Source organism: Oryza sativa, chromosome 5, assembly GCF_034140825.1.
Source record: "Oryza sativa Japonica Group chromosome 5, ASM3414082v1".
Classification (NCBI taxonomy): domain Eukaryota; kingdom Viridiplantae; phylum Streptophyta; class Magnoliopsida; order Poales; family Poaceae; genus Oryza; species Oryza sativa.
In genome coordinates this window covers 1,387,172-1,668,323 of record NC_089039.1, presented here as the reverse complement: position 1 = coordinate 1,668,323, position 281,152 = coordinate 1,387,172, and the positions used below count along the sequence as shown (strand labels likewise).

The 281,152-nt window shown below is 45.6% G+C and overlaps 23 protein-coding genes, 6 long non-coding RNA genes and 1 pseudogene across 51 annotated transcripts; 13 read left to right on the top strand and 17 right to left on the bottom strand.

Moving 5' to 3' along the window:
• Positions 1-1,101: 1,101 nt before the first annotated feature.
• Positions 1,102-2,935, bottom strand: LOC4337691 (uncharacterized). The gene is made up of 2 exons (XM_015782203.3): positions 2,587-2,935; positions 1,102-1,537 (listed from the first exon to the last, which is right to left on the bottom strand). Exons 1-2 carry the CDS (start codon positions 2,826-2,828, stop codon positions 1,321-1,323), a joined length of 459 nt encoding a protein of 152 aa, XP_015637689.1. The 5' UTR covers positions 2,829-2,935; the 3' UTR covers positions 1,102-1,320.
• A 4,097-nt stretch (positions 2,936-7,032) lies between these two features.
• LOC4337690 (trihelix transcription factor GT-3b) lies at positions 7,033-11,628 on the bottom strand. Of its 2 annotated transcripts, none has more exons than XM_015782105.3 (2): positions 10,520-11,628; positions 7,033-7,330 (listed from the first exon to the last, which is right to left on the bottom strand). In XM_015782105.3, exon 1 carries the CDS (start codon positions 11,569-11,571, stop codon positions 10,570-10,572), a length of 1,002 nt encoding a protein of 333 aa, XP_015637591.1. In that variant the 5' UTR covers positions 11,572-11,628; the 3' UTR covers positions 7,033-7,330; positions 10,520-10,569. The 2 variants fall into 2 exon arrangements, with proteins under 2 accessions (XP_015637591.1, XP_015637590.1); XM_015782104.3 differs by lacking the exon at positions 7,033-7,330 and adding an exon at positions 9,948-10,377.
• Positions 11,629-18,230: 6,602 nt separating this feature from the next.
• LOC136356480 (uncharacterized) lies at positions 18,231-20,766 on the top strand. Its single transcript, XR_010741321.1, has 3 exons — positions 18,231-18,838; positions 19,312-19,392; positions 20,524-20,766. It is a non-coding gene; the product is annotated as an uncharacterized lncRNA (long non-coding RNA).
• A 1,567-nt stretch (positions 20,767-22,333) lies between these two features.
• Positions 22,334-24,868, top strand: LOC136356477 (uncharacterized). The gene is made up of 3 exons (XR_010741319.1): positions 22,334-22,941; positions 23,415-23,495; positions 24,627-24,868. It is a non-coding gene; the product is annotated as an uncharacterized lncRNA (long non-coding RNA).
• Positions 24,869-72,614: 47,746 nt separating this feature from the next.
• Positions 72,615-77,038, bottom strand: LOC136356521 (uncharacterized). The gene is made up of 2 exons (XM_066310534.1): positions 76,691-77,038; positions 72,615-73,808 (listed from the first exon to the last, which is right to left on the bottom strand). Exons 1-2 carry the CDS (start codon positions 77,036-77,038, stop codon positions 72,615-72,617), a joined length of 1,542 nt encoding a protein of 513 aa, XP_066166631.1.
• Positions 74,357-81,675, top strand: LOC136356431 (uncharacterized). 4 transcript variants are annotated; one of them, XM_066310318.1, is made up of 3 exons: positions 74,357-74,935; positions 75,254-75,334; positions 76,460-81,675. In XM_066310318.1, the coding sequence occupies exon 3, from the start codon at positions 77,348-77,350 to the stop codon at positions 78,401-78,403; it is 1,056 nt and encodes a 351-aa protein (XP_066166415.1). In that variant the 5' UTR covers positions 74,357-74,935; positions 75,254-75,334; positions 76,460-77,347; the 3' UTR covers positions 78,404-81,675. The 4 variants fall into 4 exon arrangements, with proteins under 4 accessions (XP_066166415.1, XP_066166418.1, XP_066166416.1 ...); XM_066310321.1 differs by having other exon boundaries at positions 74,357-75,047; XM_066310319.1 differs by having other exon boundaries at positions 75,254-81,675.
• A 5,107-nt stretch (positions 81,676-86,782) lies between these two features.
• On the top strand, positions 86,783-93,107 carry LOC4337689 (jasmonate-induced oxygenase 2). Its single transcript, XM_015785371.3, has 3 exons — positions 86,783-87,695; positions 88,366-88,699; positions 92,647-93,107. Exons 1-3 carry the CDS (start codon positions 87,205-87,207, stop codon positions 92,926-92,928), a joined length of 1,107 nt encoding a protein of 368 aa, XP_015640857.1. The 5' UTR covers positions 86,783-87,204; the 3' UTR covers positions 92,929-93,107.
• Positions 93,108-97,892: 4,785 nt separating this feature from the next.
• On the bottom strand, positions 97,893-101,649 carry LOC9268635 (uncharacterized). The gene is made up of 3 exons (XM_015782028.3): positions 101,362-101,649; positions 100,908-101,272; positions 97,893-98,534 (listed from the first exon to the last, which is right to left on the bottom strand). The coding sequence occupies exons 1-3, from the start codon at positions 101,521-101,523 to the stop codon at positions 98,093-98,095; spliced, it is 969 nt and encodes a 322-aa protein (XP_015637514.1). The 5' UTR covers positions 101,524-101,649; the 3' UTR covers positions 97,893-98,092.
• A 3,460-nt stretch (positions 101,650-105,109) lies between these two features.
• On the bottom strand, positions 105,110-107,800 carry LOC9266041 (putative serine/threonine-protein kinase-like protein CCR3). The gene has a single exon (XM_015781830.3). It carries the CDS (start codon positions 107,711-107,713, stop codon positions 105,317-105,319), a length of 2,397 nt encoding a protein of 798 aa, XP_015637316.1. The 5' UTR covers positions 107,714-107,800; the 3' UTR covers positions 105,110-105,316.
• Positions 107,801-113,580: 5,780 nt separating this feature from the next.
• Positions 113,581-119,470, bottom strand: LOC4337686 (phosphoinositide phospholipase C 2). Of its 2 annotated transcripts, XM_026025687.2 has the most exons (9): positions 119,360-119,470; positions 118,778-119,226; positions 117,105-117,301; positions 116,136-116,271; positions 115,569-116,041; positions 115,343-115,460; positions 114,836-114,985; positions 114,622-114,708; positions 113,581-114,211 (listed from the first exon to the last, which is right to left on the bottom strand). In XM_026025687.2, exons 2-9 carry the CDS (start codon positions 119,117-119,119, stop codon positions 113,918-113,920), a joined length of 1,797 nt encoding a protein of 598 aa, XP_025881472.1. In that variant the 5' UTR covers positions 119,120-119,226; positions 119,360-119,470; the 3' UTR covers positions 113,581-113,917. The 2 variants fall into 2 exon arrangements, with proteins under 2 accessions (XP_025881472.1, XP_015640813.1); XM_015785327.3 differs by having other exon boundaries at positions 118,778-119,432.
• Positions 119,471-131,811: 12,341 nt separating this feature from the next.
• On the bottom strand, positions 131,812-132,819 carry LOC107280860 (uncharacterized). Its single transcript, XR_001545795.3, has 3 exons — positions 132,685-132,819; positions 132,222-132,617; positions 131,812-132,131 (listed from the first exon to the last, which is right to left on the bottom strand). It is a non-coding gene; the product is annotated as an uncharacterized lncRNA (long non-coding RNA).
• On the top strand, positions 132,356-133,327 carry LOC4337685 (uncharacterized protein At4g08330, chloroplastic). The gene is made up of 2 exons (XM_015782473.3): positions 132,356-132,574; positions 132,714-133,327. The coding sequence occupies exons 1-2, from the start codon at positions 132,507-132,509 to the stop codon at positions 133,069-133,071; spliced, it is 426 nt and encodes a 141-aa protein (XP_015637959.1). The 5' UTR covers positions 132,356-132,506; the 3' UTR covers positions 133,072-133,327.
• A 1,092-nt stretch (positions 133,328-134,419) lies between these two features.
• On the bottom strand, positions 134,420-139,564 carry LOC4337684 (uncharacterized). 3 transcript variants are annotated; one of them, XR_010741522.1, is made up of 5 exons: positions 138,962-139,564; positions 138,655-138,755; positions 137,882-138,017; positions 135,493-135,594; positions 134,420-135,223 (listed from the first exon to the last, which is right to left on the bottom strand). It is a non-coding gene; the product is annotated as an uncharacterized lncRNA (long non-coding RNA). The 3 variants fall into 3 exon arrangements; XR_010741520.1 differs by having other exon boundaries at positions 135,493-136,261; positions 139,390-139,564; XR_010741521.1 differs by having other exon boundaries at positions 139,390-139,564.
• Positions 139,565-146,633: 7,069 nt separating this feature from the next.
• Positions 146,634-154,073, top strand: LOC9268524 (uncharacterized). 2 transcript variants are annotated; one of them, XM_015783642.3, is made up of 5 exons: positions 146,634-147,020; positions 147,122-147,451; positions 147,560-148,372; positions 148,981-150,081; positions 150,903-154,073. In XM_015783642.3, the coding sequence occupies exons 2-5, from the start codon at positions 147,256-147,258 to the stop codon at positions 153,674-153,676; spliced, it is 4,884 nt and encodes a 1,627-aa protein (XP_015639128.1). In that variant the 5' UTR covers positions 146,634-147,020; positions 147,122-147,255; the 3' UTR covers positions 153,677-154,073. The 2 variants fall into 2 exon arrangements, with proteins under 2 accessions (XP_015639128.1, XP_015639127.1); XM_015783641.3 differs by having other exon boundaries at positions 147,118-147,451.
• A 1,407-nt stretch (positions 154,074-155,480) lies between these two features.
• On the top strand, positions 155,481-157,198 carry LOC4337680 (uncharacterized). The gene is made up of 3 exons (XM_015783644.3): positions 155,481-155,806; positions 156,003-156,124; positions 156,768-157,198. The coding sequence occupies exons 1-3, from the start codon at positions 155,515-155,517 to the stop codon at positions 156,930-156,932; spliced, it is 579 nt and encodes a 192-aa protein (XP_015639130.1). The 5' UTR covers positions 155,481-155,514; the 3' UTR covers positions 156,933-157,198.
• A 1,427-nt stretch (positions 157,199-158,625) lies between these two features.
• Positions 158,626-161,347, bottom strand: LOC4337679 (tetraspanin-6). The gene is made up of 3 exons (XM_015782138.3): positions 160,325-161,347; positions 159,612-159,931; positions 158,626-158,850 (listed from the first exon to the last, which is right to left on the bottom strand). Exons 1-3 carry the CDS (start codon positions 160,823-160,825, stop codon positions 158,811-158,813), a joined length of 861 nt encoding a protein of 286 aa, XP_015637624.1. The 5' UTR covers positions 160,826-161,347; the 3' UTR covers positions 158,626-158,810.
• A 2,575-nt stretch (positions 161,348-163,922) lies between these two features.
• Positions 163,923-166,603, bottom strand: LOC107275537 (uncharacterized). Its single transcript, XM_015783012.2, has one exon. The coding sequence runs from the start codon at positions 165,482-165,484 to the stop codon at positions 164,099-164,101; it is 1,386 nt and encodes a 461-aa protein (XP_015638498.2). The 5' UTR covers positions 165,485-166,603; the 3' UTR covers positions 163,923-164,098.
• A 10,984-nt stretch (positions 166,604-177,587) lies between these two features.
• LOC4337677 (uncharacterized) lies at positions 177,588-179,852 on the bottom strand. The gene is made up of 2 exons (NM_001420081.1): positions 179,687-179,852; positions 177,588-179,131 (listed from the first exon to the last, which is right to left on the bottom strand). Exon 2 carries the CDS (start codon positions 179,103-179,105, stop codon positions 177,897-177,899), a length of 1,209 nt encoding a protein of 402 aa, NP_001407010.1. The 5' UTR covers positions 179,106-179,131; positions 179,687-179,852; the 3' UTR covers positions 177,588-177,896.
• A 1,203-nt stretch (positions 179,853-181,055) lies between these two features.
• Positions 181,056-185,104, top strand: LOC4337676 (isovaleryl-CoA dehydrogenase, mitochondrial-like). Of its 4 annotated transcripts, none has more exons than NR_185131.1 (14): positions 181,056-181,403; positions 181,511-181,652; positions 181,926-182,050; positions 182,167-182,211; positions 182,344-182,384; positions 182,477-182,586; positions 182,846-182,922; positions 183,144-183,194; positions 183,280-183,344; positions 183,534-183,688; positions 183,797-183,837; positions 183,911-183,965; positions 184,379-184,435; positions 184,773-185,104. NR_185131.1 is itself a non-coding variant. In NM_001420080.1 (14 exons), exons 1-14 carry the CDS (start codon positions 181,293-181,295, stop codon positions 184,917-184,919), a joined length of 1,230 nt encoding a protein of 409 aa, NP_001407009.1. In that variant the 5' UTR covers positions 181,056-181,292; the 3' UTR covers positions 184,920-185,104. The 4 variants fall into 4 exon arrangements, 2 of the variants coding, with proteins under 2 accessions (NP_001407009.1, XP_025881672.1); NR_185130.1 differs by having other exon boundaries at positions 182,167-182,234; positions 182,336-182,384; NM_001420080.1 differs by having other exon boundaries at positions 182,336-182,384.
• Positions 185,105-185,993: 889 nt separating this feature from the next.
• LOC4337675 (probable serine/threonine-protein kinase PBL26) lies at positions 185,994-188,554 on the bottom strand. Its single transcript, XM_015783859.2, has 5 exons — positions 188,226-188,554; positions 187,712-187,929; positions 187,422-187,611; positions 186,768-187,159; positions 185,994-186,583 (listed from the first exon to the last, which is right to left on the bottom strand). The coding sequence occupies exons 1-5, from the start codon at positions 188,332-188,334 to the stop codon at positions 186,170-186,172; spliced, it is 1,323 nt and encodes a 440-aa protein (XP_015639345.1). The 5' UTR covers positions 188,335-188,554; the 3' UTR covers positions 185,994-186,169.
• Positions 187,792-192,206, top strand: LOC112939100 (uncharacterized). The gene is made up of 3 exons (XR_003242623.2): positions 187,792-187,937; positions 188,310-188,344; positions 191,783-192,206. It is a non-coding gene; the product is annotated as an uncharacterized lncRNA (long non-coding RNA).
• LOC136356578 (probable serine/threonine-protein kinase PBL25) lies at positions 191,320-193,541 on the bottom strand. The gene is made up of 4 exons (XM_066310724.1): positions 193,190-193,541; positions 192,906-193,095; positions 192,296-192,687; positions 191,320-192,107 (listed from the first exon to the last, which is right to left on the bottom strand). The coding sequence occupies exons 1-4, from the start codon at positions 193,415-193,417 to the stop codon at positions 191,697-191,699; spliced, it is 1,221 nt and encodes a 406-aa protein (XP_066166821.1). The 5' UTR covers positions 193,418-193,541; the 3' UTR covers positions 191,320-191,696.
• Positions 193,542-198,231: 4,690 nt separating this feature from the next.
• Positions 198,232-202,357, bottom strand: LOC4337673 (L-type lectin-domain containing receptor kinase VIII.2). Its single transcript, XM_015782273.3, has one exon. The coding sequence runs from the start codon at positions 200,989-200,991 to the stop codon at positions 198,433-198,435; it is 2,559 nt and encodes an 852-aa protein (XP_015637759.3). The 5' UTR covers positions 200,992-202,357; the 3' UTR covers positions 198,232-198,432.
• Positions 202,358-213,007: 10,650 nt separating this feature from the next.
• On the top strand, positions 213,008-214,422 carry LOC9268754 (uncharacterized). Its single transcript, XM_026025277.2, has one exon. It carries the CDS (start codon positions 213,049-213,051, stop codon positions 214,204-214,206), a length of 1,158 nt encoding a protein of 385 aa, XP_025881062.1. The 5' UTR covers positions 213,008-213,048; the 3' UTR covers positions 214,207-214,422.
• A 2,529-nt stretch (positions 214,423-216,951) lies between these two features.
• Positions 216,952-228,546, bottom strand: LOC4337672 (E3 SUMO-protein ligase SIZ1-like). Of its 6 annotated transcripts, none has more exons than XR_010741203.1 (17): positions 228,259-228,505; positions 227,460-227,540; positions 227,176-227,218; positions 226,894-226,972; positions 226,626-226,788; positions 226,384-226,511; positions 225,874-225,942; positions 225,193-225,280; positions 224,485-224,560; positions 224,236-224,309; positions 222,336-222,443; positions 221,134-221,295; positions 220,795-220,899; positions 220,551-220,631; positions 219,256-220,475; positions 218,072-218,424; positions 216,952-217,298 (listed from the first exon to the last, which is right to left on the bottom strand). XR_010741203.1 is itself a non-coding variant. In NM_001420071.1 (16 exons), the coding sequence occupies exons 1-16, from the start codon at positions 228,283-228,285 to the stop codon at positions 218,279-218,281; spliced, it is 2,631 nt and encodes an 876-aa protein (NP_001407000.1). In that variant the 5' UTR covers positions 228,286-228,546; the 3' UTR covers positions 218,065-218,278. The 6 variants fall into 6 exon arrangements, 2 of the variants coding, with proteins under 2 accessions (NP_001407000.1, NP_001407001.1); XR_010741204.1 differs by having other exon boundaries at positions 226,626-226,785; XR_010741202.1 differs by having other exon boundaries at positions 219,275-220,475; positions 226,626-226,785.
• Positions 228,547-231,560: 3,014 nt separating this feature from the next.
• On the bottom strand, positions 231,561-231,968 carry LOC136356520 (uncharacterized; annotated as a pseudogene).
• A 1,100-nt stretch (positions 231,969-233,068) lies between these two features.
• Positions 233,069-238,334, top strand: LOC9271761 (uncharacterized). Its single transcript, XR_010741627.1, has 8 exons — positions 233,069-233,379; positions 234,357-235,060; positions 235,641-235,984; positions 236,118-236,209; positions 236,307-236,356; positions 236,443-236,504; positions 237,374-237,721; positions 237,978-238,334. It is a non-coding gene; the product is annotated as an uncharacterized lncRNA (long non-coding RNA).
• A 4,290-nt stretch (positions 238,335-242,624) lies between these two features.
• Positions 242,625-245,614, bottom strand: LOC4337671 (uncharacterized). The gene has a single exon (XM_015782852.3). The coding sequence runs from the start codon at positions 245,460-245,462 to the stop codon at positions 242,838-242,840; it is 2,625 nt and encodes an 874-aa protein (XP_015638338.1). The 5' UTR covers positions 245,463-245,614; the 3' UTR covers positions 242,625-242,837.
• Positions 245,615-250,938: 5,324 nt separating this feature from the next.
• Positions 250,939-258,172, top strand: LOC9266870 (uncharacterized). 7 transcript variants are annotated; one of them, XM_066311109.1, is made up of 10 exons: positions 250,939-251,029; positions 252,677-252,867; positions 252,963-253,037; positions 253,190-253,696; positions 254,074-254,454; positions 255,532-255,629; positions 255,730-255,779; positions 255,876-255,934; positions 257,099-257,427; positions 257,672-258,172. In XM_066311109.1, the coding sequence occupies exons 2-9, from the start codon at positions 252,679-252,681 to the stop codon at positions 257,417-257,419; spliced, it is 1,680 nt and encodes a 559-aa protein (XP_066167206.1). In that variant the 5' UTR covers positions 250,939-251,029; positions 252,677-252,678; the 3' UTR covers positions 257,420-257,427; positions 257,672-258,172. The 7 variants fall into 7 exon arrangements, with proteins under 7 accessions (XP_066167206.1, XP_066167205.1, XP_066167204.1 ...); XM_066311108.1 differs by having other exon boundaries at positions 257,528-258,172; XM_066311107.1 differs by having other exon boundaries at positions 255,873-255,934.
• A 6,706-nt stretch (positions 258,173-264,878) lies between these two features.
• On the top strand, positions 264,879-267,562 carry LOC136356518 (uncharacterized). The gene is made up of 3 exons (XM_066310531.1): positions 264,879-265,208; positions 265,296-265,579; positions 267,520-267,562. The coding sequence occupies exons 1-3, from the start codon at positions 264,879-264,881 to the stop codon at positions 267,560-267,562; spliced, it is 657 nt and encodes a 218-aa protein (XP_066166628.1).
• The last annotated feature ends 13,590 nt before the right edge of the window (positions 267,563-281,152 follow it).

Sequence of the window (281,152 nt, the reverse complement as noted above, 5' to 3'; positions counted from 1 at the left end):
TTGTTATGTTTTTCTATCACTGTACTGTACTAGAGGCAGTTGTTTCGAGAAATTAATGGAGAGTTCTGGATTCTGAAGCAAGCAGGAAGATTTTGCAGTACCTATTTCTGATCGAAATGGGAGGAGTGATGTGTGGGTGTGGGTTTTTTTGTTCTGTTGCTTCAAAGCAAGAAATGGAATATATCTATCTATCATCCTTCATCGATCTCTGCAGCATACTTTACATATGGTTTCAGTTCAGTTCATTGCAAGTGGTTATGCCTCCATATTTTGGTCTCGTCAGATATTCTAGAAGGGCATGGTACCGGACAAATTGCGAAATTCTGGAACAACAGATTTACACTCTGGTGGAATCTGCCATATAAAAAAAAATACAAAACAAAAGTGGCTCGCCAAGTTGAATCATAAGGAATTGCAGAATATGATTTGCTCAATTGAGCTATTGGATAAATTTCTATATGAATTTGGAGAGAGTATTAAAGAAAGTTTGACCTTCTGTTAGATTTCCTGTGTGGCTGCCTATTACATGTGAACACATGGCTATGCAGAAAAGTTCATTCTTTTGTTTGAGAGAGCCACATGGATAAAATTCTCCATAAGATTCTTAGAATTCCATACCCTGAAAAAAAATTCCTCAAATAATCCTATGTCATTCCTAATTTGTTCCTAAAAAGGCGCTAACGAACGATTTTCACGTATTAAAAAATCTCTCTGATCCATGAAGTGTTTTTGGTGTTGATTGTTGAATTGAACCATGAAACTGAAACCTACACATGCTTTGCAAGTTGATGATCCTGCCTGCCCTTGGTCCCTTCCTACTTTTGAGCTGAGCATGCCTAAGCTTTCCCATTGATGCTGTTGTGTGTGATGGCAACAACAACAACAACAACAACCAGTTGATGAGATGAGAGGATTTTGTGGAGTTCAGCCCACCACACTGATAACCGACTGATTTGCCCACTTTTGCCTGCTACCACAATACAAGCCCCACCTGTTTGTACCAATGCCCTCTCCACCTTTCATTCTTCTCCCAAAACTTTATTAGCTAGTGCTAGCTGTTGTTGATACTTAGTACTGGCTAGCTAAGCATAGATGCAAATATGCAATGGAATAATTATCTTTCAATTGAATGGCTCACAGATTCAGAACATGATGAGTACATACTATATGTAAGCCCCCCCCTTCTGATGGAGAATTAATCTTCTCTTTGATTATAATTAGCACTTTAGTGTGATCTTTGACTGATGATGCTATCTATTATCATCATGAGGGGGGCAATAACATACTAGCATGCATTATATTGATGCATGTTTGTGTGCACTACACCTTCATGGCAGCCTTCTTGTTCTTCTTTGTCTTCTTCACCTTGAGTCTGATTTTAGCTTCAGGTTGGCCGTCGCCGGCGACCGACATGGTTGCTGCCGGTGAAGAGGCAGCTTCTTCTGATTCTTCAGCCTTTTTGGGCTCCTGCAAATCCTTCATGATTAACTCAGGCACCACCCAGTTGGACACGAAGTAGAAGAACAGCATCAGAGCACTGCATTTTGCACACAGGCGCAAGAACATCCATCAACAAAAGTTAAAGAAAAAACAGAGAGGCAAAAATCAATGAGTCCTGAATTTTGTGGCATTTGTCAGATGTGAGGTTATGCTGTTAATTAGATGCGTATTGATCGCATGTTTTTGCAGCTGGTGTAAAATACAGTAACCATCTAGACTGTCATGTTTTGAGTCTGAGCTCACTGACCATACAGTGACTATCAAGTCCTGGTTTTTGTCAATTGTTGGAGATAAAAAATGCTAAGCACAAAAATAAAAAATCATGTGAAACTAAGGCACTTCCAACAATGACCTGGTTAGCCCAAGCCCAACCCAGGTTCTACCTAGCCCAAGACACAGCAAGGCCTAGTTTGGCCCAGTTAAAGATGAGAATTTGGATGTTTCATAGCCCATTGGAACACAATAAATTTACACCCACTTTCATATAAGATACAATCATACAGTTATATTTTGTTCATACAAAACATTGTCTTTCCTGACATTATCTTGCTGCTTCTTCGAAGGCCAAGGAATAATTTGTTATTTTCATTGGTAATATATATACATGTCTTGTAATATTATCTGATGCCATATAAGCTTAAAGTTAGTTAACACAATGTATTGATTAGCTCTGTAATCCTAAAATTAGAGTCTTAACCCTTAAGCATAAGTTAATCACGTATTTCATCCTGTACTTGCTTGATTTTGCTATCAAGTATTGCAGGTACCAGTATATACTTTACTTAGTACTCCCTCCGTTTCATATTATAAATCGTTCGAATTTTTATTTTATCAAACTTTTTTAAGTTTGACTAAGTTTAGAGAAAAATATAGTAACATTTTCAATACAAAACAAACATATTATCAAAATATATTCAATGCTAAATCTAATGAAACTAATTTGGTGTTATAAATGTTTGCTAATTTTTTCTGTAAATTTGATCAAACCTAAAAAAAATTGATAAAAAATAATTTAAACGATTTATAATATAGAACGGAGCGAGTAGGATAATGCTGGTGAAGTACAATATGTATAGAGTACTTTGCCTGATTGGGATGAGGGAGGAGACGTCGCCGGTGTCGGCCGGCGAGCCGGGGACCAGCTGCTCGGGGCTGAGGAACTCGCTCACCTGCGGCGGCAGCGCCCGCAGCCGCCGCCCCGACCACCTCGCCGCCCCGAAACCCGCCGCCGTCCTCCTCCTCCGTTGTGCGGCGCCGCCATGCGCGAGACCGAAGCAGCAGCTGTACTGGGCGCCGGTCGTCGTCGTCAGCGCAGCCGCCGCCTCCATGGATGAGACTTCGTCGTCGATGGCGCAGCTAGCTAGCTAGCTACCGCGCGCAACGACGGCGAGATATTTTCGGGAAGGGATTAGCTGACTGGAGTAGCTAGTGAAGTGGGGAGGTGGAGGTCACGTACCCTTGGTTTTGGATAACGAGTCGTGTCCCCGTCGAGCTCGACGGCGACGGGGGAGATGAGACGAGATGGGCCGGCGGCCCAAGCGCGCCACCGCTCAGGCCCAGGAAGAGGAAGCCCATTAACAAGCCCAATCATTTATTTATTAAGGTTTTATTATATTTTTCTCCTTTTTTTTTGTCGACGACATGGAATCCGTTAATTAATCAACAAACAAACGGATTAAATGGGCTGTCCATCTTCTCATATTGAATAGAAATGTCAGTTACTAGATCACTGATCAATGCAAATATATATTATATATACCTCCTCCGCTCAAAAATAAACCAATCGAGTTTGTGTAGTACTATTGATTTATTACTCCATATTGGTTTATTTTTACAATGGAATGACTACTCTATATATACTCCTATAGTCACAAGTCAGACATGAAGGACAAGACCAACTTTTGGAATTTTGACTGATTTTTTATTAAATAAGTTTATAGAATCTAATACTCCCTCCGTTTCACAATGTATATCTATCTAGATTCATGATATCAATATGAATGTGAAAAATGTTAGAATGACTTACATTGTGAAACGGAGGAAATAATTTATAATAATATTTTTTAAGATAAATCTACACGTGCCATTTACTTTCTTTTTAAACTAATCATTTGATAAACTATCGACAGTCACATCTTTAAAATTTTGACCAGATCTTTGTTAACAAACATTAAATAGCAGTTGCTATATATTAATATTACTTTCTCTATTTTAAATTATAAGTGTTTTGGTTAGGTTTTGAATAAATTTATATATGGGTCTATTTACAATATACCACGTGTCCAAATTCATACGGATGTAAATGGATTTTTATATTAAGAGATCAAAACGTGGAACGGAGGGAATATCATCCAGCATGAAATCGATGCATTGATGACGTGCACGCGCATGTACGTATGCATTATGCTTATGCATGTGTACATGCTAAACTATATATAGACGAACAGCCGTTGGATCGTGTGTACACAGGAAAAAGATTTCACACCTACCGCCATAAAAGGCTGAAACTGTCGTCGCCAGTTAAATTAATTCATTCACACTGTAATTAACTTGATCAAATTTAACTGATCCTTGTAACAATTCCACTTTTACGCTGAGTTTGTTACTTTTTTTCTAGCTTGTTGCTTGAACTGCTGTAGTATAATATTATTCCAGTATATAGGAATAGGAGTATAAAGAGATTTATGATGTTGCAGCTGATTGCCACCATACATATTAGGGCATACTTATTATAGTTGAGTGTCAAACTTCACCGCTCGTTGGTGTGTGTGTGTGTGTGTGTGTGTGTGTGTGTGTGTGTGTATATATATATATATATATATATATATATATATATATATATATATATATATATATATATATATATATATATATATATATATATATATATATATATATATATATGTATGTATATATATATGAGATTGGCTACACAATTTGTGAAAGAAAATCCACCTCCATGTCATATGAATTCTGAACCGTTGAATTTGATCTGACATTTGTGCAACCTCAATTCCTTTAACTTTTTCCTCACTCTCGTGCACAGGGGCGGTACCACCCATTAAGCGGGGTTGGGCGGCCGGCCCAGCTACGGCCCGCGCCGCCCCAACCCTTCATATCCTTCTTGGGCCGCCTACCACCACATCCAATTCACAAATTGGCCTATAAATAAGCAGCTCAAGTGTCCAATTTTAATCCTGTATATGTGATGCTTTCCTGAGTCAATTCCTTGACACTGCTCACACCCGTCCCCTACTATAGTTAGGTGCCTAATGTTTTTCTCTCTCTCTCCCTTCTAAACAAAATAATAATCATCTTATTTTAGGTATGCGATATCTTCTCATATAGTTATTTTTTAAAAGATATCTATCAACCATGTTTTATGAATTGACTCATATTTGCAAATTGATATGTTTACTAGTATCTTTTTATGTATGATGAATTATGTATGGTGCAAAATTATTACTTTATTTTAATATCATTTTTGTTTTTTGTTTGCCTTAATTTATTGATTATACTATATGTTTATATGATTACAACATAAATATGGTATTTTTTCCGTTTAGTTGTTCTTATTGAGACGAGCATCCTCACCCCATCTTTATTTTAATCCTGCGTCCGCCACTGCTCGTGCGTCGCCGATTCCCCTGTTGCCACCGTCGCACCACCAGGTCTGGTCGATGCCGGAAGGCGTCAACAATGGTAGCAGGCCCATCGGACCTCCTCCTTCCCCTTTCCCACCTTTCCTCTCCAAGGTGAGTTGGAGAGGTTCCCTTGCGCAGCCATATATATTACCCATCTTTGACGGTTTCTTGCCACCAGAAATTCCACCATCACCCCTAACGCTAACATCGGGCCACCACTGGCAGCTAACCCCGTATTTTTGGTATAACGCCTCTGTCTTGTCTCGCCGCTTCGCTGTTTACTTGCCCATTGCCATCCCTCTAAGCCGCCAGAGCCACCCCTCCCCTCCTATCCCTCCCTGTACTCTCTCAATCCCGATACTTAGCCGAAAGTCGCCGCCCACCGTTCCCGGAGACTAACGAGCTCGCCGAAAAAGGAGGTCATGGTATAGAAATTTCAAAGTTGGTCGGAAGGTCCAAAATTTGTAACATGGGAACTTTGATTTCCTATGGAATTAATGGAGATTAGCAATTAACGTAGCTGGCCAATATAGTTGCCACATATATACATATTTCAGTCACACTACCTGTTAGAATTGTGGTCAACACTTTATTACCAATAACGACACGATATACTTTATCAAAATATATTTTGCTGTGCCCATCCAAATAGCCCATCGAATTAAGTTTGTAGCGTCACGCATGCATGCTTGTTTAACCGAGTTGCCAGCTGCAACTTGGATCCAAATCATGAAAACGCGCGATTACAAAATAATGCAAACAACTTGGCAGCAAAGGCCATGCGATGCAGCGACAAAATTAGTTGGCAGTAACGTGTCAGCACGACAATTGTTCGCTTGTTGCGATCTTGAAGGACACACGCAAGACAATATATAACTATTCATGAAAAAGCTAGTACTAGCTAGCTATGGCATTGACAAACGAAGGAATATTGTTTAGATTTGGTTGTCACATTGGATATACGGACACACATTTGAAGTATTAAATGTAGTCTAATAAAAAAACAAATTACAGATTCCACCGAAAACTGCGAGACAAATTTATTAAGCCTAATTAATCTATTATTAGCAAATGTTTAGTGTAGCACTATATTGTTGACACAATTAGGCTTAAAAAATTCGTCTCGCAACACGCAATCTGTGTAATTGATTTTTTTTCTACATTTAATACTCCATATATGTGTCCAAATATTCGATATGACAGCGTAAAATAGAACTAAACAGGGCCTAACTTTTACATTGAATTACTGATGGTGGCTTATGGCATGCGTCTCTCTCTCTCTCTCTCTCTCTCTCTCTCTCTCTCTCTCTCTCTATATATATATATATATATATATATATATATATATATATATATATATATATATATATATATATATATATATATATATATATATATATATATATATATATATATATATATATATATATATATATATATATATATGGGGCTAGCTTATATTACTCCGACTATAATTTTTAATATATGATATTGTTAACTTTTAAAAATACAATCGATTTTTTAACCTTACTTATATAAAAAAATATGTAATTAATATTTATTTTGTTGTGATTTGATTTACAATTAAGGTTTCTTTAAATATGACTTATATTTTTTATGTTTGTGAATATTCATGATAAGAAAGATGAATGATCAAACGAACGCTAAAAGGTAAACGGTATTATATATTAGAAAAAGATGTAGTATATTACTAAGTAACAACATAAAAAAATCAAGCTAGTGAAGAATTATGTGATACACGTACTTGTCAGGATACGATATTGATGCATGGACGACCTTAATCAGAACATATCGCCAAAAGTCACCGTTGAATCAATCACCATCAGTCACTGCTGTATAATCCTTTGCTTCTTAAGGATGATTCAGGTATTGTAAAACCCACAATTTAATCTCGTTTGTCTATTTGTCAGTCACATCAGTATATATATTAACATATGTATCAAATAATATATATTGGTTCTTTAGACTGTACTGGGGAATATATTAATTGCGTGTGTCAAGTGGTCTCTCCAGATTTTGGCTAAACATGCGACTGATGACTTCACACCTGAAATTTGTGGGCCAGCCGAGATCGATTGTCCTTGTATCGATCATATAAATTCTTGTTAATTTTTGCTTACTCCATCATAGATTCGGCAGTCATTTTCTTCCCATCCAATGCAAACCTATATATTAGGGAGTTAAATTATTCTACGGATTATTGCAAATTGAATTACCCTAGTAGCAAGGTCAAGATAAATCTTTGACATGTATTGCCAACCAGTAATTTCTTAGTAAAAGATAACAAAGTGTGCATTTTCTACTTCCAGCTGGGAAGATCTAGTGAGAACCGAATGATATCAGATTGACGTGATGAAATCGTCATAATCTGTGAGCACTATAATAATAGAAAAATAATTGATGCCCAAGTATGAAAACAAACAAAAAAAGAAGTCATGCATATTTACAAGAAACAACAGAAGCAACAAGAAGAAGATCTTCTAATCAACATGCAAGTACTATATATTATATGAAATGAAATTGAATAATGAAGCAGTAGTCTATCACCAAAGAGCCAAAGATGAAAGATGCCTGGATGCTAAGCTGTTTATTTCAGTATTTATATATGTAATATATACTGGTGGCAACTGTGGGAAAATACATGCACCGTTTATTTCAACATTTCAATATTTTTCTACCCACATTAATAGGTGCATATATACCGAGTGGTACGATATTTTCAAATATTGTGTAGAGATAATAATAAAATTCATAAAATTTTGATAATCTCACAAAATTTTCATAAAATTCATGCATCTATAGCAGCATGGCGCAAAATTTCAAATCTTAAATAGCTTGCATAAAGTTTGACAACATTCACACGAAATATATTCGTATAGTAGTGCATATGCATGGGAGAGAGAGATATATATACGCACCGAAATAATGCCTCTAGTAGCTGAGTAATTAGTGACTATATATACATCAAATAGCTTCAAATTATTAACTATATATTAATAAAAAACCAAATATCGAATCATCACTTATTGACCATACATATTATTGAGGCTAGAGCCAAACAAACATTTGGAATCCATGAAAACATCTTGCTAGTCATCATCTCACTAGTCTGATTGCTTGTTGCCATTGTGAACACTCAAGGTCACACGCACCAAAAGTGAACAGTGAGCAGGACATGTCAAGAAAGCTGAAACGTACCAACTAGGCAATTTGTGCATATCTTAGATATAATGGCTAGACTGATGATACGCTGACGGAGCAAAATTCATAGGATTGAGTACTTAATTAATTAAATTGATGATGGCATGCATGACAAGATAGAGTTTAAAGGGACTAGAAAGCAAGTTTTTACCCTCGAGCACAATCAAGGAATCAAGTGCAGATGGACTAAGCATGCATGTTAGTTTTAAAATAAATACTAATTATTTGTTGTTGTCTATATATATATATATATATATATATATATATCTTACCAAATGTTAGTTACAGACCCTGCATGCATGATCACAAAACGACCGTCCTTCCCACAACAAAATGTTGTCGTTACTGACCACGCACGATTGAGTATGCTGGAAGCTACTATCACATGCACTAAAGTAATTAACAGCTAGGGGTGGCAGAGCAGTCTAACACGTAATTGATGTGGCTTTCACTTGAAGATTTCACATACATATATAGTAGCAGTATGAGCTTAACTACTGTGTATTTTTATGTATATATGATTTCTCTATCTTAGATAGTACTACTTTTTAGGCAAGAATATATATTAATTTTTGATAAATGATAATTACAGAATCTCATGCAAGCACTACAAATTAAGCGGTACAAATATATCCAAACAGATAGTTAGCTAATATATATGCTGACTAAAAAAACTTAAAACTACTTAATCAAGCGGCTAAACTGCACAAATAATATTGGCTTGCAATTTCTTGACAAAAAATGAATGTGTACATGTATAAACTTGCATTCATACTCTACTTTTCTACCCGTACACACTGTGCAGCAGCTGGTCCATGGTTTCATACCATGCATGACGCACCCTTTACTAGGGGCATGCCATGCATGACCATGATGCATACTATGACGCGCATTTGACATCATTAGCGAGCCTGTCTTAAACTAATCAGGCAGGCAATTAGCGTCACCAACATATGCATGGCGCATTACTCAGCATTATATTGTTGTTCTAGTGGCTGTTAATTATGGCTTCTACACCTCAATCTATCTCTCCTCTCACCACACACATGGAGGTCCTGCATACATAGGCATATTTTCATGCAGGGCATCAATTCCCTTCCTCCATGATAAGCAAAGCAAAGCAAACCCAACCCAACCCAACCCCAAAGACTGCACACTGCACCCCCATCATGCATGCATATATGCATTATATGTCTAGACATATATATCATATATATATATATATATATATATATATATATATATATATATATATATATATATATATATATCCTATGGCTAGCTTAGCTCCATCCACACATCTTTTTTCTTCTCTCACCAAGAGAGAAACTTTTCAGACGCAAATCTCTTTACCATGCAACTGAAAAGCAGGAAAGATCTAGCGAGACCATGTCGCCCAAAAGCTACACCTCTGCCTGCGCACAGAGAGAGATATCGATCTCCTCTGAAAAGCAGACATAATTAAGGGGAGCACGTACACACTACACACACCACCACCATTTTTTTCCCTGCAGAGATTCTACCGATCATCTTCAAAAGAAGAGCTAGTGGTGGTCATGGTGGACTCATGGTGAGAAGAGAGGAAAGAAAGATAGTTAGATAGATAGATAGATAGATAGATAGATAGATAGCACATCGATTGATCATGCAAAGGCATGCATAAATGCATCTCCATCCATGCGTTGGAAAAGCTAGCAGCTAGCTTCAGCTTCCTCCTGAAGCTTGATAAGACCAGAGCTTGCAGATGGCATGGGCTGGATAGATAGCTAGTAGAGAAACTAAAGAATTACTAGGAAGATGTTTGATGCATCTCAGTTGCAAAACCCTTATAATTTCTTGACCAACCTCTCATTGTCTTCTACAGAGAAAAGGGAAACCCTAACAAAAGATGAGATGAGAGAAAGACCATGGACTGATTGATCGATCACTAGAAACGAAACGACTGATCTAACATAAATAGCAAATGTATCGGGCCGGGCGTGGCGCGCGCGCTTCGCGGCAGTGCATCGTCCTGAGCAATGAAGAATAATCCAAGAATTATGATCGATTCGATCTCCATTTGGAAGAACACAACAAGATCATCATCAAGCAGTTGCAGTACATGATGCAGATGCTGTTGATGAGGAGGAGGTGGTAGGGGATTTGGTTCGTACCGGCGGCGGTGCGGTGCGGATGGAACAATGGGGGGAGGGATCGATCGATCTCAGGCGGACGCGTCGCCGGCGCCGAGCTTGGCGAGGAGTGCGGCGACGAGCTGGTGGCGGCGCTCCTCGCGCTCCTCGGCGCGCGCGCGCCACGCGTCCTCGCGCTCGCGCCAGCGTCGGACGAGCGCGAGGCGCTCCTCGCCGAGCGCGACCATGGCGGTCCGCCACTCCTCCTCGCGGGCGCGGCGCTCGGCCTCGCGCGCCTCCGCCGCCTCCATCCACCGCTCCTCCATCTCAATCTGCCGCCGCATGAACTCCCGCAGCATCGCCTCCACCTCGCCCTCCACCCCGCCCGTCGAACCCGTCCTCCTCGCCGCCGCCGCCGCCTTCCTCCTCCGCTTCTTCGACCCGGCCCTCGTCGTGTCCCCGGACGCCCCGTCGTCCTCCTCGTCGACCTGCTGATCCGCCTCCTCCTCATCATCCTCATCCCCATCACCACCACCGTCGTGGTCATCATCAGGATCCTTCCCCTTAACCTTCTTCCTCTCCAATGCGCGCGCCCTCTCAACCCTGGCGTCGAAAATCCTCCTCAACTCATCATGGAACGGGAACGACGACGACGACCCCCTCGCCGCCGCACCACCGCCCTGCCCCCCCTGCATCTGATCCGTCCCCGCGGCGGCGACGGCGGCGGCGCCCTCGGTGCCCTTGAACCGGGTGACGAGATTCTTCCACTTGGACTTGCACTGATCGGGGGTCCTGGCGAAGCCGAGGGCGTGGAGGCGCGCCGAGGCGGCCTCCCAGAGCGCCTTGTTGCGCTTGGTGGAGAGGAAGGAGTGGTCGAGGTCGGCGCGGATGGCGAGGAAGGCGGCGGTCTCGGCGTGGGACCACTGCGGGAGGCGCTCCCGCTCGAGCGACGGCGGGTCGGCGGGGAGCAGCGGCGGCGGCGGCGGAGGAGGAGGTGGGGGGAGTGGGTCGGGGGCGAAGTGGTGGGGCGGGGAGGCGAGGAGTGGGTGGTAGGGGTTGGAGAAGGAGGAGTTGAGGTGGTGGAAGGGATCCATGGCTATGGCCTCCGCCTCACTAGTGGGAAATGCGAGGAGGAAGTGGAGAAGACGATCGAGAGAGAGAGAGAGAGAGAGAGAGAGAGAGAGATGGAATAGAATGGGAAGTCAAGGGTTGGGCGGAGAGGAGAGAGAGGAAAGAGAAGAGGAGAGGAGGAAATCTGTTTCAACGCGGAAACGGCTTGCTTTCCCACTGCTTTTCTTCCCAGATCTGGATCTTCTGCGGTCTAGTACTACGGTCCTTGGATTCTGGGTATGACCTCATGCCCGTCTAGCCTCTAGAGATGGAATGCACACAACACAATAGTCAAACTTGTTTATTTGTAGATTTCGATACACGTAATAAGAAACTTGTTTACAAACATCTTTACAGTGAGTGATGTGGTAAACCCTTTCTATTTCTAATTGTTTTACTGTTTCTACTTAGGATCTCTTTTACGGTTAATCTGTTTAAGAGCTAACGGCTAACAAAATGGTTTCAACCTCACCTAAAAGGGTGATGATTAATTAAAGAGATGAAGCAGGATTCAAGTCACTCCACTTTAGAGTATGCTACTAGAAAGTTAAATTTAGCAATTTTGAGTCATGTTAAATAAGACCGTAAAATCTATCGGTTGAAATATTAGTTAGTAAATGTTTATTAAAGATTTTCTTTTAAGTACATACTAGCATTAGACATTAGAATTTTAGTTAGTAAATGCTTCTAAAAATATGGTTTGAGTGATTTCCATTTTGTTCTACCTTTTCTTACCTAGGTTTTATTTTGGACCATCCTTTATCTAATTTTTTTTACTTTGGGCTAGTTTTTTTTATCAATTTTACAAAGACCACACAATTATGCCAACTATCACCCCTATTTACAGGCAAAGCTCATATCTTCTCCGGGGAGAGATTGGATCTGGCTATACAAAACAAAAGCGTTAGTCAAAAGTACAACAAAAGATTAAAAAAACATAACACAAAGTGATATTAACTTTGGGTAATAAAAGTTGACCCAAAATAATTAAATCAAAAATGGTTTTGATAATGGGCATGTTCGGCAACCGTGGCTGCGTTGTAGCGTAGCCAACGGCAACAGTGCTGCAAGCATCAGACTAACATGTGGCTGCTGCTGCCACGATTGTGGCCTGGCCTTCCGAACACGCCTAATATATGTGGCTATGCTATGCGAGTAATGATTAAATATATTCATCGAAAGTTATATCGATATCCTAAGCGTTACTTTAAAGCATGTGACTAGCGATGGTGCACATTAATATTTTTATTTTAAAAATATAATATGTATTGTCTATTATATCGTCATTCATAAATATAGTAAAGAGGATCCAAGTTATGTAATTAGACAAATACACAGACTGGATCACCAAATATTGTTATGGCAAGATATTGTAGAGAGTTTATGATATGTTTGGATTGATAGCTTACTAAATTTTAAAAATACAAAAGAAAATATGTATAGTTAAAAATGGTAGGGAAGTGATGAACACATCCTAAGATGGCCACAGAGTTGATGGGTTCATAGGGGATGCGGTGGTGGGGTCCAAGGAAGGGTGGGGTGGGTGGGGCCGTGGGGGGCGGACGCCGTTTTGCGTGGAGGGTGTCGTCACGCGGACGACAGCGCGGCGTAACCAGCAAGGCCAAGGAGGAGGGGGACACGTCCGATCCGATCCGACGGCTGCGATGGATCGATCGATCCGGCGATCTAGAGGCTTCGTAGTTCTTGCTTTGCCGCGAAGGCTTCCGTTTACGCGTTCCATTTGGCGGCTGTGTTGTGTGCTGTGCTATGCAAGCCACAATACAAAACAAGCCCAGCAAACGTCCGTTGTCCATTTGGATTGAACACATACGTATACTACACACGTCCTACAAACGTACTCCTCTCGTTGTAAAATTAAGTTTATGTGTTAGATTTTTTTTTATTTTAAACAGAAGTAATACTCGGTACTCGCACTGGTTAATGCGTCTTGCTGTACGTGTAAGGGGTTGTTTAGATCAGGGGTGTAAAATTTTGACGTGTCATATCGGGTATTATATAGAGTGTTGTATGGGGTGTTTGGGCACTAATAAAAAAACTAATTACAGAATTCATCAAGTAAACCGCGAAACGAATTTATTAAACCTAATTAATCCGTTATTACCAAATATTTACTGTAGTACCACATTGTCAAATTATGCAGAAATTAAGCTTAAAAGATTCGTCTCGCAAATTAGTCGTAATCTGTGCAATTAGTTGTTTTTATCCTATATTTAATACTTCATGCAGGTGTTCAAACGTTCGATGTGACAGGGCGTAAAATTTTAGGGTGTAATCTAAATATGGCCTAAATGATTAACTTGTAAACTTATTTATAGATCAAAGTAGTGGGTTCGTGATTTATTTTAGTCTATATAAATAGATTTTGTGAGTTTGCCACTTACTCCCTCTGTTTAAAAAATAACTTAAATCCTATAGATAATTTTTAGATACACGTGTGTCTATGTGTGTATAGATTTGTCCCTAAGATTTTACTTTTACTTTTTCTTTTTAAGAAAAAAACATGAGGGAGTACACCGTTACCTGCCATGCTGCGATACCGTCGTTGCGATGCGATGGCCGGCCGTGTGCGTGTTCCAACGGCGATGGCGATACTTCTGTATAAACAGTTGATCTATCGTACTCCTAGAGGTTATTAAGGTTATTAAGATTGATGCCATTTTAAATCATATCTTTTTTTAAGCAAGGCTATTAAAGATATACATATATTTAGTATTTTTACTGAACTTTGATAAATCTCGTTAAAATTTGATAATATTATTAATTTATATTAAAATTTTGAAATCGCTAAAATTAGATAAGGCCCTTGTTTAGTTTCAAATTTTTTCTTCAAACTTCTAACTTTTTTATCACATCAAAACTTTTCTACACATAAACTTTCAACTTTTCTGTCACATCGTTTCAATTTCAAATAAATTTTTAATTTTAGCGTGAATTAAACACACCAAGGTTTATTTTTACTGCAATCGCTAAAATAGTCTCCTGGTAATTTGGTGGCGACAGACTGACATGCATGCGCGTGCATGTTGTACGTCAAGTCATGGATGATGAACTTGTCATGTTTGTAGCTGGAGTACTCCAGATTGGCAGCTGACAGCACACGCATGCGCATGCACACACGTAATCTCCGGCCGGATGTCCATTTCCCCTTTGTTCCTAGATCTCGGCAGTGGTTACTTCGTATGCCAAATTTTATTAGTATACGGGTATATATTTAAAATATTAAATATAGATAAATAATAAAATAAATTACAGATTCTGCCTGAAAACTGCGAGACGAATTTATTAAGCCTAATTAATTTATCATTAGCAAAGTAAATATTTACTGTAGCATCACATTGTCAAATCATGATGTAATTAGGCTCAAAAGATTCATCTCGCAATTTACATGTAAACTGTGTAATTTGTTTTTTTCGTCCATATTTAATGCTCTATACATATGTCCAAATATTTAATGTGACTGAATTTTTTGAAGTTTAAAGGGAACTAACACTGCCCTCATCACGTAGGAATACTCCTCTATAGGCTGTGATTAGTTCCTTGGCCAAAATCTTTTTAAGTACACGGAAAGTATTAAATATAGTCTAATAACAAAATAAATTATAGATTCCGCCTACAAACTGCAAGACGAATTTATTAAGCCTAATTACTCCGTCATTAGCAAATGTTTAATGTAGCATCACATTATCAAATCATAGCGTAATTAGGCTCAAAAGATTCGTCTCACAATTTACATGCATATTGTGTAATTGATTTTTTTTTCATCCATATTTAATACTTCGTACATGTCTCCAAACATTCGATGTGACGTTTTTAGAAAAAAAATAAATCTATACACGGCCATGATACTTCTATCCACATTTATAGTCAACTTTCTACAGTACGGTGTAGTTCTCTGGAAGGACAACATGTTGTGGAAATTCCGGCAGGTCGAGAGAGAAAGATCAGCATGGCCGTACCGTGGAGCGTGCATTGCAAGAATCAACAACATAACAGGATTACTATTGACCAACTAAGGGTAATCGTATCCCAGAAACCATCTACTCCTATTAATTTTCATACTTATCATGACATATATATACACTATGTATAGTAACTATTAATCTTATTAATCTTATTATAGGTGGTTTCTTCTAGCTGCAGAGCTTTTTATATAGAGACCAAAGTTGGTTTGGGTCCCCTAGCTTTTGAAAAAAAAATACATTGAGATCCATGGATCTTTGTACTATCATACAAAATAGCATAATTGTCATAGTTATAGATACCACATACCTAATAGTAGTTGACTAAATCTCATTAGGACCCACCACATACCATGTCTGTCGGTGACATGGGACCGGGGATATCTTGACTAGAGGTTTGGGGCAGCCGCGGTCACCCACGTGGCCTGACCCCCTCGGGGGGGTCGGGCCCAAGGGTGATGAGGCCGCCCCTCCCTCTATCTCCCCGAGGGGTCGGGCCGCTCCCGTTTTGTCCCCGAGGGCTGGGGCGCCCCGACCCCCTGAGGGTTTGGCGCCACGTGTGTGGGTTAGGTGAGCACAGCGGCGCTCACCTAACCGCGTTTATTGCGGGTTGGACGAGCGCCCCACGCCGCATTTAATGCAGCGCAGCACACTCGTTCGGTCCGTGACAGGTCACAGTGTGTGACCGGTCACAGACCGGTCAGATCGCGAGTTAGGTGGCAACAGGCGGCCTTTCGCACGCCTCGCCCCGTCCCGTCGGAATGATGAGAGCCTCTAGGCACTTGTCCCTAGACGGAGCCGGCGTGGGAACTCCTGGAGTTAGCACGTCGGTCCCGGCTAGATTCATACCAGGCTTCATCGCAACCATTATAAGGAAGTCATTTTATGAAGAAGGGCTGACGTGTGGCATGCTAAACTGACACGTGGTAGACAAGAATGACCGGTTTGTGACTGGTCTGATGCCGGTCACGTCATCAGCAAACAACCGTGCTTCCACGTTGCACTTGCTTCCGGCGGAGTGGAGGTTGGTATGACCCATCCCATCGGAGGGTCATTCGGACAGCAGCCATTGCAAATCTCCGCCCATTAATGAGGGAGGACAGGGTTATCCCGGTGTCAGGCGAAGGTACGAGCCAAGTTTTGGTCAAAGTAGGATGGGTCCCCACCCAAAAGAAGGGTAGGTAGAAATGGTGTATGTGGTATCCCCTTGAGATATAAAAGGAGGACCATGCCTACCAAGAGGGGGGACTGGAGAAAAGAGGAGTGAGAGGGTCTCTAGAGTTTGAACTCTCTTGCTCTCCAGCTCTTTGTAACTCCTTCATACACAGATCCACCAGAACACAGGAGTAGGGTACTACGCTTCTCAGCGGCCCGAACCTGTCTACATCGCCCGTGTCTTGCGCATTTGCTCTCTCGCGAACCATTCCACAGATCAAGGGCTTAGAACCTCACCCAGCGCCCCCGGCCGAACCGGCAAAGGGTGGCCCGCGCGGTCTCCCGGTGAGGAGCCCCACGCTCCGTCATCTGGCGCGCCAGGTAGGGGGCGCGTGTGTTTTTCTAAGCCCTCGTCCTCTTTCGTGTGCGCCAAGCTTCTCCCGCTCAGCCCAATGGCCGAACGGGCAGTGGCGCACAACCTCTCTCCGAGCGCTAGCGGTGACGACAGTGAGCAGAACCCGCGTCGTCGAGCTCGTACTCCACCGCCCCCCTCTCGCCGAAGTCTTAGGCGGGAGGAGGCGCTCGAGGGGGTCGAAAGATCCGCAACTTCGCCGCCCACGAGCGATGGAGAAGGACGGCGAGACGGGGAGCGTCGCCTCCTCGTCTACGGCGATGGCAGCACGCCCCAGGGCGCGCTCCAAGCTGCGGGCGCGCTCTTGCGTCACCCGCCCGTTGTCCCCGATCCAGAGACTCCAGCCCGATGTTGGCTGGATGACGTGGCCGACTTGGTCATGACGGCGCAGCAGCGCCTAGGCGCCGGTGGGCGGTCCTCCGCCACCAAGGCCTCTGGCGCTGCTACCGCCGGCTCCGTGTCGTCGAGGCGGAGGGCGCGGCGAGCGGCAGCCGTTACCCGCCGTTCGTCTGCCATTCCCTCGTCAACTGTCACACCCTGATTTTCGTGTTAGGATTTATAAATTATTTAATAAATTATTAATAGAATTTATATGAAATGTTCATTAATTTACAAGTGAAGTTAAATGTGGGAAATAAAATTTCCTAAATATAAAGCATGGGTGGATTTAATTTTTATTAAATTCTCCATGGTTAATTATACTCTCTGGAATTTTCTCGGATTTTTCGGAGCTCAATTCCTAAATGTAAATGATACAGAGAACAGTTCAGTAATTATTTGATCAATAATGATCTAATTATAATTGTTAAGTGCTTTTCTTGTTTAAAATCCTTAAATTATAAATTGTTGTTTAAAAGGAATTATTAGAAATGATTTTAAAAGCTTAAAAGAGAAGATCTAATTTTAATGTGCTAAATCTCAATATAAAATTGGGTTAGATAAAATTTTATTAAATACTTTGCTTGTTCCTCTATTTTCTAGAATTTTCTGGGAATTGTTTGAGCAAGGGAAGTATTTTTAATAAATGAAACATCATTTCACGAATTATTTTTTAATTGAAAAAGTTCAAAAACCCTTTCCCTCTAGGCACCGACATGTGGGGCCCACATGTCAGGCCCTTCTTCTTCCTCTAGCAGCCGGCCGGCCGAGCCCAAGCCGTCGCCCGAGCCGCCCCTTTTCTCCCTCAAATCCGCTCCAATCCGGCTCTTTTTCTTCCGGGTTTTTGAGGGGATTTTATCCTCTCGTCCTCCTCTATCTTTCCCCTCAATAATCGGAGCAAATGGTTGAGTATCTTGCCCGAATCAAACTCGTTTTCGAGTTTATCTCCAAAACCGAGTTTTGATTTTCTCGGATCGATTTCTTGCGGGAGGAGTCCGATCTCTTCAATCCAAGGCTATAAATAGGACCCCCTAGTTCCCCTCTTTCGTTTGCCCCATCTCCCGTGGTCTCCCGTGCTCCGTAGAGTCGCCGCCGCGCGCACTTAGTTCGCCGCCGCCGCCGGCCGTCTTCAGCCACGCCGCGCCGTCGCTTGCGTCGTCGCCGCCGCTTGCCGCCGCCGCCGTTAGGTGCGCCGTGGTGAGGAGAACCTCGGCCGCCCGTCCCCCTTCGCCGCCGACCACCGGAGCTCCGCCGTCGCCGTCAAGCCGAGCCGCCGCCGCCGTCCTCTTCGTCGCCGGCCATCATCGTTCGTCGTTTGTCGTTGTGGTGAGTACCGTTGGGTTCGCCTCGTCGTCCTCTACGCGTAGGTGTCCTCCAATCACCCGGCCAAGGTCCCTAGCTCCGGCGAGGTCGCCAACCCTAGCCGGCCTCCGTGGGTGATGTCATGCTGACATCATCATCCTTTCTTTTTTTTTCCTTTTTTCTAATAGATGAAATCTTCGGAAAATCATAACTAAATAACCATAGATCCGTTTCAGGTGGTTCAAGTTGCTAAATTTTTCTAAAATAAAGATCTACATATTAAAATTGTCCATAAATTGAATTAAATTTATTTAAGTCTTTTTAAATGGACTTTAATTAGATTTAATCTTGTAAAATTCATAATAAATTCATTTGAAGTCGGAATGAGGCCGTTCAAGTCTCATAATTCATCTAAAATTATGATCTACATGTTTTTTTACTTTTTATGTACTGTTTATTTGGTTTTTATTAGTCTTTTTCTTCGTTTTGCGTGTTAGCTTGTCGTTTCCGTCGTTGCGAAGGTTCGTGAGTGCGTCGGAAGTGATCAAGAAGGTTAATTGAAGATCGATTATTGCAAGGCAAGTCACACAGATCCTAAACACAATCCTTTGAGCATGTTGATCCTATATTTAAATTCTCTATTTATTTCAACTGTGCATTTATTTTCGAATGTCACCGGGTGGTGTGAACCTATTCCTTTGTTATGGCCAATTTGCATTGAATGCCCTATTCCTTGATACCTTGGGTAATAAATTGATTAGCTTGAACCTTATGTATTGGTTTGGTTCAGCTAAAAGTTATATATATAATTGCTTAGCAATGCTTAGAAACATTAGCTCACTAATGGGATGAATCATATATACTACATTATTATTTATGGTTATATTTAATGGTAGCTCACGATGGTTAATCGTGTGATGTTAATTAATTGATAATTAAAACCTGGTTAAGGTGGGTTGTGAGCATATGGTTTTGATGGTTGTGCTCATGACAATTAAGGACCGGTTCGCGAGCTACTGTTGTGAGACATTAACCGTACCAACCACAAGCCAGCGTGGGCAACGGCTTTATCCTTTGTATAGCATGGTTCATTATAGTGCGCCAGACTGAGAAGTGGCGAGAAGTCCACGGGGGTCGCTGGGGAGTCCATGCCTTGTTTATAAGGGGTTGATTATGATCCAGGAACGGTGCACTGTTTTGAGTTGTGTTGTGCAAAGGGTATTGTCACGATTTCCCCCTTTGCAATGCCGTGGTGGTATTTCGGGGCATGGCAACATGTGTGGAATCGTGTCTTGTGGGTACAGTGGTACACCTCTGGCCAGAGTAAAACTATTCGAATAGCCGTGCCCGCGGTTATGGGCGGGTTGAGCAATGTTTTTCGTGATTAGTCTCACACCTTTCACAATAATTATGGATGTAATAACTGGTAATAATTTGCTTAGCTCCTGGTTTGGAGTTAGATCTGTTCAGCCGGGTATGGTTGTTCAGGATGGTTGGGCCTGTACAGCATGGGTGTGCTGTTCAGTGTTGATTAAAACTTCTGATTAATTAATCTACTGTTTTACTACTCTTAACTCTTTGCTAAATGCTGCTTTCGCAAATGAGCCTATATTATGCCATCCTTTGGAATCCTTGTGCACTTGCATATTTGCTGTGTGGCTTGTTGAGTATGTCATATGCTCATTCTTGCAATAATCATCAAACCTCAGTTGAAGATAAAGGATCCAGAAGGAGAAGACGTTTGGCTTATACCCCAGTTGAGCTGCCTATGGGAGTGGAGCTGAAGCCATCGCTAGACCGTTAATTCCGCTGCTGTTTTTCTTTTCTTTTGTAAGTATGTAACGTTATTATTATGATGGATTTGTATATTAAATTGTCAGTTTGTGTACCTCGGCTGATTCCTGGACGAGGATTTCATGCACAAATTAGTTCGGAAATTATTAGTGAATTTCCGGGCGTGACAAGTTGGTATCAGAGCCATCTCGACTGTAGGATAAGCCAAATGGTCAAACCTTAAGGACTATTTTTCCGAAAACATAATTTGTGAAAATTTTCCTTTCTTCCTTATCTAGAACTCTTTGCAAATTGTTTCATTGTCTACTCTCTTCTCTCGTTCAACTTGAGTAGTTCTGAAACTAGTGGTTGAAACTTGAAGACACCAATGAGGTCTACTTAAGGAGGTTAAGTAAAGTGGATCGAGGAAGAACTGAAGTGCCAAGTGGTCAAGATGGAATGAAGTTTGGATCCTGTCTTAGCACCTATACCGCCAAAGTAATTTTGAAGAATAGTTAGTAGGGTAGAACGTTTGTTGTTTGCTTTGTGTGTAGGTATGGTTGCATTCCCATCATTGGAGAAGTTCATTGATGAGTGTGTGACTATACTAGGTTGCTTGCTTAATCAACTTGAACAATATAATGGTCTACACACATCAGATCAGTGTTAACCTGGTTAAGGTCTTATCTTTAGTGTAACCCCTCTCCTTCTATCCTTTCTAATCTGCAACAGATGGTGAACACTCACGCTAGTGGAAGTGGAAACAATAACAATGAAGAGAACCCAACCCTTGCTCAAGTGCTGGCTCAACAGACCCAATTGATCAACATGTTAGTGCAACAAATGCAGAACCAGCAAGGGAACAGCGGGTGTGTTTCAAATGTTACAAGCCAGGTCACTTTGCAAGAGAGTGTCCGAAGCCGAAGCGTCAGCAGCCGCAAGGTCAAGTCAACAACATTGTCGTCACAGGAGCCAATGCAGTGCCAGTTGCGTCTTCAAGAGTTGTGTCTTCAAGTGTTACAACTCAGCCACCAGTTTCAAAGCGGCAGTAGTTTTCTTTAAAGCCTCAGAATAATTATCGGAGTTATGGAATAAGATAGACTGCAGTTTACCTATTTCCTTTTTCTTTCTAGCCGTTCCGAATCTCGGGACGAGATTCTTTGTAAGGGGGGTAGATTTGTCACACCCTGATTTTCGTGTTAGGATTTATAAATTATTTAATAAATTATTAATAGAATTTATATGAAATGTTCATTAATTTACAAGTGAAGTTAAATGTGGGAAATAAAATTTCCTAAATATAAAGCATGGGTGGATTTAATTTTTATTAAATTCTCCATGGTTAATTATACTCTCTGGAATTTTCTCGGATTTTTCGGAGCTCAATTCCTAAATGTAAATGATACAGAGAACAGTTCAGTAATTATTTGATCAATAATGATCTAATTATAATTGTTAAGTGCTTTTCTTGTTTAAAATCCTTAAATTATAAATTGTTGTTTAAAAGGAATTATTAGAAATGATTTTAAAAGCTTAAAAGAGAAGATCTAATTTTAATGTGCTAAATCTCAATATAAAATTGGGTTAGATAAAATTTTATTAAATACTTTGCTTGTTCCTCTATTTTCTAGAATTTTCTGGGAATTGTTTGAGCAAGGGAAGTATTTTTAATAAATGAAACATCATTTCACGAATTATTTTTTAATTGAAAAAGTTCAAAAACCCTTTCCCTCTAGGCACCGACATGTGGGGCCCACATGTCAGGCCCTTCTTCTTCCTCTAGCAGCCGGCCGGCCGAGCCCAAGCCGTCGCCCGAGCCGCCCCTTTTCTCCCTCAAATCCGCTCCAATCCGGCTCTTTTTCTTCCGGGTTTTTGAGGGGATTTTATCCTCTCGTCCTCCTCTATCTTTCCCCTCAATAATCGGAGCAAATGGTTGAGTATCTTGCCCGAATCAAACTCGTTTTCGAGTTTATCTCCAAAACCGAGTTTTGATTTTCTCGGATCGATTTCTTGCGGGAGGAGTCCGATCTCTTCAATCCAAGGCTATAAATAGGACCCCCTAGTTCCCCTCTTTCGTTTGCCCCATCTCCCGTGGTCTCCCGTGCTCCGTAGAGTCGCCGCCGCGCGCACTTAGTTCGCCGCCGCCGCCGGCCGTCTTCAGCCACGCCGCGCCGTCGCTTGCGTCGTCGCCGCCGCTTGCCGCCGCCGCCGTTAGGTGCGCCGTGGTGAGGAGAACCTCGGCCGCCCGTCCCCCTTCGCCGCCGACCACCGGAGCTCCGCCGTCGCCGTCAAGCCGAGCCGCCGCCGCCGTCCTCTTCGTCGCCGGCCATCATCGTTCGTCGTTTGTCGTTGTGGTGAGTACCGTTGGGTTCGCCTCGTCGTCCTCTACGCGTAGGTGTCCTCCAATCACCCGGCCAAGGTCCCTAGCTCCGGCGAGGTCGCCAACCCTAGCCGGCCTCCGTGGGTGATGTCATGCTGACATCATCATCCTTTCTTTTTTTTTCCTTTTTTCTAATAGATGAAATCTTCGGAAAATCATAACTAAATAACCATAGATCCGTTTCAGGTGGTTCAAGTTGCTAAATTTTTCTAAAATAAAGATCTACATATTAAAATTGTCCATAAATTGAATTAAATTTATTTAAGTCTTTTTAAATGGACTTTAATTAGATTTAATCTTGTAAAATTCATAATAAATTCATTTGAAGTCGGAATGAGGCCGTTCAAGTCTCATAATTCATCTAAAATTATGATCTACATGTTTGTTTACTTTTTATGTACTGTTTATTTGGTTTTTATTAGTCTTTTTCTTCGTTTTGCGTGTTAGCTTGTCGTTTCCGTCGTTGCGAAGGTTCGTGAGTGCGTCGGAAGTGATCAAGAAGGTTAATTGAAGATCGATTATTGCAAGGCAAGTCACACAGATCCTAAACACAATCCTTTGAGCATGTTGATCCTATATTTAAATTCTCTATTTATTTCAACTGTGCATTTATTTTCGAATGTCACCGGGTGGTGTGAACCTATTCCTTTGTTATGGCCAATTTGCATTGAATGCCCTATTCCTTGATACCTTGGGTAATAAATTGATTAGCTTGAACCTTATGTATTGGTTTGGTTCAGCTAAAAGTTATATATATAATTGCTTAGCAATGCTTAGAAACATTAGCTCACTAATGGGATGAATCATATATACTACATTATTATTTATGGTTATATTTAATGGTAGCTCACGATGGTTAATCGTGTGATGTTAATTAATTGATAATTAAAACCTGGTTAAGGTGGGTTGTGAGCATATGGTTTTGATGGTTGTGCTCATGACAATTAAGGACCGGTTCGCGAGCTACTGTTGTGAGACATTAACCGTACCAACCACAAGCCAGCGTGGGCAACGGCTTTATCCTTTGTATAGCATGGTTCATTATAGTGCGCCAGACTGAGAAGTGGCGAGAAGTCCACGGGGGTCGCTGGGGAGTCCATGCCTTGTTTATAAGGGGTTGATTATGATCCAGGAACGGTGCACTGTTTTGAGTTGTGTTGTGCAAAGGGTATTGTCACGATTTCCCCCTTTGCAATGCCGTGGTGGTATTTCGGGGCATGGCAACATGTGTGGAATCGTGTCTTGTGGGTACAGTGGTACACCTCTGGCCAGAGTAAAACTATTCGAATAGCCGTGCCCGCGGTTATGGGCGGGTTGAGCAATGTTTTTCGTGATTAGTCTCACACCTTTCACAATAATTATGGATGTAATAACTGGTAATAATTTGCTTAGCTCCTGGTTTGGAGTTAGATCTGTTCAGCCGGGTATGGTTGTTCAGGATGGTTGGGCCTGTACAGCATGGGTGTGCTGTTCAGTGTTGATTAAAACTTCTGATTAATTAATCTACTGTTTTACTACTCTTAACTCTTTGCTAAATGCTGCTTTCGCAAATGAGCCTATATTATGCCATCCTTTGGAATCCTTGTGCACTTGCATATTTGCTGTGTGGCTTGTTGAGTATGTCATATGCTCATTCTTGCAATAATCATCAAACCTCAGTTGAAGATAAAGGATCCAGAAGGAGAAGACGTTTGGCTTATACCCCAGTTGAGCTGCCTATGGGAGTGGAGCTGAAGCCATCGCTAGACCGTTAATTCCGCTGCTGTTTTTCTTTTCTTTTGTAAGTATGTAACGTTATTATTATGATGGATTTGTATATTAAATTGTCAGTTTGTGTACCTCGGCTGATTCCTGGACGAGGATTTCATGCACAAATTAGTTCGGAAATTATTAGTGAATTTCCGGGCGTGACATCAACGCCTCCGACCCAAGAAGATGTGCGTAGGGGGCTGGATGCCCGCCTCAGTATCGAGCGCTGGCGCAATGGTCGTCACGCTTCCCACGCAACGGAAGGCGCTTCCTCGTCCGGAGCGCCACTTCGGTTCGGGCGCGGGGGCCAGCCCCCCGTGCCCCCGATTGGTGGTGTCGGCTGTCGAGCCTTTGTGGCGAGCCTTCGGAACGTCCGTTGGCCCCCAAGGTTCCGGCCCACCATCACCGAAAAATATGACGGAAGCGTCAACCCCGCCGAGTTTCTCCAGGTCTACATGACCGGGATCGAGGCCGCCGGGGGTGACGACAGGGTCATGGCGAATTTCTTCCCCATGGCCCTGAAAGGACAGGCGCGGGGTTGGCTAATGAACTTGCCGCCCGCGTCGGTCCACTCTTGGGAGGATTTGTGCTAGCAGTTCACCATGAACTTCCAAGGCACATATCCGCGCCCAGGTGAAGAAGCGGACTTGCATGCGGTACAGCGAAGGGACGATGAGTCTCTTCGCTCGTACATTCAGCGGTTCTGTCAAGTCCGCAACACCATACCATGCATCCCCGCACACGCGGTAATCTACGCGTTCAGGGGGGGCGTGCGGCACAACCGCATGCTCGAAAAGATCGCCTCCAAGGAGCCCCAGACCACCGCGGAGCTTTTTCAGCTCGCGGACCGTGTGGCTCGCAAGGAAGAGGCCTGGACCTGGAACTCCACCGGTTCCGGTGTGGCAGCTTCGGCCGCCCCCGGATCCGCCGCTCGGTCAGGGCGGCGGGACAGGAGGAGGAAGAAGAGGTCGGCCCATTCCGACGACGAGGGTCACGTCCTCGCCGTCGAGGGCGCTTCGCGGGCCACCTGAAAGGGGAGGCCTGCGAGCGACAAAAAGAAGGAGGCCGGCGCTCCCAGCAGGGAGCGCCCGACCGGCAAGTGGTGCACCGTGCACAACACCTCCCTCCACGACCTCGCGGACTGCCGCGCGGTCAAAAGTTTGGCTGAGTGGACGAGGAAGTGGGAGGAGGAGAGGAGGCAGGAGCGCCGTGAGGGCAAGGCCCCGGCGGCTCCCTCCGGCAACCGGCAAAGTGAGGCCAAGCAGAAGGCCCCCGCCGAGGACATCGACGATGGCGACGATGACCTAGGGTTCCAGGAGCCTGGGGCCACCATCGCCACCGTCGATGGGGGAGCATGCGCTCACGCTTCTCGTCGGAGCCTCAAGGCCATGAAGCGAGAGCTTCTGGCCGCGGCCCCTACCCATGAGGCGACGCGGCGGGCGCGGTGGTCGGAGGTTGCCCTCACCTTCGACCAGACCAACCACCCGCCGTGCGTTGCCCGGGGAGGACAGATCGCGATGGTGGTTTCCCCCACCGTTAGCAACGTGAAGTTGGGGCGTGTCCTCATAGATGGGGGTGCAGCCCTCAACATCCTTTCCCCCGCAGCCTTTGACGCCATCAAGGCCCCGGGGATGGTGCTTCGGCCGTCCCAGCCGATTGTAGGTGTGACGCAGGGGCACACTTGGCCGCTAGGTCATATCGACCTCCCGGTCACCTTCGGTGGATCCGCCAACTTCCGCACGGAGCGGGTGAACTTCGATGTGGCGGACCTCAGTCTGCCCTACAACGCGGTCCTAGGGAGGCCCGCGTTGGTGAAGTTCATGGTGGCGGTCCACTACGCCTACCTCCAGATGAAGATGCCGGGCCCCGGTGGCCCCATCTCTGTCCATGGCGACCTCAAAGTCACGCTTGCTTGTATGGAGCAGCGCGCGGACCACCTCGCCGCCGCGTCCAAGCCCGAGGGTGGCAACGAGAGGCTCAGCACCTCCGTCCCAGCCGCCCCGAGGCAGCGGATGATCACGTGCGACGAGGTCCCGGTCAAAGAGGTTGCCCTGGGCGACGGCCCGTCCAAGACCACATGAATCGGTGGTCTTCTGGACGGCAAATAGGAAGACGCGCTCGTCTCCTTCCTGCGGGCAAACGCCGACGTCTTCGCCTGGAGACCGGCGGACATGCCCGGGGTCCCCAGGGAGGTGATTGAGCACCGTCTTGCCGTGCGGCCGGGCGCAAGGCCGGTCCGGCAGAAAGTGCGGCGGCAGGCCCCGAAACGTCAAGCCTTCATCCGCGAGGAGGTGGCGCGACTTCTGGAGGCCGGATTCATCCGTGAGGTCATCCATCCGGAGTGGCTGGCGAACCCGGTCGTCGTTCCCAAGGCGAACGGCAAGCTTCGGATGTGCATCGACTACACCGACCTTAACAAGGCATGTCCTAAGGACCCTTACCCCCTGCCACGCATAGATCAGATTGTCGACTCCACCGCGGGGTGCGACCTTTTGTGTTTTCTAGATGCATACTCTGGTTATCATCAGATTCGCATGGCTAGGGAGGATGAGGAAAAAACTGCATTCATTACCCCCATTGGAACTTATTGTTATACGACAATGCCTTTCGGGTTAAAGAATACAGGTCCTACTTTTCAACGTACTACTCGAATTTCTTTGGGTAGCCAAATAGGACGTAATGTTGAGGCCTATGTTGATGACTTGGTTGTGAAGACGCGCAACCAAGAGACCTTACTCTCGGATCTAGCGGAAACTTTCGAAAGCCTCCGCTCCGCCCGCATAAAGCTGAACCCCGATAAGTGCGTGTTCGGCGTGCCTGCGGGCAAGCTTCTTGGGTTCTTGGTCTCTGCCCGAGGCATCGAAGCCAACCCCAAGAAGATACGAGCTATAGAGCGGATGCGCCCCCCCAGCAAGCTTAGGGATGTGCAGTGCTTCACCGGCTGCATGGCCGCCCTAAGTCGGTTCATATCGAGGCTGGGAGAGAAGGCACTACCCCTATTTAAGCTCCTCAAACACTCCGGGCCGTTTATCTGGACGGAGGAGGCTGAGCGGGCCTTCACTCAGTTGAAGGCGTACCTCAGTTCTCCCCCAGTCCTGGTCGCCCCGGAGCCAGATGAGCCGCTGCTACTTTACCTAGCAGCAACCCCGCAGGTGGTCAGCGCGGCGTTGGTTGTGGAGCGCGACGAGGACAACCCTCACCCCGCGCATCCCCACCCTGTGTCGACTCGACCCGGGAGAGAGCAGGGAGGAGAGGCCCCCGAGCCGAACGGCGGCCCGAGGCCCCCGACGGCCGGAGCTGGCCCTCCGCCTGCTTGTCCGACGGTGCCAGGCGCCCCCGACCCCCAGGATGGCCCCGGGGCCACTGCGGGAAGGCCGCGCCTGTCGCCCTCCGACCCCGAGGTCGTCGGCACAGAAGCCGAGTGCGCCCCGCGCGGCCTCTCGGACGAAGAGCGCCCTGGAGATGCGGCCCCTAGTGAAGAAGATCGGCCCCGCCGAAAGGTGCAGCGGCCTGTCTACTTCGTTAGCGAGGCCCTCCAGGACGCTAAGACCTGATACCCTCAGGCCCAGAAGATGCTTTACGCTATTCTGATGGCTTCGAGGAAGTTGCGCCATTATTTTCAGGCGCATCGGGTCACGGTGGTTACGTCTTACCCCCTCGGCCAAATCTTGCATAACCGAGAGGGTACTGGACGGGTGGTGAAATGGGCAATCGAACTCTCTGAGTTCGATTTGCACTTTGAACCACGCCACGCAATCAAGAGCCAGGCCCTCGCCGACTTTGTGGCAGAGTGGACCCCGGCCCCTGAGCCCATCTCCGTCCCCGAGGCCAGCTCGGGCCCCTCGCAGCTGCCTCACACCGCCTACTGGGTGATGCAGTTCGACGGCTCCCTATCTCTTCAGGGCGCCGGTGCGGGGGTCACGTTGACCTCGCCAAACGGAGACGTCCTCAGATACCTGGTTCGCCTCGACTTTCGGGCGACCAATAATATGGCGGAGTACGAGGGACTCCTTGCGGGACTCAGGGTGGCAGCTGGACTGGGGATCCGTCGCCTCCTGGTGTTAGGCGACTCCCAGCTGGTCGTTAACCAGGTCTGTAAGGAGTACCAGTGCTCTGACCCGCAGATGGACGCTTACGTGCGCCAAGTGCGGCGTATGGAGCGCCATTTTGACGGGATAGAGCTTCGGCACGTGCCCAGACGGGATAACGCGGTCGCCGACGAACTTTCAAGGCTCGCTTCCTCGCGAGCCCAGACCCCACCGGGCGCCTTTTAAGAAAGGCTTGCCCAGCTGTCGGCGCGGCCCGACCCCCTAGGGGAGACGGACGCGCCTGAACGGCCCCCGAGGCCTGTCGGAGTCCAGGCCTCGGGACCCGAGGGGAGTGCTCCCAGCTCCCTTAGATTGATTGCTTGGATCACTGAGATCCAGGCGTACCTCACAGATAAGACTCTACCCGAGGACTGCGAAGGGAGTGAACGCATCCAGCGCATCTCCAAGCGCTACGTGCTGGTGGAAGGGACCCTCTATCGGCGCGCGGCTAACGGAGTCCTCCTGAAGTGCATTCCTCGGGAACAAGGCGTCGAGCTTCTTGCCGATATCCATGAAGGCGAGTGCGGAGCCCACTCCGCCTCACGCACCTTGGTTGGCAAGGCCTTTCGCCAGGGTTTCTATTGGCCGACGGCTCTCAACGATGCGGTTGACCTGGTCCGGCGGTGCAGGGCGTGCCAGTTCCACGCCAAGCAAACCCATCAGCCGGCCCAGGCCCTGCAGACCATACCTCTTTCATGGCCGTTTGCTGTCTGGGGGCTCGATATCCTGGGTCCGTTTAGGCGGGCCCCGGGCGGGTTCGAGTATCTGTATGTCGCTGTCGACAAGTTCACTAAGTGGCCCGAGGCTTACCCGGTCATCAAGATCGATAAGCACTCCGCGCTTAAATTCATCAGGGGCATTACTGCTCGGTTTGGGATGCCTAATCGTATCATTACGGATAACGGCACCCAGTTCACTAGTGAACTCTTCGGTGACTACTGCGAAGATATGGGCATCAAGCTCTGCTTCGCCTCTCCCGCCCACCCCAGAAGCAATGGCCAAGTGGAGCGCGCCAACGCAGAAATCCTCAAGGGCCTCAAAACCAAAACCTTCAATATCCTCAAGAAGCACGGCGACTCGTGGATCGAGGAGTTGCCAGCGGTGCTCTGGGCGAACCGAACCACGCCAAGCCGAGCAACCGGGGAAACGCCTTTCTTCGTCGTCTACGGCGCGGAGGCGGTTCTCCCATCCGAGCTCACCCTGAGGTCCCCTCGGGCCACCACATGCATAAGCTTATATTTTTTCTCTTCCGTATTTCAATAAAAGCATTTTCGATTTCCTAAGGACTGTGTCTGTGCCATTGTTTCCTTTCGAAGAATCTTGGCTTGAATTAGCACGCTCGTGCTCGATCCTGCCCTCGGTGGCCCGGGCCGGCTAAAATCGCCAAACGGGGCCCAGAACCGAGCCGTGCCCCGGGGCGTGGTGAACTCCGGGGGGGAATCGGCAAAGGCCCACAATCGGGTCATCCATAACCCTCGGTCACCACGTTCCCGGCCTGGCCAGTCTCGACACGCGGATCTCCCCAGGCACTAGCCCCGACCCGCGCCATTTGAGGCTAGGACCTGGGCACGAGCCCTCGTTCAAGCCAAGACACAGAAGGACTGCGGCATAGACCATCCTCGTCTCATACACACAACAAACAGAGCTGACACAAAAATTTCCTCTTTATTTGATTGCAGATTGAATTAGTTTATACAAGAAGGGGGCCCGAAGGCCTCAGAAGAAGAAAGAAAAAGCTATTTAAGATTGGCGGGGGCCTGGGGGCTCACGCCGACGCGCCCGGGTCGCCGGCCTCGTCGTCGCTGTCGTCCGCACCACCGTCACCGCCCTCCTCGTCGGAGTCGAGGGCGAACGCGAGCCGAGGGGCCGTACCCTCGAAGCTGTGGACGATGTGGTCGGCGGCGTCCCGGACCTGTGCGCGCGCGCCATCCTCGGTTCCAGGAGGGAACTCGTCCAGCGTTGCCCACGGGGAGAAGTCAGGGTCCCTGGCCTAGTAGCTTGCCAGTACGAGCTCCACCGCCCCCCGGGCGAGGTCCCTCGAGGATGACTTGATCGTCTCCTCGAGCTCCTCGGGGAGCCGCTGGAGGGTCCCGGCCATCTCTGAGAGGCGCTGGGCGAGGCCCCCCTGGTTGGCGGCATATTTCGCGGTCCGCCCGCCCCAGAGGCTCGCCTGCCGCCCGGCGCGGTCTAGACGGGAGACGGCGTCCCGAAGCATGCCGGGCCCTACCTCACCTGCCAAGCGGAGGGCCTCGACCTCCCCGGCGGACGAGTCCAGCGCGCCCTGCAGCTCGGCGATGGTGTGTTCGGCGGCTGCGAGGCGGGCGGCTAGGTCGCCGTCACCCGCGGCCGCCCCGCCGCTGCGCGCTCTCGTGTCCAGCTCCTTCGCCCGCGCCTCGAATTCAGCGGCCCGCTGATCCAGTGCGGCCCTCTCGGCGCGGGCGCCTTCCAGATTGAGGCGCGCCTGCTCCTCCCGCAGCTGCGCCGCGGCCTCGGCCTCCTCGAGAGCTCGCTCCCGCTCAGTGAGCTCGTCCTCGTGGAGGCGGAGTGCGGACTCCTCTTCGGCGCAGGCGGCCTCGTGCGCCGCCAGCGTTGCCTCCCGGATGGCGACGGCGGCCTCGCGACCCGCCAGTTCCCTCTCCTTCGTGTCCAGGGCGCGGGCGCGCTCCTCCAGCACCGTGGCGCGAGCCTCAAGGGCCTCTTCGCGCTGCCGGGACGCGTCGAGCTTCTTCTCTAGCTCCGCCCCCCGGCTCCCGTATTGGAGGCAGAGGTCGTCCCGCGCCGCGTTAAACACGGCGGTGGCAATGAGGGCAGTCTCCCGCTCCTCCTCCACCTCCCTGGCGATCTCCGCCAGGTCCCTACGACGGGCCTCGAGCTCTGAGGCGTGCCGGCGGTGTGCCTTGCGGCCCGCCTCCACCATGGCCTCCACCGAGCGTCGCCCCTCTTCGACACGCGCCCACGCCGCGTCGAGCTCCGCCCGCTCTGCCTGCAGGACCTCCATCTGGGCACTTAACCCGTCCAACACCGTGGTGTTCGCGGTGGCCAAGGCCTGCAGAAGGGGCTCAGCGCTCAGTGGGGCAGCGGAAGGCATGGGGGAGAGCCGCCTCGGTAAGGATGCCGCACGGCTCGGCCCGCCGATCGACGTGCCGGACTCGGGGACGTCCCCCGAAGCTGGCTCGTCCTGAGCGTCGCCCGAGGGGTCGGGCCCGAGCGGTGCGCCCGCGACCTCGTCGTGGGTGGCCTCGGAAGTCGTCGTCGCCTCGGGCGGAGTCGGGTCGGGGGCTTGGCAGGCCGCCCGGCGTGCGCGCGCCGCCTCCGTCTCCCGGACGGACTCCTCGGCCCGGTGGAGTCTGGCCTCCTCCCAAGCGGCTTCCTCAGCCTGGCGAGCCCGGACAGCCTCCTGGGCAGCTTCCTCGGCTTCCCGGAGGCGGTTTGCGGCTTCTCGCCGGTCAGCTTCCCGCCTCCGGGCCTCCGCGGTCGCCGTCTCCTCGGCCTCAGACCGGCCGGACTTGGAATGGCGGGAAGGGCGCGACGGGATCTCGCTGAGGCAGAAGAAAAACCAGAAGACGAAAAACGGGTGAGTGAAAACTTGCCTTGGGAGATGTGAGAATGAATACGGCCGCAGTGGGCGCAGGGACGAACCTGCGAGGAGGTCGGCTAAACGACCACCTTGGGGGGGAGATGAGGTTTCCCCGGCATGGTTCGGTCCCCCCCATCTTGCGGAGCCGCTTCTTTTTTCGCTCCCCCTCGGGCTGCGACGTCGGCACAGCACCCTTCGGGCGCCTGCTGCTGGCACGCACCGCCCCGCCCCCTCGGGGAGGAGATGGGGAGGGGGTATCCTCCTGTTTCCTCTTCCCCCGGGCGTCGGTAGGGCGGCTGCCCCCCGGGCCCCCGTCACGGGGCCCAGAAGCACGACCCCCTCCCGGGGTAGATTGTTCCCCCCTGCGGCTCCCGCCCGCGCCATCGTGGCCTCGGGGGGCCCGCTCCCCCGACGCCCCGACCTCCTGCATGATGGTCAGGATGTTGGCGCGCTCTGGATCGCAGCAGAGGGGAAGGACCCCTTGAGGGATGAGGGATGCCTCCACGGAGCTGAGATTCAGCACCCGTTGGACCACTATCCTGAAGTCCTCAGGGTCCCAGTCCCATTTGCGCCCCTGGTGGGTCCTCATGATGTCCTCGGGCCCGGTGTACTCCCAGGCGCCCCGGGCGTGCCGCTGGAGCGGCGCGATCCGGCGACGAAGGTAGTCGCCGAACACCATGGCCCCCGTGAGCCCCTGGGATCGCAAACCAGCCAGGCGGTCAAGAACGGCGTCGTAGCCGTCTCCCAGATCTACCGGCGCCCGCCAGCTGGAGGCCTGCGCTGGGGGCTGGCTCGGAAGTCGGAGGCGCGCTTCGTCGGCGAGAGGGGTGTAGAACCAGTCGCTCTTCCAGTGATCCCACTTCTTGCGAAGGACGCAGGGAATATAGCGGTTCAGCACCGGCCCCCGCGGCTGGAAGTAGCAGCCACCGACTACCGACGGTGGCGACACCGGCTGTACGGTGAAGAACCACCGGAACAACCAGAGAGATGGGCGCACCCCGATGAACATCTCGCACAGGTGCGCGAAGATGGCCAACGTCATTACTGCATTGGGGGTGAGGTGCGCCATCTGGAGATCATAAAGCTCCAGAACATCCATGAAGAAAGAAGAGAATGGCGGGACCAGCCCTGCCATTGCGAAGGAAAGGAAGAATACGGACCGCCCCGGGTAGTGTGGCGCCGGGCGTCCCTCACCCAGCGCAACCACCTCCCGGCCGGTGGCAGATTCCGGCATGAATCGGCGCGGCAGCCCGGCCTGCCTCTCGCTCACGATGCGAGAAGGCAGCAGCACGCTACCGTCGAGCGGTGCGGAGCCCCGTGCCATAACGCCGGCGGAGGAGGGGTTTGAGAGCGAGTGAGTGCGGCGAGGGTAGGGCACAGGAAACGAGAAGTTAGAGCGCAAGCGGCGAAGGCAAGGGGAATAATGGCGAGAGGAAGGAAACGAATCTCTTCCTCGGCGTCTTTATACCCTTGCCAAACGCTATGCCCGGCTCCTCGCTTCCCGCGCCCACTATCTCGCCCCCTCGTTTCTCGCGCCAACTCCTCCACTAATCCCGCTCGCCCGTTTGCGGCGCACGAGGCGGATGTGCGGCCGTGGCAGTCGAGATGGGACATATCGTGCGCGCGTTAACTACGCTCGCCGACCGATGCACCATCATCACATCTCCAGGCGAAACGAACCGGCTCGTCCCAATTCGCGCGCTACTCGAGTAATGTAGCGGTCTTGAAGAAAGCCGCTCATTATTGTCGGTCGGTTTTTCCCTTGCCGATGCGCGCGATTTGCGACCACTGGATTCCTGTCCGCTTTTAGAGACCGGCCCCACCTGTCACCAGGCCTGAGGAGTGGCGTCACGCCCGAGCGTTTTCCTCGAGGAGGGTGATCGCCCTGGCATAACCCCGGGGGCTACTGTCGGTGACATGGGACCGGGGATATCTTGACTAGAGGTTTGGGGCAGCCGCGGTCACCCACGTGGCCTGACCCCCTCGGGGGGGTCGGGCCCGAGGGTGATGAGACCGCCCCTCCCTCTATCTCCCCGAGGGGTCGGGCCGCTCCCGTTTCGTCCCCGAGGGCTGGGGCGCCCCGACCCCCTGAGGGTTTGGCGCCACGTGTGTGGGTTAGATGAGCACAGCGGCGCTCACCTAACCGCGTTTATTGCGGGTTGGACGAGCGCCCCACGCCGCATTTAATGCAGCGCAGCACACTCGTTCGGTCCGTGACAGGTCACAGTGTGTGACTGGTCACAGACCGGTCAGATCGCGGGTTAGGTGGCAACAGGCGGCCTTTCGCACGCCTCGCCCCGTCCCGTCGGAATGATGAGAGCCTCTAGGCACTCGTCCCTAGATGGAGCCGGCGTGGGAACTCCTGGAGTTAGCACGTCGGTCCCGGCTAGATTCATACCAGGCTTCATCGCAACCATTACAAGGAAGTCATTTTATGAAGAAGGGCTGACGTGTGGCATGCTAAACTGACACGTGGTAGACAAGAATGACCGGTTTGTGACTGGTCTGACGCCGGTCACGTCATCAGCAAACAACCGTGCTTCCACGTTGCACCTGCTTCCGGCGGAGTGGAGGTTGGTATGACCCATCCCATCGGAGGCTCATTCGGACAGCAGCCATTGCAAATCTCCGCCCATTAATGAGGGAGGACAGGGTTATCCCGGTGTCAGGCGAAGGTACGAGCCAAGTTTTGGTCAAAGTAGGATGGGTCCCCACCCAAAAGAAGGGTAGGTAGAAATGGTGTATGTGGTATCCCCTTGAGATATAAAAGGAGGACCATGCCTACCAAGAGGGGGGACTGGAGAAAAGAGGAGTGAGAGGGTCTCTAGAGTTTGAACTCTCTTGCTCTCCAGCTCTTTGTAACTCCTTCATACACAGATCCACCAGAACACAGGAGTAGGGTATTACGCTTCTCAGCGGCCCGAACCTGTCTACATCGCCCGTGTCTTGCGCATTTGCTCTCTCGCGAACCATTCCACAGATCAAGGGCTTAGAACCTCACCCAGCGCCCCCGGCCGAACCGGCAAAGGGGGGCCCGCGCGGTCTCCCGGTGAGGAGCCCCACGCTCCGTCAATGTCCTATACGGAAACAACCTACGGATATAGGAGGGAGTTCCGGATAAGGAAAGACAACCAGAGTTCTACATGGAAACGACAAGGACTACTCGGATTGTATCCATATTGATTTCCCTAGTTCTACTTGGACAAGGGGACACCTATGGGTATAAATACAAGCCTCCCTAGGAGGACAGGGGGACACACACGCCCACCACGAGACAATCAACTCCCAACACAATCAACATAGAAGCCTACATACACCAAGACAAGCCGCCGGATATCGACATCAGAGATACGCCTGGATCGACCCTATCTGGTACCTTCAGAGGCCGGCCGTAGGGATCTAGCACTGTCTCTGATTCCGTCGGGTGCGAGCTCGAGGAGGAAGGCTACCCTGTTGTCGACTACGAGTCAGACCTTCAGACCGCCATGTCGACAACAGTTAGATAGGCTACCCTACATATTGTACTGGTGTGATTATGGTGAATAAAAAGCAACATCGGCTCCGGCCAACAAGATGTAGGGCTATTACCTGATAGCTCAGGGGCCCGAACCTGTATAAAAATCCATGTCTTCATCTCTTTTACCTCAGTCTCGCGTATATCCTAGCACCGATGATCCACATACTGTCCAAATACCGTAGTCGAGACATCAAACGTCGACAGTGGCGCGACAGGTAGGGGGATTTTGGTGCTTCAGGATTTCGACGAGATGCGTTTAAGATATGGACTCTCCGACAACAAGCTACTCGATGACTTCGGCTGTGAGGAGATCTAACCCAACTGAAGTACATCTTCCGACCAGATCGGAACCATCATCGTCATCGACAACTTGGTCTATCGAGATCATCCAAGCCTCAAGATACGCGGCGTACCAAAATATGTCAGATCATATTATGTCCAACGAGTACACAATAAGGTAATTGGTAGATTGGTTTTTCAAATTGATCTACTAATTTCGTAGATACAGCCGGCATGTATCTACAAAGGTACGCAATATTTTATATGCAATTTATCGTACCTATTCAGATCATACAATATTGTCAGATCTATAATTTATTATGTTTACCTAGAGCATGTTTTTTATACAATATCTATTGCGCGGATGTTTCCGACGTTAAACCAACTACGGTCTAACGCTGGGGGCTCGCTCTGTTCTCTTCTGTATAAATCATGCTTGTTTACGGTTTACATAATGCCTGATATTTAATCTGCTCGTTATATCCTGATAATACTAGAAGATCCACGCAGTTTTTGAGTACATACTCGATATCCCCTGCTATATATCTTGTCTTCTAGAAAATAATTTTCAGAAACAATTGAGCACTCGAGTAGGTTGTAGTCGAGTACACCGCATTATCGAGAACGATCTCGACAAATGCAGAGTCGTCGCGCCCAACCTACCAACGAAGACCGACGACCTATCTCATAGCTCCGGCCATCGCTGGACTACTCGAGAAAAGTTTGTTAACGGATAATTCCTCGCTAACGCCGTCGGCTTGATCACCCGACATGATTGCGAACGGACATCCGGATATGCTATAAGTTGGGTATGTGAGTCATGCTGGCCACATAATATGCACATATAATAAACCAACTTTAACGCCCCTATAGGTAATTAAGAGACTCCTACTCCTGGTTCTCGAACCAGTAAAATGTAATGATCTCTCTCGCCTCACTTTAAGTGGTCGAGTTACGACTACTGCCTGGTCCTCGACCAGCGGCGTAGCGTTTCTCCCACTACTTCTACTTTCAGTGGTCGAGTTACGACTACTGCCTGGTCCCCGACCAGCGATGTAGCGTTTCTCCGGCTACTTCCACTTTAAGTGGTCGAGTTATGACTACTGCCTGGTCCTCGACTAGCGATGTAGCGTTTCTCCCACTATTTCCACTTCAAGTGGTCGAGTTACGACTACTGCCTAGTCCTCGACCAGCGATGTAGCGATTCTCCCATTACCCCTACTTCAACAAAGTTGATGTCAGGTACACAAGATCGCCAAGGGTTTTACCCAGAGATCCCTTACCCAGATGACACCTAGCGCTGAAACCTATCCTACTGTCCCTTTACGCCGTCTTGACAAGGCCTCCGAGGAACCTAAGGGATCTTCGGCTGGGGACGCCTAGAGCCGATAAGGCCTTGTCGGATCCTGTAGAGACGAAAGACCATGTAAGATCTGGTCATGTAAGAGTTCTCGCCGTGCGTATTAACCAAGCCGTGTAATCGGAAATTAACTTTCCAACTTCACGGCTGGGGGCTAGGATCAGTGCTTATTCAACCAACGCAGGTCAAGGGTCCAAGAGCCTTATCCTTCGAGAACGATTCTCCGACGACAAGGCTGGGGGCTAGGGAGAGTGTATGACTCTACAAATTGACTGATCGAAGTCGGTAAGAGAGAAGACGCTCATACACAAAACATTGGTCTGTAAATTTATTTCATTTTTAGTTTCCATATATATTATAACATGTCACCCTTTGAGCGTTCGCTCGGGGGCTATTTCTATCTGATATTCTTTTTTGAGTGTTGATTTCAGGAAAATTCTATTCGACATTGACGAAGACTCCATGTCTCTATGGTTCTACACCAAGATCGACTAAGGCGAGTACGACAAATGTTGACAAGGCTCCGTCGTAGATTCTGCGCCTTCTCAATCACTCGAGAACGGTTGGTGAATCTCGATAAGGAATACGGAATGAAGAGATGGTGTACCCGCCGAGATAAAATTTCTTGACTTCAATCCAAATTTTCTATTACAGCAAGACAGGAGACTTAGTCGTACGCTCTATACTTTCTCGGTCGACATCAGAGATTGACTTAGACAAACCCTTTCGGTGCCCGCACGAGGCTGACAAAGGAAGTCTAACGTTATCTCTGAACTCACCGAAAACGTTCACATGAGCTCGATAATAGTTATTCCAAAGTCTGCGCGTGATTGAGAATATGAATTCGTTCATTTGCATTAAAGTCAGGGGCTACTGTCATGGTTATGGATACCACATACCTAATAGTAGTTGACTCAATCTCGGCAGGACCCACCACATACCATGTCCTATACGGAAACAACCTACGGATATAGGAGGGAGTTCCGGATAAGGAAAGACAACCAGAGTTCTACATGGAAACGACAAGGACTACTCGGATTGTATCCATATTAGTTTCCCTAGTTCTACTTAGACAAGGGGACACCTATGGGTATAAATACAAGCCTCCCTAGGAGGACAGGGGGACACACACGCCCACCACGAGACAATCAACTCCCAACACAATCAACATAGAAGCCTACATACGCCAAGACAAGCCGCCGGATATCGACATCAGAGATACGCCTGGATCGACCCTATCCGGGACCTTCAGAGGCCGGCCGTAGGGATCTAGCACTGTCTCTGATTCCGTCGGGCGCGAGCTCGAGGAGGAAGGCTACCCTGTTGTTGACTACGAGTCAGACCTTCAGACCGCCATGTCGACAACAGTTAGATAGGCTACCCCACATATTATACTGGTGTGATTATGGTGAATAAAAAGCAACATCGGCTCCGGCCAACAGGATGTAGGGGTATTACCTGATAGCTCAGGGGCCCGAACCTGTATAAAAATCCATGTCTTCATCTCTTTTACCTCAGTCTCGCGTATATCCTAGCACCGACGATCCCCATACTGTCCAAATACCGTAGTCGAGACATCAAACGTCGACAATAATAGCCCCAGCTTAAAATAAAAGTCCCCTCTTATTTTTCCTTCAAGCTCCGCCACTAGTTTCTTCAAAATAAATTCATCTAATCATCTGTGATCTCTCTCCCTTTAGGGCTTGTCAAATCAACCAAAATTTTATACACCGTCACATCGAATATTTGAACACCTGCATGAAGTATTAAATATAGGCAAAAAAAAAATAATTGCACATATTGCGACTAATTTGCGAGATGAATCTTTTAAGCCCAATTGCTCTATGATTCGACAATATGGTGCTACAGTAAACATTTGCTAATGACAGATTAATTAAGCTTAATAAATTTATCTCGCGGTTTATTGACGGATTCTGTAATTAGTTTTTTTATTAGTGCCTGAACACCCCATAAGACACCCTATATAATATTCGATGTGACACGCTAAAACTTTACACCCCTGAATCTAAACATCCCATTATCCACCTATTCCCTTTTTTCATTATTGGTTTATGTGTAAAACTAATCCTCCGGACTGATAATACCTGCCATTTTGGATAAGGGTGATGTCGAACTTTAAAATCTTTAACTATGAATAATTTTCAAAATATTTATCTTAGAAATATGGGTAACTGGATGTGTATATATAGATTAGTCTTAAAAACACTTCAATAAAATCATTTTTTATATTTTTATATATATTATAATATAAAATAATGGCTAAAGTTACTTTTTGAAGATTGTGTCCTTATCCAAAAGGATAAGTAACCAGAGGCAGTGGTCTTTTACATGCGAAATGGACTCTTCAATCATCTTTTTTCTCTCTCTTCTCATTAATTCTTTGTCACCTTAATTTTCTTTTTCTTGATAGTATATTTACTATTGAAACTAATTGAGGTGAAGAATTGGAGCTGTCGTAATTGTACTAGCTACCTAAGTTCTTCACTTTAATTTGTGCTGGCTACAGTTGTAATGCAACTACAACTATTCTCTCCGTTAAAAAAACACTTTTCCCGTTCGAATCTCCTGAAAGGAGAGGATGAGATTCAAATTATTGTGGCACGTTTTTCAAATTACTAAACGGTGTATTTCGTGTGAAAATTTTCTATACGGAAGTTGTTCTAAAATATCAGATTAATCTATTTTTTAATTTTATAATAATTAAAACTTAATTAATTATACGCTAATAGCTATCTCGTTTTACGTGCCCGCATTTAATCTGAATCTTCATCAGATTCAAACAGGTCTTTTAATAACTTAATCTTTTCAACAACTATTGTATTGAAGTTTGTAAAAATGTGAAATAGATGTATTGCAACTAGATAAAGTGGGGGTAATTATAATAGGATTTGATTAAGTGGAAGACATTTTAGTCTTTTTGATTTTAGTGTTGAGAAGGCATCCCAATTAATCGTCAATTGAATTCACTCCTATTTTATTATGTTCTTGATCATGCGAGAGACGACTGATAGTTGATTTCCTGGTACAACTAGATCGATCCATCGGCTGTGTTTCTTTTGTAATTAATTGCAGTTAGTGGAGATAACGCGAGATGATCGCGAGCACCAGTAGAGCAGGTACAGTGGCAGGCTATAAGCCAGCTATAAACATATTTTAAAAAGATAAAGGAAGAGAGAGATAAGCAGCGGGCTATCTGTAGCCAGCTGTAGCACAGACTTCAAGACGTAATGTGTGTATGACAGGTGGACCAGTTATTAATAATATAGTAAGCAACTATTGTAGTATGAATTAACTATTATATTGACTACAGATGATTTGGAGCTAGCAATGGACTATGCTATTAAACTTGCTCGTACAGTACACAAATGATGTCCTTGTCTGTCTCACAATGTCGTCACCTATCGAGATCAGAGACGACTCCTGATCGATCCCAAGGTTGACGAATGCTGCTAGCTACTCCAAGCTAGCCTGTGATGGCTAGCTACCTATCTTGACCTAGTAGCTAGCTAGTACCTACCTAGTACCTAGTTGTACGAGCAACGGACTATCCGGCCGGTCAGCCGGCCGCCCACTCAACGCCGCCTAGCTCACAGGAGCTGACAACGACGACACTGCTCAATTGTACTATCATCATCATCATCATCATCATCATCATCATCATCTTCTTCTTCTTCTTCTTCTTCTTCTTCTTCTTCTTCTTCTTCTTCTTCTTCTTTCTTTCTTTCTTTCTTTCTTTCTTTCTTTCTTTTTAATAATCCGATGATTTCAAATGTTCCGATATTTATATATAGGATAAATCGATTTTTATGAACAGGATGAAGCAAACATGAGGCAATAGCCAGCCACGCGAGCCAATGTCATAACCCGTTATGGACAAATTTTTCCATAGTGCAACGTACGAACAATTTTTTTTATCTCTACTATTATAATAATTGAAGATGTTTTTGCTAAATCTTTCGTACGTCATTAGTATCCAAGTCGTTGTCCGATACGCACGTAAGACGGTTTGTATACGAGTTAATCTCAACTCCATCCCACCCTCACGCTTGCAAGCCCCCATATATAACGCCAGATCGTTTGTTTCCGTTTTCGGCTATGTTTAGTTCCTAAAAAAAGTTGGAAGTTTTAAGTTGGAAGTTTGGAAAAAAAGTTGGAAGTTTATGGCTCTGTTTAGTTCCAAAGTTTTTTTTTTCCAAACTTCCAACTGTCCATCCCATCAAACCTTTCATACACACACAACTTTTTAGTCACATCGTTCCTGTCGGAGATATGGGCCTGGGGGTATGTAAAGTGAGGGGAATCTACCTTCCCATCATGCCACGTGCCCTACAGCCTGGTCCTATCCCCGTATTCCGCGAACCGCAGGAGCGGCCGGGGGGTCAGGGCCTCGGGGTGCCACGTCATGCCCCTCGGGCCCTTGCACTACTTTGCCCTGAGGCCCTCGCCCAGCCGCCGTTTGGCGGGGGGAGCAAGCGAGGAGGGGGGCCTAGGCTAAACTTCCTTTAATACGCGCAGCGCCCCAACTGCCCCCTGTCGCATTTAATGCAGTGGGGCAGATGTGCGGCGTGCTAAACTGACGCGCGATGGTCAAGAATGACCGGTCTATGACCGGCCTGACGCCGGTCACGTCTGACTGGACGGACAACCGTGCTCCCACGTCGCATCTGCTTCCGGCGGAGTGGAGGTAGGTATGACCCGTCCCATCGGGGGCTCATTCGGACGGCGGCCACCACAAGTCTTCACCTATTAATGAGGGAATGACAGGGCTGTCCCTCGTGTCAGGCGAGGGACGACACTGGGCCCCGCTTAAGGACAAGCTGTGGTTTTAGCTTCCAGGTGAAGGCACGGTCGAGTTCCAGTCAAGATAAGGTGGGTCCCCACCTTATAGAAGAGTAGGTAGAGGCGGTGCATGTGGTATCCCCTTGAGGTATAAAAGGAGGACCTTGCCCACCGAGAAAGAGGATGACTCTCAGAAAACCTGAGCTTGTGGAGGAGGGAAGTAAAAGTGTTCTCCCGAGTTCAAGAACCCTTGTAACTCTTAGTCTAAATCCCATACACAGGAGTAGGGTATTACGCTTGATAGCGCCCGAACCTGTATAATTTGGTTGTCTGCGAGCTAGCTAGGAGCCTTCGGGACGGATACGCGATTTCTAGAGGCGAGCTTCTTCCCCCGGCCGAACTCACGAAAGGGGGGGGTCACACGATCTCCCGCTAGAGAGGATCACCCCTCGACAGCTGGCGCGCCAGGTAGGGGGAAGTCGCGCGCTTTAAAGAGAAGTCGTCGCCTTCCGTCCCAAGTTTCCCATGACCCTCGACGATCATGGTCGAGGTCCTGGAGGAGGAGGTGGTGGTGTTCACCCCCACTCCGTCTGGGAGTGAGGATGCTAGCGAGAGCCACGACCCTCGTCACCGCCGCCGCAACTCTCCAACTCCTCCCCGCCGTGATCCCTCGCGGAGGGAGGACCCCACCCGTTCGGGTGGTTCGGCCCTCTCCCCGCTGTCACGCCTAAAAATTCCCGAGTAGAATTCCAAGCAGAATGTGCATTAAAATCCCCGTCCAGGACCGGCCGGGGTACACAAACGACAATGTTGACATTCAGATCCACGTCTTACAAACATCATAAAAGTCTTACACAAATGCAGCGGAAGAAAAGAAAGACAACAGGAGCTAAGCCTTGACTAGAACTGCAGCGGGAACACCACTCCACAGGCATCCTCGACGGCACGGACGAAGCCTACTCCTCGGAGAAACCTTCATCTGACACATACTTGAGCTCTGGGGTTGGGAAAAAATAGAGCAAGACTGAGTACTACCCACTGTACTCAGCAAGTCATACCGGAATAGGGGTATGATGCAGGGAATTATCAAAGAAGAGCTGGAGTGGTTCATTTGCATAAAGCGAGCATTTATAAACAGAAGTTGAAAGATTTAAACAGTTGTAATAATTAATTAATATTAACTATCCACTGTCCAACGCTATCCCACGTTGCAACAGGCCCAACCATCCACCTAAACTATCCAATTTCAAAAGATTACACTAGGGTAAGACTAATCACGGTGAATCTGGTTGACCGCCCATAACCGCGGGCACGGCTATTCGAATAGTTTTATTCTGATCAGAGGTGTACAACTGTACCCACAAGACACAGCCCCACGACACGTTTCCGTGCGCCGACATGCCACCACGACATACCGGAAAGAGGCCGTGACAGGACCCTTCGTATAACCCCCTCTAACCAAGCACACCACACCTCAGGTTTCACCCCCACTCCTCGCAAGGCAGCGGGCAGTCCCCTCTCGTGCCTAGGTGAATCCGGAAGCGACAGAGGCCGTCGCAGGGCCCGCCCCGCTCCATCACGCCCACCCTTGCCTGGATGCGTCGACTAGAGGAGAGCTACACTACAAGCCCAGCCGTTGCCCACGCTGGCTTGTGGTAAGTACGATAGGTTCTTCCAGGACATCCCGCGAACCGGTCCTTAACTGCGATGGGTGCGACCAGCAAAACCATGCACCCACAGCCCACCATGTGATTTATTTTAATTAACCAACACCAAAGCGGTGGCACTAATCCAACAAAACCATTAGAACCAACAGTCTAAACATTAATAGGATTTTCCCCATTGTGAACTAGTTGAACTAAGCATGGCTAAGCAATCCCTAGTCCAATCTCTAGTCATGTTATGACCCCAAGCTGACAAAGGGACATGGTACAACAATAGCATGGCTATGACAATAGGTAAACATCCCATAGTAACATTATAAAACGATGCAGTATTTGAAGGAAAACAATAGAGCATTTGCAATATAGGATCAACATGTTCAAGTGACAAGCATGACTTGCCTTGCTCTGCTGCTGGAGGAACCTCGGCGACTATTTCGAAGTACACCGGAGCGTCGGAGGAACCGGAATCTAGCGACATACAAGGCAAACAATGCAAACAGGCTAAAAGACTACTGAAACAGGGAACAAAACCATTTTTAATGGATTCTACACATTTTTCTTGATTTACTGAGACTTGAATGGGCTTAAACGGAGCTCGGATGAATTAGTTATGAATTTTAGAAGATTCACTGTGTTTATTACTATAACAAAAATCCTTAAATAATTTATTGCGCAATATTTTCCAGGGCTGACGTCAGCACGGAGGGGGTGCGGCGCCGGCAAGCGGGGCCCACTGGTCAGCGGCTCAGGGGAGAGCGGTTCAACGTGGACCGGGACCACGCGGGTGGTCCACCGCCGGTCCACGGAACCGACGGCCCAGATCGCCCTCGGGGCCGATCGGACGGGCGGCGATAGAGGCGGCCGCCGGGCTCGGCTCGGCATCAAAGCCGACCGGCCGGCCAGGGCTAGCGGCGGCGGCACGCGCGCGTCGCGTTGCCGGCGACGGCATCCGGCGGCGGAGGCGACGGCGCAAAAGCGACGCGAAAGCGGCGGCAGCGGACGGCGGCAACGACCGAAGGCGACGGCGAGCGCGAGCGGTGGCGACGCACGGGGAATTAGGGAAGAAAAGGAAAGGGGAGGGAGTCCTCACCGGAGGGGACGGCGGCGTCCGGCGACGAGGAGCGACGGAGGGAGGTCGACACGCGGCGGACGGCGACCGGGACGACCTAAAGAACGAAAAGAAAGAGGTTAAAGAGGAAGAGAGGGGCCATAGGAGACGGGAATGCCGGCCGAAAGCGGCGGACATGGCGACCCTCACCGTCGCACGATGGGAATGGCGCTCCGGCGACGAACCTCGACGAAGGAGGGGTGGACGGGGTGGATCTCGGCCACGCGAACCCGACGGCGGCGACGGCGCGGTGCGGCGGCGACCCCATCGGCGGCTAGCAGCGGCCGGAGTAGCGGAGACGGCGGCGGCAAGAATTTGCATGGTGCGGGAGCGATGGGAGGCTCGGGAGAGTTCGGCGAGATGGGGAAAAAGCGAGAGGGAGCGACGGAGAAGCTTAAATAGGGGAGGGAAGGGCCGGACGTGGCCGGGAGAGGCGGGACTTCGCCGGCCAACGTGGGAAGTGGGGGAGGAGAGAGAGGCGGGATTCGAAAATCGAATCCCGGCCATCTCGAGCGCGGGCGCGAGCGGGTGAGAGAGGGGAGTGGGCGCGGGGAACGCGGCGCACGCGCGGGCGTGGTCGACGTGGCCCGAAGGAGGCGGAGACGTGGGCGCGGCGGCGGTTGCGGGCGCGGCGGCGCGGCGGGAGGTTGGGGAAGGACCCGACAGGTGGGCCCCACCTGTCGGCGACCCCGGGAGAGGAGGGCGGCGGGGCGGCCTGGCTGGGCCTCGGCCTGCGGCCGGCCCAGCAGGGAGGAGGGGGAGGAAAGGAGAGAATGGGCCGGCGGCCCATTCGGAAAAGGAAGGGAAAAAGAAAAAGAAAAAAGGAGAAAAGAATTTTCCCTGGAATTAAAATATTGCTTGCTCAATTTTAATTGGTTAAAATTATTTTTAGGGCTCTGAAAATTCCACTAAAAATCCTGTTAGTGAATTTCGACCTGTAGAACTCAAGAAAAATTCCACATGCCAATTCCGATTATTATTTGCATTGATTTAAAAGGGGTTTACTCTTGCTTTGCACCGGTATTTTCTTAGGGTCATTTATAAATTAAATTTAGGCTTGGGAGGAGAACTTCAGGGTGTGACAAACCTACCCCCCTTAAACGGAATCTTGGCCCCGAGATTCGGAGGAGCTGGCGAAGAGGTGCGGATGGGCGGCTTTCAACTCATCCTCCCTTTCCCAGGTTGCTTCCTCTTCTGAATGATGACTCCACTGAACTCGGCAAAACCTGGTGACCTTGTTTCTGGTTCTTCTTTCGCTGGTATCAAGTATATGAACCGGCTTCTCCACGTATGTTAGGTCCTCCTGGAAATCAATGTGTTCCGAATCAGCCTGTTCTTCAGGTACCCTTAAGCACTTCTTTAATTGGGACACGTGGAACACGTCATGGATGCCGATCATATTGGATGGAAGTTCTAACTGATAAGCAACTTCCCCCCTTCGTTCCAGGATTTTGTATGGTCCCACGAAGCGTGGTACCAACTTGCCTTTCGTCTGAAAGCGGTGTACTCCCCGGAGCGGAGTGACACGAAGATACACGTAATCCCCTGCCTCAAAAGTGAGCTCCCTTCGACGGTTATCCGCGTAGCTCTTCTGTCGAGACTGGGCAATCCTCAACCTTTCCTTGATGATTCTGACTTTCTCTTCTGCTTCCGCTAATACCTCTGTCCCGAACAGTTGACGCTCGCCTGTCTGATCCCAGAAGAGGGGTGTGCGGCACTTCCGGCCGTATAAAGCTTCAAACGGTGCCATCTGTAGACTGGCCTGGTAGCTGTTGTTGTACGAGAATTCCGCATATGGCAAGCTTTTGTCCCAAGCTCCACCAAAATCAAGAGCGCAAGCTCTCAATATATCTTCCAAGATTTGATTGACTCGCTCGGTTTGACCATCAGTTTGCGGGTGATAGGCCGTGCTGAAATTTAAACGGGTCCCCAATTCTTCCTGCAGCTTCTGCCAGAATTTTGAGGTGAACTGACTCCCTCGGTTAGATACAATCTTTTTGGGTACTCTATGTAGACACATGATTCTCGAGAGGTAGAGCTCCGCCAACCTTTTGCCCGTATACGTGGTATGTACTGGTATGAAGTGAGCAACCTTAGTGAGTCGATCCATGACTATCCAGATTGAATCGTGACCCGATGATGTCCAGGGCAGTCCTATTATAAAGTCCATTCCAATCTCCTCCCATTTCCATTCCGGGATTTGAAGAGGTTGGAGTAAACCTGCTGGTCTTTGGTGCTCTGCCTTCACTCGTTGGCAAACATCGCAGAGTGCGACGAATTCAGCTATTTCTCTCCTCATGCTGACCCACCAAAACTTTTCTTTGAGGTCTTGATACATTTTGGTGCTGCCTGGATGGATGGAGTACTGGGTCTGATGAGCCTCGGTGAGTATCAGATCCTTCAGTTCCTTGTCGTCAGGTACACACAATCTTTCTCCCAACCAGATTGTGCCATGCTCATCTTCGTGGAAATCCCGGGCTTTTCCGACTCTCATGTTCTTTTTCAGCTCTGCTATTTCAGAATCATTTACTTGAGCTACTCTGACTTTATCCACGAGCGTAGGCCGTGCCTCCAGAGCGGCTACGAACCCGTATTCAACAATTCCCATGTTGAGATGCTCAAAGTCCTGCCGCAATTCCTCACACATGCCCTCGATGCACAGGGCAGTGCAGTGACTTTTCCTGCTTAATGCGTCTGCCACCACATTGGCTTTACCCGGGTGGTAGTGAATGCTCATGTTATAATCTTTGATTAGTTCCAACCATCTTCGTTGTCGGAGATTTAGGTCCGGTTGGGTGAAGATGTATTTCAGATTCTTATGGTCCGTATATACTTCGCAGCGGTTGCCAATCAGATAGTGCCTCCAGATCTTCAAAGCATGAACCACTGCTGCCAATTCCAGGTCATGAGTTGGATAATTCCCTTCGTGTGGACGCAACTGCCGCGAGGCATACGCAACCACCCTGCCCTCTTGCATTAGGACACATCCAAGTCCGTGGCGGGATGCATCGCAATAGACTTGGAAGTCTTTCATCTGATCGGGCAGAATCAAAACTGGTGCGGATACTAATTTCTTTTTGAGCTCCTCAAAACTCTTATCGCACTCAGCTGTCCATTTAAACTTCTCATCTTTCTTAAGCAACTGAGTCATGGGTCGGGCGATCCTGGAGAAGTTTTCGATGAATCGGCGGTAATATCCCGCAAGTCCAAGAAAACTTTGAATCTGCGACACGGTCTTCGGTGGGGTCCATTTGGTAACTGACTCCACGTTCGATGGATCAACTGCCACACCTTGAGCTGTAATGACATGGCCCAGAAATTTGACTTCCGTTAACCAGAAGTCACACTTGCTGAACTTGGCGTATAGCTAGTGCTCCTTCAACTTCTCGAGTACCAGACGGAGATGTTGCTCATGTTCTTCTTCGGACTTTGAATAGATAAGTATGTCGTCGATGAATACCACAACAAGCTTGTCCAGAAATTCCATGAACACTTTGTTCATCAGATTCATGAAGAATGCAGGTGCGTTAGTAAGTCCGAAAGACATAACCGTGCACTCATATAGCCCGTACCGAGTGGTGAAGGCCGTCTTTGGAATATCCTCTTCCCGGATTATCAACTGGTGGTAGGCTGATCGCAGGTCTATCTTAGAAAACACTTTAGCTCCTTTCAGTTGATCAAACAAATCATCGATTCGTGGCAAAGGATATTTGTTCTTGATTGTGACCTCGTTGAGTGCGCGATAATCAACGCACATCCTCTTCGTCTTATCCTTTTTCTCCACAAAAATGACTGGAGCACCCCAAGGTGAAGTACTTGGTCGAATGTACCCTTTCTGCAGCTGCTCATCAACCTGCTTCTTGACCTCTGCTAGTTCGTTGGCCGCCATTCTGTACGGTCTCTTGTAAATTGGAGCGGTTCCCGGTGCCAAGTTAATCCGGAATTCAATCTCTCTCTTGGGTGGCATGGTAGTGAGGTCTTCGGGGAACACTTCTGGATACTCGTAGACTATGGGGATATCTTCCAATTTCCTCAAATTCTTCTCCATGGTGACCACTGGGATTTCCGCTTCAATCTGATTCAAGGAGACCCCTTGCTTTGGTGAGTTTGGTGATTTGTACACTACCGTTTCTCCCTTCTCGTTGGTCAGGGTGACTGTGCGATTCACACAATCGATGACTCCCTTAAACTTGGTCAGCTAATCCATCCCAAGAATGACATCTAGGTTTTTGGATTCGAGAAGAATGAGGTTGGCTAGAAACGGTGATCTTTGAATTTCTATTGTTATAGAAGGGCTGAATTGAACCGAAGTGGAGCTATTCCCTGGGGTATGAACCCGCATTGGTGTGCTAAGTTCCTCTCTTATTAACCCATGCATCCCGACAAACTTCTTTGAAATGAACGAATGCGTTGCACCAGAATCAAAAAGTACTGTTGTAGGGATTGAGTTAACAGGAAACGTACCCAGTACAACCTCTGGTGCTGCTTGTGCCTCCTCCGCAGATGCGTGGTTGACACGAGCCTGGATAAACCTTGGCCCGGCACGCCTAGGCTTCGGGCATTTGTCGGCGAAGTGGCCAAGCTCGCCACAGTTGAAGCAAGACCCTGGTTTTGCTCCAGTCTCCTTCCTGGCTTGCGCGGACGGGCCGGACTGTGCCGGTGCCATTGGTGGGCGTGGAGCTGCACCGCGGTTGGGCTGACCTCCATGGTGGTTCTGACTGCCACTGGCGCCCTGGGGAAAGTTGCTAGGGTGGAACGGGCGGTACTGGCGAACGATCATGGTGGTAGGTCCACCCTGCTGCCCGGGAGCGAAGCGCGGCCTCTGGTGACTTCCCTGAGGTGCCCTGAACTGAGCGGCCTTCCTCTTCCTGTCCATCTTGTTGCGTTGATCCTCCTGACGGATTGCCTTGTCAACTAGCCTCTCAAAGTCGGCGTAGTCCCCAGATATCAGTTGGTTGGTCAGCTCATCATCCAGACCTGCCATGAACCTTTCCTGCTTCTCGGCGTCGGTACGGACATCCTCGGGTGCATATCGCGCGAGGCGATTGAACTCATGGAGATACTCCGTCACAGTCCTGTTGCCTTGATGGAGTGCCCGAAATTCCCTCTTCTTTTGTGCCACGACCCCGTCTGGCACCTGCGCCTTCCTGAAGCTACGGCAGAACTCTGCCCAAGTGACTTCAGTACCTGGTGGGCGGGTGGCCATGTGATTATCCCACCAAGCTGACGCAGGACCTTGAAGCTGGTGTGTGGTGAAAGCAACCTTCTCCTGATCATTGCACTGCAGGAGATTCAGCTTCTTCTCTATGGCATGGAGCCAGTCATTCGCCTCCATAGGGTTGGTGGTGCTGGAGAAGGTGGGTGGCCTGACACGTAGAAACTCTGGCAACTTGGACTGAGGGGGAGGGGGACCAAACTGCTGGTGCTGCTGTTCGGCGTGCTGCAACATCCTCTGGTACATCTGCTGGTGCTGCTGCTGCATCTGTTGCATCATGGCTGCCATCATCTGAGTCTGATGTGCCATCACTTGGGCTAGCGTCGGATTCTCGGGAAGTGGTGGCGGAACATTGCCGGAATTGCTGTTGGGATGCACACCCTCAGTGCGCTCTTCGCCGTTGCTGCCCTCGCCTGTTGCGCGGCTACCATTCCTGGTGTAGACCATCTGGAGGAAAAGCATACAGGGGAAAAGAAGGAAAACAGATGCTCAGGAACTAAGCTTTATTATATAGGAATTTAAACTGCAATTGTTCTGATCTGAATTAAAACACTTAAAAAGCAAGCAAAAAAAATACCTTATTAAGACAGCCATATCATAGGCACATGATATCGACCGTCGACTGACCCCAAACAAGCAACCTAAACACACAAACTAACAAGCAGAAGCTAGACAGTCGATAAACTAATGGAAAACGAGCCTAATGCTCCGAACGGCTCCTGCGGTCGGTGGAGTCGAAGGCGTCCTCCTGCTCGTCACCAGGTCCCTCTGAGCGACTCCCGGAGCCTGGCCGATAAGTCTCGCCGCTGCCCGACTCTGAGCCACTGGAGCTACTACTGCTGAGATCGCGGCTGCCACTGGGAGTAGCAGACAACCAACCTCCGTTGCCACTGGCTGGACCCCTGGCGGCTGATGCTGGAGCGAAGGAGAGAGCGGACGCGGGAGCGGACATGTGAACGGGAGCTGGAGCTGGTGCTGGAGCTGCAGGAACTGCGGGCGGAACTGGAGGTGCTGCGGGAGCTGCGGGCGGAGGTGGGTTCCTGGGCGCAAGTTGGATGCGCACGGGTGCAGTCGTCGTCTTGCGGGGTGTAGTGCGGATCCGGACTCCTCCTGGCGCGGGAAGTCCCTTTAACTGAGCATTCTCCCTCTTCAGGCGCGCTATCTCGTCCTTCAGAGCGACGATCCTCATGAGCTTCCCATCATTCAAGGCCTTGGACGCCTTGTGCAGGTCCGAGTGCATCCTATCCAATCCCCTCATCACAGTACACATGTGACCAAAGGTAGTGTAGTTCTCGTCAGCTGTCGGACGGAAAGTACTGACATCATCACCGCTGGCTCGACAAGGGTGAAATCGGTACGCCGTGTCGTGGAAGATGTAGTTGTGGCGCTCCCGTAGTCTGGCCATCATCAGGTATGCTGCCTCCTGACAGGCGTGATCTACTGTGCCTCCGGATGCCTCAACCACCATATTAGCTAGGCAGGTACCCACGTAGCCGTGGACCTCCAGGCGAACACGGTGAGGAAGCTCGCCACTGAGCGGTGGAACCGTCGTGTACTCTGGCGCGTTGGGGTAGCCCACCACCAGCGTCATACGTGCCAACTCTGCCACAAAGTCGATCATGCCTTCTCCTCGGTGGTTGGGGGGGTGGCCGGCCATCTAGAGAAGGCAAAGGACTAGGATCAATGCATGCTCAAATCCAAATTTAAATAAAGCAATAAAAGACTCAAATAAGAGAATCGAATAAGAGCGAAATTTTATGCATAGATCATTTTGCATGAGAGCGAATAAAGAAGACAGACCCACATAACGATAAAATAATGGGGAAATTAGATACATACTAATAATAACAATAAGAGCATAAATACCTTGCAACCCATGTTCCTGAGCTAGGACCCAAATCCCAAATGACTAACGAATAAATCTCAACAGTTTTACTAAAACCCTGGACTGACTTGTTTTGACAAATCTCACTTAAACGAGCGACCAAGATTTTTCCCTTGAACCACAAGACAGATCCCAATTTTTCCCGGAACAAATCCAATTGCAAAGAACATATGCAATGAAAGGGATTCAGAGAGCTCTTAGGTTTTTCCATTTGGCTTGTCCTACGGTCAAGGTTGGCTCTAATACTAACTTGTCACGCCCAGAAATTCCCGAGTAGAATTCCAAGCAGAATGTTCATTAAAATCCCCGTCCAGGACCGGCCGGGGTACACAAACGACAATGTTGACATTCAGATCCACGTCTTACAAACATCATAAAAGTCTTACACAAATGCAGCGGAAGAAAAGAAAGACAACAGGAGCTAAGCCTTGACTAGAACTGCAGCGGGAACACCACTCCACAGGCATCCTCGACGGCACGGACGAAGCCTACTCCTCGGAGAAACCTTCATCTGACACATACTCGAGCTCTGGGGATGGGAAAAAATAGAGCAAGACTGAGTACTACCCACTGTACTCAGCAAGTCATACCGGAATAGGGGTATGATGCAGGGAATTATCAAAGAAGAGCTGGAGTGGTTCATTTGCATAAAGCGAGCATTTATAAACAGAAGTTGAAAGATTTAAACAGTTGTAATAATTAATTAATATTAACTATCCACTGTCCAACGCTATCCCACGTTGCAACAGGCCTAACCATCCACCTAAACTATCCAATTTCAAAAGATTACACTAGGGTAAGACTAATCATGGTGAAACTGGTTTACCGCCCATAACCGCGGGCACGGCTATTCGAATAGTTTTACTCTGATCAGAGGTGTACAACTGTACCCACAAGACACAGCCCCACGACACGTTTCCGTGCGCCGACATGCCACCACGACATACCGGAAAGAGGCCGTGACAGGACCCTTCGTATAACCCCCTCTAACTAAGCACACCACACCTCAGGTTTCACCCCCACTCCTCGCAAGGCAGCGGGCAGTCCCCTCTCGTGCCTAGGTGAATCCGGAAGCGACAGAGGCCGTCGCAGGGCCCGCCCCGCTCCATCACGCCCATCCTTGCCTGGATGCGTCGACTAGAGGAGAGCTACACTACAAGCCTAGCCGTTGCCCACGCTGGCTTGTGGTAAGTACGATAGGTTCTTCCAGGGCATCCCGCGAACCGGTCCTTAACTGCCATGGGTGCGACCAGCAAAACCATGCACCCACAGCCCACCATGTGATTTATTTTAATTAACCAACACCAAAGCGGTGGCACTAATCCAACAAAACCATTAGAACCAACAGTCTAAACATTAATAGGATTTTCCCCATTGTGAACTAGTTGAACTAAGCATGGCTAAGCAATCCCTAGTCCAATCTCTAGTCATGTTATGACCCCAAGCTGACAAAGGGACATGGTACAACAATAGCATGGCTATGACAATAGGTAAACATCCCATAGTAACATTATAAAACGATGCAGTATTTGAAGGAAAACAATAGAGCATTTGCAATATAGGATCAACATGTTCAAGTGACAAGCATGACTTGCCTTGCTCTACTGCTGGAGGAACCTCGGCGACTATTTCAAAGTACACCGGAGCGTCGGAGGAACCGAAATCTAGCGACATACAAGGCAAACAATGCAAACAGGCTATAAGACTACTGAAACAGGGAACAAAACTATTTTTAATGGATTCTACACATTTTTCTTGATTTACTGAGACTTGAATGGGCTTAAACGGAGCTCGGATGAATTAATTATGAATTTTAGAAGATTCACTGTGTTTATTACTATAACAAAAATCCTTAAATAATTTATTGCGCAATATTTTCCAGGGCTGACGTCAGCACGGAGGGGGTGCGGCGCCGGCAAGCGGGGCCCACTGGTCAGCGGCTCAGGGGAGAGCGGTTCACCGTGGACCGGGACCACGCGGGTGGTCCACCGCCGTTCCACGGAACCAACGGCCCAGATCGCCCTCGGGGCCGATCGGACGGGCGGCGATAGAGGCGGAGATGTGGGCGCGGCGGCGGTTGCGGGCGCGGTGGCGCGGCGGGAGGTTGGGGAAGGGCCCGACAGGTGGGCCCCACCTGTCGGTGACCCCGGGAGAGGAGGGCAGCGGGGCGGCCTGGCTGGGCCTCGGCCTGCGGCCGGCCCAGCAGGGAGGAGGGGGAGGAAAGGAGAGAATGGGCCGGCGGCCCATTCGGAAAAGGAAGGGAAAAAGAAAAAGAAAAAAGGAGAAAAGAATTTTCCCTAGAATTAAAATATTGCTTGCTCAATTTTAATTGGTTAAAATTATTTTTAGGGCTCTGAAAATTCCACTTAAAATCCTGTTAGTGAATTTCGACCTGTAGAACTCAAGAAAAATTCCACATGCCAATTCCGATTATTATTTGCATTGATTTAAAAGGGGTTTACTCTTACTTTGCACCGGTATTTTCTTAGGATCATTTATAAATTAAATTTAGGCTTGGAAGGAGAACTTCAGGGTGTGACACCCGCCCCCGGGCGGAGGGAGGCCACGACGCGTCGGGGCACGACGCCGCCTCACTTACGGTGACGGCGGCTCGCCCCGAGGCGCGCTTCAGGCGGCGGGTGTCCTTCTGCGGCATCCCCCCGTGAACTCGGAGCCGGAGACCCCTGTCCAGCGCTGGTTGAACGACGTGGCCAACTTGGTCACCACTGCCCAGCGGCAGTTAGCCGCGGGCGGCCGAGCCGCCGTCACCGGTACGTCGCATACCCCCATTGCCCTCTCCTCGTCAGCGAGGAGGAGGGCCCATCGATCGGCCACGGCCTTGAGGCGGTCCACGGCTCCAACATCGTCGGGGGCCTCGGGAAGCCGGAGGCGTCCCGACGGTCTCTACGGGGAGCAGGACGCTCGAATCAATATCGAGCGACGCCGGGACGAGCGCCGAGCTGCCCGCATGGGGAAGGCGCCTCCTCATCTGGAGTGCCGCGTTCCTCCCCACGAGACGGCCCTCCCCCCACGCTCAGCCCTGGAGGGACTGGTTGTAGGGCATTCGTGGCGAGTCTTCGGAATGTCCGGTGGCCCCCGAAGTTTCGCCCCAACCTCACGGAGAAGTATGATGGCAGCATCAATCCCTCCGAGTTCCTCCAGATCTACACCACGATCATCGTGGCGGCAGGGGGCGACGACCGGGTCATGGCGAATTATTTCCAAATGGCCCTCAAGGGTCAGGCGCGCGGCTGGCTGATGACCCAGCCCCCCGACTTCATCCACTCCTGGGAGGACCTGTGCCAGCAGTTCGTCACGAACTTTCAGGGCACATATCCCCGCCCAGGAGAAGAGGCGGACCTACACGCTGTGCGGTGGAAGGACGACGAGTCCCTCCGCTCGTACATACAGCGCTTCTGCCAGGTCCGCAACACTATTCCATGCATTCCGGCCCACGCAGTCGTTTATGCGTTTTGGAATGGCATGCGGCATAACCGCATGCTGGAGAAGATCGCCTCCAAGGAGCCCAAGACCACCGCCGAGCTGTTCGAGCTGGCGGACAAGGTGGCTTGGAAGGAGGCGTGGGCCTGGAACTCCCCCGGCACCGGTGCGGCGGCTGCGGCTACCCCCCCAGTCTGTTCCCCGCTCTAAGCGGTGAGATAGGAGGGGCAAAAGGAAACCGGCCCGCTCCGATGATGAGGGCCATGTCCTTGCAGCTGATGGGCCCTCATGGGCCCCGTGCAAGGGAAAGGCCACCGGCGATAAGCCAAGCTCCACTGCTCCATCCGGTGAGGGCCGGTCGGCAGACAAGTGGTGCTTGGTGCACAACACTTATCAGCACAGTCTCGCCGACTGCCGCTCAGTCAAGAATTTTGGCCGAGCGGTTCCGGGAAGCCGATGAGGAGAAGCGGTAGGGTCGACGAGAGGGCAAAGCCCCCGCGACCCCAGCCGATGACCGACGAGGGGAAGCGAAGAAGAAGGCCCCCACCGATGATGGTGATAACAGCGAGGATCTGGAGTTCCAGATACCTCAGGGAACCGTCGCCACGCTCGACCTGGGGGGAGGGGGGGCTTGCGCTCACACCTCCCGCCGAGGCTTCAAGGCCATAAGGCGAGAGCTTCTAGCCACCGTCCCAACCCACGAAGCGGCTCGGAAGGCGCACTGGTCGGAGGTGAAGCTCACCTTTGACCAGAGCGACCATTTGACAGTGCTCGCTCGAGGTGGGAAGTTGGCCCTCGTGGTCTCCCCGACCATTCACAACGTTAGGATGAAGCGAGTCCTGGTTGACGGGGGGGCCAGCTTGAGCATCATCTCCCCAGCCGCCTTCAATGCGCTCAAGGCCCCGGGGATGAAGCTCCAGCCGTCGCTGCCGATCATCGGCGTGACTCCGGGACACACGTGGCCCCTCGGCCACGTCGAGCTCCCGATAACCTTCGGCGACTCCACCAACTTCCGTACCGAGCGGATCGACTTCGATGTGGCGGACCTCAATCTGCCCTACAACGCGGTCCTGGGCAGACCTGCGTTGGTGAAGTTCATGGCCGCCACCCACTACGCCTACCTCCAGATGAAGATACCGGGCCCTAGTGGTCCCATCACCGTCTTTGGCGATGTCAAAGTCACCCTCGCCTGCGCGGAGCAGCGCGCCGACAACCTGGCAGTGGCCACGGAGCCACAGGCCCCGGAGGCCTCCGCGTCCCACGCCTCCAAGAAGCGCCTCACCTCGGCTGACGAGGTGCCCGTCAAGGAGATCCCCCTTGGCGATGATCCGTCCAAGACCGCCAAAATTGGCGGGACCCTGCACGCCAAATAGGAAAGCGCGCTCGTCTCCTTCCTGCGGGCAAACTCCGACGTCTTCGAATGGAAGCCGTCGGACATGCCCGGGGTCCCTAGGGAGGTGATCGAGCACCGCCTCGCCATGCGGCTGGATGCGCGACCCGTCCGGCAAAAAGTGCGGTGTCAAGCCCCGGAGCGGCAGGCCTTCATCCGAGAGGAAGTGGCGCGGCTCCTGGAGGCTGACTTTATCCGCGAGGTTATCCATCCGGAGTGGTTGGCGAACCCGGTGGTCGTCCCGAAGGCCAACGGTAAGCTCCGGATGTGCATTGACTACACGGACCTCAACAAGGCATGCCCTAAAGATCCCTTCCCTTTACCACGCATAGATCAGATAGTCGACTCCACTGCGGGGTGCGACCTTTTGTGTTTTCTAGATGCCTACTCTGGTGTCGCGTCCCAAATCGACTCTAAAATACATCCTCGAAATTGTGCGAAGAATAAGTAAAATCCATGTGAAAGCCTCCAACAATTAAAATGTGCAAAGCTAAAAGTCAAATAAGGCTTGGAGGATTTTTGTATATTTCCTAAAAGCCTAAAATGCGTAAATAAATTTTAGTGGAATTTTCAGAGCACAAATAATAATTAAGAAGAAATAAACAAAGTTAAAAGGGTTTTATAAAAAGAAAAATCCCTAAAAGTCCTTTTCCCCCCCTTCCTCTCTTGGGCCGGCTCGGCCCAACTCCCTCCCTCTCTCTCCTCTCCCCCGCGGCCCATCAGCCTCCTCCCCGCGCGTGCCGCTGACGGGCGGGCCCGCCCGCCACCCTCGCTGACGGGTGGGGCCCACCCGTCATCCCCTACCTCGCGCCGCGCCCGCCGCCTCGCCCGTGCCCTAGCGCCGCCGCCGCCGCGGATTCCGCCGCATCCCGCCGTCCCCGCGCGCAATAAAGAGGGGGAAATCACTCCCCGTGATTCCCTCTCTCTTTCCCCCCTCTTTTCCCTCTCTCTCTCCCTCGGATTCGTTCAGATTTACTCTCCCGAAATCTTCGCCGGCGCATCAATGGAGCCCGAGATCGCCGCGCCGATTTCCTTCCCCTCCGGCCGCCCTCTCTCACTCCCAACCCTATTTAAACGCTCCCCGTGCCTCCCTCCTCCGTTTCCGCCGTCCGCCGCTCGCTCTCCCCGTCGGATTCGAGCTCGCGCCGTCGTCCTCTCTCTCCGCCGTCGCCGCCGAGCTCCGGTTCGCCGCCGTCGTCGCCCCGGACCTCCTCCCGCTTCGGCGTCGCCTCCTTCGGCTTCGCCGCGTTCTCGTCGACCTCGTCCACTCCTCCGTTTCGCCCGCCGACCGCCGGAGCACCATCGTCCTCGTCGACCCGAGCCGCGCCGCCGCCTCTCTCCGCTTCGGTCGCCGTTCCCGTCGTCGCCGTCAACCCGGGGTGAGCCGAGGACCGCCATTTCGTTTCCCCCTTCCCTCCCCTCTCTCGGCCGCCGCTCCGCCGTGCCTATGGCCGCCTATTTATTTAAATTCCCGCGTTATCACTGTTTTATTTAGCCATGCCTATTTACCTTTGTTACGACCTTATTATTGTTATTGTTATTATTACCTTGTTCACCCTAGAACCAACAAAACCCCAACTAGTGAACACTCTACTCATGGTACCACTAGTATGATTTTAGGTAGATGCTTCGCTATTTAATTAGGTAACATTAGGTGGTTTTACAACTCTAGACCTTGGGAATATTCATATCACCTGGACACTGTGGAATTGTTGGAGTATTGTGGAATTGGATTCACACCGCCCCCTCTATTCAAAATCCCCAAAAGTGGTTTTAGGCTGGGCTCGGGGTGCATGGTTTTGATAGTAGCACCTCGGCCATATAAGGACCGGTCTTCGGGCCTCTGTTGCAAAGCACTACCGTACTTCCACATGTCTAGTGGGTAAGGCTTAGTTTGTGGCTCAGTCTAGTCATAAACAAAAGTACACGGATTGGAGATGGATGAAGTCGGGGGTCGATGGACATTCTCCAGGGCAAATGAAGGCTACACGAGCTGCGGCCCGGTAGTCGAGATGTCATGGCACAGGGCCGGTGTCCTGCTGCTAGGGGCTCAGTCCTGCCTGCCTGTCCCGGGTGTTCCGGCCGTAGGTGGGATTGGGTCGGTACTCTTGTCTATGGCTAGGATGGGTTGGAAACTATGTCACGTCTTTCGTCTGTATACCGTGGTGGTATGTGGCACGTGGTTACACGTGAGGAAGATGTGTCTTGTGGGTAAAGATGTACATCTCTGATCAGAGTATAATCTATTCGAATAGCCGCGCCCTCGGTTATGGGCAAGCCGAGCAATGTACCCAAGTTAGTGTTTTAATTCTTAAAACTTGCTTAACAACTAAAATATGGAATGGTTGGCCTGGGTTGGCTTGGGACGAGCTGGGGCCCAGGGTCGGGTTGCCAGTTCGGTCTGAATCATCGTAGGCCTTGGGTTAAGGCAGGTTCGTGTGGGTTCACGGCCTTGATAAATAATATTGTTTAGTTCTAGAATCGTGTTTACAAAATAGCCCTGAGCAACTAAATATCTTTAAATGCTGTTTACTGCAACCCTAACCCCTTTATGGTATAACTCCTTTGTACTCCCTTGCATTTATTCTGCACTTGTGGGTGTGTCTTGTTGAGTACGGTGGTTGTACTCAGTCTTGCTCAATTTTTCCCAACCCCAGAAGAGGAGTTCCAGGAGGATGAAGGCTTCGGTGTCTAGCTCGTGCCTGCCGTCAAGTGCCTGTGGTCGTCGCCCTAGTCTTCCGCTGTTTCTCGTTTGTCTTTGTGTGTGCTGGGCCTTCGCTGCCCATGTAATAAGTTATCTAATTACGCTTCCGCTTGTTAAACTCTGAATTGTATCAACTTTTGGTGTACCTTGCCTCCTGGGACAAGGATTAATGCACGCACGTAAGGAATGCCCGTTGGGTTATTTCCGGTCGTGACAAGTTGGTATCAGAGCCCCCCTTGACCCTAGGACGAGCCGTAGATCCCAAGCCTTAGCAATATTTTCAAAAATAAAATCCCTTCTTATTTGTGAAAATCCTCTAGTCTCTCTCTGTCTTGCTGCTTCATTTATCGCCAAAAATCTAACCTTTAAAATGTTGCTTTTCTTTTTGTTTTTGTTTGTAGATGGCCGGCAGCGTCACCCGTCGTGGTTTGGACATGACTGGTTTCGTCTTGGAGCTGCGGGGCATGTGCGTGGTCCTGGGGTATCCACATGGAGTGGACTACCAGGCCAGGCCGCTTCCGGAGCAGGAGGGGGACGATGCAGAGCCCCACGCTGCTTGGGAGGTCACTGCAGTGATCCTCGCTGGCTCTCCCGAGCGGACTTCGCTGACAGTCACCGCGGGTGGAGACTCTTTCCCCGCCGCCTGCCAGAGCGCCGCTCTCCTCGCCATCGGCACTCTTCACCAGCGCTACCCGGACGAGTTGCAGCACTCGCCCTACCGCTACCACCCTCGTCGCGGAGGAGCCCGCGACCACGCCACCTTCCGGGATGCTAGCTCGGAGGATGACGCTACCATCGTGCACTTGGCGCGCATGGTGGAGGCGTACGACGCGGCTCGTATCGACTTCCATCAGATGGTGCGCCGTGGGATGGTCGAGAACAACTTGAAGATCCTGGAGCTGCGTCAGGAGAACCTGCAGCTCAAGAAGGACCTAGACGCGGTGGAGGCGCAGCTGCATCAGCTCAAGATCGCCCAGGGAGAGATCTGCCGCCCCAAGCGTCGCCGCGTCTGCCGCAGCCAGAAGATCACCGCCCGCAAGAGCACCTCCAGGCCTGAGCTTGTTCGTTAGTCCCTGGCGTGGACTTGCTTCGTCGAGACCCCTCGTGCCGAGCCCGCGCCCGTGGTTCCCCAGGAGGGGGAAGCCTCCGGCGTTGGTAGCACGGAGGATGCGCTGTTGCTCACCTTCCGTCCTGGCCCGTCGCAGCGGTAGACGAGCAGTTAGTAGGCTTGCGCGTGTGTTCTTTCTCGTTTGTCTTCTTGGGTTGTGTGGGGCACGGTTATGCCGGTGTGTGGTGTAACTGTGTCGGAGCCTGTCTTTATTTATTCGCCTAAGCAACTTGAACTTTAATGAACCCATTTAATAGCAGTAATAAATTTAAGAATTATGGTAGTCGTGGGTGGTTAGCTTTAATTGTCAGCTCTCTCTGTTTGCTGGTTCTGTGTGGGGTTTTCAGATGGTGATGACCAGGAGAAATGCTAACACCGGTGATGGCAACCAACCTGAAGGCAGCAACCACAACCATCAGGGCAACCCACCTCCACCTCCTCCCCCGCCTCCACCCCCACCACCAGATACCAACGCCATTCTCACCCAAATCCTCGCCCAGCAGGCCAACATGATGACTGCTTTCCTCCACCACCTCCAAAATCCGCCACAACTTAATCCTCCACCACCACCCCCACAACACTCTAAACTCGCCGAGTTTCTCCGTATCCGCCCACCTACCTTCTCTAGCTCCAACAACCCCGTGGATGCGTTGGATTGGTTGCATGCCGTGGGGAAAAAGCTAGACACTGTGCAGTGCAGCGATGAGGAGAAAGTCATCTTCGCCGCCCACCAGCTGCATGGACCCGCATCTCTATGGTGGGACCATTTCCAGGCTATGCAGCCGGAGGGACAGCCTGTTACTTGGGCCCGCTTCACCGCCGCTTTCCGGAGAACCCATGTGCCCGCCGGAGTCGTGGCCCTTAAGAAAAGAGAATTCCGAGAGTTGAAGCAAGGCAACCGCTCCGTGATGGAGTATTTGCACGAGTTCAACAACCTGGCCCGTTACACTCCGGAGGATGTGCGGAAAGATGAGGAGAAGCAAGAAAAGTTCCTGGCAGGAATGGACCCTGAGCTGTCCGTCCGTCTAGTCTCTGGGGACTATCCGGATTTCCAACGTCTGGTGGACAAGAGCATCCGCTTGGAAGCCAAGCACAAGGAACTGGAGTCGCACAAGCGCCGCTTGGCGAATTTCCGCAACCAACAGGGTGCTAACCAAAGGGTCCGCTACACCAATCCCTATCCAGGGGGATCCTCCTCGCAGCAGCAACAACAGCAGCAGCAACCTCGCTCCGCGCCTCGACCTCAATTCGTGGTGCGCGTCCCACAGCCGCAGCAGCAACAGAATCAACAAGGGACTCGAGCGCCCCGTCCTCCTACGCCAACTGTGCAGCCTGGTCAAGGCCGCAGGGACGCTTCAGGTCCGCAGCGTCTGTGCTTCAACTGCTTCGAGCCCGGGCACTTTGCGGATAAATGCCCGAAGCCAAGGCGTCAGCAAGGCCAAGCGCCTCCCCGCCCCAACAACGGTGGTAAGGACGTCAGTCGGGGTCGTGTGAACCATGTGACGGCCGAGGACGTGCTGACAACTCCAGACGTCATCGTTGGTACGTTCCTCATTCATTCCATCCCTGCTACCATTTTGTTCGACTCTGGAGCTTCCCACTCGTTTATATCTGTGCCATTCGTGGGGAGAAATCAGTTGGGGGTAGAAAGGCTTAGAAACCCTCTGCTCATCACCACCCCTGGAGGGGTTATGACAGCAAAGTATTATAGCCCTGCCGTCCCTATAGAAATTCAGGGGATTCCTTTTCCCTCGGATCTGATCCTGCTAGACACCAAGAACTTGGATGTGATCCTTGGGATGAATTGGTTGGCTCAATTCCAAGGAGTAGTGGATTGCGCGAGACGCACTGTCACTCTGTACCGAGGGCCGGAACAACCGGTTGTTTTCTTTGCACCCCCAACCTCAGTCAGAAGTTCAGAACTTCATCAGATAGGACTGTCAGAAATCCCCATCGTCAGAGAGTTCGGAGACGTGTTTCCGGAAGAACTACCTGGTATGCCGCCTAAACGAGAGATTGAGTTCCGGATAGATCTTGCTCCAGGAACCACTCCTCTGTACAAGCGACCCTACCGTATGGCAGCAAATGAACTGGCCGAAGTTAAGAAACAGTTGGAAGAGCTGAAAGAAAAGGGGTATATACGTCCGAGTACTTCCCCCTGGGGTGCTCCTGTGATTTTTGTGGAGAAGAAAGACAAGACGAAGAGGATGTGCGTTGACTACAGAGCTCTCAATGAAGTCACCATCAAAAACAAGTACCCTCTTCCCCGGATCGACGATCTGTTCGATCAGCTTAAAGGTGCCACTGTATTCTCCAAGATTGATCTTCGTTCCGGATATCACCAATTACGTATTCGCGAAGAAGATATTCCGAAGACCGCATTCACCACGCGATACGGACTGTTTGAATTCACGGTGATGTCGTTCGGTTTAACCAATGCCCCTGCCTTCTTCATGAACTTAATGAACAAAGTGTTCATGGAATACTTGGATAAGTTTGTGGTGGTTTTCATTGATGACATTCTGATATACTCACAATCAGAGGAAGACCATCAGCACCATCTCCGTCTGGTATTGGGAAAGTTGCGGGAACATCAATTATATGCCAAACTTAGCAAGTGTGAGTTCTGGTTGTCCGAAGTCAAATTCTTAGGGCACGTGATATCTGCTAAAGGAGTTGCTGTGGACCCCGAAACAGTGACCGCCGTCACCGATTGGAAGCAACCCAAGACAGTCACTCAAGTTCGCAGTTTCTTAGGTTTGGCAGGATACTACCGGAGGTTCATCGAGAACTTCTCCAAAATCGCTCGACCCATGACACAGTTGTTGAAGAAAGAAGAGAAATTTGTGTGGAGCCCGCAATGCGAGAAGGCGTTTCAAACTCTCAAAGAAAAGTTGGTTTCCTCGCCAGTGTTAATCTTGCCGGATACTCGCAAGGACTTCATGGTGTATTGTGACGCTTCGCGCCAAGGATTGGGGTGCGTACTCATGCAGGATGGTCATGTGGTGGCCTATGCCTCACGCCAGCTACGGCCTCATGAAGGCAACTACCCTACCCATGATTTGGAGTTAGCAGCGGTGGTTCATGCTCTAAAAATCTGGCGGCATTATCTCATTGGGAATCGCTGTGAAATATATACTGATCATAAGAGTTTGAAATACATCTTCACCCAGTCGGATCTGAATCTTCGGCAAAGGAGATGGTTAGAACTCATCAAAGATTATGATGTGGGAATTCACTATCATCCTGGTAAGGCCAACGTGGTTGCCGACGCTCTAAGTCGGAAAAGCCACTGCAACACTCTTAACGTCCGTGGCATTCCACTCGAACTTAATCAACAGATGGAAGCCCTGAACCTAAGCATAGTTGGTCGCGGATTCTTGACTACGTTGGAAGCCAAGCCCACCTTGCTCGATCAAATCCGCGAGGCTCAGAAGAATGATCCAGACATGCATGGACTCCTCAAGAATATGAAACAGGGTAAAGCCGCTGGTTTCACAGAGGATGAACACGGAACCCTATGGAACGGAAATCGAGTATGCGTTCCAGATAACAGAGAACTTAAACAGTTGATACTTCAGGAAGCTCACGAAAGTCCTTATTCCATCCACCCTGGCAGCACGAAGATGTACTTAGACTTGAAGGAGAAATACTGGTGGGTTAGTATGAAGCGGGAAATTGCAGAGTTCGTGGCCCTTTGTGATGTGTGCCAGCGTGTCAAGGCAGAGCACCAACGACCGGCCGGACTTCTCCAACCTCTCCAAGTACCTGAATGGAAATGGGATGAAATTGGGATGGATTTCATCACCGGACTTCCAAAAACCCAAGGTGGATATGATTCTATATGGGTAGTTGTGGATCGATTAACCAAGGTAGCTCGATTCATTCCTGTGAAGACCACCTATGGAGGGAACAAACTAGCCGAGCTCTACTTCGCTAGGATCGTAAGTCTCCATGGCGTTCCCAAGAAAATCGTATCTGATAGGGGAAGCCAATTCACCTCTCACTTTTGGAAGAAGCTCCAAGAAGAGCTGGGTACCCGATTAAACTTCAGCACCGCGTATCACCCGCAGACAGATGGGCAGACCGAGCGTCTAAATCAGATCCTAGAAGATATGCTTCGCGCATGTGTCCTAGATTTCGGGAAGACCTGGGATAAGAGTCTCCCCTATGCCGAGTTCTCCTACAATAACAGCTACCAAGCCAGCATACAAATGGCGCCTTATGAAGCGTTGTATGGGCGCAAATGCCGGACACCGCTCCTGTGGGACCAAGTTGGGGAAAGCCAAGTGTTCGGGACTGATATCCTGAGAGAAGCTGAAGCGAAAGTCAGAACCATTAGGGATAATCTAAAGGTGGCACAGTCCCAGCAGAAAAGTTATGCAGATAACCGTCGCCGTGACCTGGAATTCGCAGTGGATGATTTTGTGTACCTTCGGGTCACGCCATTGCGGGGTGTACACAGGTTTCAGACAAAGGGGAAGCTCGCACCTCGGTATGTGGGTCCTTTCCGTATCGTTGCTCGACGCGGAGAAGTCGCTTACCAGTTGGAGCTGCCCGCCTCCTTGGGCAACGTGCATGATGTGTTCCATGTGTCGCAACTCAAGAAATGCCTTCGAGTGCCATCCGAGCAGGCCGACTCAGAGCAAATTGAAGTTCGCGAAGACTTGACCTACGTGGAGAGGCCAGTGAAGATCCTGGACACCATGGAGCGCAGGACCAGGAACCGGGTAATCCGTTTTTGCAAGGTCCAGTGGAGCAACCACGCCGAAGAAGAAGCTACCTGGGAGCGCGAAGACGAGCTGAAGGCAGCCCATCCCGACCTCTTCGCCAGTTCTTCCGAATCTCGGGGTCGAGATTCCGTTTAAGGGGGATAGGTTTGTCGCGTCCCAAATCGACTCTAAAATACATCCTCGAAATTGTGCGAAGAATAAGTAAAATCCATGTGAAAGCCTCCAACAATTAAAATGTGCAAAGCTAAAAGTCAAATAAGGCTTGGAGGATTTTTGTATATTTCCTAAAAGCCTAAAATGCGTAAATAAATTTTAGTGGAATTTTCAGAGCACAAATAATAATTAAGAAGAAATAAACAAAGTTAAAAGGGTTTTATAAAAAGAAAAATCCCTAAAAGTCCATCCCCCCCCTTCCTCTCTTGGGCCGGCTCGGCCCAACTCCCTCCCTCTCTCTCCTCTCCCCCGCGGCCCATCGGCCTCCTCCCCGCGCGCGCGCCGCTGACGGGCGGGCCCGCCCGCCACCCTCGCTGACGGGTAGGGCCCACCCGTCATCCCCTACCTCGCGCCGCGCCCGCCGCCTCGCCCGTGCCCTAGCGCCGCCGCCGCCGCGGATTCCGCCGCATCCCGCCGTCCCCGCGCGCAATAAAGAGGGGGAAATCACTCCCCGTGATTCCCTCTCTCTTTCCCCCCTCTTTTCCCTCTCTCTCTCCCTCGGATTCGTTCGGATTTACTCTCCCGAAATCTTCGCCGGCGCATCAATGGAGCCCGAGATCGCCGCACCGATTTCCTTCCCCTCCGGCCGCCCTCTCTCACTCCCAACCCTATTTAAACGCTCCCCGTGCCTCCCTCCTCCGTTTCCGCCGTCCGCCGCTCGCTCTCCCCATCGGATTCGAGCTCGCGCCGTCGTCCTCTCTCTCCGCCGTCGCCGCCGAGCTCCGGTTCGCCGCCGTCGTCGCCCCGGACCTCCTCCCGCTTCGGCGTCGCCTCCTTCGGCTTCGCCGCGTTCTCGTCGACCTCGTCCACTCCTCCGTTTCGCCCGCCGACCGCCGGAGCACCATCGTCCTCGTCGACCCGAGCCGCGCCGCCGCCTCTCTCCGCTTCGGTCGCCGTTCCCGTCGTCGCCGTCGACCCGGGGTGAGCCGAGGACCGCCATTTCGTTTCCCCCTTCCCTCCCCTCTCTCGGCCGCCGCTCCGCCGTGCCTATGGCCGCCGCCGGCGACCATAGGGGCGCGGGCGCGCCGCCTCCCGTCGGCCGTGCCGGCGAGGCCGCCTTCGGGCGCGCCCCGCGGCTGCCAGGTGGGGCCCGGCCGTCAGCCGCCCGCGCCCTCGGTGCGGCTGACGCGTGGGACCCACGGCGCCGGCCAGCGCAAGCCGCGTGCGCCCGGTCCACCGTGGACCGTGAGGCTGCCGCGTGGGCCCCACTCCCGTGGACCCGGTCCGCGCGCCCCTCCCCTCGGCTGACGCAATAAATCCGATTTTAAATTAAAATTTAAATGAAGAAATTCGCAAATATCCATTTAAAGAGCATATAAACTTCAAATGGCCATAACTTGGCCATTTGAACTCGGAATTGGACCGTTCAAGTCTCTAATTTTTCCTTATGAAGTCAAGAACCCATTTTTGTGCTTTGTTTCTGCTTGTTATATGGAGTTTAGTAGAGTAAAAGCCTTTTCTTTTCCGTTGGTCGTGTAGACGCTGCAGCTTCGGAAGATCCGCTCTTCGTGGAAGTTGAAGCCGGTGTTTGGGAAAGCGAGCAAGGCAAGTCACATCATCTTTGAACATATTGAATCCCAGTTTGTAAAATTATGTTGATTTAACTTATTGCATTATCGCTTTATTTAAATTCCCGCGTTATCACTGTTTTATTTAGCCATGCCTATTTACCTTTGTTACGACCTTATTATTGTTATTGTTATTATTACCTTGTTCACCCTAGAACCAACAAAACCCCAACTAGTGGACACTCTACTCATGGTACCACTAGTATGATTTTAGGTAGATGCTTCGCTATTTAATTAGGTAACATTAGGTGGTTTTACAACTCTAGACCTTGGGAATATTCATATCACCTGGACACTGTGGAATTGTTGGAGTATTGTGGAATTGGATTCACACCGCCCCCTCTATTCAAAATCCCCAAAAGTGGTTTTAGGCTGGGCTCGGGGTGCATGGTTTTGATAGTAGCACCTCGGCCATATAAGGACCGGTCTTCGGGCCTCTGTTGCAAAGCACTACCGTACTTCCACATGTCTAGTGGGTAAGGCTTAGTTTGTGGCTCAGTCTAGTCATAAACAAAAGTACACGGATTGGAGATGGATGAAGTCGGGGGTCGATGGACATTCTCCAGGGCAAATGAAGGATACACGAGCTGCGGCCCGGTAGTCGAGATGTCATGGCACAGGGCCGGTGTCCTGCTGCTAGGGGCTCAGTCCTGCCTGCCTGTCCCGGGTGTTCCGGCCGTAGGTGGGATTGGGTCGGTACTCTTGTCTATGGCTAGGATGGGTTGGAAACTATGTCACGTCTTTCGTCTGTATACCGTGGTGGTATGTGGCACGTGGTTACACGTGAGGAAGATGTGTCTTGTGGGTAAAGATGTACACCTCTGATCAGAGTATAATCTATTCGAATAGCCGCGCCCTCGGTTATGGGCAAGCCGAGCAATGTACCCAAGTTAGTGTTTTAATTCTTAAAACTTGCTTAACAACTAAAATATGGAATGGTTGGCCTGGGTTGGCTTGGGACGAGCTGGGGCCCAGGGTCGGGTTGCCAGTTCGGTCTGAATCATCGTAGGCCTTGGGTTAAGGCAGGTTCGTGTGGGTTCACGGCCTTGATAAATAATATTGTTTAGTTCTAGAATCGTGTTTACAAAATAGCCCTGAGCAACTAAATATCTTTAAATGCTGTTTACTGCAACCCTAACCCCTTTATGGTATAACTCCTTTGTACTCCCTTGCATTTATTCTGCACTTGTGGGTGTGTCTTGTTGAGTACGGTGGTTGTACTCAGTCTTGCTCAATTTTTCCCAACCCCAGAAGAGGAGTTCCAGGAGGATGAAGGCTTCGGTGTCTAGCTCGTGCCTGCCGTCAAGTGCCTGTGGTCGTCGCCCTAGTCTTCCGCTGTTTCTCGTTTGTCTTTGTGTGTGCTGGGCCTTCGCTGCCCATGTAATAAGTTATCTAATTACGCTTCCGCTTGTTAAACTCTGAATTGTATCAACTTTTGGTGTACCTTGCCTCCTGGGACAAGGATTAATGCACGCACGTAAGGAATGCCCGTTGGGTTATTTCCGGTCGTGACATCTGGGTATCACCAGATCCGCCTGGCTAGGGAAGATGAGGAAAAAACTGCCGTCATTACTCCCGTGGGCAGCTTTTGTTATACAACTATGCCTTTTGGGTTAAAGAATGCAGGCCCTACTTTTCAGCGTATGACTCGTATTACTTTGAGTAATCAGATAAGGCGCAATATAGAGGAGTATGTCGATGACCTGGTGGTAAAGACGCGCCACCAGGACACGTTGTTGCAGGATTTGGCCGAGCTTTCGACAGTCTTAGGTCCACACGCGTGAAACTGAACCCCGACAAGTGTGTGTTTGGTGTGCCGGCGGGCAAACTCCTCGGTTTTCTAGTCTCCTCCCGAGGCATAGAAGCTAATCCCGAGAAAATACGTGCAATAGAGAGGATGTGCCCCCCCAGCAAGCTTAGGGATGTGCAGTACGTCACTGGATGTATGGCCGCCCTAAGTCGATTTATATCGAGGCTGGGAGAGAGGGTGCTGTCCCTATTCAAGCTCCTCAAGCACTCCAGACCATTTATGTGGACGAAGGAAGCTGAGCAAGCTCTCAATCAGCTAAAAGCTTACCTCACCTCCCCCCATCTTGGTAGCCCTGGGGCCAGAGGAACCGTTGCTGCTCTACTTGGCCGCGACCCCCCATGCGATGAGTGCCGCCCTAGTAGTCAAGCGCGAAGAGAGCGGACCGGAGGCCCCCTTGACTCGCGATGGCCCTTCGTCCCCTGAAGGCCTGGTGCCCGAAGCCCCCAACCCCCGGGAGGACCCCCGAGGACCCCGTGGGAGGAGGGGAGGCTTTGGCGAGTAATCCCAAGGCCTATGGTCCTGACATGACTCGAGACCCCCCAAGGGCCCTCGGGCAAGGGCGCCCCAGATCATCTGCCCCTGACAGCACGGACCGGCCCCACCAAAAGGTGCAGCGACCCGTCTACTTTGTCAGCGAGGCACTCCGAGACGCGAAGACCCGATACCCACAGGCCCAAAAGATGCTTTATGCAATCTTAATGGCCTCAAGAAAATTCCGCCACTACTTCCAAGCGCATCGGGTTTCCGTAGTGACATCCTACCCTCTCGGCCAAATCTTGCACAACCGAGAGGGCACCGGTCGGGTCGTAAAGTGGGCCCTCGAGCTTGCTGAGTTCGACCTGCACTTCGAACCACGGCACGCGATCAAAAGCCAGGTTCTGGCTGACTTCATCGTGGAGTGGACCCTAGTGGACGACCCTGTTCCGTCCAACGTTCCCTCCCTCCCCGGAGATGGAGAGGACCCGAACGCCGACATTCGTGGTGGGCACTAGGTTATGCATTTCGACGGCTCCCTCAACCTTCAAGGTGCAGGTGCCGGAGTCACGCTGACTTCGTCAAGAGGGGACGTCCTCAAATACGTCATTCGGCTCGACTTCCAAGCCACGAACAACATGGCGGAATACGAAGGACTCCTCGCGGGGTTGAGGGCGGCGGCCGGAATGGGCATCCGCCGTCTCCTGGTCCTAGGCGACTCCCAGCTGGTCGTGAATCAAGTATCCAAAGAGTACCAGTGCACCGACCCACAAATGGACGCATATGTCCGCGAAGTGCGGCGCATAGAACGCCACTTTGACGGACTCAAGCTCCGTCACGTGCCCCGACGCGACAACACAGTCGCTGATGAGTTGTCGCGTGTCGTGTCGGCACAAGCCCCACTCCCCCTGGGGACCTTCGAGGAAAAACTCGCGCAGCCGTCGGCGCGACCGAACCCCCCGAGGGACCCCGACACCACGCCCTCCACCCCGACCCTTGGCGACCTGCGGGCCTCGGGGCCCGAGAGGGTCGGCCCCGACCCCCCTCGTCAGGTCGTTTGGATGACTGACATCCGGGCGTATCTCGACAAAAATACTCTTCCTGAGGATCGCGCAGAAGCTGAGAAGCTCGCGCGCATCTCCAAGCGGTACGTGCTCGTAGAAGGGACCCTCTACCGGTGTGCCGCCAACGGGATACTCTTGAAGTGTGTTTCTCGGGAGCAAGGCATCAAGCTCATAGCCGACACCCATCAGGGTGAGTATGGGGCCCATTCGGCCTCACGCACTTTGGTCGGTAAAGCCTTCCGACAAGGTTTTTACTGGCCGACTGCGTTGCAAGATGCCCAAGAATGGGTCCGGCGGTGCAAGGCGTGCCAGTTCCACGCCAAGCAAGCCCACCAGCCAGCCCAAGCCTTGCAGGTCATCCCACTCTCTTGGCCTTTCGCGGTCTGGGGGCTAGACATCCTTGGACCATTCAAAGCGGCTCGAGGCGGGTATCAGCACCTGTACGTTGCCATCGACAAGTTCACCAAGTGGCCCGAAGCTTACCCGGTCGTCAAGATCGACAAGCATTCCGCCCTCAAGTTCATCAGGGGCATCACGTCTCGATTCAGAGTGCCCAACCGTATCATTACAGATAACGGCACCCAGTTCACTAGTGAGCTGTTCGGCGACTATTGCGACAACATGGGCATCAAATTGTGCTTTGCCTCGCCCGCCCACCCCAAGAGCAACGGCCAAGTCAAGCGAGCCAACGCCGAAATCCTCAAAGGCCTCAAGACTAAGACGTACAACGTCCTGAAGAAACACGGGGATTCGTGGCTCGAGGAGTTGCCCGCCGTGTTGTGGGCAAATCGGACCACTCCAAGTCGCGCCACGGGGGAAACGCCCTTTTTCCTAGTGTATGGCGCCGAGGCGGTCCTGCCTTCGGAGCTTTCCCTGGGATCACCTCGCGTTGCGCTGTACGATGAGGCCAACCAGGATGATCTTCGCCGCGACGACCTCGACTATCTTGAAGAGCGGAGAAGGCGCGCGGCCCTACGTGCGGCGCGCTACCAACAAAGCCTGCGGCGCTACCATCAGCGCCACGTCCGGGCCCGGTCACTGCAAGTTGGCGACCTCATCCTACACCACGTGTAGTCGCGTCTGGGGCTAAGCAAGCTCTCGCCAATGTAGGAAGGGCCATACAAAGTGATCGGTGTTCCCCGGCAAGGCTCTGTTTGACTAACCACGGAGGACGGCACGGAGTTGCCTAACCCCTGGAATATCGAACATCTCCGTCGCTTCTATCCATAGCGTCGCGATATTTTGCTTTCTAGGAGCTCGGGCCAACCCCCGCACAACCCCTCGGCTTGTGCGGGCTTGGCCGGGGGCTACTACTGTGAATTGCTTTGTATCTTTTTCCCTTTCCAAGCAATAAAGTGGAGGCCGTTACGCCCCCTTTTTCTCACTCTTTCCTCTGGCTTGTCCTGGTTCAAAGGACAATTCACACTCCGAACCCTAAGTGGCGTTGGGCGACCTAAAAACCGCCGAAAGGGAGCCTAAACGCGGGCCGCGCCCCGGGTTGCGCCGAACCCCGGGGGCTCGGAAGGGCCTACACACGGCCATCCCCGACCCTCGGTCGTCGTAGCCTCAGTCTGGCCAGTCCCGCTGGGCGGCTCCCTCGGATCGACGGTCTTGCTCCTCACCACTTAGGTACCACGGACTGAGCGCGGATTTACCTTTTCGCAAGAATGAGCCCGAGGGGGGGATGGGGTAAAAATGGCATTTCGATCACAGGGAGGTTAATTATATACTTTTGCTCTTGTTCTTTCTTCTTTCCGTGCCGCAGGCGTTCAAAGGAGAAAGCAAAGGGGTAGAAAGTGCGAAGGGGAAGCTTTATTTACAGACAAGACGGCACGATGGCCTAAAGACAAGAAGTGTCCGCTGCAGGCACACAACAAAAAGAAATTAAAAGTGGGGATAATCACGGAGTGCCCGGGCCCCCGAGGCCGGCGCCGCTAACGACGTCGTCCCAGTCCTTGCCGCCGACGTCGTCACCGTCGTCCCCGCTCCCGCTCTCCTCGTCCGAGGCAATCCCAAAGGTGAACCGAGGGGCCGACCCTTCGAAGTTAGAGACGATCGCGTCGGCCGCCTCCCGGACTTGCTCCCGAGCCTTTGCCTCGGTCCCCGGGGGGAAATCCTCGAGTGCGCGCCATGGGACGAAGTCGGGGTCGCGGGCTTGGTGGCTCGCGAGGACCAGTTCCACCGCGGCTCGCGCCAAGGAAGCCGATGACGATTTTACGGTCTCGCCGACCTCCTCCTCCAGCCTCTCCAGATCCGCCGGTTGTGTGGGCGGGAGCTTACTATCCCGGCGCACGGAGATGCCGACTGGGCGCCCCGCGCGCTCCAGCCGATCGACGGCATCGGAGAGCTGCCCGGGTCCGATCTCATTGGTAAGGCGGAGGGCCGCGATCTCCCCAGCCTGGTCTTGCACCAAGCGCTCTAGGTCGGCAAGAGTGCTCTGAGCCGTGGTAAGCTGGCTCACCAACTCCGCGCCGCCGGGCTGCCCGCCCGCCGCCAGGTCCTTCTCCCGGGCCTCCAGCTCAGAAGCCCTCGCCGCCATCACCGCACGCTCGGCGCGAGCACTCTCCAGATGCCAAGCCTCGCGCCCAGCGACGGCCTCCTCACGTTTCGCGAGCTGCTCGCCCAGCCGGCGCGAGGCCACCACACGGCGGTTCACCTCGGCTTCGCGCTTGGCGAGTGCGGCGTCCCGTTCCCGGCATGCCGCTTCCCGGAGCCGTAGCTCCTCCACGCGGCCGGCCAAGGTGAACTCCCGCTGGTCTAGCAGGCGCGCTCGCTCCTTCAACGCCTGAGCCCGCCACTCCAGCTCCTGGGCTCGCTGCGCTTGCTCCTGGCTGCGCGCGTCCTGCTCGCGCTGGTTCCGATCGAGGACCTCGATTCGCCGACGAATCGTGGCCTCAAACTCCTGCGCGGAGCGGGCACGCTTATCTAAGGCCTTGCGCTCAGACTCGAACGCCACCGTCCGAGCCTGCAGCGAGGTGTTGGCTTCCGATACCCGCCGCTCTTGGGCGGCAGCCGCATCGAGGACACCGCGGGCGTCCTTAACCCTCTTCGCCAGGTCCTCGGCATAGGCCTCGTACTGTAAGCGTGTCACACCCTGATTTTTGTTTCAGGATTTATAAATTATTTAATAAACTATTATTAGAATTTATATTAAATGTTCATTAATTTACAAGTGAAGTTAAATGTGGGAAATAAAATTTCCTAAATATAAAGCATGGATGGATTTAATTTTTATTAAATTCTTCATGGTTAATTATACTCTCTGGAATTTTCTCAGATTTTTCGGAGCTCAATTCCTAATTTTTAATTATACAAAGAGCATTTCAGTAATTACCCACATATTAAATTAATCATTAAATGGTCTAATTGTAATTTTTTTAAGTACTTTGAGTGTCCAAATATTTTCAGGATTTTTCTTGAAATTATTTGAGCATTGGAAGTATTTTTAATAATTCAAAGATCATTTAAGTGATTATTTTAATTGGGAAAGTAATAAAATCCTCCTCCTCAGCTTGGGCCATTTTCAGCCCATTCCTTCCTTTCCTTCCTCTCTCTTCTGCCGGCCCAACCTGAGCCGCCTCCTCTCCTCTCAGCCTAGCCGGAAAAGTCTATTTTCCCTCCCTGCGCTACTGTTCATCTTCCAGCTCAGGCAGAGCCCGAGCCGCCCGTGCTGTGCCCTGTGCAGCCGCCGCCTCCTCCTTCCAAATCTCGCCTCCCCGTTGCTCCTTTTTCCAATTTAGTTGAGGGGAAATATTCCTCTTATCCTCCTCTATCTTTACCCCCAAGAATCGGAGCAAACCGTTGAGTATTTTATCCGAATCAAACTCGTTTTTGAGTTTATCTCCAAAACCGAGTTTTTGATTTCCCGGATCGATTTCTTACGGGAGGAGTCCGATCTCTTCAATCCAAGGCTATAAATAGGACCCCCTAGTCCTCCTCTTTCGTTTGCCCCCTCTCCCGTCCTCTTCCGTGCTCCGTAGCTCCGTCGCCACCGCCGCCAAGCAAACCGCCGCCGCCGGCCATCTCCGGTGCCGCCGCGCCGCCGTCTCCATCGTCGTCGCCGGTCTCCGTCACCACCGTTGGGTGCGCCGTGGTGAGGGGAAGCTCGGCCACCCTTCCTTTTCCGTCGCCGGTCATCGGAGCTCCGCCGCCCCGTGCAACCCGAGCCGCCGCCGTCGCCTCCTCGTCGCCGGCCGTCGTCGGTCGTCGTTTGGCACGAGGGTGAGTACCGTTGGGTTCGTCTCGTCGTCCTCTACGTGTTCATGTCCTCCAAAGTCGCAGCCGACCATCCAATCTCCGGCGAGGTCGCCATCTTGGTCCGGCCATTGATGAGGTCATCATGACGTCATCATCGTTTTTCTTTTTCCTGTTTTTTCTAATAGATTAAATCTTCAGAAATTCATAACTAAATCATCGTAACTCGGTTTTGAGTGGTTCAAGTTGCTAAATTCATCTAAAATCATGATCTACATGTTTGTTTACTTTATATGTATTGTTTATTTGGTTTTTATTAGTCTTTTTCTTCGTTTTGCGTGTTAGCTTGTCGTTTCCGTCGTTGCGAAGGTTCGTGAGTGCGTCGGAAGTGATCAAGAAGATTAATTGAAGACCGATTATTGCAAGGCAAGTCACACAGATCCTAAACACAATCCTTTGAGCATGTTGATCCTATATTTAAATTCTCTATTTATTTCAACTGTGCATTTATTTTCGAATGTCACCGGGTGGTGTGAACTTATTCCTTTGTTATGGCCAATTTGCATTGATTACTTTATTCCTTGATACCTTGGGTTATTATAACTTGACTAGTTGGGCTTTATATATTGGTTCAGCTAGATATTAGTTATGATTGCTTAGCCATGCTTAGAAACATTAGCACACTATTGGGATAACTTATGACTCACTATTATTTAAGGATGGCTTAATGATAGTTCACGATGGTTAATCGTGATTGGTTAATTAATTACTTGCCAACTAAAACTTGATAATGGTGGGTTGTGAGCACATGGTTTTGAGAGTCGTGCTCATGGCAATTAAGGACCGGTTCGCGAGCTACTGTTGTGAGACATTTACCGTGCCAACCACAAGCCAGCGTGGGCAACGGCTTTATCGTTTGTATAGCATGATTCATTATAGTGCGCCAGACTGTGAAGTGGCGAGAAGTCCACGGGGGTCGCTGGGGAGTCCATGCCTTGTTTATAAGAGGGTGATTATGATCCAGGAACGATGCACTGTGGTGAGTTGTGTTATGCAAGGGGTATTGTCACAGCTCCTTTCCGAGGTACCGTGGTGGTACTGAGGCACATGGTGACATGATGTGGAGCTGTGTCTTGTGGGTACAGTGGTACACCTCTGGCCAGAGTAAAACTATTCGAATAGCCGTGCCCGCGGTTATGGGCGGGTTGAGCAATGTTTTTCGTGATTAGTCTCACACCTCTCACAATAATTATGGATGTTAATACCTGATAATAATTTGCTTAGCTCCTGGTTTGGAGTTAGATCTGTACAGCCGGGTATGGTTGTTCAGGATGGTTGGGCCTGTACAGCATGGGTGTGCTGTTCAGTGTTGATTAAAATTTTTAATTAATTACTCTACTGTTTTACTACTCTTAACTCTTTGCTAAATGCTGCTTTCGCAAATGAGCCTATATTATGCCATCCTTTGGTATCCTTGTGCACTTGCATATTTGCTGTGTGGCTTGTTGAGTATGTCATATGCTCATTCTTGCAATAATCATCAAACCTCAGTTGAAGATAAAGGATCCAGAAGGAGAAGACGTTTGGCTTATACCCCAGTTGAGCTGCCTGTGGGAGTGGAGCTGAAGCCATCGCTAGACCGTTAATTCCGCTGCTGTTTTCTTTTCTTTTGTAAGTATGTAACGTCATTATTAAGATGGATTTGTATATTAAATTGTCAGTTTGTGTACCTCGGCTGATTCCTGGACGAGGATTTTATGCACAAATTAGTTCGGAAATTACTAGTGAATTTCCGTGCGTGACAAAGCGGATGTCGCCCAGCGCTTCATCCAGGACACTTGAGGCAATCAGTGCCGCCTGCCGCTCTTCCTCCGTCTCCTGCATGACGGAGTCCCGCGTCTGCTCGCGCGCCTGGATTTCATCCAGTTGGGCTTGGCGCATTTTGCGTCCCACCTTTACCATGTCGTCCATGGCGCGGCGCCCCTCATCAACCCGCGCGCGGTCCGCAGCGAGCTGTGCCCACTCTGCCTCCAGGGCCGCTTGCTCTTCCGCCAGGGCTTGAACTTGGGAGTTGAGCCCCTCCCGGACGGTGGAATCGGCGGCGACGAGCACCTGCAGGAGCGGCTCCATACTGGCTAGAGTCGGAGAAGAAAAAGTTACGGTTCGCCCCCGGGACGACGGAGTGCTGCTGGATCCCCCGCCAGACTGGGGGCTGCTCTCAGCCCCCCTTCTGCGTGGCCAGCCCCGAGGGCGCCCCAAGTGCAAGGGGGAGCGGCTGTCCCTCTCACCCCCCGCTTCGGGCCCTCGGGTAGATTCGGCCTCGGGCTCGGGCTCGGGCCCGCCCCCAGTTTCGGCCTCGGCCTCGGGCTCAGGGCCGCCTCCAGCCTCGGCTTCCGGGCCGCGACCTCCCTCGGCCCCCGCTCCCGGGTGGCGCTCCGCATGGACCTGGGCCTCGGAGTCGCCCCCGGGAGAGACGTTGCCGCCGCTATCGCTCGCGGCGGGTCAAGTCCCGGCTGTGGTGAACCCAGGGCAGACCCGGTGTGCGGCCCGTGGGCCCCGCCGGGATGCTGTGAAGGTCCCGCGGCCCTGGATCGGCCGAGCCCAGGCCGCTCTGGTCGTTCGGACTTTGTCCCCTGCGAAGGGTCGGACCCCGAGATCCCCTGGGAAGGAATCATGCTACAGAATAACCCTGATCGCGTTAACAAAGAAAAAGAAGAGGAAGGAACAAGAGACCGAGATGAGCAAAAAGCATCGAAGCGGGTGCCAGCAGTCGTACCTGCGGGGAGGGCGGTTGAAAGTCCACTTCGGGGGCTCGATGAAGCTCCCCCGACACGGCTCCGTTTGACCTATCTTCCAGAGTCGCTTCTTCTTCCGTCCAGCCTCAGGCGCGGCGGGGCGCTTGTGGCCCGCCGGCGGTCGGTCCGCCACGCGCTCGGCGCCCCCTCCGCGCGGGGGAGGGGGCGGTCGCGATTCGGACATCTTCCGCTTCCCTTTCGGGTCGCTGGCCGAGTCGACCCCGGGTCCGCGGCTCGGGCCGGGAGCCCTGGAGCTGCCACCCCCGCCGGGGCCACTGGTCCGACTCCCGCCTGCGGCCGCGCCGCCGCTACCCACGCCGACAACGCCACCATCGGCGCCGCCCCGGCGGGACTGACCCCTGCTGGCGCCGACGGCCGACATCACAGCCAGAATACTCTCCCGGTCGCGATCGCTGCAGAGGGGAAGGATCCCGTCTGGAATCAGTGTTTGCTCGGCAGTGTCCAGACCCAGCACCCGACGAATCACCGTCTTCATGTCCTCCTCGCCCCAATCCCAGCGCTCGCCCACATGCGTGCGCATGGGGTCATTGGGTCCAGTGTACTCCCACGCGCCACGGGCTTGATCTTGGAGGGGCGCGATGCGGCGGCGGAAGTAGTCGCCAAAGACCATTGCCCCTGTGAGGCCCAGGCTTCGCAGGCCCCTGAGGCGATCCCGCACTGCGTCATACTCCTCGCCTAGCTCCGAAACCGCCAGCCATGCGGCGGATCGTTCGGGAGGGCCGGTAGGGAGCCGAAGTCACGGGTGGTCCGGCAGCGCGGTGTAGAACCAGTCCTTCTTCCAGTCCTCCCATTTCTTGCGGAGATAACTCTCGATGTATTGCCCCGCCGTGCCTGGCCGGGGCTGGAAGTAACATCCCCCCACCAACGCACCATGCAGCAGCTGTGGGACGAAGAAAGACTGGAATAGCCGCATCGTCGGCCGCACCCCGATGAACATCTCGCACAAATGCACGAAGATGGCTAGCGTCATCACGGCGTTGGGTGCGAGATGCAAGACATGGATTTCGTAGAAATCCAAAACCTCATGGAAGAATCCGGAGAATGGCGGGATCAACCCCGCCATAGCAAAGGACAGGAGGTGCATGGATCGCTCCGGGTACCGCGGCCGCGGCCGCGACTCCCCCGTTCTCACGGCGGCATCTTCCGGCTTGATCTTGTGGGGGAGACTAAGGTGCCTATCCGCCGTAATGCGCGATGCCGGAAGCACTGCGTCGCCGGCATCTTGAGCCATGATGACCAGCGGAGAAACGACGAGGGGCTTGGTGTGCGGAGTAGCGTGGAGAAACTTCCTTTAATGCGCGCAGCGCCCCAACTGCCCCCTGTTGCATTTAATGTAGTGGGGTAGACGTGCGGCGTGTTAAACTGACGCGCGATGGTCAAGAATGACCTGTCTATGACCGGCCTGACGCCGGTCACGTCTGACTGGACGGACAACCGTGCTCCCACGTCGCATCTGCTTCCGGCGGAGTGGAGGTAGGTATGACCCGTCCCATCGGGGGGTCATTCGGACGGCGGCCACCACAAGTCTTCACCTATTAATGAGGGAATGACAGGGCTGTCCCCCGTTTCAGGCGAGGGACGGCGCTGGGCCCCGCTCAAGGATAAGCTGTGGTTTAGCTTCCAGGCGAAGGCACGGGTCGAGTTCCAGTCCAGATAAGGTGGGTCCCCACCTTATAGAAGAGTAGGTAGAGGCGGTGCATGCGGTATCCCCTTGAGGTATAAAAGGAGGACCTTGCACACCGAGAAAGTGGACGACTCTCAGAAAACCTGAGCTTGTGGAGGAGGGAAGTAAAAGTGTTCTCCCGAGATCAGGAACCCTTGTAACTCTCAGTCTAAATCCCATACACAGGAGTAGGGTATTACGCTTGATAGCGGCCCAAACCTGTATAATTTGGTTGTGTACGAGCTAGCTAGGAGCCTTGGGGACGGATACGTGATTTCTATAGGCGAGCTTCTTCCCCCGGCCGAACTCACGAAAGGGGGGTCTCACGATCTCCCGCTAGAGTGGATCACCCCTCGACAGTTCCAATTTTAACCAAACTTCCAAACTTCATTGTGAACTAAACACAGCCTATGTGTGTAGGAAAGTTTTGGATGTGATGTGATGGAAAGTTGAAAATTTAGGGTAGTTGGAGGTGAACTAAACACACCCTTCCTTTTATCGTCAGAGATCACATCGGACACGGGATTGCAAGAACATGCCCATCCAGCTTTTAAGATTAAAGATCCCAGTCAAATTGGTCTTACAAGTTCGTTTTACAAGTTCGTTTTGCTTCTAGGTCAAGGAAACTGTCGTCAATCTTGTCAAAGATGAGTGGATGGAGAAAATTGACGAGGCAAAATTAAGAAGCTGTAGCCTGGCTATCATTAGAAAGCGTTTAGTGTCGAAGCCGCAACAACCTTGTTTGTTGTACAATTGTAATTTAGGCACCCTTTCTTCTTAATAAAAAATCGGACCTGGCAAAAAAATATCTTGTAAAATCTATATACCTACTTAAAAAAATACGTGCTTCGTCCGTCATTGTTGTTTGAGTCTGAGTCATCCGTCTTTAAAAAAAATCCCTGAGCAAATCGGTCGATTGCTCCCAACACCTTTGTCCCCAATTCCCAAAATACATGAATCACAAAATCACTCAATTGCAATCCCAAATCAAAATCAACAATCCCCACAAAATCAACATCCCAAATCAAAAATAAAATCCAAACCCTAACCCTAGCCGCCTCGTCGTCGCTGTTGTCATCGTCGTTGTCATTGTCGTCGTCGGCATCGCCGCTTTCCGCCACGACCGGCTCCCAAGCCCACCGCCGCTCCTGGTCGCGTCGCCACGCCGGGGATGGGGAGCAGCAGCCGCCGGATTTGCTGTTGCACCGGACCACTGTCAGATGCACATGCGGTCGCCGCCGATGCCGCCGCCGCCGTTAGATCCACCGCGGGAGGGAGCCGAGAGGGGTCGGCGGGAACCGCCGCCGCCGGATCCGTCCTCGACCGCCACCACCGCGGTCGGATCCATCCGCGGTCAACGTCGTCGGATCCGTCGTGCGATGGAGGTGAGAGAGGGGAGGAAGGGAAGGACGGTCGGGAGGAAGATGGGGAGATGGAGCGGCGCCGTCGGGAAGGGGGAGGAGTAGCGGCAGAGGGGGAACGTTAATGATTTTAGGGTTAGATTTTGGACGGTTGAACTTTTATATAGTTCTGGATAAATCAGGACCGTCCATCAAATCGGATGGCTCCAGCTTCTCTCGCGTCGGGCCGGGCGCCGTTCCCAGGCCGCCCACACTATTGGGCTGCGTGTAATCTCCTGACGGAATAAGTTCACTTTATGTCCCTAAAGTTCTCCGACTCTGTTTGTATACGTATGTATTATAAAAACCGAAAAAATGAAAAAGATACGAAAAGAAAAAAAAGGAAAATACGGAAGAAAACAGAAAAAAAGGAAAAAAAAAAAAGGAAACTGTACACGCGCGGTAGAAGAAAACAGGAAAAAAAAGGGAGGGGAAACCGTACGTACGCGCAGTCCGCCGCCCCTCTCCGCGCGCGACACGTGTCTCGTGTCGCCGGAGGGCGCTCGCGATTAATCGCTGATTAGGAATTTCGCGACATATGTGCACATACGTAGAAAATCCCTACGTATAATCCACTTATCCTAATAGGAGTTTTTGGGATGGGCTTAAGCAGAGAACTGAATCGGGCTTTTTTCCAAGACTGGGTTGAGATATTTATTGGGCTTTTTTGGGATGGGCCTTCCATTGAGAAAAGGAAGATATATGCTCAATTCTTTTCAGCTAATAATAGGCGATTTATGTAATCTGCTCGTCTCCATGGCTCCATATGCATATAAATGTACATCCAATTCTTTTAGGGAAACTACTGTAGGAGAGCATCCTACACATGCACATCCAATTAAGCTCTCTGATGCAAATATGTAGTAGTACATGTTTATGAGGACATGGCAGGATCGCTCCCTGCAATGAAGCAAACATGTCTAAATTAAATCCCAATGGTTTCATACATATTGAGAAAATTCTTATCAAAAAATACATACTGAGAAAATAAGTGAGTTATGAAATACTATTGTACATGAGAACGATCATGTGGGGTCTGGACCCTCGTATCAATGACATATATACGCTGATATTTTTCAACTTCATGATCTTCGCGGCAGTACCAAGCAAATTGGCCATTTAATTAACCATAAATATTAATTAGTTTTTCCCTGTTGCAACGTACGTGCACTTTTTTTAGTCTGAATATAAGTATTTCGTTCACTAGATGTAATTAAATCCGAAGCCTAATTTCTCAGGAAAATCCTCGGCCGATCGAATGGAAACAAAAGACAAAAACCTTCCCCAAGAAAAGAAAAACACAAGTTGCTTACAATATATGGGCTTCAGCCCAAATGCCAATTCACCGGCCCATTACAGACTAAGGCTGTGTTCTGTTCAGTGTTCCCAACCCCTCGTGTTCCGTGCGCACGCTTTTCAAACTACTAAAGGTTGCGTTTTTAAAAAAAAAAGTTTCTATACAAAAGTTGTTAAAAATCATATTGATCCTGAAAAAAAATAACTAATACTTAATTAATCATATGCTAATGAACTGCTCCGTTTTTCGTGCGGTAGATGGGTTCCCAACCCATAGAAAAGAACACAACCTAAGGCCTCACGCATGCATGAGTTTACAGGGCCCAGTCCATATATATGCTCCTGCAAAATGCCGGCCCACTGGATGAGTAGAAGAATTCAGTCCATGTTTATACTCCCCCTGTCTGAATTCTGAAATCTGAATAATTGGGAATAACCATCTCATGCCAACTCTGAAACTGCTTCAGCTAAAGTTCTATAAGTTCAATCTGATATACGAAACCAATGCAACAATAATTCTCTTGTGTCCCTTTCTTTTGAACGCCCAACTTGTTTTCTTCAGTACGAATTCACAGGGTTTCAAATGGTTTCATTTGAAATCCATTCATTCCAAACATTTTTGTATACATCTGTCAATCTTAGTGCATGGATAAAAAGCTCGATTGGTCTGGTTGTCGGTCGCTTGATCTTTCATGCACGTGGACAATACCATGAACACTAATCATGGCAAATCTTAAAAGTATATATACACAGTTGACAGCAACTTCATCAGTTGACGACAGCCACACGACCTTAATCCTGAAAGTACTGTTTAGTACTATATATATACCAAAGCATGCTCCGCTATCAACTTTATGTCCCACTGTCCCAACATTTTTTTCAATAATGGAACACGACACTTCGATCAGTCTCTGTACCCAAAGATGCACAAAGACACGCCACTGTCATTAGCTAATCCAAATTGATTGTTTTCTGGCATTAGCAGTACAAAATTACTGCTAATTCAGTCTCTGAAATCTGAATGACGATCCATCTTTTTGACAGCAATGACGATGAATCGAGGTGAGGTCAAGACTGAAACTGTGAAACATGCATCTCACCATCAGTAGGAAAAGAGGCATTTAACAATTTGATGATAGCATCGGAGATTCAGAGGTGAAAACTTTGACTCGATTGATTGATCAATCTGCTCCATGATAGTATTACTAAATCTTTCAGATAATGCATCGACGGATCGACAGCAAATAATTCCACTGCCAAATGGAATCGGACAATGCCAAGTGCATGCATGCGTCCACGAGAAAAATAAAAAAAGCAACCCTGAAAACAACAGCATGCAGCTAGCTAGCATAGCAATATTGTCTTTCAGACAGCAAGACATATTTACATATTGCATCTTAACTCTGAACTTTGGAAGAAGAGTATTGTTTTACATCTCACAGAGTTGGCCACTGTTCAGTTGTTGCTAACTGTAAAGATTAAGATGCGTCAAAGTTAATCTAGGTCTCAAGAGGTAAACTAAATCTGCACATGAAAGGAAACAAGATGGACAGGCTAAAAAGCACAGAAGCTGACGATAAAAACTTGTGCTTTTTCAGCATGAAACTTTGCATCAACTATATTGATACGCATGGCATGAGGTTTCTTGTCGGCTATGATGTTATGGAAATTTTGCAGGTGCAGATTAGCCTGAAAGTGAAAGCCCATCTAGCTAGAGGGGACAAATAGAATGTGCAGACAGTGGTGCAGTAGTAGAAGACAAGTGCAATCCTTGATATGATTCAACTTGCTTGCATTTGCATATCTTCTTCTTCAGAGAGAACAAAGCAGAGAGTACCAAACTCAATGACCTTTCACTTAATGTTTGCATGAATCGATTTCCCACCATCTCGATGTGATGTGATGTGTGTGCACAACATATGGACAAGTGGGCAAATCTTGTTTAAATTGACCCAATTGAATTATTGGTTCCTTGCATGCAGTGTGACTCAATGTGCTTTTTATTTCTTTTCCTCGAAAAACAAAGACTATCCTTTGAAAATCAGAACAGCAACAACGATAACAAAAAAAAAAGAAAAGAAAAAAGGCCCTCATCATTGTGGTACTCATCAGTTTTCCACCACATTTTCTTAGATTGTGTTTCACATGCTCTATGCTCTATATGTTACATAGTACGATAATGCTAAATCATATATATTCCATATATGTACTACTATTTTATTTCCATCATAAAAAATGTACCAAATAATATTTTAAAAGGACAGATAATTCCAATATGTTATGTGTGGTACAAGAAGATTCTAGGCATGGCATGGGCTTGAAAAGTCAAAGTGGGCCGGCCTGGAAAAGTGGCAAAGGCCCTAATGCTGATCACTAATATAGAAAAATCTCTTGATTTGAGCCAAACAGCCAGTGGCAGTGGTCAAGACAGGTCAGGTCCTTGTCACCCCCAAACCTGAACAACCAGTGGAGACTGGCACTAATCAGGGATTCAGCCATTATTAATAGCCTCATTTCTTTTCCTAATATGATGTATGATTTACCTTTTTTACTAGTATTATCATTGCAGGAGTAATATTTATTGGTCTCTGGCTGACATTATCCTGTGCTTTACATAACTTAAAGGGAAAGAAAGAAGCAGGACCACGTGTGATTTCCTACTTCCTCTGTCCCATAATATAAGGGATTTTGAGTTTTTGCTTGCAACGTTTGACCACTTGTCTTATTCAAAATTTTTTGAAATTATTATTTATTTTATCTGTGACTTACTTTATTATCTACAATACTTTAAGCACAACTTTTCGTTTTTTATATTTACAAAAAAAAATTAAATAAGACGAGTGGTCAAACGTTACAAGCAAAAACTCAAAATCCCTTATATTGTGGGACGGAGGGAGTACCTTATTTGTGCATGCAGCCATTGAATGCTGCAGTGTGCAGGAGTATTAATTATTTCATCAATATAGTTAAATTTTACAGGAACTAATTATGAACTGGCCCCCATTGCTAGCAAACTATACTGAACAGTGCAATACTATCTCTGTTTTCGAACTTGGTCCTCCGTCCTCGCATCAATATAGTTTCCAATGCACGTGACAATTTATCTGTCAGTCTTTTTCTTTTTTTAATGATAAATCGAGTAACAATGCTATCTATAAATCGATAGAAGATGACGTGTGCGTGAAAGACGGCGAGCCTTACAATGAAGAAAGAAGAGGAATCAAGGGATAAGATGCAATGTATATAAATGGACATTATAATTGAACTTTTGGCTCCTTTGTTACAAGTTGAAGCTTAATTTCCCAACAACATGCCAATTAAGCTTTTTACATGGAGAAATTTTGTAATTCTTAAAAAAATACCTTGAGCTACCTAAATTTATATTAAAATCTTTGTTATATTGAGATAATTAATACCTGTAGGTACCAAAATTTATACTAGAAATATGGTAATTTCTCAAGGATAATAAAATTACCTTTTACATGGTACCTAGTGACTAGGTTTCTAGCTATCAATAGTTTCTCAATCGTTAGCCTCACCCAACACTAACTTTTTTTTAATCTTAGAATAAAACAACAAAGGCTCCCATATGGAGAAATGTAAAATTACATTCTAAAATGTAAACTAAGAGTCATAGTAAAATTATATTTTGTACAATATTCAATAATTCAATGCAAGTTACTTCACTAATTTTCATCACTCGCACTTTCCTAATTCCCTGCTATAAATTTTCAGGGGCCTGAAGTCTAGCAAATCTTATAAAATTAACAAATAACAAAACAAACTTGTTTATTTGCGTGCTGCTTATGATAATGATGAATCATGATTCGATCGAGTCGGTTTCAAAGGTACGGAGTGACAATGATCTGCCAAGATTTTACAGCAACATGGTGGGTCAGTAAATAGTTGTTTTCCAGCTACCATACAATACAAGCAGTCAATTAAAATGTCCAGATTTTACCCTCCATTTATTGACAGAGATGGTGGTGGGCCATCTCCATCTCTCTCAAATAAGATGGTGATTTTTTTTTATTTTTCTTTTTGATATGGGGTTGGGTCACTGTAGTGGTAGTAGTGGCACCACGCCGCAGAGCAATCAGACACGCACGCATATAAACCCCATAGAGCCAAGCACAACCTGATCCTCCCTATTTCAGTCACGTTCCCTATTACAATTAGTAGCTTTCGTCCTTTTGCCAGCTTCCTACCTAGCTACTCTCTTCGTCCCAAAATAAACGAACATAATATTTAGGATGATATATTTAGAACTATAAATCTAAATAACGTAGTACCAGTACATTTATTTTGGTATTCCTCTGTTTGAAAATATGCTTCACAGTCGATAATAGGCTGTTACTCCCTCCGTTTCACAATGTAAATCATTCTAGCATTTTCTACATTCATATTGATGCTAATGAATTTAGATCTAGATTCATTAGCATCAATATAAATATGAAAAATACTAGAATGACTTACATTGTGAAACGGAGGGAGTATATTTTAAGACGGAGGTACTAGCTGCCTGCACAGAAATTAATCAATTACTAATTACACTGAAAAGCACAACAATTTAATGTTAACATGATTCCTGTAGTGCTGCCGCCCAAATCAATCAATAAATATATACTTCCTTCGTCTTCATCTCAAAATATAAGATACAACCGTATTTTTTATGTCTCACATATAAGGCGTGCGTGCATGTATATATTAATTATCACCTCTTAGTTCTTTAAATTTAGTTTAATTTATTTCCTGTACCATTAAGTCTTCCAATCACACTGTTTACATGTATGGATATAATTATATTCTTTATTTGATCTCTATGTTAGAAGTGGTTGAGCCTTATATTTTAGGATGGAATGAGTATATATACACACACCACCCTGAAGCTGGAGGCTTGCAGTGAGTCGTACAAGTGTAGAACAACACTTGTGCTACCTAGCTTAGTTATCTCGTTGCCAGCTGCACAGTTCCAGCTTCAGTTTCAGCTAGCGCTAGCTGATCCACTAATCACATCACTGCGTGCTTAATTAGCTAGGATTAATCGATTCATAGATATCTCCTACAAATTCCAAGTGAAACAGCAGCATCAGCAGTGGCTAGCTGAGTGATCGATCGATCATGGCGGAGGCGGCGGGTGATGGGGGTTGGCCGGAGCCGGTGGTGAGGGTGCAGGCGCTGTCGGAGAGCGGGGCGGCGACGATCCCCGACCGGTACGTGAGGCCGGAGACGGAGCGGCCGTCGTCGTCGTCGGAGGCGAACGCCGTCGCCAACATCAACATCCCGGTGGTGGACATGTCGTCGTCTCCGGGGACGGCGGCGGCGGCGGTGGCGGAGGCGTGCAGGGAGTGGGGGTTCTTCCAGGCGGTGAACCACGGGGTGCCGGCGGCGCTGCTCCGGCGTGCCCGCGGCGTGTGGCGCGGGTTCTTCCAGCAGCCGATGGAGGTGAAGCAGCGGTACGGCAACTCGCCGGCGACGTACGAAGGGTACGGCAGCCGGCTCGGCGTCGACAAGGGCGCCATCCTCGACTGGGGTGACTACTACTTCCTCCACGTCAGACCACCCCACCTCCTCTCCCCTCACAAGTGGCCCCACCTCCCCCCTGACCTCAGGTACACATCACTCATCCACTAATTTCCACCTATAATTATTACTATTCAACACAAAATTCCTCCTTACTCCCTCTGTCCCATAATATAATGAATTTCGGATGAATATGACACATCCTACACCGTGTTTAGTTCCAAAGTTTTTCTTCAAACTTCCAACTTTTCCATTACATCAAAACTTTCCTACACACAAACTTCCAACTTTTCCATCACATCGTTCCAATTTCAACCAAACTTCCAATTTTTGTGTGAACTAAACACAGTCCTAGTATAATAAATCTGGACATACGGTATGTTCAAATTTGTTGTTCTAGGATGTGTCACATCCATCCAAAATCCCTTATATTATGGGACGGAGGAAGTAGTTGTTTTAGCATTTTTCTTAAATGTTAGTATAAGGCCGTGCTCTTTTGAGGAGTTCAGAACATTTCCCTCTCAACATGCAAAACAGAATAATAGACTAGCGCGTGATTAATTAAGTTTTAGCTTACAAGAACTTAAGAAACATATCGATATGACTATTTAAAGAAACTCAAGTATAGAACTTTTTTTCTTCCAAAAACACAACCTTTAGCAATTCGAAAAGCACGAGCGAGGGAATACAAGTTTAAAAGGGAGAAAAGGATATGTCCTAATTACATGTGCAAAAATACTAACTAATATATATGTATAGGGAGACGACGACAGAGTACAGCGAGGAGGTGAGGAGGTTATGCGAGAGGTTGATGGCGGTGATGGCGGTGGGGCTAGGGGTAGAAGAAGGGAGGCTACAGGAGGCGTTTGGTGGTAGAGAGGGTGCTGGAGTGTGCGTGCGGGTGAACTACTACCCGCGGTGCCCACAGCCGGATCTAACACTAGGGTTGTCCTCGCACTCCGACCCCGGCGGGATGACGGTCCTCCTTGTCGACGACCGTGTCAAGGGACTCCAGGTTCGCCACGCCGGTGCATGGGTCACCGTTGACCCCGTGCCTGACGCCTTCATCATCAACGTCGGCGACCAAATTCAGGTATTTGCATTACATACATTTCAACAAGTAACTATTACACGTGTGTTATCTACCACTCCAAAAATGCACTGGATTTCTTTTTCTACCTCCATATATATAGTTTTATTTTAATTTTCACCTGCATTTTCCTCCTTTTTTTCTTATAAATATACACAATTTCTCCGGTTTAAAATGGTCGTCTTCACGGCCTCACGGGTGCACCGTGTTCTAGCTAGTTTTTTTTCCCCTTTCTAGTAGTTAATTTTCTCGATTTTTTTACTCCTCTTCCAAAAGTATGTAAAGATGGTGATGCATGTGTGTGTTAGTTTTGTCAAACACACATATCTATCGATCACATCCATCAATATAACCTAGTTATTATCTCATCGATCGATCCACATAACGATATTAATAATTAGTGGGCTATATTAGGACAACAAGAAGGGATTAACACAATCCATAAACTAGTAAAGTACAGCCAACCTACTACTGTTACCTGACGTGGATCGAAGAGGGTAAAATAAAACAATTAGAAAGGTAGGATGTTTACGTGGCCGGTATATATCCAACCTTAGCTTCTACTTGCAAGATAGTTATAGCAAAGCTCCAGATTTTTTTACATGATTAGTAGAAGAGGTGGACATAAAAAATGTTTTTGTCCCAGCATATTTTTGGTTGTTTTTCACGTGGCGACACACGTAATTCGGCAGTTTTGACGGTCACATGCTTCAGTTTGATTTGATCGCTACTAGTATCTAATATATAAATAGTTTGATTGTGATGAAAGGGATTTATATGTTCAGTAATTAGTGTTCTTTTGATACTTGTAATTAAGTTTATCTATAAAATATGAGTGGTCAAACTAATGAAACAAACTATGTATAAAGTCAAAATTGTCATGTATTACGAGACAAAGGGATCGAGTACTATATATATAATAGGCTAGCTAGTGCATATGCATGTTGGTAAAAATAATAGGCACGTGGGAAAAAATAATGAACCGTCTTCATGGTAAAATATATGGAATAATTTGTAAGGGCAGCCATAGTGGCGGAAACAGCTTCTGGTATGTCAGGTGATCGTCTGGACTCCGCCACTACCGTTATTATTACCGAATGCAATCAATATATATATAATTGATCGGTCGTCGTGAAACGCTATTAATCGTCCGGGCTTGACGACGATGCTAACTCCGCCACTGAACAACCACATAAACATAAAAGAAAAAAGAAATATACATAATCTTAGAGTTCATCAGTCCAAAATATAAACATTTCTATACTAAATATGGCCTTAGGTGCACGCATTCGAGTAGAGCTATGTGGCTGCGCGAGATTCACGTAGAGATGCTATTGTTTTATGGTTATAAGAAATGAGTTCATATGAAATAAATATCTTCGACGCATGTTTTTTTCCTTTTTATGGATGCACGCATGACATACTACCAGTTTTTTTTTTGTTGAAATTTGATATTATGGCTAGTCGATCATTGGCTGAGTCGTTTAGTCCTCTGTATATATATGCATTTTCTGTGGTCCTAGCTATGACGACTATTCTAAATTAACTAGAGGACAAATTTAGGAGTTATCACATAGTACTGGACTAAATGAAATAACATGACTAATTTATGTTTCTTACTCCTTCTGTTTTTTTTAAATTATAAGTTGTTTTAACTTTGACCAAAGTCAGAGACTTATAATGCATTTAATTTATGCAAGTCGATAGATAAAAAATAAAACTGATTATCTCGTGCGTTTGTATTGTATGCGTCCGTCACCAGGCGAGAAGAATCGGAGCCGTTTGCTAGCAGCTATCTGTGTGTGAATGCATGCCTACTAATCAACCAATTAATCAATTAGGCTAGCTAGTTGCTGACGTGGTGGTATTTATACGTACTCCGTATGTACAGTATGCGTACGTGTACACACAAGTTTGACCTTTCTTCCAACGTCATCAGCTAGCTTGAATGTTTGTGCAAACACTATATAAATAAATATGTACTGCACCTATCAACTAAACCAAGCAATGATCATGTGCTTAATTTGTGTTTGTTTAGTATGAGAAGGTTAATTTTCTCATCTTAAAAAATATAATTAAACATAACATGATGATGATTAACACTACCGTAAACCATTGATCATCTTTTCTGTGGCTGTATTCCGGATTGGGCATACAACAATGTGCAATCATGAATGCATGTCTGTCACTTGTTAGCCCAACCACACGAATCAGAGGTAGGAAAATCACTCCCCAACAAACTCCCTGATCTCTAGACATGTGTTGCAATTTTTTTCCATCTTGTTTCATTCTGCAAAAAAATAAAAAGAAAAAAGTATGCTGGCAGGGTTTTCAGTGGCCACATCATCTGAATATGTCTGCAAAATAGGAACAGTATGCTACAATGCCCTTTTCTGCTACTATATATACCCTTTTGTTGATGCTAACCTATTGCTACCAAATTTTAGAGAGAAGAATATATTGCTGATAATCTTAGTTGCCTAGCTAGCTAGCTACCAAAACCTTGTAGTAGTTGGACAGATTTGTATATGGGGGCGATTATGTTCTTATCCCTGTTTTTCAACTCTAACTATCGCTGTGTTTAGTTCTGAAATATTTCTTCAAACTTTCAACTTTTCCATCACATCAAAACTTTCCTACACATATAAATTTCTAACTTTTCCATCACATCGTTCCAATTTCAACCAAACTTTTAATTTTGACGTGAACTAGCCTATAATTTAATCGTACCTTCTTTAAAAAACTTTGTGATTTTGTCTTGTTTTTCTTAACTGAAGCATGTGTAATATTTGCATGGTCGAATAAAGTTCAGGGTAAATTAAATAGGTAGAGCAGTAGTAGCAGTTGCAGACATAAGGCTGTTGGTAGTGTAGTGCATTTGTGCTGCTAGCTCCTGTGAGCACGTTTTCCACAGGGCCATGCAAATGCAAATGCAATTCAGAGCAAAGGAATGCCTTTATTTCACATCCCAACCTTGCAAGGTCCCCTACACATCTCTCTGATTGCTGCTCTTCCTTCATGGAGTAGTATATAGGACCAGTACTGCACTGCTCCTTTGAAGTAGTAGGATGCTTTCTTTGCACACCAGACATATCACTATCTACTTGCATCACACTCACACACCCGTGAGTATGCCTCGATCGGTTTAATGCGTCCTCAAGAGATGAGGAGTTTTTTTTTTTTTTTTTTTTGGCCGGGAAGACCGAATGAGGCCATCTGAATGTAGAGATGCAGAGTTGGGGGAACAAGCAATTAGTCTTATACTACCTCCGTTTTTTAATAGATGTCGCCGTTGACTTTTTCTCACATGTTTGACCATTTGTCTTATTCAAAAATTTTATGCAAATGTATAAGATATAAATCACACTTAAAGTACTATGAGTGATAAAACAAGTCATAACAAAATAAATTATAATTACGTAAATTTTTTGAATAAGACGAATGGTCAAACATGTAAAAAAAGTCAACGGCGTCATCTATTAAAAAACGGAGGTAATAGTTATTTGTTTTTCAAAATCCTATTAAAAATATACTTGTGTGTGTAATTTTCGTTGCCACCTTATCACACCAAAGATGCTTAATTTATGACGGCAAGATAGTGCAAAAATTCTAAATAAGTAACTCTATTTCGGTAACTCGGAAAAATAATTAAGGTTTCGATTTGGCTATTTATCGTGCATATGAGTTTTATCTAGCCTAGAGTTGCACCCGTTCTTGAAAAATACTAAGAACTCATTTTTGGAATAGAGGAATTTTATGAAAATTTAAAGGAAATTAATAAACTGTCCTTTTAAACATCTTGTAAAATTTATGCGTTCCAAAGTAATTAAAGAGGTCTAGTACTCTAGTGTGTGGTGGTCATATAAATTTTACTATACCTTTAGCTAGTTGGTGCATTATTATCTAATAAAGAAGAAATTTGTGAATTAATTAATTAAATTTAAACACAGGTGGTGACGAACGCATTGTACCGGAGCGTGGAGCACCGGGTGGTGGTGAACGCGGCGGAGGAGCGGCTGTCGATCGCGACCTTCTACAACCCTCGGAGCGACCTGCCGGTGGCGCCGCTGCCGGAGCTCGTGTCGCCGGAGCGGCCGCCGCTGTACAGCCCCATGACCTTCGACGACTACCGCCTCTACATCCGCCGCAACGGCCCCCGCGGCAAGTCCCAGGTCGATCGCCTCGCCGCCGCCGCCGCCACAATACCTAATTCTACTACCACCACTCAATAATATCATCATCATCATCATCTCCGGCCATCGCCGCCGTCGCCGGCCGTCGCCGTGTATGATTCATAATTAGTTAGCTGATTAGTAATAAATTAATTAATATGGACATGCTAGCTAGCTACTAGCTATATGTGCAGGCATGTGATGAAATGGAATTGATTTAAGTTTGTTGCGATCTGCAATTGATTGTCTTGTCATCGTCGGTTCTCGATCAAATTAATGATCAGTTTATATACTAGTATTCTCTTGTTGTTCTATCTGATTTGATTAACTAATCCATGTGATTTAACAAGAGGTTATCCCTCCTAGCTAGCTATAATTATTAACTAGCTATAGCTAATAGCATGATTAGCTACTAGCATATACGCACATCCTCCCACGTCACTAATTGATCATCACATGGTTAGTTATATCCTAAACTCTCTTCATCTCAAAATAAATAAATCTAATACTAGAGACTGATCAGTATGTACAAATTCGTAATACCAGAACGTATCTCGGTTTGTTTATTTGGAGATCAGGAAAGTATGAATAAACATATATGGATCGATATGATCTCTTTGGAATAATTAATTATCTAATTAATTAATAACTGGCTAGTTAGCTCGAGGAAGATACTAAGATAATGACATTACTTGCTATCTACCAAGGAAACTCCTGGTCATGATCATCACCTTAACCATAGCCACAATGGAAGGCAAAGGTGAAGACAAAAGAAAAAAGGGTTAAAAAAAGAAATCGAAACTCCATTATTGTTGCTTGAAAATGACATTGGAAAGCATATATGGACTAATTTGCTCAAATGCATCCACAACCAAATGGTATCCCAAAATATATTATTCCCTTCACCTGGCACGTGAACGAAAACGATTTCTCGTCTTTGTCAGCGACATGTGTGTGCAGACTAGCTTATATTACATGTTTTTTTTCCCATTTGTGTGTTAATTCGAAATAACGGGTGTCAAGAAAGATAAGGGGGGACTTGTGCACGCAGGTCACTAACGTGTCGATCAATGAGCGAGTGAGGTTTTTCCTAATTTTTTTTCTTCTCTGAGTCAAAATATATGGCGTTGTTAACTTGTCTGATAGCATTTGACCATTCTTCTTATTTAAAAATAAATATTATTTATTTGTTGTGATTTGTTTTATCATGTAAGAAACTATAATATTATGTTATACTTTTACATATTTATATGAAACTTTTAAATAAGATAAATATTTTTTTAACGGCTAACACTAAACAGTGCGAAAAAATCAACACTGAAAATAATCAAATGTTATGAAAAAATCAACAACGTCAAACATTTTAGAACGGAGAGAATATATACACACCACTACGCATGTACACTAAACATGCACACTCAACTCACTGAGTGTGCTCTCTTAATTAACACCGGCTCAAACAGCGAATTAAATTTAAAAATATATCTCTTTTTTCATTATCTTGCGTTTATATATCTATGTGCCGAAAATTTACACAAATATACCTCTCCCGCAGTATGGTTACGCGGGACCGAGACGGTCCCGCATTACCATTCCACGGGACCGGCGATCCCATAGCCCAGCCATGCGGCACCGCCTCGCTCCCGCAACCCGGGAGAGCGGTATCGTGGTGGCACACGGGGGGACGCAACCACCGCGTCGGTCTCGCGGACCAGCAGCACGGCACTGCGCGGTCACGCAGGCCGGCCACGCGTGACCGAGCAGCCCGCTGCACATGCATGCATATACGCATGTATGCACACACACGGGTCGATGCCGCAGGGCAGGCCTGCGTGACCGCGCGGGACTGGGCTATATTGTTAAAGACAAATCATTAGTCTCACTAAATTTTTATTGAAAGTGCTCACCTGCTCCTATAATTGATTTTTGAATTCCTGGTAGGGTGGAACCATGCACACACGCCTTTAATACTACACATCCAGTGATTTCCCTTAGGATTTTACATTTTTTAGATTAATAAAGGATTCCTCTATAAGATAGTCATGAAAAGTTCTTTTTTAAGGCAAGATAGTCATGACAAGTTGGATGTACCCTGTGACGCGTTGTTTGGAACATAGGGATTTTTTCTCAACTCCTATGGGATGAATTGTGGTCATGATATTTTAAAATCTTCAGTCTTTTACACCCCAGGTATAGAATTGGATGTATCGAATCTGTACACGTGGATTTACACAAAAAATTGGTTTCATAATATCATAATTTTAGCAGGTTCTATAAAATGCCTTGGTAGAAAATAAAATAGCTACCAAGAGTTTTGCTTGGAGCTCTTGGCGACACCCAAAATAATGTGTTTTTTAATATGTTTTTTCTAATAACAAATAATGTGTTTTTTTGAACATGGGAGGACTTGATCAGTTGTCGGTACATACTGCCGCACCTGCAAAATCGATCGTTATCTGATTATAAAGGTAGCAACCAATAAAAAGGAAAAGGCATAGCGTTGTCTGACAACCACAATGGAAAAGCAAGATATACTCCCTAGCTAGGCAAATATTTTCTGATGGCTATTTCGCCCCTTTTTCCTAAGATCTTGATGGACCACTCTTGACAGCAACCATCTTAAAGGGGCATTATAGCTGGCCATTAATTTGCATTATTCGTAATGTCATCTGCTTGTCATTACATAAACATTGACAAAGTGAACCTCTTGGAGAAATGAAAACATCATATTCACCGTCATGATGTTGTGTTCCACGGGATGCAATCTTTGATGAGGAGATTAGTGATGAAATGCTTAGAGGACGCCATCCTCTGGGAGGAATGTCTTAACGTTAATGATAGAGTGGTTGTTTCCTCGTGAAAGGAAACCCTTTCCTCCTCTTTGAGATACCCTGTAATCTGAGCCAAAACTGTGTAATCCCTCTTTTCGAACTGTTATATGAAAAAATTCAGGTGGAAAAACTCCCCCCCTCCCTTGACCATTCTTTAAAGAAAAAACATCATAGTATATCATAAGAATACAACAGCAACATTAAGCATACGTTTGGTTAAAGGGTTGAGATGAATCGGGTTAGGTTGAACCTATTTTTCAATGTGTTTGGTTAGGGACATGTGGGATAAGATGATCCTTGATAGAGAATATTTCCCTAAGATCCAGTTTGGCATGATCCTTTAAAAATTGGCGGACTAATCCAACCAACTTTTTCTCTGGTCGATATATGGGCTATTACTTTAAAAGTATGATCATCACATCCCTAATGCCAACAGATAGATGGGATCATCTCATCCTAAAAAAAAATGAGTCCCACCTTGTCCCCAAACCAAAACATGCTAATTGTATATTCTTTCCCTTGCCCCTTATCGGTTCTCGCTAGAATATACCAAGAATTTACCATTACTAAAATATAGGGTAGATAACCAAACATACCAATAGTTTCGATGCTGATTTTCGGTTGTTACTTGCCGACACATCGCGAGCCTCTTGTTCAGCAATCCATGACACTTTTGTGCTTCTATTATTATATGATAACTCCATATCAAATGAAGCCTTTCTGAATTCCCCCAGGATCAACCTCAAGTCACCTCAACCATTGGTTTGTGATCCGATAAATTTTTCCAATCCCCAAAAGTCCACACTAGAACTATAGTATTTCTACAACTAAAAAGGCAAATATGCACTGTTGCTACACTGTTTTTGCACTGTTGCTGAGCAGTGGAGCACCTACGGACACGGCAGATCATCATCATCTCCTCAACCTCCGGTCTCCCTCTCCGACAGCGACTCCGGCCAGCGACACCGGCCGAAAAGGCCAGCCAGCCGTCTCACTGGAAGACGGCAATGGCGATATTCCGGCCAGGAGAAGATGATGATGATGAGACCTAGCTGCTGAACCCTTTCTTAGGATTAACCGAACGTCCAGACAATGCCTCGGGAGGTTTTGGAATTGGAATTCCAGGGGATTTCAAAACGTGCCGTCAACTTCATAAGGGGTTAATACTCGTGAGGAAAGGATTGAAGAGAATTAAGGAAAATTAATTTCACACTTTCATAGATGTTATATAAACTTCTTTTAGAGTTGGGTTAAGCGAATTAAGGTCTCAGTAGGATTTGGAATTGGAAATCTAGGGGATTCCAAAACGTGCCGTCAGCCTCATGAGGGGCACTCGGACATACCTCGTCCAAGAAGATCACCATCCTGCTTTTAACGCTTGCAGTCTTCACTGACAACAATCATCGATCGACGGACAGGAACTTTCTGGAATCTTATCACCATGTCGTCGTCTTCACCATTTGAAGCAGCAGATGAGGTCAATCTCAGGTAGCAACTATAGCAAGGAAAACACTTACGGAACCCACTGGATCTTATCATCACCATGTGCAAATTTATGTCATATATCAGCAAAGCATTCCCCATCTGTGCATAGTTTTCACTGTTGATTGAGCAGAGTTTTCATTGCTTTTACTGTTTCTGTGGATGAGGCCTGACTGAATGTATCTGTGGATCAGACCTGGCTAGAAACACTGCAAAATGACAAAATGGCAGGAGTAGTTTTCAGGAAATAGCCAAGAAAAGTTGAGATATGACCCAAGGATTACTTGTGTCCAGTAACAAGCACTCCCTCCGTCCCCAAAAAAAGGCAAACCCTTGATTTCCGTGTCTAACTTTGACCGTCCGTCTTATATAAATTTTTTTTATAATTCGTATTTTCATTGTTGTTAGATGATAAAACATGATTAATATTTTATATGTGACTTGTCTTTTTATTTTTTTTCATATTTTTTCAAATAAGACGGACGGTCAAACGTTGGACACGGAAACCAGGGTTTGTCTTTTTTTTTTTTGGACGGAGGGAGTATATGCACCTGGGAATTGAGATATGGTCCAAGGATTACTAGTGTCCAGTTGCAAGTATGCACCTGGAACATATTTACAAGTGTTAAGCTAGGAGAAAGAAACAAAGGAACGTTTTAGGATATATCTCAAGGAAGGAAAATCTGCTTTTCCACAATGAAGCTGAACACATTGACAGAATGAACTGCTGCTACTCTGTTAGCAGTTGGCAATCAATTGGAGTAATGTTGGAAATACCAATGCAAACATGTTCTTCAATACTTGCACCGAAGCAGTGATTGTACATTCAGCAACTGTGATCAAACCCTCTCAATGTATTCCCAACTGCTAAACAAACGACTAAATACAGGTTCACAATATTGTACTACCAGTTAAGGCTTAGGCAAAAGTTGCTGGATCCCTGACTTTTGGTCAGACGTTAGATTGGTGGGGAACTTGATCTGAAACCTGATCTTCAGATCCCCTTTCTTAGACGGTTCCTTTGTGATTGGCATCCCTTCGCCCTTCACAACCTCTTCAGAAGTAGGATTGATGACGGACTTCACTGGAACGGTTAAATTCCGCCCATCCAGAGTTGTCAGTTGGACTGTGCAACCGGTCAAAGCCTCCACGAGCGAGATCCTATGCGTGTAAATAAGATCATCCTTGTCTCGCTTGAATCTAGCGTGCGACCGCTCTTCTATTATAAACACTAGGTCTGATGGTATGATGTTAGGCTTCTCATTGCCTTTCTTGGGAAAGGTTACCTTTGTACCCTTCTTCCATCCAGGCTTGATATCGATTGTCAGGATCTCCTCCAGATTTGTCGGTTTCCTGCACAAAAACATAGAAACATTTTGTAAAAAGGGCACGGAAATAATAGGCCTACCTTTTCCCCGAAAAGTCAAAGCTCCTTTTACGGCAAAGAAGAATTTGAAGTTTCAGAAAATCATTGAATGTCATACGTAACACCTTGGCATAATCAATTATGAAGCCTTATCCATGCAGCATACAGTAAACCATAATAACTTTCATATAAACAATTACGCATATTTATCCATGACATCACTATAGCCCAAACACTAATAATCATCAAGATGCCCGATATATGAGGTTATATTATTATCTTTATTTACAAATCACCAAACAAACAAACAAACTGTATGAATCATTTGTCTAAGCTTTAGTTTTCCAAAGCACCATTATTTCTGCCATTATTTTTTATGCTACTTTTTTCAGAAGACAATGGACTTGATTAAAAATGATTGCTACGTGTCGAATGACAATAACAAAAATTGACATAAAACTGACATAACAAATAGTAAATATCCTGTAGTGCTGCTCCAAACTCAATTAAATAAATACGGAGTAGGTTCTTTCATATTAGGTAAGTCATCTCATACCATTACAGGTTCCAATGGGCCATCTTTGCATACTTAGAGGACAGACAATGCCCTAAGTGTTCTTGAAGATGAAATTTTTATGTCAACTAAGTGCAGTAAGCTTTAATTTAAAAGGAGTAATACATTTTGTTCAGGTGCTCTCATAGTCATAAGTATGCCTGACTTTACTACAGGCTATACAAAAAATACCTAAGAACTAAGGGCCCCAACCACTGTAAGTAAACAAGTAAACACAGCACCACAATACATCTATTCTGAATGCTGAAATTAATGACAATTGTCTATCTCTGATGGTGGACATTAAATCATCCCACAACAATAAAGCCCAATCACCAAAATCTATGCATGCCTCTGAGCACTCTGATATCCATCCTATTTGTAATCTGTGGACTTAGTACACAAGCTAATTATGCTCAGGAACCCAACATTCTAGAAGTTAAACCCTCCAAGATCCGTTTTGAATAGGACCCCTAATTGCAGCAAAATATAAGCTATGAACGTAGTAATAATTTTCCATCACATAACAGCATCTGCGAGAAGGCAATTGTCAACTGTCACACCAGCTATCATTAGATGACAAAGTGGAAATAATACTTTTTTTTGTCAGCAAGTACATTAGCTGACGAATATTGACATATTGGTTACAAACAGTACCAGAAAAGGCAAACAGGGTGCACAAAAATATTAAAATGCTACTTTATTTTAATGTTTATACATTATACAGTAGTAGCTCCGTAGCTGCAATGTCAGAAAGTGTTTATTGAGAAGGATTCTTTATGAAGCTGGAAAGGTTGTAAAGGTAGAATTTATTATTATCTCAAACAAACCATAACACAAGAGGACACTAGCAGCATGCTGAGCTGGATGTAGATCGGATTTCTCAACACGTGGAACAGTTTATGCAGTTTACAATAAATACAGACCATAAAAGCATTCCTCCGTTACTGAAATAATCTATTTCCAACTACACATAAATGATGCATGGAGCTCAAGGTTAACGCTAAATACGAAGTTTACATCAGGCTACATGGAGCCACACCAAAGAGCTAGGGTTCAGTCATATCAGTTATCGTTCAAAATTAGATTAAGCACCAAGAGGCTATACTCAACAGAAGTAATGAAGTATGGATTGAAGCACACTAATGCTTGCACATTTTTATGCCATCTCAATGGAGCAAACATACAGGAAAATGTGAAGTGGCATAACCCATGAGGACATCAGGCAAGCTAAGCAACTATTGCAATGTCCTCACCTTCTCTCATGTCTCCTCTCGTGTACTACCCTCAATCTTCCTCTCCTCTCAACCTTCCTCCCCTTTACTCCGTCTTCCCTACCATTACATTGTGCTATACATTAACTAATCAGCAATTGCAATGAGGCCGCTGGTTCACTGCATGACAGAATAACGTCTAGAACATAAAGGTCGCTATGAGGTTACTCGTCTGGAGCATGACAGAATAAAATCTAGAGCGACAGGATTATCTACAATGGCAGGCTAAAATTAGATTATGTACAATGTCAGGCTGGAATCTAGAGCAACATGATTATCTAAGAATCAATGGCAGGCTAAAATTAGATTATCTACAATGGCAGTCTAGAACTAGTAGGTGCATGCTATGAGGCAAGAAGAGCTGGTTACCAAGGGTGCTACTGCTACTGCCTAACCTCGCAGACTCGCTCACCAAGATCACAAATACACAACAAATTAACAGCAATGCCAATTTTTACAAGGAACTCTAAGCAATAATCTGTTTGATTTGAATCGATTTGAATAGAAAAAAAAGGGAGAAAAATCTGTCTCACCCAGTGGCGTCGAGGACATCCCTAGAGATCTTCATCTTCTTGGTGGCGCCCCTGTAGAGGTCCTCAAGGCTGCAAGCCAGCTGCCGCTCGATCGCCGGAGCTTTCGTCGCCGACGTCTCCCCTGCCCGGGGGGACCCACCGAACCCCGGGAACCCGGCGCCGGGGGCGCGTGGCCCCGCGCCGCCGAATGCGCCCCCGAACATCTCCGAGAAGATCTCCTCGGCGCTCCTCGGGCTGAAGCGGAAGCCTCCTCCGCCGCCGTGGGAGGAGGAGGAGGAGGTGGTCGGCGGCGGCGCCGCGCCGGCCTTGAGGCCTTCCTCGCCGAACTGGTCGTAGATGGCGCGCTTCTGCGGGTCGCTGAGCACCTGCACGGCGGCGGAGGAGGAGGAGGTGGGTGAGTGAGAAAGGTGGAGTGCGGCGGCGGCGGCGATGGAGGAAGGGGAGGTGTACGGACGTCGTAGGCCTCGGAGACTTGCTTGAAGAGGGAGTCGTCGGCGTGCGGCGAGCGGTTCTTGTCGGGGTGGTGCTTCATGGCGAGGCGGCGGTAGGATCTCTTGAGCTCCTCGTCGGTGGCGCCGCGGCCCACGCCGAGCACCTTGTAGTAGTCCAGCCCCATCGCTCGCTGCTGGGCTTCGATCGATTCGACGGCGGCGGCGGCGGCGGCGGCGGCGACGGCGAGATGGGTAGAAGAAGAAGAGGGTTATCGTGGGTTGCTTTCTTCCTCGATGAGATGGTTTTTATCGCTTTTTTTTTTCGTTCGAGAAAAGATAAATTTGTAGTAGTCTGTTTTGATTTGATACTCCACCGTTTTTAGCCATTAACGTAGGTATTTATATAAATTAATTAATGAAGATAATGTAACGGGACATCATCGATGGTAGAAGTTTGTTACGACTTTGTAAGCTGTATACAAAACTACTGCCTCCATCTCTCTTTTTTTAACATAAAAGAAACGCATTACAAACTCATCCTATAAGTGCACACGCCACCCCTATAATTATCTCCCTTCTTAAATATAAGTATTTTGGTATGGACAGAATATTAAGAAACTAGGTGAAAATAATCTAATGAAAGTTGTGATTTGTTGATAAAAATAAAGTGGGTGAATAAATTAAATAAAGAATGTTTGGGATTCATTTTGATGAAAAACATCTCATTTTGGGACCGAGTGTTGTGTTGAAAATAACTTTATTTTAGGACAAAAGTTGTAGTATACTCTTGCTATGAAAAAAAAATCCTAACTATATATATAGTGTATGTCCAGACACATAGCTAGGATTTGGTTTCTTTAATGGAGGAAGTAGGTTACAATGATGGATTAGTACATATTAAATGTCTATATTTATATGATAATATCTGCTTAGAATTTTAAAATATTAGGAAATAACAAAATAAATTATCTGTTCTTAAAAAAATTGCTCTTATCAAACAATGTAAAGAGTTGTCTGTGGATTATTTCAGAAAAAAAAAAGAATCATTTTATCACCACTTGATTTGTTTCTCTTCTCTAACCGCAATTGTGGACCATTGACTTGGAACCAACAAAAAGCATTCATCATAATTTACTTAGTCTTTATTTTCTACCATCCTTTTTCTTCAGTCTTGGAAGCAATGTCAAACAACTTCACTTGTTTCACTATTTCTGTTTGAACCTGAACGAAACCAAATTTGATCAAAAGAACCCAAATAGGAGTGCTCTTTATTATTTGCCATGGACTCTCAAGTCAAATTTGAGGAAGTGGAACAGAGAGATAGGCAATTGAACTATCTATACAACACATCTCAAAAAAAAAAAGGAACTATCTATATGGGCCTGTTCACTTTGATGTCATTTTCAACCTTACCAAATTTTGGTAAAGTTGCCAAAAAAAGTGGCTACATTTAGTTTGCTGCCAAATTTTGGTAACTATATAAGAAATCCTGCCTGCCAAAATTTTGACACAGTTACCAAAATTTCGGCAATGCTAAAATTTGGTATGGTTTTTTTGGCATCAAAGTGAACAGGCCCTATACAACATGGACCCAAATGGCCCACTGGGCACAGTCATCTGTAGGCCTTGAACATCATCAGCCCAGTCCAAAAATCATGGCCCATAAGGCCATAAGAAACCCACTTAGAAATTAACGCTTAATCTATTACTCTATATTATATTATATATATGCTATAAAATTTGCAAGATCCTTTCAAGACAATTTTTTAAAGTCTGCAGGAACATCATGTATAAGTATAAGTATGATGAAAAAACATATGATTAAGAGAAAAATTGCAGCTAGAAACAATATTCGGTAAGAAAGAAAAAGATTAATAAAACAAACACTTTTGAGCTGGAAAAAGACATCTCCAGAATTCAGATAACCTTCACTTATAATCCATCAAATCAAACTAATCGAGGGGACGAAGTTTCGGTTTTGGCTATTCAAATGCGTCCATCAGCAAAAGCAGAATCATGAGCTCACGACAATGGAAAGGCATAAGTTTCGTCAAAGCTCATTTTTCACAACCGCTTTTGAGCTTTCTGCTGAATAACTTTTGGCCGCCTCAAGTCGGCTGCATTATTTCACTTGACATGCCCAGCTGTTTCTTACTCATCTTGCTAGTAGCTCTGTGTAAAGTGGAGGCTAATTTGCAAGCTAAAAAAGATTCATATTATATACTGCAATCCAGCATGGCTGCAGTGCTGCTTGCAAAGAAAAGGTCATGTGTTCCCATACCTTGACAATAGATTAATTAATTAAGGTGAGTGCCAAATGGAAAGTGACATGGTTGGTGATGGCAAAACCAAGCTGATTGATCATATGTCCTGACAGTGATATTGTCAGTAGTGATTCATCAGAGATTAGCATTTTGTTGTTTGTGGGTTTTGCAGGTTCAGTGATCCATAATCTGATGAGACTGTTTTTCTCCAGACCAAGCTGATTGATCATATGTCCTGACAGTGATATTATCAGCTGCGGTTCATGCCGTTCATCAGAGATTAAGCATTTTGTTGTTTGTGATTTTTGCAGGTTCAGTGAGCCATAATCTGAAGAGACTGTTTTTCTGCAGTATATCTCTGCTTTTTTGTGGAACAGGATTACAGGAGGGAGTGCTATTAAGGCACAAGCTTTTGCGTACTCAAATCGAATGATTGTTCTTCCTCAATCATTAGATACTAACCTTTACTACATTTCACTGACAAACATACTACCAGCTTTAGCTTTCTGAAAATTTCAACACTGTGCATCTTCTTTGACCTGCTCCACTATCCATTTCAAGATATATTGAGTCTTTAAGAAAAACAAAAGATGTTCTTTTTCCTTTTCTTTTCAAGCATGATGGGCATGAAATGTGGGGATACCTACATTAGATAGAGTAGATAGATAGTATAACTGAAGCTGAAATGCAATTTAAAGCAACAAGACGAAGGATTTGTTTCACCAACCATATGGATGCGGCCATTTTCTTCTCCTCTAATGTTCCTGTATGGACAAAATGCAATTTAAATGCAATGTTGTGTAAGGTAGGAGTAGGACCATAATGTACTATGTCAGGGACAAAGATCACAGTAATTAAATCCCTATGCATTTGTACTAATATAATATACTACTACCTCTCTATGAAATGTGGAGATAGCATTTGTCGGCACTACTGTTTACTAGGGCCTAATGGCGCTAATGTAATCCCTAATAGAACTATTCTCTGAAGATTAGTAGGAGCTTTGTCACTCTAAATGTACAGCATCTTCTTGAGTTAGAGTGTCCTAACAAATTCAGCTCACAATTGATTAATGGCATTTGCTCTCTTGCTGAATTATGGTCTTCCCATCATGATTAGTGTGGGTTGCATAAGGATCAAGGAAGAAGAGTACATATTGATCATGGAAGAGTACAGGATCCACGACCAAACCGATGTGAATGCAGAGAGAAGGGAGAAAAGTAAACGGCCTCCTTTTGTTGTGCTTGCATTGTGTATAACCATGTAGACCAACCAAACAACCAACTGCTCTCTTCAATTCACACGCAATTTGTTGAAATTTCACTTGTGAAAATTCAAACACGATAAAATGATATGGCATGGACCATTCAATTGCAATTTGCAGAGGCAAGAAGTTATGCTTCCATTATCGAAAGAATTAGTTATGCACTTATGCTTCCATTATCGAAAGAATTGAATGAAATCAATGTGGTTGGTTTCTTGTTGAATGTTTGTAGTAGAAAAAAAAAGAGAGAAATTTTCTCATCTATGAAAAGAGAAATCAGTTCAATACAAAATCATGTACAGCCACCATGAACAAAATGTGTGAGAGAATCACACAAATGATGTTCTCCTCTAAAAAAAATGAAGTGAAGCAACAAATTTTAAAATCTCCTTCCGGGGCTAATCACAATTTGAAACTCTGGATTTGAATTAGGGAAGCTACTAATCTCAATCAATCCATCCTACTCAACTCCATGGACGTGATGGAGAGGCTGGCGCTGGACGAGCTGTTGCCATGGCCGGCGGCGCCGCCGCCGGTGGCGCTGTCCTCGCAGAGCGCCACCGCCGTCTCGAGGTTGGCCACGATGTCCGCCATCGCCGGCCGGTCCTTCCCCTCCAGCCGGACGCAGTGCACCGCCGTGTAGGCGACCAGCTCGACGGCCTCGGCCTCGTGCGCGCTCGGCTCCGGCGCGCGGGCGTCGAGCACCTTGCTGAGCTCGCCGGCGACGATGCTGGGGACGGCGTAGTCCACCACGCTGACGGGGCTCCCGCCCTCGGCCTCCTTGAAGATGGCGCGCTTCCCGGTGAGCGCCTCGAGCATGACGACGCCGAAGCCGTAGACGTCGCTCTTGACGGTGAGGTGGTGGAGGCCGTAGTACTCCGGGTCCATGTACCCCACCGTCCCGGCGGCCTTCATCGACAGGTGCTTCACCTCCTCCGTCTCCGGCCCCATCAGCGACAGCCCGAAGTCCGACACGCGCGCCACCCAGCTGCCGTCGAGCAGGATGTTCGACGACTTGATGTCGCGGTGGATGATCGGCGGCACGGCGTACGAGTGGAGGTAGTCGATGCCGCGCGACGCGTCGAGCAGGATCTTGATGCGCAGCTTCCACGACGTGGCCACCGGCGACGGGGACGGCGAGGACGAGCCGTTGGGCTTGGGGTGGAGGTGGTCGTAGAGCGCGCCGTTCTTCATGTACTCGTAGACCAGCAGCCGCTCGTCGCTCTCCTCGCAGTAGCCGACGAAGCCGACGAGGTGCTTGTGGTGGAGCCGCGAGAGGAAGGCCAGCTCCGACCGGAACGCCGTCTCCTTCTCCTGGAACTTGCGCGCGCGCGGCCCCGACTCGCCGCGCTTGATGGCCACCTCCCGCCCGTCGGGGAGCTTGCCGCGGTACACCGTCCCGAAGCTCCCCTCCCCGATCTTGGCCTCCGCCGCGAAGTCCTTGGTCGCCGCCGCGAGCTGCGCGAAGGTGAACTCCTCGGCGGGGTCCTTGAACGACGACGGCCCGCTCCGCTGCCGCGTCATCACGCGCGACAGCTGCCGCCGCAGGCGGCCGAGCGACCCGTTCGGCGACCCGTACGGGCTCGGCGCGCCACTGCCGACAGCTGCGGCGGCGCCGCCGCCGCCGCCGCCGTTGTTGTTGCTGGCGATGTTGGGCTGGACAGAGTTGTGCACCTTCTTGTGGCTGCAGAAGCCGAAGAGGAGGCAGTAGACGATGGAGCAGAGCCCCGCGAAGCAGCCCACCGCGCCGACGACGGCGAACGCGATCCAGCCTTTGGACACGCCGCGTCTCGAGCTCGGGGTCGCCGGCGGCGACGGCGTACGAGGAGACGGCGGCGGCGGCGGCGGCGACGTGTCACAGAACCTTCTGCAGATGACGTCGCCGGAGACCTTGCAGAACCTCCCGGAGTCCGGGAGCGGGCCGCATTTGCACGAGCTGTTGTCGGAGACGCAGACGCCGGGGAGGATCGGCGGCAGGTTCACCTCCGCCGCCACCAACCCATCCCTCGACCAGCAGAGCAGGCTGAAGTTGGCCGACACGAGGCCGCACGTGAGGTTACCGCCGGCGACGAGGAGCTCGAACGCCGTGCCGACCGCCGGGTAGTAGAGCGTGGTGGTGGCGCCCCCGAGGCTCCAGCACGCGGCGGTGTGGTTCGGCCGGAGGAGGCCGCACGCGTGGGAGTCGCCGACGGCCAGGCCGTCCACGTACAGGTCCTCGCGCGGCGCGAGCACGCCACCGCCGGAGCAGAGCACGCCGCCGTCGTTCCTCCTCACCCCGCACGCGCGGGAACCTCCCGCGGCGAGGGCGGAGACGGAGGCGTTGAGAAAACCCGCCTCCACGGCGCCGCCGCGCGGGCCCCAGCACCGGACGGCGGAGGTGCTCGTCTCCACGGCGCAGGTGAAGTCGTCGCCGGAGACGAGGGAGGCGAACCCACCGCCGAACCAGAGAGGGAACCGGTCCCCGCCACGCCACCACCGTATCACCCGCGCCGCGGCGTCGTACGCCGCGACATGGCCGCCCCCGACGGCGAGCTGTGACAGCTGGCCCGGGCCGTTGTACACCCGCCTGAGCTGACCCGGCGCCGCGGCGGGCCAGCAGAAGAGCGCGCGCCCCCCGACCTGCAGCCCGCAGACGAACGCCCCCCCGCCGCCGGACACCTGGGAGAAGCTGACGAACGGCGCGACGGCGGCGGAGGAGGACGAGTTGGTGGCGGAGGCGCAGTAGACGGTGGAGTTTCCCTCCGCGACGGCGCAGGCGGTGGGGCCGGCGGCGATGGCGACGGTGGAGGCGGAGGCCGGGGCGAGGAGGAGAAGGGGGAGGAGGAGGAGGAGGAGGAGCGGGGTCATTGGATGAGGCGGGCGGCGACGACGGCGGCGGTGGCCGTCATCTCATCGGGAGTCGTGTACGGCTGCGCGGGGGAAGGAGAGGAGTACGTAGAAGAAGAGGAGACTTGTGAGAGGAAGGCGCGGATTAAATTGCTCAAATTAAAGTGCGTGGAAAAAAAAGGGGAGGTGGAAAAGGAGAAACACGACGAGACGCGTGGCCGCGTTGGGTCGGTCGGGTCGTGGCCGCGTCGCGCTTCCCCGGTTTGGTTTGGTTTTTTTTCTAGCCACGCTGGCTGAGACTGGTTTTATTGCGGTCCGCCACGCGGACACGACACGACACGCTACTGGGGTGGGTCAAACCGGGTCGCCGGACGGACGCGTCGGATCGGGTGCCAGGCTGGAATGGGTAACGAACAAAAGAGTGTGGAGTCACGTTGCGTTTGATGAACGTTTCGAGGCACCACCGGTTCCGAGGAGTATGTCAGTCCAGTCGTAGCGCCACACCACTATCACTCCGGTCAAATTTTATTTGTCATTTTGTACTACTACTGGTAGGATCTTCCAAATACTTTCCCTGCGTGTACTCTCTCGTTTTCTCATACATATGGACAACTTCTATAGATTAATCTTAAAAAATACTTTAATAAAAATTATGTATTTATTGATAGTTGTACATATACTGTAGTACTCAAAGTGGCAATGTCTTTATCTAAAACGATAATTATTTTTAATCTAGAGAAAATAAAAAGATATTTTTGCTTTAGCCTTTTCATGCTTGAGTTAGAACATACTATAAATGAGAAATTGTTATTTAGCTGGAGGAAACACATAGTAAAATATTGTGGGCTTGTTCACTTTGTTGCCAAAAAAACCTTACTAAATTTTGGTATAGTTGCCAAAATTTTGTGGCAGAATTTCTTATATAGTTATCAAAATTTGGTAGCAAACTAAATGTAGCCATTTTTTTGGCAATTTTACCAAAATTTAGTAAAGTTGAAAATGGCATCAAAGTGAACAGGCCCTGTGTTAGGCTACTAGCTTAAGCCTCAATTATTTTTAGAGTTAATTGCACTTTGGTCCACCTTTTATTACCAAAGTTTCACTTTGGACCACCCTCTAGCTAATATTTTCACTTTAGACTAGGTAAGATTACCTTTGTTGCAGTTTGGACCACCCCAAGTCACTTTTCTAACTACATCTACCCTCTAATCTTACGAAGAATAGTCTATATAAGTCGGAAAGATTATCGGTTTATGGGTGCCGATGTGGTTAAAGTCATTTATGTGCTCGAGAAAAGTTTTTGGGGTGGTTCAAAGTGAAACAGAGGCAAACTAATCTAGTCCAAAGTGAAAAAATAGTTTAAAGGGTAGTCCAAAGTGGAACTTTGGTGATAAAAGGTGGCCCTAAATGCAATTTACTCTTCTTTTTATTTGCAAACCAGAGCTATAATAGATACGGATATGTTCTTTATAGAAACTTTTTTCGTGGTAGGGAACTACCGTTGATTTACATTACATCTTAGCATGTTTTATGAGGCGCATTCGCAAGTGTTTGATTATAGTGTGCGTAGGACAATAGATACTGGTGTGCTCATATGTGCTCTTCGCCTCTTCCTTGTTATCGAAAAAAACTTGTTATCGAAAAAATATATAATAAGTTATCCTAAAATATGAATCTATTGTACCTAATCAGTTGAATTAGTGGTAAAAGGAAAAGGGCTTTATCTAACACCTATTTTTTGCAAAGTAGTAATACCTGCTAAAGTTGGGGCTTCTGTGGTGTTGTATTGTATGGCCATAGTTTTGGCTTTTGACTGGACTACTACTATTCATGGTTCAAATGTTATGATGGTCTCAAGTAAACAAACTCCAGGTAAACGTCAAAAAGGCATGTTCGAAACACGTAATCTATGACAATCTAAAATAAATACTACTATTCTACTAACTATATACTGTTCCCTGGTCAAAGCACCGAAATCAATTGTGTACAATTGCAGCCAAGGCTATCATTGTTCTCTCCAAATGCAGCATAGTTCATAGTTAACCCTGCATCACCTCTCCTAAATTAAATAAAGATCATTATTGCCAAGAAATTAAAGAACCATATACTACTGCAGGCAGCAGCTTGTGTGTCCTACCATTGCTCTTTTCCTTTCAAGCTCTGACTGAAAAGAAAAAGGAAAAGAAAGTGGGGGAAAAAGAAATAAATTTGCACAAAGCAAAATTGGAATGGCTGGCCGGTGTCAAGAACGAGAAGCAATCACCATCATCGCGTTGCAAAATTACCAGTAGGATTAGCCTAATCTTCCGTGTGCGTTTCGCGGTCAGAATCAGATTCTGGTGCCCGAATCTGGCCGTCAGGTCGGCAGCTTCGCATCCCCTGCAGTTGTTGTACTGCTTCTGTGCTACTGTGCCAACTCTGAATTTCACCTAATGCAGCCGCCACTTCTGTTTCCATTTTTTGTTTTTTTAAACAGCCTGAAGAACAACCTAAGGGCTCATTTTGAAATGTAAGAATTGAAAAGAGTAGTAACAGAGAAAAAATATAGAAATTAGGGTGATAGTATAGTCCTTGGGAGGATTGCTGAATTGTGTTGTTTGGAAAATTTTCTATAAGCTTGGACCTTACGGTAGATTTCCTCTAAAATTCCTACTCCAAACAATTATATATTTGTCCATTTTACAGGAATTTCAAAATCCTTTGTTCTAAAGAAGTATTAATAAGTATGTAGGAAGATCATACAAAGATTCATATCTTACCCATTCCTTCAAAAAGAATCTTTCGATTTCAAAGGAGCCCTAATTGGGTTCATAATCTACTCACCAATCTAATAAGTAACCTTTGTGGATTACAATACTAAACTTCTAATGCTGATCTAGTGGAGTATATTTAATTACAATACATCGTCTGGTCAGGTATAAACTTGACGGTTGTCATCGCTGATTTCGTTCTGAAAGATCATTGACCAGGTCACTATTCTCATACTTTATTCTTGTATATGGCAACTTAATTATACTAGTAGTAATTAGTTCTCTCCTAACACGTGCATGTGCGATTAATGAGCCAGTTCTTCACCTGATCGATTGACTTTTTTGCAGCTGTGGCTGCTACTACGAACCATCAAAACTAGCATTGACTTCCACATGATCAGTTGATTAGCTAATATTACTGACATGCCTTTTGCATGCTTGATTAGTTGCTGATTTATGAGGATACAGTAATAGACTAGCTTTACCATGCTTTGGACTTTTTGTTTAGCCATGGAAGAAATCAAGGGCACACGCTACTCCAGCTTGTTTTGTGTACGGTCATGATCCGACGGTGCAGGGAGTGCCACGTTCTCCAGTCATGCATGACCCAAGCTGGGTCAACGGTCAAAGCAGTCAAAGGCAACAAGGTTAGCTCGTTCAGAGTCCAAGTCAGGACTAGATTAGTAGTACTACGAGGATTAGCATGTTTCTGGAAAAATGCTTATTTTGTACATGTATATATATCCACGTCATGATAATACTAATATGGTAAAATGTAATTTCAAAGATTAGACATAGAATACTTAATTGGAGTTTGAGAATGAATATTACTTATGGTTGTAGTTTGTCATGACACGATATGGCATTTGTTGTCATGTCATCTTTCTTTTTTAAAAAACAATAATCATAGGGTGTGTATCCTAATTATGCTGAGGCTGAAAGTGATTTTAGAGTAATTACGATATAATTGTCTAAGATCTATAAAACCTTATTTATCTTAAAAGAGATATGGAATACTCGTTATGAGTTGTCACCATATGATTAGTTCTGAATATTTGATCAGAATTCAGAAGTCCAGTAGAATACAGATATGCAGGTATCTTGCATGTTGTACTGTACATATGCGTATATAAATACAGGATCGATCGATGGGGGCAGGATGGCTAATCTGCTCCTTGGGTGTCTTTCAATTCCGGGTTGTTGTTGTTGCTCTTCGATTCACACATGAATGGTGACAGATTCAGATTATGGATGGTGGATGTTGCTTTCGTTTCTCTGATCGTTTCCCACTGTTCGTTCACACCTCACTCACCACTCACACTGAATGATCCTCCATTTATGTCAAGACAGTTAGTTATGGAGTAGTTGGTTAAGTATTATTTTGTCCAAGCATCTCACTCAATACTAAGTAGTATTGATGAACCCCAGCACAGCATATTAATACATGAGTACTATACAAAGCTAGGCAGCTAGCAGGATTAACCCAAGAATTAACGTGCATGAGAATTCTGGAGTCTGAAGAATGAAGAGCAGGTCAGAGTAATACTGGTCCTGAATTGCGTGCAATTACAGGCACTACAACCAGTCTTGGTTGGAATCTCTCATGATCCAGGCAGGAATCCTTTCTACACGTTATGAGTGCCACTTGCTGTCTCTACTTGTCATCTTAACAATGGCAAATGGAATCCTTTTTCTCAAGGCTAATAGGCTATGAATGAATCTTGATATTTTGGGCCATTAATTGGTGTGCCAGCCGCGTCAGGATCGTTGGAACTTTGCCGTCAGAATATTTTTTTTTAGATAATGGAAGCTTTATTAATCTCAGTAAAATTCTATCAAGTGATACAATTATTCTGGGAGCACCTCCGGCTTCTGCACCCAAAGAGTGCACACAGCCGTCAGAATATGGTTTCAGGTTCTAGAAATTGGGTGGACATCCTCTTCTTCACTGGAAAATTCAGAAACCTGACTCAGAAAAACCTTCTGTACTGAAGAAATGACTAATCCTCTGATGAACTGCTTATCTCGCATGACTAATCCGCTGTGTTACCTCACAGGAAGCACAGTTTCAACATGGATGGAAGATTCAAGATTGGCCGATGAAAATGGAGTTCATATGAATTAGTGGTGGGGATGCAGCGGAACACATCAACTTCAGAGTTGAGAACGGTTGGTACCGACAATTAATACATCTTCCAAGTCTCCGCAGAAGATGAATTTATATTAATACCACTTTTCATGAGAAGATGAAGTAGCAGTAGCAGATTAGCATTATCTCTGGCTGGCAATGTTGTCTTCTTCTTCTTCTTCTATTCAGTTTCAGCATGCCATGTCTGACCGGCTCAATGCATGCAGAAAGTCAAGAGCCGGCTGAAATTTGACATTGAAACCGTAAAATTGAATGGTACTGCAACTGCAAATATGAGTTCTTTCTTTTCCATGATCTGTCACTTTTCATCAGATCAGCTTCTACTCTAAATTAAACCAACTTTTCGTTTCAGATAATAGGAGTAGGAGTACATCACAACATCCTCTGCTCTTAATAAATGATCTGTCACTTCATAGAAACATCATTTTTTACCAGCTATCTTGAGGCCTCAATATTCATGTCAGATAATTAATCCAGCTTCCCTCAGATAGCCCGATGTGCTTACTGCTGAATTCCAGAATTTAGACAACTTACAATTGACATTTCTGCTTTGTTTAAAAAAAATCCAAAACCATGTCCTAAATGACCTTTACCACACGCTAGAATCGCCTTAAAAACATTCATCTTTTCCTGTCCTCATAAATTTTATGCAGCAACTATCTTCCCTTTGACTTACGTTTTGAAACCTCAAGATTAATACTATTAAACTTGGACTTAGTCTTATCGACGCGTGGTCAACCTCATCTACATGGGAGAAAAAAAAACCATTACCCAGGCATGGATGTAGCTTCAACATTGAATTGAATTCCAAATTATCTTGGACTTGGCTACTTGTAGATCAAAGACAATTGCACAGCATATTGAAAGCTAGAGGTCTTGTACATAAACATGAAAATAATTAAACACCTACCTAGTTGGCCTTTGTGAGTGATTCCTAACAATGATTTGTGGCTCAACACCAACATGTAATCAATGGCAACACCTTGAAATTAAAAGAATCCTTCCCTCTTTTATTAACACGTTTATTAATCAACAACAAACAATGTACGTACAAAATGTACAATCACACCTTCCGTTTCGCACAAAATTTATTCTTTTTTAAAACAAAACTTCTAAAATTTTATGTACTATATTCGTCCTAAAACATAGCAAACCAGAACCAGATAGGACATATCCAGATTCGTAGTATTAAGATGTTTCCATCTAATCCTACATTGCTATATTTCGGGACGGAGAAAGTACGATCAATGCTTCATCCCTCATGATATCATACATGGAACTACTACTACTAAGACGATGACGATGATGAAGAAGAAGATGGAGTAGTCAGGTGAAGTCGAAGCGCATGAGGAGCTTGACGGAGCGGAGGGGCTCGCCGCGGTGGTCGCAGAGCCTGACGGAGCGGATGCCTCGCCGGAGCTCCCACACCGGCAGGCAGGTCTGCCCGCCGAAGTCGTCCTTCTGGTGGTTGTCGGACTCGTGCACCTCCACCCGGAGCAGCGCCAGCTCCGGCACGCTCAACGGGAACTCGAACTCGTGATCCCATGCCGGAATCCACGTGTCCATCTTCACCTTCGTCTGCTCCATCCTCGTGTCTGCTTCTACTCCGGCTATACCCACCTGCAGTAGTTTTCAGTTTTTCTTTTCTTGTCAGCCATTTGCCATGTCTGAAGTCTGAACTGAACATTCAGAGTTTGCTTCTCTGTGTACAGCTCATTCAGAGTTTCAGTACATCTTAGGTAATCGATTAATTTGTTAGATATGTAGTACTCTCTTTGTTTTTTAAAAGATGAGACGTCGTTAACTTCTGGGCTCACGTTTGATCTTCGTCTTATTTAATTTTTTTTGCAAATACATAAGATATAAATCATGCTTTAAAGTAGTTCTAGTGATAAAAACAACTCACAACAAAATAAACTATAATTACGAAACTTTTTGAATAAGATGAATGGTTAAGCATGTGTCTAAAAGTTAATGACATCATCTATTAAAAAACGGAAGTAGTACATGAGATTGATCAGAATGCTAACCCTTGCATAGAAGTCTGGGGGTGAGCATTTGTCGAAATGTGTCTTGCGGAAGTCGAATCGCCATCCGTCTCCCATGTACACCGTCACCTTCAGATTTTGTAGCATTGACACAATGGTTACAGACTTTCAGTTACTGTAGCAGATATGAAAAATAGTAGTAGCACATTTGGGATCTTCCGGTAATAAAAGGAAATTTAGCTTTTGTCCAGTTTACCTTTAGTCTTGTCTTTACTGGTAGTTTGGATGTAGGATCAAACAGTTTATCTGGATCGTTGTTCATCAGAATATCAGGCTTTTTGACGTAACCGCAACCGCCGTTTGCTCGGAACATCCCCTGAGTCAGCCACAGCTTTCTTCCATGGCCCTGAACATGAATGGTAGCAGATAGCTCAGATCAAAGTGGGTGAACTATTATGTATCTTCACAAAGCCTTTTTTTTAAAAACTATTCAGTACTTTCCTTGTGCTAGACCTGATTTTAGAAAAAGACACAAAAAATGTTTCCTTGCTACAATCCTTTTATACTGCAACTCTGCAAGAGGATATCCCAGTTCACTAGTTCAAACTAAGTTGTGATTTGTTAAATAGAATACCACTCCACTATATGTAACACAATTGCAATGCTGAACTGAAAAAGTAAACATGATGACTCATGTGCTTATCATGCAGAATAAGACCATTATTAATAGTGTGACAGAAATAACATAAATTGCACTAGTTACCTGCATGTTTGCTGCAACCATCTGAACTCCATACCTCCAACCCATCAAAGGATTATAATTCGAAGACGTAATGCGCGTCGACCGAGGGAATATCCTCAGCAATTTCCTCTGCGTAAACCTGAACAAGAACAAGAACAAGAACACTAATCCTGTCAGACACAGAGTTCAGTTCAGAATAAGCTGTACATGCAAACTAAACCTGTCATGTTACTAAAGCTGAAATCACCTGATAATGTGAGCTCCATGGGTGACAATGGCCTTCTCGTAGGCCTTCTCCCCGAGGCTGAGGCGCGTCACCATGTCGGGATCGACCTTGAGGTCCTGATCCATGTCGTGCTTTCTTCTTGTCAGAGGGATGGCGATGAGGCGCCTGTACTCGTTGTCCACCCCGTGCTGCGTCTTCTTGTCCGTCTCGGCCTCCTGCATCTCCTCGTCGACGGCGGCGGCGGCGACTGCTTCCTCCGCCGCCGCGCATTTCTCTTCTGTCGTCATCGCCGTCGCCGCCACCTTGTCGTCGGTGATCTCCTCGCCCCAGACGCCGGCCTCGTCGGCGTCGGCGTCGTTCTTGGTCTGGAGGTACTCCTTGGGCGGCTTCGTCGACACGATGATCTTCCCCTTGAGCTCGTCCGGCGAAGGGAATTCCGCCATGTTCTCAGTTTCAGAGACGTAGAGCATGTCACCGAACGTCTCCTTGATCATCTGCGCGAGTGAAAATCCATCGATCGATGCCGCCATTGTCAGTATATGGAGGAAGAAGAAGGTGAGGTGATCGAGATGGCAAATGCGTGTTCACCTTGGCGACTTTGGATTGGAGGTCGGGAGTGAGGTGATCTTCGAGGGTGAGGATGACGGGGTAAGGGGAGGCGACGAACGCGTACTCCCTGATGGCCTCAAGGCATTTCATCAGACCCACTGGCGATGTCAGCGTCCTGCGGGAGCGAAATCGTCGTCAGCTTCTTCTCCGGCGACGGCTGGCAACGGTGAGCTGAAGCCGACGGGTCGCGGCGCGCGCGGCGGCGTCGTGAAGCAGGCCGGTGATGGACGCGGCCCATGGGCCACCTCATTGCCCATGGGCCTACTCTATCTCCTAATGACGGGCCGGTAGATTTATTTTGGCCCATATAGGTCCATAGTTTGGTCTTGTTTCCATTTCATTAATTTAATTTAATTCGTTGAATCTGCAGTAGTTAATTTGGTTTTCTAATTAATTAATTTAGGACAACCCATCAGCAAATACACAACGGCTAGGATGGCCACTAAACCTTTTTTTTAATTTTAATGCACTTTTAATCATAGGCACTGTTATATTGAACATAAATTTCACAAATTAACATAGTTAACAGCTACTTTCATCCAAAAAATATGAGTATTTTAATGTTTTAGAATATAATAAAATTAAGATAAAATTCATACCACGATTTTCATCGCCTAGTTAGGATGAGTAGTAGATGATGAAATTACATGAGAGGACGATTGAAATGGAAAATTAAAACAAAAAATTAGAGTAATTTTAGCGTCCAATATTTGGTACCAATTTTTGGGTACCTCGAGGTACTTTATAGTGTAAAAGTTGATATCCAAGGTATTAAAATTTTATGTGCAAAATGTGGTACCTCGAGGTATAAATATAGGATGGGTAAAATTGCTCAAAATCTGTGGACAAAGGGACTAGTGTCGTATAGCAAAAATCTGTCGTGAATTGAAATTAAGGATGCAATGGAGATTGGAGGAAGGTAGGATGGTGGTTGATCGAGCGGATCACCTGCCGTGGAGGACCTCGACGGCGTCCTTGGCAGCGTTGGGCCAGAGGTCGAGCTCGATGACACGGACGCCGTCGTGGAGGGCCTTCACGATGGGCACCTCGCTGCACCCGCTGCTCAGCTGGTTCCCCGTCAGGTATGAGTTGTGCCCCGTGTAGATGAAGTAGTGTGACAGAGGCAATCCCATGTCTTGATATACCTGCACCCATAACATAGAGAGACATCTGCTTATTTTGTAGCTATATCTTTCAACTTATTTGTATAGCGAGGATTATTTTTTTACATGAATATATATTCAGTTTTTACGGTTTGGTTTTGGTTTATCGAGTACCAAACAAGGGAAAAAGTTATGTAGGACTTCGGTCCTTCGCTCACCGAAAGGACTTGATATTTTCACATGGCATGTGTCCTAGGCGAAACCGCAAAAGCAGTCTTCTCGTAGCTCTGCGCATGGGCAGCAACATGCTCATCTGAATTTCCCCTTCTACACTATTGAATTGTACACACCGATCCCCCCCTCCTTCCCCCCCCCCCTACTTCCCACTATTAATTGAGTTGTCTTTATCTAAAAAAATAGAGTTGTACACACCAACCTCCCTCTTCACTTCCCACTGTTGAGTTGTACACACCGACCTCCTCTTCACTTCCCACGATTGAGTTGTACGCACCGACCCCTCTATAGACTCGACCAATTTCTCCTTCACACCATTGAGTTGTATACACAGATTCTTTTCACTATTGTGTAATACATCCCGAACAGTTTAACCCAAAAGTTTAAGCTGATGAAGAAAAACGGACAATTCACTTATATTTCAACACTTCCCTTCACACGAGGTCCCCTCAAACCTCAGATAGAAATATGTTGTATTTTTTATTTAATTATATGCCAACTAGGGTTTAAACTTGGGACTGATACTATATTGAGTTGCATGCGTCAATTGGTTTGAATAAAAAATTTAGACTGATAATGAAAGACGGGAATTCACTTATTCCAATATCATCGACCTGTTCTCCATTCTCATATGACTAGGGACCTTATCTTCTTTTGTTTTGGAGGCGCTTGTGAGAGCTCATCCATGGTCCCTAGGTTGCATGGCCATGGTTAGCCTCTGTATGATTATCCATGTACAGTATCTGACGATGAAGGCCTTGCCTAGTTGCTCCTGAATGTGAATTAATTCCTTATATATATACGCATAATAAGTAACTGGGATATAGTTTCTATAGAAGAACATAGGCATGTACATATATCTGTAAATTATCTCTTTTTCTGTTTTGGTTTGTTCTGCTTTTTGTTCTTTTTTTCTCTCTGATGATTCCCACACCTAATATGTAATCTGTAAACCTCATTTCTATTAATGAAATGACTATAAGGTAAAGCCTACTCTACATTCTTCCGTAAAAAAAAAAGGAAAAGCATAGGAGGAGCATTATTATCAATTATTATTATTATTATTATTATTATTATTATTATTATTATTATTATTATTATTATTATTATTATTACAGATTGATTTCACACTCATTTGTTAATAGTAGTATCTATTGAACACAAGAGTAGCTAATTAAGCTATATGATGGAGGAAGAGATCGTCGAATCCATGCATAATCATGATTAATTAGGTGTTAATTACGAGTTTAATTAGCTAACTAATCACGTAAATTAAGTACGTACCCGTTTCTGAGGATCCAGTGCAGCGTTGGCGTCGCTGCACAGCCAGCGGTGGAAGCCCTCGACGGTGAGCCCGCCGCCGGCGGCAGCGGCGCCGCCCTTCCTGAGCAGCCTCTGCTCCGCCGCGAAGGCCATCACCTCCCTCGCCGTCGCCTCCAGCTCGTCGTCGCCGCCGCCGGCGGCCTCCCCCTGCACCTCCCGGAGGAACCGCCTCAGCGCCTCCTCCCCCATCACGCCGCCGCCGCCGTCGGCGTACGCCTGGAACACGTCGCCGAGCTCCTCCGACGGCTCGTTCGACGCCGCCCTGAACCGCCGCAGGAAGCAGCACACCCTGTACGTCGTCATCGCCGGCTGATCACCGCCGGCGACTTCGCACGGCTACTTACTTTTTAGCTAGCTAAGCTAATCTTCTTCTTGATCCGTGATGACCAGCTGCTTGCTCAGCTACCTAGCTATATATATACACATAGCGAGAGAATCTATTAATTATATATCAGATATATCGTCAAAATCCCTTATATTTTGGAACAGATCGACATGGTAACTTAGATATATAAGAATGATGATGAGGTAGAAGAAAACAACCGCTGCATTAGCCCAAGTGGTGTGGCAGTGCCAAATGTGCATGACCAATATATGCAATATAAAGGGCTAAAGGCAATATGGATCATTCACATATAGGCATGTTAATGCTAAAAAATCGTTGAGAAAAGGGAACAGTGGATGGGGACAGGGCATGTAGAGTGGTTGCATGCCTTGAATTCTTTGATAGATGCATGTTGTGTCAATGTGTTTTCTAACCCAGGACCAACTAACACACAAGACTATTTGAAAGTTACTTTTGTGTGCTTTGTGAGGACACCAATGACTGACTTGCTAGTGGAATTGCAGGCTAGCAGGCAGGGAAAATGTTAATTAGAGATGAGGCCAATGAACCTGCTGGTCGATCAGTCATCAGTGGTCACCACACTGTGCATGCACGGATGCCTCCTATTATCTCAATCGCTGCTGGATGCACATGGTTTGTCTCTTGTAGGCTGGGGATGGATTTTCACCCTTTAAGCTAGGCATATCCCTCAATTTTACATGTTATTTAAATATTTATGAAAACATATATATGAAAACGTTTGATAAGATAAACCAATATATATGTGATATATTACTTTAACATTTCACAAACATGCAAGTTCAAATTCGGCATATGATTTTGAATATGTGTACTATTTATATGCACATTTGTTTTCTTATTACAACTTGTATATGTTGAATTTAAACTTGTATATTTGTAGAGTGATATATTATTACATATTGATTTATCTTATCAACTTTTTCAATTTTTTATAATTATTTGTATAGCAAAAAAATATAAGAGGATATCTCCTTAGGGATGATATTACTTTTCCCATGTAGCCTTACACATTTGGGTATCGCACTGTATGTGTATTGATATGTGGGTCCATGAGGACAGTTTTGCACCCCGCTAATAATTAACAAGTCAGAAAAATCTGTATGCATATGATATATAGATGAGTGTTTTTTTTCAGGCAACTTGTCTCAAGGTGTCGGGTGTATTTTTCTGGCACATTGGATAATATGTCATGCATGTGTATTTTTCTGGTAGATGCCAGTTACCTTACTAATTAAATGGCACTTCAATTTTTTTCATGGCACAGTGTGTACATTTAGCAAACAGGGGCTAGCAGATCGCCTGACCATACATATATATAGTTTGTGTACATATACAAATATGCCAATCCTATGCCCATCAGAAAGGTTAGTGAGTACCTGTCGCCAACGTGAATCTCGCATGCAAATCCCCTTCAATTCATTTTTCATGTCATTTTATGAAGGCTTAAGTGAGAACCAGATAGAGCACATCATGATGAAGCTGAGTCGCCTTCATTGGGTCTTGCCTTTGATCCCTCTTTTTGTAACACACATCAATTCATAGTGCGAAAAAGATCCATGGGCAGACGGTCAGACACGTCAGCTACCTTGGCTGTAGAAGCCAACAATTTTGATCATACTTTTAATTTGTGGTTTTGTTCTTAAAAAAATACTTTTGTGGTTTGTACGAATCTTATGATTCACTTCGAAATTGGGCTTTTCTCCGTACGTGATTGATTAATTGATTTAATTTCTAACAGGACTTTATTATGTACTCCCACGACTCCACCACCACAATACTGGTGTTTCCCCTAATTGTTTTCTATATATATTTGTAGAACCTGATCAAGTGTCTTAGGATGTGTTCGGATAGCCTGGTTCCCAACCTTAATAGTGCATGTGTACGGAAAACGAAGCAGTCCATTAGCGTGTGATTAACTAAGTAGTGTTAGCTATTTTTTTCAAAAATGGATTAATTTGGTTTTTTAAGCAACTTTCATATAGAAATTTTTTTAAAAAAAATACACCGTTTAGCAGTTTGAAAAGTGTGCGTGCGGAAAATGTGGGAGAGGGGTTGGGAAGAAGGGGTGACAAACACACCCTTAAAACCCCTTATAGATTATCTATATTTCATATAAATTTTTAAAGAAATTTATGTAGAACTCATTAGTTCAAACATTGTTCCATTAGAATATTGAATCCTCTTCAGTCATGCGTGTTCCTTAATTAAGCACTTGTCTTCCAGAAAGGCCGAAATATATACTTGTGTCGTCACTTTCATAATATTGTACCAATTGATTTTTGGAACACAAACACGATAATATATCACCATTCATTTTGAGAAAAAAAATCAAATGTATATATTCTAGCGTCATCGAAAATGAAGAGAATAAAAATAAATGGGCATGTACGAGCAGCTGGCCATATACATATGTATTGTCTCCTGTTTAAATATATACATCATTTTTCTCTCATTTCTTTTGCTTCCTTTATTTCCCTTTTTCCCTCCGGCAATAGGTCTTCTGGCCTGTTGTGTTGTGCAATTAAAACTTTCTTTTGTTCTAATATACAGACGTGCAATATTTTTATACGTTTGCGAAAAAAAAATATTGTTGAGTCCTGACTGTCGGTTGTACGTGTCCAGGCATCGAAACCTCTGCTTTTCGCAGATCATATTAATTAACAACAGTCGCTTACTTTAGTTTGTTGCTTTGGCGATTAATTTTCCAATCATTCAGCATAAACTAGTTACTAGGGATAATTTAATTACACAAGTAGGAGTATTTATCGAATCTTGCCAGGAAATATGGTTAGTTCCCTGTCGAGTGATAGCAGATAACATTGTAAATTAATCGGAGCTAGGTAATCGGGGATAAAATTATTCAAGCGCCATGTTAAAGCCGTGTCCAAGTGTTGGCAGTTCCATCGTTAAGTTGGTCAAAGTTTATAATGAGCTATACCTGAATGATTCGATTTTGCTAGCTAAGGTTACATGGATGACATTTTTTTTTACAAATGATTTGGTGCTGCTATTGTTATATTTGCAACCAATGAAATCGGGCCATGCATATGCTAGTTGGTTAGCGCAAATCATAAGATTATTGGTGTAACATCTTGTTTTGCGGATATCATGGATGATTATGATGTTTGTGTCCGGGAGACGACCACAAATCTTGTCAGATTAAATTTTGTTCATACCTGATTAATTGCTACCGTGGGTTACAATTGATAGCTAGGTTGTTTTTGTGGATGGGAATTAATTCCCTTTTAATTAATACTATGTTTTTTCTACAAACCGACATAAGTCGGTGAAAATTTTATTGGATAAAGTAAAACTAAATATAAAAACTCAAAAAACATATGCATATGGATTTTAAGGGATGGCCTCTTGTTTGATTTTCCCCACCAAGACTGTCACTGGCATTCTTTGTGATTAAAGACTCTCTGATTTCTCTTCCCCCAAATCTCCCATGATGGCAAGAAGATGAGCAACACATCTCTATTTGGGTAAGCCTTGACAGAGGTGGCTAGCTTTTCTCTTTCGTAGGCTTAGCAGTTTTTTCCTTTCTTTTTATTTTTCCTTGTCCTCGGACAATGGCTTTCTGATTTAACTAAAACTCTGATTTTTTCTAATATATTAATAATGTGATATTTGTTTACGCGTTCGTGAAAAGACATATGACTAGCGCTTTCCACCACTCATGTGTGGACCATCAGACAACAGGCTTAAAGTTCGCAAGATTAATTATACGTTTGATAGCCATTGCGGATTGAAGCACATTACCCCAACCGATATAGATGGAGCCAAGCCTAGAACAATTAGGGTTTAGCTATCTTTTCAGCTTGTTTATTAAACCCAATTATTAAAATTATATTATAATTAAAGTGGTAAAAATATGTGATGACTAGTATAAATATATTAATTGGTTTAGTACCTTTTAGATAGCTCCAATCCTGCCAAGAGCTATCTCGTGCAAAAAGATATAGTAGCGCACTAGCTTGATGTACATGTTTTGTTAATTAAGTCTCAAAGAAATTAATCATGTCTCTTATGAAAACTAATCCAAGTTGAAAGAGAGAGGCATGTAGCTATTGCCACATCCTACATTGACTGTTAAACCACTGCCATCGAAGTGAACCATTATGCCTGGTTGTTTAAATATCAGCATCTATCCCTAAAGGTCGATCCGTGTGATGTTTCTTCTCAACAGGCGAACATGCGTGATTACTGTTAACCAGACACTGACTGCGTTATTATTATATGTTTATTTATCCTGTTGTGATTTGCATATTTGATTCATGTGTTAGCTAGCCTTTGTTCGTTCCATTGGATGGATACCAATGGCAGACACACGTTTCTCTTTCTGGGCCACTGGGATGGAATTATAAATTATTGGTGGTGGGACGCACAAATCCGGGCACGATCAAGAACAGATCGAGATATTAATCCAATTGGGAGTTTTGGAGGAGTTTGTAATGCTTTTGAGAACGAAATGTAGCTCATCTAGTTGGTGCATTGTGGAGAGTTGTCAGGGTAGGTTTTAATTAAGGCTGTGTTCGGATCCCTGGATTCCCAACCCCTCTCCATCGTATACCGCGTGCACGCTTTTTAAATTACGAAACGGTGTGTATTTTTTTAAAAAAAATTTCTATACGAAAGTTGCTTAAAAAATCATATTGATCTATTTTTGAAAAAAAATAGCTAATACTTAATTAATCACGCGCTAATGGATCGTTCTGTTTTCCGTGCGCGCTGTGCGTGTTGGGAACATATACTTCCGAACACAACCTAAGGGTGTAAAAGCAAGTTTAATAGTACAATCAACTATTATCTAAAAAAATAGTATAGTCAACTACTAGCTCCAAATCATCTATAGCTAATTTAATAGCTCATTCATATAATAGTTACCTATAAATATATACTACACTATCAATACATGGTCCAACCTCTCATATACACATAATATTTTAGAGTCCGTGCAGCAGCTAGCTACAAATCTGTAGCTCGTTTTTCTTCTCTCTCTTCTCTTATTCCATCCATATATGTTTATAACTGATTTGGAGCCTGCTATTATACTCGCTCTAAGTGTCTAACCTGTAAACCTTACTTATAGGTCCAAATAATTCGCGAACCCGCTTATTGTGACCTATAAGTAGATTTGCGGGTTAGCCACTTACATCCCTAAGTTTGATCCCCTTAAGACACAGGTTTCTCACCATTTTATTCACTATCAATCATAGTATATGCTAAGGTCCTCCTTAGCATCTTACTGTAAGCCTTCGAAAAACGGATTTTCTCTATGCGATGAAGTTGTCTTTTTTTCCCTCTCTTTTGAACCCAAATCGATTCCTCTACGAAACTTGAGGAAAATTCACTAAATGTCTTCGAAAGTGGACGGACAAACCATATTCAAAAATTAAACTTTAAAATTCAAAATAGATATGGATCGACAATTGAGAAGCGGAGCATATGAATTGGGCGTTATATATTATCAGAATAAGTTTATTTCGTGACCCTCAAAAGTGATCGAAATCTAATCCATGACCCTAAACCACAAAACCGGATATCTCAACCCCCCAACTCTTAAAACCGGTGCAATTTGACTCCCTCGGCGGTTTTGGAGAGCAGTTTCGCTGACGTGGCGCCTACGTGGCAGTATTGACTCGGTCTTCTGTCCAGGTAGCGTTGACGTGGCACTTACGTGTCATTAGAAATAAAAAATATGGGTGGGACCTATTTGTCATTCACCAAAAGTACGGGTGGGACCCACTGACATGTGGGGTCCACATATTATCCTCTCTCCTCTTCATCCTCCTCCCTTTCTCTCCCTTCTCTCTCTTCCCTCCCCTTCGCATGTCTGCAGGGATGGGAGCTGGAGCGCCGGCGGCGGGGAGCGCTCGAGGGCCGGCAGCGGGGAGCGCTGGAGGCTCGGCGAGGCTCCCGCCCCTCGCGTCCCCCTCCTCCATGGCCGCGCCATCGTCCATGCGAATCTGCTGCTCTGCTTGCCTATCTGCAACAACTTTGCTCGGTCGGTCAGCCCTTTGCTTGTTGGCTTGTCGCTTGATGTTAGTACACACATGCACTGCCTGTTGCTACCGCTTGCTAGCCATAGCCCTCATCTGTCGCCCCTTGCCGATTGCCTTGGCAACCAGCAGGAGAATGCTCGACGCAGATGCCTCCCAACTCCTATGTGGTCGTGCCTGTCAGGTTTCCCTAAGTGATCGACAAACAAGCTGTGGAAAACACACGCGAACACGAGGAAACATGCTGAGTTTTGTGGTGCGATGAAGCTGCACCTTTTCGGTTTTTTTCTTCTCCTTTTATTATGCAAATAACAGACTTAGGATTCGATCCCACGTCCCGGTTCTTTCGCGTCCATCCCCGCGATCCGAGAGACGCGTTCACGTCCCGTTGTCCAGGCCAGTCGCGCATGCAACAACAGAAAAACTAACATGCATGCAGCAACAGAAAGGAACGTAAAACTAGCTACTACTAGATACATCGTGTAAGGTTTATTTCCAACAAATCTCCCCCTAAACCTTGCACGTCCCTTTAACTTCGACGAGGCCAATCCTTGTGCACAGTTCATTGAACCGATCACGCCCAAGTGACTTCGTCAGAATGTCCGCCAGTTGATCGTTTGTACTGACGAACTCGATCTTCACCCTGTCCTCCTCAATGCATTCTCTGATGTAGTGATATCTGGTCTCTATATGCTTGCTGCGATCGTGGAAAACAGGGTTTTTGCTGAGTTGAATTGCCGACTGATTGTCGACATTGAGTGTGACGGCGTCGGCTTCTTCTCCCTTGAGCTCGGCAAGAAGACGCGCCAGCCACACACCCTGGCAAGCAGCTGTTGTCGCCGCAATGTACTCCGCTTCACAGGATGATAAGGCAACAACCTTCTGCTTCTGAGATTGCCAGGTAATCAAGTTGTCACCGAGGAAGAAGAAGACACCGGTGGTGCTTTTCCGCGTGTCGACGTCGCCGGCGAGATCGCTGTCACTGAATCCAACTAGATGAACAGCTCCTTTCTTCCTCCGGTAGCTACAGCCGCGATTGATGGTGCCGGCGACATAGCGCAGCACACGTTTCACGGCTGCCAGATGCTCGGTAGTGGGTTTCTCCATGAATCTACTCACATAACCCACTGAGAACGCCAAGTCCGGTCTCGAGTTCACCAAATAGCGCAGCGACCCAACAATTTTCCTGTAATCAGTTGCATCCACGCAAGGAGATGTGCTCAACTTACTGAGTTTGAGGCGTGGCTCCATTGGAGTCTGGCTCGGGTTGCATCCAACCATGCCTGCTGCCTCAAGTATCTTCTTGGCGTACGCACCCTGGCTCAGGGTGATGCCCTCGTCGGTCTGACTCACCTCCAGGCCAAGATAGTACCGAAGTAGCCCGAGGTCGCTCATCTGGAACGTCTCCCGCATCTCCTTCTTGAATTGATCAAGCTCGGAGTGGTTGCCGCCGGTGATGACAAGGTCGTCGACGTACACCCCGACCACCAGTCGACGTGCGTTAGCTCCGCGCATGTACACAGCGTGCTCTGAGGCACTGCGATGGAACCCAAGTGACAGCAGCGACGCGTCGAGCTTGGTGTACCATGCACGCGGGGCTTGACGAAGTCCATACAACGCCTTCACCAGGCGCAGCACCTTCTGTTCCTTGCCGTCGACGACGAAACCGGGCGGCTGCGCGACGTAGACTTCCTCCTTGAGCTCGCCGTTGAGGAACGCTGATTTCACGTCCATATGATGGACGGCCCAACCTTCGCTCGCCGCGTACGCCAGCAGCAAGCGAACCGACTCGAGCCGTGCAACTGGGGCAAACACTTCGTCGTAGTCGATTCCCTGCCGCTGCACGTATCCTTTTGCGACGAGCCGCGCTTTGTGCTTGGTGATGTTGCCGGCAGCGTCTTTCTTCGTCTTGAAGACCCACTTGAGTCCTATGGGCCGCTGGCGAGGTGGGGGATCGACGAGCAGCCAGGTTCCGTTTTCTTCAATTGATTTCATCTCATCCAGCATAGCTTGACGCCAACAGTCTTGCTGTTGCGCCTCGGCGAGAGACGCTGGCTCTTCAGCACTTGCCATCATGAGTTCGTCATCGAACTCGCGCACAGCCAGTCCCGGCGGGGTCGCCGGTCCTAATATCTCGTCGACGCGGCGGAACCGAAGCGGAGCATCATCATGATCGGCGTCGAGGTCGTCCGCGGCGATGGTTGGTGGAGTCGCGAATTCCGCCGATGTCGCAGTTGTGCCCGCCGTGGCGGCAGGTGTGCATGGACTTGTCGATGTCGCGGACGGAGTCGGCAGCTCTGGCTGCTCCGAGTCAGCTCGTGGCGCGTTCACCACAGCTGGGTGGTACACAGTGGTGTACTCGATGGTGAAGTCCAGCTCACTCGCCGTCTCGCCGTCCCACCTCCATTGCGCCTCTTCGTCGAATGCGACGTCACGTGAGATGTGCACGCGCCGAGAGGCAGGGTCGTAGCAGCGATACGCCTTCGACCCCGGCTCATAACCCACAAAGATCATGGGTTTACTCCTGTCGTCGAGCTTCTTGACATTCGGCGTGGTGGTCTTGACGTGTGCCAAACACCCGAACGTCCGCAGGTGGTGGACGGCCGGCGGCGATCCGTTCCACAGCTCGTATGGTGTCTTCCCACCAATACTTTTGGATGACGACCTGTTCAGGAGATAAACAGCTGTGGTGACTGCCTCCCCCCAAAACATACCTGGCAGCCCTTTGGCTTTGAGCATGCTCCGCGCCGTCCCGACCACCGATTGGTTGCGACGTTCCACGACGCCGTTTTGTTGCGGCGAGTAGGGCGCCGTCGTCTCGCGTCGGACTCCCAGCTCGGCGCAGTAATCCGCGAAGTGGTGGACCAGGAACTCTCCCCCCTATCCGTGCGAAGAGCACGTAGCTTCTTGCCGCTCTTGCGTTCAGCCGCGGCTTGGATGCGCTTGATGGCTGCCGCCGCCCCATCCTTGGAGGGGAGCAGTGACAACCACATGAAACAGCTGTAATCATCGACGAGAAGGAGAAAGTACCGGTTGTCGCTCGGAGTTGGTGGCGAGATCGGGCCGCAGAGGTCGCCGTGGAGTAGTTGGAGCGGCTCCAGGGAGCGCTGTTGAGCCTGCTGTGGGAACGGCGTCCGACGGTGCTTGCCGGCGAGGCAAGCCTCGCAAAGCTGGTCAACTTGCGACACAGCCGGAAGACCGCGCACTAGCTGCTCTCTGCCCATTTTCCGCAGCGCAGTGAAGTTAATGTGGCCGAACCGTGCATGCCACTTCCATGCTTCGTCGCCGATGCGTGCCGTAAGGCAGACCGGGCGCGCGAGCTCGACGTCGAGGACGTAGAGACGTCCAGGATTGCGGTGAATACGGGCAAGCAGGCGCCGCTGCTCATCCCATATCCGCATAACGCCATCCTCGGCCTCCACCTTGAAACCGGTCTCGTCTAGCTGCCCGACACTAATGATGTTAGCAGCGAGGCGTGGAATGAGGTAGGTGTTGGAGAGGGTTCGATGCTCCCCATTCTTACAGGAGAAGAGCACGGTGCCTCGCCCTTCGATTCGGACGACGGAGCCGTCTCCTAGTCGGACGTTGCCGGTGATGCCTGTGTCAATGTCGGAGAAGGCCGTCCGGCAGCCGGTCATGTGGTTGGAGGCGCCGGAGTCCACAATCCAGCGGCCCGGATCACGCTTCGCGGCGTCGTCGAGCGCCGCGAACAGCTTCTTTTCCTCCAGGTAGATGGGATCGGATGACGGAGTTGGCGCAGACGGCGCTGGTGCATGCTCCTGTTCACATGCATGTGTGATTACTCCTCCTGTGAGGAGAAGCAAGGTGGGCTCGTCGTCTTGTGCCACGTGGGCCTGTTCATCCCGCTTGGGCTTGCTCCTGCAATCCTTGGCCCAGTGGCCGTATTTGCCACAGTTGCGGCATTTGTCTTCACGACGGGCCGCTCCGGAGTTCGTATTCTTCGCGCCGCCGACTCCAGCGCCGCCGCCGTTGCGGCCTTTGCCGCCTCGCCGCTTGCCACGGTTGCTTGGGCTGCCTGAGTTCTTCTTTGCCTCCTGCTCCTTTTTATTGTGGCGCTCTAGCCATTCTTCCTCGGTGAGGTAGAGCTTGCCGGCGTTGTCTGAGGACGAAGATGGCAATGGCATGGCGTCCTCAGCTGCCTTGAGTCTGCCGGTCACCTCCTCCAGGGACAGTGTAGAGATATCAAGGAGAGTTTCAATGGAAAGGACGAGTTGGGTGAACCTGGGACGGGCGACGCGCAGGTACTTCTCGACGACCTTGTCTGCCGGCTCGGGATCGCCGAGCGTCGCGAGTTGATTGACGGTGGAGGTCAGGCGCATGGCGAAGTCCTCCACGGTCTCACCGTCGCGAAGGACGAGCGACTCGTACTCCATGCGCACCTTCTGTGCGCTTGCTTTGCGAATTCGGTCGTCGCCGACTCGCAGGATCCTGATGCAATCCCATGCCTCCTTGGCCGAGGCCTTGGTGGCCAAGGTCGAGATCATCTCGGGGGGCACCGCGCTGCAAATGGCGTCAAGCGCCATCCTATCCTCATGAAGCTCGACGCCGCCTGGATCGATGGCGCCCCACAGGCACCGGGCTTGCAGTTTGATCTTCATCAGCAAAGACCAATCGTTGTAGTTGGTTCTTGTCAACAGCGGGTAGTTCGCTGCACCTCCTGCTTCCTTGACCACGCGGTGGATCACCAGCCCGCGGTCGCTCCCGCCGCTGCCCGAGGCGCGGCCGCCGGAACCTGAAACATGCACGGACGGTGACGCCGACCGCCGGCGCGGGGAGTGCGTGCGTCCTCGAGGCATGAAGACACCCTCAAGAGCGCGATCTCGCGTCCACGCTCTGAACCGAGCTCTGATACCACTTGTCAGGTTTCCCTAAGTGATCGACAAACAAGCTGTGGAAAACACACGCGAACACGAGGAAACACGCTGAGTTTTGTGGTGCGATGAAGCTGCACCTTTTCGGTTTTTTTCTTCTCCTTTTATTATGCAAATAACAGACTTAGGATTCGATCCCACGTCCCGGTTCTTTCGCGTCCATCCCCGCGATCCGAGAGACGCGTTCACGTCCCGTTGTCCAGGCCAGTCGCGCATGCAACAACAGAAAAACTAACATGCATGCAGCAACAGAAAGGAACGTAAAACTAGCTACTACTAGATACATTGTGTAAGGTTTGTCAGGTTTCCCTAAGTTATCGACAAACAAGCTGTGGAAAACACACGCGAACACGAGGAAACACGCTGAGTTTTGTGGTGCGATGAAGCTGCACCTTTTCGGTTTTTTTCTTCTCCTTTTATTATGCAAATAACAGACTTAGGATTCGATCCCACGTCCCGGTTCTTTCGCGTCCATCCCCGCGATCCGAGAGACGCGTTCACGTCCCGTTGTCCAGGCCAGTCGCGCATGCAACAACAGAAAAACTAACATGCATGCAGGAACAGAAAGGAACGTAAAACTAGCTACTACTAGATACATCGTGTAAGGTTTATTTCCAACAGTGCCGTTGTCGGCCGGCTCGGCATGCTGACCACGTCCATCGGTGGTACCGCCGCCTCCCTCACCCGCGCTGCTCCTCCCACCTTCAACGCTGCCGCCGCAGGTGCAGAAGAAGCCACCGCCGAATGCCGCCATCTTCGAGAGGATGCCGACGTGAGTCGCGGTGGCGAGACGCAGGCGGCCCTTACGTGTTCGTGGGCACGGCGGGAGAACTGCGGAGGCAGGTGCGTCGTGGCCGGCAGAGAGGGCGTCGAGCGCAGCGGTGGATAGTGCGGTGGCGGGGCCGAGGGTGGCGAGGACGCGGCCGTTCTCATGGCTCGTTTTCTTCCTTCCAACAGCCAACCTTCCACGGCGGCCTCGATCTCCGCCGCCGCCGCCGCTCTGGCCCTCGCGCGCACGTCGCTGTCGCCGCTCCAGTGCCACTCCCGGGTCTCCGCCGCTTGCGGGCTGATGCACCGCCGCCGCCAGCAACGACGCCGCGGGAAAGGGGAGGAGGAGGCTGTGGATGGAGTTGGAGGAGGCGCCGGCCACCGCCGCTAGCTCCCGTCCAACGCTCACGAAGAGAAAGAGAGGGGGAGGATATGATTTATGTAGGCCCCACATGTCAGTGGGTCCCACCTGTACTTTTGGTGAATGACAAATGGGTCCCACCCATATTTTTTATTTCTAATGACACGTAAGTGCCACGTCAACGCCACGTGGACAGAAGACCGAGTCAATATTGTCACGTATGCGCCACGTCAGCGAAACCGCCCTCCAAAACCGCCGAGGGAGTCAAATTGCACTGGTTTTAAGAGTTGGGGGTCGAGATATCCGGTTTTGTGGTTTAGGGTCACGGGTTAGATCTCGATCACTTTGAGGGTCACGAAGTGAACTTATTCCTATATTATCAAGATATACAAAGAGAGGCCGGACACAAACTTATTCACCGGCCTCTTAGCCCAGATCGATCAGTCTCTTTGAAATTGAAATTGGGCCTCATTTAGTCTGTTAGGCTTTCAAGCTTCCAGCCCAGTTTAGTTCAACGCCCATTTTGGAAGGTCAGAACTAATGAACTACGTACAGTACTAGTAATCAGTAGTACTGTACTGAAATCATATTACTGAAATGGAGACTTCTTTAGGCGTTGACTTCTCCCTTTTCCTTTACTATTTCTTTTCTCTTGGCTAGAGTACACAAAACAAATACTTAATTAAATCATTGTTGTTTACTTTAAAAGTTGTAGCACTCCTACATGTGCACTGTGATTCTCTCAGTTTTGTATCATCAAGATAAGAAAAAAAAAAGAGTCGATGATAATACTATTATTAGTGCTTATCCAGATTCCAGGGTCGATGATTGATTGGGTTGGTTGGAACGTGCGATGGAATGATCGATCGATCGACGCCGTGGCGCTGGGAGCACCGGCCACATCAATGAATCATACTGTACTAACCTGCATTAATATCACTAATCAGTACAATTAGTTAGGAGCTCTGCATAGTGCATATGATATGGTAGGAGTATCAATCTTGGCTCGTCGTACCTGCCGTGGTCGGTCCTGACCCACACGTTCTCCCGCCCAATTTCCTCGCAAAATCATTAGCCGCCCCAGCTTTCCTCTGAATTCCACACGCATTGAACCATATATAAACTCCCCCATTTCTCGATGAGCTCGTCGATTGGTGAACACAACATCATCAACTACCAACCCATCCAGCAGAATCTAGTTAGTTAATTAAGGAGTAGTGTGCTAACTACGACTTGGAAGAAGAAGAAGAAGAAGAAGAAGAAGAAGAAGAAGCAGCAGCTGAGCTCGATCAGCTCGTCAATGGCGATGAAGAAGCCAGATCAGCCAGCTCTTGATCTTCCCAGTAGCCTCTCCACTGTCTCCTACTGGTCAGTCTCTGATTACGATCATCATCTTCTTTCTTGATCCAAGCTAGCTTGGCAGATTAATTAATATACGGTATTAATTAAGTAGGATTAATTAGTAAGGAGTAGCTTACGAATGGATGAAATGTGTATGTGTTGTCAGCTGCGGGGCGTGCGGGTACGACCTGAAGCTGAGCTCGTCGGCGAGGGACACGGCGGGGATGGTCGTCGCCGGCGGCGGCGGGGGATACCGGAGGCGGCGGGGGGTGGTGAGGTTCGGCGCCATCGACGACGCGAGGTTCGGGCACGTGGACGAGTTCCGGTGCGTGGACGTGCGCGCGCGCCGCCTCTTCACGCGGCGGACGCGCCTCCTCTGCCGCAAGTGCGGCGCCCACGTCGGCTTCGCCTACGACGACCGCGCCGCCCGCTCGCCGCCGTCGTCCTCGCCGCCGCCGCCGCGCTACGACATCAAGATCCGCGCCCTCCACCCCATCGAGGCACCTCAGCCGTCCGATCTCTGAATCAAACGAAGCTTCGCGTCTCGCGACTGAATTATTGGCGCAAGGAAGTCGCTGTCCGAAATGCAAAGTCGCTGGATTTGATTGCTTGCATCGAACGAAATCGAAATGTACAAAACTTCTAGTGGACAGGGTCCCTTTCTTGCCATATTTTCTTCCTCTTTTTTTTTGAAAAAGTAAATGAGCTGAATGATATTTTCCTCCTCTCTTTTTTTATGTCAAAAGTAAATGGAGTTGAATGATTGTTCTTGACTTTTTCTCTGCTTTGTGTTTAGTTGTTCGGCCGGCAGGCCGGCCTGCCTCGAGAGGAAATGGCCAAAAAGAGTCTTGTCCTAGAGAAAATTTGATTTCATCCTTTGATTGAAATGCAATTTCGATTTGCACATAGTACATACGACTTGGAATAGCCTGAAATAATTCTCCGAACGGCAACAAAGTTGTCAACTGAAGAAAAGATTTACTCCTACGTAGGCTCAGCTTAGTTCCCAAAATTTTTTTCCCAAAAACATCACATCAAATCTTTGGACAGATGTATGGAGTATTAAATATAGATAAAAACAAAAACTAATTGCACTGTTTGCATGTAAATCGCGAGACGAATCTTTTGAGTCTAATTAGTCCATGATTAACCATAAGTGTTACAGTAATCCACATGTGTTAACGACGACTTAATTAGGCTCAAAAGATTCGTCTCGCGGTTTCTACGTGAAATTACTTTTTTTATTTGTGTCTAAAAACTCCTTCTAACATCCGGTCAAACGTTCGATATGACACCAAAAAAAAATTTCTTTTCACGAAGTAAACAGGGTCGTAGTTGTATTAGTGAGTTTTTTTTAAAAAAAAATCCATGTGCTCCAGCAGACATCCAGGTGACATCCTGAAACTATTTCATATACTCCCTCTATTTTTTAATAAATAGATGACGCCGTTGACTTTTTCTTATATGTTTGATCATTCGTCTTATTCAAAAATTTTATGCAAATGTATAAGATATAAATCACACTTAGGCTATGTTTGATAGTCAGGGTTCCTAACCCCTCTCCCTCGTTTTTCGCACGCATGTTTTTCAAACTACTAAACGGCGTGGTTTTTTAAAAAAAGTTTCTATACGAAAGTTGCTTAAAAAATCATATTGATCTATTTTTTTAAAAAAAATTAACAAATACTTAATTAATCACGTGCTAATGGACCGCTCCGTTTTCCATGCCGGAGGGTTAGGTTCCCAGCCCGGGTTAGGTTCCCAGCCCAGGGAACGAACGCGGCCTTAAAGTACTATGAGTGATAAAACAACTCATAACAAAATAAATTATAATTACGTAATTTTTTTTAATAAGACGATTGGTTAAACATGTGAGAAAAAGTCAACGGCGTCATCTATTAAACGGAGGTAGTACAACATACAAGGCGACAAATAAAATCAACACCTGTAGTTGCTTGCTTACCACCGTGCGTTTCTTAATAAACCAAAACTTGTTCGGTCGAGGTACCAGAAACTGACAAAGATCACAAACTTGTTCTGGGTTTATTGTCGCAACTCCCTGACAAAATATCCTGAAAGACTGACCTTTTGGTCAAGAATTCAAGACCCCAGGAAGCAGAATCTCAGCACCTTCCGGCCTTCATCTATATTTAAGAATCAAGATCCATCATCAACTATTGTTTACTGCACTGCATATTTATCTTCTCTCGAAACACCACAGGCAGAAGACACAGGAAACCATAAGTATTTTATATAGAGGACACAATGCCGAAGTGGTTGAACTGAATGTGCCTTGCATCTGCAGCTACCATCTTCTGCCGACACCAAGTCCCCTATCACATTCTCTCCATCATCATCGTCATCATCTTGCAGGAACAATGGTGAAGTGGCCAAGAGGGAAGCAGAGGCAATACTGTCTTTACTGTGAGTTACTACAGTGTGGGGGTTTGGCACTTTGATCATGGAGCAAGTTACAGTGCGGTACTCTAAAGTACCATATGGGGGCATGGGCCTGCACAAGTACTTCCGTTTGCGTGCAAAGTCCCTCTGAGATATAGAGAACTTGGAAGTACGCCTCCATGCGTCCCTCATGCTTTGCCTACCATATTCCCTTCTTTCTTTACCATTGGAAGCATGGCATCAACTGATTTCTAGAGTGACAAATGACAGGGTAGTCTGCAAAAATCAATCACTGAATAAGTACCAAAACAGTAGGATTTAATTTCAGTAAAAGAAATATAAAGTAAACAGCTAGTGATACATTGAGTATGGGCTGGGTAGGTCACTTCCTTATCTTTTTCTTTATCCAACAGGGCTGACATAAGGAAACTGATGTATAGACTAGTATATGATAGTATAATAACAGAACACAAGGCAACAGGCTTTTGCCCAACCTTATAATTCCTGGATGAATTGACAGATAGTTCAAGAAACAACAACCGTACCAGAAAATATGAGTCTTTTGTCTCTGGCCTATGATTGCAACAGAGGCAAGCTAGAATTCAATCAGAAGGAGCCCTTCTTTGGTTGCTCTTCTACCTCCAAGTCTGAGATATCAGTGTTTGGTTATTTTCTCTCAGTATATGGAGCATGATCTAATGGGATTGAATGAATACATCTAAAAAAATATTCAACAAGAAAGCACCCATAAAGATGTAAAAAGTTACTCCACGTCCAAGTTCTCTGTTGAAAAATACATCTCGGGCATAGTAAGGGCATCAAAGTGATTGAGGTGTCCATCGATGAATGACAATGTAACTTACATGATAAATTCATTTTCAAAATATTGAGACAAGTTCTCAAGTTTGCAATAGTTCATAACTTACAGGATAAGATTACCAACAGAATGCTGATGATCATTTTCTGCATTACCTTACAAGTAGAAGCAATTTCTGTAAGCTTATTTGTTGTTCAAGTTCATATATAGATTGATTCTGCCATGCCACCTTTAATCATGTTTGATATGATAATCTGCATTTTCTTTAAACTTAATGTGTAACAGTTCTGTTTTTTTTCCTCGGCTCTCTTAATTGTTACTTCATTATGATAAATAGATGAACTTGCCAGAACAAAGCTGGTCAATTCAATGTTGATATCTGTGCTTGTCAAGCATGAACGAAAGGCAAATGCTTGCTCTATTTGCAGAAAAAGAACTGTTAAACCGACAAGGAATATTGTTATACGCATTAGTAGATGCATCAACCAACTTGTAACCTGCCAAAAAAGATACTAGCTTTAAATTAAGTCAAATGCTCAGGGGGCAGGGGTACTCAAGGAAAGATTGCAGAGAGGCAAAACCATAAAATCTGAAGCTGTGAGGAGTGCTGAAGGTCAACCTTTGAGAAATGAGGCTAAAGCTGTGTATCAGTGTATGCGCAAGAAAATCTTAATGTTATTGGTGTATCCACTGAAAAAGACTAACAAATCATGTATATATACTTCTATCGGGAAAAAAATGAGTGCTCTAGTTGTGGGGCTTCCTAGTCTAGCAGCCTCCGTTACAAGCTCACCAAATTATGCTCAAGATGTTTAGTGTCACCAAGCTGGAATGATGGATTAGACAAATGCCACCACGACACACAGTAATATTAAGGAGTGGTGAAGAATAGAATCAGCACTATAGAATTGAAATGTCAGGCTAAATCTGTTCTATCATCAATAATGAATAAAACCTATCGCATTACACTATGGAAAGAATATACATGCTGGCATCCCTATACATCTATACCTGGATACAGACTGTAAAATCCGCAGCAAAGACCATCAAACTGTAAACTGCCTTATTTTCATATTGTTCATTTGGATAGCTGGAATTAGTACATGAAGTCATCACTCATCAGAACAATTGGTTAATACACTGTCCATGCAACTTTAGCTAAAAACAAAAAAAAAAGTTGTCATGGTTACATAATGCTTATTACTACAGGTAATGTTTAAAGAACCAACAAGCCTAAGAGCACTTAGAATATACATATTTCAGTTATACCATTAGTGAGAGTAGATGCTAATACAAGAAGGCGCATCCATGTCACCATGTGTATGAGCAGTCCAAAAGGTAATTGTATTCAACTTTAGCTAGACTGACAAACGAATAGTGCATCCAAGTTATCTATCTTCATTTGAACTTAATCCGGGCCTTAATCAGGGGTGGAGGCAGGCCTAGGGCAGCTAGGGCTTGAGCCCTAGGCCTGCCTTCAAAAACTTGCTTAAATTTTATTGAGTAAATTGTTCAGAAAACTAATACTCCATTAGTCAAGCCTTACCTTAGCCCTAGTCTTATATAATTTCTGGCTCCGCCACTGGCCTTAATGGTACCATTGCTCATGAGTTCACAAGTTCTGTTTACAATGGAAGAGCTTAACAATGCACCACTGGATCAACAAGATGATATTTGTCATATTCTGTTACTTCCTGGATGAGAAGTTTTAGAACCATTCTGGGTAAATGCTATTTTGCTTTGAGGGATTTGTTTTTTATGGAGTCAGCAGACACAAATAGGATGAGAAAAGATCCTGATCACTAAGAGCTTTTACCACGTAGAAACTTTCTTTAAAATTGAGGTAATCCCATGCTTAAGGTCCAGCAGTACATTCCAAGCATTATTTAACCTAGTGTTCTGAAGAACATGTGCAAACTGAACTCTGAAGACAGATATGAATAACAAAAAATAGTAGACTGTAAACTAGCAAGCATATTTGTAGGTGAGCTAACATCTAGCTGAATTAACCAAAGCATGATTCATTATTATTAACGGAAGGTGCAAAAATTCAGCCTCCCCCTTCTCCATACCTATCAAAGGTTCACCTTATCACTACCTCAGCTAAGCTGATTTACCTGCTTTTATGGCAGAAGTAATAGCTGACTGCTGCCAGTTAGCTCCTAAAAATTTAGGAGAAACTCCAATACATTCAGCATCCCAAGAATTTTGTCATATTCCATCGTGCTCCAGATATCATTTATAACACTTTGCCTGAACAAAAACAGAGGGGGTCATTATCTTCAAGTTCTAAAGATTTTAAGAAAAAGGGATTTTGCTATCAGATACTTCTAAGGAAGCAAAACTAATAAGCCTTTCTGAGGCCCATGGGAGGTACTGTATAAACTATACCACGCGAGGTACAAAAAGAAAACTCAGAAATGACATGTTTGAACAATCCTACAAAGAAACACAACATGAGTCTAAACAAATAATCGAATAAATGGTGACTCTCAGTAAATTGAAAAATTGAGTACTATCGAAGTACACGGTAAATGCAGTTACTAATTACTATAAGTCCGCATCAGCATAGGTAATGGAAAAAGTATTTGTCTAGTCATCGATTCTGAAGCTTCAAGAAAGACATGAAACGGCATAGGAAAGTTATAGTGCTCTCAAGCTATAGTAGCTTTAGAATCTATATTGTCTGGGCAGTTTGAGATAAGTAATCATGACACCACTTAAGATTCCACTAAAAACGTTTTGAAATGGTTTAGCAGCGAAACATAACTGTATAACGAAAACAAAAAGGATAATGATAAGCTCAAATATATTTTTTCCCCCATCCATGAAGAAAACAAAGCTAATGAGAGTGTCTTTTCCATGATCAAGAAAAAATGTTGTCCTTTACCTGGGCTTCTGGACACTAGACAAGTACTACCCATCACCCCCCACGTCATCCAAGCCGCCTGATGAGGACCTGCATATATCATCCTTCAAGAGTTTTTGTTCCTAAATGAAGAATTGAAGATTAGACTGGTGTGTTTTCCTCACTAAACAGTACTCTCTCCGTTTCACAATGTAAGTTATTCTAGCATTTTCCATATTCGATGTTAACGAATCTAGATATATATATTTATCTAAATTCATTAACATCAATATGAATACGGGAAATACTAGAATGACTTATATTGTGAAATGGAGGAAGTAGTAGTCACCTAGTACCAGCTAGACCAACATATAGAGCCAAAATACGTGGCCTTTAACCATAGTTTGCAACATCCACACTCCTGCTCCATCGTTTTTTCCAAGATTGTCCCGTCAAATCAAACCGCTTGAATCATCAAAACCACAGAGAGTCTTACAAGCCGTTCGTGATGTTGCTGTTACGGCAGTTGGGCGGAGACGAAGATCCACGGAATATTATTACGGATTTAGACGACGAAAAAGAAAAACACAGCACGAGATCGAGATGGAGCCAACGGATCAAACCAACAGCCAAAGCGAAACCCAGAGACGAACAGTGCGTTTCGAACTTGGACGAATCCGCCGCGAATCGAGGGAGGTAACAACACCGGAAAAAATGGCCGGAATCGGGGAGAGGGCGAAGGCGAGGGGGGGAGATCGTCGCACCGCACGCACCAACCTTTGCGCCTTGGAGTTTGGAGCCATCGCGGCCTCGCCGGCTCCCGCTCCCTCTACGCCGCCGCCGCCGCCGCCTCGGCTCATCGCCGGCTCACCGCCGATTTGGATTTTTTTTTTTTTTTTTGCATTTTGAGGGAATCGAATGGTGCGCGCGTGTGGAGCGACTTGCGCTGCACGTGCGCGAGTTGGTGGGTTGGGTTGGTTTTAGGGTTTGACCGACCAACGCAAGCGGGCTGGGCCAATGAGGTGGTGCCACGTGGATCGGTCGTCGCGGTTGCGCCGCCAGGTGGAAGGTTTGGTCAATGGTAGTATTTGGCAGTAAAAAATGTGAAAACCAAACAGACATCAATGGTAGTGTATAGTACTTTTTTTTTCGAACACGCAGGAGATCAATGTACACGCATTTTACACACAAATACAGTTCAAAGGTATTTCTTGATTTTTTTATTATTTTTAATTTATTTTTCCGCAAATTTCTTCATAAACAATCACATAAGGTTTTTCAATTTATTGCTACGTACAAACAAAAGATTCGGATAAAAGGCTTGTTTGGCTTATTATTATGCTAAAATGATGATAATGTCAAAACCTATGCACATTTTGGTAGCATCAAATTTTTGACAACTAACCAAACTACTATTTAAAAGCGCCAACAATTTGATTGAGCAATCGTACTATAACGTCAGGGTCGAAATACAACGTACCGAAAGGGAACACAATATAACCATATTTAGTATCAATATATATGTTATGATTTATTCCCTAAAAAGTATGCTAAATTTGCGGAGTCTCCTAATAATCTAGTAATCTACTAACTCCGTCCCAAAATAAGTGCAGTCGTGGATATCCGTGTCCAACGTTTGACCGTCCGTCTTATTTGAAAATTTTGTGAAAAATTTAAAAATATTTAGTCACACATAAAGTACTATTCATGTTTTATCATCTAATAGTAATAAAAATACTAATCATAAAAAATTTTCAAATAAGACGAACGGTCAAACGTTAAACATAAATAGTGCAAAACTGCACTTATTTTGAGACCGGGGGGAGTACCATATAAGTGCTGGAGGGAGGAAAAAAATACAAAGAAATATTTAAATGGGAGCATCTTGCAGAAAGAAAAACAATGGGTAGCTCATGCGTGCAGAGGTGGACCACAGCTTACTATACTGAAGCCCTTGCAAAAAAATCCTCTTTTCTCATTGCGGGAACAAAATCTCACGTGCTACATGCCCCCACTATAGATCCCCAAGATTTCTTGCCTTGTTTTTCCCACGCAAAACGCAGCCCTCGAAAGCAAAGCTCACATACTGTACTAGCCAATGACATCTCACATGGCCTTTGCTTCAGAAGTGAGACCATTCAGTCACTACTCGCTGCTTGCTCATGCTTAGCCCCCAAATGGTCCAGAATCCAGTGAGCTCAGTAACAAGGGAAAAAAAATTACCACACATGTGTATATGTTTGTCGTATGGGGTTGTTGGTTTGATGCTTCATGTTGCCACGACTTCAGGGCATAGAGCAACGGATTGGGGGTCTCAACAAGTGCCCCCAAACCTTCACATAGGAAAAGACAATCGAAACTACCATCAAAGTTGTTAGACCATTCTTAGAGGGACTAAAACTTTTAAGTCCCTATCACATCGGATGTTTAAACAATAATTATAAATATTAAACGTAGACTATTAATAAAACTCATCTATAATCTTGGACTAATTCGCGAGACGAATCTATTGAGCCTAATTAATCTATGATTAGCCTATGTGATGCTACAGTAAACATTCTCTAATTATGGATTAATTAGGCTTAAAAATTTTGTCTCATGAATTAGCTTTTATTTATATAATTAGTTTTGTAAGTAGTCTATATTTAATACTCTAAATTAGTATCTAAATATAGAGACTAAAGTTAAGTCCTTGGATCCAAACACCACCTTATGTTCACTCCCCACGAAAAATAAAAATTGCTATGTTCACATTTGTAGGGGTAGCTTGGGTGGGCCCACAGTAGCAATCACTTTTCCATGCGGGTCTAATATCAAAATCACTTTCCCCATTCTTTCCCCACCTCTCTCTCTAGATCTCTCTCCTTTAGCAAATCGTTGCATCATGCCCGCATCACCGCCGCCCAACTCCGTTGCCTCTCGCCCTAACCTCTGCCTGCCTCCATCATATCTTGGCCCCGCTCGGGCCGACGAGCTGGTGGTGGATCGGGAGCCAAATTCTTCTCGGCGGCGGTCCTGCTCTCACCATCAGTGGTGTGCTCGACACATATCAAATCGATGGTGGCCCGAGCTGACGAGCTCCATGGAGGCAAGGGTGGTTGGGCTAACAGATGAGCTCAGCGCCAGTACGGATCTAGCCGCGAGGTGGTCAGATCCGATCGATTGTTGTTGGTCCTCTTGCTTGGCAATCAGCGGTAATCGGGGTCCTCTTGCTCATCGGCGGCAAGCCCTTTTGCCTCGTGCGACGAGATGATGAAAAGGTGCTCTCCCTTTCCCTCCTCTTTCTCCACCTGGATCGATGGATTATCACACGTGTTCCTCGCTTTTTCTCCCCAAGCCACTTTGCCTTCTATAGGTCATTATGCCACCCTACGAAGCCACTACTCCCATCCACCGTGGCAACTGAGCCTAGCTGGAGCTCGAAACCACGATATGCTTTCATGGCATTGGGGAATTCCCTTATACATGTGTTTGGTTGACTAGTACAGTCATAGGCTATCCATACTTTTCATTCTCATGGCACCACACGTCGAATGCTCACTTTTATAGCTAGGCTTGTCTAAAATGTGGTCGGATAGACACATTTGTCATGGCAAAATTATAATTTTCCTAAATTGTGGTTTGGCAAACACCTCGTAACTTACATGAGCATAAACCATTGCCGAGTTTGTAAGGGTGTATTCATCTTTCTAGCTATAGATGCTAAAAAAACAATTCATTTGTTTTTGCTTCGGTGTTTTTGTATCTCCTTGCACAAAGGAGTTGAGGCATAAAGGGTTCTCAATTACACATATGCGGATTCAGTGACGATCCGTTACTACAACAAAATGACACGGTGTATAAGGCAGGGGCTAGGAGTGAAAACATAAATTGTAGGGGTAGGCTGAATTGTAAGCAATTTAAGGAAATAGATTAAAACCCTGCCTCTACATCAAAACTAGATGTACACAACCCAGAATTATAAGCATATATAGCAAAGGTTTGCCGATAATATGATCGAGCCACACAATTTGCCTCAATAGGATATGGTAAACTTATAGAAACTCTACTTTGTCCTAGTTACACAAAACATAGACAAACGAAATTACATTTAGCATGTAAACAATATACACTTAATGCATCAGGGTGGGGATGGTGTTACGGTATGACCCGCTCAAGCTTAAGGAAATCGCCTTAATTTAGTTTGATATATTCATGTGGCTAGGTTATAGGCTCATGAGTGACGCGAAGCTTAAGGCCGACATCCAAATCTCTCCATTTTAGAACCAACATCACATGCACCAGGTATGTCTTATGACTTCTCTTATTTCCATATTGGTGATGTTCAATGAAATTAGTGAGGACCAATAAAATTTCTATTGAGAGACCAAAAGAATTATACTAGGTTATCTCAATGGTATTCATAAACAACTATAGTATATATAGTCTTTTAATCTCGTGGTACTTTTAACAACTAGAGTAGCCCATTTTAACCTCAAGGTGCTATTGCAATATTGAGAAACACATAGCTACTAGAGTAGTCTATTGATCACTAGTAAGCATGCACGTGAAATCCGCATTCAAAATGTGGTTGCCTCACAATTTTTCTGTGTAAAATGTGATTGCCTCACTTTTTTTTTAAAAAAAAATGTGTAAATAAGTATTTACCTCAAGTTGTGTAAAAAAATGTCCCCCCCAAAAAAATGTGTAAATAAGTATTTGCCTCACATTTTTGAAAGTTGTGTAAAAAAATGTGTTTCCCCCCACAAAAATGTGTAAAGTGTCCTAATAGTAATACTTTTTGCTTGATGCTCGAAGAAATCTTTAATGTCAAAAGCTCGTAGTAGCAGCAACGTTTAGAGGAGGCAAGAAAAATATTTTATATATGTTGTAATGCTTCTTTTTCAATAGGAAAAAAAATACGAATTACCCCACCCCCGAACTATGACGACGATATGAATTACCCCCATGAACCACAAAACCAGACATTTTATACCCTGAACTATCTATACCGAACGAATAACTCTCCTCGACACAATCCAAAGCGGTATTGTCCTACGTGGCGTGCGCGTGGCATTCCAATCAACATTTTTTTTAAAAAATGGTGGGGGCCCACCTGTCATACTCTCCCACCTCTCTCTCTTCCCACTTCCTCTCAATCTCTCTCTGTCTCAGATGTGGAGCGGTGAGTTGGTGGCCGGCGATGGGCGTGGCGGGGGCACAACGGCCGTGGTGGAGAGGCGGGCGGCATCCGGCGGACGGCGGCCGGAAAGCCACAGCGGTCGGCAGGCGGCGTCGCCCTTGCGCACCATCGGGAGCAGCTCCAGCTCCACGCATGCCACAGGCACCACGGGCACGGCGAGGCGCGATGTGGCGTTGGCGGCGGCGTTGTCGTCCACTTCCTTGCGCGGTCGAGCTCCAGCTCCACGTGCGCCCTCGCGGACTCCATCTCGACCACCTCCAGCGCGGGCTCCAGCTCCGCCACATCGCCCAGCCATCGTCGTACTCCTTCGCCTTCCTCCTCCACTCCCCAACGTGCTCGCCGCCGTCCATCAGCGTCGTCACCGCCTGCGCGACGTCACCCCGGGTGACCGCCATGCCCTCGTCGCCGAACAGCAGCACGGGCGTCGTCACGCCGACGGCGAGCCGATCGTTCAGGAACCGCTCGATCGGCACGCCGACGCTGACCGCAGCCGCCGCCGCTCGCCCAGCCGTGCCCGCAGCCACCGCCACTCGCCCAGCCGCGCTGGCAGCCGCCACCGCAGTCGCCTCCGCTCGCCCAGCCGCACCCGCAGCCGCCTCCACTCGCCCGTCGCCACGATGTCGTCGTCTGCTGCCCGCCCCTGTGCGCCGCAGTTCGCCGCCCGACCCTCCGCATCGCCGTTCGCCGCTCGCCACCGACGCCTCGCCGTGCGCATTGCCGACCTGCGTCCGTGAGAGAGAGAGAGATAGATTTAGGAAGAGGAGAACTATCAGGTGGGTCCACCAACTTTTTATTAAAAGAATTGCTGACTGGACTGCCACGTAGACCAAAATCACCACGGATTGGGTCGAGGGGGGTAATTCATCCGGTTTGCATAGTTGGGGGCTGAACAATGCCCGGTTTTGTGGTTCTAGGGGTATTTCGGTCGACCGCGATAGTTTCGGGGAGGGGGGGGGGCTAATTCGTATTTTTTCCTTTTCAATACCACACGTGGTGTTCTTTGGGCGTTCGGTAATTATGTTTAGATGTTTCACTAGTTCATTTGTTTCTTTTCAAATATTTGCGCGTGGTATTTTTAAGAATATTTTAGTTAGTATTCTACGATGTTGCAATTCTATACTACATTTGTTTTCTTAAAAAATATTTTAATTATTTGATAATTTGCTTAACTTCACTTTAGTAAATAATTTATCTTTAGTGAAATGAGGGCCTGTTTACATTCCTGACAAAATTTTTTACCCTGTTACATCGAATGTTTGACACATGCATGGAGTATTAAATATAGGGAAAAAAACTAATTACACAGATTGTGTAAATTGCGAGACAAATCTTTTAAGCCTAATTACTCCATGATCTGACAATGTGGTGTTACAGATTAATTAGGCTTAATAAATTCCTCTCGCAGTTTACAGGAGGCATCTATAATTTGTTTTGTTATTAGACTACGTTTAATACTTCAAATGTGTGTCTGTATATCTGTGACGCGGCAAAAATTTTTAGCGGCAAAAATTTTTACCCTTAGGGTGCGCTCTTTTCAGCTTATAGGATTAGATTCTCCTCGTTTTTCGTTAGCACGTTTTTCAAACTGCTAAACGGTATATTTTATGCGAAAACTTCCTATAAAGAAGTTGTTAAAAAAATCCAACAAATTTATTTATAATATATATATATTAATACGTAATTAATCATATGCTAATTGTATTTCTCGTTTTGCATGCGGCTAAACTGTCCACCGCCACTGCTGAAATGATCGCACCCTTATATGTAAACACAGCTTGAAACATTATAATCGTGTAGGAATTTAATTTGAATTCAAGTGTTAGAGATATCCATAATATAAGTTGTTTTTTTAACGGAGCCGGACCGCGATTTTTCCTACATGAACCACATCTAAGCTTTGACAGACAGAAAGAATCACACCCGTCCATCGTGGGATGGAGCGCTCTGACAATGCCCCCTCCCCTCCCGAAAGGCCCAAACACAACGAAACCACACGAGGATCCGAGAGCAAAAATTATCCAAAGTTGCAATCTCTCCATCACCATCACACAACACCGGTAGCGTAATAAAATCCTACTACTTCAGCAGCCAGCACCCGCCGGTGGAATCGCACCCAAAAGCTTCGCTCGTCGATCGCTACTAGTACCAGATCAGAATCATCCCAGCAGTAGCAGCAGTAGTAATCCACCCCCAATCCGTCCAACCCAACCAACCCTCTCCTTCCTCCCCTCGAATTCTCTTGCATCTCATCGTCTCCATCCCCGATCCCGATCTCCCCCCCCTCCTCCTCCTCCTTAATGTCTGGTTTAGCGTCAGATCGGCGCGTCGCTGCGGGTGGAGCAGCCCGATATTCCCGATCGCGCGTGGGCTCGCTGTTAATGGCGTCCACGGCGGCGGCGGCCAGCCGGCGAGAGTCGTCGGCGGCGTCGAGGACGTTGGTTTGGAGTTGGTGGCGAGGAGGACGAGGAGGAGGAGTCCTCGGTTTGCCCGCCCGTCCGCGCGAGCGATCCTGGCCGTTGATCGTGGGGCAGGGGGTATTCCCGTAAATAGCGTGGTGGGGCGAGGGGTAGTAAGGTAAATTGAGGTGGGGGGGGGGTGAGGTAGGAAGGTTTGTTTGCTTTGCTTGCGTTGCTGGTCAGCCGCCTGGTTGCCCTCGCTCTGATTTATCCTTCCCCTTTTTATTTTATTTTTTAATTACTAATTAATTAAAGAAAGGGGTGGTATTTTAATTCGGAATTTTGGGGAGGATTTATTTCTTTATTTTTTTTTGTGCGGGGGGAGCGGACGCAAGGATGCGGATCAATTGGGGTTAAGGGGCTGGGGTTGCGTCCGCTCTATCGTCTCACGTTGTCACAGGCCGCGGCCGCCTCCGTTTTCTCTCCTCTCCTCTCTTCTCCTCCCCACCTCTCCCCCCTCTCTCCTTCCTTCTCCCCTGCGCCGCGCCCGCCTCCGCCTCCGCCTCCGCCTCCACCGCCGCCGCCCTCCCTGCACGCAGATCAGGGCGCCTCTGCCTCCGCCCACGCCGCCGCAGACGCCTCGCCGACGTGGGGGGCTCTCGGCGCCGCCGCCTGCACCTCTGACTGCCTGCCTGACTCGACGCCTCGCATCTCCTCCGCCGCCTGTTCGACGGGTGGCGGTGAAGGGAAGGCTTGGACGAGTACGTCTCTGAGCGACCTGCGACGACCGACGAGCGCCGCCGCCGCCGCCACCGACTCTGCCGGGGACGGTTAGTCGTCGGCTCGTGGTACCCCGTGGCGAAGGCGGCCGTGGATTTCTGGTGGTTGGTTTTAATCGTGGGGGAGGCGTGTTTGGGTTTGTTGTAGGTAGCCCCGGGATAGGAGGAGGGAGGAGGCGCTGCCGAGTTGGCTTCTTCGCCGCGCGTATGTGATTTGAGGCGGCGGCCGGAGCTGGGGATTCGCGCGGGCTGGACGACGACGACGACGACGACCACCACGCCGTGGATGCCTCCGCCGCCGCCGGATCGGAGGGACTTCCTGTACAGGGATGGCCGCAGGCACGACGGCGACCCCCTCCCACCGCCAGCCCCCACGCCGCCGAGGTGGCGCGACTCGCCCTACCACCCGCCGCCGCCGCCACCGCCCCTCCGTGACCACTCGCGGCCCTCACCTCGCCGGACGCCGTCGTCGGCCTCCTCAGGTAGGCCGTTCGCTCACAAATCGTCAGATCTGATGCTGCCGCCACCTCCCCCGCCGCCGTGCACTTCTCCTCCATCTCTAATTCGCCGGAACCGCTCTGCTATTTCAGACGGCTATTACCGACAGGGCGGCGGCTCCTACGACCGCTCCTACCCCGATGAATCGCTCGGCTACACGCCGTCGCGCTCAGACCGGTACTGGCTGGACGACGACGGTGGCGGCGGCGGCTATAAGGGTTTCAGCCGGTACGGTGGTGGTGGTGGTGGTGGCAGCCGGAGGGACGGCCGTGACATGCGGGGTTCCTACCGGAGGTCGCCCTTTAGGGGATACGGGAGCGACTTCTCCAGAAACCACCAAGAACACCCGCCTCCGCCACTGAGGAGGTCGCCCCTGAGATCAGTTGCTGTACCGATGTCTTATGACCCTCCTGGTGATAGGGCTGATAGGGGGGATAGAGACCATCATCACCGTGTGACTCCTTGGCGGCCGCTGCGCCGGAGGGAGAGCAGATCTGATGCTGCAGACGCTGCTGGGGCTGGACCTGTGCCTGTTGGACAGGCCGCTGCAGCAGCGGCCTCAGAGAAGGACGTTTCAGCTCGGTCCTCAGCCGTCGCGGCTCCTCAGGTCTCTGAGGAGGAGGCACCAAGGAAGAAGCCTCGGCTTGGATGGGGGCAAGGTTTGGCCAAGTATGAGAAGCAGAAGGTGCAAGGACCTGCAGAGTCTGCTGAAGCTGTTGCCGAAGGCAGCCCAACTGCCACCGAACAAAAGGGAATCACCCATACACCAGCACCTGCGCCTTGTGTGTCCCCAGTGGCGGCACCATCACCCACGCCTTGTGCGTCCCCAGTGGCGGCACCATCACCCGCGCCTTGTGTGTCCCCAGTGGCGGCACCATCACCTGCACCGCCATGTAAATCACCAGGTATACAGCCCATTTTGACCTTGTTCTCCATGTTGAAACATAGTTGTTTGTACCCTTTCTTTTGTCCTGTCATTTTTCTCTTGCGTGTCCTTGTATATGAGCACAACTTAGTTTCATTAATTCTATACTGAGCTAATCTAGGTATCTGCCCTGTTCTATTGTTGAATGATCCAATCAGTTCTATTATTTGGATCTCACTCTCGCTAGGGATATTAGAGCCAATGTGTAGGAAACACTATTCGCGATTATTTGTTGAAGACAGTAGATACTATACAGAAAAAGAGTTTCTGCTTTGAATATCATGTTCGTGCTGCACAATTGCATTTTGTTATAGCTGTGCTACCAATTTACCACATAAATTGAAATGCCCTCAACAATACTTACATTGTCCTTGGATCTGCATTGATCCTGTCCCCTAATACTTGGCTTTATACACCTTCCCGTGATTTAGTTATATGAGATTACAATGGCATATTATTCCTGATTATTTCCTTTCTCTGTTGATCATGCTAACAATGCATTCATGTAATATACTGTGGAAGATCGAAAAGACAATCATGCTGAGTATTTTGCTTGCTGACTTTCTCCTTTACATGTTCCAACTGCAGTCCCTGAAGATAAATCCTGTGAACTGACAGCAAATACAGTCACTGAATCCAATAAAAATATCCCAGGACCTGACGTTCAGGCTTGCAATAACGAAGTCCCCACTAAGTTAGATCAGCTTGAGGGTGATCCCATTGATTCGCTTGCAAAGGTCCTTTCTGAACTGGTGCAACATGAAGATTCCTGTTCTGGGGATTCGAAAAGACTGTCCAATGTCAGTAAGTTATTGTTACTGAAGGAAAGCATTAGCAAAGAGCTCGAAAAGACAGAACTTGAGATTGACTCCTTGGAAGGTGAACTTAAATCTGTTAATGTGGAAGCCAGAAATAGAACACTCAAAGATCCACCTACAGCTGTAACTTATGCACAAAATCCTTCACCTTCACCTGTGAAAGAACAAGGAGAGCTGACCCCTTCTCCCAAGATTTCTATGGAGCAGGATGCTGATGTAAAAGGCTCAGAGCTCATGGAAATAGAGACAGCTCAAGCTCATAATGCAAAAGCAGTTTCTTCAGAAGAGAGTGTTGCTTGTCCTGGAGTTGCTCTGGGTCAGGTCCCTGCCGCTGCTGATGTTATCCCATCTGATCCATGTGGGAAAACTGGTTCTGGAATTGATGTCGATATTGAGCAGCGCGAAGAGAATCCATGCCAAGAAACTTTTAATGCCATGAAAGCAGATGGAAGCAGTGACTTGGCCACAAGGCCTTGCTCTTATCGTGAAGTTAAATATAACTTAATGGATCAAATTATTGCTGCGAACAGGAGTGAAGCCAAAAAAAATTCTCAATTACTATTTAAGCCTGTGCCAGCTGATCGGTCCAATCTTGATTTATTGGCATCAAGCTATCTTTCTAGCCAAATGAAGAATGATGTAATTATCAAGAAGAAGCATGCCATACTTAAAAATCGACAAAGATTCAAAGAGCAGATTCTTACCTTCAAGTTCAGGGTGCTGCGTCACCTCTGGAAGGAGGATGTGCGACTTCTTTCTGTAAGAAAGCAGCGCTCTAAGTCTCATAAGCGCACAGACCAGAGCAACCGATCATCACAGAGCGGATCTCAGAGGCAACGGTCCTCTAATCGCTCCAGATTGGCTGTACCAGGTTAGAGTTTCATTTCACTAGTTAATAATTGCCAGTTCAAAATGTTTTCTCCTGCCCTTTAATATTTGTGCACAGCTGCTGCTTAAAATTTTACTTGCTTTCATGTGATGTGGTGCCAACTTCCATGAAGTTGAAATTGTTAATGTTCCAGTAAATTATGCAGCAAGGTGGTTAGCAAAAACATGGTACTTTTTACACTTTGGCCTCCATGTCGCCTGCCATTTTTTGTTGTCAGATTTTGCTAGTCTACCCGCCTTTCGGGTTTGAACTTGTCAAACATTTTACCTGGCTTGTTTGTTTGTAACAAACACAGCAAAAAGTTATGGACATAAACCGCTTCAACAAGGATATGTTGTCAACTATGGGAGTTTTATTGAATTGCCGCTGTACCATAAGAATGTTGATCGAGTCATTTCTTGTCCCTGAGAGGAAAAACTAAAGTTTGTGTGTGTGTACATATTCTCTATCGTTTTATAGTCATGAATAAGTTGGCACAGAATGTACTGTGCTTTTTGGCTAGCTTGTAATGACCGCATTAGGCTGGAAAATGTATTCAAGGATGACTATATTGCATTAGACTTAGTCTAGACATGGTTGTAGTAATAGAGAAGTGGAACAAGGTAGTTTTTATTATGGCAGTATTTGTTTGTTGGATATAACCTAGACATATCTGCACCAGTTACTTTTTGCAAATGTTATATCTGATTTTTATATGTAAGACTAAAGTTTTTGTTGGCTAATTCTGTAGTTCTTGCTATCTTCCTTGCTAAACAGTTTTCTTGTGATCCTCTATTTGATTATGTTTTTTTTTTCTGATGCAGCTGGTAATTTAAGCACATTTCCTATCACAGAAATGTCAGGTGTAGCAAGGAAGCTGTTTTCAGAATTTCAGCTCAAGCGTTGCAGAAATTACTTGAAAATGCCTGCACTGATTGTTGACGAAAAAGAGAAGGCAGGTGCTAAGTTTGTGAGCAAGAACGGTTTAGTTGAGGATCCTGTTTCAGTTGAGAAGGAGCGAGCTTTGATAAATCCATGGATTCAGGAGGAAAAGGAAATTTTTATGGAGAAACTTGCAACATTTGGTAAGGATTTCTCCAAAATATCCAGTTTCCTTCAGCACAAGACAACTGCTGATTGTATTGAGTTCTACTACAAGCACCATAAATCTGATAGTTTCCGAGAAGTTAAGAAACTTCTTGATCTTCGGCAGCAACAGCAACCTGCCAACAATTACCTAGGAGCAGTATCTGGAAAGAAATGGAATCCTGAGGCAAATGCGGCATCACTTGATATGCTTGGGGTGGCCACAGAGGTGGCAGCCCAAGGCCTTGAATATGTGAATGAAGTGAAGAAAAATTCTGCGAAATCTATCCTGAGGACTGTTTGTGGTGTTGATAATTCTACCAAAGGATCCGAGAAGGATTGTGTTGGGGATGTTTCTTTGCACGAGAGAGAATCTGTAGCTGCTGATGTCTTGGCAGGCATATGTGGAACTCTCTCCCCAGAAGGCATGGGCTCATGCATTACCAGTTCTGCTGATCCTGGCCAGAAGATAGGGATCATCTCAAGAATGGAGCATCTTTTAACTCCTGAAGCAGATAAAAACTTTGATGATGACGGCACTCTCTCAGATCAGGAGTGTGAAGTTGACATAGTTGATTGGAATGATGATGAGAAGTCAAGTTTTATTGAGGCTATGAATAGATATGGGAAGGATTTCGCTCGAATTTCGTCATACGTGAAGAGCAAGTCATTTGAACAATGCAAGGTTTTTTTCAGCAAGGCTCGGAAATCACTTGGTTTGGATCTGATCCATCAAGGTGCTGCTGATGCTGGTTTCCCTACAGGTGATGCCAATGGAGGAAGGAGTGGTACAGATGGAGCCTGTATTGCTGAGATGGATTCAGCTATCTGTAGTGCACAGTCATGTCCTAAAGTGGAGATAGATGCATGTCCTGTTTCTGATGGAGAAATTCAAGGACATAATCCTCTTTCTGATATTGCCTCTAGGCAGCCAGAAGCTGACAAATCAAACATGCCTGATGTTGTGGACATAAATGTCGAGGAAGGTGAAAGCAAAGCAGAAAAAGACTGCAGCATTCTTGTTGATCATAAACAGTTACGTGAAGACATTAATCAAACATCATGTGCTCGTATCGACATCAACTGTCCTGAGAGCACAGATAAGCTGCAAGACATAGAGGATGTAACACCAGTGAACATGCATGGAGATGATCTCATGGCCACTTCAGTTGAACAGGTTGCGGCAGCGCATGTGGAAAGTAGATCCAGTTTACATTCTGAAGGGATTGGCATTGATGTTTCCAGGATCGAAGGATGTTCACATGAGAGTACAATTGGTAAAGGTGGAAAATCAACACCGTCTGTTTGCTTGCCTGCAGAAAATGGGGTTAGTAAGGAAAATATCATCCACTTCTCGAACATGGATGGTGCTTCCTCCATTAGTCCTGCATTTACTTCAAATTATCAGCAAAGTAAGCTGGCAGATCCAATCCAATCAAAACCGAAGCCCCTTACCCCAAAGGATTTAATGCCTGTCCAATTTAGTTCGTCGCTGCCTGATCCTACCTCAATCTGTTTTGAGGGTATAGCTGCCATAACTACACCCAATTTTGAGGATCATGGCAACAGAGCCAGCATTGCTTCAGGGGCAAAAGATGTGAACATGTTCCCAACATTTAAAGACCAGTCCAGTAATCGTCATGATGCACTGTTTTCTAATGTCGATGGGTACATGCAACAGAGACGAAATAATCACTTTGGAACTGAAGTATGTGGCTTATCTGAAAGCACAGGCATTTCCCAGTCGGACCAGTTCACAGTATCGAAATTCCAGAATGGCAGGCCCAGCAGCTTGGGCCTTTCGAATGGAAATCTTGGGGTTCTATCGACTGGGAGAAGAGAGGAAGCACGTGAAGGCTTGTTTAGGCCTTGTTCTGTCAAGACAAGTGCTGGGAATGAGGAGCAGCAAAAGCGGCCTGGTGATGTCAAGTTGTTTGGGCAAATTCTTAGCCATCAATCATCCTTGCAAAGCTCTGGTTCATCAGTTCATGGAAGCAAAAGCAAGCCCCCCTCACCAAAGGTTGATAAGCCAGCTTCTTCTAGGTTGTTGAGTAATCCAAGGGAACGCCTGGTTTATTCTTCCAGGCCTCCAATCATTGCTAACTTGGGGCTAGAGGAGAGAGCGATGAGGAGTTTTGACCATATGGATGGGCGAACAATACAGCCTGAGCCTATGGTTATGGTGGCAAAGTGTCAGAGACCGTCAGCTGGTGTACCAGTTTACTCAACCAAAAATGGCGCGCTCAGCGTGTTTGCGGAATTTCAGCAACCTTCAATGCCGCCACATACATCAGATCACAAACTACTAGAAAACTTTGCCGATCTTCATAAGAGGAATGGAATCGAACTCCTTTCGGGGTTCCAGCAGCCTGGGAGGCTTGGGGGTGCTGGGGTCCTGGTTAGCGGTGTATCTGACCCTGTGGCTGCTCTCAAGGCACAGTACGGCTCTGGTTCGAAGATGTTGAGCAGCAGCAACGACGTGGATACATGGAAAGACATAGGAAGCAGGTAGCGTCTGTAGTGTTGGTAGCGGCAATAGTGCAATGCTTTCTTGCTCTCTGTATCATACTTAGTTTTTGTAACTTGGGATGAAACTAAACATGGGAAAGTGAATGGCTTTCCTGTCCATATTGTTGTAGGATTTGCAGTAGAAGTTCGTTTAAATTTATCGCTGGTATTAACTTTTTGTACCTTTCTTTTTTGCTGCAGCCGCTCCATACTTGATAGTTTTTACCTGTTAACAGTGATGTAGGTTTTGCTAGAGGTGTTGGTCATGCTGTCCGCTGGCTGACAAGGATGTTTGTTGGTATGTCTATCAGTATTTATGCAGAAACCTCACACAGATCATTGTAATGTGGTAATGATTCCTAACTGAGTTTACTCCTTTGCCTGCTGGAGTTTTGGTGAAATGATTCCATTGTCTTGTTTGTATTGTTATTGCTGTGGAGTACATTGCCAAGGCCTTTATCATCTGTATACAACCTGCTTCCATGTCGTATGTGTTTTTTAACTCTTCTTTCTGGCTATCTATATTACTGTATGCTAGTATTGTGCAGTTCAATCAGGTCGGATTTGTTTCGATTTAGGCGCACGTGAAGGTGCCGCTTTCCCTATGTTACTGATTTATTTAATTTCTTCTTGTTTCTATACATATCAGATCTTGTAGTTTCTTTTCACGAGTTCATTGTGATGTCTCGGCTTTTCTAGCTAAGCTCGTCGTCGGGGTTGTCCTGTCTGCTGGTTTGGTAGACAGAGGAGCAGAAATATAGGGCTTGCTTTTTTTAATGTCAAAATGAACTTTATTATAATTTGGTAAGACGTTACTAATATTTTGGTATTATTTTTATGAATGGAAACATTGAGAATTATCAAATTTTGATAGAATACTGTTGGTAACATCATGTCTAGTTTGTTACCCTATCAAGACTAAAACTAAGTAACGTTAAAATTTAGTAGGGTTTAAAATAGCAATAAAATGAACCAGTCTCTAGTCCTTTTTCCCATTTCGATATGAGATGAGATGAGGAGTGCAGAGTTGTGGACTGGAAGAGAGGGGAGGCATGGGGACAAAGAAGGCTCTAGTAGTCACGTAAAGTGTTAGATGCGCCACACAGCCTACATGACAGCGACTCGCCGCCTTCACTGATTCGTGATCGTTAACCAAAAGGAAATACGAGCACCGATCATTTATGCTACGCCCGTAGGATCAAGTTCAACAGCTTGGTGTAATAAGACTTTCTTTTTTTCTTTTTAACCTTGACCTTTACTGGCATTTTTCAGTCATCAACTACTAGTACTTTTCAATTTTCCTACCTGACTTATACTACGTATAATTTCCTAATTAATCTCATGAAATTAATGAAAGGAAAAAATACAAATAAAATAGTAAAATACAGTAAACGAAACTCTTTGCCGTAGTAGTATTGGAAATAATAATTAATCATATAATCACTGTATTTTCTTTTTCCAATTTCCCTCCAAAATTTGCCGGGCCATTTAACTATTTGTGTTACTCTTAGATTTAACATTTAACTATTTATCACCAATGTATCAATGATATGTGAGCTCTCATGTATCAATGACATGCGGGTCCGAGTGAAAAATCATTAATTGCCATATTTAGTGCTACTACTATGAATTTGGATAGATTGCTATATTTAGGGAGGAAATAATTTTTCCGAATTTAGTCGCCGCAGTCGAGTCATTGGGCCGGGCCCATATCTTTCTTCTAAAACGCAAGCGGCCCAACACAACTCCCGGCCCATCTAAGCAGCATGCCACGCTGCTACACCTTCTCCCTCTCCGCGAAAAACCCTAGCCCACCAAAAACCTTCTAGAACCTTTTCTCCCATGGCGCTCCTCCGAGCTCTCCGGCGAGCCCTCCCGCCGCTATCCTCCGCGGCGGCGGGGGTTCTCCTCCGGGGCGCGACGCGTCATGCTGCTCCTCTCCCCCTTCGTCCCCCGCCTCTTCTTCGGCTGCTGGATCCGATCGGGCTCCGCCCATTCTCCGCCGCCGCCGCCACCGCGTCGCAGGCGCCGTCCATGGGGGCCGGCCTCTTCAGCGGGCTCATGGACACCCGGTTCCCGAAGCGGCGGCCCGGGTTCAAGTCCCGGCGGAAGAGGGCCAGCCTCCGCCCCAAAGGTGCGCCTCCGATCTCTCGTCCTCCTCTTGTTTGCTAATAGTAGTTGAAAATGGTGTGATCCGAGTGATCCTTGCGGTTTCTTCCCCCACAATTTCTGCGTCTCTTACCGCGCGATCCTTCGGTTTGTTCGATTGTGCGATGTATGGGTGATGGGTGGATGCTGGTTATGCTGATTGTTGTAGCATTTCGCGACAGGTCCGTACTACTGGGTGAAGTGCAAGCCTGGGGAGCCTATCCCGGCGAACCAGCCGAATGAAGGCAGTGTGCAGGGAAGGAAGGAAAAGAAGAGGATCAAGCAGCGCAAGGCCTTTATCATGGTGCGCATTCCTTTTCTGTTATCTGCGTGCGTGCTCGTATGTTGTCCTGTTGATGTTGTTGTAGGAGTAGTGGCAGGTTCCTTGATTTTGCTATTGATCATCCTACAATCAATATGTCATCCTTGGTCTAGTGTTAGGCTTGAAATGCTTTCTTAACTAGTCAACAAAGTCTTGATAGTGCTCTAGTTGTCACGCCTCGGCAAAATGTTGGTAGTGGTGGATGGATGCACATTACTCTAGTTCTCGTGCCACCGAGCAGTAGCAGGCTACCATAGTCTGAAATACCATGATGGAACTGGACAAGCTAATTATTGTTACTGTGCGTAGGTAATTTCTATGGTGTTCAGCAATGTTTAAATCCATATCCATATGCATGTTTTTGCTGTTCTTGCTCTTCTAGTGACTCTTTATTCCTCTTCCACAATTCAAATTATGTTAGTTTTAACTGTGCTATTTTTTATTGACATTTATAGCCCAAAAGTATTCAAAACGGATCTTTTGTGATGTTGCTGGACACATATGCCTAACTACTTGGATCTTCATCCTATCAAATTACTTGTATCTCAGCTCAATTTCAATGTCAATAATAACATTCCATTTATTTCTAATCAATTGGTTGTGATCATATCTGTTGTTTGTCCAGGCTGAAAAAAAGAAGCGCAAAGCACAATATTCTGCTGCTGTTAAGAGAAAGGAAGCAGAAAGGACAGAAAGGAAGATGGCTGCAGTGGCCAGAGAGCGGGCATGGACTGAAAGGTTGGCTGATCTTAAACGGATTGAAGAAGAGATGAAACCTGCGACGGCTTAAGTAGCTCCCTCGAAAATGGCAAGAAATCTAACCCGCTTCTTCTGCTGCGTTTTGTCCCTGTTATTTTGGATGACATATATGTTCTGTGCTATTCATGGATGTAAAAATCCTTTGATGGGACATTAGTTGTACCGCTTCTATCAACAGTATTCTCAAATTTTTGTTCCCTGTATTGGAGTATCTGTTCTATGTTGTATCTAAAATAAAAGATGTGATTTTCGTTTTGTGCCAGAGGCCAGGAATGGCCAACATGGCAACATCTGCAACCTACAATTTTCAGTGCATTTATGTTACAGAATTTCGGAAGAAGCCATTATAGTAATAACTGCCAACAACTGTTTTTGTTCTGTTAATCTTCACCCCTTCCCTATGTATTCCCTGAGTGGCTGAGTCCTGATATCTTGGAAGAATAGAGCAGTTTTGTTGGATTGCAAGCTTAATTAAGGTAGAACCTCTACTTCATTATGCATGAAGTAAATCCATGCTGGTGTTCCATGATCTCGAGCTGTCAGAAGTAGTCACTAATCCCTATTTATTTGCCAGACATCAACTGCAGTATTCTACTTTTTTTTATCCATGGTACAGCCAATTCCAAACTCCAGATTTAGCTACTTAGCAATTGTGTTCTACAGTTGCATTTGTGTCCATATGTTAATCCCTTTTGATAGTCCTTACAGCTACAAGTTCAAAACCTACTGTTGCTTTTCACTTTTCAGTTATGTGCTATCTTCTTGAATCCTGTGATAGTGTTGTTTCTAGGAATTTGAGGACACATGAATAGGACTGTGTAGGCTAAGCTGGAAGTTTTGAGCTGCAATGGATTGTAGTCATTTGTACTTCAAAGCACGGGTCTGCTTGTTTAGGAATCAGTAGTCTCTCGTTGGACTCACCTGTTACTGAAGGTCTTCATGGGTTGCAGAGATGTGCATATATTCATGTTGTTTATTTCTTTCAACATGTTGTAGAATTTGGTCAGTCTTTCCAGAGTTCCTTGATAGAAGATCCTGAGCTGTCATCATGACATGGACAGTGGATACTTTGCTTCCGAAATGTAGGTTGTTTCATACACGTAAGACATCTGCTGTAGAAGCTTTGCATATCTTTTGTGATCTGCGGATCATCCTGATTAGGTACAATTGCTGCCTATCTACAGAAGATAAAATTCCCACTTGGACTTGTAAAGGTTTAGGGTGAACATTTTCTGTGGTAATTGATACAATCAATGATCACCACCTCATTCCTCACTGTCACATTGACTGTGCTTGTCATCAGATTCTTATGTTCTTTTTATCAGTTTTATCCTTACTCATTACACATATTTTTTTAGTACCTATTAATTATGAACTCGCCATCTGAAATATTGTTTGTCCTATATTCAGAGGCTGGAAACATTTCAGTAGTCTAAACTGGTTTATCATAGATAGATAACCTAGATATATTTACATTCACGTTACTACATTGAAGAAAATTATGCTACACAAGCAAGGATGATTTTTTTTTAACATCGAATTGCATTAAAATATCTTGAGCACTGAAGAGTCCCTTATCAACTTACTAGTGAAAGATAAAGCGCCTATTTCCCCCTTAGTTATCAACTACAATTTCTACATAATGAGAAAAATATATGAGCTACCATACTGAAAAGGCCTAGATAAACCTCTTTGCTTTATCATCTGCTGAGTGCTACTTTGCATTTCCCAAATATGTACAACAGCTTAATTATTCGCACTGAAGGAAGATGTACATATGAAAACCCAGAGAGTTGAAGACTTTCAGATGTTCAGAGTACAATATTGAGGAACGAATCAACTCTCAACTATTTTAATTTTCTTGGGCAAGATCAAAATATCATACAAGGGTAGAATACAAATAGCTAGCCTAGTAGAGCTGTTCTCTCCTATCACGCCACCATCGCCACCTGCAACAAAATTTAAGCCATAAAGCAATGTTAATCATCACAGAGAAGACATCAGAGTAAAAAGAGTTAGTAGTACACTGCAAGAACTCTGCTAGTACTTCAGAAGCACAACCGTAAATTTCATCATCAGAATATATATCTAGTTTCATTGTAAGAAATGTACTACTACTGGTACCGCAGAAGCTTAATCATGCAATTGAAAAAAAAAGAACAGTTTTTTCCCAAATAAAGTTCTTGCTTTTTGAAGAGAAAAACAGAACTGTTCCTTGGCAATTGAATGATCCATTTTGTTTTCAGATTATCGTCAACCATAAACCCATCAGTTCTTAATACCTAGCTTAAGTGCTTAACCAGGCATGCACCAATGCGTTTCTCAACACTTCTAAAACACATATGAGGTAAAATGCAAGACAAAAATAAAACAAGAGAGTGGGAGGCAACAAGAAAAAAAAATCAGGGCATAATCAACATGCAAGCAAAAGCAACAAGAAGAGGAAGAAAGAACAAAAAAAGAAAACGAAATTCTGGTGAAAACAGCTAGTAGTAGCTAGAAAGCACTAAGAGTTTGTCAGCACTGAACAATTAAACCAACCCCAAACACAAATGAGGTAAAAATTAGAATGCAACCAAAAACAAAACATCCAAGCAAAGCAAAACAACATCAACAACAACTAGAAGAAAGAACAAGATAATTTTTTTTTCAAAGAGAAGAAGAACACATCAAGTATATTAAAAACAAAAGCCTAATTAATTAAGAGTACCAGTAGTAGTCCCATCGGGGGTGGATCTTGTGCATGCGGTTTACCCCGTAAGGGTACTCGGAGACGGAGCGGCGGGCGTTCCTGAAGGCGCAGCAGCCGCAGGCGCAGATGCAGATGAGCACCACCAGCACCATGACGTTGAGCACCGAGATCTTGTGCCAATCCTCCCTCACCTTCTCCATCACCCCGGCCCTGCACGACTCGCACCCGTAGCACAGTATCCCCGCCGCGTTGTTCCACCGGAAGCAGTCCTCGTCCTGCGCTCCGACGGCCACCCCGCCGCTGTACGCGCACGCCGTCGGCGGCTTGCAGCACCCCGACTATTATGGATACAATACAATTAATCATCTTGAGTAGTTCTTGAGCTGTATGATGCATAATCTTTGATAGATGAAGAATTGATGATGTTCTGATGAAGGTTATATATATGTGTGTATGCAAACAATCATCTCATTTTGAGTTGTTGGGAGCTGTAGTGTAATCTCTGATGAAGAAAAGATGATGGTTTGATGAAGATATATATATGTGAAAAAAAATCATCTCATTTTGAGTTGTTGATGAGCTGTAGTATTATCTTTGATGAAGAAAAGTTGATGATGTTTTGGGATGAAGGTATATGCAAATGCAAACAGAATCATCTCATTTTGAGTTCTTTGAGCTGTATAGTATAATAATCTTTGATGAAGAAAAAAATATCCATCAGTTTTTGTTACCTGGATTGGGGTGAGATCATGCTGGAGGTAATCCATGGGTGACCAATTGGCGATCTTGGGGCAAGCCTTGGATCCAACGACGCATGCGAGCGCGGGGCGCCAGTATTTGGCGTCCTGGATGTGCTTCTGCAGCCAGGACGAGTAGTCGGAGGTGTGGTACTCGCGGTAGGGGCGGCCGGGGACCTGGGTGCCGCCGCCGCCGGCGGTGACGGCGAAGCCGAAGGCGGTGAGGCCGAGGAGGAAGGCGATGAGGAGCATCATGGCGAGGAGGTAGAGCCACAGCGCCCACGCCACGTGGAAGCAGGCGCCCACGAAGCCGGCGAGGGAGACGAGGAGGACGACGAAGCCGATCACCAGCAGCGGCGTCTGCAGCATCGACGAGCACGTCGCCGTCGACCCCTTCGCCATCCACAGCCCCGCCCCGATCACCGGGATCGACGCCAGCAGCGTCGCCAGGTTCAGGTATCCGATCATCACGTTGCTGAATCTGTAAGGATACATATCTTTGATTTCTTGATTGAAATCAACAAGTTCTTGCTCTTTCTGAATCTTCAGAACAAGAGCTTCTTGTGTTCACTGCACTGGACTTGGGCTTATTATATGAAATGAGATGGCTATCTATCTAAATATATATATGTAACTATGCTGTTCTTGCTGAGATTGCTTCACTTGTACTGAGTACTGACTGATTGGTGAGGAGGTGTTCTTCTTGTTCTTGCTTTGGGGTGATCAGGTCTGGTGCAAGCAAGCTGCTTTTCTTATCACCATGGACTAGCTTTTCATCCTGATGACTCTGCATGTGTCCCTGCAAGGTGTGTATTCTAATGCCCACCTTTGCTTGCTTTGTGGCTGCCTGCTTGTCTTTAATAATGCTGCTGCCTTGATTGTTTTGGAAAATCTAGCTAAGCCTCCTCCTTTTTCTCCTATCTTGTTCATTGTTAAATCTTTCAAACTTTAGCTTTCAGAGGCGCCTAATCCATCCTTACATGTGTGTGATTATTTCAAGGCATTTCCGCGTAATCCGCCTTAGCGCTTTGTTTCTTTGCTTTTATATACCCAACAAATTAAAGAACTAAAATATGTAGCATGTAGCATTATTCTGAAGCTTTCTGTAGCTCAACAGTTTTAAGAATTTAAGCACACCAGAGCTAAGGTCACTAGAGCCCTTGAACACCAAACAAGGATACTGTCATGATTTGGCCAGAACTCATATGCTCTTTTCAGTTCCACTTGCTACTGGTCTTCCTGTTCCATGGAATAAGAATAAAACATCCACTTCATATGCTTCTTGGGTATTGATTCTGTGTGATAAAGCACTAGAATAATACAATTATGGTGTGTGATTGTTGGCTAGTGTGGATGCCTTAGCCTCCATCCTGATGCTTAACCATGAAGGGAAAAAAAATGAAATTGGGATTCTTGGGCTTGCAAGGATAAGGAGGAGGCACAGGCAAATGCCTTTAGTTTCTTCACAAGTGCATCAAGCAATATTAGCTTTATGGCCATATCACACTGGTATCATCACTTTGCAAGTAAAGAAGGGCCCTAGTTGAGTTGCCATAGAATCAGTGGCAAATAAAAAGAGTACCCCATCTTATGCATATTGCTTTTTTTTTTCCTCCTCTGCTCTCACCTTTTGGTCCTTTTCATCAGGATGCCATGGCCAATCAGGTCAAGCCGATTGGGATTTGTTCAAAATGACAAATGTGGCACCGTTACACGCGAAGAATTTTTTATTTTTCAGTGATTTGAATAATAACAATGGTGGTCTGGTTTACTTAGATGCTTGCTTGCTTTCTTTCCTTCGCTTTTTCTTTGCTTTTCTCTGGGTTTTGATATGAAGGAATGTTGTAATGCTTGGTAGACAGAAAGCACACAAGGCACTGGAATAATCCAAAACATTCAGTAGCTAGCTGTAGTAATGATATTATTGTTTGACATATGATTGCCATTGAAAATACAAGGGTTTAGGCTAATGATCTTTTTGGTTAAGTCTCACTTTTTTTTCTTTGTCAGATTTGCTTGTTTTGATATCTTGATTCTGAGATACAGTTGCCTTGGTGATTCGCTACAGTCTTCAATGTTAAGTTAGCATCTCAACTAGCCTGAAAAACTGAAATACACAAATGTGGTGAAGGGATTGGGCTGAAGATTTGGACAGAAAATAATTTTTTAATTATCTAGTGAAAGTGTTTACCTTTTTCATGAACAGGTAGATAGTTTGATGCAGTGCAAAGTTCTGGAGGCAATGATTCTCTTGTGATTGCATTTGCAGTTGCATATCTGCATCCATTGCTGACATGAGAGGAGTAGTGGTGAGGAAAAAGGGGAAAGCTATCTGGTGGACACTGGGCAAAGCTCAGCAGGTTCTTGGACTTGGTCATGAAGGAAGAGAAAAATGATTCACTAATTAACATCCATATGAATTGGACATATACATGGATCTATGCATGAATATATTCAAAACCTAAAACATCTTATAATATAAATGGAACGGATGGAGTAGATTAATTGCTCCCTTTTTTAGAGAAAGGGGTAAAAGAAAGGATCTCCTAGCCCAAGTGAAAAATGTTTCGTCTTCTGTCGTTGCCTCATCATCGTGTAAGTTTTATATTAAAATAAGTTTATAAAATCTACTCCCTCCATTCCAACATATGTCCTATTAAGTTTCTACGGTGTCCCCATTATATTGTGATTATTTTTTTCATAATATGTTATCAACAACTACAAAATTAACATCATATGAAAATATTTTTAAATACAAGTCTCATATATGACAATAAACACATATTTTTTAGTTTAATTATTAGTCATTTTTTTTGAACGAACCGACACAAGATAGTGCCAATTTCATTGAATAGTATATGAGAAAAAAACTGTACAAGTATATGGATTTTTTTTAAAAGGAAAAAACGCGAGTCCTAAGGGACTAGGCTACAAGGCCTCTGCTCCTGCCAAGATCCAAGTTTTTGCCTCCTCTCTGATCTATTAGATTTGTTGCCAATAGCTCTTTGTGTCTGAACATCCGCTGATTTCGCTCTTTTCATATTTCCCGAGTCAAATTTTTAAATATTGATTTTGTGAAAACACTGACATATTATATTTTTATAGAGGGAGGGAGTAAATACAGTACTTTTGCAAGGGGTACCAAATTACATGTACCAAATTTGTTTTTCAGACTAAGCAATGAGAAATCATCGATGATCAAAGTACAAAGGGACCACCTATACATTTGTCGACAAATTTTCTACTAAAATCTTGACAGATGTAATTATAGTACAATCGTAGTGTAATTACAATATAACTTGTATATAATTACACTGTAACTTGCATGTAACTATAGTGTAACTTGTATGTAAGTTTCACGTAATTTTGAATCGTTAGATCTATTACAAGATTTGTTCTATGGAGGAAAAAAAAATCACATCACACACATATATGAGAGAATTTGTTCCCACGACCTCTATTTTATTGAAATAACATGTTACCGAGAGATTCTTGAAAGTTATATACAAGTTACATTATAGTTACAGTGTAATTACATGCAAGTTACAGTGTAATTACACTACGATTATACTGTAATTACATCTGACAAATATTAGGGGGAGAAATTTGATGACAAATATCTAGCAAAATCGAGTACAAAAAGTTTGACAAGATCTTATCAAAAACGTCAAATATAGATTATAACTGGGGTATGGAAGTACTTAAATTAAATGTAGATCATAAACAATGCTGTTATATATCTCATGAACAAATTAAGCTAGACGAAGTTTAGAGCACGGATTTGACGCTTCTAATGCCATCGTCGTCGAGCTCGGCGTAACGCCTCGACTTGTGCTTGATCATACGGAGCCCTTCCTTCCGATGATCGCCTGATCCGCCGCCATCGCCGGTCGCCGTCGCCGGAGCCGGAGGCAGCACCTCCAGTCCGGTGAACACCGGGAAGGTGATGTCCTCGACGTGGTCGTTCATGATGTTGTCATCGGTTCGCGCGAGCTGGAAGAACCTGGCGATGCAGAACCTGCCGGAGCCGAGGACGACGAGGTGGGAGCCCCAGCTCGGCTCCCACTCCTCCGGCAGGTCAAGGTCCTCCCAGATGTACCCCGGCGACGGCGGCTCGCCCCTCGCGACGGGGGAGAGGTCGGCGGCGCACGGGGAGCACTCGCCCTTGGCTGCTATGCCGAACCAGAGCTTCAGCTCCGGGACGTACTCCGCCTTGCCGGCGAACGGCAGCGCCCACTCGCCGGCGCGGCTCCAGCTCCGGCTCGCCGTGTCGAAGCAGTAGGTGCCCACATCGCTGACGGACACGACGATGACGTGTCCGATCACCGCGTACGACTCCACCATGCCGCCGGAGTCGAAGACGAACGGCGGCGGCGGGAGCGGGTCGCAGTGCCAGTACTTTTCCCACGGCGGCGACGTTGGCTCGGGCTTGCGATGGTCGAACACCTCGAACTGGAACAAGCTGCCGCCGCCGCCGCCGCCGCTGCTCTCCGGGCGGAGGGTGTTTTCCATGACGTAGAGCTTGCTTTCTTCCTCGCCCTGCGCGGCAATGGAGACGGCGACGGGGGAGTCGCCCTTGGGAGCGTGGAGGCTGGGCATGCCGGTGAAGCGGTTGCCGTCGGCGTCGTAGAGGAAGGCGCGGCCGGCGTGGTCGGCGAAGACGACCTTGCTCTCCGACTCAGCGAGAGGGAAGCAGTCGAAGCCGAATCCTCCCGCCGGAGTTGGGGGAGACGGCGCCATGCTGACGATCGACGGCAGCTGCCGCAAGGTCTCCACCGCCTCATGTCGTTTCATCTTCTTCTTCCTCCTCCTCTCGTCGTCGTCGTTCAGCTTGGGCCACTGGAATTCGTACTCCTCCTCTCGTTGCACGCGCAGATCACGCGGCCCCGCGGCGGCGGCAGCGGCCGGAGTCGGGTAGAAGAGCGGGTGGCGGGAGAGGTCGATGCGGCGGAGTGAGTAGAGGCCTCCACTACTCTCCACCAGCAGATTCACGAATCGACGGAGGCGGCTCATAGTCGATCGATCCGCTTGACGCCGCCGCCGCCGCCCACCGGAATCGATGGAGGAGGGTTTGTCCGCGGCGGCGCACGACGTACGTACGTACGTATGTAGGGGTGGGTCGGCGAGATCGATCGATGGCCGCGGCGCGATCATATATGGGCCCGGCCCATTGATAGTCCAGCCCGTGGTTCGATGGCATGCATGCACCTCAAATTGGCTGGCCCGATAGATGCTAGGCAAAATTGATGTACCGATATGGCTGTTATGTTTGGTCTCAACCCTTATATTTACACGATCATGCTCACAAGGGGAAAAAACGGAATTGTTAAAAATGGTGAAGGTTAGGGAAGTTATTAGTTGATGATAACATCATTTAATAGCCCAAGACACCGGAGAAAATTTCAATAAAAAAACAAAAGTATAATTAAGAGTTGAGAATTAAAGCTACTATTACATCTGCTGCTCAAAAGCAATTAAGAGGTGAAAGTTAACAACATTAAATAGTCTAAGCAAGAACTCGATAGAAATGACAAAGATAGAAAATCCAACATCAACCTAAAGCTAGCTATTAGTTCTCACAAGCCCTTTCAATTGAGACCATATTTCACTTAAAAGGATGTTGGTACTCTAAGTACGCTCTTAATTCTAAGCACATTTGATAAGTCCTCCTCAAGTGCCTGTGCTGTTGTTGATGGTTGTTAAGCACTACTGATTTTGACCGTTAACTATCATAATATATAAAGGGAGAACTAATATTTCCTACACATATGCCAGTAATAAATTGTCAGTGTTATAGATAAGACATACCTAATAGTTTTGGGTTAGGCTCGGCGGGACCCACCATATACCAAGTCTTATATGGAATCAAATCTCATATACGAAAAGTGTTCCGGATAAGGAAGGAGAAGCAGAGTTCTACTCAGGCACTACAAGGTTTACACGGATCGTATTCATACTTTTCTTAGTTCTACTTGGACAATGGGACATCCGAGGGTATAAATGCAAGACTCCCTAGGAGGAGGAGAGGCATGCTAACAAGCCAACAGAAGCCAAGTCAGAGAGGCAACAATGATAACAACACAAGCCAACATAGATCTAGACCAACAGAAGGCAAGCTTATATAGACATACTCAACTGAGCCACAAAGATCGACATGAGGGATCTAGCGTTACCTCTAATCTCGCTGAGTTCATATTCGAGGAGAAGACTACACTAGCCGTCGACTACGTGTTGGAGATCCATGCTGCCAAGCCGACACCGACTAGATTAGGTCATCCAAAATATTGTACTCGAGTGATACTGATATATATAAGAGCAACACCGGCTTCGACAATAGGAGTTGAGCTATTACTTGTCAGTTAAGGGGCCCGAATCTATATACAAATCCTTGTCTCCGTCTCTTCTACCTCAATCTCACGTATACCCTGGCACCAACGATCCCCGTACTCTACAAATACCGTTGTCGGGATCTACTCCCTCGACATAAATAATGTAGTTGCATTTGTATTAGAGAAATACTATGTATGCAGGGAATATACCATAAAAGTTGGTATGTAAAGAAACACACTTCCGACGAATCACGTGAGAGCACACGGATTGATGGGCTCACAAGTCAGACCAAACCGACTTAAATTGGGGCCAAAAAACTATGCACCGACCAAGGGGCCCACCTGTCATCCCCTTACCAAAGGCAGCAGGGAAAAGTTGCGACTGCCATAGAGCCCCTAAAAGTTGTGACTGCCAACGAACTATTGCGAAGTCCACTCTCCTTGTGGCCCTCACAACGCCCCGGCTAGGCTATAAGTGGGCCAAGCCCATACATGATCCTAGGCTGGATCCAGCTGCCGCCATAGATCGATCTCACCTACCCTACGTACATACATTGTGCACTCCTTCATCGATCGATCGATCGATCGATCGGTGCACCGCCGGCAACAAACCTTCCATTGATTCCGGTGGGCGGCGGCGTCAAGCGGATCAATCGACTGTGAGCCACCTTCGTCGATTTGTGAGTATGATGTTGAACCATGGAGACTTCTACTCGTTGCACCGCATCGACCTATCTAGCCTAAGCCTAAGCCTTCCATTAGCTGTTGTCCTTGGTTAAATTTTGTTCTCAAATATACACGCACATTCCCTGTGATTCGATACCCTTGTAATACTCTAAGGTGAAGTGTTACAACGGTATTCGTGCATTTGAGGATTTGTCTATGACCATCACAAATACCAACACTACCTCTACATTACCTTGCCCCAACCCATTCTCCGTCCATGCTTGGATGTGTAGATGTCAGTTGCCACCTGCTTTAGCAGGAGGACCCACCATTGTAGGTTATGCGAGATGGGGAATAGGGCCAGGGGTTCAAAATCAAATCATCAAAGTGATTGAAATCACGAAAAAATCAGAATAGACTACATGAAAAAATAAATTGTGTTGCAACAAAATTCCAAATCATGGTGGCGGCGGAGCTAAACAAACTCCGCGAAGCATCCCCCAACTTGATGCCGGGGACCCATCTGCCCAAGTGCGACTTTTGCTAGATTAGAAGTGTGTCCCGCCAAGGCCACATTTTTCCAAATAGGAATGGGTCCAAAACAACCGTAAATTTAGTGTTTTATGGACCATCCAAGCAACATTTTTTTCAAGGGTGAATAGCTAATATGGTCCCTGAAGTTTCGCTTCAGGCTCAGTTTAGTCCTTGAGGTTTCAAATCGTCCAAACAAATCCTACAAATTAATCATTTAGGTTAATATAGTCCTCGGACCCACAAAAAGTGCCACGTGAGCATGCCAAGTCATCCTCGCATGCAGCGGTACGAATGAAATGACCATTATACCCTTATATACCATATAAAAAAGAAAACAAATGTTGCACACATGTATGATCGTTTTAGAATTGTCACTTACGATTGCTGCAACCAAACACTGATCTTATAAATTCCTTTGTCGGCCACCCTCTGCAACAATGTTGGGCCTAAGTTGGCCTGTTATTTTTTTTTGTTTGTGTCTTTTCTTTCTTTTCTATATGGTATATAAGGGTAGAATGGTCATTTCATTCATGCCACCGCATGCGAGGATGACTTGGCATGCTCACGTGGCACTTTTTGTGGGTTCAAGGACTATATTAACCCAAATGATTAATTTGGATGACTTGTTTGGACGATTTGAAATCTCAAGACTAAACTGAGCCCGAAGCAAAACTTCAGGGACTATATTAGCTATTCACCCTTTTTTTCAATGGGTAAAAACTTTCGGGCTAGTACATTACACCGGTTTCAAACCAATGACTGAGCTTCCAAGTAGTCCCTTAACGGAATGGAGTTGGCACCGTGAAAGGAAAATCATCTATAATTGTGACACAAATCCTTTGCGCCATTGACATATGGGCGTCATTCTTCTCTGGTTCCATATACAAGCTAGACTATCCAAAGCCACTAGCTCTTAGTCACCAATATGTATTTATGATTTTGCTGTATATGATAGCTTTACCAATTTTATCGATAGTTGCGTCGTTTCCATATTATAATTCGCTTTGGGTCTATTCGAAGTCAAAAATTTTCAAATTCAACCAAGTTTACAGAAAAATATAGCAACAATTCTAATACAACACAAATATATTATGAAAGATATATTCGATGGTGGATTTAGTAAAACTTTCTAGATGTTGCTGTGCTTTCTATAAACTTAAATAAGTTGGACTTAGCACAAATCTAAAAAGTATTATAATATGGAATTGAGGGAGTAGTAAACAAACATATTAATATTTTTTGAAAGAAAATACATATTAATACTTTATACTTGATACATCCACATTGTTTAACTAGTTTATCAGACAAGGGGATATTTTCTAAAATATCTCAAAAATAATAACAATATAGATATTCAATAATACGCGTATTTTTCTTGAAATATCTATGATTTTGTGGGGGATTGAAGAATGCCATTTGCTATTAATCTAATGGTCATGATGTACGATAAATATATTGCAGTGAGTTTGTGTATTTACAAATACATAAATCTTATGTTGGAGAAATTAATTATTACCTGCATCCCAAAATACAAGAGTGTAGTGGAATTAAATTATGAAAGGATTTGATTGGTTAGGAAAAGAGTGTAGGCGGAGAAATTAAACTAGGGAATGTTGTGTTTGATTGAGAAAAGAGTATAGATAGACAATTTGTTATATTTTGAAACAAATTTTGAGTGCTAGATGTTGTTATATCTTAGGATAGAGTAAGTAGTTAATGCTTGTATTTTTAAACATTCCCCACGTTTTACATGATTAGATTTGATCGTGTAATGGATCAGGCTGACATGCCCTACCACACCTGGATCTCCAGAAATACTATTAAAAACTAATTAATTCTAAAACTTCAATAATTGATAGGCTAAAAATAAATAAATGTTGTAACTAACATTCTACACACAGATTTCTCCTAGTAGCCATGATAACATTGAGTCCTCTGCACCATTTATATGAAAGAAGTTAACAACATATTAACATCAATTATTTAGTTATGGAAGCACAATATTGCAGAATATAAATGAACACACTATTAATACCTCCTGCAACATTGTCTCCTTGGACCACCGTTTATCTGAAAGAAGTTAAGAGCATATTAACATCAATTATGTAGTTATGCAAGTCCAATAATGCAGAATATAAATAAACACATTATTGATACCTCCTGCAACACTGTTCTCCTTGGACGCCACTGTGTATTATCAGCTACTGTATAAGTATTCCATAGACTACTCCAAGTGAAAATAAAATATAGAAAACTGTAAATTATATGCAAACACATCTTAATAAGACAATTTTAAAAAGCATACCATGTAGCTGTCCCAGAACTTCAGAAAATTGAAACCTCTCATGGTTCAAAATCATGCAGAAATACTGCTCGGGAGTGAACTCGATGATGCATCTCCTCATAATGTAGATGGTATTAACTCTAAAAGACGAGTCGAAGTTAGTTCTAAATATGTTAAAAAATAAAAAGTAATTTGGAAGATATACCATTGGAGAATTGGATCCCATAGATGTTCCACCCATCATATTCATCACCACCGCCGCCACCGCCAACACCGCTGCCACCACCACCACCACCATCATCATGCTGATCACGATGGCGGCGGCGGTGGCGGCGGACCATCACCACCACCGTTCATATTTCATATTCGAGGAGAAGACTATACTAGCCGTCGACTACGTGTTGGAGATCCGTGCTACCAAGCCGACGCCGACTAGATTAGATCATCCAAAATATTGTACTTGAGTGATACAACACCGGCTTCGACCAACAGGAGTAAAGCTATTATTTGTTAGTTAAGAGGCCCGAACTTATATAAAAATACTTGTCTCCGTCTCTTCTACCTCAATCTCACGTATACCCTGGCACGAACGATCCTCGTACTCTACAAATACCGTTGTCGAGATCTACTCCCTCGACATAAATAATGTAGTTGCATTTGTATTGGAGAAACACTATGTATGCAGGGAATATAGAATAAAGTGAAGGAGAAATAAGTCGGCATGCAAAGAAACACACTTCCGACGAATCACACGAGAGCACATGGATTGATGGGCTCACAAGTTAAACCAAACCAACTTAATTTGGGACCAAACAACTATGCACCGACCGAGTGGCCTATATATCATCCCCTGACCAAAGGCAGTAGGGAAAAGTTGCGACTGCCATAGAGCCCCTAAAAGTATTCAAAACTTAAAACATTTTATAATATAAATGGAATAGATTAATTACTCTTCTTTTAGAGAGAGGGGTAAAAGAAATGATCTCCTGGCCCAGATGAAAAATGTTTCGTCTTACTTATCATTGCCTCAGCTTTGTATAAGTTTTAAATTAAAATAAGTTTATAAAATCTACTCCCTGCATTTCAATATATGATCCTATTAAGTTTTTACGATGTCCCCATTATATTGTAATTATTTTTCATAATATGTTATCAACAACTATAAAATTAACATCATATGAAAATATTTTTTAAATACAAGTCCCATATATGGCAATAAACACATAAATTTTTAGTGCCAACTTGATTGAATAGAGTAGGAGAAAACTATACAAGTCCTAAGGGACTAGGCTACAAAGGCCTTTTGCTCCTGTCAAGATCCAAATTTTTGCCTTATCTTTGATCTTAGCAACTAGATTTGTTGCCTATAGTTCTTTGTATCTGAACACTCGCTGATTTCGCTCTTTCCATATTCCCCAAGTCAAAAATTTTTAAATGTTGATTTTGCGAAAAGCAGTAACATATTACATATTTTTTAAAATACGGAGGGAGTAAATACAGTACTTTTGCAAGGCAACCCACCTACATGTACCAAATTTCTTTTTCAGACTAAGCAATGAGAAATTATCGATGGTCGATCTTATCACAAACGTTAAATATTTATAACTGGAGTTTGGAAGTACTTAAATTAAATGTAGATCATAAACAATGTCGTTATATCTCATGAACAAATTAAGCTAGATGAGGTTTAGAGCACGGATTTGACGCTTCTAGTGCCGCCGTCGTCGAGCTCGGCGTAACGCCTCGACTTGTGCTTGATCATTCGGAGCCCTTCCTTCCGATCGATGATCGCCTGATCCGCCGCCATTGCCGGTCGCCGGAGCCGGAGCCGGAGGCAGCACCTCCAGTCCGGTGAACACCGGGAAGGTGATGTCCTCGATATGGTCGAGATGCAGTCTTGGCCAGGAGCCTGTTCGTTCATGCTGCCGCTGCCGTCGCCAGGCGCTGCGCCCTGCCTAGCTGCAGCCTGGGCAGTAGAGCACAAGACACACTGAAGCAGAGACACACAAGAGAAACACTTACAAGGGCAAGAACACACACAGGCAACCGAGGAAGACCAAGCGCAGACCCAGATACACCGTTTTCCCTTCCGCGTCACTCCCAGGGCAGGGGCGACACGGGAGGCGACCCAGCAGCTTCCGCCACACCACCCCCATCGCCCTCCTTCCGCCTCGCTGCCGGCTGAGCGGCTGCCGGAAACCGCACGGCCGCAAGGACGGCGGCGGGGCCTTCTCCCCCTGAGGTCGCGGCGTTCGGAGCCCACGACCCCGACCTAGCTCCGGGGTGGCGACTTCCGCGGCTGCAATGTGGAGCTCGACGGTGGCGCATGGCGTCGGCGAGGTGGCGGCATCGACGACGGTTGAAGAGGTGGGCATCTGGGCCGATGACAATGAGGCGGCGGTGCTGGCTCCTGCACTCTCCTGCGGGGAACTGGAGGGGGGGATCCCGAGCCGCCGCCGGCGGCGATGCGCGTGGATCCGGCGGTGGAGGCGGCGGGGTGGCTGGTTCCGGCCCCCTCCTGTCCGGATCCGGCGCGGGAGGCCGAGCTCCGACCCCAGGCGGCGAGGCGGCGGGGTGCGGAGGCCGTGGCGCAGCCGTGAGGAGGCGGGGGCGGCCATACGGAGCCAATGGCGTCACACGGCCGTGAGGAGGCGGTGGCGCGACCGTGCGGAGACGGCAGCGGTGGCGAGGTTGCGGGGAGGCAACGAGGAGGGAGAACTGTGGCTGTGGAGGCGACCGTCACGACTGCTGTCAAAGTGGAGGCGGGGAAGGAGTTGGGCGCCGGAGAAGGACCGCGGCGTGAGCCCGGCGACGGCGGTGGTCTGCCGGTGAGATGCACGGCGCGGTGGTTTCACGGCCACGGGCGGCTAGCCGGGGAGGCGTGGCAGATGGCCGCATTTGGTTGGCGTGGCCAGCGGTAGTGGATGTCGGCACGGTGCGAGGTGGCGTGGCCGGCGGCAAGATCGGCTTGGCGTGAGGAGGCGCGGCCGGCGGCCAGTAGCGTCTTCACGTCTGTAACAGTTGCTGGTGACACGCTTGCGCCACCCACGGCCGGGAGCATCCTTGTCTTCGCTATCAACCATCGGCGTGTACCTTCATGGCTACAACTGATGATAAGCTTGGACTAGTCGCCGTCGCCGGTGCCAATTATTTGTGCATCCACCGCCAACGTGCTCAAGTTTGGAGCCACCGATCACAATTAAGTTCACTTCTAAAATTAGTGGTGATCTAAACGAAAATTTGATAATAATTATATTTTGTTAGTCTTTGATTTAATGGCGATCGTATCTTATATTTTGGGTTGGGTTGGAGGAAGATATAAGAAAATTAGTGTGCGGTGTAGTATTTGAAAAGGAGAATATACATGAAAGGAAGACACATTGGCACCGGTGGAGGAACAGAGAGTATGTAACACTGCTGGTAGAAGTGTAGCCGCGAGATTTTATCGATGGCCTACTTGCGCGTCCTCTCGTGCTCATGTGAAGCGCCGCATGGCACGAACGTAGGGAACAGATCCACACTAAAATTTTACCTCTCCCATATGGAACATTTAAACACATGTATAAAGGATTAAATATATATACTTAAAAAATAACTAATTACACATATTGCAACTATTTTACGAGACGAAACTTTTAAGCCTAATTACTACATGATTTGATAATATGATGTATAGTAAACATGTGCGAATGATAGATTAATTATACTTAATAAAATCGTGTCGGGGTTTACTGACGAATACTGTAATTAGTTTTTTATTACAGTGAGGGGAGCGTTTTAGTTATAGCCCACGTGCGGTTTAGCGTATCCTAAATGTATCAAAGTGCGGGATATCATATTTATCTGCAATCTCATACAGAGTATACTAAATGTATTTCTCTCTTAACATAGTTTGATAAACCAGTTTTATTTGTTATTAATAACTAATATAAGTTTTACTTTTAGCGTGTTTATTAAAAGAATATTAAAATTTACTTAGAAATTTCCACAGCAAAGCGGGAAGAATCAACTAGTTTTAATAGTTTGATGTACCGGCGACAAACAGAACTACACTTCTAACACAGATTCGTCACGTCCCTTGTCAAACACTAGTATTCACAAGTAATAAACGCAACACTGAACCTGCTAACCACAGCTTTCACGCGAGAAGATGCCCTCCAGACAACGCATAAGTAAGATAAAAAAGATACAACAGGTATAGAGTTGTCTCCTACAATCAGTTGTCCCTATTCCCTTCTTTATATAAAGTTAACACCCACTAACTGCAATTAAGATCTTAAAACTCAATCCTCAATGATCCACGTCATCAACATTTCTCAGCCGTTGGATCAATTAATGGATTAGATAACTTTACAGCCGTTGGATGAGAAAAACGCAGCACGCTCAGATGAAAACAGCCCAACCATGTTCTCTCAAACAGCCAAACCGTGAGGCCCATCTAGCTAATCCGATCCAGCACAGCCCAACCATCATCTCTCACACAGCCACCCCCGTGAGGCCCATTTGGCTAATTCGATCATGGCCAATTCAAGAGTAAAGGATTTAGGGTTTTTGTTGGATCGGTGTGGCCGTGTAGGGTCTCGTCCTGAGTCGGAGTGGTGGCGCCGGCTGGTTCATCCCTAACAGACTAAACCATCCACGCCACAATGCCGTTGCGCAACCGTTTCTCCTCCTCACGCGAACGCTGCGCTTGCTTGCCCCCTCCTCTTCGGCCCTTTGGTTCCCCCTTGAGAGCGTAGTTATTACCGAGCTGCGTATTCCTCCGTTCCTAAATGTTTGACGCTGTTGATTTTTTTAAATATATTTGACCGTTCGTCTTATTCAAAAACTTTTGTGAAATATGTAAAATTATATGTATACATAAAAGTATATTTAACAATGAATCAAATCATAGGAAAAGAATTAATAATTACTCAATTTTTTTTAATAAGACGAACGGCCAAACATGTTCAAAAAAAGTCAACGACGTCAAATATTTAGAGACGGATGGAATATTAAAATAGGGAAGTTGAGTAGTCGGTGAGATATGTAACTGATGTGCAGCACCAAGAAGACAAAATCATCCGTGGATTTCGGCTTCCCTAGCTATCCAACAAATCTCATCGACCATGGCCAGACTTTCTTTTCCTCCAGCCGGGAGCTTAGAGAACGAGCCATCGGAAGAGTCTGTCATGGATTAATTTTGATCACCTGCACTCACGGGATTCATTTGCACAAGCTCAGGGTCTTTTTGTCATCTATGGCTGCAAAGCCTGAGGCTCAGATGGGAAGTGATGTTAGTTGTTCAACAAAAAATATTGTGCCTGCTTCATCTGTTGCCCAACTCATGGTCTATAGCTCGTAATGCTGCGCTATGTAATATGACCGCTCTACGTTTCTCATGCTGATCTATATTACTTTTATTTTATCCATAGGGAAATCACTTTTATAGCCTCCAAAGCTGTAAGCAAGAAGAAATCATTCATATTGAGATTGAATAGTATTAGCAAAAGGAAGCTATTTTAATCAGTTGAGGATTGGACATAATTTATTTCTCTCTTCATTCCATCAATGGTTATTTGGAGAACTACTTCGATACTGCAACAATTTTCTTTCTATATATCAATATATGTGCTATACAGGAATCGGTTATGGCAGTTTGTAGAATATTTGGTTACCGCAACAATTTATTGAAGGTATGATCATGCGTCTCAAACTCCTCTTCCTTAATTATACAAATTCAACTATTCTTAGAAAATAAAATATATATCAAGAGAATATTTGGTTTTCGATCTCTCCTACAAGAGGTTCATAGTCCTCAATGTCGGCCCATTCAAAAGGTCTTAGAGAGCATGACTCTTTCGTTCGATTGGTCAGTCTTAAAACAAAGAAATTAGTTTTGTATGAAAGCAATCAAATTCCTTTGTTAATCAATTTCAATATTTTACTAATATGTTTACCACACTAAGTTTATAAATTTTAATATTATTTACAAGATTTCCCGCTGCAACGTGCGGGGCCTCATCTAGTATTATTAAACTGTACATAATAGCCACTTCCCTACACTGGTAAGAGGCAACCCCAAAAGGCATTCCTTCTCCCCGCCGAGCTACACCACCCTATTCTCAGCTGCTGCACACAGTGAGTTCTTCCTTCTCCTTTCGTCCAGTTTTTTTAGGGTTCTTGTATTTTTTTGGCTCAGATCTGGCGATTTGTAATGTGATAGTTCTTGATCTGTGATGTGGAAGTCCAGAGCTTGGATTAGCTATTCACATATTTCATTTATATTGAACTTGTTCAGATTATATAGGGTTCTTGCATGTATGTTCGTTTAGCAAATATTGCTATAGTTTAAGTACTAAACATATACAATTTATTTGGTAGGGTTCTTGTACTGAACATATACAATCCAATTTTTTCTAGGGTTATTGTGTAGTTGGCTCAGATCTGGTGATTTGTTATGTGATTGTTCTTGATCTGTGATGTGGTAGTTCCTGAGCTTGGATTAGCTACTCACAAATTTGGTAGTTGTATGGTTTATTTATAACTTGTTCAGATAGGGTACTGCCGTACTGGCATGTATGTTCGTTTAGCACATATTTCTCTAGTTTAAGTACTAACCATATGCATTCCAATAAATTGGTAGCAAATTTATTAAAATGGCACACGCGTATACTCGGAATTGTTAATTTTTTTTGATGAATATGTGGTACATAGATGGAGAAAGGGAAGGTACCAAAAGCGCATTGGGATGCATATGCTTCCAAAGTGTTCTGTGAGATATGTAGGGATGAGGTTCTAGCAGGAAATAGACCAACAGCTGCCTTGAGTCCCCTTGGCTACAAAAACTTGGAAGAAAAATTCTTTGCACAGACCGGGCGGCAATATGACCGTACAAAATTAAAGAATCGTTGGGACACTTTGAAGACACAACACAAGATGTGATAACGACGAAGACTATATGCCACCAATCAATTCACCTGAAGAAGAAGAAGAAGGATATGTTGGCACAGCATCTGATGACAGTGTTATGTGTCTCTTTCGGGATTCTATTGCAAACTCCTTGGTGGCAAATAGAGGACGTGGTAGATACTTCCTCCGTTTCACAATGTAAGTTATTCTAGCATTTCATATATTCATATTAATGTTAATAAATCTAGACATGATGTTAATGAATCTAGACATATATGAATTTGTGAAATGCTAGAATGACTTACATTGTGAAACGGAGGGTGTAGATGACAATGATATGTGTCCGAGTGATGGTGTATTTGGCTATGTGCTTGATGAACACATATTAGTGCAAAGTAACCTTTTGTATGTGCGTGACAAACACATTGCAATAACTTTATATTGCGATAATTAATTTAACCTTTCTCATTGCCTTAAAAATGAACACATTTTTTTATTCCTATCATTATGAAAAATGAATATTTACAAAATTATATGCACACAAATTATATATGGAAGGGTGTAATCTATCAACCAAATAATTAACAAGAGATCAGGACCACCATCTACCTCAGGGGTATTTCAGACAATTCAGCCTCTCAGCTCACCAGCCAACAAACCTAAAGAAGCTCCCCCAAACAGACCCTCCTCAGCTTCTCAGAATCTCCAGCTAGCTTCTCAGAATCTCCAGCTCTCTCCAGCTCCCCCAAACAGGCCCTTAAAGTCAGCAGGAACACCACCTAGCCAAGTTCCACTAGTCCATTGCAGCCAACTAAAAGCAGTAGCAGAAGGCAGGAGATTTCAAGAGCTAATCACCCAAGCTTTAGAGCACCGACTCGACGTTGTTGATTTGTTCGATGAATGTGCATTTTCTGGACTTGTGTTTGATCATACGGAGCCCCTTGGCATTCTGTTTGCCTTTCCCTTTGCCATTGCCCGCAGCCTTGTTGTCATCAGGCAGCACTTCCACACCACTAAAGACAGCAATGGTCTGATCAATTTGGTCTTTCATGTAGTCCCTGTTACCCGATGGTTGGAAGAACCTAATGATGCAAAACCTTCCTGAGCCAAGATTGACGAGGTCAGACATCCTGCACGGACGCCAATCCTCAGGAAGGTTGAGATCCTCCCAAATGCAGCCAGGTTTTGGTGGCTCAGCTCTGACAACAGGTGAGAGATCGGAAGCACATGGGGCATAGTTGTTCTTGGCGGACACACCAAACCAAAGCTTGAGCTCAGGGACATACTCACCCTTGCCGCAGAATGGCAGCATCCAGTCACCGGCATGACTCCAGCTGCAGCTCACCGTGTCAAAGCAGTACGTCCCAATCCCCTTAGTGGATATGCAGATGAAATTTCCCACCACTGCATAGGAACTCACTGGAGAGGGAACGTAGCGAGGGTCACGGACAAAAGGCGGTGGCGGCAGTGGATCACAGTGCCAAGCCTTAACCAAATATTCTGGTCCTGGCTTGCGATAGTCAAAGGCCTCGAACTGGTAGCTACTCCCCGTGCCCCTCTCTGGCAAGAGGACTTCCTCCATGACATAGAGGCGGCGGCTGCTGCTGCTGCTGCTTTCCCCTTCTCCTTTTTCGCCTTGGATTGCAACCGAGACTGAGAAGGGGGAATACTTCGGAGCATGGAGGCTGGGCATGCTTGTGACGCAATGCTCATCAAGGTCATAGAGGAAGGTGCGTGCAGCCTGGTCTGTGCATATGATCTTGCTCTCCGAGACAGAGAAACAATCAAACTTGCACATTTTATCAGTTGAGGATGGAGTCGGTAGCAAGCTGACAGTTGGTGATGGAAGCCGAATGCTCTCCACCTCAAAAGCCTGTTTGCTACTCTCGCCATAACCCTTGAACGGGTAATATACATATCCTTCTTCTCCTAGCGCTGGCAGATCTTGGACAGCTGACACCTCTGTTGATGAGTAGAACAATGGGTGTCGAGACAGGTTGAGACGACGCAGTGAGTAGACACCCTTCTCACCGTTCTCCATTAGTAGATTCACAAATCGATGGAGGCTCATGATCGCCCTTTCCTTAATATTAAATCCTGACAAGATTCAGAGGAATTCACGAGTAAGAGCACAAATTCAACCCATCCTGACTTCCTCCTTTGAATAAAAAATGTAAAAGGAAAATCAACCCATTCACATTTCTCCATTTCTTTGTGTTTTTGTGTATAAAGAAAACCAACCCATCCCCATTTTCTTTCAATAGGAAGGAGGATATGAACCTCATTTCCTTCCAACAGGGAGGATGAACAAGGTTGCACGTTGGTGTGAAAAGAAAATTGTACCCATTCTACTTACATCTGTCATCCGGTATGTATGTAATGGACCAGCAAATGCGGAGAAACAAATAATACAGTACCTACGATTAAACCGGACGCTGCCTGAACATAAGAGAGTAAACCTAAAGTGGGGCATGGGGTTTCCAAATACAAATATTTTTGGGGAAAAGCTGTTATTACTACTAAGGCTAAGACAAAGAGAAAACCTAGCTTAATTCCAGATATAGAAGAGAGAAGGTAAGGTAAAGAGATAAGGTGTGGGTAGAACGAGAGGGATGAAAAAGAAGACAGGATTCGGCACGCGCAGGTGCTCACCGGAAACAGCAGGATAGGTGGAGACCGGCGCAGGTGGCGGGTGAACTCGCGAGGAGACGGTAGTCGAGGCCGAGGGAGATCGACTTGGAGGCGGCGCCGGCGCCGGCGCCGGCGCAGTCGCTCTCGCGCAGCGGACGGGGAGGGGATGCTGCCTGTGCCTGGAAGGGAGAGTGGAGCTAGGGTTTTTGGTATACTATAATGCGATTGGGGCTTTGGGCCTTCAATTCCTCGCTGCGCTGTAAGTCTATTTCACATCCCTCATCCCTTAATCCTAATTGAACCATCTGCTTTAACTGCAAAATCGGGTATAACGTCTCCCTATCTTCAAAAATCAATGCAAATAGACTTCTTTGATGGTTTGGTGAGTGATTTTTTCTAACGCTGCAGGGGTGAAACCCACATGCTTTAAGGAAGATGTCCTCCCGTGACGCCTTGGTAGCCCAAGACTACCTCTGATGTCAAGCTGCCTCCTCCAAGTCATCGGTTGCCCATATTCCCTAATAAGGCAAAACGTATCGAGGAATAAAAATTAATTTATAGTTAAAACTTTTATATATTTGTTCGTAGTGACTTAAAACCAACGGAGTGATTGATCTCTTCTTGTAATCTATTGCAGGAACAACTCCACAAAAGGATTGTTGTGTGGCATGATGAGATAAAGCTACATGGTGACTAGAATGCAGGCATGACGGATACAAGTTATTAAACATTCTAATCAAGCTTTCTGGTTAATTTCTCTATGAATTTAAATATATATTGAGATGTCTCTTTCACGCAAAATATACGAAAACATATAGGATCTTGCCTCTTCCCATGTAGTACCGCGCCACCACACAATCTTGCCCTGTTTTTATTTGCCGCTTGTTAGTGTGCATCACCAATCAAAACAGGAGGTGTTTGGAACTCCGTCTGTGAGATCTTGCATCAAAAGAAGATGAATAGGATAACTTTGGGAAGCACTCCACTCTTGTGATGTCCACCATGACTCGAGCGCTAACAAGTTACTAGTATTATCGATACCCTTGTACCGTGTATCCTGCATTGTCTATATAGTAGTACTTGTTGCACCTGTGTCTAATCCTTTTACGCAGAACCAATACGTTTTGATAATATATTTGTTTTGCGTTGAAAATACTGTTATATTTTTTTTTATAAACTAAGTTAAATTTAAAAAGATTTGACTAGTAAAATTATAAAATGAAACGAAAATAGTGCTAATGAGCAATTATTTTAAAAAAAGGAGTAAGCAGTACTCCATATATATCTAGATAAGATAAAGAAAGGAGGTCAGTGAGTCAGCAGAGTACCGGTCTACCTCTGCTGCTTATCTGAAATTTCGGAGTCTGAACTTTGAAGTTTGAACTGCACCGCATCGTCGGCTCCAACTCGACAGGATAGGAGCCAGACCACCCACCTACCTACAGTACTCCACCAGATCAATCCCAACACGCCTCTCTCTCTTCTCTGATTGATTACTACTCCACTACAGTACTAGTCCAAGGCGGGCGGAGACGGCGACGGATTGCGCGGGCGCAAGCAGCACTCAAGTTCGCTAGTCCTCCTCCTCCTTCCTGTGTAGTGGAGCGAGGCGAGGCGAGCCGACGCCATGGCCGCGGCGCAGCGCTGGCTCCCTGGGATCCTCCGCCGAGGGGACGGGCTCGCGCGGCGCCTCTACTCCTCCGCCTCCTCCCTCCTCTTCGACGACACCCAGGAGCAGGTTCGTGCCGTGCCCGGTGCCCCCACCGCCGCCTTCCCCTCCCATTGTTAACCCCTCCGCCGCGCCGGAATCGTGCGTGCTCATGGCTGGATGTATATGTTGTGCAGTTCAAGGAGAGCGTGCACAAGTTCGCGCAGGAGACCATCGCCCCGCACGCCGCCGCCATCGACGCCTCCAACCATTTCCCCAAGGACGTCAACCTCTGGAAGCTCATGGGCGATTTCAATCTCCACGGCCTCACCGCCCCAGGTCTCTTGTGTACAATTGATACTCTCATCTCTCAATTTTTCATTTGGTATGTCTGCTGCCCTAGTCGACACAATCTCGTCAAAATGTGCGCTCAAAATTTGTTACAGCAGGTGTCGAATTTGATTTAGATTTCCGTCAAATTTTGTTTTAGATATGCAGCAACATGGTGACATGTACGCCCATGTCTCAAATCTGTCTCATTGCCGTTGCCAATTTTAGCTACACATGCCTGCACAATGATTTAACAAGGCCACCATGTTCTGTTCTATACAGAGGAGTATGGTGGGATGGGGCTCGGCTACATGTACCACTGCATTGCCATGGAGGAGATCAGCAGGGCGTCCGGCTCGGTCGGCCTGTCTTACGGCGCTCACTCCAACCTCTGCATTAACCAGCTGGTACTGTTCTGTCTACTGTCATTGTAACATGCCATGAATGAGCCATTACAATTGGACAAAACAATCTCTGCTCAATACAGTTATGAACTTGTGATGTGTCTGATGTTTGTTTATAGGTCCGGCATGGCAGCCCTGCCCAAAAGCTCAAGTACTTACCAAAGGTGCTTCCCCAAATCATCAACTTGTACTGCTTCAGTCAGACTCCAGTGTTAAACAATTTACTCATTTAGTGTTCTCAGTGACTGATAATGGATCCTGTTAATGTGTTTTACCTTTTCTCTAAAGCTAATCAGTGGGGAGCATGTGGGGGCATTGGCGATGAGCGAACCCAACTGTAAGTATCATTTGGTCTCTTTACTGTGCTGTTCCAGTCCTTGGCAGGATTTGTGAGCTAATTCCTTCTGGCATGCCTATTTCTACTTTCAGCTGGTTCTGATGTTGTCAGTATGAAGTGCAAAGCTGAGAAAGTAGATGGTGGTTATGTCATTAACGGGAATAAGATGTGGTGCACCAACGGGCCATCTGCTCAGACACTGGTAATGCTCTCAAGTCCTTTTGTAGATTCACTCCCTCATGATATCTCCTTTCATGTTCCGTTTTCCAGTCATTAGCTCTGCTGGGTTTTTGTCTCTTGGTGTTTCAACGAGTTTCATTTGGCTGCTCTTGCCTTCGCAACAACTGTATCTGCAGATCCAAAACATCTCTTAGCGGTAGCTTCCAGAAAAGCAAGTTATGTCTGTTTATAGGTCTATAGACATAATAAGCCTGCTAGTTCACTAAAGTTGGGAGTTTCAGGTTGTGTATGCAAAAACAGATATAGCTGCTGGATCAAAAGGAATAACCGCGTTCATAATTGAGAAGGGGATGCCCGGGTAAAGAACTACTCCATCACCTATTGTTATGCATGATCGTCAGATATGTTACTATAATATTCTGGTCATGTAAACAAATATGAGATAGATGATATCATGATATTAAAAATGATTGAAGCTAAGACCAAGGCTTTGGATGGACAAAAGTTTAGGATTATTATAAATTATACTGCAAAGATGTTTATCTTCCAGAATTTTCACTCTGAACTGCACTTCTGCAGGTTCAGTACTGCACAGAAGTTGGACAAGCTTGGCATGAGAGGAAGTGACACGTATGTTTTCTATTTAAGAGGATAACCAAAAGAGTTGCATTAGATTTTGCATTAGATTCGTATCTTACATATATTTTTGACACAGATGTGAGCTTGTGTTCGAGAATTGTTTTGTGCCCCATGAAAACGTTCTCGGGGAAGAAGGGAAAGGTATTAACTGCTGATTGTCGTAAACTTAGTCAGAATTCTTGTTGCTATCCTGAGATATTTATTCAGTTGTGTACAGTACAGTTGTTTGCATCTACCAAACTGCCACTGTACACACAGAAAACTGTCATAATTCTAGCCATTGATCCTGTTATCATCCTCAAAGAGTGAACAGTTTTTTTCTTGTTGCAGGTGTTTATGTCATGATGTCAGGGCTTGATCTAGAAAGACTTGTGTTAGCTGCAGGTCCTATCGGCCTCATGCAAGCATGCCTTGATGTAGCTGTTCCTTATGTTCGCCAAAGAGAGCAATTTGGCCGTCCAATTGGTGAATTTCAGTTCATACAGGTATATCCAGGAAACTCTTACATATGTCCTGTTTTATCCTGTTTCTAGGTGCAACATTTTGTTAACAGACGTCTGGTACCAACCATAACAAGTTATCTTTTAATGCAGGGGAAATTGGCAGATATGTACACCTCCTTGCAGTCATCAAGGTATGCATATCTTCTCAAGACTTATACTGACAGGTTTAAGCATATCCTTACTGAAGCTTTCTTTGTTGTTTAGGTCATTTGTTTACTCGGTTGCTAGGGACTGTGACAATGGTAAAGTTGACCGCAAGGTACTTCTCGAAGACCCTACGCTATTAGTCCCTCCGTTCCAAAAATAAGTTGATTTCTAGCAATTGGGATTCAAATTACTATGGAGGGGAAAAGACCAAAGTGGCCCTCATTAATATGAAAGTAGTATTGGTGAGTTGGTAGGTAGGTAAGGGGTATTGAAGGGATAAACCTCTTCCATTTGTGAACCAACGGTAGGTAAGAGTATAGAAATCAGCTTTTTTTTTTCGGGACAAACGTTAGAGTGTAGAAACCAACTTATTTTAGGACGGAGGGAATAAATGCTTAATTATTGCATCGCCTTCATGTAGTTCTTCTATTCACAACAAAACTGTCTTCATCTCATCTAATAATTATCATGGTGGTAAACTGTCTTCATCTTCATCTATATAATAATATTTTTTTTATTATTCAGGATTGTGCTGGTGTGATTCTCTTTGCTGCTGAAAGGGCAACCCAGGTTGCACTTCAGGTGAAAACCTTGTCTTCATTACATTGGATTCCGTGTTCGCTCTGTTTTTTTCCTCATGAATTATTCGGAACACGATGATTTGGCCCTATTTAGTTTTCTTTTGTTTGACAAATATAGTTGACTTATCAAAACTGGCACTTGTCATCCCATTACTGTCATTTGTCTTCCTCGGAATTCTGCCGCACTATTTCACTTTGGATCTTTCGTTTCTATGAGATTAACAATTTGTAACTTATGTTCTTTTAAAAAAAAATCAAATTTTAAACTAGTTATTTTCAGTATTATCATTTCTTTTTTGTGGTCTACTAATTAATCTTAAACCTTCTTACCATGGCAGGCAATACAGTGTCTTGGTGGCAACGGATACATAAATGAGTACCCAACTGGCCGATTGCTGAGAGATGCAAAACTGTTTGAGATTGGAGCCGGTACTAGTGAGATAAGAAGAATGATAATTGGCCGCGAGCTCTTCAAAGAGGAGTGAAACTATTATTTTGGAAGCCAGGTATCTGATATGTATAACTTGGGGAGGTGAGCATGATTTGGACAATTTGTACACATCGTCCCTGATGTCCTATATCTGATAATTTGTCCAAGATTTGTCATGACTTTGTATATTTCCAATTTAATAAGAAATAAAATGCACCTTTCTTTACTTGTTCTGAGGTTCTTTTCAGTGTCTGTAGACCATAAGGTTTTTAATAGTGACTTGATGTGTAGTTGTGTTATATCATCTATCATAGTATTAGTACAGAGGCAAGAGACGGTAACCAGATACTTTGTTAGGAGGACATAGGTTTAAGCAAGTATGAGTAGCCTTTTTTTTTTTACGAAAAATGGGTAGCACAGCTGGAATTCTCTTTCAGATGTTAAGTTTTAAAGTGACGTGTTAGTGATCAAAACTCATCTCAGGGGAGAGCAAGAGTCCATGCCGATATCTGCTTGTTTTATTTATTTTGCAAAACAAAATAGTGTTTGGACCTTTGTTGATGGGAAGGAAATTTCCTGTAACAACTCATTTTATTAGTAATCGAACTTCTTTCCTACTCGTGTACTTAGGTACACAACTCCGCATTGCAGGATCATGCATTTTGTTGAGCTGAGAATGTTGAAGCAATAAAGTCTGCCTTTTTATTTTAATAGCTTAATTTCTTTTTTTAATGTGCGGTTAGTGCATTGAACACACCAGGAAATCCAACATAGAAGTCACTCCAAAGGTAATCTCTGGCAGCTTAGGAGTACAATAAATAAACCTATGTCTTTTGCGTCAAATTTAGGCAAATACTGTATCAGTCACGCTATGTGTCTTTGCTGTGACCTGTTCTTGCTAGGTATATAAGCACAAACCAATTCACCTGTTTCTTTCTATTATGGATCCCTGACACTGACATTGTTACGAGTTGAGGACAATAATAGATTTACAGTTCTAATATGTATTTTAAAAATTTAGCCCAAGGATTCGCTCAGAATTGCAAAATTACTTGTTATATGGCAACCTTTTTTTTTTAAAAAAAAATAACTTTTTACAACCTGTCATCATCAGTAGGGCTGTAGGGGCTATGGTGCAATGGTATTAATCCCGGACAACCTTTATGAGACAAGAATGTCATTTACAAATTCTAATTCTATATGACAATTCATCTCTAAGGCTTGCACAAAATTGTGTAACTTATAAGTTAGGAGAGAACCTAAAAAACTATGCTCAATGGATTTATACATAGCTGCTACTGGTTTTTACAACCTGTTGGTTTCAGTGGGGGCGACAATGCCCTGCAAGTGACTTGTTTTCTCTTGGATTTGAGCTTTCTGTTTTTGCCTCGTGGCTCCCCATTCAATGGCCTCAGTAACTGCTCGTTGACGATCGAATGATCTTTGATCTTGCTTAGTGCTACCAGTAAATGAGGGATCTTTATCCTGTTTGTTTTGGGGCACAGTGTTAATCTTCTCTTTATAGCCTGAGGGTACTTCTGCGAGGAATCCCAATGCGACAACAGTGTCACTCATGTATGGCCGAACTGAGGCTTCCTCTTGTAGGCACATTGCTGCCACGGCCACAGCCTGGTTCAAATCTCCCCTTGGGTAGTCACCTCTAAGAAGTGGGTCCACCAGCTCATGGTGCCTACTTGGATTTTTGAGCATGGGTTTGGCCTGTTGATCACAAATAAATTCAATGATCAGAAACTTTGTAGAAGGGCATCTTATTTGACTATTTTTTATCCAAAAATTTCATAGCGTTTTGTATGTTCCATTTGTTTGAAATATGACCAAGTTATAGAGGCAATTGTATTCTGATCTGAAATGCTGGTCTAGTTAAAGTACTTTTAGTGCATACCCATTTAACGAGGATTTGATCACATTCTGGTCTGGATGAATCTACAGCTCTTCTTCCTGTGATCAACTCAAGTAGAAAAACCCCAAAACTGTAGACATCAGTCTTGGTAGTTAGCTGGCGTGTCTTTATGTATTCTGGAGCACAGTATCCATATGTGCCCATCACCCGAGTTGAGATATGTGCCTTCCCCCCAACAGGGCCTAGCTTTGCAAGCCCAAAGTCTGACAGCTTAGGGTTGTATTCGTTGTCAAGAAGGATGTTGGGTGATTTGAGATCCCGATAGATGACAGGTGGATTAGCCTTCTCATGGAGGTATTCAAGCCCTTTAGCAGTTCCATGGGCTATCTTCATCCTGATATGCCAACTTAGTGGTACTTGATCTGGGGTGTTTTCTGCAATAACAATTGAGCTTATAAATCCTTGTTTCATCTAGCTATTAATTTGCTACGAAATGCTAACAGTAAATAATCATGTTACAATGTTGTCTGTATATTCTTCAGAGTATTTTTCTATGATGACAATTATGATAAAAAAAAAGTAGGCACTTGTGTTAGCTTTGTGATCACTAGCATCTAGATTTCATCATGGATTAAACTGACTGTCGTCAAGTTAGCATTGGCACTTGTGTTTGAGAAGAAAAAAAAGACCACTTACCTAGCAAGTGGTCTGCAAGTGAGCCATGGGCCATGTACTCATACACCAGTAATCTTTGATCTCCGTCTGAGCAATAGCCAACCAAACTGACCAGGTTTGGATGGTTTAAGAGGCTGAGCATCATCACCTCAACTAGGAACTCTTTGTTACCTTGAAATCCACTAAGATCCAGTCGTTTGACAGCTACAAGCTGATCATGTATGGAAAAATAATTGAATCAGTGAACAATTTGAGACAGGTGAGCTGATTTTATATGAAGAATGTTTGCCACTAATCGTTATTGTGTATACCTGGCCATTTTCAAGCTGTCCCTTGTAGACCCTGCCAAAGCCCCCCTCTCCCAGAAGACGGTCAGAACGGAAGTTATTGGTGGCTGTCGCTAGCTCACGGAACGTGAATTTTTTTCCAGTTCTGGCAGTAACTGGGCTTCCATTGTGTGGTTCAGTATTTGCTGCTGCTTCAGATGATTGCTTGTGGTCTGAGGAGACACATGGCAACTTTTCCGATTCTGCAGTGGTGAGTTGTAGGATACATTAGACATAAATTTACACAATTTCGTTCTGTTCTTATTTACTTGGATCTAGGTGTTTTCTATTGTTATTCAAATTCAAATCTGGATTGATTCAAGGTTACAAAAGAACTGTCAGAAAACTTGAATAAGTATGACAACAGATGCATGTGAAACTGTTAGGAAACAGATAATGTAGAATGTAATAGCTACATAGATTTCATTTGGAGAAACATGGATTCCTTTTGTTGCTTAGGCCTAGGAGTAGTAGCTGGGGTATCCCCCAATGATCTTACCAGAATTCTTAAGGGATGCTCCATGTTTCTTCACAACTGTGACCTCCCTTGCCTCCATCCCCTTTGACTTCATCTTCTTTTCAGGCTTGAAGCATGAAAAGCAGCTCATCTTCGTCAATGTATGAAATCTCTCTCAATCCCTGTTTCTTCCTTTTTGTCTCTTCTTACAATCGATAAGCCTCTGTTGTGCACAATGGGGGCAGCAAGGGTGAGAGTTTTATACAGGCTCCCCTTCTCCTTCCTTGCTAAAAAGATCCTGTATCCAAGTTACAGGTTCTTGTGCACTGCAACAAAAAAGTGATCCCTGTGAAGAAATGTGGATCTAGTCAGTAAAAAAAAAATGTGGTCAGATAAGAGGAGCATTTTCTTCATGCCTCTATGGAGGAGAATGGGAACCAAGAATAGAACATCCCTTTGTTTTTGGATCATGCTTGAATTCTAAAATTAGACAATTTGCTTATTTGAGAATGTGCAACTTCGAGAACACGCTACTTGTGTTGACTCCCTGGTTTCATTCTGGAAAATGGATTGTTTTTTGCCTGCTTATTAGAGTGTCTGATCTGGGTGACGCACTGGTTATCTGGTTCAAACTTGATCATAAACTGTATGGTCATTTTTCTGATTTAGATCAGGTTTATCTGGACATCTATCTGCTTTCTGAACCAATGAACCATGCCTAAGTCGACTCCTGTTTGTAATCCACCAAGTGGCTCCTGTGCTGGTTGAGCCAAATTGCTCCTGTTTTGACTGTATACCTTAAACTCTTCTCTTCTCCTCCTCTAATGCAATTGTTAGAAGGCCCTTTTCGTCCAAAAAGATTTGGCACTACTGACAAAATCATGATCTATCTAGTGAAATGTAGAGTGCTCCATTTGCACTCTATTTCCAAACCAAACTAGTAATCAACACTTCTGTTATAGGGGAAATACGTAGTGCAAACCTGGAAACTACCTTAGGATCACAAATGGACGTCTGAGATATTTTACTCCCAGATTTAACCATGAGTAGTTTTTTTACTAAGTCAAAAAAACCCAGTAAAAAAATTTACTCGTGGTGACGTTGACAATTCTCAGACGTTCATTTGTGTATCCTACTATAATCTTTAGATTTACACTACATATAGAGTTTGCACTGCATATTTTCCCTGTTATAGGCTTTGATCAGCCCTTAAAAGTTAAAAAAAAAAGAACTGCTCTCAACTCCTACCTCCCAAGGGACTTTGGTTGGTTGTCTGGTACTCTGGTACATGAATGATTGTACTGGTGAAAGTCCTATGCGAGCAATTTGGGTAAAGTAATTTTTGCTCTTTTTTTTATTAAATACAGTTTCAATTATCTAAAAATAATAATTTTTGGGTAAATGTATATGAAAAAAACCCAGGGCATGTAAGGCACTGTTCTGTCCTTTGTAGCTTTCCCTGTAGGACAGGTATGTTAAGCTAGCATACGCATACGTGTTGCACCAGTCAAAGGCTTTCCATCGATTGCACATGGTTATATAATCTTAGGTTAAATATTTTGTTGCCTTAAAAACCCAATTTACATGTAAATGGGGTTATGAAGGATGCCAATATGGGTCATCAGAAATTAATTATAAAGTTCATTTTTTTATGCACGTTCTAAAATTTTATTTCCTCCATTTTTAAATATGTTGTTGACTTTCAAGATGACATTTGACCACTTGACTTGTTATATGCAAAATATATATATATATATAGGACACTCATATGGGGCACCATGGTGCCCGGGCACCATGGTATGAAATACACAAATTCGCCCAAATTTTTCAAAATTTTCAAATTGTGAGTATATACCTAGTTATAAGTATTCGATTCATACCTATACCTAGCAACAAAACAACTCAAATTTAACTTTATTTCACAATCCATTATTACATACCTAACTAATTATATGTTTGGATGCTATATACCTAGAATCAAAATCTAACAAAAGCAAGTTTGAATTCAGTTCAAACTTGCTTTGAACTAGTTAGTAAAGTAGTTAACGTTAATACCTAAGTATTTGAAAAAGTTTCATACTCATTTGAATTGGGTATATAGTAAATTTCAATCATGGTGCCCGGGCACCATGGAGCACCAAACAAATTTACTATATATATATATATATATATATATATATATATATATATATATATATATAGTAAATTTGTTTGGTGCTCCATGGTGCCCGGGCACCATTGTTGAAATTGAGTATATACCCAATTCAAATGAGTATGAAACTTTTTCAATTACTTAGGTATTAACGTTAACTACTTTACTAACTAGTTTAAAGCAAGTTTGAACTGAATTTGAACTTGTTTTTACTATATAAAAGTCATTCTTAAATTACCTTAATGGTTCCCATAAAAAGTACCTATAAATCTTTTCTAAAACTTTTTCAATATTTTATTTTTATTATTTTTCATATACATATATATTTTTTGGGTAAACTAATTTTGAATATACGGATATTTAATATTTGTATTTATCAAAATGTACATGATAAAAACTCTGAGTAAATGAAAATCACAATTTTATTTATATTTTAATTAGTGTAAAATTTAAAATTGGTAATTATCATATTTGAATCTTGCAAAGTCCTTTTTTTATTTAAGTAACTATTTTTGTTATTTTTAGTTCGGAATTTTTCGTACCTTTCTGTTGTGAATTGCATTCTTATGCAAATCAACTTGCTAATTTCTGTTGGTTTTAAATCGGACGTTCTATTCTTTTGTAGTTTAGAATAGAGTTCTTCCAATTCCTAAACTTCCTTCTAATTTATTTCAACTTTAGAAATTTTATATTGTATTTGGCAGTGACTATTGTTTTAATCTGAACCATTGTAATTGTGTCGTACATAGATGGATGGATTGATATATATATATATATATATATATATATATAAATATATAGAAACACATTCGATCACTTATTGCACTATGGATGCCTATCAGTATGACATAATTATGAGGACAGTAATTTGATTTATGGTTCAATTCTGTATGTGAAAATTTAGCCCTAGTGTTCACCCATTATTGCAATATTATTTCTTATAGGACGGCTTAATAAATTTGCCTGGCAATTGGCATATGTAAGCATAAGTGAAACTGGCCTTTTCACTTTCTACAACCTGTTGGCTTCAGTAGAGGCTATAGTGCCATGGTATTGATCCTTTTTTTTTCCAGGTCGGCCAAAAGTTCGGTCGACCAATTTCATTAAGATTGGGAGAAAGGATCATTACAATAGAAGCTTACAATGACAGTATGCTGTCGAAATAATTGGGGAAAAAAACCCCAACCATGTAAGCCATGGTATTGATCCTTGACCACCTTTTTTAGGCAAGCATGTCATTTACGAATTCTAATTTCTTTATTACAAGTCAGCTTTAAAGCTTGTACAACATTGCAAATTTACAAGTTAGGAGACAGCCTAAAAACTTTTGCACATGGTTCTATACATAACCATTACTCATATTACAACTTGTTTGTCTTGGGGGCTACAATGCCCTGAGGTTGAGCTTTCTTTTCTTTAATTTGAGCCATTTGTTTCTGCCTCACAGAGCCCCATTCGATGGCCTCAGCAACTGCTCGTTGACGGTCAAATGTGCTTTGATCTTTCTTGGTGTTACCAGTTACTGAAGGATCTTCATCCTTTCTGTTCTGGGGTTCAGCGTTAATCCTCTCTTCACAACCTGCGGGTACTTCTGCGAGGAATCCCAATGCAACAACAATGTCACTCATATATGGCCGAACTGAGGCTTCATCTTCTATGCATATCGCTGCCACGGCCGCAGCTTGGTTAAAATCTTTGTCTGGATAGTCACCTCTAAGAAGAGGGTCTACCAGCTCATGGTACCTCCTCCGATCATGAAGCATGGGTTTGGCCTGTTGACCACAAACAAATTCAATGATCAGAAACTTTGTAGAAGGGCATCTTATTTGACTAATTACTATCAAAAATTTCATAGCATTTTTTTTATGTTCCATTTGTTTGAATTATATGACCAAGTTATAGAAGTGGTTGTACTCTGATAAAAAAAATGCTGGTCTAGTTAAGTGTTTTTAGTGCATACCCAGTAAGCCAGGATTTGTTCACAAACTGGTCTGCAGGTATCCACAGCTCTTCTTCCTGTGATCAACTCAAGTAGAAAAACCCCAAAACTATAGACATCAGTCTTGGTACTTAGCATGCCTGTTCTTACGTATTCTGGAGCACAGTACCCAAATGTGCCCATCACCCTAGTTGAGACATGTTTGTCTCCCTCAAAAGGGCCTAGCTTTGCAAGCCCAAAGTCTGACAGTTTAGGATTGTAATCCTTGTCAAGAAGGATGTTGGGGGACTTGAGATCCCGGTATATGACAGGCGGACTCATCTTCTCATGGAGGTGTTCAAGCCCCTTTGCGGTTCCATGTGCTATCTTCATCCTGGTACGCCAACTCAGTGGTTCTTGATCTGGTGTAATGTCTGCAATAGCAATTCAGCTTATTAGTCTTTGTTGAATCTAGTTGTTAAGTTTCTGCCAACTGCTAACAGATAATCATGTCACACTGTTGTCTGAATATACTTCGTAGTATTTTCCTAAGCTAACAATGTTGCGATCAAAAGCATATATTTTTTGGTTTCCAGATAAGCATTTGCAATTGAATGTGTTAGCTGAGGAAAACAAAAAGACCAGCACTTACCAAGCAAGTGGTCAGCAAGTGAGCCAAGGGCCATGTATTCATATGCCAGTAGTCTTTGATCTCCATCTGAGCAGTAGCCAACCAAGTTGACCAGGTTTGGATGGTTTAAGTGCCCGAGTATCATGACCTCAATTAGGAACTCCCTGTTTCCCTGAAATCCATTACGTTCCATTTGCTTGACAGCTACAACCTGAACATTTATTGGAAAATAATTGAATCAATTTCAGACAAGTGAGCAACATTTTATCTGAAGAGTATTTGCCACCAATCATTATTGTATATACCTGGCCATCTTCAAGCTGGCCCTTGTAGACCCTGCCGAAGCCCCCCTCTCCCACAATACAGTCAGGATGGAAGTTGTTGGTCGCTGTCGCTAGCTCACGGAATGTGAATGATCTTTCAGCTTTGGCAGTAATTGGAATTCGTTTGGGAGGTTCAGTATTTTTCGCTGCTACAGATGATTTCTTGTTGTTTGAATGGCCACGTGGCGACTTGTCAGATTCTGCAGTCATAAGTTGTAGGATATATTAGACAGAAATACAGAATTCCAATTTGTGCTTATTTATCTAGACTAGTACAAGATTACAAAAATATCAATTGTTTATAGTCTATCCATGTCATATTTGCAGAAATCATTTTGATCTGTCATGGTTTATATTTTGGACTTAATGATACGTGACAAGAATGAGTGTGACATGACATCAAATGCATGTATCACTGGCACAAAAGTACAGAACAGATAATACAGAATATAATGGTTAGGCAGATTTAATTTAGACAAATACAGTAATATATATACACAGGTATCCAGAAGGGACTAATGTGGCGCAGGAGTGCTTTTTGTCCTTAGACAAAGGTACAATGTATGTCTGTCAGTAGAGGTTTAATGGAATCTAATCTACATAGTGATTGCATGGAAGAAGGGAAGATATTAAAGGACTTCAAATCTTAGAGGTTTTCTAGAACAGTGCATCTTCTAGTTTTTGTTTGTCTGATTTTGAGCTGATGCTGCTACCACTCAACCTAATTTATGCTCAGTTTGAATGAATAGCATATGAATTATCTTTTTGTTGGTAAGATTTGCCTTACCAGAGTTCTTGAGGGATGATCCATGTTGTGAGGAGGCTTTCTTCACAACTGTGAACGGCATCTCCTCCATCCTCTTTGACAGCATCTTCTTGTCAGGCTTGAAGCATGAAAAGAAGCTCATCTCTGCTCACTGTATGAAAATCTCTCTCAATCCCTGTGTCTCCTTTTGTTGAATTTACAATCCCTGTGCCTCTCTTCCCTTGCAACTGATAAGACTTTTGGTTGTGCACAACAGGGGCAGCAAGGTTATACAGGCTCCCTTCTCCTTTGCTAAAGATTCTGTTGTCAAGTCACAGATTGTTCTTGAACATGCGCAAAAACAAGAGGAGCATTTTTTTTGTTTGTTTTTGAAGGGCCACATTAGGAGCATTTTCTTCATGCTTCTATGGAGGAGTGTGCTGAACCAAGAATAGAAGTCTCTTTGTTTTTGGGCCATGGTTGAATTCTAAAATTAGATAGGGTGCACTGTTGAGAATTACCGTCTTCGCGAGCATCCTGGATGCAACTTCCTACTTAGAAAGTTCAGGTTCTAGTAACCGAATCCGCTGGATTTTTACTCATGTTGTCTTCTTGGTTTGAGTTTTAGAAATTGGACTGTTTTGTCTTCCTATCAGTTATTGAAGTGATCTGATCTGGATTGTTCAAACTTGATCAAAAACTGTTTGGTCACTCATAGCTTCTCATTTAGATCAGTTTAGTCTGGACTATGGATGCCTGCCTGCTTGCTGAACCATGCCTAATAGACAGGCAATAGAAACCAGAATCCTGTGAAGTTACTGCTCCATCTGTATCATCTTTAACCAACCAAGCAAGTCACCTGGCACTTCAGTTAGAGCAGGTACAATAGCAGGCTATTAGCTAGCTGTAAACATATTTTAATAAGATAAAAGATGAAAGAGAAGAGCAGCGGGCTACATTTCTGTAGCCAGCTGCAGCACGAACTCCAAGACGCAATGTGTGTATGACAGGTGGGACCATATATTAGTAGTATAGTAAGCAACTATTGTATAAATTGGCTATTAGATTGGCTATAGATGAATTGGAGCTAGTAGTGGACTATACTATTAAACTTGCTCTTACATAGCCTTTAGAGCAGGTATAATAGCAGACTATTAGCTAGCTGTAAACATATTTTAATGAGATAAAACATGAGAGAGAATAGCAGCGGGCTACAGATCTATAGCCAGCTGCAGTACGGACTCTAAGACGCAGTGTGTGTATGATAGGTGAGACCATATATTAATAATATAGTAAGTAACTATTATATGAATTGGCTATTAGATTGGCTATAGATGAATTAGAGCTAGTAGTGGGCTATACTATTAAACTTGCTCTTATAGACTTTGAGCAAATAAGCACCCTGTCAAAAAGTGAAGAACTGCTCTCAAATCTCATGAGAAAAGGACTCGGGTTGTTTGATATATGAATGATTGTACTACTGGTGAAAAGTCCTCTGTGACATTGAGGCTGTTGTGATCCAGGCATGTGAGGTACTGTGCTACCCCTTTTTGGTCTGTGATGCAGTACAGCCACGTTGAGCCTGCAGGCTAGTAGTATTGCACTTGCAGTTGCAGTCTTGCAGATACTCTCTCTCATGACTGTCCTGTTAGTTTTGTTTTGTTTTCATTCTCTAACAACAAGGTTAAGTTATTAATCTCAGGGTGTTTGGCAGTGACTGAGTTATGCAGAATCAGATAGTACATGTGCTTGATCAGGGTCATTTCCCAATAAATACACCGAAAATTCTGGCCGAGATTTGCCGACGTCTCCAATGGCTTCAACTGCAACAATACGCCATTGAATTGAAGACGCCATCTGTGAAAATGTGGCTTTGCCTGCCTGTCATGCCGGCTGCTGATCTCTGCCATCAGAGGCCCAAATTATGGTCCTCTCGTGTCAGCAACCTCAACATGTGATGTGGGGTTGTGGGTGCTGTACCATATAATCCATGAACTTAGGCTGTGTTTAGATACAAAGTTTGGATCCAAACTTCAGTTCTTTTCCATCATATCAACCTATTATAGACACGTAACTTTTTAGTCACATCATCTCCAATTTCAATCAAAATCCAAACTTTGCGCTGAACTAAACACAACCTTATTGGGTGGATAATTTGTGTTCAAGATCTGGACATCCATCTTGGAGACGTCACGATATTTATTCCTTCATATAAAAAAAATTGCATATGACCGTGTTCAATAAACAAGGACTACAATGTCGTATGATGCAGAGGATGGGATTTTTGTTCCATTATCTTAAAAAAAACGTTGCATAAACATTAGCAATCTCATCATAGCTTAAGAGAGAAGCATGGTTTGTGATGTGGTGTCCTAATCTTTGTAGAAAGGGAGGAAAAGAAGAAGAAAAAAAAATCCTTATGTAGTGTTCTTTCAGGGGGAGAAAATTTATGTAGTGAAACATATCATAAAGATGGAGACTAGTGTTAGTCATGTTTTGGCACTGGTCAATTATCCCTTTCTTTGGCGTGATTGAAGAGTAGGATGCTTTTAGGAAAAAAGAAGCGACAACTCTACAAATGAAGTCAACTTTTTAAATTACCATCACTTCCAAAATCCCATTCCTTCCCTACAAACACAAGGCAATGCTTAGTGAGGGCCCCCTACCTTTTCCATCAAAGCTATGGTTGCTTTTCAATCCCTGCTTGACAATGACTCCATACCATCCAGCACAAGAATGAAAGTAGCTGCATATTCTCATGATCCAATTTTCTCCCTCCATATATAATTCCATTTCTTCATCATTCCAAATGTTGGCCTAATTCGATCAATCGCATAATTCCGACAAAATCGTTTTCAGTTAATTCATGTTAATATGTCAGAAATTCAGAATTCAATCAGTTTTCGTTTGTATCTGGAAGATATCTACAAAATATTTGATGAGCTAAACATTTTCATAGCTACAGTGAGATGATGAGCTGATGTATAGTACCACCATACACACAAGCCTCCAAACCTATGCAGACAAGAGTGTATGATGGTTGAGAAGCAACACTTGATGGAGGAGGATGAGACATCCATGAGAATGGTCCATTATTCCCAAACCTCAGGCTATCCTCATGAACTTCATTCCAAACTCCTATGTCTGGTTCTTGTGTCCCTAATAAGGCTCATATGGCATGGGCCCGAATTGGCAAAATATTTTAGTAATAGAAGATTGTAATGTACCCTTCATCGTTCAGAAAAAAATATATTTCGGTTTCTGTACCAATGATGCCAACAAAGAAAAAAAACACAAGTAGTCAAAGCGTGTAGATGAACAGTAGGAAATACACAGATGTTCTATCTTCTTATTTGTAAACGTAGGAAATACACAGATGTTCTATCTTCTTATGTATAACCCCAATCAACATCAACACACTAAAAATATAATGAGAATTTCTTATATCTTCCGCTGTATTATTATTGCCATCTTTGATTGGAAAAGAGTCTTAACACCAAAAACACACCATTGCAGAGGATTTCTGTCAAGCGGAGAAAACCGGTGGAATACCGGAAACCGAAAAGACCAGCACACTGTTGTGGGCTCCAAAACTGTTCCGGGCCCACTCGACAGTGACAGCGAGATCACGGGACTAAGCTAAGCCAGGTAGGCAAAGTATAATCGATCTATCCAGGCTGACGTTGACAATTCCACGCTCATCGAATCAGTTAGTTGAGCGTGCTTGAGTGAGTGACACTATCAGTGGCTGTGGCTGTCTTGCTTTAGTTAGCATACAAGTACTACTAGTAGTAGACAAGCAACAGCAACAACAGTGTTAGGATTAGTGGCAGCTACTAATAACTCAGGCTAAGCTATTGATATCTTGATAATCCAATTGAGAATTTTGGTTGGTGGCTCGAAAGAATGAATCATGGATGACTTTCATGCGATGCTCCTAAAAGCAAAGCTAATAATAAGTAGGAGTAATCACTAGCAGATAGCTAGAACTAGAAGAGGTGATCAGTAATTATGCAGCACTAAGATTGGAAGGGAAGATGCTTTCCTTGCCATGCTGCTGCAGCAACCAGCTCAGCTTCCTGCCCAATTGCTCAAGCATTGGATATTTCCATTCCATTGCACACCCAACAAGTCATTCCTATGTAAAATGTTACTGTATTTCAACAAGATATTTTGTTCTTCATTTAACAAAAAGAAGGTACTTTTGTTCACAGAAATCTGATGAATTAATCTGCTTGCAGTTCTGTGAAAGAATTTGCGAGAATAATGGATTACTGGATTGAACGAATGAATCATCTGATTGATTTCTTGGATTATTAATTATCAAGATAAGTAAGTAGGAGTATTACAAATGGAATTTTGAGCTCAATGCTAATCTATGTACTCAATACATATACATACAATTGGAGAGAAAATTACCACCACTAGAATCTAGTAGGATTAAGAGAGAGAGAGAGAGAGAAAAACAAGGCAGTAAAATTCACCGGGCGGCGTCGCCGGCGGCGGCGGAGCTGAAGGCGGCGATGTCGTGGCCGCCCTTGCGCAGCGTGCTGGTGAGCGAGGAGGAGCTGAGCGAGTCCGACGAGGAGTCGTCGGAGAGGTCGTTGAGGCCCAGCGCGTTGTAGTCGGACACGCTGTCCTGCAGGCTCAGCAGCAGCTGGTGGTTCGCCGAGAAGCTCATCGACGGCCTCGCCGCCGGCACGAACGGCGGGTCCGCCTCTCCGCCCAGCATCTGCACCACCGCCCTCATCCCCGGCCGCAGCGCCGGCTCCGGGCTCGAGCACGCGAGCCCCACCAGCATCGCCCTCCGCATCTCCGCCTCGTCGTACTCGCCGCGCAGCCTCGCGTCCACCGCGTCGAGCACCTGGCCTGCGCCATGGAGGCTCCACACCCACTCCACCAGGTTGTTGCACCTCCCCTCCGTCGCCCCGATCGGCCGCCGCCCGCACGCCACCTCCAGCACCAGCGCGCCGAAGCTGAACACGTCGGTGGCCTCCGTGGCGCGCCCCGTCAGGAGGTACTCCGGCGCCAGGTAGCCCATCGTGCCGGCGGCGGCGGTGGCGTCGGGCGACTCGCCGTGCTCCGCCTGCCGCGCCAGGCCGAAGTCGCCGAGCCGCGCGCGGTATGCGTCGTCGAGCATCACGTTGCTGGACTTGACGTCGCGGTGGATGACGCGCCGCTCGCACTCGTGGTGGAGGTAGGCCAGCGCCGAGGCCACGCCGGCGAGGATCTCGCGGCGGTGGCTCCACGGGAGCACCGGCGAGGACGCGTCGAACAGCGCCTTGTCGAGGCTGCCGTTGCGCATGTAGTCGTAGACGAGCAGGATCTCGCCCTTCTCGTGGCACCACCCCTGGAGGCGGAGCAGGTTGCGGTGGCGGAGGCCGGCGATGATGGAGAGCTCGGAGAGGAACTCCGACCGCGCCTGCGCGCCGTCGGCGCTGGCATTGGTGCAGCGCTTGACGGCGACCATGGCGCCCGTGTCCGGGATGATGCCCTTGTACACGGTGCCGAACGCGCCGTTCCCGATGACGCGGGACGCGTCGAAGCCGCGCGTGGCGGCGCTGAGCTCCTTGTAGGTGAACTCCCGCGGCGAGCGCGCGAGCGCCGCCGCCGACGCTAGGCTGTCGCGCTTGTCGGCCACCGCCGCCAGCGCCGTGGTGCCGCGCCTCCTCGCCCTGGCGCGGCGCGCCAGCGCCCACAGCGCGAAGCCCGCGAACGAGACGGCCACGAAGGCCCCCGCCGTCGCGGCGCCCGCCACCGCCGCGTGCGCGGGCGGGTGCGGCGATCCGGCATTACTAATCCCGGCCGTCGAATTGGCCGGAGCGCTCGCCACCGCGACCGAGTTGGTGGGAGGCATCGAAACCGTGGACGCCGGCGGCGACGGCGTCGTCGTGGATACGCCGGGAAGCTGCGGAGGCGAGGGAAGCATCGGATTAAGACTCGCCGGAGGCGGAGCGGCTGACGAAACCGGCGCTTCCGGCGGCGGGGACGAAGGCGTCGCCATACGCGGGGACGGCTTGGACGGCGACGAGGAGGAGGAGGTGGGCGTGGAGAATGTCCACCACTCGACGGCGTGCATCTCGGTGCTCCCCTGCGTGGAGGCGGAGAAGCCGACGAACGCGTCGCCCTTGACATACTCCCCGAGATCGAGCGGCGCGGAGAGCACCGGCTCGGCGGGGCGCTTGGGCGAGTACGAGACGAACACCTCCATGCCGCTCTTGGGCGAGTACTCGATCCACGCGTTCACCGTCCTCCCGCTGGTGAGCTCAACCCCAACGCCATCAAGATCGGCAACCGCGGCGGACACCATGCTCCCAAGATCCAACCCGACGTGATTCCCATTCACATCCCCGAACTGCACATCCATGAGGGTGTCAAACTCGACGGCGGCGACATCGGACGCGGCGGAGACGCCGATGTAGGGCCCGGCATCGCCGAGGGTGACCCCGTCGGAGGCGAGGACGAAGGCGAGGCCGCCGCCGACGGAGTCGGCGTTGAGGGTGGCGACGGTGAAGGCGAACTGGGTGGAGAAGCCGCCGCGGAGGGCGACGGGGGTGGCGTAGAGCGCCCGCCCCGCGCCGGAGTTTGGGACGGGGAGGTCGCGGGAGAGGCGGATGGTGCCGTTCTTGAGGTGCGCGTCGCCGAGCAGCTTGAGGCTGCCCAGCGTCAGCGTCGCGTAGTCGAAGCACAGTGCAGTGGACACGTCAGCTGCCACGGCGGCGAGCAGAAGCAGCAGGAGGAGGAGAATCGGCGGCGGCGGCGGTGGTGGTGGTGGTGGCGCCATGGGTGGTGGCATGAAGACGAGGAGGAGGAGTAGACATGGGAGGTGGGAGATTTTAGAGGGAGAAGTGGTGGGGAGGGGGGGGGGACACGTGCGAAGCGCAGCGGGGGAGGCAACGGTAGGGAAGAAAATGGTGGGAGTGTGTGAGGTGTGCAGGGGCAAATCGTCTGCTGTACTGCACCTGCAGTAGGTGTCACTGGCACGTGGGTCCCACCTGCTTCGGGCCCACATGTCAGTGACGTATACTGGTATGTGCATTACAGCAGAGGATCAGTGAACCATCAGCCATGGACTCCATTGTGTTGTGAGCTGCTTTTTTTTTTTTTTTGGGCGGGTGCGGTGGGAGAGGGGGTTTGGAGCGACGTGGTTTTGGTGGGGTGGTTGCACGGAAACGCACGCACGGGCACGGACACGGGAGGGAGAGACTGGTTGTACACGAGCACACAATGACATGCCTATCGACTGCCGCGCCTGCACGACGACGACGCGCGCCGCCGCCAACTCGAACGGTAACTACGGGCTACGGCGACGGCCGGGCAGCTCGCACGTCCGCGTCGTGGGCGCGCCGCGGGCTCGGAAGCGACCGTCACAGAGGTTAGGTATTTGTCACTCCGCGGCTGAAATGATTTTAGGTTGTATCGTTTTCGTTTATGCTTATAATTATACACGAGTCGCTTATTAATGATTAAAAATAATTTATGAGAAAAAATTATATGCATGTGATTTACGAATAATTTATGAATAAAAGTTTTATATTTTTATTAAAAAAATATTATAAAATAAACTATGATTAGAAAATCACAAAATCAACTTTTAAAAATAGCTTATATATACCGGCATAAGTGAAACAATAGCTAGCGTCTATTTATCTTTGATGGATTCGAAACGATAAACCGCTTTTCAAAAGGAGGTGTATGTCTTTTTTGGAAATATGTAGGTACTAAATTTAGTTTTACTACTTTCTTCACAACACTATAAGTCATAACATCATGTTATGATATGAGTACATCTACGTTGTCAATAACTTCAATCTACTTAATTAAATAGTTGAGATTATTGTTTATAAGAGTATTGTAAAGAAAAAAGTTAGTACGTCTAGCTATGCTTTCTTTTTCTAAAATAAGGAAATTCAACTCAATGCGTCAATTTAGGTACTAATCGCCACGGATCTCTAAGATTTCATGTTGTGAGGGGAGCCAAGCCCTGCAATGGTGGTGGTAGTACTGGTAGCTTTGAGATCCATGGCGATTACGTGAAGGCTGGCGTAAACTACACTAGAAAGACGACAATTGGGATAACATACAATATATACTGCTGCAATATACTAGTAGTACCAGTCTGTAATATATTTCAGTGAATGTTTATTTAATCGAGTCAAGCAGAGCAAACGAGATCGATCCTTGGATTTCATTTTCTAAGAGCAAGTTTAATAGTATAGCCAACTATTAGTTCTAAATTATCTATAGCCAATATAATAGCCAATTTATATAATAGTTCCTTACTATACTATTAATACCTGATTTTACCTGTCATACACACGTTACGTCTTGGAGTCTGTGCTGTAGCTGACTACAGATCTGTAGCCCGTTGATCTTATCTCTCTTTATTTATCTTTTTAAAATATATTTATAGCTGGCTTATAGCCTGCTATTGTACCTGCTCTAACACAGATTTGCTCTGGTTCTCGACCCCCCACATACTCATACAGTCATACTGCTACTGTACTACTGTCTACTATTACTAGTACAGTAGTAGTCCTCATTTTGCATTGTCCTGACATTAGCCAGCATGCCATTTTATAACCATTCAATTTACACTTTACATATACACCGCATTCTTGTACTTGTACTACCTACATATATCTTGTGGAAATACATGGAAATCCTTGATTAATTAGCTGTGTCACATGCGTGCACGCTACCAATGGAAATGGGTCGGCTGCATCATCATCATCATCCAGAGCACTGCATGGAGACGCTCTACAACTTGCTGTAGTTAGCTAGCACTAGTGCTGGCCTTCGTCTCTAGTAGTAGTAGTACTACACCTATAAAACAACCACGTGTTTCATCCTGTTTGTTGGAGCATGCACGATAAATAGTAAGATTTTCGGTTCATTATACTCAAATATATTGCATTCACCTAAAATCTCTTATATTATAGGATAGAGGAGTATTGTATTGGATGTGAGGCCGGGTTTCCAATCCATTATCTAAAATAAATAGTAAGATATTGCACGGAATATGTATATATAGCAACAAATATAGGAGATTATACCTTCTTTCAAAAAAAAAATTCCTCTCCTCTCGTACACATGACGTGCCGAGAGTTTAAATTTTATTTTTCAAATGAATTTAAAATTGGTATAATTATATATATGCTGATATGCATTCATGGTGACCAAAAACCCACTCCAATTGCAAGAGAGTGACACCGTGTCAATGACAAAATCATACGAGTGGATAACATATGGATCGATCGATGGATCATACGGGCCAGCTAGCTTGGCTGGCGTTTCTTGCAAGCTAATTCATCGGTCCGAAATATATCCATAATCATTACCATGTCCCAGGAATATATAAAATTGCACGACAAGTATATTCTATATTGAGTATACTTCTATATGTATATGCACACATACCTGCCTGCACAAAGGCTGTAGTTTTTTTTTAAAAAAAAATGAAAAATCTTCTGGTGCAAGTAAAAGTGTTGGCGAAGGCCTGCTCTGCAAGGGCCATTAGTGCCATGGGCCAGGGCCCATTGGGCCATGAGCAGGCCCGTGGGTCCCATTATGCACAGGGCAGTCAGCGCAATGGTAAGATAAGCCCAACTCCCCAAATGCTACTCCAATTCAGGTCCACGTCAACCGGTCCATACCCCATGCCAACACTACCTCAGGTCAGGCGTGTAAGTGGCCAACCCACGAATTTATTTATAGATAAAATAAGTGGATTAGTGATTTATGTTTGTTTATAAGTGAGCTCACGGGTTAACCACTTACACCCTTACATCAGGACTTAGCCATAAAAACAAATGGAAAAACAATAAGGAGCTAGAAATGGATGGATATGATCAAGAAATTTCTGAAACCGACCTTCAGGCTGTGCCTTTTGCCGACCAGTTATTACCGTTCTAATTAATCCTCTATGAGAAATCAGAACTACCCGCAACACATCGACGCAAATGTTGGTTGGATTGATCAGTGATGGTAGCAAAATCCCAACTAAAATTCACTAAATTCAGAAATCGTCGGGGACTTTTGTTGCAGAGCAATACGAACTAGCTAGCTAGGAAGCATACGTTGCTCGCTGATGAACAAGAAATAGAAAGTTTTGCAATTCGGCAACGATCGAAGTCTAAGTAAAATGGACTAGATTGTGAAGCTCATGTGATGCATCGGCATCGCGTCCTCGACGTCGCCGGCGCCGGCGAGGCGAGGCGAGAGCGGCGTGTCATCAGTGACGGCAACGATCGATGCGGCGGCGTGCGTAACAAGTTGCACGCAGTTTTGAGTTTCTCAACATTACCAAATTAAATCTTGTTACTTCCCAAAAAAAATAAATTAAATCTTGTTACTTCTTCAAACTCCGGCTCGCAAGTGATAAAATTGGCTTGGCTTAAATGAGCTCGGTGTACATTGGCGTCTTCTTCACTCCACGGATGCATTTCTGACGAAACTGCATGCAAATTAACACGTATGCCAGCGTGGTGGTGGTGTTCGGGTGCTTGATTTAGCCGGAGACGACGAGACTAAGCTGGGGATAGCCATAGCCGGCGGCGGCGCTCCGGCGAGGGGTCGAGAGTGAGGCGGTGGATGGGGGCGAGGGGGTTCGGAGGAAGAAAACTCCGATCCCCTTTGGGATCTCTGCGGGCCGTTCGATCCAGAATGTGTGGCCCAGATGAGTGACTCCCGAGAAAGGCCGAGCATTCCGCCTCAATTTAGGCCTATTACGAAGAAACAGCCCAAGAAGGCCCATTATGGGGACGGAGAATTAACGTCCGACACTATAGTTCAAAATTTGACAAAAGATGATGAATGCAAACAGCTCAGAAGATCTAGAATGTGTGAGACCTGCGTGCAAATGACCTGTGAGGGTAGATTTGTAGGATTGTTTTCTATAATCCACTTATTAGGGCCTCTTTCAAATAAAAGTTTTGAATTAATTTCCGTCATATGGTACAAGCCAAGATTTACAGTATGTTACTACAAGGTGGGCCGTATTATGGGATGCAGAGCGAATGGGCTTGGCCCAGTCCACATGCCAAAGGATCAAGTCAACAATCATATTACTATTTACTAGTATGAAGAAACGGATTCGCTAGATTTTTGTCCATAGAAAATAGGGAGAAAAACTTTCGATTTTTTGGTTGTCAGATTTGCCTCAAGATTCGTGCTGGTGTATAGAGGGAAAAAATTCACGTGAGAATTAGGGAACGAACTCAAGGCCTCGCTCCCACAAGCCGTGCATGCTAGCCACTTGATCTGTCGCAAGTTTCTAAATAATTAGACAAATTACATATTAGTACATTCCATTCCACTTACATCCGAGTTACAATATATATATACACTATGATTACATTTAAAAGATTTTAGAGAAATTGTCTTTCGACAATTTTACAGGTAGTCTCATGAAGAAAACATCGAACAACATATCAACTAGCCAAGGCTCTTCTTCCTCGAATGGCTTCTCCCCGACGTGTTCCAATATATAGCTTTGTCAATACTAAGATTGATACGGTGTTTGTAAACGTTGTTTGAAAAAGATTATTCACCGGATTATTTTTCTTGGACAATAATAATATGGATTATACATAATAGCATCAACTTTTTTTTTATGAAAAAGATGAGCGCCCATAATAAAATACCCTTATTTATGCTGTACATTGCAGTGCAGAGGTGTGGTGGACAAAAGGTGAGCGAGTTGCTTTAATGTAGTGTCCTCTCTGTGTCCCTTCAACTAATGACATCTTCTTCTTGTTGCTGTTTGTTTTGTTTGGGATACTGCTTGACTTGGCCAGTATACTCAAGTGAAGCTACTGTACGAGTAGTAGGATGGTATTGGAATCTGGAGGAAAAAACATTACGGGATCCTATGCCTCCACAGTTGACTTCGTGTCCTCTATTTCCCCATTGGTCAAACATACACGCCAACCATTCGGATTGAGATCAGCTGCAGTGGTAACTACGACTGCAACTTAAGATTGCACATATCTTCAGCCATTCATTTTGATGATCATCCGTCTAGATTTACCGCTACATCGATCAAACCACAAAATCATAGTAATATTTTATTCTACAGTAGTTTGCTACAGTGCTATGACTAATTTGTGCCATCCGATTCAGATCAAACGGTAGCTGCTATGACTACATAAGTTGCAGTCAATACTACTACTACAGCTGATCTGAATCCCAACCATTCCATTTCCGGTTATTTGAAAGGCGATATTGCGAAACTTACTAATAAAAACACATGATTTTAATAGAAATATAAGTGTAAAATAGAAGACGACATATAAATGGTTATTCTTTTATATATATATAGTCAATAAGAAAAAAAAAGCATGAAAATAGATATAGGTGTCATTTTCTTTTATTTGTATTTTTCTCCTTTTACTTCTTTTTGGTCTTTTCACCGGAGAGGTTAATTCTTCTTCTCATTGAGGACACAGAGAAGAGAGAAGTAGGGTGTTATAGAATAACTCATGCATGTTGCATAGTGATGTCAAATACTACATAGCCCCACACATTTATTTTCGACCTGTCCCACCTCTCCTTGCGTCCATCTGTGACTACTGTAATGTATACATGTGCATCGTTTACTTGTATACATGCATGTACTACTAGATCTCACTTGCCTTGTGTATAATTGTAACGTAGTACTATTTGGTCCCTATCAAATTTCTCACCCTCTATAGCATGGCTCTTGGCTGCCAATGTGCAATTATTCAGCAAAACTAGTGATCATGCCACACTTCATTAAAGAAATACTCCCTCCATTTCATAATATAAGTCATTCTAGCATTTTCCATATTTATATTGATGCTTAATTCATTAACATCAATATAAATATATTGATGTGGAAAATACTAGAATGACTTACATTATGAAACGGAGGGAGTATCTGTTTACCAAGAGCTAGGAATTTTGTGAAGCATGAGCCTGACTAACCATGGAAAATCTCTTGGCCTCACCCACCAAGGGTGAGACCTTTTTTTTTATATAAATGATGGATAAAATTGAGATTAAGATAATTATTTAAAAATACAAATGAATGAATTATAGAAAGTTGTAAGTCGGTTTTCAAATAAAATCTAAGAAATTATGGTGAAGTTCTCCTTTTTTTTTCTTTTTTGCAACAATATACCGTTTAGAACTTAGGAGCCATGCCTGCGCAATAATCCATAATCCGCACGCTACAAGGAATGTGCCCAAACTGTGAAAATATTTGAAAATTTTCTTGTAGAGGATGTTCACCATTGTTTTTCTATTTTTTTCCCCAATGAATATAAAAAAATGCTTTCACAACTCAATTTATTAACAAGCAATAAATATGATAAATAGCATGAAGTGACCTTTCACTCAAAAACCTTAGCTAGGTGGGGTTTTGTCAAGCCATGGTATGTGGTGTGTTTCCCCACATGATAGGATAGATCAATGGTCAAGCAAAAGGTGGAAATAGAAAAGAAAGAACAAGAGAATATAGCACACAAGAAGGAGAAGGTGGAAGAAAATGCCAATCCTCTCCAATCTCCATACATTACAAACAAGAACCAAAAAACAACAAAGAGAAAAAAGTTTAGGTAAAAAAAAAGATGAAGAAGAGGTGAAATTAAAGGTTTGCTGGTGCCGTATGTCAGATGTTGCTCGTGACATTGCCTAGCTAGTAGCACAACAAAACGTACTGGCCTTGGCCCATATGGGCTCACACCCCACGTGTCGTGTCCACGAACCCATCCATGCACGTACAACTTTCAATTTTATCTTGTTTGGATGACATTAACATGCACCACGTACGTGTACAGAAGCTTGCAAGCAACTAATTATTTATCCATTAATTTTGCATTTCGTCCAAAACTTAGCTTGGTACTGACTAGTAGTACAATGTTTCATCACAATTTAAGGTAGCCTTTGATTGATCTTTTTCTTTTCCGAGTTTGTTAGCACAACCAAAGGTCCAATTTAAAAATAAATTATTCATCAGATTATCTTCATGAATTATATACTTAATTATAGGAATAAATAAATATCTTTGGAAATAAACTTATTAAATAGCTTGGAACAAGTGGTTTGAAAAAATCATTTAAAAATATTTTTCAAAAATATATTTTTAGAAACATGGAGCAAATAATCTACTAGTAAAGAAGCTGATAGAAAATAATATAACACCGAAGTCCTTTAGATTCAGCAATCAATGCCCTATGGTGATAATAATCTCAGTTTGGCGCTCTTGGATTTCGAAGAAAATATACAGACTCCAAAGTCAAATATATTTGACCAGAGGAAATAATAGCATTTATGAAGTCGATTAAGAGGTAGAATGATGTTCGTTGTTATGCCTTTTGTCTCTACCTTTTAAACTAGTACTCCTAGCACTCTAATCTCCAAAACAAGGTCCCAATTCAAATGTTGGTCCCCAACATATTCCAATTCAAACACAGATTCTCAAATTCTGTCAGCAAGCAAGCTTGCTGAGGAAGCACCACTACTTGGGCATTATTCAAGGTCAAGTGAACGATTATTTAAAAAAAGAGAGAGAGAAAAGCTCAGATCAGGATCTCATATATGATGAAAACACAGAGAGAGAAACACACAAATTCAGATCCCCAGACAAGGAGATCCACATGGCAACAGCTCAGAGCTCACACGCACTCAGATGCATTTCGCTCGATCACCTGACACCCAAAAATAATTAAACAATCAGCAGCAGCAGCATCCACACTGACCACCACTACATTTGGGTTTGCAATGCATGCGTGCAGCGACCTACTAGCCATCAGCAAACGACGTGTGGAGAGGTAAAGCTGCCATGGCTGATTCACCACTCGTGCAACTGCAATGCCCCCCCTTTATTTTATTTTATTTTGTTTTGTTTTAACACTAGGTGTTTCTATGCCTCCATCTTATCATGGATGCAACCATTTTATGCTATGAGAACCCATGGTTCCATGATATTCATGGTTCATGAAACTCACTAGTCAGAAGAGTGTGGCAGTATGATGGAAGTAGGGGGGAAAACAGATTCATTTTGAGTAGGCTCTGTAAAGGAATACGGTTGAACAGCTTAAATAGGATGTGATTATATATGTGTAGGCATATGTTTCTTTATGTTGTACATAAATTATAATATCAACCGAGGTTCGCTCTAGTCTCCTTAGTGCACTGACTAATACATAAATTTAAATCTAAATATTTTAGGGCCCTTTTGAATCACAAGATTGAAAAAACGTAGGAATAGGAAAAACGCAGGATTCTGATATGAATGCAAGTGTAAAACAGAGGATTGCAAAACACAGAAAAAACACATGAATGATCGTTTGATTGGACCGCAGGAAAAATGCAGGAATTAGAGGAGCGATGAAGACTCATAGGAAAATTTCCATGAGGTAGAACCTCATGCTAGATTTCCTCTAAAACTTGCATGTCAATAGGCATTCCATAGGAATTTTATAGGATTCCATAGGATTCATTCCTTTGATTCAAAGAGGTATATAGGAAAAAATTCTATAGGAATGAAATCATTTAAAATTCCTATGAATTTCTTTTGAATCAAAGGGGGCCTTAAGGTATTTAATTTTTTTCACGTGAAACTTAGTCTCTCACTCCAATGGCCTCGATTGGCTATCCATCAAGACACAAAATGAGCCATCCAGACACTAAAAAAGTCCTTAATAGGTTGCGCAATATAACACAACATGAGGCATGCAACCGCTATAAAAATATAGGAAATCAGGAAAAAAAAAGCCACATGCCTACGACCAGCATATTTTGGCAGGGGCCAATGTATCTATACACTTATACACTTGTAAGTTAGTAAAGATAAATAAGTGACTAAAAGACATTCAATCTAATATCTATGGTTACCATTTTACAAATACGACACTAATGTTTTGCATAGCCATTATTCATCCAATTCAAACTAACCAAGATATGCATTCCTTTATTTTGATACATCCATTCCACTAATAAATCACATTGCTCTATATATAACTTTGTGTCAATGTGTAGGGAAATTAGCCGAGGCTTATTAACATCTAAAATTAGTTGTGCCAACCGCACGTATATGGAACTGAAAATGCAATACCATTGGGGGTCCATATAGCAAGCATTTCCTCTCCTTTTTCCAGCATCCTCGTGATAGAGAGAGAGGCCATGGATGATGAATGAGATGGATTGATGTGAAGTGAAGTGAAATGACCTCTGTGCTGCAGTGTGGAGTAGTCTGTGACATGGAAATCAGCAAAGCAGAGGAAAAAGAAGCAAAGGATGGATGGATGCCCAGCAAATGAAAGAAGAAGAAGAGGGCAAAGAAAGAATCCTCAAATCACATCCCTCTGCTGTGTTGTCTTGCCAGTACAACTCATGTACTCCCTCCGTGCAGGGAAAATCAAACCTAGAACTGGATGTGACATATTCTAATACAATATGAATCTGGACAGAGGTATATCCAGATTCGTAGTACTAGGATATGTCACATCCAATACTAGATTAGTTTTTTATGGGACGGAGGGAGTAGTTGGCAAAAAAAATTTTTGCCTCTGTATGTCACACCGGATATACAGACACACATTTAAAGTATTAAACGTAGTCTAATAATAAAACAAATTACATATTTTGACAGGAAACTGCGAGATAAATTTATTAAGTCTAATTAATCTGTCATTAGCAAATGTTTACCATATTATCAAATCATGGCTCAATTAGACTTAAAAGATTTGTCTCGCAATTTTCTGGTGAACTGCGTAATTGATTTTTTTCCATATCTAATAATTCATGCATGTGTCACGTGAAAAAATTCTGTTTAGGAACTAAATGGGCCTCACTCACTCACATGGAGGGAGTAGTCAGAGCCAATGTGTGGACCCGGCCCATGGACTCTCTGTGGGCCCCACCTCTCAGCAATTCTAGTACTCACGAAACCCTTGCAATAAATGTTCAAATCAAACTCATGAATGGATACATCTTTTTCCTTGTATGAATGAGCTATTCATTCAATCCATATCCAAGGATTAATTTTAAATGTAACTGTAGTAAAGAATTTCAAATTATTTGTTGTTCGTAACAAATTTCACATCAAACAGCAAAGATACGATAAACTACTATGTTACCCAGGGCCCCTTTGAATCGCAGGATTGAAAAAACAGAGGAATAGAAAAAACGTAGAAATTAAATGCCACACTTATTGGATTCCCATAGGATTTTGAAACACAGGAAAGTCTTCAAACTGTCGTTTGATTAGCATACAGGAAAAACGCAGGAACCTTAGACACATGAAGAGGAAAACATGAGGTGAGACCTCATGCTTATTTTCCTCCAAAATTGCTCTAGTAAGGTTCATTCCATATGAATTTCAAAGGAATTGATAGGAAACAATCCTTTGTTTCAAAGGACCCTATGGGATTATTTCTCATAGGATAAAATCCTCTAGAATTCCTATAGTTTTTCCTTTGATTCAAGGGGGCCTAACTGGTACTTCTTTCGTGCACAAATATAAGGAATCCTATGTTGTTTTTAGTATTTTGATTTTTTTTGGCTACAATGACTTATTAAATAAGAGTATATAGTGAGTGAAATGGTGGTTGAGGGTAAGTGGGAGAGATTTAAATAAAAAGTGATTGATGTGACACCTACTTAAATTTGAGAACAAAATTTGAATATTTGAATTTCTTGTATTTGGGGATGGATGGAGTATATAACTGTGTTGATGAACGGTAAAGATGGAAGACAATTATAAATTTACTTTAGAATATGAGAAATACCAATAATTTGATAAAAATTAAATAGTAAAATATCAAGTAATCAAAACGAAGGAGTTAGGGTGTGTTCAGGAGGAGGGGTTGGAAATCCATCCTCTCCAACATGCAAAACAAAGCACTCATTAGCGCATGATTAATCGAGCATTAGCTAAAAACTTAAAAGATATATTAATATGATTTTTAAAACAATTTTCCTATAGATTTTTTGTAAAAAAATTTATCGTTTAGCAGTTTAGGAAATGTGCACGCTGAAAACGAGTGAGATGAAGTCAAAAACATTGACTTAAGAACACAACCTTAATATTTATAGTAAATTTTTCGAAAGATTACCGCTACTTAGTGTTACCTCCGTTAAATGGAAATGATATTAAGAGCTAGTAAAATTAAATGAAAAAAAATATTGTGATTGGATTGAGAAAAGGAGGTGCGTACGTCATTTGAATGGTGGAAAGTTATAATTGGTTGAGAAAAAAAATTATGTGGTTGTTATATTTTGAGATAAATTTTGTAGGTCAAAAGTTGCTACTTCCTCCGTCCAAAATTGTGATATTTTTTTATACTATGAATCTGGACAGTAACGAAGAATATCACATCTTTTCTTAAGAAAATATCACAGGTTTTTTTTATATTTTGAAGAGGAGGGAGTACAGTATATTTTACTGGGAGTAGGAGTGAGGTGGTGTTTTAGATCCAGGGACTTAACTTTAGTCCATGTCTTTAGACACTAATTTAGAGTATTAAATATAGACTACTTACAAAACTAATTACATAAATAAAAGCTAATTCACGAGACAAATTTTTTAAGCCTAATTAATCTATAATTAGAGAATGTTTACTGTAGCATCACATAGGCTAATCATGGATTAATTAGGCTCATTAGATTCGTCTCGCAAATTAGTCCAAGATTATAGATGGGTTTTATTAATAGTCTACGTTTAATATTTATAATTAATTTTCAAACATCCGATGTGATAGGGACTTAAAAGTTTTAGTCCCATGCATAGAATTCTGTTGAAGGATTTAGAAGAATGACATGACCAGCAGTCCAGCAGAGCATTGTAAACTAGAATCTCACACATGACACATCCATCACATCACACACAAAACCAAACCAAACCAATATTGCATGGTCCAGTGCACCATGTCCACATCAACCAAGCAGCAAAGGCGAGCGAATCCTAAGACCACTCCTAATTAATCACCCAAGCACTAATCACGATTAGCCTTCTGACTAATCACACTCCTTCACAGCCTAATCTTCCCGCAGCTATAAGCTTCCCTTTCCTTCGTGTCCCCCCCCTCGCTTCGTGTCATCGTGCGTCAAGTGTGAACGCGTCGCGACGATGAAGCCGCCGGCGGCGAGCCCCGGGCGCGCGGAGAAGCAGCTGCCGGCGCCGCCGGGGCTGGCGCGGCTTCTGCTCAGCAAGAGCCGGCGAGGAGGCGGTGGCGGCCGCTCCCGCCGCGCCCCGGCGACGTCGCCGATGTTCGTGTCGCGTGGCCGGGGCGGCGCCGGGCGCGCCGCGGCGGCGGCGGCGGACGGGGAGCCCTCGTCGCCCAAGGTGACCTGCATTGGCCAGGTGCGGATGCGGAAGGGGAAGAAGGGGAAGAAGGCGGCGGCGGCGAGCAAGGTGGCGGCGCCGGAGAAGGGGAGGGGTTACTGCCGGTGCCTCAAGAAGGCGTTCCTCTGCGGCGGCCTGTTCGACTTCGACCGGAGGCGGCGTCCGAAGGCGCCGTCGCCGGAGGTGGTAGAGAGGAGCCGCCGCTCGCCGTGGGTGTTTAGCAGCAGGGACGTGGCCGTCGCCGCCGCGCCCAAGCAGCCGGATCCGAGGGGAGAGCACGCCGAGGAGGACGAGGAGATGGAGGCCTCCGCGGGAGGAGTCTTCAGATCGTTGGAGGGCGAGGAAGCGGAGCGGCTTGGGATCAATGGCGGCGGCGACGACAAGGAGGAGGACGAAGAGGAGGAGGAGGAGGAAGCGGAGCTCGTCTCGTCGGCGACCACCACGCCGCCCAAGAACGCGCTCCTCCTCATGCGCTGCCGCTCCGCGCCACAGAACCGCTCGTCCCCGCTCACCTCCAGGTTCCCCGTCGCCGCCGCGCCCTCGCCGACCAAGGACGCCGCCGCCGCCGCGGAGATCGCCGCGCCCTCTCCCCGCAAGTCGCAGAAGGCGTCGGCGGCGGCGGAAGCGCAGCACGAGGAGAGGCAAGAAGAGATGGCATCCGTGCAAGAGCAAGAGGAGGTGAGGGAAGAAGAAGAGGAAGACGTCGACGACGACGACGACTACGACGAGGAGGACATGAGGTGCTCGTCGGCGCGGCCACTGGTGCTACCGAGGTGCAAGTCGGAGCCGGCGACGACGGCGGCGGCGAAGATGGCGGGTGGCACGGCGGCGGACGCGACGACCGCCGGGTGCTTCTGGGCCAACGGCGGGAGCAGCGGCCGGAGGAGGCACGCGCCGGCGGCGGCGGCGGCCGCAACTCCGGTGGCATTGGCCGGCCACTGAGCAGGTGGGCCCCCGAAGCTGCATTCGGAATCGAATTATCCGATATACTAGTAGCAATATATTTCCATTTTGTTCCTCTTCTTCAGTTAATTAGTCTAGAATGGTAAGCTGTAATTTCTTGTGGGTAATACTAGTAGTATTATTATTCCTCATGCCTGTGCCAAAAAATTCCTTGTATAAATCAAGTTTACCTGAGTATGCTGTAAATTTGCACAAGGTGGAGTAGCACTAAGAGCTTGTTTAGTTCAAAAAAACATTATATCGAATCTTTAAATACATGCATAGAGCATTAAATATAGACAAATTAAAAAACTAATTGCACAATTTGTATGAAAATCGCGAGACGAATCTTTTAAGCATAATTAATCTATGATTAGCCATAATTGCTATATTAACTAATTAATTAGGCTTAATAAATTCGTTTTGTGGTTTTTAGGCGAGTTATGAAATTAGTTTTCTCATTCATGTCCGAAAACCCCTTCCGACATCCGGTCAAACGTCCGATGTGATACCCTTAAATTTTTTTTTTCGCGAACTAAACACACCCCAGTACCAAGTAATTAGTACTCCTAGCTACTGCTTTAAATCTCTTAATTAAATCGCCCTTAATGTAACCATCTAGTGCTTGTCCTATTAGTAGTGGAAAACGGTACAGTGAAAAGATCAATGTAGCCATGAATGATACTACTCTACTAGTAGTAGTACAATCGTTTGTCCTGTGCAATGGGGCTTAAACAAAACCTGTACAATTGTCTCACCTAACAATGTGTAGCTTTAATTGATTATCACTGCCACTAGTACATGGAGTACAATTGAGCACTGCTCCTTCCGTAACAAAAAAACAAACCCTGGATTTTCGTGTCCAACGTTTCACTATCCGTCTTATATGAAATTATTTTATAATTAGTATTTTTATTATTGTTAGATGATAAAACATGATTGATACTTTATGCTTAACTTGTCTTTTTAATTTTTTTTATATTTTTTCAAATAAGACGGACGGTCAAACATGAGACACGGAAACCTAAGGTTTGTCTTTTTTTTTTGTCTTTTTTTTTTTTTGAACGGAGGGAGTACTCACTTACAGCTACAAGAGGCCCTGAAGAAACAGAATTACATTTTGGATTAAGCACAAGAGTCAGATCAAAACAGTGGTGTGCTAGTACTAGTAAAGAAAGAAGATTGTCGGGAAGCTTTATTCCAAAGGAAGGGAATTCCCAACAGGCAGCAGCAATCAATTTTGTTGGCGAAAGTTACAGTTGCTCGGCCATTGTAGCAGCTGCAGCACTAGACAGTTACAACTCGTAAAATAGCTACTGCTGCCATCCATTAAGGTTATGGCGATGTGCAGCAATGTTTTCTGCACTAGTACTGATAAAGAGGCAGACTCGAAGTTTCTGCTCTGGATTCAAATCGATCTTTTGGATCAGAATTCAATTGCTGCAACTACAACCTCCAATTCATCTATAACCAATCTAATAGCTCATTCATACAACAGTTATATACTACACTATTAATATCTAGTCCCACCTGTAATAGACACACTGTATCTTGGAGTCTGTGCTACAGCTAACTACAAATCTGTAGCTCGCTACTCTTCTCTCTCCTAATTTATCTTCTTAAAATATGTTTGCAGTTGGCTTATAGCCTGCTATTGTACCTGCTCTTATGATTTTAAAAAAACACAGGTTTAATGTACACAAGATTTAATGTTTTGAAATAAAGAAATACGCCTTTGTAAAAATCAACGAGATAGGATGTTTGACCTGCAGGCTGCCTAGCACGAGTTGGTTGTGAATGGCCGGAGAATCTAATGCACTTGTGGCAGAAAATGCAAGGCATCGTGGAGACATGCGTGGAAGAAGCTTGTGATCCGCTGCTTTGCCCATAAGTTGACCTACAGAGTACTCCAGAGTAGAGCGTGCAAGCAGCATAGTTTATTGACCTGCATCGTGCTACTACTTCTACAACTTGTGCAGTGACGACATGTGCATTAATCTGGATTTGGACTAATGAGACGAGAGAGAACAGCAGCAGTGACCACCTCGAGATGCCTGAGATCTGTTAGTACTCTTTTAATCATGACCAACGGAAGGGGAATCAAGTGTCAAACCGTCAATAGCCCAAGAGCGATAATGCTGAGTGAGAGGGACAAGGGAAGAAACAAGAAAAAGCTAAAGCATTGCATTTGCAGGAAAGGAGGGAGCAGGCTGACACCTACGTGCGGCCGTACGCTCCAGAGTGCGTATCATTGTGCAATACCATCACCAGGTAGGTCTGGTGCTGCCTCTGGAACAAATTGCATGTTTCCTCTAGCTCCTTGTGCAAGCAGAGAACCAGGGAGACATTCATGGGTCATTCCCAATCGCAGAAGTGCAGAACGCCAGAACCCATCGTCCAGATGGAGGATTCTGAACCAAGTCAAAGCAAACACTGAAACTCACTGTGCACTACTGTCAACTCACGTACAACCACACGACCACACTTGCCCCCCAAAAAAAAATACACAGGGACGCATGCAAGATAAATTCCTTTTTTTGATATGTATATCAATTCCTCTTTGATGAAAACTGGGAAAAATAGGCTTAGTCCTGATACAATCGCAAAAACATTAAGCTGAATCAACAGAAGAAGTCGTGCTTACCATCGTGGAAGAGAAAAATATAACTTGGTACGTGCCGGGAAGCGGGATGATTAACCTCATGACTCACCGAACAGTAGGATGTGCCAGCATGGAAGGCGCAGTTAACACAAAACCCAACATTCTCGTGCATTGCATAGCAAAGCTGAGATTAATCAACAATTACCCAAGTAAAACCCCAACGACTCTGTTTATTGGCCGCCACTTCCAGGAATAATTTATTCTCCATCAAATACCAGGTTAATAAACAACTAAATTAGTACCCCCAAACCCTAAATACAATGATGGTACACCCAAAACATTCACATGTATTTGTCTTGCATCCAGGGTCCAGGGATGACCCCACCTCTATTCCTTATATCCAGTAAAAGTCAAAACAAAAAAAATGTACAAACTGCTCCAGTCGCCACATTAAGCCTCGATACCCAGTTAGAAAATTTTCTATACCAACCTAACAGAAAAAAAAAAAAAACATTAGCGACCTCCAATGAGAAGGAATGTAACTACAGTATCATGCCTTTTTTTGTTGACAAGCCTCAACAATTTCTGTGATATTAAAGTAAAAACCTTATAGCATCATCTGTTAACAACTGCACAAGAAACTGGGAACATTCTTGTTATACGAGGTTCAAATCTTTTACTTCTTATTTGGACTACTTCAGCGAATAATTCTACTACCCAGAGAAGCAGACATATATATTGCAAATTTTATTCATTGACTGCTGGCAAAGAACTACTTTAGACAAGCTTCTAACAAGAAGCCTACACAGCTATGCTTACTCACTGCGACTCCCATCTTATCTGAAAATCTCGACTACTGTAGATGTTTTGTGTTACATATGAATATATGTCAGACAACAACTAAATTTTGGGAAATGCAAATAAGAGAACCTAACATGATGTGTAAGCTCTAAAGCCAATCGAAGCACAAACAAGCTTTATAAGAATGAATATTCAACTTCATGATGTGCTTAGAAACTAACAGCATATTAATTTGCTCTTATTTATCCTGTTATAATCTGCAACATTTTTATCCTATTGTGATCGAACTCCAGATGGTGTCATTAATGAATGGGAAGGGATCTTCTATGTCATTCTTTCCCTTTTCATTTGGTAAAAGACATGCCCACTTGCAAATTAACAACTTTAATCACATGCAAACAACAAACTACAAGGAAACTGGAACAGTAACACAGGGGAAAAGGACTAATCAGTTATGCTCACCATCAGATGTCCTCTATGCAGATCCCTCCTGGATCAAATAGAACACTTGAAAGCTTGTAAACCATTGAGGCAACAAAGCATCAATGCTGGTGTTTTTCTTTACATCAACCAGACGACCGATAACCCCACCTCAGTATAAATCATGATTTCTGGATGGCAGCTTTGCCAAACTAATGCAAACTCAGTTACCCCGTTATGATGTCCAAACTACTCAGAATCAGTATCTATTGATAAACAGAGTCGAGGCCTAACAGACCGAGGCTGGCGAGGATGAGAAAATATATTTTCTATCCTTCTTGGATTTAAATCAGCTCCGCTACGTCTTTCAATGTTTGTGCTCAGAAATGCAGAAGCTGCAAAAAACGAGTAAAGGAATTATGCCAATATTTTGGACCAACTGAGCAATCACAACAATAATTGCTGATAATACATGATGATAGTGGTGGGAACACCCAACAATAACCACTAGCAGACAAAAGACCTGGATGTTCCTGCATATGTTCCAACCAAGCATAACCCCTGTTATACAGGCGACCATAACAGACAGCAAAATCCATAGAAATTGTAACTACCAAACCACCCTAGAGATGGGCTGATAATAGAAGACAGGCTTAGAAGCATTTGGTATAATAAATATCTTGATACTACGCAAATTCCTTCAAAATTGGTAGTGTTACTAAAGAAAAGAGAAAGCAGGCCCGGTGTGAATCGACATTTGCTACAAGTATAAGCTTAGCAATACAATTGGTGATGTGGGTCTCTGCAGCCCCTAAAAAATGCATTAAGAGCAAAAACTAATGAACTCTTTACTCATGAAACAAAAAGGTGGAATAATCATGCTTGGTAACTTAGTTGAAGAGATACTCAAGGATCACCAAAGGTTAGCAGCAACTATGTTTCCAGTAGTCTTATCCACATTGTGCTAATTCATCACTGTTTTCTTTCCAGTCAGTAATCAGTTCACAACAAAATTATGTTAAGATAATTGTTAGCCAATTTAACTAGTTATGAAAACATGGAAAAGCAAAGTATCACGCACGGATATAATATCATACAAGGAAATAATTCAACTGAAAAAAAATATGACTAAGCAAATGGATAGAAATTTTAAGTTGTTGGTAAAAATATTTCAAGAGTAAACCATTGCCTTAGAATATAACTGTCACATGAATAAAGAACTAAACTCGGAAAAGGGAGACAAACCAGCATCGGTCAATGGTTCGATCCCTGTCTCTGTTGATGGAATTTGTGGCTGTGAATTGACATCAGCAGGTGCAGGCTCTTCGTTACCACCTCCACCCGCTGCGAGTGTAAGGGATATCCAATCATCAGACTGAACCCCATTTGGTGCATTAGCACGCTCGCTAAGTTCTTCCTGAAGAGGAACAGAGGAAGGTTGACTTGGAAGAAAAATTTGCAAGGATGGATCATCGCCAACCAAAGCCAGTGGGTTATCAACCAAACTTCCATGCATTTCATTACTATTCCGGCAGACTGAAAGAGCAGGAGTTACCGAAGCCTCCTCTACGCCAACATTACAATCAAGAGAATAGTCATTTGGTGCTAAGCCAAAGGAATTGTGTGAACCAACAAAAGTATTATGGACATCAGTATCATTCCCAAAAAACTGGAAGCCTTGTTCAGGTTGTTGATAAGAAGAATGCATTTGCCAGTTATTCATCTCAAAATCATCAACATTGTTACTCAATAAACCAAGGCCACTTGTACCAACGCCGGCATCTTCCTGGTACCTTTCAGTATATCCAATACCATTAGTGGTGAAAGGAAAACCACTACCATTTGCAGTGGTAGTATTGTCATAGACAGCTGGTGGACAAACCATAGCATCATTCTCTTCATCAGAATCACTAAGAACAATGACGTCTGTGGCATTATGTTGTTGCTGTGGTCTATCATCTGTATTGCATGCTTGGCCAAAATTGAGAGAGAAACTGTCAAACTCATTATTACCATTGTTCAATGATAAGTCAACATGCCTATTGCTCTCTTGGTTCACACTTGGGTCTTCCCCGTCTCTATAACTACTAGTTGGGCTATTGCTCATATGCATAATGTTGTTTAGAGCTCGGAACCCACTATTGTTTTGCATGCGATTTCCAACCACAGAAGGCTTCTTGTCATCTGCTTTGCTACTAACTTCCCAGATTCCATTTGGATTTCTCTTTATTCCAATTTTCAAAGATTTCTGTCCATCAGAAGTACCTTCCATCATTTGTTCATTTCCATTTTGCATGGCAGGTTTGACATCTTCCTTAGGATTACAAAGGGTACCATCAGGCATATGCCACTGAGATAATTCTCTACTTGCAGCATCACCCTTCACACGCCAAGATCCGTCAGGCTTAACATCAACCTCATTGACATCCTCATTGCAATTGCGCAACTGCATCCAAAAGAAAAATAATCACAAAATGCTGTGGATCTGACAAAAAGATTTAGAGGTACAATGAAAACTTACCAGAGAAGTAATCCTATTGAAGTAAGGATCAATCATCAAGCTCTCAAGAGAGTAATTCTTTAAACATATTGGACATTGCCACTGTATAGAAACAAGAGAAAAGAGCAATCAGAGGATATAAAAGGAAAATATGAAAGCATCAACATGTCAAAAGGTGGGTTGTGAGCTCCAGAAAAAAGTAACTCTTTCCTGGATGAACACACATGTATCTGAAGGATGAGCATCAGGGAACACAAGATCTAACCTTGCGGGACCGTTGATTCAATTCCACGAAAGTTTCAAGATCAAAACAACCCATGTGAATGCAAGGCTTGAATCTCCCAGCAATCCTCATTCTGGATCCACTATTCTGAAGACATGTTAGAAAACAAATTAGATTAGTCTCCAATTTTGCATCACAAGAAAGGCTTAGCCTTACACACATCTTGACATGACATTAGAACCTATATGTGCTAAAACTACTCCAGATCAATGAACAATGGACATCAATAACCTGATAGAATGACTATATCTGCATACTGTAGTGTACACTTAACAAACATATGTTAAGCTAACTAAACAGTTATACGTAACAAAAACTCACAGGGCAACGAAGGTTGACTGTAACAGACTCCGCAACCACTTCCAAATCACTGTCACTATCAGCATTCTCTGCAGTGTCTCCACCTCCGAGACAGCGCCGAACACGAGCAAGAGCATGCTCAAAAGACTCTCCTTCAGCTTCCTTTGGAACTAAGTTCAAAACCTGGTTAAACAATAGCTCAATTAGAATCAGAAAAGGTGTTAGCTAAGAGAGTTGTTGGCCTTTCTAGAGGAATGAAACATCTCAAGGAAATAAAGACAGCGCTTAGCATTCCCCCTTTCATTATTATGCTTAAAATATACGTTTCTTCCTTTAAGCAAAGAGGAGGGTAATAAAATTTCAGACATTTCCAGGTAATAACTTTATTAAATTTTGTAATTCATCAGAAAATGTTAAACTAAACCATGCATGACTACTTCAATAGGAACATGTAACATAATACGACCATAATGTACATACTGCTTAAAAGTAGAGCAAAATTGTTTCTTTTGAAAACAGAGGAGTAAGCACTTCACAGCAACAATTAGGCAAGATATGTATTTATATGCTTCAATAGCGAATTTGTGGAACGAATTTCTATTAAGAACATCACCATCAAAATGGATTGAACTGGAAAGCCATTCAACAGTTCTAAACTAAAAGCAGTTTGGTGTACAAGAAACAACAGTTCAAAAAGAAACACGCGTATAATGCTCAGATCATTGAAGTCATAACTTGCAAAAATATCCCTATTAGTCATTGCCACCAACCAACAGATAAAGCTAATGTTAATCTTTGCAAACTATATGATTTTTTTTGTGGTGTAATTTGCAGTTTTCCCTATCAGTACTCAGAGCTTGACCATAATGTCAATGAAGGTTGATGGACCAAGCGGCTAACTGGATTTCTTTCCTGGTCAGATGAGTGTTGACAGCACCCTTAGAGAAGAGTGAAATTTGAGAACCGTTTGGAAAGATCTCGACAGTATAAATTCCTAATTTGATCTTGTGGCTCATAAATGTCGTTCTTGTGAAATAATTAAAAGTGCAATGATGTATACAGAGGAATATGGTTCAAGAATACAATAAACTCATGTAGAAACCTCAGTTTTGCTTGTACACATTTCAAAAGGAGATTATATTTCAATCAAATCAACAAACACATCTGGGAGAAGTGAATCTGAAAATTATCATTTCATAAATCAAAAGGTCAAATGGAAATACCTGAGCAACAGTCCTCCGTTTAGCAATTCGAACACCAAAGCAAAATGTCCGAGCATCGACCCTTGATAAGCAAATTTTATTAATTCCCTCTCTACTGCATGTGGTTATCTGCAAATAAAGGGAAAACAACCATGAGAATGATAGTACAAGCTATGCAGAACCAAAACTTTGGAAATATAATTAAAAGTAAAGCAATGTGGCAACAAGCGTTACTATATAAAGAATGCATGTGAAAGCTTGCTTCATGTAAAAATAATGCCCTATGCCTGGGAATATTTAAAATGGAAGCATAACGCCAAGTAGGAGAAGGAGGACAATATGCCACTCCATTCGTTGGGTTCAGACAAAATGCCACCCACTAGAATGCAAAGGATAAAATGCCACTCAATAGGTTACCTTCAGGATATTTTGCCACTTTGAGGGATTTTAAGACCAATATACCCTTGGCTGTGGAGAGAGGAAGAAAGAGGGGAAAGGGGAGCGCCGGAGAAGGTCAAGCTGGGCAGTGTCCGTGCTTGCCGACGGGGGGTGGTGAGTGTGCAGGGGCGGACGACGATGGGGGAGGAGGACGGCGGTGCCGTGAGCAGCGAGCGGTGAGTGGCAAACGCGCGGGGGGGGGGGGGGGGAGGGGGGGGGGAGGCGCCGGAGGTGGCAAGCTGCGAGCGCGTGAGGCCGTCCCGTCAGCGCTGCCGTCCTCCTCCCCCCATCGTCGCCGCTGTCCTCCCCCATCGCAGCTCACCCCCGCACGCTCACCGCTGCCACCGGCGAGCAGAGCCATTTCCCTTTCTTCCTCTCTCTCTCCACAGCCAAGGGTATTTTGGTCTTAAAATCCCCCCAAAGTGGCAAAATATCCTGAAGGTAACCTATTGAGTGGCATTTTATCCTTTGCATTCTAGTGGGTGGCATTTCGTCTAAACCCAACGAATGGAGTGGCATATTGTCCTTTTTCGTAGACAGGATATGCGTAATAAGAATAGAAAGCCTTACAATCATTAGAAACCAGAATAAGCAATAAGCCAAGTCTCCAGCTCTCCATATGCAAGATTCACATGGTGGCTGGTGCCCACTGGGTAAGATAGGTGATACTGTTGTGGCGACTGATGATTCAGACTCATGGCCATGATTCCTAGTGACTAGATAAGACAACAACTACTGTCAACCGATGGTTGTTCTCACAGTACTTCCTAAACTAAGAGAATGCACTATTCTTCCAAACCTTAATGCTGGTTTTCAACTGTATCACCCCTAGCTGCAAGACTCTGCAAGCTTAACTGGATCTTCAACCAGGCCCTGTTCTTTTCAGCTACTTAACTGGATTACTGTCACAGATTATTTGCTCCATGCCTCTAAAACTACGTTTTTCTCAAAAAAAAAAAAAACCTTTCTTCTACTGCATTATTTAGATCCCTTGTTCTATGCTGTATTCGTTAAGTTTATTTATCAAATATTTAATCTATATCTATGATCATGTAAATAATCCATGACAATAATCTAGTCAATAATCTGTTTCAAACTGGGCAGTAAATTTTTCTCATACTAAACACATCCAGCTAAGATTCTCAATGAGACTTTCCACCTAAGAGTTACTGCGAATATGATTTTAGGAGATTTCATAGGAGCATTAAAAATACAGAAGCAAATTTTTACAGGCCGCCACTAGAAGATAAAGCAAATTTTAACTACAGATCAATGAAAACAAGCCCAAAGGTTTTGTAACATAACATGGTTCCATTTTAAGGTTGTAACTCCACTCAATAACGTTAGGTTCTGTCAACCGGAGAACAACAAAAATGGCACAACTTAAAATAGAATAACATACAGGAATATCAAATAGGATAGCCAAATCTCTGCCAATTAGTATCTAGATCTTACCAATGTGACAGAAGGAAATTGAACTTACCAGTGGACCATCATCCCGTCCATTTATCCCTAGTAATTGAGAACCAGGTCTAGTCACTACTCGTACAGAAATACCTGAACATAAAATGAAACTAATGTTACACAGATAGTAACTTATTTTAAAGAAAGACCAACGTGAAGTATTAACCAACAACAGCATAACTGCACAACATATAAGACAATATTTAAGCTGGGATGCAATTCAAATATGAAAGTGAATCAAATTGTGCTACAAAATCATCAACAATACCATTAACATGCAATTCTGCATATTGGGGCCACTGCATCCTGAACTGAACTTTGTCATTCAAAAGCATGCACCAAACCTGTCAACACATTCACTGCTTCAGATAGTATAAACAAACAATATATGCATGCATATCTTAGATTTATGCAAGGAAAAAAACAATACGAAATGAATTAAACCATGTTTCATCATTGGACAAAATGAATTCGAAATCAGCCTGGTCCACATAAATTCAAACTTTTGCACAAAGAAAATTTCTTTGTACAATGCTAGCAAGTAGCATCCACATGGTACAGATGAAAATTTGCAACAACACAAAGTAAATACAGTTGGCTTGTAACAGAACAAATTAAGAATATTTCATGTTACATAGAGAACATAACTTATCCACAGTGCTTTGTCTTCACAATACAACCAATGAAAACAATTGCACAATAGACGCATTACTCATATTGTGTGAATTCCATGTTACAAAAGGAAAATGAATTGGTCAAAGGTTTGCCTTCACCATTGATAAGAGCTATTCATATAAGCCTAAAATCAACAAAAAAACTTATGAACGTCCTAAACAACTGAGTGGCATAAACCCATATGGTTTCTTACTTGGTACTCAAGAGCATTATGATATTACAATATTGACGCAATATTAAGTTGAACTGAGGACTCCAAAACTCAAGCATATTTAACTTAGCTTTGTAGAATAGAACAAACCTGGAGGTCATATTCTTGTCTCTGGACAGTTTCTCTATCTGATCGAGAAAGCTGGAAGCTTTTCTCCACACTTTGAGGTACACTTGTTCTAAAGATATGAGAGGATTAATAAGGATGTCATACATCACAAGTAACACATGATCATTAAACGAGACAATTTAGAGTAAATAGAATAGCAATTGAACCTTCTAAGCATACTGTTGTCCATAAATGTGCTAGACAAAATGTTGTATAGTCACAGATAACGTTAACTGGAGAATTTACCATATGTTACAAGGATTATTATAATGTGACAAGTAACTACTAAGAAGAGCCTTGTACAATATATGGAGAGGCATGTGACAAAGTAAACTCATGACTATCAAGTATCAACAATGGATTTTACCTACGTATGTAATTATGAGCCGTAGTGTAACTGTAAACATTCTATGATTGTGCAACAATGAAAAAAATTTAAGAGGCATGATGAAAAAAGTGTCATGAACTGTTTTTCTATTTGAAGGAGTGACTGAAAGGGAGAGCCTAGCGAGCTACCAGTGAATGTAAATAAAGGTGTTGGAAAAACTGCCATTTTTGCAAAGACGAAATAGAGAAAGAAGAGCATCAATAATAAATAAATAGTCAGCCACGGATTATTATCAGTTAAAATGTTGCCAGTAAGAAGAATCCATTTATACCCACCCATCATTTGTAACACCAGATGACACGAATTTCACTGGGAGTAATGGATTTCCAGCAGTGACCCAAAATCTGCAAATTCAAAGCATGTAGCTGCAGCAAATCAAAACTTAATCCCATTTTGTAGAATATATGGTGATAAACTGGAAACCATTTTGTACAAGTTTCAAAAAATCCCCAAGTAATCTCATGCACAGAGGAGGTGATACATTATTAAACTGTGTGAAATCAGAAGATCAAAACTAATTTCATTAATGAGATATGAAATTGAGAAACAACAAGGTAAAAGCCACACATCTTGAATTCTTGATGTTTGTCTTTTCGTTCACTGTTTTCCATTTTCATATCTCACAAGCAAAATCAAGTTTGCACATGGAATTACAAGAGCATGTACTATCACCTTCCCTAAATATGTTTTTGTTTTGATTTTTCTTTAAAAAATGCAGTGGTTTCCACCACAGATTTACCTGCTTAACCCCACCCAAAGAAAAATCAAATAGTAGAAAGACATACGGGTCTGCCCGACTCAGTCGGCATAATTCACAGTAGAAAACGGGTGGAACTTCAGCGCTCTCCCCAGGCTTATCTGGAATGAGTACACAATTCAAATGTTGCCACACTTGGCATCGCTGATCTTCACACTGCAGAAAGACATGATACATGATTTAAATAATAATAATAAAAAGAGGGATGGCACATGCCGTAACGATCTTTCAAAAAGAAAGGAATGTAAGAAATAAAAAATGTTATAATACCTGGATCATGCTGTCATTAACCATTGTGCTACTGCAAATGCAGCGAACTTTGGCCTCTGGCTGGAAAGAGTCATAGGCTTCCTCTATAGGCCTGAAACTGAAATCTGATCCGCTGTGGCTCCTGGTGGCTAGATCAGGAGCACATTGGATTTGCATTTTCCTGCTAATGAAGGCATAAAGATCTCAAAAGAGAAGCACCACTGATTTCATCTCAAATATCCACACTATTATGCCACATGGTCAATTTTATGAAACAATGAAATTTAACCTGTATGTATCATCAACAATTTTTGCCACTGCCTCCTTGGTGAGAGAATTTTTCCTTCCCCATCCATGATGCCTTTGACCTGCAACAAGAAAAGAACACACAAATTTAGGTTTTTAAGACTAGAAAATAGAAAAGGCATCATCCGTTCATGCTGATGGATTAGACACCACTGAAACAAATACAGGGAATGAAACAGTGCAAATTTTAGCATGTCAGTACATGACTTGATATGTAAGGTACTAACATAGACCAGGGAAGCAGAAACAACAGACAAATGCATACCTTGCTCATCTGTTAAGAGTGCCAACACCCTATCAATAAGATCCTGTGAGAATATAAGAGAAGTATATCAGAAAACAAAAGACAACGAGCTAAGAAATAGCTCATTGAAATGAGCTCTTCATATCAGACCACCATTACCACCAAAGATCCCACCAATGCTGTATTATGAGAGTCTATACTACCGGTTCACCTCAAAAGCTTACATCTCATATTCTCATTTAGTTGAAACTGCCGTCTGATAGATGGTGATGTAAAAAAGATTAACAGGAACAAAATTTGCTGACCTGCTTCTTTCCTTGCTTTGGTAAGCCGAGCTGATTTAATATATCTTTGAGTTCCTTTATTCTAAAGTATGCCAGTTTATCCTGCAATGAAAAAGGCAAAGGGGTCAATGCTAAAGTTACCAAAGCAATTCATTTGGCATGACACATACATAAGGTACAACTGGCGTTTGATCCATGGACTAAATACTGGGATCAATTCCAAATCAAAGCAGAGATACTCTTGCCTGGAATTAAGCATGACGCAACTAACCATGCTAAATTAACTGTCATGGAACACAAGGACCCAAACTACCAAACTGAAGAAAGTGAAAATTAGCAATTTTCTGAGCAACTTATTTAGTGATTAGTATGACATGAAACATCTGGATGCTTCCCGTATGATACAAAACCATACAGCATGGGACAAACTACGGATCAAGCAAATGTGGGGGATTTGCCAACAAGCGAAAGCGCCAGCCTAAGCAATTGAACTGCCCAGTGAAGCCCCTCGCCAGGTGCTATACTGAAATCACCGATTAATCCGCAACCCTAAACGCCAGAGAGCTAGGCACTAATAAACTCCACAGCAACCACTGGAAAAAAAAAACTAAAACTATCGACAAAACTAACTAATCATCTCATCATCTACAGGCAAACACGGCGAGCAAGGGCGGGGCCAGGCACGCCGCAACCTTCCCCGCCCCAAAACAGACGCGCGCGACGCAACGAATCCCCTCCCCCCCCCCGGCGCCGAATTACGCCGCGGAATCGGCGGAGATCGGGGTCGAATTTACCGGCGGGCGGGGGAACGCGAGTCTACCTTGCAGCTGGAAACCAGGTCCGCCATCGGCGCCGCCGCCTCGGTTCGCCCGCCTCCCTACTCCCGCACCACCACCACCTCCGCCGCCGCCACGACCATGTGCGGGGGGGAAACCGATCGGAAGGGGGGGCCCAAACCGCCGCCGCAGGGGGCAAGACGAGATCCGGCGGGCGGCGCAGCGAATTGGGGAATGGCGACTCCACACGCGCAGCAAGCCGCAACCCACTTTCCTCTCTCGCGTCGGCTCGACGAGGAGGGGGTAGTTCGTTGTGGTTTGTTTTTTTTTTCTCTTCTCTCTCCTATTCAGCCGCCGCGGCGGACGTATCGGCTGCTATCAAATCTGGTTTTGGGGCCGTACGTACGAGTCCGCGACCGGAACGAGGGGGGTGGTGGGTTGGTCAGGTCGCCTCTCCCACTTTAATTGCTACGCGCACACCACCGTCGCAGCTATCTCGAGTGGGACCTTGGGAGTGAGATTGACCCGCCACGTCATATCGTACAGTGGATGGGCCGTGTTGCCACTTGCCACGTGGAGATAAACCTGATGTGCTGTATATGGGCTAAATTCACTTTAGGTCCGTCAATTTGGCGCTGAGTCTAAAATTCATCCCTGAAAAAAAATATCAGGTATAACCCATCCCCAACTCTTGGTACCGTAGCAACTTTGGTCCTAAGGCAGTATAACTCCCAATTTCATCCGACGTGGCGCATTGAGTCCACTTGTGCGACACGGTCACCATGAGATTCCGCTCATCGTGAGGCCACTTGAGCTCCTGGCGAAGAAATCCCCTCGCCATCGTTACCTCCCCTACTACCAAGCCCGGCTGTCTGGGGTCGTTTCGTCAGAATGATGCCCATTTACCATCTCCCAGCGGTATGTCCGAGTTAGCACATCTGACTAGAGTCAATGTGCCACGTCGAACAAAACCCAGGACTCGTATTGCCTTGAGATCAAAGTTGATACGGTATTGGGAGTGGGGGATGGGTTATACTGGTATTTCAGTTCGACGAATTTCAAACTCAGGGTCAAATTAAGGGATCAAAGTGAACCTATTCTAACCTGTTGGTTCCTGATAGTTAGGCCAGATTTAGCCGGCTTGCAACATGGAGGTAAACATGGGCCGTATATGGGCTTTGTTGGGCACAGATTTAGCCCAACTAGCTAACGGACCTTATTTAGTGTAGACTAAACTGGGCCTTAATTATTATACGTTCAGTGTAGCCCAACTAGCTAATGGACCAAGTTGTCCAGTTTATAGAGGGGTGATGTTCGATTGTATTGTACTTTTGTCAGTTTGTCAACCTTTTATTTTGCTTATCTTCCCGTCCTAAAACGATAAGTTTATTTCTACTTATCCTATACATATATATCTATATCTATACCTACTTTTTTTTTTAATTTTTCAATCGTCACATAATACGTTTTCGTCCGTAGGCAGGGCGCCTTCCTGCCCTTGCTGAGTGACGCCCTCCATCTTTCATGTCGCGTACAATGCACAAAGAACATAATCGGAAATCAGAAACTGATACAAAATCCAACCAGGTAATTACTACTTTAGAGAACCCAAGGAAAATGGGGAAAGGGAAGAAAGAAAAAAGCCCAGCCAACCTTGAAGTATCACATCGCCAATGTCTCATAAGCCTCAATCTGTATCACAAAACAAGAAGAAGCTCAATCCGAGCCAGCTCTGTCAGCATCACATATTGATGCCCACAACATGCCCAAATGGATGCCTAAATCAACAAAATCATCCTATATATGAACTGAATCAAACCAAATCAATGCCCACAGCATGCCCAGAAGGATGCCTAAATCAACAAAATCATCCTATCTAAGAACTGAATAAAACAAAAAAGATGTGAATCATTAATGTCCTAGTCCCAACCAAAGAAACTAGCTTCTCAAACCGACAACATGCTGAGGTCATCGACGCCACCATGCGCCATTGTTTGCTCGAGGCCGAGGACGAGGACACCGCTACTCCTGCTACCTGAGGCTGAGGCCTCTGCTCACCGGGGTCACCGCCGCTTACATCGAGGCCGTTGCTCGACGATGCCGAGGTCGATGCTCGTCGGGCAGTTGTTCGCAATCAGTGCTGAGGTTGTCGCCTCTCCCGCTGCTAGACAGGGCTGAGGTCGCTATTCGCCGAGGCCACTACTTGCCGTCGGGCTGGGGCCACCGCCGCCACTACTACAAAATGAATTTTTCCTAGTGGCCACTTTCAGTTTTCTCTGGCTATTAACGCTACCGCCAGTGACCAATGGCAAGTGAAAATACACCATCTTCACTAGCGGCCATCAACCGCTAGTGATACATAATTTTCACTGGCGGATGCGCCAGCGAAAATCGTTTATGCCAGCGGTTAGGTTAAGACAGCCATCTGCGAAAATACGATTTTTACAGGTGGCCGGTTAAGACAACCGTCAGGCAAAGATAAATTTTGGAAAACAAAAAAAAACTCACATGAATATGGCTGCTCATTTCCACAAATCCAGCGCCGGCCCTGGAGGGGGGGACAAGCGGTGTGGCCGCTCTGAGCCCCCAAAATCGCAGGGTCCCCTCCCCTCCCCCCAAGGCGAAAGAGGCAAAGCGTCACGCACGACGCGCGGTCAAGAGACCAGGGCCTATTTGGTTCCATGGGCTAATTATTAGCCCCCACCTTTTAGTCCTGAATTAGCCCACAACGATCCAAACAAGTGGACTAATTTGGGGCTAAAATGAATTAGCCTCCTCAAAACATTAGCCCCTCCAAAGGGTGCTAATGGGGCTAATTTTCTGTGGAGACCATAAAAAACAGCCTTATCTCCCCCTCTTTCTCTCCCTTCTTTGTACTCTCTCTTTACCTTTTAGCCCTAAATTAGCCCATGGATCCAAACATATCTTTTTTTTGAACGACTCGCACGAGACGGTGCGAAGTTCTAATGATAGAACAGGAAAAAATTACAAGATTACAACCCTAGAGGGTCGTAACCAGGAAAAATATACCACCACCCACACACCGGCATCGCCAACACACAAGCCCAGGAGAAGGCTAGCATCGGACCGGGCGCCGCTAAGCGTGGCCGACCGCCACTAGACCAACAAAGGGACACAGACAAGATCGCCCCCTAGGGGATGCCAAAACGACGTCTACAAGAACAGAAGCGACGGAAAAGCCGCTACCGCCATCCATCGGGACTCGAAGAAGCCAAGACTGGGCTTTCGCCCGGCAATCACCCTTGAGGGGTGAGACAGCACGACAACGCCCTCAAGAGGGGGAATGAACTATCATTGTCGGTCCGGCCATGGCCGGATTGAGTTTTCATCCGCCGCTCACCACCTGCAAATCCACGGCTGACGCACCGATGCCCCACCACCACACAAGCTCTGCCAACCTGTAGGACCCCTGCACCGGCATCTCCCGCCGGCCAGCCTTCGAGCGCCAAAGATCGCGCCACACCCACCGGCAGCTCCTCCTCACACCTAGGTCGCCTCCTCCACCGCCGGCCGCGCCTCTCACGCCAAAGCCGGCCTCCTCCACCAGACGCGCCTCTCGCGCCAATCCGACCTCCCTCCATCGGCCGCGCCTCTCGCGCCAATCTGACCTCCCTCCATCGATCGCGCCTCTCGCGCCAATCCGACCTCCCTCCATCGGCCGCGCCTCTCGCGCCAAGCCGGCCTCCATCTCTGCCGCCTGCGCCTCTCGTGCCGAGCCGGCCTCCACTGCCATCGTCTGCGCCAAGCCGGTCTTCGACCCCTCCACCAAACGATGAAGCACCGGCCAAATGTAGCCATCTCCCATGCCCTCGGCTGGCCGTCCGAGGCCGTCATGCCTCCGATGACCGCAGTCACGGCCGCCACCACCATAGCCGCTGTTGTTGAACGCCCAACCACCTCGTTGTTGCCATCCTCACCTCGCACCTCCACTTGCTGCCGCGAGCGATCCGCATCCGCCGACGTCACCAGCGCCTCCCCAGACACGGCCGCCACAAGTCGACCGCTGTCACCGCTGCCACCGACGCTAGCCACCGCCTCCACGAACCGCCGCCACTGCCAGCGGCCGCTTCACTGTCGCCGTCCGCCTCCGCGTCGCCGCCAAGTCCTCCGTCAGCGTCGGCAGCCGACCCCGTCGCCGTCAACTGCCGTGACCACCACCATCGCCGCCGTCACCAACTGCCGTCGCCAGCCGTCGCAAGTCAGCCGCCGTCGCTGACCACCATCGCCGGCCACCCTCTAGATCCGGCCAAGAGGCGCGGATCTGGGGGAGACCACCGCCGTCGCCACCAAGCACCGCGCCGTTGCTGGCTTGCCGCGCAGGGACCACCGCCGCCGCCTTCGCGCCCTCTGCTGACGCCATCCATGCCGCCATCGCTATCCCCGCCGCCTGCAACCACCACCGCCCGGCGCCGTGCACCCCTGCCTTCGCCGTCACCCTCCCCGTTGCCATTGCTGCCACCCTCCCCGCCGCCAGCCGCCACCCTGCCAGATCTGGCTAGAGCGGCCTGGATCTAGCGGCCACCGCCGCCCCGTCGTGGGTGCTCCCCTGCCCGCCCGAAGAGAGGTCGACAAGAGGCCCCGCCGCCGCCGTCCTTGTGGCCGCCCCTCTCCTCCCCCTCCGCCTTGCCGCCGTCCCGTGCCGCCCCAGGGGAGGGCGATGCGAGAGTGCTGTGGCTGTCTTGTGCGTGCAGAAAATTAACGCAGGATATGGATACAAATATATCACCTTAGGCTAATGTTTAGCATACCAATTCAAGACTAAATATTAGCTCTTAAAGTTAGCCCTGCGCTAATCTTCCGAACAAGGCCCGAGCGGATGCAGAAGGCGGCGTCGCGAGATGCGTGGAAACAGAAAAAGAAAAGCACGCGTGATTGCCGCCGCCAACCGCGCTTCGTCTCGTCGCACCCTCAACCCCAGCCATCGCGACTCGCCATCGCCGTTGCCCTGCCCCTGCGCCCGTCGCCGACACGCTGTCCTGCCGCGCGGGTGCGCAGCCTTGTTGCCCGGCTGCTGCGTGGCTGCGCAGCCAGCGCCCGTCGCCACGACGCCATCGCCCATCGGCCGGCCTCTGCCCTCCTGCCTCTTGCCTGACGCCATCGCTGCCTCCTGCCTGATCGACCCAGCCCCAGTGACAGCCCGTCAGGTAGACCGAGACTCAAGTTTTTCTAGACCTAGCTTGTTAACTTCTTTTGATTGTTTATGTAATTATGTTTGATAGATCGAATCGTCCTCATCTCTCCGTCGTCGAATGCATATGTAGCATAAATTATTTTTTAATGCAATTTAAATTTTATAGCAATAACTCATGTATATATATAATATCTGCTTATTGATTATTAGTATTATACAGCAGTATGTTAAGGGCCCTAAATTTAGTTTCACAGGGCCCTAAAAACTCAGGTTGTATTTCGATTTTCATCTGTTACTTTTCCTTTCCTTAGCTTGTTGATGAGACCCTGAATTGTTCTAGTAATCAGCTCGCAATTATCGTATATTCTGTCGTTCCTTGGCGCAAATACTATTTTAATTTGCTGCACCTTGTAGTACCACCGTCTTATTATTTACAGTTTACAAATTACTCCCTCTGTTTCAAAATGTTTGACACCGTTGATTTTTTAGCACATGTTTGACCGTTCGTCTTATTAAAAAATTTTGTGAAATATGTAAAACTATATGTGTACATGAAAGTATATTTAACAATGAATCAAATTATATGAAAAGAATAAATGATTACTTAAATTTTTTGAATAAGACGAATGGTCAAACACGTACTAAAAAGTCAACGGTGTCAAATTTGACACGGGATAATAAAGACTAAGCAAATATGAGGCTGGACCTCCCGGCCAACTCAAAACCAAAGAAGACAAAGAAAAATGGTGGAATGAAAACTGATTTACATGAAGATAATGGCCAAGCTGTAGATGTAACAACAAAGACCGTGCTGGATCCATGGAATCCTTATTTTCCTTTATGGCCACCAGAAATTCCACCAAATCTTGGTCTTAATGGAGCTATCTGTTTCATCGAGGATGTACAGTAACTATCTCTATGCTATATTAATTCCTTCACTCCTTTCTTACCTTGATAGTGGATTTTGACAAATTATCTCCATAATATCAGTGGAAGATGAAAAGGATGGCGTATCTTGCTTCCTATCGATCAACATGTGTAATCAACGCCGACTACACCCCTAAGGTCCTGCAATATTTACTAACATTAAGATGCATTGTAGCAGGATTTTATGCTTTCTTTTGCTTTATTGATGGGACAATTGATTGTCTTTCACCTCCCTTTTCAATTGGCAATTGATCCAGGCAAAAAATATTGAGTTCTATGGCATGACTTATCGTCTCCTGGAGCCCATCTTGGAAAAGGATAGCCGCTGCTGTTTCCTCCGCTTATTCGTCAAGCGCATGCATAGGCTGATTTCTGGCTTTATCATCACTCCTGAAACCTTGAACTGCGTCATCATAAAAAATGCCATGCGATGTGCCAAAGTTATCTTGGAGGGCCAGGCTCCTGAGTTCGGAGGGTTCCGAGCTAATCCTAACTGCATGAACCAATATGGTTATTTTCCCCTTCATGAAGCTGCTGAAAGTTTCTCTGTTGACATGATCAAGTTGCTCATATGCCATGGTGCATTGGCTAATCTACGCACGTCTGGCAAGAATGTCAAAGAGGGCCTACTCCCACTACATGTTGCAGTTGAAAACACTTGCTTGCATAAGTATTTGGAGGAAAATCTGTTTCCTAATCAGGAGCATCCAGATTACAGCCAGGAAGATATCTACAAAGCTATCCATCTTATGTGCCTACCTGAGATGGTTTGCCTAGCATCTCTCCCTTAATTACTAACTACTACTCCCTCCATATAAAAATATAAGGCATATTTTTTTTCTTGTTAGAACAAAGCTTTGACCAACTATTGCTTTATTACTAATATATCATTTATGTCACACAAAAGCATAATCATAAGAAAGTACTTTTGAATATGAGTCTAATAACATCAACTTTGTGTTGCAAAAAATATATTCTAATGAAGTAATTGTTGGTTAAACCCTTGTTCTAACAAAACAAAATATGCCTTGTTCGGAGGGAAGTATCTTTTGAAGCATAAGTAAGTAAGAAGTTGTTGCGATCAATATGTAAAAAAAACTGATAGTACTTAATATCTGGTATTATCTTATATTTCTACATAATAGTGAGCAATTCGTTAGTATTGTAGTGAGCATTTGTGTCTGGACCATTTTTAGGTTGAGTTTATTTAATAGAAAAGAAGAAAACACTTTCAAGTTGCTCTCAGTAAATCTTAATTCTCAAAGTATGATATTTTAGGTAAATGTGGTGATAAAGCTGAATGCTAACCTGCACCTGTATTTTGTATTTCATTGGTGGTTTTTGCAGAAGATCTTCTTGGATACTACTAGAGAACTTGCAAAACACACAAACAATCTAGTCGATGAGGTCTGGAATTACATGAAAGATGGAAAACTTATCCATTCTGCAGTTCTGCTCCTGGCAGCTCAAGATCATATCCGCTCTGGATCATCCTGCAGAAAAGTTGGTGGTAATAAGCTAGATGGTTTTGCTACTATCTTTGCTCGTATCCATCACTCTATGGCCTTAGAATGGCAGATGCATCAGAATGGACAAGCTAAGCTTAAACTTTTGTTGTCTTCATCGTTGCTTGTTAATATAATCTTCCGAGCCGGTGAAGCACTTGATGCATACATTCGAGAGCACTCTATGTTATCCTCTCTTGGGGCATCTGCAGTTTCAACTAATTTGTTCATGTTATTTGCTGTTTATATATTGCTTTTCTTTCTTTGAACCTCTCTTCTCCCTTTTGTTTTTATGTAAAAGTTGGAAAATGCCATGCAGGTGCCACATACAGAGGTCCTTGAACATGTTTCATTGATCCTAAAGGGTTTTGATTTCTGTCCCACTGGAGAAGGCATTGACGTTGGAAACATGTATTCTTTTACATTCCCTTTGACTTTCTTCAATGATTATATCTTTGTATGCAGATGCATTTTTGATTTGGGATTCATTTAATTTTTTTTGTTCAAGCTGCCCTTACACATTACCGATGCCCAACAAGGAGGTACCTGACAAATCTGGTGGGTGTGGGTCTTTTCTGTGATGTCCCAATTCATTCTTTCATAAACTCAGAAAATGAACCTATTTAATTTATCATGGAAAACAGGGAGCTCGGTTGCAAGCAAGGCAACTACAGATGTGCCTTATCTGCTTGCTGTAAAGAAAAAGGTGAGGCATAATTCTTACATTCCGACCTCTGTTGGTTCTTGTTTCATGTAGAGTTTTAATTTTACATTCCTCTTGTTTCGTCTTGAATTTTTGCAAGGGCACTGCGACAGCAGCCTTAATTTTTCTATGCACATCCCTGTTTGATACATTTAATTCTTTATATTAGATGCAGGCATCTGAAATTTTATAAGGCATTATGATATCACCATAGAATGTACTCCCTCCGGTCATAAATAATTGAAGCTCAGGACAAGATTTAAACATTTGAAATTCCAACCATCAATTTCGTATTAGAATAAGGTTATAAAATGTAATAAGTTTATGATATTATGATAGTAATTTTCACAATTTTGAAATTCACTACTAAATGCTTTAAGATAAACTTCTAAGAAAAAGAATGTAAAAGCATGTTTCACAGTTCCAGTTGCTATGTTTCTGCCATGCCGTTTACTTTTTCAGCAGCCTAACATGTTGCTGAAGTATGCTACTCAACTACTACAATTTAGCAACTTTTGATCCAACATAAACAATAACACAAGTACCTTAAGTAGTATCACATTAATTATCCATCACTGATGCAAAACATAATGTATCGTACTACCATCTCAAGTTCATGCTGCTGGCTTATAGATTCCTTCGATGAAGCGAAAAGGTTGGGGAGGTTCTATAGTCCTCCTGATGCCTAATGCTGCTTTCCGCAGCAAGAGAAAGATATCAAAACATCCTCATTTTTCACGTGCGGCTTCCCAAACTGCTAAGCGGTGTGTTTTGTTTTCAAAAAGAAAAAATCTTAGAAAGTTGCTTTAAAAATCATATTAATCTATTTTTCAAGTTTGAAGTAATTAAATCCTTATTGCCTTATGAGACAGGCTATGAGAAAGAAGAAACCACCCCATGGATGGGAGGACAGATGCAAACTCCTAAGTTATCTTCCATTTTGGAGAACAGTACTGTCGGTCCCATGGTGTCCTGCGAAGAATTTACCAAGCCATAGATTAGAGGATCAGGACAAGCATCTCTGCCAGATCAACAATCATCGGCGTAAGTTAAGAGAGGAACGGCGTAAGTTAAGAGAGGAAGCATCTTCTGCAACTCCAAACCATAATCTTGGTTTGTTTGGAAGGATTCCACACTTGAGTATTTATCAACCAAGAAGATTATTCGCTAGTGCTGCATTGACGCTTATCAAGGTGTTAAGGAATGCATGAGTAGAAAAGGTATGCCGTCTGTTTTGATTTTCTTAAAGTTCCAGAAAATGCCAAACACAATCAGCATATATAGAAGAGAAAACTAATTCTGTTATGCCGCTTCTAATTAGTAAACAAATATAGATGCTACCTCGGTAGAAACTTGCATTTCAAATAATTAGGGATAGCATGTCGAGCTAAGAGTTTTTGTTCTCAGCCAATACATATGTAAATCCTTAATTGTTCTCCTAGACTAAAATGATTCCATCTGATCTTGTGTGTGCAGGTGCTTGGGAAAATTTCATATATAATTATCCCCGGCAGCCTCAAGTTTATAGTTAATTGGTGAATCTTTTATTCAAGGATGCTGCCAGTTCAGTGGTTGGGGCTATGACTTTTGTTGTGCCATGTACTAAGCATCGTAGCCATGATTGTGTTGTGCTGTGACATGTTTCACGGTGCTCTCCTGAACAGGCCGGCTGCTTAGTATTTATGTCTGGCACATATAACAAGCTCACTGTCACGTTCGACCTTTTCTTTTGGCACGCTTGACTACCTGTAGCCCCATCGGATGAAAACATTATCCTGTTGTAATTTTGTGATTAAGGATTATTAAGGCGCGACTAGCAGTTTAGCACCATAATCACTTAATTTAATGCATAGTGTGGGCAATATCTCTCACCAAAAACTAAAAACTTTTGATTATGAATAACTTCTAAAATGAATAAACATGATCCCCATATGAATAATCGGATCCATGCCATTACAATTTTCACAGTTTTGAAATATACCATTACTATTTACGTATTTAGAACTATGCCATGGAAATTTCACCGTATTTTGATATTTGCCACTATTTATCTCTTCAATGTATTTTCTAAATGTTTTGGATCAAAATGCCCCTATCTTCATCCTCTCCCCGGTTCTTCTCCCCCAGATCAAAACTAACTGTCGCTCAAGCACTGAGTAATCATAGGTGGGTGAGAGACCTGCGGGGATCTCTTCCAAATGTCGCCATGGTGCAGTTTTTTCAACTCTGGGATGAACTGCAGTTGTTCAACCTCAGCCAGGAACCTGACACGATCAGATGGAAGGCTTCTTCTGACGGCAACTTCTCTGTCTCCTCAGCTTATGACCTCTTTTTCATGGCAAGAGAATCCTGTCCCTGTGGAGAGCTCATTTGGCAAGCTGGCGCACCATCAAGAATTTGTTTCTTCGGGTGTGTTTAGTTCACGCTAAAATTGGAAGTTTAGTTGAAATTGGAACAATGTGATGGAAAAGTTAGAAGTTTGTGTGTGTAGGAAAGTTTTGATGTGATGGAAAAGTTGGAAGTTTGAAGAAAAAGTTTGGAACTAAACTCGGCCTTCCTATGGCTGGTTGCTAAGGGAAGATGTCTGACGGTGACGGCTGACAACCTTGCAAAGAGGGGATGGCCGAACGAGGACTGCTGTCATCTCTTCGGGCGTGAGCATGAGGATTGCCATCATCTATTTGTTTCCTGCAATTTCACCAACAGGGTATGGCGATTGATGCGTGCTTGGATCAATATAGATTTCCCGCTTCCTGGACAGATCGACTGCAACATTACAGACTGGTAGATTGAGGCAAGGCGATGTTTTCGGACGGGCTACAGGAAGATCTTCGATTCGGTTTTTATGTTAACCTGTTGGCTGATTTGGAAAGAACACAATGCGCGGATCTTTGACCAGAAGATGCGTTCCCCTGATCAGCTTGTAGAAGATATTAAGGAAGAAATTATGGTTTGGAAGACAGCAGCAGTTTTCAAAGATTGTAACAGCACCGCCAACCTGCAATCGATGTGTCTTAGGGCGTTTTCCTCTTTTCCTTTGCTTACTGGGTTAGAGGCCTAGCCTCCTGCCCGTCTTCATAGCCTGCTGTCATTGTAAGCTAGTTTATGTAACAAACTTTCCCCCCAATCTTAAATGAAATTGGTCGACCGAATGTTTCGGCCGACCTGGCAAAAAAAAAAATCTTCTCCCCACACGAATCCTCCTCAAAGCAGCAAGTCTAGCCATGGCCCATGGCGACGGGGTGGTCGTGCCACTGACAGCGGAGCTGGGCGCTGGGCGCGGGGCGCGGCGACGGACAGTGGACGGCGAAGCTCTAGCGGCGAGAGACGCTCAGGCAGCAGGTCCTGGCAGTAGTTGGTCAAGCCCGTTGGATATGGGCCGGCCCGGGTGAAGTGAGGATGAATAGAGAGGAGGGGATGGAGGAATAAGATAATGTTAGTTTTATCCAAAGAATTCAGAAGATCCATTAAAGAGGTACGTAGTGGCATATCTCCAATTCATATAAGATTGTAATGATATGACTCCAAATATATAAATAATAATGGTATATTTAAAAACCGTGAAGTTGTAATGGTATGAATAAAGTACCAAATAAAATAAAACAAACAATATATTTGTTGATAATTCTCTATATATTGTACTAGAAATGAAACAGTGATGAAAGTTGTTTGTTTTTTTAGATCGGGTGCTTGTTCAAAACAACAATTATTTTTAACATGTAGGGAGTATATATTTTAATTTGGCCAAAAATTGGTTGGTTTAGTTAGACGGTGGTAGAATCGAAACAAAATGAAGTGGCCGTTTCAACTCTTAATCTTTATCTTTTACATATTATAGAAACAAAAAAAACTCTCGTGCGTCAAATGCGTTACAATGGTACACTACTACAACATAAACGATTTTTTTAACAATTTTGCTAGATATTTGTCATCAAATTTCTTTCCCTAATATTTGTCGTTTTTCTGACCGTAGGATTTGCGCTAAGATTGGTGCGCATGCGGGGGTAGGGATGCAACTGCGTCATGTGTAATCAGACCGCGCCTGTAGTCAAATGTGGGTTATCCCTGTCAAATTTCGGGCTCCGCGCTTTTCTGTCCGTAGCCATTTTGTTCTCAGCTCTCTTCTCGCTCTCTTTCTTTCACTCTTTTTTTTCTTTTCTCTTCATTGTTTTCTCCGGAGAGAGAGAGAGAGCTGGCTTGCCGGCGTGTGCGAAAGAGAGGGCTTGCCGATGCGCGCGCGAGAGAAGTAGGTCGCCATGGTGATTTAGCTCGCCGGAGAGTTTTCTGCTGATTTCTCTCTCCTTGTCTCCTATTCGTTTGCATCATTAGTTGATTTTTTTTTTCAATCTTATTCCAGCTAGGTTTTGATGCTTCAGGTAGCTCTTAATGTTCGGATCTGATGTTTGTTTAACTGTTTTAGATTTTGGAATCGGTATAGGTCTTGGTTTAGTCCCCTGATCTGTTGATTTCTATGTCATGGAACCTAAACACGCGGAGCACCTCCGTCCTGCCCTTGTTTTGATTAGTCCCCTGATCTATTGAATTCTATGTCATGCCGATGAGATTGCCTAGCTGTTGATTTTTTATTTTGTTAAGTTCCAGGTGAGTAGTGCTCTGATCTGTTTATTTATAGGTAAAGCTACACACTATTTGAAATTTTCTAGGTCTGATCTGTTTTTTTGAAGTATATCTGCTTTGTGTGATTTGAGATTAGACTAAATCGTAACCACCGAACTAGCCATCGGTGGAAACGATGGCTGGATTTTTTTTTTTTTGTCTTGTCACTGAGCTCGGATTTGTGGCTGGTAGATGGGGATTTTTTTTGTGTGATTTGCATTTTTCGGAATAAATTGGACATGCTTTTGGCAGATTTACAGGTTTGCTAGCATCTTTTTCCCCCTCTGTTTTGTTCTGTCCTGTAGAGGGGATTTTGTTTTTTTTCCTCTGTTCTTAACATGCACGTCTCCTTCTGTGTTTGTTAACAATAAATTGTAAATGTGTCCACCTTAGAATATCAAAAGCTTTTACCATGTTCTTTGTTTTATGAAACAAAGCAGTGTCAGTTATACACCTAAATCTTTCAGCTGGTTAAGTTGCAAGCACCTTTAAAGCTCCATTCATTGTGTCTTATACGATAGAACCAATGAAGATCCCTTCTACAGTACAAACTTGATTGAGCAACCCTGTGCAGGCTGCAGCAAGCTCACATCTAAACTGTGCGTTGATTAAAGATATAGGTTGTGTTCAATTTGCAAAACAAGATGATGTATGATTTCCATGTGCTTCTGTTACGATTCCCTTCTGTTATTGTTCTAATATAAAGTTCAGATGCACTTTCCTTCATCATTTAGAACATCAGCAGCATGCATGCTTGCATATTTTTTATTCTTTATTATGAATGAATCATTGCAATATTGTACTTACTTGGTAAAGGTTGATAGTTGTATACACTATTTACCTGAAGCTTGCCATTTTGCTAGCCCCACACCCATATACTTTCTCTTGGAAAATTAATACAGCAAAAGTGATTAAGTTTTTTTAGCAATTAGAAGTTATTTATGTCTTTTGACTAAGTCCTTGAACATCCATTGGTCTACACTAGTTTGTTGTAATCAAGTTTTGTGAGCAATGGCAGAAATGAAGAGTAATGATTTTTTTTGGTTGCATCTAACTGTGCATTGTCTACTAGTGTTGCATTTTTTTACTAGCCCTCTTTACATCTGTTTTTGTTATAATTCTAATAAAAAGTTAATATGTGCTTTCCTGAGTTATTCAGAACAACAACAGCCTGCATGGCTGCATTTTTTTCTTCTTTATTCTGAATGACCCATCCCAATATTGTTGCCATGTTAATTATTTGTGGAGCCTGTCAGTCAGTTAACTCTTTTGCTGTGAAATTTGATCAAGAGGCTCAACTACAACACCCTGTTTGGTCCATTCCCTTCTGCATCGGCTGACTTGTCATGTGAGTAAATTCATCTGTTTTGTCATGTAGTTATCTGTGTTTTGTTTCTGCTGGAGTAGGGGAAGCATCGTTGCAACTTTATGTGAATGTTGCATTTCATTTTCAGAGATTAGTTGACTGATCTGTTAAACTCCTTGCATCTGTTAGTAGATTCAGAATTGTTAACAACCCACTTCTTCCAACTTAATAGCAAGCATCCACCATACAAGGAACAATTGTTTTGGGATGAAAAGAGAAGAAGAAACTAAGTAATACAAATTCTGGAAGCTTCTAGAGCTGAGAGAGAAGGCTGTAAGTAGGAGGAGAGGTAGGGGAGAGAGATCGACAAGGGTGCCCACCGGCTGCCCAGGTCGCCGCCGCCGTCGAGAGCTTCAGCTCCACCAAGTCCAAGTGATCAATCGATGCCCCCAACCTTCCTGCTGCTGCTGCTTTTGTTGCCTCTCCAACTGGGCCTTCTTGGGCTGGATTGGAGGATTGTTGTAACGGTCCAACCATAGCCCATCCGGTCCTAACAATCCCCTCTCCTTGAAAATCGTCTTGTCCCCAAGCCGATGAAGCAAACCTCCTGGATCCCATGGGTGCTCCAATTCTTGGCTGCTAGACAGTAAACCATCGTCGAAATGGAATAGATCATGTACCTTTTTGCTCCTGTTGAGCTCAAAAGATTCAGAAACTTGTAGAGCATATTTCATTGGAGCTGCAATATCTTTGCTAAAATCCATACTTAATTCACGGTTCAGTACAAGAGCAGGAATTTTCTGGACACTCGAATGCACCTGAATCCCTTCTGAATAAAATCCTTGGTTTTCTGTTGAGTGGATACCATGTCCAAAAACATTCACCCTTGTGGCCATAGTTCTATGTTTGTTGCCTTCTGGTAGATAGTTGTTGGTTACTGAGTAGGCTAAATTCCCAGGAGCAACAAATGTGTTCCTCTGGATAACATGCTTTGCCCCTGTCTGGTTTCTTTTTAATGCATCACATTGTAATTTCTGCTCTGAACAAACAGCCATCTTGGTATAAGTCCCTTCAGTTAGAATTGTATAATTTCCAACCTTCCATTCAGTAGCTGCTAGAACCAAAATCCAGAATATTGGGCATCCATCACTTGTTACCTCAAGCACTTTTAACTCACAAAAATCCATTCCTTCACTAGGAGCCATCGTGTGACAAGAAACATTATCATCGCCCAGGTTCACACAACTCTGCATTTCCAACTTAGTTAACAACACCTTGTCAGAGCCCCTTAGATAGCAGCTGCCCTTTTGAACTGTTTTAGCAGTCGATAAGCCAAAGGAGAAGTAATGTAGGTTCACAAACAATCTAGACATCTTCCAGTGTCCATTACAATCATTCTTTGGCATCTTTCTGAACTTCCTTGTGGGCCATCCATTACAAGCATATTTGAATTTGAGTATGTGTTCCTCTCCAGTTCCTAACTTCTGCATATAACATGTTCTTACTAGATTCGAGGTTACTTGCACCAGCTTATCAGATGTTAATTCTAGCTGCTTCAAAAAATCTAAATTATTGCCAACTATGAATTCAGACCATACTCCCTGACACAGGAAACAATAATCACCCAGAGCCTCCAAAGTACCTTCCAACTCTAGAATCAAGTCAACAATGTACTGTTTAGGATCACACCCAATTGGCAACTTCAGTTCATATCTTCTACAGCACATTTCACATAGTACAAGTTTAAGCCACTTCTTGCATAATAGGAGTTGAAGCAGGTTATAGTCTTCATAATTTTCATTGAGGATTGCATAACCTGAGTGCCACATCTCAACAAACCATAGGTCAACAACTGATAATAACTCACCTTCCCTTGCCTCAGCCAAATCTAATTCCTGTAATTCAACACTTGCATGTGCACTGATCAGGAAATGCACACTGCCATTTCCCGAAGGTGGAGGCCATGGTTTTAGATCAGCCCAATGCAACACTTTATCCATCATATCAGTGTGAGCTACTCCAATTTCAATAAATATCAGTGCAAGCCAACTTACTTTAATTGTCGGCGGCCAAGGTTGCAAGATATGTACTCTTGTGTCATAGGAGTTGAACGTTTCACAAGGTACTGGCTGCAGCTCACATTGTACCATCATCTTGTCAACGAATAATCTGGTTGCTAGGTTGCCCATGGGGTGGACGGATGCTGAAACGTCCTTGGACACCACTGTCTTGGTTTGGAATGCAACCACAGCTTGGTCATTGCCACCATTGACGTCGAGGCCGACCATCGAGCACATGGCATGCGTCTCCTTGAAACAAACAGGGGCGTCAATGTTAGTGTTGCCAGTGGTGCCGTCAGAAGCTAACAACACCATTGATGACACAGCGAGGGTGGTGCAAGTAACCGGAGCAACTACAGTGAGATCGGGCTTGGTGTCAGAGCTAGAGCATATCGTCGAACACTTGGTGGGCGTGACCTTGAGGAGGTCCTTGGTGACAATGTAGGGAGCTTGGTCCATGTCCTTTCTGTCTCCTAGCTCCCAGGCAGCTATCGGAGCAAGCACCTCACCAATGTGACTTGAATTCGCAGCCACCCAAGTGATGTTGTTGTTGGAGCATTCCGTCAAACACTTGGTAGGCGCTAGAGGAGACGGTGCCATGGGTGGTAGAGATGATCCAGCATTGAGTACGGCAGTGGTCGCCTTGATAGAGGCACCCATCTCCTCGAAGAACTTGTTCCTATTAGCATCTATCTCGTCCAACTTCTTCAAAATTCGATCAATCTTCTCATCACACCTACGCTTGGCCTCCATTTGTTCAAACTTCTCCAATATCCGATCCAAAGCTTCATCTAGCCATTTCTCCTCTTTTTTCATGGTGGAATTGATGGGAATGGGCTCAGATATGCTCTGATCTTTCTTGGACATCGCAGGTTGGCTTGGCGTTCCATCGAACAGTTGGTGGGCGCTGCTTGGATGAAAACTTCCCCAACCCAATTCCTGCTCCCTCTTGCATGGCTGCCTCCCCAACACCTCCATGACAAGAATCCCAATGAACCGAACGGCTCTGATACCAGATTGTTAACAACCCACTTCTTCCAACTTAATAGCAAGCATCCACCATACAAGGAACAATTGTTTTGGGATGAAAAGAGAAGAAGAAACTAAGTAATACAAATTCTGGAAGCTTCTAGAGCTGAGAGAGAAGGCTGTAAGTAGGAGGAGAGGTAGGGGAGAGAGATCGACAAGGGTGCCCACCGGCTGCCCAGGTCGCCGCCGCCGTCGAGAGCTTCAGCTCCACCAAGTCCAAGTGATCAATCGATGCCCCCAACCTTCCTGCTGCTGCTGCTTTTGTTGCCTCTCCAACTGGGCCTTCTTGGGCTGGATTGGAGGATTGTTGTAACGGTCCAACCATAGCCCATCCGGTCCTAACAAGAATTCCCTAAATACTGATTTCTTTCCTGTGTGTATTTCTACCATCTTCTTTGTTCACTGGTCATAGCACGGATTCTTTCAGATGAAGGCCAGTGCCTGCCATGCAAAGCCAAGCACTTACTTTTAGCTGCAACACAACGCATGTTTGTCAGTCTTGAGCACTCTGCAAAACTGACCAACATTTCTTTTATTTTACAATTTTTCCCTTGCTTCTCAGGTTGGCCTCTGCACGCTGCATGTGAACAGTTCGGTAAATATAAGTGGTCACAGCGTCGAGTTTAACCAGTCTTATCAAAGCATGGCAATTGTCGAGCCTAACAATCAAATTTATAGCTTCTGTTAAATCAGTATAGTATCTATTTATACTTGTTTTTTGCTGATGCTATTGCATGAGTACTGAATTTTTGGAGAAAGTTAAGCATGATTCCAGTTATAGTCCAGTTACAGTCCATATGCACCGTAGTTACAGTTGTAACTTTTGTTATTTCTCACTGTAACTGAATGTAGGTAGTTAGATTATTTTTGTTTACTACATGTGTCATGACTAATTTTTTTATATATAAATTTGTGCTAGATGAAATTTTCTACGAAGATCCTGGTCAAAAAAAAAAAATTCTACGAAGATCACATATGATGCATAATAATAGGTAAGCATGATATTCTAACCTTCAACTGTCCTTGTTACTTGAGCCTTTGTTCTATCAGCCCCTGCACGTAATTTAGCACAAGTATGGTTGGTGTATGTAATTGAAAGCATTAGAAATCATGTTGTAATCTGACTACCTAACTTAAATATTGTGTGTTTCATGCAGTCTGAAATTACAATAGTTCTAACTTAAAACATACTTACAGTACAACTCATCACCACTTACAGTGCAGTTACAGTCGAAATATACCTCACTTACAGCTGTAATTTCTGTTATATCTCGCTGTAACTGACTATTGGTAGTTAGATTTTGTAATTGATTGACATTGGTTTATTACTGATTTGTGTGAAAACTAGGACACTTGTTGTTTGGGAACCCTAGGGACTCTTTTTGTCAGTTGTGCATGCAAAAGTTAGAATATGTGTGAGTTTGTACTGCTTCCCCTTGTGTTATAGGTTTTTTTTTTCCAATCAATGCTGTGTACGGTCATCATCCATTTTTGAATTAGCTATATGTCTTTACTGAAATTAGCTAGCCTTCTTGCGTCATTGCAAGTGTGAGGCCACTTCATTTATGTTGCCTGTTAGTGTATGCAACCAACATTAACTTTCTTTTCTTTGTCTTTGCGTAGATTCTGCTTGATTTTTGCATAATAAGTGTTGCCTGGACATAACTCTTATGTGTCTATTAATTCCTTTCATTCAAACATAAAAGGAGAACTTGTGCCTTTTATGGTTTATCAGTGTTTTTTTTATTTCTGTTGCAACGTTTAGATGTTTTCTCCTAGGAAAATACCCCAGAAAAAAAATATCTCTTGAGGCATTTGAATGGTTGATCTAAATCTGTATTTGATGCCCACTTCTTACATCTGGTGATTTAGTTAAGTTTTCAAATGGTATTTTCAGTTATGAATTTTGTTCATGAGATGAAGTCAATATTTTAGGTTTCATGTAGTCTTAAAACACACTTACAGTACAACTTATCATCACTTATAGTGCAGTTACAGTGGAAATATACCTCACTTACAGTTGTAATTTCTGTTATCTTTCACTGTAACTGAGAGTTGGTAATTAGATTGTTACTTTTTGATATTGGTTTTATCAATGAATTGTGTGAAAAGTGATGGACTTGTATTGCACTTATAGTGCAGTTACAGTGGAAATATACCTCACTTATAGTTGTAATTTCTATTATCTTTCACTGTAACTGAGTTGGTAATTAGAATGTTACTTTTTGATATTGGTTTTATCAATAAATCGTGTGAAAAGTGAGGGACTCGTAGTTTGAGGAACCCTAGGCATCTTCATCTTCTTAGATCTGTGCCTGATATATTTGTTTTTGCTAGTTAGTAATGTAGACCAAGTTTTGTACTGTTATTTTCTATTTATCTGTGTTGCCTTGTGTTTCATGCAACACCATCCATCACTAGTACAATTTAGATCATACTTACAGTTCAACTCATCACCACTTACAGTCCAGTTACAGTGGAAGTATACCTTAGTTACATATGTAATTTTTATTATTTTTTCTTGTAACTGATTATTGGTAGCTAGAACTTCATTTTTTCTTGTAACTGAAATTGTCACGGTGGAATGTCCTTATTACCATGTATATATCGAATCTAGGGAGGCTGATGCCCTGCTAGATGGGCATTTTTATAGTTATTATGAATTTTTAATTCAGAGTTAATTTTGGTAGGATTATCTAATTTCAGTTCTTTGGTTCACAAAGAAAATTTTCGTGCACAAAGAAAATCCCTATTTTTGCAGATATCTCGTTGCATATCCTAGCAGTTTACTGATGCACTGTTTTCTGCAATCCTGACAGGTGCTGTTTAGGCAGAAGCTGAGTTTCATGGTGGCATTTCAAGCTCAACATATGAGATGTGCTCGTTTGATCAAATCGGTTGTTAAAGGTATTAGAGCAAATATCACTGATTGATACATGTCTTCTCTGCAGTGATTTCTGACAGATGTTTTCTCCTTGAATGAGCTTGTAAAATTCTTTACCAATTTTTGTGAGATTCCATTTTGTTCTCTCTATGCACACATGCCACAATGAAAAATGTTAATGAAGTTCTGAGTTAGTAATGGCCTAGTTTTGTACTGTGGAATCTGTTTTCTACACTAGTATGAGTATTTTTTTTCTTTTTCTTTTGTATGGTTCCGACCATTTGTATTGTGTCAAAAGTTTTGAATGATAATTTCGTGTCTAATTTCTATTGGGCTCTGTGTTTTGGGCTTGATTTTCAGCCTAATTGTTGTTTATTTTTTGTTTCCATAAGGCCCACACGGTAAAAAGTTTGTTTCTAGTTATTTTTTTTCTATGCATTGGATGTAGATCTAAGGGCTGGAAAAATGTGGGTGATTTTGCCCCAAAAATCTGTCGACAAACAGATAGACGGTTCCTTTTTTTTTTAATGGCCAAAGCACATTTTTGAAAACGGCTAGCGGCCATATTGCCAAAAGGTGTTTGCGAAAATTGGTATTTTCTCAAACGGGAGGTGTAACCGCGTGCAAAAATGATTTTCACAGCTGTCCACTTAAAAAAATCACAAGAAAAAACTAAAACCGGAACTCAAGCTCTCATCCGTCCAAGTCGTTGCCGCCGTTGTCACAGTCCGCTGCTGTTGTCGTCCGACAACTGTCACCGTCGGCCTTGGGTTCCGACGGTAGCGGACCTGCCCCTCTTGAGGCTGGCGTTGCTGGACCCGCCTCCCGTGGTCAAAAGATGGACCTAGGTCCTGGAGCACCTAGACCATGGCTCAGAGCCTAGGATTTAAAGCCCATATAGAGACATATATTATTCACCATGTAATTTGCTCGTTAGTCCAATATACAGTGGGCTGTCCCTAGGGCTGTCAAAAAATCTCGAGGCTCGTGAGCTGCTCGAGCTTGGCTCGCTACGACTCGACTCGAGCTTGACTCGTGAATAATCCGAACCGAGCTCAAGCCTGCCTCCAAGCTCGTGAGCTTGACGAGACGAGCTCGAATAGTTCGTCGAGCCTAGATTCCCAACGTTTTTTTTTTCAGCTGGCATTACTGTCTCTCACATTTTTAAAATTTTCCATGCAGCAGCGACTACTACTACTCCCTCCATCCCATAAAAAACCAACCTAGTACTGGATGTGATATATCTTAGTACAACGAATTTGGACGGAGGGAGTACTACTCATCTCCCAACTCCCAATAAAAAGCTACATAGAAACCGAGCATGCATCTCCCAACTCCCAATAAAAAGCTACATAGAAACCGAGCATGGGTGCATGCGTGCCGCGTGCAGGCCCTGACCCCTTAATATTACCAGTCACATCATATTTTAAAAAGATAATAGTACCAGCACAAGTCTACTGCTGCGTGTGCAAGTCCAGTACCATGGTGATTTCCCACGCTCTCATATGTACAGATTATTTAAAATCTAAGCTCGAAAAAGCTCGAGGCCGAGCTCGAGCCTGTTTATATGCTCGAAGTTCAAACCATACTCGACTCGAGCTCGGCTCACTGACAACCCTAGCTACCCCTGGGGCTAGGCCAAACCTGGGTCCATCCCTGACTGCTGCCACCGTTGTAGCTGCTGAGGCCCTGCCACACCTGAGGTCATCCGCTCCCGCACTCCTCTCCTGTTGTCACACTTGCCGCCTGCTATCGAGGAGGGAAAAGAGGAAACGGGAGGAAAGGAACACATGAGATGGGGAGGAATGAGGAAAGACTTAGAGAAAGGAACGTGTGAGGGACATTATATCTGAGTACTCTACGGGACGTATTTGGCTACAATACATGGGGTGGGCTGAGTGACGTAGGCTCACCCGATCATTTGTAATACACGGGAAGGGATAGCGACTGAGGAAACCTATCCTGTATCTGTATATAGATGGTATGTACCCAGATTATAAGGGATACTATATTGAGCATGCCGGCAAATGCCCCCATCACTATATAAGGGGGCGCCGGCAATGAACCCTAAGGGGTTAGAGACTCACTCATATTCACTGGACGCAGATCCAATCTACCTACAGCTGGACTAGGGTATTACCTCGCGTTGAGGATCTGAAACCAGTATGAACATATGTGTCACCATCAGAGGATGTGTTGTTGATTTATGTTTATTTTGAGCCGTGTGTTAGAGAGTAATGTTTTTGTGCGTGTGTGTTTGCATATACTTAGAAATCAGATTGATTATGGAATAGTACATCGGGTAGCGTAGCAGCATAGTTTCGCCACGCCGTGGTGACAAAAAAAAGCTTCGAATTTTAGAAAAGAAAAGTTTTGAGATAGTTTATTTTTAAAATAAAAAAATATGTTGAAAATAATAAAATTTCCAACTTACGTGTGCATATGTAGTTGAAAATAAAAAATATGTTGCAAATAATAAGCTTTTGCTGGACGGGCAGGGGAATTCTCGTTATCGCCCCCCCCCCCCCCTTCCTCCTCCTCGGAAAGCAAAAGAAGGCAGGGAAAGCTTCGGCCTCGGTCTCTTCGTTCGTTCGTCGTCAGTGGCGATTCCCCCTCCCTCCGGCCGCCAAAGGTCAGTGACGATTTCCCTCCCTTCTCTCCCTCTCCTCTGCCATCGTCCCCGCCGACGATCCGTGCACGCCACGGCCCAACACATACGGCCAAACCCTAGGTGCGATTCCTCTCCCCCTCCCTCCTTTGCAGCTATGCACCCACTCGATCTAACTTTACTTTTTAATTGTCACTCGGAAAGGAAGTTTTTTTAAAAATTTTTTTTTCTCCCTCAACAAGTTTCCACATCCCCTATCCAGGAGATTTTTGAAATTTGTGATGTTTACTAGTATTTACCAATCCCACACTCTCTGTTACTAATCCGAATGGCGTTGTCCTATATTATTTTACATGCTCTGGTTTTATCTGAGAGTTGTTGTTTTGCTACCCTCAGGTTCCAAGTTAGTATTCATCATGCCAAGTCTGAAACCTTTACTTTTCACTTGAGCTATATGAATTACATTGGTTCCTGCCCTTGGCAGTTAACTTTAGGTTCCTTCTACTCTCCATGGTTCATCATAATGTTATACTGTGGCTTGGTTGTTCATGCTCTAAGTAATCCACGTTATAATTTTGTTCTCTAAACTGCACATAGTTCATAGTCCTACAATATCTGCGGTCCAATTTATAATGCGACTAACATAGTATCTACAGATGTGGTATATCGAGTGGATATAATAATAAAAGTTCCAACCTTGAAAACCGGTAATTGGAAAATTCGTGTGCTTACCCACCTTGTAGCGCCTGTACAGCTTAACTGGCAGCTTATGCGGCTTAGTCAGTACAAGGTTATGCCATCCATTCCTTATATGTGGCTTCATACAACTTCTCTACAACACCGCTAAGTTCTAGACTTCTAGAAAGATGCACCTTTTCATCTGTTGCACGCACACATGTACAGAGGATACAACTTTTTCAAAAACAACACACACGTCTTAGTACATTCATCCACAAGAGATCTTTCTAAAGTGATGGGGAGTGGGTGTAAGCTGTAGAGTGCACGATTTCAACCACAAGCTCTTTCTGTTAAAGGATTAAAGAATAGTTGGCAGCCTGGTTCAGAAGACACCACAGAAAACATATACTTTTACGTACCCCATCCATTCTGTAATGGTTGTCCATTCGACTGACATGTGTTGGCTTGCATTGTTTATCCATTGAGGAAATTGATCTCCTAGTTATCATTATTTTTTCACTCCTAACCCCCTTATTTATATGAGGTTCAAGTGCCTGTCCAGTATGTCATTTAGTAATGAGCATGCATGGTCACTTTAGTGATTACTTGTTTTGTGCACATGGTGGTCTTGGATAGATATTGTGAAGCAAAGGAATATTTAGTGAAGAATCTGTATCATGTAAATTAAATGGGGGTAGCCTCTAGCAATTGAACTGTTCAGTGGTAAGCCAATAAAATGGCACACTATAAAAAATGAATGTCTACTAAGTGCTAGGCGATTTACATGTTTGCCACAATTGTTTGCTTCAGTAGTCTGCAATACTTGTATGGTAGATGACTTCCCATTATCTAATTGCCTCTCTTAAATTTGAACTTCCTCACTTATTCTATGCATTTCATTTTTGCCTATCAGAAGTGCACTAAAAGTCACATCCAAGCAGCATGCCAGATTGTTTGTTCTTGTAATTACATGCTACTTTTTTTTTGACTCAGCAATGCCAATGCAAACTCTCGACAAAACCAATGCTGTGAAAGCTGTTCATTCTGAAGATAATGGTGAAAGAACAGATATATCAGAGTCATCAGATGCAGTTGAGTGGGACCCATGGGACCCCCCGGATCCTCCTCGTCCTCCTTTTCCACCCACAGCAGACTTTACGAGCAAGGTTCAATTGATCAAACAGGTACAAAAACTACCTGCTCTTATGATATCCCAGTCCATCCCTTTCTTTAGAATTTACCTATCTGTTTTCTTTCTTGACTGAATCCTCCTTTTCAGTATGGATTTCAAGTACGGGCTGCACTTGCTGCCTCCAGGTCCACAAATATAATTGCCCCAGACCGTACTCCTCAGGTTTTTTATTCTTTTCATTTAATATATTTCATAGGTCAATTTTCTACTATCACTCTCTTTACTACGCGCTTTGTTTTTCTGGTACAGTATTTGAATAGTTTGGTAGATTTACCTTTTAATCCTTTCTCAAACATGGAATGATATTACTGTAGGAGGTGCTCTTTAAATTTTGTCAAATATCCAGTGAACTGGGTCTCATCCTTAAAAGAGATAGTGTTCGGAGCTTCCTCAGACTGTATGGGGAAAATTTGGATTGCATGGCTTGGGGTTTGATCATCACCCCTCAAACATTCGACTTCATTGTTGCACACAATGCCCTGCGTTGTGCTAAGGTTGTTTTAGAGGGCAAGGCGCCTAAGCTCTACGAGATGCGTGCCAACCCCAACTGCATGAGTAACTATGGGTACTTCCCCCTCCATCAAGCTGCTGAAACTTTCTCTGTTGACATGATTAAGTTGCTGCTTCGCTATGGTGCATCGGCGAATTTACGCACATCGGGCCAAAAGGTCATCGAGGGCCTCCTCCCACTCCATGTTGCCATTGAGAACACTTGCATGCACAAGTATCTTGAGGACAATCTATTAACTGACCAGAAGCACAAACAAGTGGATTTTGACTTCATCTACAAGCTTGTCCATCTGCTTTGTCTGCCTGAGATGGTTTGTTTGAAATCTCTTGCTACAATTACTACTTTGCTTACATAACAATAGTAAGTAGTTGAGCTCATGCCAAATATCTACTTCTGCTATAAGAGGACTTCAGAACATCCAATCTATGTATTTCCATTTGTGTGGGAGACAACTGTAGTCTTGTGATTTCGTTTTGCATTCATGTTGACGTGTCAGCAGGCATGTGTGTTTTTTTTATGGTGAAGGTTTGTGTTTTTTTACTGACTCATGTTTATGTGCAGTTAAAGGTTATTGTTTACTAATTTGTTTGTTGATTCGTCACTGGTTGTTGATAATTTTGAAGTCAACTGATTACACATGCTAGGAGATAAGAAATTAATTCTGTTATTCATTGATGGCCTTTGCAGAAGATCTTCTTGGACACGACCAGACTGCTTGCAGACTACACAGATAATGTTCTTGATGAACTATGGAATTACATTAAGGAGGGAAAGCTTGTCCATGCAGCTATTTTGCTCCTTGCAGCTCAACGGAAAATTCGTACATGTGCTTCCTCTAAGAGAAACACCAACCATAACCTGAGTGGGTTTGATATTATCAAGGATCGTATTACGGGATCCATCATTTCCATAGAAACAGAAGGGCCTGGACTAACAGGTGGTAAAAATAGCAAGGCACGTAAACAGCAGGATGATATGCGAATGTTTTTTCGTAATGCATTGGTGCTTAATTCTATGATTTCTGAAGCTGGTGAAGCTCTTGATGAATATATCCAGACTCATTCAGAGGTACAAATTTTTTTGAGGTCATAGCATAAATACCCCTTTTGTTTGATTTACTCCTTTCATTTAAAAAAAAATATGGCCCTTGTCCCATAGTCTCGGCGTCCAAAGCTGAATTTTTGGTGGTACATTTTGCAAAGGATTACCGTGAGTGCAAATTCATGCTTATGCCAAACTATATTGAATACCAATATAAGGGTATAACTTGTTTGAAGGCTATGGATACTTGCATCAGTTAATTGCTAAAGTTTATAAAGTTTGTTTCATCATGATGCCCCCTACAGCGAAAGGGACAGTAATATACATTGGTTGGCTTTTCTGGCCTGACAACATTTTTCTAGCAAGGAAAGGAAAAGAAAAGTATATCTGATCAATCTGCCTTGTTTTGTCCTATTGTTATTTTGGACCAAATTATTCAAGTCAAACACTATCTATGTATTGAATCTCAATCCAACGGCTTGGATTTCCTCCTTTTATCATTTGTTTCTGCATTAACACATCTATAAATTATACTAGACCTGTATTTGCTGCAGAGATAGATGCAAAGAATTTGCTCTGCAAAAATTCAGAGGATTCACCAATTTTTAGAACATGATGCCTTTTTTTTTAGAGAAAAGGCTCTGAGAGCCCGGCTTTACTCAAAGCTTAAAAGAGATTTGATACAGCTGCTGGGAACACCAGCTTAACAAAAGAGTGCTAAAACACCCGACAAACACAGGGTATCTAAAACAGAAAAACTGCCCTAAGACATCCCAGGTTTAACACTTGAACAGACATAGCCTGTGCCAGGAAAACAGAAACAGCGTAATCATCAACCCATGCTTTCAGTCTTTGGTTTCTTCATTGCCTTCATCCAGCTGCTTCTCCTGCGTGGATTTGTCGAATTTTGGCATCGAGCAAGCCCCTACCCCCTGGCTTCTTCCAGTTGATCCTTCCATCTTCTCGGGTACCAATGGTCTCCACTGTTTCAAAAACGACAACATCTTAGTGTTTAGAACTATTATTATCATTAATGGTTACTAGATGTGATATGTGTTTTATTTTTGCTCACTTTTATCTAAACAGTAAAAAAATATCATGTAGGTATCTCACCGGGGTGTCCTTGGAAATATTTCATCAATTCTCAAGGATCATGGCGTTGCTCCTACTGGAAAAGGAATTAACATAGGAGACCTGAAATGGTTTGACTCGATTGTCTTATGCTTCCATGACAAAACGTTTCTTTTGTATTCAGACTTATATGTATATATTTTAACTATTTTTGTCCACGTGCTCTTGAAGCTGTCCCTATGACTGCGAAGAGTCAGATAGTGTGCTAAAGTGCAAACATGGTGAGTATCTGTTCTCACAGGACAGGACAACATATCAGATACTTTTCTCAAATTTCTTAAAATATGCCCTAATAATTCTATTGTGTGAAACAGAAGATTCTGGCATGACCAAGGCATCTGGAGAATCGCCTAATCGGAATGTTGAAGCTAAAAATGTAAGTATATGGAAACTGCCTCCCTTTTTTTCTTTTTGCCATTTTGCATGTTGAGATTGTCAGGGGCAAAGGTCTCAAAAAAAATCAGTTCTTTTGGATGGAGAAGTTATTTTGGACCAGTGAAGTTAAATATTGCTGACTGGTTGATTTAAGGACTAAAATACACATATGTTCTTTTTGTTATGTTTGAAATCTGATTTGGTTGCAAGATTTAAGGATAATCCTGATTTGGTAAACTCTAGTATCTGTGGTTTGTACAGTCTGGACCAATTGTTATGCTTATGGAATGGCTGGATTGTCTAATTTAAAGAACTTCACAACCGGTTTATTACGGTTTAGTTGTCATTGTGCTAGTAATTTATACGCATGTTTTGACACCTGAGATGCAGGGGGTTTTGCTGTATGTGGTTGCAATTGGCATTTGGATTGCAGAGATGGAATAGAAATGTATTATTTCGTAGAGATATTATTTGGATTCAGATTTTAATTCATTTACCTGTGTTAGATCCTGGCTAAGCAATATTTGAACCAAACACCAACATTATCAAGTTCTTTTGAAAATTAGTACTAATTACTTGCATGACCTTTCCACATCAGTAATTCATTTCAACTCTCAATTGTGCTGTTCTTTTTTCTCGAACGAACAGCACCAAACAGTGCAAAGTTTCTATTGATATAGCAGTAAAAAAAATACAAGACTATAACCCTGGGAGACATTAGGTTGTAACTGTGTTCATAAACTTTGTTACTGACTATCTGGCAGCAATGGTTTATCTGACTACCTGGCCACTTGAGCCTTTGCTTGAATTCTCCCATATGTATCTGGCATTGCTAGAATTCTCCAGTCTATTATATTTATACCCGTTCCCGTCTGATATAATGCTATAGGCCTAGAGCTGCCAGGCAACAAGTCTCCTGCCCAGCCCTGGCATGTTGATGTATGGTCCTCGATGGTCAATGTCTAAAAGTGACAAACTAACCTTCCGTAAAGTTTTAGGATCCAGTCAACTGTTCCTAGATGATTGTATGATTGATTACCTTGTGATTAGTCATTGAGAAAACAACAGTGATATGTTTAGACTTACACAGAGTGTTGTGTCTTTGTTTTGTCAACTTTTGTTGCATGGCTTCTGACATGGAGATTCTGATTGATTTGTGAACTAGGCTGTTGGAAATAAATTACCAAGTAGACAAGAACTTGAACAAACAAGGAATATGTTCTTCCCATATTGGAGATCAGTGTTAACATCTCGCTTTACTGTAAAACTCTTCCCATCCTATGCGCCCATGGATGACTGTCAGCCATCTCTTCCAAAGCTTTATATGGCCGGTGGTTCTGGAAATAAACTGAAGGATAAAGGGTCTTTTCCAGTTGATGTTGGTTTGTTGGGAAAAACCCCACAACTAACAAGCATCCATCAGTCCAGAAGGCTATTTGGCACTGCTGCATTTACACTACTGAAGATGTTAAAGAAGCGTGCATGAGATGGCAGGTATGGTAGGTTTTTAACTCAAGTTCTTACATATGAAAGATAGACGGTATGGAAGGAATCAAACCATTTTCTTTGTTTTTTATTTCCCTTTCTTGTGTAGGTGCTCCCCTGAATATTGTTGTGGAGCACAACCATTTCCCCTACGTCAAGATAGTCATTTCTGCCCTTAATTCGCTTGGCTTGGTTTTGTGCTGGATATGCCGTTCTGGCATAGACCTGATAACATGTACGATGGCATGTCTAGCTTGAAGCTTCAAGACGAGGACTGCCACCACCTGTTGGTTGCGACTTCACGGCGGCGGTGTGGAGAATTATCAGAAAGAAGATGGTGCAATGCTAGCTTCCAAACTCCGGCAGATGAGGAGAACACACTGGCTGACTGGTGGTTGGCAACAAGACGCTGTTTCCGGACAAGCTACAGAACGGATTTTGATAGTGCATTCATGCTAATTTGTTGGTTGATTTGGAAGGAGCGTAATGCAAAAATTTTCCAACACGTGTCCAAAACGCTGGATCAACTGGCGGAGGATATTAAAGAGGAAATTGCTGTCTGGGGGGTGGCTGGGATTTTCTCCCAATTTCGCGAGTAATTGCCATGACTATCTGCGGGGTTTAGCCCTGCTTTCTTTTCTCGTTCTTGGTTGGATGGGGTCCTTCACTGGCTACCGCGGTATTGTAATGTCATTGTAACATTTTACTGTATTTCCTCCAAATCTTAATGAAATTGGTTGGCAAACCTCTCTAATTGAAACTGTGAACAGATCGGTTTTCGTTCGACTGATCAGTTAATAATCAAGGTTCTCCTGTACCTGGTGTGTTTTTCATCTGCTGTTTGTGGATGATCAAGTGATCAACGGCGCACCAGGTGAGTCCAACGTAATGAAAATAAAACTAGTACAAGACCACATGATCAATGCACCATGTGAGTTCTAGTTAGTACCAACCTATGCTATGCCTTGCTTCCCATCTGACCAAAATTGTGTGGCGAGATACCAAGAAGATAATCTTGACAATGGACATGTTCTAAAAATTTAGTACAAAGTTCGCCTCAAAACAAAGGCTGTCCTGACAGTACGAGTAGATTCTATAGGATTAGACTATGCAGGCAGTAAGATTGCCAAAAAAAAAAAAAGCGTAAAATTTGCTACAGGGCACGCAAAAAAGTGTAATTGGCTGAGAGACACCGAAAAAACGTGGCGTTGCCCATGGATACTATAAAAGTTGTGTAATTAGCTATAGGACACCGGACACATTATTTTATCATTTTTGGGCTGAAAGAGGGGAGAGAAATTTCTAAATGATGGGAATGCCCCCCTCTACTCCTCCTTCCTTTCTAAAGATCAGATTCTGACGGCACATCATTCCCCTCGTCATTTCCAATAAATCCATCAAGCTCGGCGGCAAGAGGCGACCAGTCTTCCCCCATCTCATCGTCAGAGAGGCGGGAGGGGTTCTTGAAGAAGCCGGGCAGGTTGGGGTCGGCGTCCTGCATGAACACGCCGCAGACGGGGCAGCCGACGGTGGCGTCCTCGACATCCCTGCCCTTGCTGATGACAGGGCTCGGCGGCGGCGGGTAGAGGAAGAAGGGGAGGACGCGGAGAGGTGGGGCCGCGCCTATGGCGAGGCGGGAGGGGAGGCGAGCTGCTGCTGCCGCAGCGGTAGCTGGGAGGAGGGGTTTAGCCATTGGAGGTGGCAGCCAGCTCCCAACGGCGAGAGGATAGGGGGCAAGGGAGGAAGTGATCCGTTTCCAGCCCCACCGAATTTGATTTCTTGGACGCTCACCCCACCGAATTTCAGCGCTGGATGTCGTCGACACTCGGGAGGCAATCCAGACATTTCAATAAAAATCTCACCACTTTCATCCCGAAAATGATAAAATAATACATCCGGTATCCTACGGCCAATTACACAACTTTTGTAGTGTCCATGAGCGGTGCCACGTTTTTCGGTGTCCCTCAGCCAATTACACGTTTTTTGCGTGTCGTGTAGTAAATTTTGCCAAAAAATAAAACAGCAGGAGAACAATATAATACTATCTTGACATTCTCCATATGTTCTTCATCTTGCAGCATGCGACCATAATTTTATACTCGCATCAATCTTGACATTCAAATTAAGAACATTGTACCAAATCTACTTTCAAAAGGCACTATCCAGCTGAATCAAATTAACTACCCAAACAGCAGTAGTCCGATTCTTCTTGCCAAAGCTACATATCCAACAAAACACAACCCGAAAACATTTTATAGAAACTAACAGGAAACCTCACTATAAAGTCTAGATACCTCAACCACTACTAACAATCAACTAAACGGCATAAAACATCCACTTTTCAAACAATTCCTGCTCTTTTGACGGCCTAATATTGAGAACAACACATCGTGGTCTCCCCAAAACATCCACTTCTCAAACAATTCCTGCTCCTGATGGCCTAAAACTGAGAACAACACACTTTAGAGGTAGTACTACAAATTAATCACTTATTGTCTTGATTATCTATGCCAAGCACACATGAACATAGTAAAATTAACTGGGGCACCATGGTACCTGGGCATCAAGATTCAAATTGAGTATATACCCAATTCAAATGAATATGATTTTTTTTAAAAAAAATATTTAGGTATGAACATTAACTTCTTTACTAACTAGTTCAAATAAGTTTGAACTAAATTTGAACACTTATTTTTGTTATATTTTGACTCTAAGTATATAGCATTCAAATATATATAATTAAGTAGGAGTAGGTATTTAATAATGGATTGTGAAATAAAGTTGAATTTGAGTTGTTTTGTTGTTAGGTATAGGTATGAATCAAATTCGTATACCTAGGTATATACTCATAATTTATTGTTTTTTTAAAAAAATAGTAAATGTGTATTTCATACGTGGGTGTCCGCGCACTGGTGCCCCATATGGGTGATCGGATTGTTTCTGGTGGACCCTTTGCGAGGTGCTCCAAGCAATTGAGCAGTATGTTCTTGAACACTGTTTGACTAAGAGAGTATAATAGTGAGCTATAAGCCTACTATAAACTTAGGTGAATGAGAGAGATAGTGAAAAATCAAGGGTGTTAGCTCTCATGCAAGGGCTAGCTTATCACAAGCACCAAGACAAATACATTAAATGTATAAGTGAGAGATAAAGAGAGGTGAAAAAAATTATAGCCAATGTTGCTAATTTATTATATACGTTGATTTTAAGATAAGCTAATAGTAGGAAGAGATGCCGCCTTCAATGCATTAGAACAAGGCCACTTGGCCGAATATGTTAAAGGTCAGCCGGTCCCACGCAACAATCATCTCTCTTCCCTACTACGTGGGATTTGGGCCACTTTCCTAATCATTTGGATATATATGCATGCATGCACGTACGACCATCTCTTTCAATTCCTAACTACGTGCCATCTGCATGCATTGCATGCAATGCCTTTAATTTAATTGTAAATGCCCCTACTAGTATGATACAAGTACGTGCAAATTAACCATCCTACATCGGATATACGGGTACACATTTAAAGTATTAAACATAGATTAGTAATAAAACAAATTATAGATTCTGCCTGTAATTACACCGCGAGATAAATTTATTAAGCATAATTAATCCGTCATTAGCAAATGTTTGTTGTAGCACCACATTGTCAAATTATGGAGCAATTAGACTTAAAAGATCCGTCTCGCAATTTACACAATCTATGTAATTAGTTTTTTTCTATATTTAATATTTTATGTATGTGTCCAAACATTCAATGTGACAGAGTAAAAGGTTTTTGCGTGGGAACTAAACAGGGCCTCATATAGCATTTATCCGAGGAAACTCTCTTTGTATACTTCTTTCATTCCTAAATAAGTTTTTCTTCTCTTTTATTCTAAAATAAGTTTTTCATCAGAATTTATAAAAGTAGATAAGAATACCTCTTTTAATTTAAAAGAATAACATATAATTTTTTTAGTATTTTAATCCTATAGAATTTTTTCTTAAAAATTATTGTTACGAAATTCCTAAGAAATGCCTCAACACAAAAGTTTTGGAGGATTTTTAACATGAGATCCAATCTCATGAAAAGTTTGCTATGAGTCTATCTCTCTAATCAAATTCTTGTGTTTTTCCTGCAGTCTAATCAAATCATCATTCATGTACTTTCTTGTGTTGTGTATTTGAATTCATGTCAGAATCGTACTTTTTTTTCTATTCCTTTATTTTATCAAACATGCGTTTCACAGAAGTCCTGAATATATTGGAAGTAGGCAAAATAAATAATAATTATATTAAGAATTAATAAAATGGACATCTTTTAGTTTTTCATATAGGTATACGTGAAACGGATAAAAAATAAATTTATTTTGCTAAGTTACTACTCTCTCTGTTTCAAAACATAAGAAGTTTGATTGGATAATGTGACATATTTTAATATTACGAATTTGGACACGTTCTTCCAACCAAAACTTATTATATTTTAGATGGAGGGTGTAGTAATTGTTACTCCTACTACTAGGTGTGTTCGGGAGTAAAGCACGCTCAGCACGCAAAATAAAGCAGCACTTAATGCATGATTAATTAAGTATTACTCCCTCCGTCCTAGAATATAGCAACCTAGGACTAGATGGCTTCCATCTAGTCTAGCCATCTAGTCCTAGATTGCTATATTCTGGGACGGAGGGAGTACTAGTTAAAATAAATTTAAAAAATGGATTAATATGGTTTTCTAAAGTAACTTTCATATATAATTTTTTTTTTAAAAAAGTGTACAATTTAATAATTTGAAAAAGATAAAAATGAGGAAGTGTTAACGACCAAATTTGATAAACCATGAATCAGGTTTGGCATTGGAATCAAAGTGGATTTGGCAAAGGATTGCGTTCGAAGAATAGAGTGCGCATCGGTTGCGGAGGCATCAGCTGAAGTTTGCATCGGCTGAGATGGATCAGACAGAGGACAACCGATACAGCCGATTTCATTGAGATGGTTATAAAACCGTTTCTGGAATTGATCAACGTGCTACGAAAGGATTGCCACGATGGAGATAAGCTCTCAGACAGGCAATTGTATCTATTAATTAGGATATTTTAAGTAGTTTCCTTAGAGATATGATTGAGCAAAAGTCTGTCGTAAAGACTTATGTGTATCTTAGAGTTTGTTAGAGATAAGAGTCGTGTCCGGCAAGGACCTATCATGTATCTCGGGTATAAATATAACCCGAACCCATGTAATTTAGGACAACAGTTCAATAATACTCTCGGTGCATCGCCACCTTTTCTACTTTCGTTTGTTTCGACGAGTTCTTGCTTTTGGGTTGAGCTGCATCGATTTCGATCTTCAATAAGAGGTAAACTTGTCATGGCGGCTTGCGTTTTCGGGATTAGTGCTTCCATCATTATGATACTCTAACCTTGTTTATGTAAATCATCGAGTTGCCATATATGCTTCATAATATTCATTAGTTTTGCCATCTAACCTGTGATAGGTTAATATCTATTATTAGAGAGTAGCCGATAAAGTTAGATTCTGTTATTAATCTAGATTATACAGCATATCTACCATCTTTCTGAAGCTATCATCATCTTGTTTAGATCTTGTACTTGTTTTTATGCTTAATGCTGCATCGGTTGAGTTCGATCTATTAAGTAATATTTATAATTGCAATATCTGGCTTGTTTTATGATCTCTAACGAAGATAGTATCGGGGTTTCAGCGATCTTACCTGATTTAGCTATTTTATACCTTATATGCTTGATTGTTATGCTAAATCTGTCCTTTATATTAAGATCTTATTGCATTAGAGTATATTAGACTTTCTGTTTGATATATCTTGCATGTTTTAATATCTTAATATAGAGTGGTATCGGAGTATTAGCCGATACAAGCTAGATCTATTTGATCGGCTATACTATAAACGTTCATATAATCATTATCTTAATACTACCTCCGTCCCACAATAAGTGCAGTCATAGATATCCGTGTTCAGCGTTTTGACCGTCCATCTTATTTGAAAAAAATATGAAAAAATTAAAAAAAAAATAGTCACACATAAAGTACTATTCATGTTTTATCATGTAATAACAATAAAAATACTAATCGTAATTTTTTTAAATAAGACGAACGGTCAAACGCTGGACATGAACAGTGCCAAAACTGCATTTATTTTGGGACGGAGGGAGTATATCTTTGGATTTAAGTGATTTATACTGTCTCCACATGCTGTACGATCTATCCCAATCACTTAGTATAAATATACATCGAGAAAATGATTATATATTTTTAATATCTACAGCCGATTGAGCAGATTTAGTTTTATATTGTTTTATTCTTCATTGCTGACGGAGCGTGAGGCTCCTCACCGGGAGACCGCGCAGGCCCCCCTTTGCCGGTTCGGCCGGGGGCTCAGGGTGAATTTCTAAGCTCTCTGTATGTGGAATGTTCGCTAGAGCCGAAAGAACACACAAGACGCGAGCGATGTATACAGGTTCGGGCCGCTGTGAAGCGCAATACCCTACTCCTGTGTTTTTGGGTGGATCTGTGTATGAAAGAGTTACAAAGTATGAAGCAACCACTCCCTTGTTATGGGTGGTCAATCTCCCTCTCTCCTCTAAGTGGGCAAGGTCCTCCTTTTATATCTCAAGGGGATACCACATGCACCATTTCTCCCTTTCCAAACTGGACTTGCCCTTTCTTCACAAATGGACGGAGATTTGTATGGTTGCCGTCCCAATGATCTTCTGATGGGACGGCACATACCTACCTCCACTTCCGCCGGAGGCAGGCGCGACGTGGGAACGTGGCTGTCTGCTGACGACATGATTAGTGTCAGACGGGTCACAAATCAGTCATTCTTGTCCACCATGAGTCAGCTTAACAACATGCATATTTGCCCTTCTTCACACAACATCTTGCCTGTAATGGTTAGGATGAAGCCTGGCATATATCTACCCAGGACTAACGTGCCATCTCTGGGAGGTAACACGCTAGCTCCGTTTGGGAACGAGCGCCTAGAATCCCTCGTCCTGACGGGATGGGGCGTGGTGTGCGTCAGACCGCCTGTCGCCACCTGACCGCGATCTGACCGGTCTGTGACCTGTCACAGACCGGATAAACGAGTGCACTGCACTGCGTTACATGCGGCATGACAGGCTCAACCAAGCTGTAATAAATGCGGTTAGGTGAGCCCCGCTGTGCTTACTTAATCCATACACGCGGAGGAGAAAACACGAGGGGTCGGGGCGCTTCGGCCCTCGGGGCCGAGGCGGGAGTGGCCCGACCCCCTCGGGAAGACTAAGAGGAGGGCGAACACGTCACCCTCGGGCCCGACGTCCCCCGAGGGTGCCAGGCCACGTGGGCGATTGTGTCTGCCTCAAGCCTCTAGTCATGGTACTCCCGGTCCCACGTCACCGACAGTACGGGCGGAGCTCGACGCCGCATGGGCGTGTGTCAAGGAGGGGCAACGCTCGGTGGAGGCCATGGTGGAGGTGGGCCAGAAAGCACACCGCCAGCACGTCTCGGAGCTTGAGGCCCGTAAAGCGGTGTTGGCGGAAATTGCCAATGAAGTGGAGGAGGAGCGGCAGGCTGCTCTCATCGCCACCACCGCGATGAACGAGACGCAGGACGCCCTCCGACTTCAACACGGGAACTGGGAGGCGGAGCTTAGGAAGAAGCTCGACGCCGCCCAGGGGGTGCTTGACGCTGCTGCTGTCCGAGAACAACGGGTGGCAGAGACCGAAGCGGCGTCCCGACGGCGTGAGGAAACCCTTGAGGCGCGCGCCATGGTGCTGGAGGAGCGCGCCTCCGTGGTGGAGAGGGATCTGGCGGAACGCGAGGCCGCCGCCATTATTCGGGAGGCAACGCTGGCGGCGCACGAGTCTGCCTGCGCCGAAGAGGAGTCCGCACTCCGCCTCCGTGAGGACGCGCTCACCGAGCGGGAGCGAGCTCTCGAGGAGGCAGAGGCCGCGGCGCACCGGCTGGCGGACAGCCTGTCCCTCCGCGAGGCGGCGCAGGAGGAGCAGGCGCGCCGCAATTTGGAATGTGTCCGCGCCGAGAGGGCCGCACTGGACCAGCGGGCCGCCGACCTCGAGGCGCGGGAGAAGGAGCTGGACGCGAGGGCGCGCGGCGGCGGGGCGGCTGCGGGTGAAAGTGACTTAGCCACCCGCCTCGCAGCTACCTCGTATAGAATTTTTTTTAAAAAAAACACAGTTTAGCAGTTTGAAAAGTGTGCATGCGAAAAATAAGGTGATGAGTTGAAAAACCTGAGGTAAGAACAATATTTTTTGATGCCTAGAAATGGAACTGGAAAACCAATATTTTTGAATTTCTTATCTTGGAAAATGATTGTCACATTTTTTTTGCACAATTCTAGATGTGTGTGCACATTAATTGTAAACATATGTATTTTTTGTCAATACGTAGATCTGCCGATGACCAACTTTAGCATGGGAGGTTGACGGCACATAGACTAACACGGTGATATATAGTACCAAACGAGAAACATAATGGAGCCCACTTGTTATAGTTGCGGCCACAGTGGCAATGATGATGGCGGACTATTGTGGCACGACGGCAGCGGACCCTGGTTGCCATGATTTTTGTGGATTCTTTCCCACGGATCTACGATATCTAGAATTTTTATTTATTTATCTTGCCATAGTCTATTGCAGTCAATTGATTTTCTCTGGCAATTGTCTTAGGATTTTTCATGTAAAAATCAGTTTTTACATACGGACGATGCTTATCCATAAAAATTATTATTTTCACAAACACCTATGCCCAGGAAGGCGGCCTATAATCCGTTAAACTCGTTTTGGCTATCTGAAAAATCACATCTATAGTAGTGTTTTGTAATCCCACTCATGAAAAATTTAAGGGTTCTCATCACTCCCGTCATCCTGTATTTAAACAAAGACATTCTTTATCAAATAAATAGTTAAAAAAACAATTATTCTAACCTAAACATGAAAGAAATTTACAATTTACAAAAAAAATGAAATTGCATGTATATATGACAAAAAAAGGAAAAAAAATACTACATCACACTCAAAATAGGTTACCTATTTCATGCCAAAAAGAAAATAAATAAAATATTTTCACATGTGCGTTTAATTGGGTATATAGCCCGTTTGAATCACGACGACTTATCTCATAATTGATCCATACATGCGAAGCTCAGCTGATTTTTTTTTACGGTGAAACCTACCCACCCTGATGGGTTTAAGTAGAGGTGGCCAAACGGGCCGGGCCAAACGGGCGGCCCGGGGCACGGCCGAACCTGTAGCAGGCACGGCCCGGCACGGCCTGCTACAGTAACGGGCCGTGCCGGCACGGCCCGTGTAGCCGTGCCGTGCTTGGGCCGCTGGCCGAGCCCGCGGGCCGGCACGGCACGGCACGGCTACTGTAGCAGGCCGGCACGGCACGGCCCGTTTCGCCGGCGGCCCGTCAGGCCGAAAGCGCCAGCGGCGCACTGACAGGGCGGGCGGCGGTCGAATGGGAAGGCGCCACGTGGCACTAACGGCTATTTGACCGTTCAAATTTGAAAATAACCGTTGGGAGGCTAAAAAATTCATAAAAATTTCGAAAAAATTCCAAAAAATCTCAAATTTCGCCCTATAAATAGGGCATGAACCCCAGCCATTTCTCCTCATCCCACACTCCTCATCTTGTGCTCTCAAGTGTTTTAAGTGCTCTCTTTGTTCTCAAGTGTGCATTTTTTTTGATTTTGACAAAATTTGCTCAAATTTTGTCAAAAATCAAAATTAGTTTCGTAGTTCAACAGTTTGATCGCAGAGGTTTGAAGAGCTCGCGGTTGGAAATATGTAAGTAATATTCAAATTTGTGTATTATTTGTATTGTGTTTGTGAATTCAATAAATATTCGAAAATTTGTTTATGTCGGTTTAAATTTTCAGAATGGATCCGAACTTTCCATACCAGTCGCCGTCGTTCACCTTGGGTGATTTCGACCCCAACTACATGTCGGGGTTTGACGGTAACTCCGGATCGGCTCCAACTCCACCATCTGTGGAGGAGGTACCGGTTCATACGGCTGTCGTTGAGGAGGTACCGGTTCATACGGCTGTCCACCATCTGTAGTTTACTTTCTGATTTTGTTCAGTCACGTGGTGGCCCAAGAAACAGTGACGGGTCTTCAGTACTGAACGAGCATGTTTGGGCAATTGTCCAAAAATTTTACCAATTTCTAGAAACTTTTTATGATTGTACTCTAACTTTGTCACAAGTTTATTATCCAACTGCTAATATAATTTTGCACAACCTTCTTGAAATTGCTACTTTATTTAAAGAATACGAAAATGATGACGTTCTAACTGAACCTGTCTTTCACATGAAACAAAAATATTTGAAATATTGGAAAAATATACCTATGTTGTATGCTTTTGCTTTTGTTTTAGATCCTAGGTGTAAATTAAGGGGATTGTCTGCTATTTTATCACTTGTTGGAGATACTATAGGTGTAGATTATAGTTCTTTTTATACTGAGGTTAGACGTAAATTATATGAGGTTTTTGGAAGATATGAAGTAAAGTTTCAGGAAGTTCGCCAGCAGAGACCCCCTCCTATCCCCACTACAGGTAAGAAGAAGATACAGTGGGGTAGGATTTGGGGTGGATCGTCTTCAAGTTCAATCCAAGGTGGTGGCAGTTCGTCGGCTACAAGTGGAGACGCCTCTTCGCATGTTGTGGCCGAAGAGTTGTCCGGTTATTTGGACAGCGACGCCATCCACCACGAAGCACAAGATTTCAACGTCCTCGGGTGGTGGAATGACCACAAGATAACATATCCTGTGCTTTCAAAACTAGCACGGGATGTGTTGACGGTGCCCGTGTCGACGGTGTCCTCCGAATCGGCCTTCAGTCTATGCGGCCGAATCATCGAAGACCGGAGGACGACTCTGCGCAGCGACCACGTCGAAATGCTACTAAGCGTTAAAGACTGGGAGCTTGCTCGACAACATGCCCAATACACTGCGGACAACCAAGAATTGGCCGCCCAGTTCGAGCAACTCTACCTGGATCCAGACCAACCCCAGTAGAATTTTGTTAGAAGTAGTTCTGACCTTTGAGCTGTACTCTTTTCTTTGTCATGGTTTTCTCATTTTCCCCTATGAGTTTTTACATGACAAAGTTTTTAACGAGGCAGCATGTATCATTGTATCCTGTAATGATATAAACATCAATAAAGGTCATTACTATTTTTAACAAATTCTTTTGCAATATTTTCGCAAGTGTGGATTTATCTTTAAATTATTTCAAAATAATGAATCACAATCTATATTTTTAAATTTTTCAACACAACAAAAAAATACCATTTTTTCTTTTTTTTTAACATTAGCAAATCATTACTTTTTTAAAAAACTTTTATTTCCATTTTTTAAATACCATTTTTTCATTTTTTAACATTAGTAAATCATTACTTTTTTTAAACATTTTATTTCCATTTTTAATTTTTTTTCCTTATACACGGGCCGGCCTGCCTTCACGGGCCGCCGTGCCCCGAACGGCCCGTGGGCCGCAGGCGTGCCGTGCCGGCACGGGCACGGCCCGGCCATCCACGGGCCGTGCTTGGGCCGGCGGCTCGGCACGTGGGCCGGCACGGCACGGCCCGTTTCATCAGCCGTGCCTAACGGGCCGTGCCGAAACGGGCCGTGCCGGACCCGTGCCCGTGCCGGGCCGGGCCGTGCCGCCCGTTTGGACACCTATAGGTTTAAGTCAACTGATAAGGTGGTACGAAGGCTCTGTTCAAATGAATGGTAGAGGTTAGCTTTTCAATACTACCTCCGTCCCGAAATATAACAACTTTTGGCTATAAATCTTGATATACAGTTGCCCAGATTCATAACTAAAAAAACTTATATTTTGGGACGAAGGGAGTAGTACGTAAACGGGATACGTCATTAACATATAATTAATTTAATATTAATTATTAAAAATAAAACCTAAAGTAAGTTTTTTTGGATTTTTATAACAAAAAATTATATAAAAACTTATCGAAAAATATATTGGTTAGTTTGAAAAATGTGTTCATCAATAATGATGTAGTAACGCTCTAACCTCTGGGTGTATATTGGGACTAATTAAGCGCGGCTACGTTTGAGCTAGAGAAAAGAGAGGAGATTTCTCTCATTCTTTTCCGCGTACGCTTCCCGAACTATTAAACGGTGTATTTTTTTAAATAAAAATCTATAAAAAAATTGTTTTAAAAAAGTCATATTAATATAATTTTTTAGTTTAAAATATTTAATACTTAATTAATCATACGTTAATAACTCACCTCGTTTTACGTATCTTTTCAATCTCCTTCTTTCTTCTCTTTGTGTTCTTACCTCAGGTTTTTCAACTCATCACCTTATTTTTCGCATGCACACTTTTCAAACTGCTAAACTGTGTTTTTTTTTAAAAAAATTCTATACGAAAGTTGCTTAAAAATAATATTAATCTATTTTATAAAAATATTAGTTAATACTTAATTAATCATGTGTTAATGGATCGTTCAATTTTCCGTGCACACGTTCTGCGGTTAGGAACACGCTAGAGCGAACACATACGTTTGTAACGTGTGTCGCAAAAATATGGAGGACATCCACGCTAGCGCGCGGCACATATGAGACGTCGAGCCGCGAGCGGTGCAGAACAGCGTGCAGTGATGTGATCGATAGACCCGCCGCCCGGCCGGTTACCTACCTCATCACAGAGAGGAGGGCGTTGAACTGACCTTACGGGATGTGAAAAGACTATGGGCTTAAGCTGATATTTATCTCTACTTTCTCAACCCAACTTGCCGTTGATGCAAAAAAAAAAAATTGTATGGGAGATCTGTTTAACTCCTGTGCAGGTTCTAAATTTTGCTCTTGAGTTCAAAGGGATGCCAGTTGATTTGATCATGCAATCAACAAGAAAGAAGACAAGAAAACCGAGGTTAAATCCATAATCGATAGCTGATCGGCTAGGAGCCGATGACAAATCGTCAATTGCTGAGCCGGTGTTATTGGCAAAACAATATAAAACTAAATCTGCTCAATCGGCAATTGTCGGTGACGTGGGACCGGGAGTACCATGACTAGAGGCTTGAGGCAGACACAATCGCCCACGTGGCCTGGCACCCTCGGGGGACGTCGGGCCCGAGGGTGACGTGTTCGCCCTCCTCTTAGTCTTCCCGAGGGGGTCGGGCCACTCCCGCCTCGGCCCCGAGGGCCGAAGCGCCCCGACCCCTCGTGTTTTCTCCTCCGCGTGTATGGATTAAGTAAGCACAGCGGGGCTCACCTAACCGCATTTATTACAGCTTGGTTGAGCCTGTCATGCCGCATGTAACGCAGTGCAGTGCACTCGTTTATCCGGTCTGTGACAGGTCACAGACCGGTCAGATCGCGGTCAGGTGGCGACAGGCGGTCTGACGCACACCACGCCCCATCCCGTCAGGACGAGGGATTCTAGGCGCTCGTTCCCAAACGGAGCTAGCGTGTTACCTCCCAGAGATGGCACGTTAGTCCTGGGTAGATATATGCCAGGCTTCATCCTAACCATTACAGGCAAGATGTTGTGTGAAGAAGGGCAAATATGCATGTTGTTAAGCTGACTCATGGTGGACAAGAATGACTGATTTGTGACCCGTCTGACACTAATCATGTCGTCAGCAGACAGCCACGTTCCCACGTCGCGCCTGCCTCCGGCGGAAGTGGAGGTAGGTATGTGCCGTCCCATCAGAAGATCATTGGGACGGCAACCATACAAATCTCCGTCCATTTGTGAAGAAAGGGCAAGTCCAGTTTGGAAAGGGAGAAATGGTGCATGTGGTATCCCCTTGAGATATAAAAGGAGGACCTTGCCCACTTAGAGGAGAGAGGGAGATTGACCACCCATAACAAGGGAGTGGTTGCTTCATACTTTGTAACTCTTTCATACACAGATCCACCCAAAAACACAGGAGTAGGGTATTGCGCTTCACAGCGGCCCGAACCTGTATACATCGCTCGCGTCTTGTGTGTTCTTTCGGCTCTAGCGAACATTCCACATACAGAGAGCTTAGAAATTCACCCTGAGCCCCCGGCCGAACCGGCAAAGGGGGGCCTGCGCGGTCTCCCGGTGAGGAGCCTCACGCTCCGTCATCTGGCGCGCCAGGTAGGGGGCTCAGCGTGTGTTTTCAGAGCTCTCGTGCTCTTCCGTGCACTCTAAGCTTTTCCTGTTCAGCCTGATGGCCGAGCACGCAAAGGCGCACGACCTCTCTCCGAGTGCGAGTGGCGACGACGGGGAGCCAAACCCTCGCCGTCGAGCTTGTTCTCCACCGCCCCCCCCACGCCGAAGTCCTAAGCGGGGGGAGGTGCCTGAGAGGGTCGAAAGATCCGCGACTTCACCGATCGCGGGCGGTGGAGAAGAACGGCGAGATGGGGAACGTCGCCTCCTCGTCTATGGCGACGGCAACACGCCCCAGGGCGTGCTCCAAGCTGCGGGCGCGCTCTTACGTCACCCGCCTGTCGTCCCTGACCCGGAGTCTCCAGCTCAACGATGGCTGGACGACGTGGCCAAACTGGTCATGACGGCACAGCAGCGCCTGGATGTTGGTGGGCGTTCCTCCGCCTCCAAGGCCACTGGTGCAGCTACCACCGGCTCCGCGTCGTCAAGACGAAGGGCGCGACGAGCGGCAGCTGCCGTTCGCCACTCGGCCGCCACTCCTTTGTCGACTCCTACTCCCCAGGAAGATCTGCGTGGGAGGCCGGACGCCCGCACCAGTATCGAGCGCCGGCGTAATGACCGAAGTGCTGCCCAAGCAACGGAGGGCGCTTCCTCGTCCAGAGTGTCACCTCGACACGGACGTGGGAATCAGCCCTCCGTGCCCCCGGTTGGTGGTGTCGGCTGTAGAGCCTTTGTGGCGAGTCTACGGAATGTCCGTTGGCCCCCAAGGTTCCAGCCCACCATCGCCGAAAAATATGACGGCAGCGTCAACCCCACCGAGTTTCTCCAGGTCTACACGACCGGGATTGAGGCCGCTGGGGGTGACGACAGGGTCATGGCGAATTTCTTTCCCATGGCCCTGAAGGGGCAGGCGCGGGGTTGGCTAATGAACTTGCCACCCGCGTCAATCCACTCCTGGGAGGATTTGTGCCAACAGTTCACCATGAACTTTCAGGGCACATATCCGCGCCCAGGCGAAGAAGCGGACTTGCACGCAGTACAGCGAAGGGATGATGAGTCGCTTCGCTCGTACATTCAGCGGTTCTGTCAAGTCCGCAACACTATACCATGCATCCCTGCACACGCGGTAATCTACGCGTTCAGGGGGGGCGTGCGGCACAACCGCATGCTCGAAAAGATCGCCTCCAAGGAGCCCCAGACTACCGCGGAGCTTTTTCAGCTCGCGGACCGAGTGGCTCGCAAAGAGGAGGCCTGGACTTGGAACCCCTCCGGTTCCGGTGTGGCAGCTTCGACCGCCCCCGGATCCGCCGTTCAAACAGGGCGGCGTGACAGGAGGAGGAAGAAGAGGTCGGTCCATTCCGACGACGAGGGTCATGTCCTCGCTGTCGAGGGCGCTTCGCGGGCCACCCAAAAGGGGAGGCCTGCGAGTGACAAAAAGAAAAAAGCTGGTGCTCCCGGCAGGGAGCGCCCAGCCGGCAAGTGGTGCACCGTCCACAATACCTCCCTCCACGACCTCATGGATTGCCGCGCAGTCAAAAATTTGGCGGAGCGAACGAGGAAGTGGGAGGAGGACAGGAGGCAGGAGCGCCGTGAGGGCAAGTCCCCGGCGGTTCCCTCCGGTAATCGGCGAAGTGAGGCCAAGCAGAAGGCCCCCGTTGAGAACATCGATGATGGCGATGATGACCTAGGCTTCCAAGAGCCTGGGGCCACCATTGCCACCGTCGATGGGGGAGCGTGTGCTCATGTTTCTCGACGAAGCTTCAAGGCTATGAAGCGAGAGCTTCTAGCCGCGGCCCCTACTCATGAGGCGGCGCGTCGGGCGCGGTGGTCGGAGGTTGCCCTCACCTTCGACCAGACCGACCACCCACCGTGCGTTGCCCGGGGAGGGCAGATTGCGATGGTGGTTTCCCCCACCGTTTGCAATGTGAGGTTGGGACGTGTCCTCATTGATGGAGGAGCGGCCCTCAACATCCTCTCCCCTGCGGCCTTCGACGCCATAAAGGCCCCGGGGATGGTGCTCCGGCCGTCCCAGCCAATTATCGGTGTGACGCCGGGGCACACGTGGCCGTTAGGTCACATCGACCTACCGGTCACCTTCGGTGGTCCCGCCAACTTCCGCACGGAGCGGGTGAGCTTTGATGTGGCGGACCTCAGTCTGCCCTACAACGCGGTCCTGGGGAGGCCCGCGTTGGTTAAGTTCATGGCGGCGGTCCATTACGCCTACTTACAGATGAAGATGCCGGGCCCTGGTGGCCCCATCTCTGTCCATGGCGACCTCAAAGTCGCGCTCGCTTGTCTAGAGCAGCGCGCGGACCACCTCGCCGCAGCGTCCAAGCCCGGGGATGATGACGAGAGGCTTGGCGCCCCCGCCACCCTGAGGCAGCGGATGATCACATGCGACGAGGTCCCGGTCAAGGAGGTTGCCCTGGGCGACAGCCCGTCCAAGACCACACGGATCGGTGGTCTTCTGGACGGTAAATAGGAAGACGCGCTCGTCTCCTTCCTGCGGGCAAATACTGACGTCTTCGCGTGGAGACCAGCGGATATGCCCGGGGTCCCCAGGGAGGTGATTGAGCACCGTCTTGCCGTGCGGCTGGGCGCAAAGCCGGTCCGGCAGAAAGTACGGCGACAGGCCCCGGAACGTCAGGCCTTCATCCGAGAGGAGGTGGCGCGACTTCTGGAGGCCGGATTCATCCGCGAGGTCATCCATCCGGAGTGGCTGGCGAACCCGGTGGTCGTTCCCAAGGCGAACGGCAAGCTTCGGATGTGCATCGACTACACCGACCTTAACAAGGCATGTCCTAAGGATCCTTACCCCCTGCCTCGTATAGATCAGATTGTCGACTCCACTGCGGGGTGCGACCTTTTGTGTTTTCTAGATGCATACTCTGGTTACCATCAGATTCGCATGGCTAGGGAGGATGAGGAAAAAACTGCGTTCATTACCCCCATAGGAACCTATTGTTATACCTCAATGCCCTTCGGGTTAAAGAATGCAGGTCCCACTTTTCAACGTACTACTCGAATTTCTTTGGGTAGCCAATTAGGACGTAATGTTGAGGCGTATGTCGATGACTTGGTTGTAAAAACGCGCAACCAGGAAACATTACTCACAGATCTAGCGGAAACTTTTGAGAGTCTCCGCTCCGCCCACATAAAACTAAATCCCGACAAGTGTGTGTTTGGTGTACCTGCGGGCAAGCTTCTCGGGTTCTTGGTCTCTGCCCGAGGCATTGAGGCCAACCCCGAGAAGATACGGGCCATAGAGAGGATGCGCCCCCCCAGTAAACTTAGGGATGTGCAATGCGTCACCGGTTGCATGGCTGCCTTAAGTCGGTTCATATTGAGGCTGGGAGAGAAGGCGTTACCCTTATTTAAGCTTCTCAAACGCTCCGGACCGTTCACCTGGACGGAGGAAGCCGAGAATGCCCTCACTCAATTGAAGGTATATCTAAGCTCTCCCCCAGTTCTGGTCGCTCCGGAGCCAAACGAGCCCTTGCTACTTTACTTAGCGGCGACCCCGCAAGTAGTTAGTGCAGCATTAGTTGTGGAGCGCGATGAGGACAATCCTCACTTCACGCTTCCACACCCTGTGCCGACTTGGCCCGGGAGAGAGCAGGGAGGAGAGGCCCCCGAGCCGAACGGTGGCCCGAGGCCCCCGACGACCGGAGTTGGCCCTCTGCCCGCTTGTCAGACGGTGCTAGGAGCCCCCGACCCCCAGGAAGGCCCTGAGGCCACTGTGGGAAGGCCGCACCTGTCGCCCTTTGACCCTGAGGCTAACCCTGTGCTGACTCGACCCGGGAAAGAGCAGGGAGAAGGGGCCCCCGAGCCGAACGGAGGCCTGAGGCCCCTGACGACCGGAGTTGGCCCCTTGCCCGCTAGTCCGACGACACCAGGAGCCCCCGACCCCCAGGACGGCCCCGAGGCCACTGTGGGAAGGCCGCCCCTGTCATCCTCGGACCCCGAGGTCATCAGCACAGAAGACGAGTGCGCCTCACAAGGCCGCTTGAACGAGGAGCGCCCCGGGGATGCGGCCCCTAGCAAAGAGGATCGGCCCCACCGAAAGGTGCAGCGGCCTGTCTACTTTGTTAGCGAGGCCCTCCGGGACGCCAAAACCCGATACCCTCAGGTCCAGAAAATGCTTTATGCTATTCTGATGGCCTCGAGGAAATTGCGCCATTATTTCCAGGCGCACCGGGTTACGGTGGTTACGTCTTACCCCCTCGGTCAAATTTTGCGTAATCGAGAGGGTACAGGACGGGTGGTGAAATGGGCGATCGAACTTTCTGAGTTTGATTTGCACTTTGAACCACGCCACGCTATCAAGAGCCAGGCCCTCGCCGATTTTGTGGCAGAGTGGACCCCGGCTCCTGAGCCCGTTTCAATCCCCGAGGCTAGCACGGACTCCCCGCACCTGCCTCACACCGCCCACTGGGTGATGCAGTTCGACGGCTCCCTGTCTCTTCAGGGCGCCGGAGCGGGAGTCACGTTGACTTCTCCGAGCGGAGACGTCCTCAGATACTTGGTTCGCCTCGACTTTCGAGCGACCAATAATATGGCAGAGTACGAGGGACTCCTTGCGGGACTCAGGGTGGCGGCTGGGCTGGGGATCCGCCGTCTCCTAGTGTTAGGCGACTCCCAGCTGGTCGTTAACCAAGTCTGTAAGGAGTACCGGTGCTCTGACCCGCAGATGGAGGCTTACGTACGCCAAATACGGCGTATGGAGCGTCATTTCGACGGGGTCGAGCTTCGGCATGTGCCCAGACGGGATAACATGATTGCCGACGAACTCTCACGGCTCGCGTCCTCACGAGCCCAGACCCCACCGGGCGCCTTTGAAGAAAGGCTTGCCCAGCCGTCGGCGCGACCCGACCCCTTAGGGGAGACGGACGCGCCAGATCGGCCCCCGGGGCCCGTCGGAGTCCAGGCCTCGGGACCCGAGGGGAGCGCTCCCAGCTCCCTTAGATTGATTGCTTGGATCGCTGAGATCCAAGCGTACCTCACAGATGAGACTTTACCCGAGGACCACGAAGGGAGAGAACGCGTCCATCGCATCTCCAAACGCTACGTGCTGGTAGAAGGGACCCTCTATCGGCGTGCGGCCAATGGAGTCCTCCTGAAATGCATTCCTCGGGAACAAGGCGTTGTGCTTCTTGCCGATATCCATGAAGGCGAATGCGGAGCACACTCCGCCTCGCGCACCTTGGTTGGTAAAGCCTTTCGCCAAGGTTTCTATTGGCCGACAGCTCTCAATGATGCGGTCGAACTGGTCCGGCGGTGTAGAGCGTGTCAATTCCACGCCAAGCAAATCCATCAGCCAGCCCAGGTCCTGCAGACCATACCACTTTCGTGTCCATTTGCTGTCTGGGGGCTCGATATCCTGGGACCGTTTAGGCGGGCCCCGGGTGGGTTCGAGTATCTGTATGTCGCGATCGACAAGTTCACTAAGTGGCCCGAGGCTTATCCGGTCGTCAAGATCGATAAGCACTCTGCACTTAAATTTATTAAGGGCATCACGGCCCGATTTGGGGTGCCTAACCATATTATTACGGATAATGGCACCCAATTCACTAGTGAACTCTTCGGCGACTACTACGAAGACATGGGCATCAAGCTCTGTTTCGCCTCACCTGCCCACCCCAGAAGCAATGGCCAAGTGGAGCGCGCCAATGCGGAAATCCTCAAAGGCCTTAAAACCAAGACCTTCAACATACTCAAGAAGCACGGCGATTCGTGGATCGAGGAGTTGCCTGCGGTGCTCTGGGCAAACCGAACTACACCAAGCCGAGCAACCGGGGAAACGCCTTTCTTCCTCGTTTACGGCGCAGAAGCGGTTCTCCCTTCCGAGCTCACCCTGAGGTCTCCTCGGGCTACCATGTACTGCGAAGCTGATCAAGATCAGTTTCGCAGAGATGACCTCGACTACTTGGAAGAACGAAGGCGGCGCGCGGCCCTCCGAGCCGCGCGTTACCAGCAGAGCCTGCGGCGCTACCATCAGCGCCAAGTCCGGGCCCGATCACTCTGCGTCGACGACCTCGTCCTACGCCGCGTTCAAACGCGTGTTGGATTGAGCAAGCTCTCACCAATGTGGGAGGGTCCGTATCGAGTGATCGGCGTCCCCCGGCTAGGTTCCGTACGGCTGGCCACGGGCGACGGCACAGAGCTGCCTAACCCGTGGAACATCGAACACCTTCGTCGTTTCTACCCCTAAAGGGGGTCGGGTGTCAGGTTTCGGGCTCGGGCCAACCCAGCACCCCCTCGGGCGTGCAGGGTTGGCCGGGGGCTGCCACACATGCACATTCTTATTCCTCTTATTTCAGTATTTCAATAAAAGCAGTTTCAATTTCCCAAAGGCTGTATCTGTGTTGTTTTTTCCTTTTGAAGAATCTTGACTTGAAATAGGTCACTCGTGCTCAATCCTGCCCTCGGGGGCTCGGGTCGGCTAAAATTGCCAAATGGGGCCCAGAACCGAGCCGTGCCCTGGGGCGTGGTGAACTCCGGGGGGGGGGGAATCGGCAAAAACCCACAATCGGGTCACCCATAACCCTCGGTCACCACGTTCCCGGCCTGGCCAGTCTCGACACGTGGATCTCCCCAGGCACTAGCCCCGACCCGCGTCTTTTGAGGACTAGGACTTGGACACGAGCCCTTAATCAAGCTAAGACGCAAAAGGACCATGGCACAAATCATCCTTATCTCATACACACAGCAAGATAAGATTGACACAAAAATTTCTTCATTTTTGATTACAGATTAAGTTGGACTATACAAAAAAGAGGCCCAAAGGCCTTAGAAGAAAGAAAAGAAGAAAAAGTTGAAGATTGGCGGAGGCCTGGGGGGCTCAATCCGATGCTCCTGGGGCGCCGGCCTCGTCGTCACTATCGTCTGCACCATCGGCATCGCCCTTCTCGTCGGAGTTGGGAGCAAACGCGAGCCGAGGGGCTGAGCCCTCGAAGCTCTGGACGATATGGTCGGCGGCATCCCGAACCAGCGCGCGCGCGCTGTCCTCGGTCCCGGGAGGGAACTCATCCAACGCCATCCATGGGGAAAAGTTGGGGTCCCTGGCCTGGTAACTCGCTAGTACGAGTTCCACCGCTCCTTGGGCGAGGTCCCTCGAGGAGGACTTAATAGTCTTCTCGAGTTCCTCGGGGAGACGTTGGAGAGCCCCGACCATCTTCGAGAGGTGCTGAGCGAGGCCTCCCTGGTTGGTCGAGTACTTAATCGACTGACCTCTCCAGAGGCCCACCTGCTGACCTGCGCGATCCAGACGGGAGACGGCGTCCCAAAGCATGCCGGGCCCTATCTCGCCCGCCAGGCGGAGAGCCTCGACTTCCCCGGCGGACGAGTCTAGTGCCCTCTGCATGTCGGCGATGGTGAGTTCGGTAGCTGCGAGGCGGGTGGCTAAGTCACTTTCGCCCGCAGCCGCCCCGCCGCCGCGCGCCCTCGCGTCCAGCTCCTTCTCCCGCGCCTCGAGGTCGGCGGCCCGCTGGTCCAGTGCGGCCCTCTCGGCGCGGACACATTCCAAATTGCGGCGCGCCTGCTCCTCCTGCGCCGCCTCGCGGAGGGACAGGCTGTCCGCCAGCCGGTGCGCCGCGGCCTCTGCCTCCTCGAGAGCTCGCTCCCGCTCGGTGAGCGCGTCCTCACGGAGGCGGAGTGCGGACTCCTCTTCGGCGCAGGCAGACTCGTGCGCCGCCAGCGTTGCCTCCCGAATAATGGCGGCGGCCTCGCGTTCCGCCAGATCCCTCTCCACCACGGAGGCGCGCTCCTCCAGCACCATGGCGCGCGCCTCAAGGGTTTCCTCACGCCGTCGGGACGCCGCTTCGGTCTCTGCCACCCGTTGTTCTCGGACAGCAGCAGCGTCAAGCACCCCCTGGGCGGCGTCGAGCTTCTTCCTAAGCTCCGCCTCCCAGTTCCCGTGTTGAAGTCGGAGGGCGTCCTGCGTCTCGTTCATCGCGGTGGTGGCGATGAGAGCAGCCTGCCGCTCCTCCTCCACTTCATTGGCAATTTCCGCCAACACCGCTTTACGGGCCTCAAGCTCCGAGACGTGCTGGCGGTGTGCTTTCCGGCCCACCTCCACCATGGCCTCCACCGAGCGTTGCCCCTCCTTGACACGCACCCATGCGGCGTCGAGCTCCGCCCGCACTGTCGGTGACGTGGGACCGGGAGTACCATGACTAGAGGCTTGAGGCAGACACAATCGCCCACGTGGCCTGGCACCCTCGGGGGACGTCGGGCCCGAGGGTGACGTGTTCGCCCTCCTCTTAGTCTTCCCGAGGGGGTCGGGCCACTCCCGCCTCGGCCCCGAGGGCCGAAGCGCCCCGACCCCTCGTGTTTTCTCCTCCGCGTGTATGGATTAAGTAAGCACAGCGGGGCTCACCTAACCGCATTTATTACAGCTTGGTTGAGCCTGTCATGCCGCATGTAACGCAGTGCAGTGCACTCGTTTATCCGGTCTGTGACAGGTCACAGACCGGTCAGATCGCGGTCAGGTGGCGACAGGCGGTCTGACGCACACCACGCCCCATCCCGTCAGGACGAGGGATTCTAGGCGCTCGTTCCCAAACGGAGCTAGCGTGTTACCTCCCAGAGATGGCAAGTTAGTCCTGGGTAGATATATGCCAGGCTTCATCCTAACCATTACAGGCAAGATGTTGTGTGAAGAAGGGCAAATATGCATGTTGTTAAGCTGACGCATGGTGGACAAGAATGACTGATTTGTGACCCGTCTGACACTAATCATGTCGTCAGCAGACAGCCACGTTCCCATGTCGCGCCTGCCTCCGGCGGAAGTGGAGGTAGGTATGTGCCGTCCCATCAGAAGATCATTGGGACGGCAACCATACAAATCTCCGTCCATTTGTGAAGAAAGGGCAAGTCCAGTTTGGAAAGGGAGAAATGGTGCATGTGGTATCCCCTTGAGATATAAAAGGAGGACCTTGCCCACTTAGAGGAGAGAGGGAGATTGACCACCCATAACAAGGGAGTGGTTGCTTCATACTTTGTAACTCTTTCATACACAGATCCACCCAAAAACACAGGAGTAGGGTATTGCGCTTCACAGCGGCCCGAACCTGTATACATCGCTCGCGTCTTGTGTGTTCTTTCGGCTCTAGCGAACATTCCACATACAGAGAGCTTAGAAATTCACCCTGAGCCCCCGGCCGAACCGGCAAAGGGGGGCCTGCGCGGTCTCCCGGTGAGGAGCCTCACGCTCCGTCAGCAATGAAGAATAAAACAATATAAAACTAAATCTGCTCAATCGGCTGTAGATATTAAAAATATATAATCATTTTCTCGATGTATATTTATACTAAGTGATTGGGATAGATCGTACAGCATGTGGAGACAGTATAAATCACTTAAATCCAAAGATATACTCCCTCCGTCCCAAAATAAATGCAGTTTTGGCACTGTTCATGTCCAGCGTTTGACCGTTCGTCTTATTTAAAAAAATTACGATTAGTATTTTTATTGTTATTACATGATAAAACATGAATAGTACTTTATGTGTGACTATTTTTTTTTTAATTTTTTCATATTTTTTTCAAATAAGATGGACGGTCAAAACGCTGAACACGGATATCTATGACTGCACTTATTGTG

Bases quoted from the DNA above. Each gene is read 5' to 3' on its own strand.
- LOC4337676 (XM_026025887.2), top strand. From the start codon at position 181,293: ATGGCCGCGGCGCAGCGCTGGCTCCCTGGGATCCTCCGCCGAGGGGAC. The intron at 182,235-182,343 runs GTACTGCTTCAG...AAAGCTAATCAG, and splicing joins CTTCCCCAAATCATCAACTT to TGGGGAGCATGTGGGGGCAT. The intron at 183,345-183,533 runs GTATTAACTGCT...TTCTTGTTGCAG, and splicing joins TCTCGGGGAAGAAGGGAAAG to GTGTTTATGTCATGATGTCA.
- LOC4337679 (XM_015782138.3), bottom strand. From the start codon at position 160,825: ATGTATCCTTACAGATTCAGCAACGTGATGATCGGATACCTGAACCTG. The intron at 159,932-160,324 runs GTAACAAAAACT...TATCCATAATAG, and splicing joins ATGATCTCACCCCAATCCAG to TCGGGGTGCTGCAAGCCGCC. The intron at 158,851-159,611 runs GTACTCTTAATT...ATTTTGTTGCAG, and splicing joins CCCCGATGGGACTACTACTG to GTGGCGATGGTGGCGTGATA.
- LOC4337690 (XM_015782105.3), bottom strand. From the start codon at position 11,571: ATGGATCCCTTCCACCACCTCAACTCCTCCTTCTCCAACCCCTACCAC.
- LOC4337675 (XM_015783859.2), bottom strand. From the start codon at position 188,334: ATGAGCTGCTTTTCATGCTTCAAGCCTGAAAAGAAGATGAAGTCAAAG. The intron at 187,612-187,711 runs GTATACACAATA...ATACATGATCAG, and splicing joins GACAGCTTGAAAATGGCCAG to CTTGTAGCTGTCAAACGACT. The intron at 187,160-187,421 runs GTAAGTGGTCTT...TTGTTATTGCAG, and splicing joins ACTTGCAGACCACTTGCTAG to AAAACACCCCAGATCAAGTA.
- LOC9266041 (XM_015781830.3), bottom strand. From the start codon at position 107,713: ATGACCCCGCTCCTCCTCCTCCTCCTCCTCCCCCTTCTCCTCCTCGCC.
- LOC9268635 (XM_015782028.3), bottom strand. From the start codon at position 101,523: ATGGGGCTGGACTACTACAAGGTGCTCGGCGTGGGCCGCGGCGCCACC. The intron at 101,273-101,361 runs GTCCGTACACCT...GCCGCCGTGCAG, and splicing joins AAGTCTCCGAGGCCTACGAC to GTGCTCAGCGACCCGCAGAA. The intron at 98,535-100,907 runs GTGAGACAGATT...GTTTTTGTGCAG, and splicing joins GATGTCCTCGACGCCACTGG to GAAACCGACAAATCTGGAGG.
- LOC4337673 (XM_015782273.3), bottom strand. From the start codon at position 200,991: ATGCACATACCAGTATACGTCACTGACATGTGGGCCCGAAGCAGGTGG.
- LOC136356578 (XM_066310724.1), bottom strand. From the start codon at position 193,417: ATGACTGCAGAATCTGACAAGTCGCCACGTGGCCATTCAAACAACAAG. The intron at 193,096-193,189 runs GTATATACAATA...ATAAATGTTCAG, and splicing joins GCCAGCTTGAAGATGGCCAG to GTTGTAGCTGTCAAGCAAAT. The intron at 192,688-192,905 runs GTAAGTGCTGGT...TTGCTATTGCAG, and splicing joins ACTTGCTGACCACTTGCTTG to ACATTACACCAGATCAAGAA.
- LOC9266870 (XM_066311107.1), top strand. From the start codon at position 252,679: ATGCCAATGCAAACTCTCGACAAAACCAATGCTGTGAAAGCTGTTCAT. The intron at 255,630-255,729 runs GTTTGACTCGAT...GTGCTCTTGAAG, and splicing joins AACATAGGAGACCTGAAATG to CTGTCCCTATGACTGCGAAG. The intron at 255,935-257,098 runs GTAAGTATATGG...TTTGTGAACTAG, and splicing joins GGAATGTTGAAGCTAAAAAT to GCTGTTGGAAATAAATTACC.
- LOC9268524 (XM_015783642.3), top strand. From the start codon at position 147,256: ATGCCTCCGCCGCCGCCGGATCGGAGGGACTTCCTGTACAGGGATGGC. The intron at 147,452-147,559 runs GTAGGCCGTTCG...CTGCTATTTCAG, and splicing joins GCCGTCGTCGGCCTCCTCAG to ACGGCTATTACCGACAGGGC. The intron at 150,082-150,902 runs GTTAGAGTTTCA...TTTCTGATGCAG, and splicing joins CTCCAGATTGGCTGTACCAG to CTGGTAATTTAAGCACATTT.
- LOC107275537 (XM_015783012.2), bottom strand. From the start codon at position 165,484: ATGATCGCGCCGCGGCCATCGATCGATCTCGCCGACCCACCCCTACAT.
- LOC9268754 (XM_026025277.2), top strand. From the start codon at position 213,049: ATGAAGCCGCCGGCGGCGAGCCCCGGGCGCGCGGAGAAGCAGCTGCCG.
- LOC4337677 (NM_001420081.1), bottom strand. From the start codon at position 179,105: ATGAGCCTCCATCGATTTGTGAATCTACTAATGGAGAACGGTGAGAAG.
- LOC4337685 (XM_015782473.3), top strand. From the start codon at position 132,507: ATGGCGATGAAGAAGCCAGATCAGCCAGCTCTTGATCTTCCCAGTAGC. The intron at 132,575-132,713 runs GTCAGTCTCTGA...ATGTGTTGTCAG, and splicing joins CTCTCCACTGTCTCCTACTG to CTGCGGGGCGTGCGGGTACG.
- LOC136356521 (XM_066310534.1), bottom strand. From the start codon at position 77,038: ATGGAGCCGCTCCTGCAGGTGCTCGTCGCCGCCGATTCCACCGTCCGG. The intron at 73,809-76,690 runs GTAATTTCCGAA...AACAAAAATCAG, and splicing joins TCACGCACGGAAATTCACTA to GGTGTGACACGCTTACAGTA.
- LOC4337686 (XM_026025687.2), bottom strand. From the start codon at position 119,119: ATGACGACGTACAGGGTGTGCTGCTTCCTGCGGCGGTTCAGGGCGGCG. The intron at 114,709-114,835 runs GTAAACTGGACA...CAAAATCTGAAG, and splicing joins CAGTAAAGACAAGACTAAAG to GTGACGGTGTACATGGGAGA. The intron at 114,212-114,621 runs GTTAGCATTCTG...AAACTACTGCAG, and splicing joins CCCCAGACTTCTATGCAAGG to GTGGGTATAGCCGGAGTAGA.
- LOC4337672 (NM_001420071.1), bottom strand. From the start codon at position 228,285: ATGGCGGACCTGGTTTCCAGCTGCAAG. The intron at 225,281-225,873 runs GTGGGTATAAAT...TCATATCTTTAG, and splicing joins TCTGGTGTTACAAATGATGG to AACAAGTGTACCTCAAAGTG. The intron at 221,296-222,335 runs GTATTTCCATTT...TTGTTTAACCAG, and splicing joins AACGGAGGACTGTTGCTCAG to GTTTTGAACTTAGTTCCAAA.
- LOC4337680 (XM_015783644.3), top strand. From the start codon at position 155,515: ATGGCGCTCCTCCGAGCTCTCCGGCGAGCCCTCCCGCCGCTATCCTCC. The intron at 155,807-156,002 runs GTGCGCCTCCGA...ATTTCGCGACAG, and splicing joins GGCCAGCCTCCGCCCCAAAG to GTCCGTACTACTGGGTGAAG. The intron at 156,125-156,767 runs GTGCGCATTCCT...TTGTTTGTCCAG, and splicing joins AGCGCAAGGCCTTTATCATG to GCTGAAAAAAAGAAGCGCAA.
- LOC4337671 (XM_015782852.3), bottom strand. From the start codon at position 245,462: ATGGAGGTGTTGGGGAGGCAGCCATGCAAGAGGGAGCAGGAATTGGGT.
- LOC136356431 (XM_066310318.1), top strand. From the start codon at position 77,348: ATGGACCTGGGCCTCGGAGTCGCCCCCGGGAGAGACGTTGCCGCCGCT.
- LOC4337691 (XM_015782203.3), bottom strand. From the start codon at position 2,828: ATGGAGGCGGCGGCTGCGCTGACGACGACGACCGGCGCCCAGTACAGC. The intron at 1,538-2,586 runs GCAAAGTACTCT...TGCAAAATGCAG, and splicing joins TCCTCCCTCATCCCAATCAG to TGCTCTGATGCTGTTCTTCT.
- LOC4337689 (XM_015785371.3), top strand. From the start codon at position 87,205: ATGGCGGAGGCGGCGGGTGATGGGGGTTGGCCGGAGCCGGTGGTGAGG. The intron at 87,696-88,365 runs GTACACATCACT...ATATATGTATAG, and splicing joins CACCTCCCCCCTGACCTCAG to GGAGACGACGACAGAGTACA. The intron at 88,700-92,646 runs GTATTTGCATTA...ATTTAAACACAG, and splicing joins ACGTCGGCGACCAAATTCAG to GTGGTGACGAACGCATTGTA.
- LOC136356518 (XM_066310531.1), top strand. From the start codon at position 264,879: ATGGTGGAGGTGGGCCAGAAAGCACACCGCCAGCACGTCTCGGAGCTT. The intron at 265,209-265,295 runs GTGGAGAGGGAT...TGCGCCGAAGAG, and splicing joins TGGAGGAGCGCGCCTCCGTG to GAGTCCGCACTCCGCCTCCG. The intron at 265,580-267,519 runs GTATAGAATTTT...GATTTTGTTCAG, and splicing joins ACCCGCCTCGCAGCTACCTC to TCACGTGGTGGCCCAAGAAA.